Here is a 288,358-nt window from a genome sequence, read left to right on the forward strand (position 1 = left end):
TCAATCTAAGGACCAAGCGAGCTATACAGGTAATCCCTCCTCTTGTCGCTTTAGGAATCTCTAATGGAATAGGTCTAGGGGCAGGGGGACTGGTCACTGCCCTGTCTTATTACCACTCTCTCTCTCTGAAGACCTCCAAAGCTCCCTGGAAGAAATTGCCTCCACCCTAGTACAACTCCAGAATCCCCAGCCACTGTCACGCTACAAAATCACCAAGGACTTGATCTCTTAACAGTAGAAAAAGGAGGTATTTGTGTCTTTCTAGGAGAAGAGTGTTGCTTTTACCTTAATCAGTCAGGACTAGTTAGAGACGCGGCAACCAAATTAAAGAAACAAGCCCAACAAATTCGTAAAAAAATAAACCGAGTTGTGGAATCAGTGGTTTCTCACAAACTTGGTGTCTTGGCTATTGCCTTTCATTGGTCCTCTCACTCTCCTATTTATTATTCTAGCTTTTGGACCCTGCCTCTTACGTCTGTTCACTAGTTTCTTACATAACCACATGCAGGCCTTAGCCAATCAGAAAATTGGAGAAATCTACCTAGTCCTACACACCAACCCTGAAACCTGCCCTCACAAAACAGAAAAATCTGGACCCCTGTAAATACACCCCTACCCGGCAGGAAACCATCACTGCACCTCTCTACTCCCCACTGAGAGTAATCCTTAGAGAGGCCATAGCCTTTCACCGCCCCTACTCAGCAGGAAGAAGTTACAGAAGATAATGACCTCCACCCCCTTTCCCTTGAGCCTCTCTAGAAATCATTTATATATATATAAATATGCGAACCTGCATGGGCATATATATATCAAATAGTCGGGAATCTTAGGTTTCACTTCTTTAACCCTGCCAGCATGAGTTTCCTTTCAGGGCTTGTGGCAGGTGACCAACCACAAAGGAACCGATAAAGTCATGGATGGTTGAAACTGCTGACGATTGAAAATGCATCAACATCCATAATTGGTGAAAAGCACCCCTGCACCCAGTGATAGCAACAGCCAATCAGCAAATGCTCAGCTACCCTTCTAACTTCCCTAACCTAACTTTTATTTTTTATTTATTTATTTATTTTTAATTTTTGTATTTTTCTGAAGCTGGAAACGGGGAGGCAGTCATACAGACTCCTGCATGCGCCGGACCGGGATCCACCCGGCACGCCCACCAGGGAGCAATGCTCTGCCCATCCAGGGCGTCGCTCTGTTGTGACCAGAGCTACTCTAGCACCTGAGGCAGAGGCCACAGAGTCATCCCCAGCACCCGGGACATCTTTGCTCCAATGGAGCCTTGGCTGTGGGAAAGGAAGAGAGAGACAGAGAGGAAGGAGAGGGAGAGGAGTGGAGAAGCAGATGGGCGCTTCTCCTGTGTGCCCTGGCCGGGAATCAAACCCAGGACTTCCGCACGCCAGGCCAACGCTCTACCACTGAGCCAACTGGCCAGGACCTAACCTAACTTTTAAAAAGTGGCCTAAAGAGACCTGAAGATGGCAGCAGAGTAGGCAGACGCACAGACTCCCAGCTCACACCATTGAACTGGATTATAAACTAATTTATGAACAATCAGCATGAAAAACCAAATCTGGACTACAAGAACAGCTTTCAAATATCAAGGAGCAAAGAAGAAGCCACAACAAACCTGGTAGAGAGCACCTGAATCTCCCCTGCTTACAGGAACGGGGTGGGGGTGAGGCTGTGCTCTCAATTCTAAGGAAAAGAGCAGTAAATACTGCTCACAGCCACTTACCTGGCGACCAGGGAACAAGGTGTGTTGAAAGGGCCCGCTTGTCTTCCAAAAAGAGGAGAAAGAGAGAGACGGATGGTGAGGGGGAGAGGAATATAGGTGATGACATAAAAAGCTGACTCATTCAGTGCTGGAGGTGGCCATAACTGGGGGAGGGGCTGATCCTTCCACAAAGCAAAATACAAAAGTACTTCAAGGTCACAGAGATACAGACATCTCTCCAGCTCCAATCAGTGCAACAAGACACAGCTGAAAACAAGAAGTGGGGAGGAGGGGCAGTAACTCAGGTCTCCCTGGAGATCTGAGATACACCTCTCCCTACTGAAGCTGAGAAAGCAACCCACCCCCAGAGAGATTAACTGGCAGAAGAGGACTTCAGAGCCTCAGGTCACACCCATTGCATTCCTGGATACAGTTTCAAATAAGCCCCCTGCTGAGATCAGCAAACAAGACCATCACCTGTTAAGAAAACAAACAAATCAAGACTTCAAAGTGGCCCAAATCCGAAAATGCATTACAAATAATAGCTGATGCCAACCCAAGAAGACTTAGAAACAACACAAGTAAAAACTAGAGGCAGACAACACCAAGCCTAGATTCAACCAGCTCTATAAAGAAAACACCCTAGGTAGGCACAATGAGAAGACAAAGAAGTGCAATCCAAATGAAACCACAAGAGAGACCTTCAGGAGATGAACTGAGTGATATGGAAATAATCAAACTTCTGGATGCGGAGTTTAAAATAATGATTGTAAGGATGCTTAGGGATCTTAGAACAACAATGGATGGTCATTACAAACACCTAAATAAAGAAATAGCAAGTATAAAAAAGGATATTGAAATATTAAAAAAGAATCAGTCGGAGATGACAAATACAATATCAGAAATGAAGACCACAATGGAAGGAATTAAAAACAGGATGGATACAGCGGAGGATCGAATCAGCGAGTTGGAGGACAACTGGAATGAAGGCATGAAAGCAGAGAAGAAAAAAGAAAAGAGACTCAAAAAGTCTGAGGAAACTCTTAGAGAGCTCTGTGACAACATAAAGAGAAATAACATCCGCATCATAGGGGTTCCTGAAGAAGAAGAGAAAGAACAAGGGATAGAGGCTTTGTTCAATCATATCAAAACTTCCCTAAATTAATGCAGGAGAAACTCTCACAAATTCAAGAAGCACAGAGAACTCCACCAAAAAGAAACCCAAAGAAACCTACACCAAGACACATCATAATTAAAATACCAAAGCTAAGTGATAAAGAGAAAATATTAAAAGCTGTGAGAGAAAAAAAGGCTATCACCTACAAAGGAGCCCCCATAAGGATGACATCAGACTTCTCAACAGAAACACTTGAAGCCAGAAGGGAATGGCAAGAAATATTAAAAGTAATGCAGAACAAGAACCTACAACCAAGACTACTTTATCCAGCAAGGCTATCGTTTAAAATTGAAGGAGAAATAAAAAGTTTCCCAGACAAAAAAAAAACAACAAAAAACTCAAGGAATTCATTACAACCAAACCAATGCTGCAGGAAATGTTAAGGGGCATGGTGTAAACAGATCAAAGTGGGAAAAGAATATAGCAAAAGAGGAATACAGCTTTAAAGAATAAAATGGCAATAAACAACTACATGTCAATAATAACCCTAAATGTAAATGGATTAAATGATCCAATCAAAAGACATAGGGTAGCTGCATGGTTAAGAAAACAAGACCCGTACATATGCTGTCTACAAGAGACACACCTTAAAACAAAAGATGCACATAAGTTGAAGGTAAAAAGATGGAAAAAAACATTTCATGCAAATGGAAATGAAAAAAAAGCTGGGGTAGCAATACTTATATCAGACAAAATGGACTTTAAAACAAAGAATATAGTAAGAGATAAAGAAGGCCACTACATAATGATAAAGGGAGCAATCCAACAGGAAGACATAACCGTTATAGATATCTACGCACCTAATATAGGAGCACCTAAATATATAAAGCAGACTTCGATGGATATAAAGAGCGAGATCAACAGCAACACTATAATAGTAGGGGATTTTAACACCCCACTAACATCACTAGATAGATCCTCAAGAAAGAAAATTAACAAAGAAACAGCAGACTTAAAGGACACACTAGATCAACTCGATTTAATAGATATCTACAGAACCTTTCACCCTAAAGCAGCAAAATATACATTCTTTTCAAGTGCTCATGGTACATTCTCTAGGATAGACTACATGTTAGGGCACAAAAGTGGTCTCAACAAATTTAAGAAGATTGAAATCATATCAAACACTTTCTCTGAACACAATGGCATGAAACTAGAAATCAACCACAACAGCAAAGCTCAAAAATTCTCAAACACATGAAAACTAAATAGCAGGTTGTTAAATAACAAATGGATTAAGAATGAGATCAAAGAAGAAATAAAAAAATTCCTAGAAACGAATGATAATGAGCATACAACTCAAAATTTATGGGACACAGCAAAAGCAGTACTGAGAGGGAAGTTCATAGCACTACAGGCACACTTTAAGAAGCTAGAAAAAACTCAGATAAACAACTTAACCCTGCATCTAAAAGAACTAGAAAAAGAACAGCAAGTAAAGCCCAGAGCTAGTAGAAGGAAGGAAATAATAAAGATCAGAGCAGAAATAAATGACATAGAGACTAAAGAAACAATACAGAGGATCAATGAAACTAGGAGCTGTTTTTTTGAAAAGGTAAACAAGATTGATGAACCTTTAACTAGACTCACCAAGAAAAAGAGAGAGAGGACTCAAATAAATAAAATTAGAAATGAGAGAGGAGAAATAACAACTGACACAACAGAAATACAAAAGATTGTAAGAAAATACTATGAAGAACTGTATGCCAAAAAACTAGACAACCTAGATGAAATGGACAAATTCCTTGAAACACACAATCTTCCAAAAATCAATCTGGAAGAATCAGAAAACCTAAGTATACCGATTATACCAAATGAAATCAAAACAGTTATCAAAAAACTCCCAACAAAGAAAAGTCCTGGGCCAGATGGCTTCACAAGTGAATTCTACCAACTATTCAAAGAAGAACTAACTCCTATCCTTCTCAAGCTATTTCAAAAAATTCAAGAGCAAGGAAGACTTCCAAGCTCCTTTTATGAGGCGAGCATAATTCTGATTCCAAAACCAGGCAAAGACAACACAAAGAAAGAAAATTATAGGCCAATATCCCTGATGAATATAGATGCTAAAATCCTCAAGAAAATATTAGCAAACCGGATCCAACAATATATGGAAAAAATCATACACCATGATCAAGTGGGATTTATTCTGGGGAGGCAAGGCTGGTACAATATTCGCAAATCTATCAATGTTATTCATTACATAAATGAAAAGAAGGAGAAAAACCACATGATAATTTCAATAGATGCAGAAAAAGCATTTGATAAAGTCCAGCACCCATTCATGATCAAAACTCTCAGCAAAGTGGGAATACAGGGAACATACCTCAACGTGATAAAAGCCATCTATGACAAACCCACAGCCAACATCATACTCACTGAGCAAAAATTAAAAGCAATCCCCTTAAGATCAGGAACAAGGCAGGGGTGCCCCCTTTCACCACTCTTATTCAACATAGTCCTGGAAGTCCTAGCCACAGCAATCAGACAAGAAGAAGAAATAAAAGGCATTCAGGTAGGAAAAGAAGAAGTAAAGCTATCATTATTTGCAGATGATATGATATTGTATATAGAAAATCCTAAAGCCTCAGTCAAAGAACTACTGGACCTGATAAATGAATTCAGCAAGGTGGCAGGATATAAAATTAATACTCAGAAATCAGAGGCATTTTTATACATCAATAATGAACAATCAGAAAGAAAAATTAAGGAAACAATCCCCTTCACTATTACAACCAAAAAAATAAAGTACCTAGGGGTACATTTAACCAAGGAGACTAAAGACTTGTACTCGGAAAATTATAAAACATTGATAAAAGAAATCAAGGAAGATACAAACAAGTGGAAGCATATACCATGCTCATGATTAGGAAGAATAAACATCATTAAAATGTCTATATCACCCAAAGTAATTTATAAATTCAATGCAATACCAATTAAAATACCAGTAACATACTTTAAAGATATAAATCACATATTCCAAAAATTTATATGGAACCAAAAGAGAACATGAATAACCTTAGCAATCTTAAAAAAGAAGAATAAAGGGGGAGGTATCACACTTCCTGATATCAAGCTATACTATAAGGCCATTGTACTCAAAACAACCTGATACTGGCATAAGAACAGGCACATAGATCAATGGAACAGAACAGAGAACCCAGAAGTAAACCCACAGCTCTATGGACAACTGATATTTGACAAAGGAGGTAAGGAAATACAATGGAGTAAAGACAGCCTCTTCAACAAATGGTGTTGGGAAAATTGGACAGCAACCTGCAAAAAAAAAATGAAACTAGACCACCAACTTACACCATTCACAAAAATAAACTCAAAATGGATAAAAGACTTAAATATAAGGCGTGAAACCGTAAGCATCTTAGAAGAAAACATAGGCAGTAAGCTCTCTGACATCTCTCGCAGCGATATATTTGCTGATTTATCTCCACAGGCAAGTGAAATAAAAGACAGGATAAACAGATGGGACTATATCAAACTAAAAAGCTTTTGCACGGCCAAAGACAATAGAACAGAATAAAAAGACAAACTACACAATGGGAGAACATATTTGACAGTATGTCTGATAAGGGGTTAATAACCAAAATTTATAAAGAACTTGTAAATCTCAATGCCAGAAAGACAAACAATCCAAGCAAAAAATGGGCAAAAGAAATGAATAGACACTTCTCCAAAGAGGATATACAGATGGCCAATAGGCATATAAAAAAATGCTCAACATCATTAATCATTAGAGAAATGCAAATTAAAACCACAATGAGATATCACCTCACACCTGTTAGAATGGCGCTCATCAACAAAACAACACAGAATAAGTGCTGGCAAGGATGTGGAGAAAAGGGAACCCTCCTGCATTGCTGGTGGGAATGCAGACTGGTGCAGCCTCTGTGGAAAACAGTATGGAGATTCCGCAAAAAATTGAAAATAGAACTGCCTTTTGACCCAGCCATCCCACTTTTAGGAATATACCCCAAGGACACCATAGAACTGTTCCAGAAGGAGAAATGTGCCCTCATGTTTATGGCAGCATTATTCACAATAGCGAAGATCTGGAAACAGCCCAAGTGTCCGTCAGAGGACTAGTGGATTAAAAAGCTTTGGTACATATATACTATGGAATACTACTCAGCCATAAGAAATGATGACATCGGATCATTTACAATAACATGGATGGACCTTGATAATATTATACGGAGTGAAATAAGTAAATCAGAAAAAAACTAAGAACTATATGAACCAATGCATAGATGGGACATAAAAATAAGACTCAGAGACAAGGACAAGAATGTGATGGTAACAAGGAGTGGGGTGGAGGGGTGGGGAAGGGGCGAGGAAGGAAAGAGAGGGAGTGGGGGGAGCGTAGGGGCACAAAGAAAACCAGATAGAAGGTGACGGAGGATGATTTGACTTTGAGTGAAGGATATGCAGCATAATCAAAGGTCAAAATAATCTGGAGATGTTTTCTCGGAACATATGTACCTTGATTTATCAATGTCACTGCATTAAAATTAATAAAAATAAGATTAAAAAATAAAAATATAAAAAATAAAAAGTGGCCTAAAGTGTGTAGCTGCTGCTGCTCTCCCGTATGAGACAGCCTGGCAGGTTTCCTTTCATTAGAGCCTGTTACACTGGTCTTTCGGACTCTGATTGATTCTATCACTTCCCACTGACATTTGTCTTTTTAAAACAATCCTTGTCTTTCTAAAAGAAGTTTTCATCTTCCAGAGAAATGCATACATACCTAGGGGATTCTGTGTACCCAAGGAGAAATGTCCCTAGATTAATTGCAACTGAAAATCTCTGATAATCCATTCTTCAAGTCTTAGCATCTGACCTCATGTCCTGCCTAATTTGAAGGATGACCACAGAGTATATGAGGACAATTTACCCTTTGAAATATATTTTTTTAATGATTTAGTGGGGATGTGAAGTTTGCTGCTCTTGGAAGCACCATCTTTTGAATTAGCATTTTGGCAATGAGTTTGGGGTGATCATTCCAGACTGGGCTATGACACCTTTGAGCAAGGGTCCCCAAACTTTTTACACAGGGGACCAGTTTAATGTCCCTCAGACCGTTGGAGAGCCGGACTATAAAAAAAACTATGAACAAATCCCTATGCACACTGCACATATCTTATTTTAAAGTAGAAAAACAAAATGGGAACAAATATAATATTTAAAATAAAGAACAAGTAAATTTAAATCAACAAACTGACCAGTATTTCAATGGGAACTATGCTCCTCTCACTGACCACCAATGAAAGAGGTGCCCCTTCTGGAAGTACAGGGGGGGGGGCGATAAATGGCCTCAGGGGGCCGCATGTGGCCCGCGGGCCGTAGTTTGGGGACCCCTGCCTTTGAGAGAAGTTTTGATGCTTAGGAAGGTGATGTCTAATGGAGGCAGCAGGGGTTTTGCTTAAAAAAAAACTTGGGCTTTGGATTTGGGCAGCTCTGAGATTCAGTTCTGACAATGGGATCTCAGACAAGTTTCTCTTATATCCATTACTTTTATACTCCATTGTTCTCATACTAAATTAAGGACAACAATAATATTGATTTTACATAAATTGTGTGGCACAAAAGATCCAGAGTTTAATGCTTGTCATCATTATTATCATTGTCTTTATAATAACATTTGAGGTTGGGGAGGGAAGAAGCAATTTTTCCATTTCACAAGGCTTCAAACTTTTTTGGGATACTCATTTCTTCTTTCTCTCACATGCCCTTTCTCTCCATCAAACAAAGGCCTCAGGACTCTCTTACCTGTATCCCTTCTCCCCCCCCCATTTTGTGTACAGATGTAATTCAGGTAACATGAACACCAAGGCCGAAGAGGTCTCAAGCTTGGGGAACACATGGGAAAGGCAAGGGCCGTCCACTCATACAGCCTTGATGATGGCTGGGGAATGGGATCATTCTGGGATATAACCTCAGGGTCGTCTTCTTCTAAAAAATTGGCTGACAGAATCATATCTTGCTCAGGCCATGGGATCCTGAAACCAGCGTTATAAGAGAGACCTCCCAGAACACACATCTAGGGTAGGGGTCAACCACTTTTTCCCACTGTAATCATTCTTTTGAGGATTAATTGCTAGTCCCTTAGGACAGTGGTTCCCAACCTCTTTTAGGCCACGGACCGGTTTTTTTTTTTTTTTAATAATCTTATTTTTTTAATGGAGCGACATCAATAAATCAGGATACATATATTCAAAGATAACATGTCCAGGTTATCTTGTCGTTCAATTATGTTGCATACCCATCACCCAAAGTCAGATTGTCCTCTGTCACCTTCTATCTAGTTTTCTTTGTGCCCCTCCCCCTCCCCCTTTCCCTCTCCCTTTCCCCCCTCCCCCTTATCAATGACTCTTATCAATGTCTCTTAGTCTCACTTTTATGTCCCACCTACGTAAGAAATAATGCAGTTCCTGTTTTTTTCTGATATACTTATTTCACTTCGTATAATGTTATCAAGATCCCGCCATTTTGCTGTAAATGATCCGATGTCATCATTTCTTATGGCTGAGTAGTATTCCATAGTGTGTATGTGCCACATCTTCTTTATCCAGTCTTCTATTGACGGGCTTTTTGGTTGTTTCCATGTCCTGGCCACTGTGAACAATGCTGCAATAAACATGGGGCTGCATGTGTCTTTACGTATCAATGTTTCTGAGTTTTTGGGGTATATACCCAGTAGAGGGATTGCTGGGTCATAAGGTAGTTCTATTTTCAGTTTTTTGAGGAACCACCATACTTTCTTCCATAATGGTTGTACTACTTTACATTCCCACCAACAGTGTATGAGGGTTCCTTTTTCTCCACAGCCTCTCCAACATTTGCTATTACCTGTCTTGTTAATAATAGCTAATCTAACAGGTGTGAGGTGGTATCTCATTGCAGTTTTGATTTGCATTTCTCTAATAACTAAAGAAGATGAGCATCTTTTCATATATTTGTTGGCCATTTGTATTTCTTCCTGGGAGAAGTGTCTGTTCATGTCCTCTTCCCATTTTTTTATTGAATTGTTTGTTTGTTGTTGAGTTTTATGAGTTCTTTGTATATTTTGGATATTAGGCCCTTATCTGAGCTGTTGTTTGAAAATATCATTTCCCATTTAGTTGGCTGTCTGTTTATTTTGTTATCAGTTTCCCTTGCTGAGCAAAAATTTCTTAGTCTGATGTAGTCCCATTCATTAATTTTTGCCTTCACTTCTCTTGCCTTTGGAGTCAAATTCATAAAATGCTCTTTAAAACCCAGGCATGGACTGATTTAATGTCAGAAAATATTTTCACGGACTGGCCTTTAGGGAGGGACGGATAAATGTATCACGTGACCGAGACAAGCGTCAAGAGTGAGTCTTAGATGGATGTAACAGAGGGAATCTGGTCATTTTAAAAAAATAAAACATCATTCAGACTTAAATATAAATAAAATGGAAATAATTTAAGTTATTTATTCTTTCTCTGGGGACCAGTACCAAATGGTCCACGGACCGGTACCGGTCCGTGGCCCAGGGGTTGGAGACCAGTGCCTTAGGACTGAATTCTGCACTGGAAATCTATAAAAAGTCCATGATGATCACATAGTAACTGTAAGAAGCTGGTGAGGCTTGATATTCCTGAGACCTGACATATAGTTCCAAATCCAAGGCCAGTATAGTTTGGAGCCAAGAGTAGCCCTGTTAAACATAAAGTAACCAACACAGAATAAATGCTTCCTTTCTCACAGGTGGTGCCCTATATGGGCAACTGAGCCAGCCTCACCACAACCTAGCATCAGCAGCAGCATAAGCAACAGAGAACCATCTTGTTTCTCAAAGAGGGAGCCTTGCATAGCACCTCTGGGTGAGCTGCTTGGAGCCTGTGCCCCCCCCCCCCATGCTGCATATCTTCAGGTAGGGGGCATAGGTCTCCACTGCTCTTCACTCCCATTATAACTCCAGAACGTTAAGATCAACACAGGGGCATCCGGGAGTGGGTAGAATTCCCAATCAGAGTTAGAAATGCAGGATCTTTGTATTAGAGAGGGGGGAGGGAGAAGGGCATGATGGGTCCACCATGGAGCCCATGATTAACTCCCATGATCAGATCAAGAGTTCTGGTGGGAACAGAAGTAGAAGTGATTGTACGTACATGACGACAAGTCCCCATTTCCAGGCCCTGAATGTTCTAATGTGTATTTTACTTTCTTTGAATTCATAACCCAAACAATGCCTGGGCACAAGAAAATGATGACCACGGCATTGACTTCCAGGCCACTTCCAAGTGAATTCCCCCCCTGCTGACAAAGTGCATGTGGTTTTCCTGTTCCGTACTTCATTTGAATCCTTAGCCTGTGCACTTTTATAAAGAGGGTCCTCCAGAGGGCAGCAGAGAGCAGCCCTGGGGCCCTAATGTGGAACCCAGAGACAGGAGGGAGTCGAGGTGGTGGTCACATTCTTCTGGGATGGCTGAAATACTGGATTTTAATTTGGGAGAACTTAAAATCAACAGTAGACTCAATTTAAAAAAATCATCACTAGGGGGGATATATAGTTAGGGAATTTAGAACTTCACAATCCATCAGATATGAGAAAACTTAGGAGGTTTTGGAAATAAGTCAATACAATAGGCACAGATTTTCTGTGAGTGGGTGTGCACTGCCATGGAGGGAAACATGAGGCTTAAGACCTCATTGTCTTTTAACACTATTTAGTGGTGTGTAATATCAAGAGCGCTTCCTGGCATCTCTGCTTTGATTCCTCCCACAGGGCTATGGAACATCTGTCTACCCACACTGGACTGTGAATTTTTTGAGATCAAGAACCATGTGCTGTTGAAATTTATATTTACAAATACCCCCCTGGAGTGCCTACTATATCATGGGTGCCAGGGAAATGTCCAGTGGGTGAAGTTGAATTATCAGCTACCAAATCCTTACAGATATAAAAATAAACTGAAAAGATCTGTGTCTCTTCTTGAGGGAGTGTTTGGATTGTCCTCAAATTTATGAGGTTAAAACAGAACTATGTTTACCTAACAGCATCTGTTTTTGACCATCTGGATTAGCCCCTGTGGTTGCCATCTTTGAGGAGGAGTTATTTTCCCACAAGACACTTCTACCAAAACAGGTGCTTCTCCAGGTGGTGGTTAGGGAACGAGAGGGCAATGGGCATGGATCAATAAGTCAGCAAGGGGCACAGAAGAGGTCAAACCCAGAAAGAGCTTCATGGGCAGTGAGTATGCCCTGCGTTCTTCCACTCTGTCCTATGGCCTCTTCTTGCACTAACATTCTTCAAATCCATACGTTGGCATGGTTAGAAGACAACAGCGCTGGAACCTGGCATCTGTCTGGAGTTTGCTATTCTCCTGACTCAGCCTAGAGGCTGGGTCTGTTGTTTCAGCTGCTTCTTTGAAGTATGGAACTAAGTCAGGAACCCTTCTCTGACAGCCAGCTCAACTTGGGAAAGTGGGTGAGTGGGAGTTGGGGATGAAGGGAAAGAGTGGTGGGCCTATACCTGGGATGGGCAATGGGGGATTTGGGGAGATGAGAAAAGGGGATTTGTTAGAGATGGTGGCTTCTAACTTTCATATCAAATCCTCTCTTTATAAATGAGTGCAATGGCAAGGTATCCAGAGCTGTGGAGAGAAAACCTAAAGATCTCGACAGGGACGGCTTAGGAGAGGCTTCCAAGGTGGGAGTAATGTTGGACTAAGGAGTGAAGAACAAAAGGAAACTGGACATAAAAGGAAGAGAGAAGAGAGAAAGGACCCAGATGCACACAATGCAGAGGGCCGGGGTTTGATAATCCCTGTGCATGAAAATCTCCGTAGCTGGCGGGATACACACTGTGAACATGGCAGCCAAGAGTGACGGGGCCAGGGCAGCACACCCGTCAGGCTCCGGCCAGTGCTGAGGTCCTCTAGTCACTTGTTGCTAATTAGCAGCCTTTTCCCTGCTCGCTGCTCTGCCTGAGAGAGAAGCCAGGACCAAAGGGCACAGCACTGTGTGTTGAGTTCCTGAGGTGCGCCCTTCCATGGCCTCATCCCTCTTCCTCCCTCTTTTCCTGAACCGGGTGGAGATACCTGGGGGCGGCTCAGAACTTTGCCTGAGGGCTCAGGAAAGCAGTTGCTGAGTCGGAGGCTCCCTTCTTCTTTGAAGATGGAGAGGAATGTTCTAGGTGTGTTCTACGATGCTCACCTTGGCGTGAGACCGTGACTGAAGTCCTGCTCTCAGGTTCCAGAGCTGAGGAGACCAAGTCCTCCCGGTGAGAGGATCTGAGGAGCCACCCCGCAGGGGGCGGTATTCCCAAAGCCAGGGTGGCTCCGAGGGCGCGTGGGGCGTGCAGTCTGTGCCCACAAGGAAGTACGTGGAAATGACCTTGCCCTCCCACAGGAACATCCGTACTCCACAGCGGTCTTATTTTTTGACACACAACTAAGCTTAGTCTCTCCTCAGCTAATAAACACTCATCTTCCCACGGAGAAGAGGGAGCACACCTCCTAATTTCGACTTTGGTGTTTTTACTGCCGCGGACGTCTCTGATGACGCTCTACAGCTTTAACTCCTCTGGGGGCCGTAGGTGAATTATGATTTTGTTCCAAAGCTGCTTCCAGTTTCCCGGCAGCCAAGCTGGCCCTCCCAGGGCTCATTTGCCTCTCGCGGTGCCGAGTCTCGGAGTGCTGAGTCTCGCAGTGCTGATGGTCTCTGGCTCCTCATCCCTCTCCCACCAACAACTGAGTTTCTCCTTCTCCGGGGGAAGCCGAGGGTGAGCGAGTTTTTCTGAGAAGACTCTGGTAATTGCTCCCCTTAACACACACGCACACATGCACACACACACACGCACGCGTTTTACTTATGATTGGTAGGGATCTTGTAGGGGATTTGTGGACTCACTGAGGTTTATCCAGGCACACCAGTTTAAGCTGCCTTAGTTGAAACAGAAGCATCTTTATGATTTGTTCCTAATGCAGACAGTGTTGGGTAGCTGAGCATGCTCTCCTCATAACTCCCTCCTTCAGTGCCTCTTCCTTCTCCGTCATGGCAAGCCAGCTAACGCTGTTATCGCTCCTTTGGGGGAGTGGGCTTGAGAAGTCAGGCGGGACAGGGTAGCCCCAGGAAGTCGGAGGCAGGTTGCCAGGGCTGACGGAAATTAACGTTACAGTTTCAAATCCTACGAAGGGTCTCTTGACGTGGTTTCCAAACACAGGGACCAAACCTCTGGTGGCAGTTGTGAGGGTCCCCGCTCAGATTTCCTTGCAGGAGAGAACTGGTGGTAGCAGTGAGCTGCTGGCTGCCACCTCACCTTTATGACCCACCACAGTGTTCAAATACAGACCAGACCACTCCCTCCCCGAGCTCCCAGCCAGTGACCCAGCAAGGGGGTGGGTGTAGCAGGCCTGGCCATTCCTGCTAATGTGGGCCTGCTCTACCCGGCCCCTTTGACAAGCCAAGACCTCCTCAGAGCACTTCAGCACCTAGGTCTGAGGCTCTTCCTGGCCTCCCCCTTTCTCATCAGGTGTCAGATCTGCACAGTGGTCTCAGGCTTCCTCTGCCTACACTAGCTCCCTCCCCCACCCCTTTATCTTTCCCAGGTAGTCCCCCCAACAAATCTCTTACACTTCCAACTCTGCCTTGACATCTGCTTCTGGGGGGGGACCTGAATTGACACAGCTCTTCTCACAGGTGACATCGTTTGTCATTCCACACAGTCCCCCCTAACCTTCCCCAATCCCACTTGGAAACAGTCTCCATATTTTGTCAGCTCATTTTGTCAGAGTTAGGAGATTGCTGGTTATTGGGTTTCATCCTTCTGACTATACAAGTTATTAGGGTTCAGAGTACCACCCAATTCAGCCTCCTGTAGGATTCTGAGGTTCCCTGGAGATGAGACAGAGGCGTGACATAGTCAAACACATACTTTATTTCTGTATGGAAATTCTTTCCAGGATCCCAGGCTGGAAAACAAAAACTCAGGAATGACCCTGCTTCACATACAGGATTCTTTCTGAATGCCAGGTCAGAGAGGCCAGCTTCCTAGAAGTCCCTCAGTCCTTCCAAGAGAAAGGACATTCCAGCCTGTCTCAGCATTCTAGTATGGTGGGAGTTGGGGGAAGAGGACAAGGATTCCGCCCTTTAGTTCCTCCCATAAAGGTTCCCCCTATCCCTCAATTACTTTGTTTCAACTGTGAGTCCATGGTATCATTAGCTCTGCTCTGGGAAAGAATGAAGAGGAGGAGAGGTTGGCACAATACAGAGAACACATTGACAGCAACTGGATCCCATATTTTGGAAGTAACATAACAAAGATTGGCCCCATGATGTCTTATATTCTATCACTACTGAACAGTACACTTAGGAGATAAACACAGGGTGACACATTTTTATAAGAATGAGCCCCATGCACAGGTGCAAATCATGGTGTTTCTCACATGTGGGAGCAGACATTTTTATAAGTTAAATGGGTGTTGGAGAGTGGGTCAGAGGAAGACTTGCTGGGTTAGTTCAGAGGGAAGGTTTTGCCATATTTGAAACTGCCAGTACCACCCCACACTACCTCTAATTACGTGCAGTGACAATGCTGTCCAACCATGGCTTGCTAGGTTCCCTGGACTGACTGGTGGCTCCCCTTAAAATTATCTCAGAGAACTCTCACTGCAAAAAGCTCTCTGAAGGTCTCATTCCCTGACCCTATGACACGTATTGAGCATAGGTCTTTAGAATCCTGGGGAGCATCTGCTTCTCAGCTGCTTCCACACCTGCTGGTGGTCTCGACCCACTCGGACTGGGAAGTTAGTAACAGCTTCTCAATGGTTGAAGGAGCTGTGTGTTCCCAGCTCTAGGCCAAGTCCAGAGCTGGTACTCAATAGTCCTTGTTGAATTTAACTCCAACCTCTTCCATAGAGAGGATGTCCCCAAGACCTCAACCTTAAGTTCTCATAATCTTGCTGGTTCTTTATAGCCCCTTGAAGAGAATCATCCATACATGGCATGATGCTTTATTAGAAGTCAGACTAATGCTTTCAGCACTGACTTCTGTTGACCCTAAATTCTATCCTGCATTCATATATCTGCACTGAACTCACTTTAATTTATTTGATCCTTCCCATGTGGCTTTGCAGGGTATGGTTCTCAGGTCCTTCTGGCTTATACTGTTGTTACACAACTGCCCCCAGGCCTGCCATGGCCTGGTAGGGTTGGAGCTGGCAGGGCTGGAGACTGTAAACCCTGTGGGCAGTGCTGTACTCCCTCTGCACCACGATGCAGCACATGTACATTCGTTCTTCATAGGACGAGGAGGACATTCACGAATATTACACGAGGTTTCTGCTTTCAGCCACATCAGGACAAAGCACAGATCCAAGAGACAGAAAGGAACTGCATGCTTCCTGATGGAAATTCCAAAGCTGTACCAGGACCTGCAGCATTAAGTTCATGACTCTTAGTAGATGAACTGTCCAGTAGGGTTGGTGTGTTGTCCCACCTCTTACAGAGAGGAAGCCAGCAAAGTAATGGGGGCAGGAAGAGGCAGATTCAGAGAGGCTAAAGGGAAAAAGCAAGGTGTCCTCTTCCCAGAGGGGCTGCTGCAGTGTGCAACCCCCCTTGCTCATTGGGCATCGAGCACATGCCTGATGCTAGTGTAAAGCAAGTGTCTCTGTCCTAAGACACCCAAAAGGCCAGAGCAGGAGGCCCACACATTTGTTGCCCTGCTGTTATCTCCAGTCACAGGCTCAGCCTGCTAAAACCCGGCGGAGAGATGCAGGCTTTGACACCAAGTCCTCAACTCTGTTAAAGGCTGAAGCCTTCCAAGAGGAAAAGAAGTACTCACATTTTAGGATAGATCAGAGGATGTCTGATATAGGTATTGACACATGGTCTTAGAAGTTGCTACATCTCCAGGAGCTCGGTATTAAGTCAATAGACTCTCTTCTATTCTTTCTGAGACCACCAGTTCTTTTTGGTGAATAAACAAAAATCTCATACAATCATTGAACCATTGAATGTTAAAACTTGAAGGGACACTTAGATGTTGTAGTTCAGTCCCACAGTTTTGCAAATAAGGAAAGAAGGCTCAGACCGGTTATGTATGGCACCTCTTTCCTAGCTCTTGGTCTGTGACAGACATTGGCTGTTATCATTGGACACATTCTGCCTGCATCAGGACAGTCACTGGGGACATAATGCAGATGAATCTGAGTCGCTCAAACCCATGATGTTTAAATGTCCTAAAATTTTGAGATGCCTGAAAGTGGCAGACTTTGCCTTCTTTCCACGGGTGCTTGGAAGTCGGGGTTATATCAACAATTTAGCTTTCCTGTGGTTCCTTCTTTGTTCACAATGTCAGGTGAAGATGTCCTCCAGCTAAGGGAAGGCAATCTGAGCATGATGGACAATGACTTTACTGAAGTAAGACAGAGGCTTCAGGCAAACAGATCAGTTGGATCCATTGCTGCATTGCAGGATTCATCATGAAATGAGTGCTCACACACAACCAAAGTTTGTTCTAGAACCATGAAATGCATTGTAGAGGACATTGAGTCCAACCTTCCCATTTTACAGGCTCAGAGAAGTTTGATGGGTTCACAGAGAAAGAAGGTAGCAATGACATGGAAGAATCCAGGTTTTTGGACTCCAGGATGGAATGTTTTTCCTAAACTATTCTGACCCTTTTCACAAGCCCCCTTGTTTCGGTGTTTCTGGTGGTTTCCAGATCAAGGAATTACCCATGCATGAAGTGAAGCAAGACAAAGACGATGGTACTGGCACAGCTGATGGCCCTGGGGTCTAGGAGAGCATGTTGGAGTAGAAGCTGAAGCTCTCTGTCATGGTCTTGGAGTTGCTGTGAGAGGAGCCATTGGAGGTCAGGTCCAGGGTTGAGGGTGTGGCCTTGGGACCATCCTCCAGATCCTCCTCCTGGTTCCCCACCACTGTGGAGACAGTGGTCTCCAGGCGGCTGACTTTATACACACTGCCCTGGGTCTGGAGGTACCGGGTGGATTTCATTTCGAGCCCCTCGTAGTCGCCGGCACGGATGAAGGGGCAGCACCGGAAGGCATGCTTGAAGCCCAGCCGGAACCTGGAGGAAGAACAGATGGAGAGGTGGCCCTGGGGGACAGCTTGCTTTCACAGGGCTTCCCACCACTGCATCAGCTCGTTAATGAGTGGGTACACCCAAGCATGACTCTGTGTTATTTGAGAACTGGAGACAACAAGACCAAAAAAGATTTAAAGGTTGGCCATTTAAGTCATATCCAGTACTCGAACCTAGGTTCAGGTGAAATACGTCTTTCCTGAGGGCATCCCTGAACTATGCTGCCTCCATTGGTGTGAGGTCAGCCAATGTTGGGGCAACTGAATATCAAAATAAAATATTCACCAAAGTTTACCATGTGAACGATACTTTGCTAGTCACTGTGCAGTAAAAACACACAAGAGTCAGTCCTTTCCCTTCAAGTGGTTCATTGTCCGACTTTCTGCCCATCATGTTTTTTTGGTATGCCTAATTCAATCTGACTCTCACAATAACTCAGTCTCTGTTGCCATGTACAGCCCCTTGTGCAATGAATTCATAGGATAGAGTAAGCAAACTCACAGGCCACAAACTGGATCCATCCAGTGGGCTTGCGTTGTACACATCAACCACAGAAGTATTTTTTAAACCACACTCCACCCCCATTGACCTAGTTACCAGGGTTTAAAAGTTAGAAGATATCCCAAAAAAATATGGATTTCTGGTTCCTCTTGGAAAAGAAAAATATGCCCACTCTGGGCTTACATTCCTGTAATGGGGATAATCAGCAAGGATTGAGTAATGTGGTGATTAGCTTGCCGCAGTCCCCACCACTCCCTCTTGTCTCACAGCCAGGTTTGCTTATTTAGGTTGGCTGCTTGGTGGTTACATAGACAGATGGTCTTGTGGCCCCTTGTAAGAGGCTGGGGGCTGGGGACCTCACCTGTCATTGAGGCAGCAGTAGATGATAGGGTTATACATGGTGGAGCTCATGGCCAGCCACATGATGGCCAGGTAGACCTGCTGAATAAACTTCTCCAGGTAGAGATCTGGGTTGATGTAGGGCAGGAGGAAGAAGATGTGAAAGGGCAGCCAGCAGATGGCAAAAGTGCACACCACGATGATCATCATCTTGACCACCTGGCCAGAGGGCGAGACAGGTAAGACCACACTGGACATTCTCCTTTCTCATGGCTACTTTCTCTTTTCTCCCACCACCCCTCACTGCCCACAGTGCAGTATGGGATGGGAAGTACTTGTAATTACCCCTTTGAGGAGGAAGAAGAATCTTTTATATGTGGTATCAAAGGACTTGGGTTTATGTCAGTGGTTCTCAGAGTGTGGCCCCAGGACTGGTGTCATCACTATCACTTGAGACCTTGTCAGAAATGCAAATTTTTGGGCCCCACCTAGACTTACCAAATAAGAAATTCTTAGGGTGGGACCCAGAATTCTGTGTTTGACAAGCCTTCCCAATGATTCTGGTGTACACTCACATTTGAGACTCACTGTGTTTTACTCCGGACAATGACTGGAGAAGCCAGCAGAGACTGTGTTAATGAGCCAAGGGGAACGAGGGTTCAAGAGGGAAAGACCGTGGAAGCAGGGAAGCACCAGAGAGAGAAAAAGGCAGTGAGTTAGGAAGGCTTCCTGCTTGGAGTCTTAGCAGGAGGGAAGGAGAAGGGATAGGATCTGGACAGCTGCCACAATGCAGCATCAGATGTTTAAAGGAGATTTGCAAAGTTTTATGAACACTGGGTGATGTAACCCAGTCTTTCCCCAACAAATCAGCTCTGCACAATGAAATACTATGCAAAGATGTACCAAAAAAAAAAAGAAAGAAAGAAAGCTTTTTATATTGTATATCAATTTTTGAAGATCTTTTGGATATTGTTAAGTGAAAAAAATGGAGGCCAGAAAGTGTGTATTTACTATTTGCATAAAATAGAAGAAAGAAAATAATTTACATTTATTTGGCGTATAATACGTTATAATATTTAGAAGGATTAATCAGAAACAAATGACAGTGGCTACCATAGTGAGTGTGCACATGCATGCGGGAGCTGGGTGGGTGGGGGCCGAGAGGGGAGGGACTGTTTCTCAGTAAGAGTCTTCATATGTTTCTTAACTTTCATTTTAAAATAATTTAAGACTACTAAGAAATAGCAAAACTAGTACAGAGAGTTCCCAGACTCCTCCAGTGACGTCATCATACACAACTCTACCATGTGATCAAACCGAGGACTCCAGCATTCGTGCAGTGCTAGAAATTAAACTACAGACTACATTTGAGCTCTCCCTGTTTTGACACCCGCTCATTTCTTTGGGTGCACAGTTCTATGAAATTTTGTTACATGTATGGATGGGTGAAAGAGCTACCACAGTCAGGATGCGGAACTGCTCCATCACCACAAAGAAGCCCATGCTGCCCCCTGACAGGCACTCCCCCAGGACGAACCTCTTAACCCCTGATGTGTTCTCCATCAACACAATGTGTTGTCCCTTTTAAACTTTTTGATGTCTGCACCAAGTGAATGTGTTATTTTGCCAAAATTTAAATATATAATTTAAAAAGGACTGAATAACTATTTTATGCTTTTGTAGCTAAAAACTCGTGTGTGTGTGTGTGTGTGTGTTTATGGCTTGACAGACTGTATTCTTTTTTTTTTTTTTTTTTGTAGAGACAGAGAGACAGTCAGAGAGAAGGATAAATTGGGACAGACAGACAGGAATGGAGAGAGATGAGAAGCATCAATCATCAGTTTTTTGTTGCGACACCTTAGTTGTTCATTGATTGCTTTCTCATATGTGCCTTGACCGCGGGCCTTCAGCAGACCGAATAACCCCTTGCTCGAGTCAGTGACCTTGGGTTCAAGCTGGTGAGCTTTTTGCTCAAGCCAGATGGGTCCGCACTCAAGCTGGCGACCTCAGGGTCTCGAACCTGGGTCCTCCGCATCCCAGTCCGACACTCTATCCACTGTGCCACTGTCCGGTCAAGCCAGACTGTATTCTTAAGGTGCCAGCAAGGTCATACCTGTACAGGTAAACCTAGGTTACCAATATATCAAAAAAGGATCCCCTTTCTTCCCCTTCCTTCCTATCGCCTTTGTTGTTTCCTAGACCCAGGGAGCCAGGGATGTTGTGTACCTCCTGTCTCAGCCTCCTGAGGCTCTGGGGTACTTACGCTTGCCAGCCTGTTGCCTGTGCAACAGGTAGGTTAGGTGCTGCCGGCCCCATGCTCACCTTGCGCTTCGCAGAGACTTGTTCGTGGTAGCGGTCAGAGGAGTCCCCGGGGATTTCACTTGCCCACAGTGTAATTCCTACTACAGTGTACGCATAGCCGATCACCAGCAGGGGGAGGAAGTAGATCAGCACAGTTACGCAAATGTGGTACCTGCAACAAGGTAGATGGGAGGGGTCAGTCTAAGAAATAGCAGGGGTGATCGAGGCTTGGCAGTTACCTTTCTCAGCATTTGCCATTTATGAGTTTGGATGATAAGACACACCCCAGTGCAGATGGAGGCTTGCCACCTGCATTGGATGAGTGGGGGCCATATTGTTGGATAAACTGGAGAGAGTAAATAGCTTTAATTTATGTTTTTCTAGGGGACTTTTCTCCATAATGAGTTTCCTGTTCAGATTGAAAAGAGAAGAATAAACATTGATTAAAGAAAATTAATCTGTTATATACTTATGGCAACTTTAGTTAATATTAAGTTCAATATTGCTGACATTCTCCCTCAAAAATAAAGGGCAAGCTCAGGCTTTATTAATAGAAATATATGCTCTTGAAAGGAGGTGATTGTACCATTCAGTTCATACCTTTTAGATTACATTTAGGCTCGATTTTGGTGCAGGAGTATAGATCAGCTAGTACCTGAAGATGAGAACCACCACGACGGTTATGAGCCCTAATTCATTCTGTATGACAAATGGAATCAGAGATAAGAATACTTAGCTGGGAGGAAAGAGATGAGACTTATCCTAGTCTAAGATCAGTAGAAAAAAGCCACAAAGTGTAAGCCACTTCTAAGTCTGGTTCATATCTTCCGATGGAAGCTGCCTGGGTCTCTGAGTCACCACTTGGAGTTTAGACAGCAACTGACTTGAGTTTGACTGGAACATGAGGAAGAAATAATACTTTGCAGTGTTAAATCACTGAGATTTTGGAGTTTTGCTACAACAGCATAATTTATCCCATTTTGTTTCAGATAAGGCTCCCAGTAGAACATTCAAATAAGATTTTTGAATTTTGAGATAGTTTTATTAGGAGGCTGTTGGCATGCCTTGCTAGTTATAGCCCTTTCCCCTGATGTGTGTTTACCATAGAGGCTCAGAATTCCTAACAGTAATGATAATAATAGCAGCTAATACTTTGGGGCGTTTACTCTAGGTCACTGTGCTAATAATGTCAATGGTAGTATTCATAGCAGAAATGCGAACTGGTTCTCTGGGATCAGACAGGATTGGGCACGTTCAGGGCGTTATGGCCATAGACTGCAGCTGGTTCACACTGAGTTTCCAGCACAGTGCTGGGCACTTTGTTGTCATTATTTTATTTAACCCTGAAAACAAATGATTGGGTGGGTGCTATCGTGATCCCATTTTGTAGAGGAGGAAACCGAAGAATTTAAATAAATTGTATAAATTCACAGCTGGTGAAAAGAGGAGCTGGGATCAGAATGCAGACCCCAGAATGAGCTTCTTGTCACTGAAGAAGAGTCACCCAATGATGTTTTCTTCCATTCAGTTTATGCTTATTCTCCACAGCGGGAAACTCCAATAAGGAAAACTCACTTATTCACTCAATTTGTCCTTTACCAATACTGCATTTGTTTGCAAGCATGTCTTTGCAAAACCCCACAGTTTACTATTCCAAGCGAGGCCTCTGAATATTACAATTTGCAATTTGAAGACACTTGAAGAGTTTTTAAAGTAACAAACGACAGGTTCAGAAAGGGGGAGCTGAGCACACCCGCCCGTTGCAAAGAGGCTGCTCCAGTCTCACCAAACATTCAAGGTCCCCCTGTACTGTTGCTTCCTCTGGGAGCCTCTGGGTTCTCCAGCCACCATGGCGGTGATTGCACATGACGTTTCCTTCCTGACCTCAGCCCCCTTCCCTACTGCTGTAGACACCACTTGCAATCAAAGCAGTGGCTATGGGAGCACAAAGATCCTGAGAACCTCCAGGCTGGGCCTACTTCTACCTATAAGGAGAGCCTGCCTTGTGCAGACTGGTCCTTGTTTGGTGATAAAACATGTTAGCTGAGCTCTAGTGGGCCCACCACCTAAGGGCATGGAGCATCCATGCTGGAGTCTGGGACACGATGGGGGGTACTACAGACAAGTCCCTCTATGCTCCTTACCCTGAACCAGTGGTTCTCGAACTTGATGCAGCTCTAAAGCTGCTTGTACAAACACAGAGGGTGGGACCTCACCCAGAGTTTCCAGGTTTGGGGCAGGGTTTGAGAATCTGCATTTCTAACCAGGTCCCAGGTGATGCTGCTGCTGGTCCAGGTTCAATCTTTAAGAAGTACTGTCCTACTGAGCCTCCAAATCACATGAGAAACATCAGGGGAACTTTTAAAATGACCAGTGCCCAGAGATACTCATTTAATTGGCCTGAGTGTGGGAGCAGGAACCTGTATGTTAGGAAATTCCCAGAGTTATTCTAGTACACGGCTAGCATTGAGAACCGCGGTTTCAGACTGAGGCCCGCAAGCCTGTTGGGACTTCACTGTTTGAGATTTTATGGCTTCACTCAAGTGTGTATTAACCTCATTTTCTAGTTTCTGTATCGGATGATTTAACGACTCTTTCACACACAAGCTAACCAATAGCCAACCAATTTAATGCCCATAGCAGCACTGTTCACAACAGCCCAAAGGTGAGAACAACCTAGCTGTCCCTCAGCAGATGAATGGATGAACCAAAGGTGTCATATACATCCAATGGAATATTATTCAGCCTTAAACAAGAATGGAGTTCTGATACATACTACAACATGGGTGAACCTTGCAAACCTTGTGCCAAGTGGACAAGCCAAATGCAAAAGGAAATATGCTGTCTGATCCCACGTTTGTGAAACACCTAGAATAGGCAAATTCACAGAGACAGAGTAGATTAGTGGTTGGTACTGAATCTGGCAAGATAAAAAGTTCTGGAAATGGAGAGTGGTGATAGTTGCACAAGATTTACAATATTAAATGAAAAACAATAAATTTTGTTATGTATATTTTATCACAATTAAACAAATTTAATTTAAAAGATAGCATTTCAGATGAGCTGGGTCTCATGATTGGTACTCCTCAACAACATTCCTCCCCAAAACAAACAAACGAACAAACCAAAACAGTCCGAAGGTTTGATCCTTGACAGAATCAAAGGTTAGGGACACCCTCCTAAATCTTGCTCAGATAAACCTCTCTTACCAAGAAATTGCAAATGCCATACTCTGTCCAAACAATGTCTAAGTTATCAAATATCTAAAATGATGGTAAGTCAAACGAATGAAATTCCATCATTGAAATAAATGAAAATGAGTAGATTTGTCCCCCTTGACACTTTTTTGAAGAAATTTTATCATATCCTTATAGTTAATAGGAAGTAACTCTGTTCTTTTATATCTTGTCAAAATAATTATTTTAGAGAGCTGGTCAATGAAACTAGTATAATCTTAGTTTGTGCGTTTTTTTGGCTCTTGAATCTGATATTCCTTATGTTCCTGCCAGGCAGGATTTTATCAATTCTCAGGATCAATATCCTACTTGGGAGAAGAAATCAGGGGTCAGGATGTGCCAAGAGTGAGCTGGAGAAAGCACCTTGAGTGACAACAAGAGACAGTGATAGAAGGGACCGTTTGCTTTCCACTCGGTGAGACCTGCATTTATTTTGATCATTAAATGTTGCTAATGGACATATCAGGACTTTCAGAATGAAGGTACATGCAACAGCTTCATGTCTTTGTTCCCACCAGGTACTCCTCTAAGTAGAGGATGGGGCTGACACATTTCACAGGGTAAACTTGATGAATACAGACGGCATAGCCTCAACTCCTGCAGCTTCCCCTGTCCTTGACACCTTTATGCCTCAATGCTTACTAATCCAGGTTCATTTAGGGCTCACTACGCTGAAGTCACCTCGTCATCCAAGCATCAACAGTTCCAGTTTCTGAAGTAAGCCTCAGCATTTGAAATAAAGATGGATACATATATTAAATAGTATCTAGGGTGTCTTTTGGGGAACTTCATGGAGACTCTAGGTGCCGTGGGTGGGGGAACAAGGAGGCCAAGAGGCCAGGGCTCTGGGTTCCCCACCTTCACTCTATGAGACAGCTCTTTGGGGAGTTTACATATTAGTTTTCTGTGGATAATTTGGTTGTTGTTGGTGGTGGAAGACTTGAGCTCTTACAAAGTGTTTGAAGAGCACTGATGTACTCCCAGTCCTATTCAGTGCATAAGGCATCTCTGCAATAGCCATGTGTTGTCATCTTCTGTCTTTTCCTTAAATACTCCATGTGACATGCTGCTCACTATCTATAAAGCCAGCTCCACCAGGAACCCCCTAATGTCAGAGATGAATGCACTCAGGCCCCCCCTCAGTGGAGTACATCAGAGCGTGCATTTCAATGAGACGACCTGTTGATTCATGTGCAGGCTCAGGTTTGTAGCACAGAGCTCTCAATCATGGTAGTGCATTGGAATCACTTGGGGAGCACAGAAAAGCCCCAATCAGTGGATTCTACTATAGAGCTTCTGACTTAAAATTGCTCTGCAGCACAGCCTGGCCATTTGAGTTTTTTAAGCTCCCCAGGGGATTCTCCTGAGAAGACAGGGCTGAAGGTCACTGTCATTAAGCCTTCTGTTGCTGGCTGTGACTGACATATTCCTCCTTAAACTGAGTGAAAACCTGTGGCCCTAGGTCACAAGCAACAAGCTGAATCCACTACTGGTCCTGCAAACTCAAGGGAGCATTCCCTTCCCCAGAGACTTCTTCGCAGCTCAGACTTCTCAGCCATCCCTCATTTGACATGCGCAGAGCAGTCTCATCCTCCTGGCCTTCCTCCAGCAACCCGCGGCTGTCTCTTCTTCAAGAATGATACTAGACACCTGCTTGACTTTTTACTTCCTGCAAAAAATTTTCTTCTTTGCAGGTCAGTGGGATTTCTTTGTAGTAAGGGAAAGCAAAACCCACATATTTCTTGATTCAATTTTACTTCCAGATTTTAGAGCCAAATCCCCAAAGCCTGGCAGTCCTAATAATTATATACCTGGCCCTGTGCTTGGGGCTGGGACACAAAGGAGAGTCCTTATTTTGGTCTTGTTCCAGGACCTTATTTTGGTCTGTGGTAGAGACAGAGAAGTGATTGGCGGTAGGTATCTCCTCCAAGGGAATGGAGATATTAAAAGGGAGTGCCAGGGCCCTTTACATTTAAACTATAAAAATATATAAAAATGTTTTAAAATTTCCCTCAATACAATAAGCATTTTGTTACTAAGGGAATAGAGAGTAATGAGGATGCAGAAGTGAGGCTCAATCAAGCTGATCAGGGAAGCTTCCTGGAGGAGGTGCTGCTAGGCCAGGCGCTGAAGTAAAGCAGGCGGCAGGCACAGGCAAGGAGCACAGCCAGTGCAAAGGCATGAGGGGGCACTTGGCACGCTGAGGGTGCTGTGGTGTGATTTGGACTGGGTGGAACATGGCTGTGTGAAGAAGCCGTAGTCTTGGCCAGAAAGGTACACAGAAGCCACACCGTGATGGGATTTTATGATAGGCTGGAGAGTTTGTCATTTATTCTGAAGTTGATGGGAGACCATGAAGTAGTTTTAAACAGGGGAGTGACCTGGTCAGATATTTGTGCTCTGGCTGTAGTGGGGCACGGAGGGAGGTGGGCAAGGCTAGAGGCTTGAGCCTTTTGGATGCTGTGCAGGGATCCAGGCAGGAAGGGACAGTGACCCGAGTTAGGGCCGTTGTAGAACCTTGGATGGGAGGGAGGGAGGGGCCTTGGGGGTGCTGCAGCTATGAGGGAATGCTGCTGCTGACAGTTTACCTAGACTCCTGGCCTCTGCAGGTCGGGAGAATGAGGCTGACTGTTGCTGCGATGGGGGCCCGGGAGGAGGAGCAGGCTTGTTGTGGGAGTTGGTAAGCTGACTTTTGGACATGCTGACCTTGAGGTCCCCAAACCAGGAGAAGACAAAGGGAGGCAGGGTGGTTCTGAGAAAGGATGGTGAGGGGGAGACCTGGCCCATGGGCAAGGGGAGAAAGGATGGCCATGGGTGGGGGCAGGAGGGAGGAAGAGTCCGGGCTGTGGAGCCTGCCCGAGGGGAGGGAGGATGAGGAAGAGAACTTGCTTGATGGTTCTGGAAACCGAGGTCAAGAGCAGATTCAGTTTTAGTGGGTGGTCAGTGGCTAGAACAGGTGGGCTAACAGCGGGGTGAGGAAGTAGAGACAGTGGGTGGGGACTGCACTTAAAACGCTGAGCTATGAAAGGGAGGGGAAGTAGCAGCTAAAGGAGACACCTGTGTGTTTGTGTGAAAAGCTAGGGTGCCAAAGCCCTTGGAAACCCCACCTCCTCCTCCCCCCCTCTCCCCGGGGGGGAGAGTGCTGGACATACATGCCCTTTGCTCTGTCAGAGGACCAGGATCACCTTCTGTCAAGGTGTCCAGCCGTAAACTTCGGGCAGAAATGCCCACCTCTCACCAGTCAGCCTTCCTCAGACTGCTCAAGCGCATTATTTAATTCATGGCAAAACGCGGTTCACAAAATCCTCACCGCCACCTAGTGAACAAGACAGGAGACCTAGCACCTCCATCCTGCAGTCCTTGTCAGAACTTCATTGTGTTCTTCCCCAGGCTCCTTTTTTATTTTATCTGCTTGATGGGGTGACACTGTTCTTGGAGGCAGAGCCCTGTGGTGTTCCTCTTTGACTCCCTTCACAGAACTGGCACCAAGGAAATGCTTCATAGAAAGAAGACATCATCTCAGGCTTTGAGGAGTAGGGGTTCTCACCTGCTCCATCCCCCAGCCAGCAAGAAACCTCCTGACAGGTCCACTGCAAGAGTGTGCTGTGTCAGCTTGAGTGCTGGTCCTGCAGGCAGAGCCTAGAGGCCTGAGCCTTTCTTACTTCTTCAGTTTTTAATCAATAGTTTTCTCATTACAAGTTCTATCTGTTCATTGTGCTTTTTTTAAAAAAATTAAGTGAGAGGTGGGATGCAGAGACAGACTCCGCATGTGCCTGGATGGGGATCGACCAGGCAAGCCTCCTACCAGGCGCTGCTCTGCCTGCCTGGGCCACTACTCCATTGCTCAGCAACCAAGCTATTTTACACCTGAGGTGAGGCCATGGAGCCATGCTCAGTCCCCGGGGGTCAACTTTGCTCAAACTGTTCGAGCCATGGGTGCAAGAGGTGAAGAGAGAGAGAGAGAGAGAGAAAGAGAGAGAGAGAGAGAGAGAGAGAGAGAGAGAGAGAAAGAGAGAGAGAAGGGGGAGGAGGAGGGGTGGAGAAGCAGATGGACATTTCTCCTGTGTGCCCTGACTGGGAATCAAACCCAGGACTTCCACATGCTGGGCCAACTCTCTACCACTGAGCCTGCCAGCCAGGACCAATTGTGGATTTGAAATGATAAGCATGCATAAAAAGAAAACCTTCAAAATGTCCTATAATCTCATCAGTTAGAAATAAATTCTAATTATGGCTGGCTCAGTGGTATAGCGTCGGCTTGGCATGTGGTAATCCGAGTTTGATTCCTGGCCAGGGCACACAGGAGAAGCACCCATCTGCTTCTCCACCCTTCCCCCTTTTCTTGCTCTCTATCTCTCTCTTCCCCTCCTGCAGCCAAGGCTCCATTGGAGCAAAGTTGGCCTGGGCTCTGAGGATGGCTCCATGGCCTCTGCCTCAGGCACTGGAATGGCTCTGGTTGCAACAGAGCAATGCTCCAGATGGGCAGAGCATTGCCCCCTGGTGGGCATGCCGGGTGGATCCCAGTCAGGCGCAGTCTCTCTGCCACTGCTTCTCACTTCAGAAAAATTAAAAATAAATAAATAAATTCTAATTAAATTGATTATGTGCATAAAGATATACAAAGATATGAGCTGATACAAAGAATTATCTTTGTACATTCACAAACATATTTTAAATTACTTTGAAAACTTATTACTATATAACAACTTTTTTTTTATGTCCATAATATTTTTTGGACATATTTGGAAATATTTGGACAAATATATTTATCTCTATAAATATATTTCTATAATAAAATTTCTAATGACTGTAAAATAATATTCTGTTTTATGGAGATAATTTAGCCAGTCTTCTAATTTGGATATTTGAGTTATTTACTATGTTTTAATATTTAATTAATGCTATAATTATAATATTCAAATATATGTCTTTGTTCTCATTCTTATTTTCCAAGAATTAATCAGTTAGCATTAAGTGTCTTAAAGGGCTTGATATATATTGTCACTTTTCAGAAAATATATGCCAATGTTTACTGCCACCACCCTGTCCTCTGCATGGCCACTCTGGACATTAGCATATCTTTCAGTCTTTGACAAGCATGATAGTTCATGCATGGTTCCCTGCTTTGCATTTAATAGTCCCGATTCACTGTAAATTGAAATTTTATAATTATGCTATTTAATCATTGTTGTTTCTTCTTTTGTGACTTACCTGCTTGTATAATTTACTCAACTTACATTGGGAGATGTTCATATTGCCCTTATTGTTTGTAAAAATTCATTATGGTTTCTATCATATACTTAAAATGGCCTTTTCCAGACCCAAATCATGAAAATATTCACATAGACTTTCCCCATTTATTTTTTTGGTTATTTGCACTTAACTGTTCTGTCTCTCAGGGATTTATTTTAGTGAGTCTTATGAGAGAAGTCTCCACATTTTTTCCCTCCAACAATTGTTTACAATTTTCCCAGTACCACTGTTGGGTCCTTTTCTCGATTTGATGTTGCACTTGTACCTTATACAGTATACTCACATGTATACTTGACTCTGTTTCTGGGCTTTTGTTCTATTTCTTTGATCTATCCTTCCTTTCTGGTGCCAGCTGTGCACATATCAATTTTTGTGGCTCTGTAGTATATCTTTTATCTATGACAGTATAAATGTCTTATTATTGTACTCAGTTCCAAAAAATAAAATATCTCCAGATTGCACATTTCTTCCCCCTTCCCTTTTTCCAAGTGAGTGGAGGCAAGATAGAGAGATAGACCCCTGCATGTACCCCAATCAGGTTTCACCCGGTAACCATTGTCTAGGGCTAATGCTCTGCCCATCTGGGGCCATGCTTGCAACCAAGCTAATTTCTGCACCTGAAGTGGAGGCTCCATGGAGTCATCTTCAGCTCCCAGGGGCCCATGAGCTTGAACCAACAGAGCCATGCATGCAAGAGGAGAAGAGAGTGAGAGAGAAAGGGAGGGGTAGGGGTGTAGAAGCAAATGGTTGCTTCTCCTGTGTGTCCTGACTGGTAATTGAACCCCGAACATCCATATGTTGGGCCGATGCCCTACCATTGAGCCAACTGGCCAGGGCCTGCACATTTCTTAAGAAGATGGTCAGATGATGGATTCAGTTATTTGCAGCCAGGCTTGCAGCTTTCCAGAAGATATCAGATGGTAAATTCACTGGCCCATCCTAGTATCGACTCTCATTCTGGAATTTAGAGGTGGATGCTATTACCTGCCCAGGGCTTATGTCCTGGTTTCATATCTTTTGTGATCAGCATTCTCAGATAAAGGCAAAGGTATTCAGAAGGATATGTTGCCAGGAATGGCTCCAGAGTTTGGAAAAGCTGTAACCAGGGGTATTTAAACACTGTACTTGAGCAGAAATACTCCCAGCTCTCTCACCCACACCCCTTCTTCCTCCAGTCTGTTTAGGGGCAGGGCAGGGGTGGCGGGGGCGGCAGGTGGCTCACAATTTTTATTTGGTGTATGTGTTAGAGAAAAAACAAATTCAGAATTATAAAGCCTCTTCAGGCTTGGTATTGCTGAGAGAGAAGAACAAATTAGATGGTGGGTTGGTTTGGCTGGAGACATTATTGTGTTTGGGGATAGGGAAGATAGGCTAGAAGCATAATTTGGGGTGGGGTAAAAATGCTAAATTTGTTTCTGTAACAAAAATATATTAAGAATGCAAGCAACAAGAAAGAGTGAGAAAAATGAGAGAGAGAGAAATGGATGCTGAGTCCCCGTGGTTGAAAACAGTAACTTGTAAAAAAGAACATAGCTGATAAATTTGTGAGTACTGCTTACTACACTGTAAGGAAAAGTGGTAGCTGAGACTAAATTCAAGGATAGTACAGTCCTGTCCTATGCATAATTCTGATTTCTCTAATCACTCCCAAAATCTTCTGTAAGATGTACTTCAGCCAACAACACCATGTCAGTGGGACTTTGAGGACATGAAGGAGGAGGACTGGTGTCCTGAGTGGAGACAATTACTCCGGCCAGAGATAGTGGTGACTCCAAATTTCTTGTGTTGGGTTAAAATTCTTACCTTGGGTCGAGTAGGACATGTGGTGAAGAGGGAGATCTTGTCTCAAGAAGCAGAGTGACACTGAGGGAGCCCCTGAATCTGCAATCTGCCCCCCCCCCCCCCCCCCCCCATCCATCTTTCCAGTCTGGCCAGATGACATCAAATCATGTAATCCCTACACTAGTTCTGGAAACTCCAACCAGCGACAGGGTGATATTGAAGTCCGAACAAACACTCGCCACCAGGTGGCGCCAAACTGCAGCTGGCACCCGGCTCCATCAGAATGCATTTTATTTACATTACTAGCACGTCGGTATCCCAGCAATAAAGCAGCATGCAGTTTAGGTGTTTGCATGCAGTGCACACTGAAACCCCACCCTCAATCCCTTACTGTGCGTGATGCTGTTTCCTAATATGTACCTTGGTCCAGTCTTTACCGATGTAGTGTGAGCTTTGCAAATCTCCTTGGATTATTACAACGCATTGAGAACAAGACTGCATCTTTGACGATGACATGTTTTCCTGATTATCCATGGGCACTGATAAGTGTTTTGCTGATAAAACTCACCCACTCTCAACCCCTCTAGATAGTTCTAAACTCTTGTTGTGTTAGGCTTTGCTTGAGGCTCGGGTAGCTGACTGCTGGTGCCCTGGAATAGTGACTGCTATAGGAGCAGCCAGGGACAGTGCTGGGGTGAGCTTCGGCCCTGTTTGTTGCAGCCTGTGATGAACACCGAGCAAGGAGATCTCAGAGACACACAGCAGAACTGCAGCTCTAACGTTGTCATTCTTCTAAGCATTTAAAATATGGTTATTTTTGGTGGGGCATTGTTTAAAAACTGCTTCTATTGGTGCCAACTGATCCCAGTAAGCATTTTCCAATATAAGTTGCAGCATAAATGTGAGAGTTTGTTGACTTTCGATTTCTTCTAGTCCCTGGGGTCTGAGAAACACTTAAAATAATCAAAATGACTCTAATCACAACAGCCTGTGACTGATATCCATCCAAGTGCCCAGACTTATGGCCCTTGTGCTGAGGGCCCAGTTCCTGGCTGTGCACTGGAGGTATCTCCTCCACACATGGCAGATCTTAGCTCCACACTCACTAATAAATGGCCAGCTAGTGGCCATTTTCTTCTTTTGATGAATCCTTTTTCTGATGAAATCTGGTATCTAGTATAGTACAGCATAGACAGCCCCTGGCTTGCAGAAGATGTGGGAACTGCACACTTTCTATGTGCAGTAATTTCATTGTAAAGGTGTTTCTAGAAAGTGGATTTGACTTCATCTCATCACCTCTGAGACTTGGGGTAAGAGACAGAGACTGCTAACCCTGTTTTAAACTGAAAAAAATTAAGGTAGAGGGAAGGTAATTGCCTTTTGAAGTCACTCAGGGTTGAAATGGGAATAGAAAACAGATCTGTCCTTTTCTCATTTCAACCCTTTGCATTTCTTTCTCTTGCTGCTCAGATGAGCTCAGAAGAAGAATGGATAAATGTCACTCAGAGCAGGGAAGCCACAGTTTTTTAAGAATAAACACATGCAACAAGCACAGAAATTGTCTGCAGCATTTAATAACAGCAGATAATTTACTGAAAATAGCATCACTTAAAACATCAGACTCAGAATTCAATCCTGTCTACATGTGTGACTTGGAATGTGGCCAAGTCTTGGATTCCAGTTTATGTCTGGATTCACTCTTGATTTCCACAGCTTTTTCCTGTCTTGAACCCTAAGCTCAAAGAAAACCTCAGTTGGCTGAATATGTGAAAAAGACAAGTACCACACTCTGTTCCTCAGCCAAAAGCTTGTCGGCATGAACAACAGACCATTATGCCGTAAGCCATGCAGGCTGCCTGTCTACAGTTTCCATTAACAAAACGAGCAATGCAATTTACATCTCACAAGAAGTTATCAAGGAGACACCATTAATCAATTTAAAGTCTGCTTTGCATTGTATGCAAGAAGACAAACATTTTTAATGTGAGAGCGTTGACAGATTTTTGTACCTCCCGAAGCTGGCCAAAGAGAATCTAGTAATTTCCAAACTGTCTTTTATGCAACCTTCCCCTCTTTCAAGAAAGGGGTCTTTATCTTAGCTGAAGGAAAGCTCAGCAGCTCTATACAATAGCGACAGAAAGTCCGTGTGGACTGGGTGTGGAAAGGAGCTTTCAGCTGGGAAGGGAGCAGGGGAGCAGCAGTGGGTTCTGAGAGTAGCCCATAAATTGAGATGAAACTTTTTTTTGTAGTTATGCTGTGAACAGTTGTTTTGGATATTGTTAACGGAGTTTCTATTTTATTACTTTGCCAATTAAACTAGAATTCTTGAACTTGACGCTGCTTAGATAATAATCATGTAGTTTTCAGCTTTATAATGGTTGCACGCATATTGTTAGCAAAGTCACCTGTTCAGGCTAGTGGCCAGAGCTGCGTTGAGGAGAAACCTTCAGCAATGGGTGAGGAACACGTGAAAGAAGGAGGCATATAGTTGCCTCTGGACCCCATTTATTCAGCTACCGAATTGTTCATGGACCCCAACTTTGTGCTAGATTCTGGGGACATAGTGGTGGATAAAAAAAACAAGATCCTTACCCTTGAGAAGCTTCAAGTATAGTGGGGAAGACAGATTATAAACAAATATATAAGCAAATAAATATAAAACCATAAATGTGTTATGTGCATAAAGCAATCAGTTGGAGGGGACAGTAGGGAAGCCAGGGCTCACACTCAAAGACTCTCCGACGAGGTGACCTGAGGTTGATGCAGCTACACGAAGGGTGCAGGGGGTTGGCCTGGGCAGAGACAAGAGCAGACATAGGCCCTGAGGTCTGAAGAAGCTGGGCACATAGGAAGGGCCCTGAGGAGGTATTTATTTATTTATTTATTTAATTTTTTTTTTGAGAAAGCTTTTGTAGCTGGATTGTGGGGTTTAAGAGCCATGAGATGTGGTCAAGGGCCACAGTGTGTGGGGTCCTGTAGGCCATGCTCTCGGGACCTGCACCTTCACTTGAAATGCCAGTGTAAATCGCTGAAGGGTATAAACTTGAATTTGGGAGGGAGGCGGTGTTAGACATGCAAGGCTGGGTTCAGGTAAGAGGTGTCACTTTCTTCTGTGCAAGACGGTATGGTGATTGGAATTAGATGGCTGCCCTGGTCAGGGTTCTCCAGAGAAACAGCACCAACAGGATTGTGTGTGTGTGTGTGTGTGTGTGTGTGTGTGTGTGTGTATGTGTGTGTGTAGACAGATTCATTTTAAGGAGTTGACTCATACAATTATGGCAGTCAGTGAGTCTAGAACCTAGAGGAGGCACTGGAAACTCAATTAAGTGTTAATGTTGCAGTCTTGAGGCAGATAATTTTTTTCTCTTGAGAAAACCTCAGCTTTTGCTCTTAGGCCTTCAACTGATTCGATGAGGCTCACCCACTCACAGAGGGGAACTGCTTTCCTTAAAGTCAACTCATTGTAAATGCTAATCACATCTACAAAATACCTTCATAGCTACATCTAAACTGCTGTTCGCCTAGTAGCCCAGCCAAGCTGATGCATAGAGTTAACCATCACCAGGCATAGCTGGAGAGAGCTGGGGAGATTCTGGGTATGATTTGGAGACAGAGTGGGCAGGACATGCAGATGGGAGTGGTGTGAAGGTCAGGGATGCCCTGAGCCACAGCCTCAGACCCCATCTCACTGCCCCTCCCCTTAGTAAGGACTCCCAGCACCAACACAATCACTATATTTGGGAAAAGAAGGGGCTTGGTGGAGATAGCATCTTGGTCAAAATGGTAATCCAATGTGGTGATAATCCTGCTTTAAGAGGGCCCAGGATGAATATGATATAAGGAGAATACATGTGCCTTTATTAAGCACTTAAATAGCCCTTGTTATGGTACTTAAAGGGGTTAGATAGATACTTACTACTGATGAGCCTCCAAATCTGCTTCTTATTCATCATCATCATCATCATCATCATCACTACCACCACCACCATATCAATGGCTAACACTGACATAGTGTTTGCTATATGCCAAGCACCATTCTAAATGCTCTATTTTCACATATTCATGGTTCATGTCTCCCAACAGCAACCTCTGTTTTGTGGATGATAAAACTCGGGCATAAAGATTACAAAGTGATTATGCACTAGGGTACTCAGCACAACCCTAGGGCATCTTTCAGAGAGACTATTGATTTGTTTGCACCCCTGGAGCTGTGCAATGCACTTCACCCTGATGGAGCATAAGTAATTGGCCCCAAATTTCGTGTTATAGAGATTAGCATTGTCTTGGGTGGAAAGGATTGTAAAACTATACAGGAAGGGATGCTGTATGTATGGTATGCATATATTTTAAATTATGAATGTATAAATATTTATTAATATATAGTTTAAAAAATAACCATTTAATTTTAGAATACTATTGGAATTACGGAATAGTTGCTGAGATAATACAGAGAGTGCCCACATCCTTCACAGCCAGTTCCCCCTGCTATTAACATCTCATTAGCATGGTACATTTGTCACAGATAATGAACCAAATCTCAATACATTATTATTAACTAAAGTTCATATTTTATTCAGCTTTCCTTAGTATCTATCTAATGTCCTTTTACTGTTCCAGGATCCCAACTACTGATTCTCGGATTTTCCTTGACAGTTTTGAGGCTACTGGTCAGGTATAAAGTTTTTCTCATGATTAGACTGGGGACATGGGATTTTCGGGGGGGGGGGGAAGATCACAGAGGTAAAGTATCATCCTCATTACATCATATCAAGGCTACGCGCTATCAGTATGACTCCTCACTGTTGGTGTTGACCTTGATCACTTGACTGCTGCAGAATTTTTCAGGTTGGTCCACTCTAAAGCTACCTCCCCCCCACCCAGCCCACTATCCCATGCTATGCTCTTTGGAAGAAAGTCACTGTGTGAAGTCCACAATTAAGGATGAGAGATCTCTGTTCCCCTCCTTGAAGGTGGAGTTTCTATATAAATTACTTGAAATTCTGCATGGGAGATTAGTCTGTTCTCCATCATTTATTTATTTATTCATTCAATCCTCTGTATATGTCAATATGGATTCATGTATATTTATCATGTACTGTAGATCTTAATGCAACACTACTTTTTAGAACATTTACTTTAAATGCTCCAGCTTTGGCCTTTGAAAGCTCTTTTAATTGCTTCCAGTGTCCGTTTGACACCAACATTGTGTGTGTGTATTTTGAGGTCTTTCTCCCTTTCTGGAAATAGAAGGTGCTCCAGGCTTATCTTGTAAATTCACTGCCTCTGTCCTTGAATCAGCAGTTTTCCAAAAAACGCTGGTTCCTTTTATTGGAGGATGGTATTAGAAATCGAGGTCTGGGCAGTGGGTGAAAGAGAGTGTTTTTAAGTTTTCCAAACACGATTCTATTTATGATGTCATTTCCCCCCACGCCTGCCTGCTGAGTGAGTAAGTCATTCCTCCTCTTCCTGAGATGAAACTGCCCTCTGAAGGTCATGCAGCCAACCTTGAACTAAACCCTGAGTCTCACAACTCCAAACCTCAAGTTTTTCTAACCACACTTGTTTTCTGCCCTTAGTCCTCCAGGCCTATGGGTAAGTTTTATCAGTTCAAGACTTCCTACTTATCTAATCCCATAGCAATCAGGGAAGATGGATGCTGCTATCTTTATCTCCACTGTGCAGGTGAGGAAGCTGACACACAGAGAGGTAAGTCATTTACACATTGCTGCATGTCTGGTGAGTGGGGGCAGTGTCACACATGGACCCAGGTCCTCTGACTCCACAGTCCCCTCTTCCACTAGATTTGACAATGATGACATCACTCATGAGCCATTGCAGTGTCAGAATGGGGACCAAAACCAGAAATCAGGAGCAAAGGAATATGTCAATGAAGAAAGTAACGACAGCAAGCATAGCGTCGATGTTTGTGCTGAGGAGGAGGAGTGCACGTACTGTTCTGTCTGGGGAGAGCCCTGAATGGGTTTGTGGGTGAGGGCTGAGGAGTCCATGGCAATGGAAGGATGGGGTTAGCTGAGGATAACTCAGAAGGAACAGGAGGTGGGTTCAAACGTAGAGGGGAGAGAGAGGGAAGGGAGGAAAGAAGGGGTCCACTTTCTGTCTTCTCAGTGAGGATGCCATGAGTCATCTGCTGAGTCAAGGATTCAGAGCAGGATTAGAGATCTGAGGAGACCAGCCACAGGAAGGCAGCTGATGACATCAGGAAGAGAAGTGCTGGAAGGTCGCTAAGTATCATGGCCTAACGTGTCCACATAGCATGGTTTCCTGACTTTTGCTAGCATTTCTGGGAGATGCAGGTGTGAGAGGGGAGAAATACAAGGGGAATATGAGTTAGGAAAGCTGAGGTTGGACATGGACACAGAAACCATTGAAAGCCCTAGGATCAATGCTGTGGTGAATGTATTTATTCAGCAACATTTGATTTGGCACCAACTGAAGTCCAGGAAATTATCATGTGTTATCCCGGTTTAATGCCCACACCAATTCTGTGAAGGTGAGGTGTTTTTTGTTGTTGTTTTGTTTTGTTTTTAAGTTTTTAATTATTTATTTTAGAGAGAGGAGAGAGAAAGAGAGAGAGAAGGGGGGAGGAGCGGGAAGCATCAACTCTCATATGTGCCTTGACCAGGCAAGCCCAGGGTTTCAAACCGGCGACCTCAGCATTTCCAGGTCAACGCTTTATCCACTGCACCACCACAGGTCAGGCAAGGTGATGTTTTATTATCTCAATTTTTCAATTAAATTTGAGGTTCAAAAAAGTTCCTTGACTGACGTGATTGGAGCTAGGAGTCTCATCCAGATCCTCATTTCTTTTTCCACTTAACCTTTCTGCCTTCGTACTAGGGAAATGGTCTCCCAAGAGGTGCCAAGGTGCGACAGATTAGGAGGGTTAGCCTTGAAGGGTTAAGAGACTGTTTAGTGCCCTAAAATCTATCAAATCACATATCCTTCCTCACTGTGACTCCATTCGAGTACCGCCTGGTCCATCCAGTCACGTGGGAGTGCTTGTGCTCTGCTGAATTTGTCCTCATAAAGCAGAGGCTTGAGGGTGCTGGAGGCCACCTGCAGGAGCCTTGGGCAAGATGGAGGGAACAGGCCACTCCTGCTTTCCCCTCTGTCCAGTCCCAGAATATCAGGATAGGAGAGGGACCAGTGAGGGCCCAATGAGCCCTTTGCTCCTCACTATGACTCTCCAGAAAGACCCCAGCTATGGACTGAACATTTGTGTTTAAATTCATGTTAAAATTCTAACCCTTGCTGGGCTGGTACCAAAAGGTGGGGCCTTTGAGAAGTAATTAGGTCATTAGGCTCTCACAATGTGATTAGTGCCCTCATAAGAAGAGACACAAGAGATGATCTCTCTTCAACATGTGAGGACACAGCAAGAAGGTGGCCATATGCAAACCAGGAAGAGGGTTCTCACCAGGAACCAGATTGGCTGGCACCTTGATCTTGGACTTCCCGGCCTCGGAACTGTGAGAAACAAATGTGCATGTGTAAGCACTCATCTGTGGTGTATTCTTACAGCAGCCTGACTGGTTAGACAACCCAGGTTCACTCTGGATTCTCTCTGAGTGCAATTCTCTGGTGAAAACCTATTTTGTTGACAGCTTGACAGTAACAACAAAAAAATATTTTTTTAGGATAAAAAAGAAGGCAGCTTCCTGGGTCTAAAAGAAAGACAAGACATTTCTTCTCCTGGTTCATGAAAACCTATTTTCTGTCTTCCGTCTCTGGCCATTTGTTCTCAAGTAGAACATTATTTTAAAAGTCACTGTGGGTGTGATGTTTTTTAAAATTATAGTTGACATAAAATATTATATTATTTTATTGTTTTTATGTGTATACAGAATAATTCAACATCTACTTTAAAATTTACAATGTATTTACCACGATAAGTCTAGTTACCATCTGCCACTATACCCAATTACCATGATATTATTGACTATATTTCCAGAGTATACATCACATTCCCATGACCTGTTTATCTTATAACTGGAACTGTTCATCTCTTCAGTTTTTCCACCCACTCCCACCCCTCCCTTCTAACTGTAGGCATGCCTTAAACATACTGATTCCCTGCGTCTGTGGGCCCTACTGCAGAGATTCTGAGGGAGGGCCTGGGAATATGAATGTTAACAAGTGCCTCAGTGATTATGAGGCAAGTGGCCCCTCCTACGTGTGCTCTAACAGGGGACCCATATTCACCGACTTAAAACAGCTTAAGTTTAATGGAGTCTTGTTTAGGACAGTTGTCCAAATTCCTTCTCAGAGATGGATTCCCCAGTGAATTTTGCTGCTGTTTGAAAGAAAATGGGTGTCTGTGCTGCACAGAAGTGTCTCCGGATAGCTGGCTTGTTGGGACCCCAAAGAAACCCCCAAAGAGCTTACATTGATAAGTTCTGTCCAGCGCAGGGGCTGCCCCAGTCCTTAGCGCAGAACCCCATTTGCCAGTGTGCATAGCCTTGAAGGCGCTGGCATGCTGACCACTTCTTAGGAACCTGATTTGTAAGTCATTTTAACAGAGAAATACAACTGTTAGCCAAACTGGCTGTTGGTATGGTCAAATCAATAGACTGCAGATCCCAGTCCTGGCTGGTTGGCTCAGCGGTAGAGTGTTGGTCCGGTGTGTGGAAGTCCTGGGTTCAATTCCCAGTCAGAGCACACAGGAGAGGTAACCATCTGCTTCCCCACCCTTCTCCCTCTCCTTTCTATCTCTCTTCCCCTCCCACAGCCAACTTTCCTCCATTGGAGCAAAGTTGGCCCAGGTGCTGAGGATGGCTCCATGGCCTCCACCTCAGATGCTAGAATGGCTCTGGCCACAACAGAGCAATGCCCTGAATGGGCAGAGCATCGCCCCCTGGTGGGCATGCCAGGTGGATTCTGGTTGGGCGCATGCGGGAGTCTGTCTGACTGCCTCCCTGCTTCTAACTTTGGAAAAATACAAAAATAAAAAATAAAAAAAATAAAAGGCTGCAGATCCCATAATCAGATTTAGCATCTGGAGGATTGGTTGGCTGGAACCAGGGTCCCCTGACATCACACTATGAGCCTGATAGGAGGGTACATTCCACTCCACACTGAGGACCCACCTGTCACCTTGCTCCAGGTGAGGCTCTATCTGTCACCCCTCTCCATGATGAGACTTGTCAGAGGACACACAGGCTTGTCCCTCCCCCCTTGTACAGTGCCTGGTGCACAGTGGGTGTCCTGAAAATGGCTTTAGCCTGGTGAGACCAACCTCAGGACTCTTTTGCCCAAGTCATCAAGATCTATGGTTGCTAGACTTTTGCATTTCATGGAAATTTTTAAACACAATTTGAGGACTGATGTAGGTTATTTTTCTCCAGTCACTGTGCCACGTGAAGACATTAAAAACTAAGCTTAGCTAAGGTAAGCTCATTGAAACAAAGCTACTCACTACTGTCAGCACCACCACATTCAGCAAAAGTATATTCTAACACCAGAAAAGGACAAAATTTCACCATAAAGGCAGCGCTTTCAATGATAGAAACCTCACTACATGAAAAGAGAAAGCCTTGCTACCCACAGCACACACTGGGTATGTGGAATCCCCTGAGGATCTGGACCGCTGTCCAAGGGCAAGGATTCTGCTTCTTTGCCTGTAGCCACCAGTCCCCCCCTCCCTGCCCAGATGAACTCCCATTCAATTGGTTTCACTTCTACCTACATACAGTTCCAGCACAGCCCCACCTCTCAGAGCACCCTGACCGGGGTGTCCATGTGTTCCCACACCCGGCCTCCTAGCTTGGACAGCCAGCTCCTGAGGTAAAGACGACTCCTGTGTCCTCTTTGTGGAGGCTCCCAGTTCAAGCCTCAGAGGGAGTGTATGGCCAAGAAGAGGAGCAGAGTGAGGGTGCGAAGGGAGGTGACTGGCTGATGCTGGTCACCAGGGCTTGCAGCCCTCTGAGAAAGTGTACGTGACAAAGGCACCACACACAATCATGGTATTTACCAGTAAGACAGCCAATGGTTTGAGTCCAGTTTCTAAGTGGGACCGAGGCCAACAAGAGAACGAAACAAGAGGAAATAAAGGACGAGAGCACAGAGGCTGCACACAGGTGAGGTGCATTCCCTGTCTGGAGCCAGTGGGCACCCGCTGAGCCTGGTCTGGCAGGAGGGAGCTGTTGACCTGGTGAGGTCGGGCTGACACAGACCCTCTGTTTGGAGCACAGACACGAGGGATGTAGGGGGACCGAGAAATGCGTCCTCCTGCAACTTCCTGACACATTCATTCTCTGGCCATTTAGTGGGATTCTAGGCTGATTCCTTTTCCACAGCTTCACATAGGAATGGCCACCTCTCACCAGGAGACATGTGGCTAAATAAAGCAAAGCTCCCAAACCACCTGAAGGACCCTTTCACTGGGCACGGGAAGGCATTTATAGAATAGGTTCTCCTTGGCTCGGCTTTGAGGTCCTTTCCTACCCAATGGCTTTGAACCTGAAGGCAAGATTGTAAGCCTTAAAATAAATAAAGGACACCTGCAGCAACACCCACCCCTGCCAAGTGGTGCTCTGCCCAAATAAAAAGCAGCTCTTGGAATTCTATGGCCCTTGCAGTGTCTGAGATAAACGACACATACTAGATTTTGTATCAGCTATTATTATTATTACTTTGACCACTTATTCTGTTATACTTTTTACCAAATGGAGGGAAGTAGCAGAATATTTTCACAGCCAGTGCAGCTGTCCTGGTGCGCTCCTGCTGCTGCCAGCCCAGCTCATAAGGAACACCAGGTTTATTTGCAAGGTGAGAAGCTACTGACAGGAGTGTTGACTGGCACTGTTTTAACTGTTGCAAAGGAGAGAAATTGACAAGGGTGGATGGTTCCTGTTGGCTTTGTTCCTTGAAACTCTACCTCTAGCAAGATCTTTGTGAAGCCTGCTTTTAGACAGAGGAATCTGCTAGGAGCTCCTGGCTGTACCCAGGCCTGTGGGGGAGGGACAGAGCTCAGACTTCAGGTCCACAGAAAGTGGCTCTAGAGCATGTGGCTGATTCTCCCAGCAGATTGGCCCTAGAGCCTGGATCATTTTTGAAATGTCTTTCTGAGACGTCACATTTCTTCAGCCTGGGGACTTTTGGAAAAACAGTTTCTGAGGAATGCACTGACATAAAATGCAATGTAATCAAGATTTTTCTTTTAAAGTGAGAAATAAAATTCTTTCACTCCCTTTATCCTCCAAGAACAAGAATGGTCCTTTGGGGCAGTATTTTCAGATGAGGATGTGGCTTCAGATGGCAGCCTATAAAATGCCATCTGCCACGTAGATGCCAGGTCTGTTTTTGCACAAAGATTAGGTTCCTTGTTTGGAATAAAATGTTTGAGGACTAACAAGGAACGGGGAGCATCTGTGTGTGCAGTGTGTATAGGTGACCAACTTGTCTTGGTTTGCCTGGGATTTTCCTGGTTTTAAAATTAAAATCCTGAATCCAGGGAAACCCGTTAGGTCCAGGCAAACCAGGATGGTTGGTCACCAGGAAGTGGGACTGCCATGAACCTGGTCTTCCCTGCCAGTCCCTCTTCCATTGGCCTGTGATTGGGCTGATTGTACACTATTTAAACTTTATTCCTTTCAGTCAAGATACTGAGAAATACAGATATCTTGGTGAAGGATGAGCCATTAAATCATTATAGCTGGAAGCAGTGTTGTACAAAGCTGGTCACTCCCTCCTGCTCAGAACAACTGTCTTTCCTCAGGGTTATGCAAATTAAGACCACACAAGATGTTGTGGGGACAATGAACTACTCAGAGACCAGATGACATGCTTCGAGGGGCAGAGGGGAGACAACAGCCCCAGTCAGCAGACCAACGGACTGAAGCCCCGTCCCAGCCTTACTCAGATATTTATTAGCTGGTATAAGTAACTCAAGGAAGCAGACAGCAGAAGTTTTCAGGGGGTGAAGTAAAGGATGAGGAACATGCTGACTTCTAATCTTTGTTCTGAGAGCCTAAACATTTTCTATTACTGAATGTTATCTTGCTGTTTTGCTGTTTTCAACATGCACTGTTTCTAGTGTGGGGTCAGAGAGGCCCCTGGACTCTCATCAGCTCAGGGCTTTCACCATAGGGCACCTTGCTGTCTCTGATTCTTATTTTAACTCTGTATATTTTCATAGCATATTCCTACAAGAAAGTATTTTACATTTATTAGATAGGTCAAAAAGAAGTCTGACAACACCAAGTATTGACAAGGACACAGAACAACAGGAACTCTTATTTACTGCTGGTCATTGTGTAAATTGGTATTCCCACTTTGAAGAACCCAAGTTAATTGCACTTTAAGCTATATAACCTAGAGAAACTCTTCTATTTGGTACTCAGGAATTATACTTAAGAAAGTTCTTAACATCAAAAAGTTAGAAACCACCCAAGTGATGACAAGGCCGGGAATGGATGAATAAACTATGGAGTACTTACACATGAAATAATACGCAGCAGTTAAGACCAGTAAACCACAGATACATATAATAGCATAATGAATCTCAGCAACAAAATGTTGAGGAAAAAAAATCAATGAACAACTGAAATGATACAACTACAAATTGATGCTTTTCATCTCTCTCCCTTCCTGTCTGTCTGTCTTGTCTCTTCTTGCTAAAAAAAAAAATGTTAAGGAAAAATGTTAATCATAAAACTACATGCAGTATGACACTATTTGTATAAAGGTAAAAACCAAGAAAAACTAAATAATTTATTGCTTAGAAATGTATGCAGACCATCTATTGGAGGGATGCAGAGAAGGTTAATATGACTTAATAATGCTCTAATTCACAAAATGGAGGTTACATTCATATGCTTCAGATTATCACTATGCCCATTACTTCCATACATGTTACATACACATCCATCTGTAAAAATAAAAATGTATAGTAAATGCTTTAGGAAAATAAGAAGGTAGAAATAAAATATGTCAATAATGACAATACATGTAAAGAGACTAAATTGACTGGTTAAAAATTAGGGATGGTAAAATTATATTTTAAAAACAACAACAACAAATCCAGCTAAATGCTCGTTATAAATGACACACATAAACCATAAGGACACAGAAAGATTAAAAGTAAAAGGACAGAGGGAGATATTCTAAACAAGAGGTAACTATCTTAATATCAAACCAATAGGCATTAAGGCAAACATTAGAAATATCTATTATCTTGATCAATGTCACTCTGTTAAATTTAATTTTCTAAATTAAAAAAAAATCTAATATTTTATGCCTAACATTAGGAATCAAGAGAGTCTCTATAAAACTGCCATAAAGTTATAACTTATTTGAATCTGTACAATATAGCTGCACTAGGTTCCAAGCAAAACTCAACAAAATTACTAAGAGAAATGGATAAATTCACAACCATGGTGGGTGGGAGATTTGAACACAGCAACTGAGTGGTGGATGTAGGTTTGTGCTCGAATCTGCCTCTGCTATTCTGTCCCTCCTAATTTCCTAGGTGACCTTGAGTAACTCTCTTCCTCTTGTTAGATCTCAGTTTCTCATATCTGAAAAGAAGGGACTGGACCAGATGAGAAAAGATTACAGGAAATACCCCAAATCCGTGCCAGGCAGTATCTGGGAAAAGACCTTGTCACATGATGGATGCTTCTGAGCCCAGTGGCAGCTGGTGCTCTTTAGTCAGCGTGTCCCAGGAAAATCAGTCACCTATTGTCTTCCCCTACAATGCCACTGCACAAACCACCCCTTCTCGTCCCAGGCAGCTTTGCATACAGAGGCTTACACCTTTCTTTGTCAGCTGAAGGGCTAACAGAGCAACAGTACAGTCCGATCGGTCCAGCTTCTGGGAATTGCATGCCTGGTTTGCCTCTTGCCGTCAATTAGGAAGTGACAGAGTGAGGAAGTCAGTCCATGCTGGCTCTGCTGGGGGGCGGCAGCAATACAGAACAAATGCCTCTGGAGTCATGGAAGGGGCCATTTGTGAAAGCTGGGAGTAGCAATTCTAAGTGCAACGCTAAGGGACAAATTGAGCAGTGGAGGTGCAGTAATTGGCGCTGGGTTTGCTGGCCTTGCCAATCGATCACTGGGGCAATGCTGGGCTAGCCGCCACTTGTCTCTGCATCTCTTCATTTTCTGTAAAGTGATGGGATGCCTTCTGAGCTCTGAGGCCCCCCAGCTCTGGTGGAGACTGAGAACTCTAAGTTTTGGTGAGATAATTCTTTTGTTAATTGACTCCTTTATGCAGTAGGAGAAGGGCAGGGAATGAACATTTACCAGGTGACTGACAGGTTCCAGATGCTCTATACAAGTAATTTTATATAATTCTCACTAAATTCCTATTATTATTTTAATTTTACTGATGAGATTTGACACTCAGAGAAGAAACACTTCAGATAGCAGTATTAACAGGATTCAAGCTCAGGTCTTTGCCACCAAGAACTGTGCTTTATCTACTAGGACCAGACTACGGCGGCTAGGACATCTCCACTAAGAGGTCAGATAGTTGAGTTGTGAATTTCTCTTCCTATAAGGTGGAACTCTACCAGAAGGGGCTAGAAGGGGGGAGAGGTTGTTGGTAAATGGCTGACATAGGCACAACAAAAATCTACAAATACTTGATAATTGACATGGAAACGACACAAATACGCAAACATCCCAGTAAGAGGTGCTTAGCAGACCATCCCGAGGCAGAGCCCTGTAGTCCACCGGCCAGCATCTGCATTTGTTCGTTCTTTCCTACATCCATTTATCAACTCCTACCTGAGCATTGACTCTGGGGCAGGCCTGAGAGTCTGGGGGTACAGTGAGGTGCAACTCAGACCCAGTCCCTGCTCTCTTAGTTCTTCTGATGAAGTCTCAGTGGCTCAAGTCTACTGGGAATTCAGAGGGTCAGTGGATAAGGCGTTACAATATGGTGTGAAGGTGCTATGATGGAGAAGCACCTGTCATCATAGGAGACTGGGGCTGGGCCTCTCCCCAGACAAAAAGACTCAAAGAAGTCTTCCAGGAACATAACCCATGAATGATCTTTTTCTCTTGTTTCCCCACCAATCCCTCCCCATTCCACCCAGTCTTGGCTCTGAGCTCATCTCTTTCTTCTGATTATCAAACTGGAATCTGCTAACTTCATTCAGAAAGCTCATTTGTATCTATTGCGTTATCTCTTATGAAGAATCTGCATCTTAACTTGGGACTCCTGATATCCAATGATCAACTTTTCAACTGGTGGGACTGCTATTACTGCAACGGGGCAGTGTTCAGATTGGGAAGGAGTGCGGTTCCCTAGATCACCCGAGTAAGCCTGCCATCATGGGGCGAAGAAGAGTGGTCCAGAGCTGTCAGGTGTGATGACCATGAATACAATCCTCGACAACTGAATGAGGAGTCCAGTGTCCCTGTTCAGATTCCATGTGGGTTCTCTGTTGTCACATTTGAATTGGAAGTAATGGATTTTGCCAGTTGCATGACCTTGAGTAATTTCCCAAACTCTCTGAATCTTAGTTTACGTACCTGTAAAGTGGAGATTGGTATAACTGTCCTCACCGCGGGTGTGAGGGGTAAATGAGATTATTCATTTCACGTGCCCAGCATAGTATCTGGCTCATGTAAGAACTCCATAAAAACTTAATATTATTAAAAATAATAAGCATTAATTTTCTGTTAGTTGCCCCTTACCTCCATTTTATCATCTTCTCCTTCTAGTAAGATCCTATTCTGGGCAAAATGTCTAATGGAATCTTGGTTAGCGTTCCCACGTTCCACCCCAATCTGCTCCAGTCATACTACCCACACATGATGTAACCGGCGGGGGTATATTCAGGGTCATGAGAAAAACAAATAGCAATTCTTAGTTGTTTTCAAACCTGTCTGTGCTTGAGGCCCCACCAATGTCAGAAGCTCACCACCTCACAAGGCCACCGAAACTATTACTCCTCAGTAGTAATTATTCTTGAAGTTGTCTTTACATAACACAACTTCACGTCACTTCCATCACTGGTTTTAATTTTGTTCTCTGGAGCAACCCGAAGTAAGTCCCGCACCTCTTCCATGCGTCAGCTTTTTATTCCCTCTGTCATACACACCCCTTTCTGTCTCAACACATGGCCTCTGCTGGAGTGTTGTCCATCATGGTTGAAAGGGCTATTACAATAGGTCTCCTCTGCATGTTTCTCTGTGTCCAATCTCTCCCTTCTGACCTATCTTCCCTACTCGTGCCAGATTTATCTTCTCCAAACTGGTTTAAGTTCAAATGTTAAATTTGCACTTGAGTCAGTGCTGTCACCTGCACTGTCCTCTGCTCTCCACTGCTGGTCCTACCCTACCCAACCCTCTTTCCTGCCTCGGCCCCCACTGAATCTCTATACCAATGGTATCGGTCAGACCTCTAGTCACTGGACAGCCTACTGCCAAGAATACGTGGGGTTATCTGCCTTTTGTTTTCACTGTTCCATGCTATTCTTTCTCTGGAAGGTTGCCCCACCTTATCTTCTGTGTTCAAATGCGATTAATTTATATATATTTTAGGACAAGCCCAGACTGTGATTATAGACCTAATACATTTTTTTTTTTTTTGGTCTCACTTTGGAGTAAGTCATCTCCATCCATCTTCTGAGAACTTCTTCAGGAAGGTGGCCCAATTGTAGCAACCTTCTAGAAAACTGATCTTATGGTGGTCTTTGGAGTTTTCTGAAGGGAAGGAGACTGAAAGTGGAGAAACTGCTACATTTCCTAGGCAGCTATGTGACCTCCGGCAAGTCAGTACATCACACAATACAAAGACAGTCATCAGAAGCTGGTTTTGAAGTAATTAAGTTGATCTGATCCGCCTACACATCACAGCACAGGAGGAAGTCATTACTCTCCAATCTCGCAAAAGATTGCTACTTGTCTATGACTTACATTTCAGGGTATTAAGATTGGGACAAAGGTAATTCTTACTGAAATTAGAAGTTGAAATGCAATTGGGACTTTCTAATTAAGTTGATATAAATATTTATGACCATAATGCATATTTCAAATCTCTGGAACATCAAATGTCTCTTTGAACATGCTCAGGGAAAAAAAGAAAGTAGCACTCAGGCCCTCCATCCCGGGAAAAGGTTAAATCCTCCGAAGGCTGAACGCACGCAGCGCACACACATAAAAGCATTCACACCCACGCAACCAGCATCTTTCCCTTTGAGCACCATCAGTGTGCTCTGAAATAGCTCTCCATTTGGACTTTCAACATTCGCACAATCACTGGTCCATTGAGCCAGCTGTAGCAACGTTTTATAGTCTTTCTAACACAGGTCTTAGGAAATAAATTGCACACTGTACAAAAGCATGACTGGCTGGCTTTGGAAGCTGACATAGTGTCTCAAGGCATCACTCAGTTCAGGAAAGAAAACACTGAAGTCTAGAGGTCAGGAGACCAGAGCTTCATTCCCGGCTCTTTTAGTCCCTATGCCTGTGAGCTTGGGGAAGTGTTTTATCCTCTCATTAATACCCGTCAGGGTTAATGGGGTTGTTCTCTACCCCTTTGGGCTGTTGTGAAGATATATTGAAATAACTGATGCGAAAATATTCAGGAAAGTGAAAGTGAACGACGCACTCAGTTATGATTGTTGTGGCTGTAATTATTACTTAACCCTGTTAGCTGGTGGGGCAGCACACATTCAAGCAATACTACCTGAATGGGGGACATTGTGAGGGGGAAGCCATGGGCAGGGGCCAATATGAAAATAGGGCAGATGGCGTGACCATTAATCAGGAGGAGTTAGGGAAGGATCATCTTCACAAAGCTAGCTGGGAGACTGCCACAATTCCCAGTCACCTGGCAGATAGCTGGAGAGAACAGTGGTGTGTCAGTCAAGGCATCTGTCCCTCGAACCATCACACCACAGGCCGAGGAGTAATGTAAAGAAGCTCGGTCTGCCCTGGGCGATGTCAACTCAGGAAACAGAATGAGATTGTATAATGAATGAAGTGAAACTGTGTAAGAGAAAGCACATTAGTGCTGCTAACCCAACCTTTACACTCAGGCCTGAGGGGGTCACTATCCTGTGCCTTGCGCTAGGGGGCTTCACTCAGGCCCTTCCATGACTAGGCCCACCCCCACAGAGGAAGGAGAGGTCTATGTACCTCTTGGGGTTAGGAAGACACACCCTTCACCAATTGTATTTGTGACCCTGGAAATTTCTAGAACCACTGCTATTGCCTGTGTGGATCTCGTATTTTGGACCAGTTTCCCCCAGGGTGGCCAATGGGGTGGCCAATCGGCAGCTACTTATGGAGTCTGGATATGGAAAAAACTAGGGTGTAGATAGAGATCGGGTGTGACATGTGTGAGGGCCCTCTCTGGGTGGGGGGCATGGATAGGGGTGGAAAGGAAAGTGGGACACGGTGAGAGCTCGGGGCTGATTGTCCTGCAAGGCTGTGTCCCCACAAAGAACTCCCAGGAGCTAAAGGTTCAAACCTGGCCTCCAGGTCAGTGTTAAGGTCTGTTGTTTTTTTTCAAAATGAGGATGGAGATTTTAATGAATGGTTTATTAGCTTGATTGATAACTCTAAATGTTTAGCTACTATATGCAGTCTGCACTTTTGTCTCTGGCTTGCAAGTTAGCCGCAGGCCTGAGTGCAACTGTAATTTGGAGAAGGGAGAAACACTACTTCCTAAGCAGTGGCATCTTGTGCACATCGCTATACTGCCGGGTACAGAGAAGGCTGTCGGAAGCTGGTTCCGGAGAAATTCAGCTGATCTGCCCACAGATCACGGCTCTGGAGGGAGTCATTATTCTCTGATTTCGCAAAAGGTTGTTTCCTATTTATTACTTACTCTTCAGGATTTTGAGATTGGGATGAAACTAATTCTTACTGAGATTAACTGCAAGCATCAGGGAGGACTTACCCTAGGAGGTGGGATATGAATTTTGCTGTTGTCCAGGTTGGGAAAGAATTCCACAGTACACATGTGATTGAGCAAATTCCTGGAGGTCATGAGGGTGACTTGGCTGGAGTCAGTCATTGTTGATTCCTTCCAGCCCCAACCACTCTCTCTACTCCCCCATGTGGCAAAATTTCTGACCTTCTCTTCACATTTTACTGAAGCCCTGCTTCCTCCATGGAGCCTTCTTGGGTTTCTTCACTCCGTAAAATCACCTCCCTTTTCTGATTACCTCAGCAATTCTTTATGTATATTATCCAGAGGTCCAGCATTTTTTTTCCTTAGAGAACCTACTGTATATGTGCATTACTAGTTGGCACTACCCAGCCTGGAATTGAATCGTGAACTATGTTTTGGAGTGTTAGTTTTGCCCCCTTTAAAACTAGAACCTCCTGGAGATCATGAGCCTTGCAGTTACACACAGAGTGACTATGAAACTGGGCAGTGACAAGGTCATCCTGACCGTTCTGTGTTGTTTCGTTGAGGAGAGAAAGCAGAGGAGGGGGAGCAATTCTTAGTCTTTTCATATATATATATTTTTTATCAAAGCAGCTTCCTGTAGAAGAGGCACCAGGAACACGCACGCTCCAGGTAATCTGAGGTCAGAGCCCTAAGCTATGTATGTCAAAGCCTAGACATTTATGTGAAACCTCTTGTTTTATCTGAAAATGTGTGCAGACTTTATATTTTACTCCATGATACATTTTTGGCTCTGTTAAAATACAGTTTTAAATTATTTATCACAGAGTGAAACTGATTCTCCTGGGAGATTTATCCTTTATCAGTTTTATAAAATGTGACCTATCCTCAGGGCCAAGCACAGCACTTGGCACAGAGTGGACACTCGGTAGCGAATATTTGCTGAATGAATAAGTGAATGAACGCTGTGGGGAGTCTCGTGCACCCCGTCAGTTGCACTAAAATCCCAGGAGGAAGCATGCCTGCCTTGCAGCAGCTGGGAGTTAGATCACTATTCCACTGGTCCCTGCGTGAGGGCAAGGGGCCTGGTCAGAGTGCGGCAAGATAGGAGAAGGGCAGATATGGAAGATAATTCACAGGAAGAATGAAGGAGACTAAAACACTGACTGAAAATAGGGGCAGAAAAGAAGAAAGATAATCAGAAATGGGGAAGTCTCAAAAGGGAAGGACTGCTTAATTCAGCTTTGGCATACGAGTTTGCGGTGACAGTGGCAGATTTAGGTACTCTTGGGGCACCTTTCCCAGGGTGACAGGAAATTGTCAATTCAATATGCAACAGGCACAGCCATTACTGACTTAACACGGAAAACATGGAAACAGTCTGATAGAAGAACCATTACTCTCTAGTCCCATCCTGTCTAATATGGCAGCCACCGGTCACGTGTGGTTGCTGAGCCTTGAAATGTCACTAGTTGTGACGGGGCTGTGTTGTGAGCATACAATACATACTGTATTTCAAAGACAGTCTATACACATCCATAACGACACCCTGCAGAGTATGAAATATCTCATTCGTAATTGTTATATTGATTTCATGTTGAAATGATAACACTACGGCTATATTAGGTTCAATCATATACACAGTTAAAATTAATTCCACCTGTTTCTTTTAGTTTTTAATTTTATTTATTCATTTTAGAAAGGAGAGAGAGAGGGAGAGAGAGAGAAACAGAGAGAGAGAAGGGGGAGGAGCAGGAAGCATCAACTCCCATATGTGCCTTGACCAGGCAAGCCCAGAGTTTCGAACCGGAGACCTCAGCATTTCCAGGTTGACACTTTATCCACTGCGCCACCACAGGTCAGGCTCTTTTAGTTTTTTAAAAAATGTAGCTACTAAAAAATTTTAAATGACATATGTGTCTTGCACTTGTACTTCACATTATATTTCCATCAGGCAGTGCTGGTCTAGACTGATGAATTGGAATGACTTGGTCACAGATTCAGAAAAAGAGATCCCAGTAGCTTTTCCTTAAGGGCCACCAAGGACAAGCATTTGCAAACCGTCCTTTGCAAAACAATGTTTATCTCTCTGGGGTATTTTGGAAGACACTGTTAATAGAGGGCTACAAAGCACAATTATCATTCACCACTATATTTGACAGGTTGACTGTTGAGAAAAGCTGTGGAAGTATCAATTCAAATTGAGACTAATTAACACCCTTGCTTTAAAAAACTTCAGCAGTCCCAAACAACTTCCAGCAGAGGTCTGTGATTAAATTCCCTTTTGTGTGTGTCTCCAGGTTGTCCCAACTCCCCCCACTCCTGGCCATTTTTAACAGTAAATAATTGGACTTCCCTTCAGCTCCTTGTCATTCCTAATTGCTTCTTCCCTGCTGAGGCCTGGTCCTTGAAGTAACTTAGTCTGTCCACCTGGAGGGACCGAAACATTCTTGATACTGTTATTAAACATCTGTCACAGTTCCAGCAGGTTCAGGATTCTAATTGCCTACTTGTTATTTTAGTATTTCCACATAGCGAAGTGCTACATGGAGTTACAAAGAAAGCTACCCACTGATAAAAAACTTGACTCCCAATGGCAGGCATTAGGGATTATTTTTGAAGCCTGCCAAGGGAAGCTCTCTTCTGTGGTGGAATGAACCTCCTTCACCTGCAATCCTGCCACGCCTGGGTCCTTGCTTCTCCAGCTGACCTCTGCCTCAGGGCTTGGCCCTATACCCTAAAGCTCCAATCTACGCCTCTGGTGACAGATGGTTGGATAAAGACCCGAACTCTCCACATGGCCAACAAAACTCCATTTGACCTGCCCCTGTCCCTTCTGCAACCACATCTCAGGTCACTCTCTCCTACACCCTTTTCCAGCCACACTGGCTAGTGTCGGTTCTTGTCCTTGACCAGGTCCTACTGCCTGCAGACTCAGGCCTCTCCTTGCAGTGCTTCTGCTTGGAAAAGTACCCCTTCCCTACCGCTTCTCACACCAACTTGTTCTTAGAGCTTACTCCTCCAGGCATCTTCCCCAGAGCTCCAGCCTTCTTATTTGCCCTCACAGTGGCCTGGGCTTGTCTTTCAAATGCTCATCACAGTTGGTGATACATACATGGTTTATGTCATTGTGTGAATATTTGAGGTCTGTCTTTGCCACTTGATTTTAAACACCCAGAGAATGGGGATAATCTTTGTTTTGTTTACTGTAGTATCTCCAGGGCTAGAGAATCAATAAATATTTGCCAGACAAATCCATAAATGTGTTTGCTCTGCTCCTCCCTCAGACTACTTGAAACCACATAGTGGGGGAGGGCTGACCACGTGTTGGGCGATGGTGGGTGAGATGGGCCCGTTAGTTATAAGTAAAACCTTGAATCACTCCTCCCTTCTTCATCCCCCTGGCCTGAGCTCTTTTCTCTGGATTTCAAACCTTCTCTCTCTTTCCCATACCTCTTCTGTTTCAGCTGCTTGTGGGTCCTTCCCTCCCCTTCCATGTGCTGCCACGTCCTGCTAGTCTGGAAGTTTCCCATGGAGAACATCAAGCTCTTGGGACACGTGGAGGCACTCTGCTATCTGATTATGTGGTTTCTAGTTCTAACACACTCACGTAAGCCAGCGCAGGCTCAGTTAGCTACCAGGGAGGCTCCTTACCTGCTCCTCTCTTTGGCCTAGCACACAGGGCTGGGAGCCAGGGACAGAGTTTCAGGTGAGAGTACTATGTAGTTAGAGAGTTCTTCACATCCCAGAGATCACATCTGCCACAATTTTATGGAGCAGATACATCATGACTTACCGTTTGGATAAGTACGAGATTTTTCACCAGCAAAGTCTGCTAGCTTGCCTTTCCAAGCTATATCAAGAATCAGGCCACTTCTCACTACCTCCACTGGCAGCACCTTGGTCCAAGTCACTGCCATTTTCCCCCAGAATTACCACCAGGGTCTCTCTGCTTCATATTGCATCACTGCATCCTGAGTAATGGTGTTGAAATGTAACTTAACCCTAACACTTCTTTTAAGATCCTACAATGGAAGGAATTCCTGCCATTTGAGACAACATGGGTGGACCTTGAGGACATTATGCTTGATTAAATCAGTCAGACAGAGAAAGACAAATACCGTGTGATCTCACTTACATGTGAAATCTTAAAAAAATTGAACTCACAGAAACAGAATATAGATTGGTACATGCCAGAGGTGGGCGGTGGGGTGGGGAAATGGGTGAGGATGGTCAAAAGGTACAAGCTTCCAGTTATAAAATAAATAAATAACAGGGATATAATGCACAAAGTGGTGATTATAGTTAAAAATACTGTATTGTATACTTAAATGTTGCAAGCTAATTGAAAGTGGCTGTGAGTCAATCTTAAAAGTTCTCATCATAAGAAAAAAATGTGTGATCATGTGAGGTGATAGATGTTAACTAAACTTAGGTGATCATTTTGCAATATATACATATATCAAATCATTATGTTGTATACCTAAAACTAATACAGTGTTCTATGTCAACTATACCTCAATATAATTGGGAGGAAAAACAAGATCCTTTGATAAACTACTCAGCGTGAAGGAGTGAAGGTGCCGCCTACACGGTTGTCCTCTTCAACCTTGTTTCTTTTTTATTTTTAATTAAGGAGTTTAATTAAAGAGTTTGGATAGCTAATTTATTAAGAGGAGAAATAAAAGCCTTCAAGTAAGTTATAAATAGGTTTTCTTTTCCCTACTAATTCTTCTACAGCAAATTGGCAATTTGGTTCTAATAGGTTCTTTTTTAAAAATTTATTTTTTGATCACAGTTGACATATAATAAGTTAGTTTCAAGTGTACAACATAGTGATTAGTTATATATATACTGTACCTTATGAAGTGATCACCTTGGTCTGACACTATACATAGTTACTATAGTATTATTGACTATATTCCCTATGCTGGACTTTGCATCCTCATGATTGTTTTTAAAACTGGCAATTTGTATTTCTTCATCCCTTCACCCTTTTCACCTAGTCTCTCAGCCCCCCTCCCATCTCCCAACCTTGACTGTTACTACTTTTCCTTGGTTCATTCCACTCCGGAAACACTGACTTCCTTCTGGTTCCTCGAATGAACCAAGAACATTCCTGCCTCTGCACTGGCCTTTGCTGCTTCCTCTCCTGGAGTGCCAGCCTTTCAGTGTGCACATGGCTCACCTCATCTCCAGGCCTCTCCTCATGTGATCACTTTAATGTGTGGACTCAGTCTTGGCCCTAACCTTTTGTTTGGCTCCCTCTGGCTTTCGTCTTTGAGAACAACAAGGCATACCCTGAGATTACGGTGAAACTCTGGCTAGTTGAGACCCTCCTTAAAGACTCATCGCCCCTGTTTGAGGACATCTGATGACTCAGGAGAGACCATAGTCACTAGGGCAATGGTTTCAAACTTTAAAAATATAAGTGGAGCCCTTTCATCGGATGGAATGATATGTAGAAGGTCTTCCTCAGCAGGTGTTAGAGGAACAAAATGTTGGCCACGTGAACCCATCGATGGGGCAGAGGCTGTCACTGTTTTAGCGGACATATTAGAAAAGCAAGGCCAAGGGAGGTCAAGTTCTTCATGTGGAAGCTGAAAGCAGAAACAGGAAATTGGGAGTGGAGGCTTTGGTTTGGTCACCACCACCTTTCACGTCCTCCCCCACTCCTACAGTGCATTGCAAAGGTTTTATGAATTCTTAAAAAATAAAAAATAAACTTCTGTAAAGTACAGCACATTATTTGGCATAGAATGCACCAAATATAACAGCTTCTTACCATCTCCATCTTCACCAAAATCATCATCATCATCATTCATCTGATTATACATATTGCACTGTTTTGTCCGTAAGCACAGTGTGAGAACTTATCACCTGCATTTGCTAAAATGCATGTACTCCCCACCTCCTTCAGGTCTGCTCAAAAGTTCCTTCTTAGTGACGTGACTATCCTACTGCAGAGTGAAACTCAATTTCTACCTCTACCTGATCCCTCCTGCATTCCACTCTGTTTATTTCCACCCACAGCACTTTTCATTTTCTAACACGTTATAGAGTTTACTCATTTATTGTTTACCTCTTGCTTATTTTTTTGCACTCCCCCGCACCCCACGGATTTTCCCCTGTCCATTAGCATTCTCTTCTCCCTTCAAGTCGAAGTCCCAAGCTTCTTTCTTGGCTCTGAGTTACACTAATTCTGCCTCTTTCTGATAGCTCTGGAGTACATTGTTTATCCCACACATTTCAGTGCTTGATCCAATTCTTTCTGCAACTTCTATTTCTTCTGTGCTCAGCGGTGAAAAACTAATTTCCCACTGGGTTTCCTCCAACTCTGCCATAGCTCAGTGGTCACCTTGGGAAATTAACCACTCTGGACTTCAATTTTTTTATTTTATAAAAAGGAACTGAATTAGATGGCATTCAAGTCCTTCCTAGATTCCACATTCTGAGAGACCATAAGCAGTTTGATAGTGAGGTCCATGGCTATTAATAACAATGACCATTCCTGTTTACAACTGCCTGCAAGCCCCTTTAACCACATAATTTCCCATTCTCTTAATAATCCTGAAAAAGAGGCACTATTACATCCATTTTACAGATTAGGAAACTAATACTCAGAACTGTACAGAAAAACCCTTTAAGTGACAGGGCCAGGGCTCCATCGTGAGTCTTTCTAATTTCAAAGCACGGGTTCCTTTCCCCTTCTCAACTGTCTCTTGTCTTACATTTCTTTTATATCACTCTTGGCTGTCAGTGACCAGATCTGAAATGATCTTTGAATTATATTCCAAAACTCAAGAAGAGGAATTGTATTTTCTTGGTTGGCTGTGATACCTGTGTGCTGCTGTGTGGGCTGGGCTGTGCTTTCTGGGGGGTCCTTGATACTGTCATTTGGGCAGAAGACAGCTACAGGGAGAAGTCATTCTTTCACTCACTAACGTATGACTGTGGGCAGGTTACATACATTCTATAAGCCACAGTTTACAAATTATTTTCTTCAATTAAATAAGAACAATAACATTTGCCTCCTAAGTTTGTTGGGAGAAATCTGAATGAGGAAATGAGTGTAACATCAGTGCGTGGGTTTAAGAATGCAAAGGAGGCAGGGACAGAAGAAAAGATGAGTTTCATTTTTATAATTAACAACACTTTAGGGATGTTTGGTCCTGATTCTCTTCTTCCTCACAAATTAATTTTTCATTTCCTCCTGCGTGACTTTCCACAGAGTAGAAAAAGGATTTCCCTGAATATTGAAGGTTTAATTTGCTATCTTTGCATGGAATCTATGCAGCAAAGAGCTCACAGGTCTCAGGAGTGAGAGGGACCAATGATAGGAACCAGGTTTGTCAATGACAGCTGTAAGCTTTGCTCTCTAAGCTAGATTTTCTTCATCACTAAGTTTGGAGCAGAATGAACCTGATGTACTGTTAATCCCCCTGTGGAATTCTCAACAAACTCAAGACTATGAAGAATAGATGGGAGTCTGAAGCCACTTAGTTTGTCCACCTGTATAGCGTCTGTAGCATTTGTTTGCCTTGTAGTTGGTGGGATGGTAACTCTAAGTCTTTGTGGAGTTATGGCTGACACTTGCTGTTTAATTTGTAACACCACTTACTATATGGACTATTTAGCAGGTAGTAATTTACAAACAAGAGTTAAAAGTCAATGTTATTTGGCATTTTAATTTGACAAATTTCATGACTCTTCATTTTTTAAATCAGATTTACCTGTGAAACAAGAAGACAAAGTCTAAGAGTTTTGCCTTAAAATCCTGGGACATTAGCAATGATCTAGTTCAAAGCTCTCTCTTTGTGTAGATGAGGAATAAATCCACAGAAAGTCAGACACTTAGGTTATAGAGCATGTTAGAGGCAAAGCCCAGACTAGAACCTGGGTTTTCTCTTAGCAGGAGTATGCTCTCCTAACACTGTGTTTTCATGACTATGTATGGCCAAGATACCCCACCCCATGTGCAGAAAGCACTGCATGCCGATAGTTCCTTAATGCATGTTTGTGATTGATAATGACATTGCTGTTAATGTTGATTTAATTAGAGGGTGCTAGTTTTCCAAATGGAAGACATAAAGTTGGAAAAAAGAGTTAAAATGTTCCAGGTCCAAACTAAGTATTCTATATATACTCTATAAATGAAAATAAAGAAGCCCTAGCTGGTTTGTTCAGTGGTAGAGCATCACCCTGGCATGTGGATGTCCTGGGTTTGATTCCCGTTCAGGGCACACAGAAAAAGTGCCCATCTGCTTCTCCACCCCTCCCCCTCTCGCTTCTCTCCCTCTCTTCTCTCCTTCCACAGCTGTGGCTCAATTAGAGCAAGTTGGTCCCAGGCATTGGGGATGGCTGCATGGCCTCTGCCTCAGGCAAGAAAAAATGCTTCCTGTTGCAATGGAGCAATGCCCCAGATGGGCAGAGCATTGCCCCTTAGTGGGCTTACTGGGTGGATCCCAGTCTGGGCACATGTGGGAGTCTGTCTCTGCCTCTCCTCCTCTCACTAAATAAAAACCAAACCAAACAAAAGAAAATAAAGAGAAGTGGGCTATGGAATTTGTTTGGGTAAAATATTAAGAAAACTAAACCAAAGCTTCCATTTCCTTAGTTTTTCTGTTAGATGTGAAATTGCCCATCACCAGGAAGGGTATTCACTAACAACCAGAGACCACAGTGATCTCTGACGTCTGCACCAGTGGCAGCTGGCTTCTTAGAGTAAACATGGAAAGTGTGTCAAGTCTATAGCCTGTGACTTCTAAACCCCTCTGTGGTGAGGGTACCCATGATGGTGTTGGTGGGTAGCGGCAGTCATGATGGTAATGGTGGTGATGGAAATGGTGGTGATGGTGGTGGCGGTGATGCTGGTAGCTGTGGTCCAAGTGATGGTGATGATGGAGGAAGAAGTGGTGGTGGTAGTGGAGGAAGCTGTGGGAATGATGGCCATGAAAGTGGTGGTGGCGGTGAAGAAGGGTGCCATTTGCACTCAGTTTTCAGGATTTTCAACAGGCAGAGATTTACCAGAATGGAAATTCCAAGCTGAGGAAGCAGCTTAGCTGAAGTCAGTAACTTTCTCTAACTGGCTGGAATGTGGGGTGGTTGGTGTGTGGTAAGAGTGTGAAAGATGACCTCAGAAAGGTACATCTGGGGTCATCTGGTGAAACCCTGGGTACTAGGACAGGAATTTTGAACAGATGCTTGCCTAGGAGAACAGCTTTATAACTAGAATCACTCAAACAAAGAACAATGAGGAACTCAGGGCAGTAACTCTTAGGATAGAGAAAAGATAAGAGAGTCATTTGTGGATCAACAGAACTTGACAACTGACTGGGTGGGGGGATCCAGGGAGGGTAAGGCTCTGTGCAATGACCCGCTCTGAGAGGGCATGGGCGGAGTATCGTGTTACTTGGCTGTAAGGCCAGTAGCCACAGCCACCATCACAGCCGCCTGGCCCATGCAGGTTCAGGTTTGATTCGGACAGACAGTAATGAAACAACGAAGCCAAGAACTGGTGGGCCATTAACTTTAATCCTAGCTTGCACCCAGTGGGCAAGGAATATACACAATGGGAAAACACTTCCCTTTCCATTCAGGGCTCCCAAAGCCACTGACTTATCCAAGTTTTCTAGAATCAAAGGTATCTACCTCTCCAGCCTTATTCACCTCTATTCACCATCTCTTCTCTGCACAAACTCTGCATAAACTGGCTTCTCTTTCAGCACTCCACCATCTTGGCTGCATCTCCTCTTCTCCACATGGCCTTTCTCTGCTCTCCCCCAGCATGGGCTCCTCTACCCCATTTTATAGTTTAGAAATCAAAACCTTTAATCTATACAAATAAGGAAGTCTCTGATACCAAGTTACTTATCTGAGGCATACATGGGATTCCTCATAAGAGTGCACCACCCCACATCATGCAACAGTCAAGGGTGTGGGGAAAAGCTTAGTCTTAAAACTAAGCTTTAGGCTATAATGACTTTGCCAGTTTACAGCCTGTCTCCTACACCCAAAGCGAGTAAACATATATGTCATATTTACAAACATATTTGACCAACACTTGGCTTTTCCACAGGTTCTGGCAGTGTGCCTAGTATGTGGTAGGCACTCTGAAAATGTTCGGACTATTGAACTGCTTTGAGTCACTCTGGCTAAAGGGCTGACCACGTGGCTGAATTTTACTCTTTCCCTGTTCCTTTCATTCTCCCTGAAAGGGCACCTTTAGGTAGTAGCACTCTCACACGCAGACCTACTTTCCATGGCTGTAACCCAGCCCACCCTTTGCTCAGGCGCCAGGTCATTGATTGGGGTGACAGCATTGTATACCTACTCCTACTCTTCTCCACCCCCTCCCCACAAGGAGGAAGGAACTCACTGAAGGGTGAGGCATCTGAGATAACTTCATGGAAGAGGTTATATTTGACCTGAGTCTTGAGGAAGGATAGGGGTTAGATAAGCAGTGGGAGAGGGTATTTCAGAAAGAAGGAAAGCCAGGGCTGAAGTTTAGACATTGGAGAGAGTTCTGCAGAAGTGAAGGAATGTGGGGGCTGTTAGACTCGCTCTGGTCAGACTAGGGGCAGCCTGGAATCCTCAGGTAAGAATGCCTGGCTTACTCACAGGGTTGGGGCTGCTGAGTCAGGACAGCTGGTGCTCATCTTACATCTGTATGTTCCCCTTCCCGTCCTGGTCTCCCTTGTGGTCAGGTGAGGCCCTGTGAGTGAGCTCTCAAACAGGAATGTGAGCAGTAGGGACACATCCCTCCTGGTCAGGGTGCCCCATGCATTCCCTCTGTGGTGCTCTTGGAAATGCTCCCGGTAGTGCAGCTACGAGCTGGCAGAACCTTCATACTCAAGGGCCTGGTGATGAGGAGCAGGAACCAGAACTTATACTGTGAGTGAGAAATGACTTTTTGTTATAAGGACCTGTGGTTTTGTTATACCCCTCTGGTTAGGGGTAGGTCCTCATACCCAAATTTATTACTTAATTTGTTAAGGCAACTATCCTAACAGCTTCTATGGCTCGGGGTCAAGGAGAGATTTGGGGGTGAGAGAGATATGTACAAGGCCACGTACCCTTCATCTGTGAACCTCCTCTCGTGCTGTCTGATTAGGCAGCCCAGTGTTCTTGTAGACACTGGGGAGAAGAGTTGATTGTAAAATCCATGCCATCCTCCTTTTCACTGGGCACCATCTATTTCCCTGTGCTGCTCTTTGAATACCTTGGAGCAGTGGGTTGATGTGATGAAGTGAGATGCTTGAAATGAAGGACGAAACTCTAGGTGAAGCAGGGGGTCAGGGGTCAAGGCCCTTGGTTCTCCCTAAACATCAGCCAGCCAATGAAGGCTCTTCAGAATTCCCAGTGCAACTCAGAATCCTATTTGAGGACAACTTGATAGCATGGAAGGGCACAGGATTTGGATTTGGAAGATCTGGATTTGACGCCTGGCTCCACCAGTTACTAATTGTGTCAATATGTAAATTTCTTAATTTCTCTGGGCTGTATTCATTTATGTAAAATTGGATATTATCATTGTATTTCCTACTATTTAGGACTATTGTGCAAATAAAAAGAAATAAAATGAATGCATGATGCTTTATGAACTATACAGGATACTGCAAATTAATGTTGTTTGTTCATTACCATGCATACATGGCTGCAAAGCCATTTCAGTTGGGGCTTCACTGTGTTCTCTCATGTGGCCTGTGTGGTGTGTCCCAGATCCATCTCCCTTCTTTCTGTAAATGACCATGCCTCCCACTTCACTGAGAATATCAGGAGCTTCCAATATGGATATCCCAACTTCTCTCCCACCTTTGTACATCCTCTCATCTTCTCTCCTGTTGCAGAGGAAGATGGTGCTCTTCTCTGCTCCATGGCCAAACCTTCCACTTGGGTTCACAGCCCCGTTCAAACCCTCCACTTGGGCTAATAGCCCCATTCTCTCACACCTTCTTCAAAACCTTCCTCCACCAATCACCCTTATCTCACATCTAGCATTTCTATCCTCTTGGTCAGATACCGTACTCAAGTCTCTTGCATCCTGACAAAATATTTCCCCTATCATATTGTGTCATATGGTTACACCTTATCTTTCTCTCCTCTTTACCACTTATATTTCTGAAACAATAGTCAAGTTCCTCATTTTCACTTCCACATTCACTTGGAGCAGGAAGAATGGAAGGAGATACTTTCTGTAACGCAGGTCCAGACCCGGAAAATAGATCCAGTGTTGCTGCAGGATTCCAAAGAGACCACCAGGGGGACCAGCTGAAGCAGACACAGCCTTTCTCACTTACCTACAGGGGCAGTACCATTGGTGGCTGGTTGGTAAAAGCTCTTCACCCACCCCAATAAGTAGGGTTCTGGTTTAAATAGCTAAACCCTGGGTGGTTATTCATGTGAAACAATTTGTCTACGTACAAGCAAGCGAGTGGGTAGTGGGAAAGGTAGGTGCCTGTTTTGTATTGTCCTGCCTTGATACATATCTGGTGACTCAGTTCCCTTGTTCTTAGTAATAACTTAGTTTCAGTTTGACCACCCTTTATCTCACTGCCCGCCGTCAGTGTTTGTGACCATGATGTCATGTGGCTGGGGAGGGGAAAGAGCCATGTCCAGCATTGACCCTACACTTTCTGACCACAGTTAAACAGTCAGTTAACTTTTTATGGGTGTAATAAATGTGGGCAAGAAAGGTAGATGGTTCTTCAGAGTCTTTTGTTCTGAGCAGGTACACAATATAAAAAAAAAAGATACAACCATGGAAATAGATGAAATAATGCAGGAACTTTTCACTGATTCTTTCTTACTCTGATGTTTCAGCAATGCCACTGCTTCATTGATTTTTTTTTTTTTTTTTACTGTCAGTGATGAAACTATTTCTGTTCTGTAAAGTCTTGAGCTAAACATTCACTCATCTAATAAGTAGCATATTCAGGATACGAGCCAACCTGGGTCTTTGAGAAGAAATGACGAAAACCATGGAACTCAACATGTCATATAAGAAACAATGACAGTAACAGATCATCGCACAGGGGGCAAGAGGCTGTGGTGGGCTGCACTGCCTCAGGGACCCTTTGCACTCCCAGTCTGGGATGAGCAGCTGATCACTGTCCATGCTTGGGGGCCACCCAAAATGGAAGCAACTATTATTTACTCTCCAAATCCAAGAGACAGATATTGTTTCTTCCTATTGCTCAGTGGAGACATGAACAAATCATTTCTCTCCTCTCTGGGGATCTGCATCAGGATAAAGACAGATGGGGCATTCAGTCTCACATCTTTGCCTGCTCCTGGGTGTACCCAAATTTTCATCAAGGGTTTCTGGTGATGGTACACAGCAGGTAGTATGTTGCTAACACCTGGCTGTCCAAGAAAATCCCTAATTAATCAGGAGCTATAAATACTTTTGCCATGGCCAGTTTCAAGCTACAACATGCTATCACTGGACATGGACTTGGGAAGAGGCATGCAAAGTTGGCTCTTGCAAGCCGACTCCAGGACAGCCGAATATGCCACACAGCCTGTTAACAATGTCGCACACATACCACAGGAAACTGGAAGATCACAGAAGTGCAGGGCAGCATGCAAAGGGAAGAAAATTACTAAGAGCTTTACTATACAACAAAAGACTTAATAAATTGACATGTTCCATTTCGAAAAGAAAGAACATTCTATGCATAGATTGCTTTTCGTGTTTACTTTTAACATAGTTGTCATCCTTATAGTACAGTTCTGTTTCCTGACATAACATACATCTTTTCCCATGTTATTACAAATTTATCCTAAACACTTTAGCAGCTGAATAATATTCTAATGCATGAACAAACTGGTGCATCTCAGAATCTAATGCACAGTGACATCTCAGCTCTTAGACACCTCACCTCCAGTGACCTTTCTCTTTCCTCTGCCTCCCTGGTCACACTGGGACTGTGCTTCATCATTGAAATGCTGATTTTAAAAACTTCCTCCATAAATACCATGTCCATCTTCCTGGCTCACTTGCCAAGCACCTCTTCTGTCACAATTCTGTCCCAATGGGGACTCAAATCAATTGAGCCTGCCACTTAGTTCCAGCCCCTCAGCCTCTTCAAGGTTTACTTCCCTCCTTGACCATGGATGTAATCACACCTACGCAGCTGCCTCCCATGCCCTATCCTTCCACCCTCTATGGTATTATAGCACTCAGCCCAAGATAATCCAACTGCCTGCATCCTTGTCGGCTGCTGCCATAGGTACTGCGCACTGGGCAACATTCACAGAGCCAGACCAACTTGATTTGTGATTCCTGGGTCATTTCCTTCCATGCTTCTGGACTCCACACCCATGGTTTTCTTCCTATGCCACTGGCCACTGATTCATAGTCCCCTTGGCTGAGTCTTCTGATTTTACTGACTTCTGTATGGCTGACCTTCTTTTCTGTTTTTTGTTGTTGTTGTTGTTTTGGGTTTTTTTGCATGGGACATAGACACTGCTTATTGAGTGGCAGACACAGGAGAGGTTGCTGGCTCCAGCATAGAAATGGGGATGGCAGTTTGTGTCAGGGTGCTGTGCCCATCTGCAGTATGAGGATGACAACTATGTTGAAACTAATCACGAAAAGCCAGGACCATGCCCTCCATCCTAGGGGATGGCACAAACTCACTACAGTAAAGCAGCAAGGAGCTGGCCAGGGGAGGAGGGGGCCACACTCCCTGGGATCCTGGACAAGAAGCAACAGATGAACTTGGCACAAGGGCGTGGAGTGGGAGGGATTGGGGTCTTTCCAGGTGACTCGTCTGTTCCCAAGGTTGTGGATCCATCTAGAAGCTCATAACTCACATTTTTATATCTCCACCTCTAACCTCACTGTCAGCTGGACTTCTCTGCCCGCTGGGATGCATCTCACAGGCGTCTCATGGCTGCCCTCTTGCTGTAGGCTTTTCGCTCAGTATTTACTCCCTTTTGCTGTGAGGGCACAATCCACACTCTTCAACAGGTCTGCAGAGTTCCTCATGACCTCTAACCTGGTATTTCTTCACTTATGCCTGCCTTTCCCACCACACACACCACATAAAACACATACACATTCCCCAGCATACACATACACACACACACCACACCACACACCACAGCCACACACACCACACCAGACCATGCATACCTCCCCACACACATGCACTACACCAACAATCTACCACACATGCATTTCACACCAGACCAGTTATACATACATCCTTTCCTCCACACATGCACACACATGCAACTCCACTATCCACACAATATTTCTTCAGAGAGGCAAGATGATGTAGTGGCTGAGTGAGCTCCAAAGTCACAGTTCCTCAATTCTGATTCTGGTTGTGCCACTTACTAACTAAAGAAGCTTGGACAACTTCCCTACCTGACTGAGCTGCAGTGAAGATGAAATGATATGAGGCCTAGAAAGCTCTTGGCAGAATGCCTGAAGCACAACAGGTGCTTACTGAATGTTGGTGGTTATTGTTTTTAAATTCAGTTTCTTAAGCATAATATATGATCTCTCTTCCAGCGCTCGCTGTTGTTCTTTCTCCCACCAAACCCTGCATACTTTGCTTCCCCTACCCACATGTTGTCTGACTCAGACTAACCTCCAGGACTTAGCTGACTACTAAGTTGTTCTGTTGAACATTTCCTGAGCCCAGATTAAGAACACCCCTTCTTGGCACTCTCCTGGCACCATGCAGAACCCACCACTGTACTCACTTGTCCCCTTACCTCTCGGGTTACCCAGCATGCTCCACGAGTACTGAGGGTAAGGAAGATGTGTTGGCCACTGTTGTATCTCCAGCATAGAGCCTATCACAAGCTAAGTGTTTATAAATATTTGTTAAGTGAATGAATGAAATGATAAAGCCTACCAACTAACCATGGCTCTCCCCTTTTAAGAAGAATAAATCAAAACAGAAAGTTAATGGAAATGATGAAATAATTTTGTGATTCCGAGGAATGCAACCCCCAATTCATTAAAAATCCTTGGTGATGTATAATAAATAAGCACTCCCTGAAACAGATTACTGCAAGAAAAAAAAAAAAAGAATCTATTGAAATTGCTAATTTATGTTCTGAAAAATAATAAAATGCTGTTCTTAAGAAACAGAAGAAAACTTCCATTAAATGAGTTCCAACATTTAAATCCAGCCAACCATGATGAAAAGCATGGGTCCTGAATTTAAAACAAACAACAAACAAATAAACAATAAATAAATAATATTGAAAAAGGCGAAAAATTGATTACAGTAGTCCCTTCTTTTCCAGGTTTTCACTTTCCACGGTTTCAGTTACCTGCAGTCAACTGGAGTCTGAAAATATTAAATGACAAATTCTACAAATAAACAATGCATAGGTTTTAAATTGCACACTGTTCTGAGTAGCATGATACAATTTTGCACCTTTATGGCCCATCTCACCATGAACGTGGACCATCCTTCAGTCCAGTGTATACACGATGGATACACTACCTGCCTATTAGCCACTTAGCAGCATCTCAGTTAACAGACCATCATGATATCATAGTGCTAATGTTCAAGCCACTCTTATTTTACTTAATATTGGCTCCAAAGTGCGAGAGTAGTGATGCTGGCCATTTGGATAGGCCGAAAAGAAGCTGTTGAATGTATGTATGTATAGGGAAAATCAAAGTATGTACAGGGTTTCAGGTATCCACAGCAGATCTTGGAACATTCCTCCAGGAATAGGGAGGAGGACTACTGTACTCAGGCAGAGAAAAATTTGATGATTCTTGGCCTGACCTGTGGTGGCGCAGTGGATAAAGTGTTGACCTGGAACACTGAGGTCGCCAGTTCAAAACCCTGGGCTTACCTGGTCAAAGCACATATGGGAGTTAATGCTTCCTGCCCCTCTCCCCTTCTCTTTCTTTTCTCTAAAATGAATAGTCTTAAAAAATAAAATAAAAATCCTGGTGATTCTTTGACAATGATTTAGAAAAAAGAAAACAAGTTGAAAATAAAGATAAAATATATTATAGGAATAGAAGTGAGATTCACAGAGATCCTAGCTGATCGCATCCCAATCCCAGGTAGGGACTCACTCGTTGTAAACCAATCTGTACAGAGAAGAACAAAGCCCTGTTTTAAAGGTGCCTAAAGAGTCTTGATTTAAAGTCTCTATATGTCTTCATTATAATATGCTGGAGACTAGTGCGAGAAGCAACTGAACTTTGAAGGGCTCGGGGAACAATTTCAGAAAGGAATAGGAACAGAGCCTTGAAATTATCCCTATTAGAAGAGGAAAATTTAGGAAATTAAAGAAGCGCTGAAGATAAAACTGTAATGTCCGCCCTGTCCTTGAACAACTGTGATAAGGTCTCTTTTAGTTACAAGTAACAGAAACTCAACCCCCCCCCCAAAAAAAAGCAAAACAGGTTTGTTTTTTTAAAGATTTTATTTATTCATTGTAGAGAGGAGAGAGAGAGAGAGAGAGAGAGAGAGAGAGAGAGAGAAGGGGGGAGGAGCAGGAAGCATCAACTCCCATATGTGCCTTGACCAGGCAAGCCCAGGGTTTTGAACCGGCAACCTCAGTGTTTCCAGATTGACGCTTTATCCACTGCACCACCACAGGTCAGGCTGTTTGGTTTTTTTTTTTGTTTTTTGGGGTTTTTTTTTGACAGAGACAAAGTCAGTGAGAGGGACAGACAAACAGGAAGGGAGAGAGATGAGAAGCATCAATTCTTTGTTGCAGCTCCTTCATTGTACAATGATTATTTCTCATATATGGCTTGACCAGGGGGGCTACAGCAGAGCAAGTGACCCTTTGCTCAAGCCAGTGACCTTGGGCTTCAAGCCAGTGACCTTTGGGCTCAAGCCAGCGACCATGGGGTCATGTCTATGATCCCATGCTCAAGCCAGTGACCCGCACTCAAGCTGGTGAGCCCATGCTCAAAATGGTTGAGCCCGTGCTCAAGCCGGCAACCTCAGGGTTTTGAACCTGGGTCCTACATGTCCAAGTCTGATGCTCTATCCACTGCACTACTGCCTGATCAGGCTTGTTTTTGTTTTTTAAATATAAAGGAGAGACCAAAAATTGGGACTTAGGGTAGAGTTGGATCCAAAAACTCAAAAAATGGAAGAGCTTTGTTTTTCTGTCTTTCAGCTTTGTTTTTCTCTTTGTGTTCTTATTTCTTGAGAATGTTAGCTTTATTCTCAAAGGGAAAAATGATTTTTGGAAAAAGTTCAGAATGATAGAGATGAAACAATAAACAAAGATGCTGTATCTTTTTTTTTTTTTACCAGTTTTTGAAGCAGTGGTGCTGGAAGATCTACTGTATTTATAATAATAATTAAATAAAACAACCTAAGAATTAGTGGCTGTCAGCATTTTTTGGGTGGTTAATATGAACCAGACACTATTCTAAGGGTTTTACATGCATGATTTCATCTAATCCGCACAATGACGCATGATGTAGGTACTATTACTATCTCTAATTTACAGATGAGAAAAGTGAGGCTTAGAAGAGTGAAGTGCCTTTCCCAAAGTCACATGGCTGGTGAGTGGTGGTGCTGCTCTGAGTTACTTTGCAAGTGATTCACGTTGGGCAAATCATTATCATTCTGGAAATGTACTTGAGAAATAAATGCCAGGCTCTCTTCAGCAATGGAAAATAAAGCCAGGTATATATTTTCTGCCATCTGGTTTGTTTGGCCAATGGCATGTTAGCACTTGTGGGGCAAGCAGAGACTTTAAAGGCTTGCCCTCTCTTGTTGCTTTTGGAATCCAGCCACCATGTCAGGAAGCCCGAGCACTCCCGCTGGATGATGAGAAGCACGTGGTTCAGTCACCCTGGACACCCTGGTTGGCAAGCTTCAAAGTGCCAGCTATGTGAGTAAGGACTCCTAGGTAGATAATTTATAGCTGAATGAAGATATATGAGAGAGTCCACAGAGTCAACACAAACCAGACCGGCCAACCAACTTATAAAATCATGACCTGAATAAATAGTTGTTATGTTAAACCACGAAGTTTTGGAGTAGCTTGTTACTCAGCAGGAGCTTACTGATACACTCTCCACTTGGGAAAGCAAATGCAAAGAAGCCTTTAGGATAATGCTGGGAATGGGTGAGGCTAGACCTCAAAATTGCTTTTAGTTTTGGAATATGCAGTAGGCATCAGAGTAAGAAACTTGCCAACTCAGGGACCAGTGCCCAGCTTGCCACTGGCTTGAAAAGCAGGGGAACTGATCTCTACTGACTAGAGAAGGGAGTAAGGCTCTAAACATCTCTGGGCTGCCCCTCCACATTGAGGAGGAAGCTGGGAAGAGAAAAACCATGGCAAACCCGTACTTTCTTTTCTTTTCATCTGCCATTGAGAGAGTTGAGGGAAGACCCCTACAACTCCTAATCCATCCTAACTCCCCACATCAGGCTACACTTCGTAAGGCTGAGCAAAAAGAGAAAATTATTCAATATTTGGGAGCACTGACAATGGGAACCAATCTTCGGAAGAGGGAAATGTTTCTTTGTGAAACATCTTGCTTCCAGAAACAGTGAGAACTGGAGGTAATTCCTTATTTGTTTCTAAAACAAGATTCAAGAGGCACTGCACCAATGACAATGGCAGGAGACACTGCTTTCAAAGGAAAACATGATTCCAGAAATAAAAATGCAACAGAAAGCAGCGGCAAGCAGAACATCTCTTCATTTCCCAGTTTCATCAGAAATGCTTAAGAACTTACCCAGTAGCCACAAAAAAGATGAAAGAAAGGACCAAGATTAGGAAAACATGAAAGGACATGGACAGCAGACTTGAGGGAAATAATTGTTTTACGTTAACTGTGAAAAGGAGGACAGAGCAGAGGGCAGGCAATTAAAGAATTTTAGCAAAACATTTTCTGAACTAGAGACCAGAAGTTAGATGAGAAGGTCTCAGCAATGACAGAAAAACACAAACAAACTATCCATACAGTCAGAGATTTGTTTGTATAAAGAATAAAGAAAAATGTTATATACAAACCACAAATTACCTGAAATGAGAAAATCGGATGGCATCAGATTTCTTCACAAAACCCAACGCCAGAAGACCACAGAACAATGGGCGAAATAATTTGCAGAGGAAATGATTCTGGTCTAATAACTATACAATTAGCCAAACTACTTTTTAGGTGCTAAAATCTTCATTTTAATTTTATCTTCTTTTCTCCAGTGGTCCCCCCCCCCCAAGGATAATATTTTTAATTCCAGAAGTGGATGCCTAAAAATTTTCACCATTACTGAACTTTAACAGGTAGTGAAGGTAATAATTTATATTCAGTTTAAAGAAACTTAAATAGCAGATAAGCCAAAAAAAAATTTAAATGACCTGTTTTTCCACTTCAGAATAAAAAACATTGAGCATTAAACTTTGCTACATATCCTTCTAGGCATTTCCCCATAACTTATCAGTACATGTATACACTTTACAAAATACAAATATTTCTGTATGGTGCATATTACTTTTAAAGCCTGTTTTACTTATTGATCAAACTATCTAATATATTTTTATGTTAATTAACATGCTTGTGCAATATTATTCAATATTTATTTTAATTTTTTCCCTTTTTATTGAATTTATCGGGGTGGTACTGGTTAACAAGATCATATAGGTTTCAGGTGCACAATTCTACAACACATCATCTGTACACTGTATTGTGTGTTCACCACCCCAAGTCAAGTCCTCATCACCATTTATCCTCCCTACACCCTCTTCTCCCTCCCCTCATCCTCCACACTGTTATGCATGTCCATGAGTTTTTTCTTTTTCGCTCAATCCCTTCTCTCATACAGCCCCTCCGGAACCCCCCTTTCCCCATAGCTGTCCACCTGCTCTCTATCTATGACCCTGTCTCTGTTTTGCTTGTTAGTTCATTAGATTCCACATATGAGTGAAGCCAGTCTTTCTCTGACTGGCTTATTTCATTTAGTGTAATACACTCTAGGCCCATCCATGTGTCACAAGGGTAAGATTTCCTTCTTTATATGGTCAAGTAGTTATTCCACTGTGTAAAGGCACCACAGCTTTCTTCATCAACTCATCTACTTGTGGACACGTAGGCTGCTTCCACATCTTGGCTATTGTAAATAATGCTGCAATGAACATAACAGTGCATATATTCTTTTGAATTAGTGTTACAGGGTTTTTTTTGATAAATTCCCAGAATTGGAATTGCTGGATCATAAGGCAGTTCCGTTTTTATTTTTTGAAGTAACTCCATACTGCTTTCCACAGTGGCTGCATGAGTCTGCATTCCCACCAACAGTGCAGGAGGGTTTCCTTTTCTCCACATCCTTGTCAACACTTATTTGTTGATTTACTGATGTTAGCCATTCTGACAGGTGTGAAATGATATTATTGTAGTTTTAATTTGCATTTCTCTGATGATTAGTGACATTGAGCATCCTTACATATGTCTATTGGCTGTCTGTCTGTATGTTCTAATGTTATTTTTAAAGACTGCATAGTTTTTCTTTGTGTGGATGATTCACCATTGATTTAATTAGTCCTAATGACTGGGCATTTGTTTTTAATTCTACAACCTTATAAACAGTGCTGACATCAGTGTCTTGTGTATACATTCTTGCTCTTATGACTTTCTAAGAGTATAATTGCTGATACAAATCAAGTGTATGATTAAAAATCTTGATAAATATTGTCAAACTATTCTCCTGAAAACAGTGCCCACCTGCCTCATAATTTTGTTAATAGCATATTTATTAAGTTTAACCTGGGCTAGTCAAATAAAGAGAAAATTGTATTCATTGTTGGAATATAGTTTTTCATATTCTTTTATGAGCTGTTAGTTTTTTGATCCTTCAGTTATTCTTACAGATTAGTTAGAGCTCCTCTATGTTAACTGTATTAATGATTTATCACATAAGTTGTATTTTTTTTCTCAATTTGTCATTTGCAGAACTTTCTCATGGAGTTCCTGATACATAGAATTTAAAAAATATTTTTATATCTAATGTCTGTATTTAAAACCAATAATGTCTTTAATTTTGGTTTTATTTTGGGTGTTATGCTTCAAAAACCTCTTCTTCATCTATATTTATTTGGAATTTATACTGGTTTTAATTGTGAGAAAGGAATACAGCTTCATGTTTATGCTAGAGTTCCCCAGAATATGTTTAATGGAAAATATTTCTGTGGGACCTTAACAGGGGTTAATTAAAAGAAGGAGTTTATAATCAAATAAGTTTGGGAAACAGAAGGTTTAGGAAAAATCATCAGGTTTCTTTACTGCAAAACTTATCAAATTCATTCCTATAGAATTTGAAATAGCTAAACACTAGGAGCAGTCCAAATACACAGTAATATTATGCCAGCTAAATAAACTATTTTTTTCCCATACAAAGGAATACTATGCAGTTATAAGAAAATAAAAGAATGCTGGCTGCATACAGATAGAAAAAGATATCTGAGATAAATTGTTAATAGAAAAAGTAATAGGGCATATTATATATTTTTGTGTTAAGAAAAGAGACAATACTATTATGTATTTAAACTTTTTAGGTAAGCATAAAGAAACAACAGTGGTCAGAGGGAGAGATCTTTTCCTGATTTATCCTTTCATATTTCCTGGTTTGTATATCATGTGAATGATATTCTCTATAAAAGCAAGTAAAAATATATTTTTTAGAAATGGAAAGCATCTCAGGCTTCAATATCCTTATATATATATTGTAATTCTTCAAGCTAGCATAGTGATTGGTTATGCAGTTACTTATAAAGTTATTTGAGTCAGAATCCTATAGATTTTGGGTTATCAGTTTCTCAAAAATGTATGGAATAATCTTTATAGATTATAGATTTGACATGTTATCTGTAGCAGATACTAAATACAAAATATTATAGTCTTGGGTGTGTGTGTGTATAATTTCTCTTCTGTTATTTATTGACCAACTCTACCCTTATTACTGAATATTTCAGTATCTGGAAGACAAAGTCACTTCTTACCATTCTCTTCCCTTATTTTGCTGATATCAAAATTAATTCTTGTTCATTTTCTCTCAATTGATTTTCTCCATCAACCACCTAGACATATTCGTGGGTACAGATGAGAAAAACTGATAGCTTCATGAAGTTATGTGAAGATAGGAGGGAGATTACTTTATACTCTCAGATATTTTCCAGGACTTGAATCATGTGAAATATATTTCTCAAATATTCTCTAATGCTATTCATCAAAGTCTACACTAGCATAATGCTTTTTCTTTTTCTTCATATAATTCCTATTTCTTAATTATTCTGTGTTATTTTGTTCCTGTTGTAAAGTAGACTTGTTATTCATTTGATTTTCTCAAAAATGACTGCTGATGAAAGCTATTTTTTTAAAAATAGATATGACATTTTAACAAATTTATTTTTGGCATTTATTGAGATGAATATATGATGTTTCTTTTTGACCAATTAATTTGATGACATATAATAATAGATTTCCTGATAACTTACTAACCTTATTTGCCAAAAAAAAAAAGAGTCATATTCAAAAACAAAGCATTGCTACGTTAATACAATTTTGAATATTTTTGGTGCATTTTTAAATTAGAATGTTTGCATCTATATTTATAAATGGAATTAGCTTGACAGTTTGTTTCTGGAGCTCTCTCTATCAGCTTTTTACAATTAGGTAATGTAAATTACATATTTTACAATATGTTACTAAATTACTGAGTTCTCCATATGATTCTGAACTCTTGTAGTGCTTATAGAGTATTTGAAAGAATTTCTCTACACAAATTTTGATCCCAGTGCCTTTTATAAATGCAAGTCTTAAATAGTGTTTTCACTCTTCCCCTTCTCAAACTTCATTAATATGATTATTTATCTTACTGTTAATTATGCTCTTGGCCCAGTTGTGCTTTCTCTTTCTCTAAGTCTAAAGGCTGCTGCTTCTGGCAGTCCAAATGAATCTCTAATTGTCTGGTCCCATCTTTCTCAAGCCTATACATTAACTTTTTCATTAGGGGTTTCTAGTAAGCATTGCCCTTGACAGCCGTTGGTGGCTTCCTCCTCTTCGGCTCTATCTACACAATATCTATCAGAAATGGAGCGAAATTTCTGGCTCTGTATAGCAACCTTCCTAGTTTCTGCATTAATAAAGACTTTCTTTTCTTTCCTTCTTCCTCTTCCTCCTTCTTCATCTCCTCTGCCTCCTTTCTACCTCCCCCACTCTTCCTCCTCCTCCTCCTCCTGCTCCTTCCTCTTTTTTACTTTGTTCTCTCTAATTCCTTTCTGGGAGTCAGAGTTAAGGGCTTGTTTTATGCGACCATGTTTCCCTGAAGTGTCAACTGCACTTTTCATTCTTGGTTTAACTGTTTTTCATCAACAGTGATGACAATACCAGGGGCCCTGGGCTACTTCTATAAACGCAGTGGGTGTCAGGGGAGGAGATTAATTACAACAGCCAGCATAATCAATCCTGGTAACACAAATATGCTGACACCCCCTTGGCTAGGGCCTGGAGCAGCTTGGCAAAGAATCCATACTTCTTTTCTTTTTCCATTTGTGAAATAATCAAGAATGTGGAAAATATGAGAAGTAATGCTATGGGTACATATTCTAACATTTCCCTTTCTCCTCTTATTCTGTCAGTTACTTGACTTTGAATTTTTACTATTACTATTAAAAGTAAATAATCAATATAAATAAAATGTTTCAGCTAATTTCTGATGATGGTCATAACATAAAAAAGAAAGTGCTCAGTGACAATGGCATACTTTTATGGTCTTCTGTTACAACTGGTGTTTACAGAGCATTAGACTGGAGTTAATATATCCACATTCATGTACATGTCCACAAATCTTCCAGGTAATTAGAATCATAAATGATCCTGCTCTCTGACATAGCTTCCTTTCCCAGTGTATTACTTGCAATTCAAAATATATATATGTCTTACTTCATGCTAAAACCTACCACAATGTTGTGTGTACATTGAAGTTTAATTAACAAAAAATGACATATGACCGATATTAATAAATGATTCAGGGAATCTGTAATTCCCCAGGGTATTTAAATCTCATTCTTTTAGATGTCTTTCTCATTTTTCATCCTCATTACAAATTTTTTCTTGGCCTTGGTGGTGGACTCTCTGATAAAAAGATGTTGGCTCGTTCATCTTTCTTGTGCTCAAGGGTGTTGTCCTAGAACCTTCTGGGACCACTGTAACCTGATATTCTATACAGCATCCTCAAGATTAAGCTTGACTATGAATAACTTGAAAGCTACTGCACATTCCTCCTAGTTTTTAAAAATATTTTTCAATCACAGTTTACATTCAATATTATTCTATATTAGTTTCAGGTGTATAACATAGTGGTTAGAAAATCTTTACCTAACAGAGTGGTTCCCTTCATGTTTTAAGTGTCCATGACATTACTGACTATATTCCCAATGTTATAATCTACATTTCTGTGACTATTCTGCAACTACCAATCAATACTTCTTAATCTCTTTACCTTTTCACCCAAAACCCCCAACACCTCTTCCCTCTGACAACCGTCAGTCTGTTCTCTGTATCTATGAGTCTGTTTCTATTTAGTTTGTTTATTTTGTTATTTAGATTCTACATATAAGTGAAATCATATGGTATTTGTCTTTCTTTGTCTGACTTATTTCACTTAGCACAATACCCTCTAGGTCAATCTGTGTTGCCACAAAAGGTAAGATTTTATTCTTTTTTATGGCTGAGTAGTATTTCATTGTAGCATGTGTGTGTGTGTGTGTGTGTGTATTTATATATATATATATATCATAGCTTTTTTTATCCACTCATATATTAATGGACACTTGAGTTCCTTGGGAATACAGATTGGTACAGCCACTATGATAAACAGAGTGGAGTTTCCTCAAAAAATTAAAAATGGATTGCTTTATGATCCAGTAATTCCACTTCTGGTAATATACCTAAAGAAATTTGAAATACTAATTTTAAAGGATATATGTATCCCTGTGTTCACTGCAGCATTACTTACAATAACCAATATTGGGAAATACTTTTTGTAGTTTTAATAGAACAGGAAGGGTGATGCATTTTGCAAGGCCAAATATTTCTTTATCATATTTCCATTTTTTTTCTACAAGGAAGAGTCACTCTTGGTTACCCATGAAATCTTTCTTTCTCACCAATCAACTCCACCTGTAAAGGACTTCCTGGGTTGTGTCACAGTTTTGCAAGAGCAGACATGTCTAAGCTGCTTGGTTACTAATTATTTCAGGAATCAATTATGAAATATGATAATACGGCATTAATAACAAGTTTAAGGGTCTATGTTCATGGGTATTATAACATTAGCATAACTTTCTATAACTGTAGGTTGTAAACACCAAGGGGGATGTCAGGGACAGTGAGCCAGTCCCTTCAGGTATCTATGGCTATAGCTAGAAGGAGTCCACTTTGAAGAGAAACAACTGGAATAATAAATTTTCAAAGGAGAGGGTTAGTTAACAAAATTATTATTTATGTACATATATACATATATGTGTGATATGTATATATATTCACATCAAGTGGTAGGAACATGTTTAATGACAGGAAATTGTTTATGATGTGATAAATGAAATGAGTAGATTATAAGATGTATATACAAATGACTCTTAAATTATGAAAAGATGTTCAACCTTAGTCCTAATAAGAGAAAGGTAAATGTTAACTATACAGGGCCAAAATCTAAAAGCTTGACAGTATACTCTGCTGGGGGGGCTCTGGAGAAACAGGGGCTCTCACGTATCACTGATGGGAATGTGAATTAGTATAATCCTATACGGAGGGCAAATAGGAAAGTTAAATGGTCAAATATGTATCTGACTCAGGAATTCCGTTGTGGGGAATTTTATGCTACAGATAGCCTTGCATGATATGCGTAAACATTATTCATAGCAGCGCTCTGTAATAGCAAAGGACTGGAGGCAAACCCCAGTCCACCCAAAGCGACTAGTTAAATAATACTGTACATTTATAACATGGAGTACTGTCTAGCTGAAATAAGAAAAGAGAAGCTTCATATGAACTGATAGAGAAGATCTCCAAAAGGTGTTAAGTTTAAAAACAGGGTCCAGAACAATGCTATTTTTGTGTTACAATGGAAACAATCTATATTAGTGTTGTTTTGTATGTACAGAAAACACTTCAAAAGAAACTAAGAACAAGATTTTCCTGGAGATGAAATAAAAAACTGGAAGCATAGTCATCAAAATGTTAGGCTCTTTTGTTAATAATGAAAATACAATTGATTAAAGAAATTATAGAATTTTCACTATATTCCATAATTCATAGTTTGAAATGCAAAATAATGTTTTAAATAATTTTACAAGAATATGAACCAAATTTATCTGAAGCGTTTTGTAGCCCAGAGGTACATGATTATGAATATAGTAGCAAGGGTTGAGGGCTATGGAGACTGCCTGAGACTTATTCACATCCTTCCTGGGAGCAGCAGTTGTCCTATACCCCCTTAGAACCGTTGGGAAAATTCAGATGGGCTGGAGCATAAGAGTAAGCAAAGCAAAATGCAGAGGTCAAGTAAACATGGGAATGAGTGGGGCCCAACCACACTTTGTCTTGTTCAAAGGTAAGTACTTATAAATAACGTCATTCCAGGCAAAGCCTCATAGAAGATCATTTCTTATGGAAAAACTTTTGGGATTATCCCAATGAAAGTTTCCTGAGAGCTTATAAAAACAAAATTTTTTAAATAGCATTTAATGTTAAGGTTAAAAAAAATATGAAACATGTGTTCCAGAAAAAGTGCATACATCAAATTACCTGGTATAATAAGTAACTTTCAGGTAAACACTCATGCTACTGCCACTGAGCTGAAGAGTTATAATGTCACCCTCTCCGAAGCACTTCTCACTGTCCCTTCTTGATCCCACCCTTCCCCTCCCACCAGAGACAATCACAGTCCTCACTTTCATGGTGACAACTTCTTTGCTTGCATTTATAATTTTACTACATACTTACGCACTCTTAAAGACATGCTTCCATTTAGCACCCTTTAAAACTTTGTTTATAAGAGCCATCCACATTGCATGGAGTTACATTTTGTTCATTCGATTAACTACATAACATTCCATTACATGCTTGTACCACAATTTTTTAAATCTACCCTTCTGATGATTGACACTTGGAATATTTCCAGTTTGGCGCATTAAGAACAATGCTGATAATATGAATAACATGCTAGGTGCAATTGGGTGCATACATGAAAGAGTTTTTCTAGGTAATTATCCCTGAGTGAAACTGGGAGATTATAGGGTATAAATAACTTTTTTTTTTCTGAATGTTACAAGATATTTTCCAATGTGGTTTTATCTACAAAGGTTCTCATTATTCCTTAACTTCACCAGAAGTTCTAAATGCTTAGTTTAGAAGCTTCTTAACATTTGATAGTCTAATAGTGTGCAGTAAGGTGTCATTATGGCTTTAATTTGTATTTCACTGGTTATGAATAAAGCTTTGTGGTCATTTGGATATTTCCTTTTGTGAAGTATATGTTTGAAACTTTTGCCTGCTCTTTAATTGAGTTGCTTTTCTTTAGTAGTGCTTAATTTAATCTAAGTTTTAATAAAGAGTCAAGGTTGGAAGTTCACCACACAGCCAGAGAAGGCAAATATAGCAATTTTAGATTTTTCAGAAAATACCTATTTATGTAATTATCTGGTACAAATTATTCATCAGACAAATTGGGCCTAAGCATCTGCCCACCATTCTGTCTGATGCCAGTCATCGGCCCATGCACCCAGATCAATGTCTGATGCTAAAGATAGCAGTTAACATTCACTGGACTCTTACCATGTGCACGGTGCTGAGCTAGGCACACATCTTATTTATTTCTCTCGGTACCTCTAACGGGCTTAGAGGCTTACATAACCCTTATGACTCAACTAGAAAGTGACGTGGCTGAAAGTTGATCTCTCATCTAACTACAGAGCCTGTGCCTTTATACTGGTTACTATACTCCCTCAAAACAAAGTTTCTTTCTGGTTTTCAAATTTGGGATTAATGTGTACTGTGGAAATGGCAATCACTTCTAAAAGAAGAGAATATAATTACTCAGTTTAGAGCTGGTAAAATTTAAATTCCTTAAAAATATATCCTAATGATCATGCAGGATACTAACATACAGAAAATAGGCTTCCCCGAAGCTTCCTATGCACTTGCTCAGGTTTGCCTCAGCCAGATGTGAGTGGTAAATATGGATTCTTTCAACTTACTACTGCATCCATAAACATTTTATACATCTCGAATAGATAAAATTAGATGCTCTAATCCAGACCCATTTTTTTAGGAGAAAAATCACGAGATAAACAATGTTGGCAAACCTAACCATGCATCCATCCATAGCAGCTCCCCTAAATTCTCAAGGCAAGAAAAAAGACAACCCAACAGGCTGAGTGGAGTCTCACAGGGGCTTTCTAATCATTAATAAGCATAAGGCAGCAAAATGTTCAAAAGTAAAACTCTCGTTTCTTGGACAAGACCTCCAGAGATCTGTGGGATAATAAGTCTTTATTTTCAAGTTAAAATTTGAATTTGTTGGAAGATAAAAGAACTGTGGGTATTTAAAACCAAAGTTGTAGAAAGGTGATTAGACTTTGAAAAAGATCGTGACCACTAAGAACTAAGCTAAACGCAGTTTCATTTAATAAGCTCCAAATCAGAGATCTCCCCCCACCCCTTTGAAGAACTTTCTGGATTGAACATGTTCACGGTCTTGTATGGCTCGTGAAGCTATGTTCTTTCTTCCGCTGAGACCCTGCTCAAACTTGCAGTTTCATTTTGAGAGTAATTTTCAGCGTCTCCTTCTAGGCGGAGCACTAATAATCCCCCTGCGGCTTGATCGATTAGATCCCACGTTTGTGTCTGGAAGGTGAAGTCTGAGCTTTACGTACTGCCTCCTGGCAAGCCCCATTCCATGCTCCGCGGAGCAGATACGGCGAGATAACCAGACGACAGGCTTTTGGAGTCTTAAACCTCGGGAGCTGACAGGGGGAGTGTCTCATTTTACCATTTGATAAGTTTAAAGGCCTTTAATGATTATATAGCGGCCTGATAAATTTGATTCAATAACAGTATCTAATCGTTTTCATGGCATTGAATAGTTAACAAGGCGAGGATACGTTTTCCTGTGTGCTTGTCTCAGTTGCTCACGGGAAGCAGGGCTTTGTCACCTGCCAGTTTAACAAAGAGGAGAGACTGTGATTGTGCTCCATCACACCGCTAGTAACTGGCTGTCTTGTGAAAACTGAGGTCTGATTCTGACACCAGTATTCTCTTACAATTCACATAATAAACCCAAGATTGGAGAATTATAGAGGACTTTCTAAAGCACCCACATTATCAAAGTGCATTGAGTCCAGGACACTGATGGCAATAGAAATGTTACGTCGATGCTCACTTGAACAGAGCAAAACAAAGAACAAACCACTTCAATGTTTCTTCTTGAAGAAAATCATCAGGATAGCTCTGAAAACCCCTAAACGTCACTGGTTAGGCACCCGGAAGATAAGCAGACTGTCCTGATCTGGAACTCAAAAGATCTCAACAAACACACTGGCCTTGCCTTCCTCTGTGTATGTCTTATTTCTCCAACTGGCAAGTCCTGATAGGTAGGCATGCTGATCTGGATGTCCCTAGAAGCAGACCCTAAGATAAAAAGCAAGTGCAAATCACTTGTATGGGAGGAGAAAGAAACATCAGCAGAGAGTGGGGTCGTGGCACAGGGGAGGGAAAGGGCCGACAAAGGGTATATCATTAAGCCAGCTGCCACAGGGCGACTGGAGCTTAATCCCAAAAGTAAACCATGGACACAGTGTAAAGCACCCGTGAAGTGGGTGAGCTGAGGGGTTCACATGCCAACGCTCATCAGTCTGTGTTGAGAGCTGCTGGAAAGAGGGGATAATACCTCCACCCTCCAGCACACTGTGCAAGGCGGCAGAGTGGCATGTTCTGTAGCTTAAGAAGAAGTTTCCAGGCAAAGAAATGCAGACACTGCAGGGTGAAGTCACTGGTAAAAGGCAGGAAGAGCATGAAGATACTCAAAGGGTCTGTTAGGACAGGATCCAGGTGTTATATTTTTTGTTTGTTTTTAATTTTCTTTCACAGCCCAGAATAGTATTTGGGACATAATAGTCTCCTGATAACTATGGACACACAGACCCAATATCAGATTGGTACTGAAGAAAGCTTACAGAGGCACCTTACATCCTAATAAGTAAAAGCATATGGAAAGAAAGAAGGAATGAGAAAGGCCAAAGAAGGCACCAGGGGGTCGTCTCTACTCACACTTTCTCATAAATCTTGTTGGGATGTTCTGGCCACTTGATCATGCACACCACTCTGTTGGGCATGGTGTCTGTGGTTGAGTAGTAGCCCTGGGGGAAGGACAGCAGGAAAGCCAGGACCCAGATGACACAGATGACCACCTTGGTGGCTGTGGCTGATAGCCGGGGCTGGAGGGGATGGATGATGGCCATGTACCTGGAACAGAGATGGAAGAACAAGTTCCCATTTAGTCAACAAAACCTACATGACTTATGTGTTCTTTCTTCCAAAAAAACTTTCTGAAAAACCTTGACTCCTGATGATTTTCACAACTATTTTCTGACACTTTTTTCATAATCTATCCTTAAGCTTTGCAATTCTTATGACATAAAATACTAAAGCCAGGTTTTCTATTTCAGAACCCATCAAACAACATTCCAGGAGAAATGTTTCCATCACAGAAATGTTCATACTGGGGACATGATGTCCAAGTTCGATCAGTGGCTTACAGTGCAATTAGTAAAAAAAAAAAATGTCATAAATTTATTCAATATAAAGACTATCTTTACCCTTTTTGTATTAAGGAATAACGGTGATAGAAACAGTAGTTTTAAAGTCCTCTTGTGGCACTTTGAAAGTTTAGCAATCTTACCTCAGCCCGTACAATTTGAAGAAAGAGACTGGGTATGTGTGAGAAAACAGCAGCTTAAAGCCAGAGAAAAAACAACAGTTCTTGTAGAAATCCTCACCAATTCTTTGGACATCTAGAAGTCAGTGTGTGGTAACAACACATGCTTCATGGAGAGTGAAACAGTCTCCACCTGCTGAGACAGACACACTCAAGTCTACGAAAGGTCAGGGTAGACGAAACCTCCGTGAGGAAGGGGGATGAGGAGCTAAGTGAACGACGACTTTGGGCCTGGGGCCCTTCCTCCGTCTCCGCAAACCTGAGACCTAGCACTTAATGATGTCCTCTGAATAAATGTGTCTATGTGTTTGAATTTGTGTGCAGCCTCTGAAAGCCAGCGTAACTTTTAGGAATAATAAATATTTTAATCAGCATTTCATATCGGTTATATTGGTTCTGCCTTTTCCATTTTTTTTCTACACACTTAGCATTTTGCCTACTCCATTTAAAAAGGTATATTCTTTTGTGTATTTTTTCTTGCAAAGTTAATGAATCCATCCCTTAAAATATGCATTGTTTTTAGAGTAAGAATGATATCTTATACAGCCTTTGGGGCTTAAATATTATCTGACAAATCCTCAGAATCACACATTTGGTTCCTGATATGCAAGTGTTTCTGGCATCCATGAGACAGAGGGTCAATGGAGACTTAAGAAATGAATAGATGGCAGCACATCTGCCAGCCGCGTCCACATAACTCCACATAATTCTTTCTCTACACTCTTTAAACTTCTAGAGATCTCTAGGCCAGAGCTGTGGCCAGGATTACAAGCGAAGCAATTTCATTCAGTACGCACTTCACAAATTCACACTGGGCACCTGCTGCAAATAGAACACAGCATTTTCTTTTGGGCTCTGAGTTTCTAATTTCTCCAGGGAGAAACGGCATGTAAATAAGCAGCCACAACATGACAGTAGGATATTTGACCTCCAGCAGTAATCTGGTAAGCACTTTAGAGCCTCAGGGAGGCTACAGAGGTAATCAGGCCCTGGAACGGCAGGTGTACTACTGGAGGAGAATAAAGATGCATGCTTGGCTGGATTTGGGGTGAGCCTGCCTGAGAATATAGCTTGGAGGGCAGGAAGTGTTCAGGGCCTCCCTCCCTACTCTGTGGTATGATTAGATCTGACTTCCTGTCCAGGAAGCTTGATGGCTTAGGTATTTTTGTTTTGTTTTGTTTTTTTGAGTGCACATGTAAGTGAGAGAGCATGAGAGACAGGAAAGGAGAGAGATGAGAAGCATCAACTCATAATTGTGGCACTTTAGTTGTTCATTGATTGCTTCTCATATATTCCTTGACTGTGTGTGGGAGTACTTAAGCAGAGCCAGTGACCCCCTGCTCAAGCCAGCGACCTTTGGGCTCAGGCCAGCAACCATGAGATCATGTCTATGATCCCACACTCAAGCCAGCAACCCCACACTCAAGATGGCGAGCTTGCATTCAAGGTGGATAAGCCCAAGCTCAAGCCTGTGACATCAGGGTTTCAAACCTAGGATTTCAGTGTCTCAGGTTGATGCTCTACCCACTGCACCACCACCAGTCAGGCTTGATGGCTAGATTTTATGAAAGCTTTCCTGAGCTTCCTTTTAGCATTCTAAACTTTAGAATACCTTTCTCACCTTTTCTTGCTAGGAACCTAGCTGTCTTTCTCTGGTCTCGAAGAGCAATGCCACTGAAGGTGTTCAGTGCGTGGAGGCTGGTTATTAGGATACCTCAGGTCAGCTTTTAGATACATCATCAGATGTGATGACAACCTCCCAGGAAGGACACCTCAAGTCAAGAGTGAATGGAGTTAGGAAAAGACTTGGAAAATATATGTAGTGGGGTGAGTACAATTTATAAGTCTCTGGGCAAGTTTCTTTGGTTGAGTCGATGGCTATAGAGCCAATGATTTAACTGCCATCTACAGAACATCAAAAGGACACAAACAACTCAAGAGGCTGTGAATCAGGCATTATTGTCTTCTTTAGGTTACTCAAAGGGGCCACAGCTACTTCCAAGGGAGGTCCAGTAAGCCACAGACTTTATGACCTCTGGTCCCTGGGGTAGTCCCCTGATAAGAACCCTGAGAAGTCTTGATTTTTCTCTTGGGCCAGCCTGTTTCTTGCTGTGTGATGGCAATGGGGCATTGATTTCCTATCCAGTCATGGGGTCATGATGGATGGTGGGACCTCACACTTAGAGCCAGCAAAGGTGGACTTGTGTAACCACTATCCCATCTTCTTTCCAATTAGGCAAAAAGTTGGACCTGGATGGTCATGGCTAGCATCTCTGAGTATTTGCATTAAAATTGTAGGCTTGCTTATTAGCTCACTTCCTGGAGACAAGATCTTTCCCATACAAAGCTGGACCCATGCCCATGAAGATGCCTTTTCCTTCCAGCCCCACGCAAGCTCCTGCTCTCACTGCAGCTCTGCGTTCTCAGGCTTCTCAGGGAATTAAAGACGACACACAGAGGAGAATGTGGTAAATACAATGCCCCTTTTAAATATTACCTCAGATGCCATATTTTAATTTGCTTTTAACTCAGGATAAATGCTCAGTCTCAAATAAATGTATTCTAACACCCATCTCTGTGCCCAAGCTGGCAATATACCATTTGGAATCTAATGTGAGTAGGGCTTAAGGGGGATGTATCAGTATATTGGTACTGTAGCTCCAGTTGGTGACAGAGAGTCATACTTTGTCTCTATTGCAAAAACTGCAATTTGGGAGCCCACTTTAGTCAACTCTGCCATTACTTAAGTGTAGGAGCCATTTCAGTGACAGATGGACAGATTACTTACATAAAGCCAGAGAAAATAAAAAAGATTGGTTTAAAAAAATGAATATATTTTTATTTGTTCAAAATACAGCTATCTATAAATCTCCCGCCTTTATTTTTTTCCTTTCTTCTTTCTCTTTCCTGCAATCTTCATTTCTGGGGCTTGTGTGACATGTTTCCTTCTTAGTTACTCCAAAGCTAGTACTGTTTGGGTATTTTGTCCACAGAGGGAGGCATTTCTTTTTCTTTCCTACTGCCCATTCTTAGCTTGGATTCCGTTAATATACATTTATATGTTTGTTTGTAACCATCTTGAACAATTCTTGCTTATTAGGTTGTAAGTTACCACTGAGCAAGAGCTGCAAAGCCCTAGGAAAATACATTCAATAAATATTTATGGACTGCACTGTGCTCACGGGACTAGAAGGCAGTCAATGAAACGTCTTTCTAGTTTACGCATTAATCATCAGGCCGCCAGAGATGGTCCGGAGGTGAGATGTGGATTATTCCTCTGCTTCAGGCCATTCCAGTCCCACGGAGGGCCATCAGCTCTGATTTGCATTGTATACGGCCTCCCAGCTGAAAACCTTGAGGTGCTGTCTTCCTCTTGCATGACTGTACTTTATAAAAAGACCTCTCCATATAGTCCCTTAAATCTGACAAAATATAAGGCTGCACGTTTGTTTTGTTTTGTTTTTAATTATTTTTGTTTTAAATTATTTTTATTTTATTTTATTCATTTTAGAGAAGAGAGACAGAGAGAGAGATAGAAATGAGAGAGAGAGAGAGAGAAGAGAGAGAGAGAAGAGAAGAGAAGAGAAGAGAAAAGAAGAGAAGAGAGAAGAGGGGAGGAGCAGGAAGCATCAACTCCTATATGTGCCTTGACCGGGCAAGCCCAGGGTTTTGAACCAGCAATCTCACCATTTCAGGTCGACGCTTGATCCACTGCATCACCACCGGTCAGGCCAAGGCTGCACAGTTTTTATAAAGGCAGAGTGAGACAACCTTACTGGGACAAGCAATTGCAGTCTTCAGGCTAGCACGGTATCGTCACCATGTCCTCCTATACTAGTCCTACGTCTTCCCTTTACCAGGAGATCAGTCCCACCATGCTCTTCTTCCACAGTCTCTCCCCTCCATTTCCAGTCCCCAGTCTCCCTCATCCCCACTCACTTCTTCCTGGGTTGGCACAAGTTTCCTTTAAGGAGCCATATCTTCCTGGGTCTAAATGACCAGGAGTAGTGACAGCTGAGAGCATGAATGGTATAGTCTAGTTCAAGGGTTGGCAATTTTTTTTCTGTAAAGAACCAGATAGTAAATACTTTAAGCTTTGTGGCCCATACAGTTTCTGTTATAACTACTCAACCCTGTCTTTGTAGTCCAAAAGCAGCCATAGGCAAGGCCACTATTGGGCATGACCATGTGCCAACAAAATTTCATTTTCAAAAATAGTTGGTGGGTGGGACTTGGCTCTCTGGGGTATAGTTTGCTGACCCCTGGTCTAATTTATGGGAAGTGACAAGCAGGAGGAATTAGAACCATAGGAGAACATGACGTTCTCTTCAGAACACTCATTACCTTTGACACACAAGGACTCTAAGACTGAAGCCCATGGATGGATGAATCTCATAGCCCACACAGTCAGTAAGGTGGTCAGCCACCAGTCAGCACTCAGAGTCTCGCCCCTTGTCTGAGTACAGTGGTCCCTCAATGCAGGATGTTTTTCCTCCTCTATCTCCTCCTGGTGGCTCCTACTTATTTTCATGGCTTGGCCCAGACACTGTGTCCTTGTGGCTGTATTAGGTGCCATGCCCTTACTGCTTTGAAGATCTCAAACCTTGTGCCTTTGTTCCAACATACTTCACTCTATTTATATATCTATCATTCTCATTTTTCTTCATCTCCCACAGATACTTTGAGGTTTACAGTTACTATGATTTACTTATATCAGTGTCCGTGGCCTCCTTCAGCCTAAGATGTAGGTAATACTCAATAAAAGCTCAATAAAATAAATAAATAAATATGCAAATTTCTTGGCACACAGCATTGGCCTCCATAAATGCTATTGAATGAAAATAAATGCAGCAAGAGAAATATATATGTATCATAATTTTATGCCTTCCAGTCTGAACATGTGTGACAATAATTGCTCAGTGTTTTCCTACAGGAGTGACCTTTCTGGACCTGAGTCATCAGAATTTCCTATCTCTTGACATTAAATCTTTAATTAAATTCTCAATAAGTAGTAGTTGATTAAATTCTGCATTGGCCAGTATGTTGGGAACTGTGCCGAATTCAGTCTTTCTAGTATCACCGTCTGGTTCTTCCTCTGAGTAAGACAGTGCTCTGTCCTTCCCTCCCATTTTCCACTGCTTTCCATCTCAGGGACCACACAGTCCTTTTACCTGAGATCACTAACATTGCATCAGTTGAGGTTTTCTTCCAAGACATTTCTTTTTTTCTCTTTTAATATTTTTTTATTTTTAATTTATTGTGTTTACATAGATTCTAGTGTTGCCTGGAATGCATCCCCCTTCCCCATATTCCCCTCAACATCTCCTTTGCCCCCCTCCCCATAGTGCCCTCCCCCTTCCCTTCAGGTTTATCCCATCCTATTATTTCCTTTCCCTCTGTCCTCTTTTCCTCTGGTCCCTTTGATCTCACTCATTTGAGGAATCCAATGAACAATGTGAACTGAGGAACAGAATTGAGACAGAGGAGGGATCAAGCCATTTCTTTAATTTCCTAAATCTAGGCAACTTATTTGGCCAGATCACCTGACCAACAACTTTGTCTATTCAGCAAAGCTCAAGTTCACAAAACTATAACCAAAAGGGCCCTTGAGCAGCCAACAGAGATGACCCAACATTCAAGCACTACCAAGCATTCTTGGTAATGGCAGAGCCCTTGAAGTGCTCACTGCCATGTTATCCACAATTCTAAAAGGCTTGAGTTTTTGGTTTCTGCATTATCAGTGGACTTTAAAAAGTGTGGAAATTGCAGGAGGGATAGGGGTGTGGGTAGGTGGAGGAAAGTAAAAAAGGAATATTTGGTGAATGCACAATGCAATGTACAGATTATGTATGAGAGAATTGTACACTTAAAACATATATATTTTATTAACCAATGTCACCCCAACAAATTTAATAAAAACTAAAAACTAAGAAAGTGCCAGCTGACATCAAGGGAACAGTCAATAAGACCTTAAGAAATGGATGCAGAGACAGATGGAACCAAGAGCCTGTGACAATTAGAATGAACTGAAGGAGGGATGGTGCCAACTCTTGTCTAAGCTGTCCTGCCCCAAACGTGATCAAAGAAGAACCTGTGTGATTTAAAGATGATTCAGATATAGAGTCTCCAGTCAGGACTGTTCACAGCTGTTTTATTGACAATTTCCAAGACCTGGAAACAATCTAAAGGTTTACCAATAGGCAAATGGATAAAAATAATATGATACATTCATTCAATGGCATACCACTACAAGTAAACAGAATGCACTACTATCCACACACAAAAGGACAAATATCAAAGAGCATTATGCTAAGTGGAAAAGCCAGACAAAACATGATATACATTCATCATTCTTTTTACAGAAAGTACTAGAAAGGGAAATCTAATTTGTGGTGATAGAAATCAGAATGTCCTGTATTTTATAGAGAGGCATGGTTAACTCAGGTGGTATGCCTTCATGAAATCTCACTGGACTTATACTGAGGTATAGTACCTAAAAAACACCTTGAACCCTGATGACTCAGCCTTTAACACAGAAAACTGTATCAAGGGCCTAAAGATCTGCCTTTTTTTTGGTCAGCTAAGGTATATTATAAGAAAAGTCTATGATTCAGTCATAGTGACCATTATCAAGGAAAAGCTTGTAGTCTTTCTAAACATCATCTAGGAATGATTAAAAATGGTTCAAGTGGGCCCTGGCCAGTTGGCTTAGTGGTAGAATGTTGGCTTGGTGTGTGGATTTCCCAGGTTTGATTCCTGGTCAGGGCATACAAGAGAAGCAACAATCTGTATCTCCACTCTTCCCACTCCCCCTACTCTCTCTTTCTCCCCCTCCCCAAGGATGGTTCCTTAGCCTCCCCCTCATGCACTAAAAATAGCTCAGTTGCCAAGCAATGGAGCAACACTCCAGAGAGGGGCTTGTGAGTGGTCCCAGTGGGGGTTCATGCAGGAATCCTTCTCTCTGCCCCCCCTCACTTAACAAACAAACAAAAAAAATGGTTCAAGTGACAGATTTGCCATCAAATGAATCTTAGATGTGGAAAGCCCTTCAAGCATTGTTAAACCTGAGTGTTTCCATCAGCAGAGGTGGGCCAGATTCACGTGACAGCTGGTTACCATAGGGAAGAAGCAGCACCAGGAGTATCAGTCAGCTGATCATGGGAAGTCTACAATTCACAATATAAATCCTATCCTTTGGTGGTTGGACTGGGCATGTGGGTAGCTGGGGTGAAAAAGTAGAACAGTGTGGTGTGTGTGTCTTTTCTGAGAGGAGAAATGACAACCAGTCCACAGAGTGATGGAAGATCAGAGAAGGAACACACCTTTTCCTCCGCAACTTGACAGCTCTTGCCGAGTACTGACTAAAGCCACTAACTAGTGTGACACACCACTAACCATTGTTTTCTTCCTGTAAAGGGTCCTTGTACTTGCATTTGAGACTCCAGTCCTGAACCTGTTTTGGTATGTATGGGACAGATACACTCAACAATAACTGTCCCCTGGTTCTAAATGGACCACAAGATGATGCCACTGTCAAATTCCAGTTCCTGGTGACATTCCCATTTTTGGCATTTGGAACTAAAACCCAAAGTGTACTGACACATGGGAGACTCAGGTTTGTAGCATTTTGACTTGGGAAGTGCTGATGAGCTCCAGTGAAAGAGTTAAAAGCAAAGAGAGAAGAGAGTTTGGATGTAACTTTGAGATTTTAATTACTAACAAGGGGGGACAAAATAATTGAATTAATTGAACTTTATGTTTTTAGTGCAACTTAATAATGAGAGGAAGTTCACATTTAGGGCATTGTCAGCACTGTGCTTTGTGGCCTTGCTGTCACTAGAGTATTAAATGACCCTCTCTGGTCAGCTAGGTAGGAAAATGTAGTTGGCCATAAACTGAGATAGGAATTTTTATTTTTCCATACAATGTGGCCTTGATACTAAGTAATTAACATTTTTCTGCTGACCAGTTTTGAAGTTTGTTTGAACATTATCAAACGTTCATTTCTTATAGGACTGAAATGCCCATTTCATCAGGGCTAGGAGGCTAGATGCATGGTCACACACAGGTGGATAGGTTTCCCTGATTATCTGCTACCCACTTCCTCAGTGACAGGCCTGCTTTCAGATGACCATAGGCCTGACCTTTAATCTCAATAGCAGAAAACTCTTTTTTTAATCTGTGAGAGGAGGGGAGGCAGAAAAAGAGTCCCACATGTGCCCTGACTGGGATCCACCCGGCAAACCCACTAGGGGGTGATGCCCTGCCCATCTGGGGCTTGTTCCATTGCTTAGCAACTGAGCTCTTAGTGCCTGAACTGGAGGCCATGGAGCCATTCTCAGCACCTGGGGCCAATTCCTTCCAATAGAGCCATGGCTGCAGGACAGGGGTGGGGGGAAGAGGAGTGAGAGGGAGAGGGGTAGAGAAGCAGATGGGCATCAATAGCAGAAAACTTAAAGCAGAGCACCTGGAACAGAAAAGTGAGGTGGGTGGGGGTTTCAGATTTTGGCAGCCTCTCCTGTCTCACGGTCTCCTTTGTTCACTCTGTAAAGGCAGGATTCACAGACTGGGGTTGGGGTGAGGTGAGTGAGACACTCACTGTCAGGGGTGTGTGAGTACAGCATTGGATCATATTTTTATTGAAAAGTTTAAAATTTTTCTCAACATAGACTTTTGAACTAATTTCGATACTTTAAAATATTGTATTATAAAGTATTATTTGTCTTGGTTGCTAAATTTTTCTGTGCTGTCTGAAATTTTGTACCCCAGATGAGTGTCTCACTTGCTTTACTCTAAATCTGGCCCTGGTACTATCTCCCAGTCAAGTACGCCAGGCAGACAGGCACTGATAAATGAGATGTGCTCAGACTCAGGTAGTGGTGGGACAATGGTTGGATGATGCTGGCCATGTCAATAATCTGATTACCAGTTATTTATGCTGTGCTCTCTGCCTGAAGCCTTGTAATGCCCCAGATCACCAGACCATGGGTAGTAGGATTGGCGGGAAGCCCAGAAAATAATCACTAACATGAGCAAGATGGAGGTTGAGTGATCTTGTTCTAGAGAGTGTAGAATAATTTGGGCACCCTTGTTACAGTGATTTTGCCCTTTTTTACTATATAAAAGTATATACTATATAATTACATATTATATGATATATAATATATACTATGTTCTATATATTATATAATACATAGTTATATAATATATACTATGTCCTATATATTATATAGAAGTATAGTACAAATCTATAAGTATTTATTTATTGATTGATAGTGCTTTCTTAGTTAAAAAATCTTTTGACAGAAATAAGTTATAAATAAACAAAAGTGTATGTTTAATAAAAATTTAAGGACTAGAATTCTACTTTTCATGAAAGTTAATGATGAACATGTAACCTGCAGACAGGGATTTTAGACATTTACCTTCTATGGGGGCCCAATTGTTAGAACTGAACACGTGCAAACCAGAAGACAGTTTTGCCGAAGAAGCAGAAACATCTACCCCAAATGTTAGTAGTTATTTTAAGACTGGGCCCAAAGATGTTGATTTAACATATGCACTGCAAATGGTGTGTTGGCCATCATTCTGGGAAGCATGGCTTTTTGTTAGATTAAACAACTGGTCTATATTAAGATCATTCTTTTTCAGTTCCAATTTTTCTTGTGCATGGACAAAAGTTCCATTGATAGCTTTTAATATGTTGGCTTGGTTAGCAGAAGAAGAACTTGGCAAATAGCTAAATAATTCTAATTTTACACCAGTGTCATAAGAGTTTTTAAATAGAAAATCAGTTAATTCCAATAATAGTTCAATTCTTTTTTTATTCCAATTGATGGATTCAAGTTTTTGGAAGGTGAACCAACCAACATTGTTGTGAATGTTATCATAAACTCATTTTAGACTTCAATTGTGAAGATAAATTGATTTGTATTGGTACTAATATGAATATAATGTGGTAAAAATAATGTCCTTACTGAATTAAGAAACCTGTGAAACAGAAATGTGCTTGTAAGAAGTTGTGACATGTACAATTTGCCCAGGGTCCAAACAAGCTGTGATATTTTATCAATTTACATAGACATTGTAGTTGTTGAAATTTACAAAAAATTTTGTAGGTGTAATAACTAAACTAAATTTTTTATGATAAATACAAAATGAAATATTAGAAGTGTCTGAACCTTTGACAAAAATTTTTTATAAATTCAACTAAGTAACAGTGCTGAACTTTTCATAACTACTCTAAGTTTTGGATGGATCTTATTAAAATTAGTTGAAAAGCTTCAATGAAAAGTTTTTTTCAATGGATGCCCCAAAATTTTAGCTTCTGAAGCTTTTATAAAATGACAGTTTTTGAATACAAATCTGGCAAACAAACAAAATCTTTGAAATTTGTCCTTATAAAAGCAAGAGAAGAATGTACAATGTAAACAATGAAAGCTTTATGGTATACACAATTTAATTTTGAAATTCTTAAATTGCTTTTAGGAATCATTTGATAGATTTTTTTTAGCAAATGGTTTATATTCTGTATCAGAATGAGCTCATATAAGTAGGACTACAATTTTGTAGTATCTAAATTTGATAAAAATTAAAACAAAACATGGAGACAACTTATTTATAAATTTAAACAGCTTAGCTTTGATTCTTAAATGGATGTTTTTGTGCTGCATTCTGGATAATTTTTAGGATCAATCTTCTAGTTCACTGATTCTTTCTTTAGCATTCCTTATTTACCACTAGACCGGTCCATTGACTTAATTTTAACTCTTATAATTTTTATAGTTTTATTTTTCAACATAATTGGATATTTTTTATTTGTCACTTGCTTCTCACATTTTCAAATTTCTTTAAAAAAAATTTTTTTTTACATAACCAACATAGTTTATATTCTGTGTCTCTATTAACTGTAATAGCTGAAGTCCCTCTGGGTCTGCTTCTGCAGGTTCTCATTTCATGTTTCCCTTTCTTTCAATTACAGTTTACATTCAATAGTAGTTTACATTTGTTTCAGGTATACAGCTTTGTGGTTAGATAATTATATATTTTACAAAGAGTTAACCTTGATATTTCAAGTACCCACTTGGCACCATACATAGTTTTATAATATATATTATCATCTGTTTCCTTTTAACTTCATTCTTCTTATTTTCCTTGGAACTTTATCAGTGAGAATTCACTGATGCCTGGGTTGAGGGTGGGTTCCTTCAGAGAAGATCTTCAATAGTTTCTGCTAAGAACCTGGGATCACTTCTAGGCTAGGACCACTATGATCTAGATTTAAGGGTGAGGATTTTTTAGACTAGTCAACTGATAGGAATCTGGTTTGCATACCTATGTAAGGACTCCTATGCTGCAGACTTTCAAGAGAGTTAAAAAAAATTTCTTTTTTCTGTTGACTCAGCACCAAAGCTGGAGATGAGCAATTTTCCTTGCAGTCCATTGCAGAATAGGCATTTATTTCTATTTTTTTTACACTGAAGGTATATACTTTTGCTTTTTGACTGTAAAAAAAAAAAAAAGGTATCATTTTAGACAGCCAATATTGGGCAAGTGCTAGGCTTGTGTCCTGTCCCTGTACCTTGTGAGTCAGTCAAATCAAATGCCCTCAAGACAAAAACTAGCTTCACTACTCTGCCCATTACTTAGAAATCTTGCCTCCATCTAAATTTTATACCTGAGTATTTTTCACTTTCTTACAAATAATTCATTTATCTTGTGTGAGTGTGGTAGCTCACCCAGAATGTTTTAGTTAATTTCAAGAGCATCAATTAGGATATCTGGTCTGCTATTTTGCTGGAAGCAAAAGTTCTGCCATCTTATTTTTCTTTTTTCTTTTTATTGTCTAATTTGGAATAAAAATTCAAACAACACAGGAGGAGGTAAACAGAAAGGCTCTCTCCTACCTATATTCCCCAAGAGAAAATCATTGCTAACATATTGAGCACTTGGGAAGTGCCTGGCTTCATTCTGTATGATTTCTGTGTTTATTAACTTATTTTATCTTTCATCAACCCTTCAGTTAGGCTACTATTATGATCCCCATTTTCCAGACAAGAAAATTGAAGTTCAGAGAAATGAACTCATCCACCATATGGTGGGGCTGGGTGTGAACTTGACAGTCTGGCTTTAGAGTCTCTGCATTGCTTTTTTGGTTTGTTTTGCACTCCCCCTTACCTTTGCTTTTAACCATGGCAAACCTAAATTCATACCCACTGGAAACAATGGGTGCAACCTTTCTTTCTTTGCATGTACAAGCCTATATAGTTATGCTTTTTTTTGGGCATTGCTTTTTAAATTAATTCATTCAATAAGCATTATTTGATCCCCTTCTATGTATCAGGCCAGAGCTCAATATATTCATGTTTTGAAGGAATAGTCTGTCTCATGGGGGAGGCACACTCTTCCATGATAATGAACACAATGTGCTACATGCTTCAGCAGGGTTACTGTGTGTGGGAAGCCTGGAGCAGACAGGAGGCCTGGGCAAATAGGGAAGGAAAGTTTCTCAGTGGAGGTAATATTTGAATTTGACCTTGAAGGATGAGTTGGCATGTGCATCCATGGATAGTGGTATGTCACATACAAAAGTCTGGTGACCTGAGAAGAAATGGCTTGTTTATAATCACCTCCAACATTTTTAGATGCTTATCAGGAAGGAGCAAGAACTGCATCTTCTATTCTTTTGAATCCCCATGACACCTGCCCAGGCACAACATAGCCCTTAGCTATGACTGCTAATTGGTTTAATGGCTCCCTCCATTAAGCAAGCAGGTGTTGGCCTCTGAGTTTGCTCCCTCCACTTTTTGTTGGGAAAATAAGGGTTGAGTGTTGAGTGAATCTTGGGGCCTCTGCTGGTGAAAGTCCCCAGAGAGAATGTTAGCCTCTAAGGCAGGGGTTGGGAACCTATGGCTCGCGAGCCAGACGTGGCTCTTTTGATGGCTGCATCTGGCTCGCAGACAAATCTTTAATAAAAAAAATAATAATGTTAAAAATATAAAACATTCTCATGTATTACAATCCATTCATTTTCTACCGCTCATGTTCATGGTTGCGGGTGGCTCGAGCCAATCACAGCTGTCCTCCAGGACAACATCAAATTTTTATTGGATAATGCGTAACATACATGGGTTGTTGTATGGCTCTCACAGAATTACATTTTAAAATATGTGGCGTTCATGGCTTTCTCAGCCAAAAAGGTTCCCGACCCCTGCTCCAAGGGAACAAATGAAGAATGCTGAGACCAGGGCTGCCAGACAGAGCAAGAGTTCAAGAGAGGGAAACATACTTCTCAGAAAGTAAACACTCCCAAGGCTTGTGTTTACAGACCACCACGTGGCCAGTCCTGCCACGTGGGACTGCCTCCATCTGCCACTCTGGCTCTGGAGCCCCTCCTGTCTGAGTTAGGACCTTTTCCTTCCATGGAGCTCTGGCCCTGCACACACTTCTTTCCCTCTTCTCCTTGTACTTTTTCCTTTTTCAGCTATTTGATCTCTGTTGAAGTGATTTCTCAGAGTCTCGGTCTTTTCTTTGTAGAGAAGGACTATTCACTGCGTAGCAACAGCTAACTTAGATAACACATGAGGAGGCAACAGACAGCGTCTGGTGCACAATGGGCACAGGACACACAGTCAGTCTTCCCTGGCATCTTTGTGATGCTCATGGCCAGAGGAGCAAAGGCGAATTAAAGTCGGCTGAGACTGGGGAGCAGAAGAAAATATTAAACCCTTAAAAAAAAAAAAAAAGAGAGACAGGGAAAATAAAAATACATGTTAACCATAGCTTTAAATAAATAAAAAATATTATGTACCATTAATGTTAAAATTGCACATATGAAACCAAACTTGTCATTAAAAAAAGTATAAAGTTGGGGTTTTGCGGGGCCCTTCAGAAGTCGGAGCCCAGGGTGCATGCCTGGTGTGCCCGCCCTTAAATCCGCCTCTGCAGAGGAGTCTTCTCAGAAGCTCAGTGCCTACCTTAAACCCAGGCACCCCAGGCACCAGATGACTATACTGTTTAAACTGTCAGCACAACTGGTCGGATCCAGGGCCAGGCGCCCAAAGATACTCAAACAGCAAAAGCCAACGAGGCAGTGGCGTCAGCTTAATAGCTGTTGTCAAGGACGGAAGTTCTCAATTTATGACTTAAATAGTACTTTATGGGAAAAACTAAATTAGAGCAGTACTTTTCATCCCCAAGTCCCGATGTGTGAATTCCACTGAGACATTTAAGAATGTCAATTGCTAAAATATGGTGCTTCAGGCTGGTAAAAGGGTAATAACATTTGACCATCTACACTTCGGACCCCCTCTAGGGTTAGCTGGAATGAATGCCTCCCTGCAGGGGCACCCTGAGACCAGCTTCTGTGAAGGAGGAGCCTGATTTATTCTCTCCTGCCTCTTCCATGACTCCCTCTCCATTTAGCATCCTCATTCAAGGCGTTTTTTGTTTGTTTGTTTGTTTGTTTTTTATAAATCTCATTTCTGAGAATGGCATTAGAGGCTTGCCAGAGAACTGCTGTGACATCAGCAACTTGTGGGGTACTGTCAGAGGACCAAGCAGGCACGCTGTGTCACTGGGGGTGCACAGCAGAGAAGCACCTCCCCAAGCAGGAAGGAAGCACATGTGGAGGGCAGGTGCTGGGGTGCCTGGGGCTGTGTGGAGAGGGGCCCTGACAGGGCATCTACCAGGGCACAGGCCCGCCTCCCCAAGCTTCCAGAGTACTCTGTGCAGCCCTCTCTCTGGCCTCCCGTCCTGCCCTGTGTGGTGGTTGCTCCGGGAGATGTGCGGCGGAGGGTGTGGCCCTCTCTTCTCCGTTCCTACAACAGCCCACAGCAAAGGACACGCGGGGCTTGTGCCTCCTGGAGAAGTGCGACAACAAACGCAAGACCTCCTCTGACAACGAGGCTGAAGGAACTGAGCCTATCTAGTCTTTTTCTTTTTCTGCCAGCAACTGGTGTGGGCTTTTGGCAAATCATCTTCTCTCCAAGTCCGGGTTTTCTCAGAGTAAGCATTTCCTGCTGTGTTCTGTAAGGTCTGGGCACAAGTTTTGCTGCAGGTCCCAGCCCTGAGAGTGGAGTTGGGCTGCTTCTCCCAGTTCTGGTGAGGCCAATCCCTCCCCTGATCCCTGTCCTCTTACAGGACCTCTCAAAGTCCCCAACATCCCACCAGAAGTGGTCAAATTCATAACAGGCACTGCAATTTTTCCATCTCATGTGATTATTTGAAGATCAAATAAGACAAAAGTTACTGACTTGTAATTGTTATATGAGGCCTTGTTAGGGGCATTCAGGCACAGAAATGACAGAAAGAGAGGCAACTTATCAGGGTGTGTTATTCCACATTTGGAGCTTTAGATGATTGGGGTGGATGCTGGCATTGCGGACTGGCTGGCCAACTATCTAGGTGCCCACCCTTGATGTAGGCAGAAATATCAACAGATGAGGATGTCCTAACTACCAATTTATATAGCCCCTTAGGAAAAGTTGTTAGGTCAAGGGTAACTCACTGTACTAAAAGCAACTTGACCAGGGATTGAGTGCATATGTCTGTGGTCCTGACATGCTGATGGCATGTGGGACCTCAGTGACTATGCAGACTGGTTAGGATGGGGGAGAGAATTAGAGGGTGGTCAGTCTAGTCCCTTTACTAGACGCATGAAGACACCAAAGCCCAGAGAGGTGGCATAAATAATCAAAGTCAAGTTTAAGGCCAAGTTGTGCTTAAAGCCAGTGGTGGCTCTGAAATTTCTATATGGAAGAGCTAAGGGAAGAATTAAGGTTGAGAGGAAGGAGTTGCCCTGTCTTGAAGCTGCTTTTGTGTAAGACTTTATATAAGATTGAAAAACTGTCAACTGCCTATATCAGAAAATAGAAGGGAAGAGCTGATACAGATGGGAGAAAATGAATGTTATCCTCCAGTACAAACCCAGCTTGATGCCCAAGGACTCTATCATCTGCTCTTCTCTACCAGATGTGGCCATCCGAACATTTTAGGTGAAGGGGGAAGAGGGCAGGCCCTCTGTGTCTACACAGCATTGACCCCACCCTTCGGTCACAGGGTCACAGGGAAGCATCAGTGAGGAGTGAGTGGGACCCAGCCTTGGCAGGGGTTGTTCACTACAGAGACACACCAGTACTTCCTCCTCATGCCCAGGTTTAGACGGTCGGGAAAGCGATTTCTAGCAACAAGCTCATTAGTACCAATGGCTATTACCAAAAAGCAATTTTGAGGGCTGAAAGAATTCATTAAAATGGGATTTTACTTATAATAGTAACTACGAGCAGAAAAGATCACAATTTATGCCCAGCTTTACGGTGATCTGGGTGGGCTACGAGCCCTCCTCCCACTGTGTGCTGAGGCCTTTCTGCACCTGGGCAACACGGATCACAAACAGATTGGAGACATTGGTATGAACAACTTTAATGCCTTTGTTTCTGCTTCATGACTACAAACTGGCTTCGAGGCCTCCACTCCCAACATTCTCTTTCTTTCGTTTTTTTCTTTTGATTTATTTATTTTGACTATTTACTCTGAGTGGTTGCAAGTTCCCTGGGTGACTGGCTAACTGACAAGGATAGATATGGGCCAATTCCAGAGCTGCTGTCTTAAAATGATATCGATAATTTGTATTTCATGTAGCTCCTGGAATCTTACTGATGCTCGTCACTGAGCCTGGCACCTAAAATGAAACACAAAAGTTTGGTCCAACAGATTTGATATGACTTTTTTTTTTTTAATGTGGTGGAGTCAACATGTAGAGATAGTTTCTGATATCAAGGAATACGCAGAAAATTACTTCTCCATCCCCAAGCCTTTCCCCCTTCAACATATCCCCTCTCTCAGGCTCATCTTTAAGGAAGGGTTGGCGATGATGTGAGATTAGAGATAGGTTGGGGACTAGGAAAGGGATGGAGGGTCCTATTAAAACATCTGGAATAGTAATGATTCAATTTCTAGTAGCCTCAAGATGTCTTTGCAATCAAGACTCACCAGTTACAACCATTTACACCTGAGTATTCAATAGGTCAGTGACCATTCATTCTTCCTCTGGGAAAGCAGTGTTTCCCCCAATCCCCTTCCGAGCATGATGTCTTTTATATCAGCTCTCCAATTCATCATCCTCTGGGGTATGACACCCAATCACTGTTGAGCAGAGCCTGATGGGGCCCACTACAGCCTCTGTTCTTTCCTTCTTCCTTGGTTACAGAACCTTAATGCAAGTTAGGTAAGTTCTCACCAAAGAGATGCAAGAGGAAGCTTGTGTAAGAATTCCAAGAGGGAAAGTACCTTTCTACCTTTCTTTCTCCCTGGTCCTCTCTGTTGCTTAGAATTTGGATGTAATGACGGAAACCCCAGCAGTCACTTTGGACCATGAAGTGACCTGAGAGTAGAAGTCACATGTGGGGGTGCAGAAAGGCAGAAGGACCCAGGTGTCTGATTGCTACTTGGAACTACTACCTACGGCAGTGCTGGTCAACCTGGTCCCTACCACCCACTAGTGGGCATTTCAGCTTTCATGGTGGGTGGTAGCGGAGCAACCAAAGTATAAATAAAATGATAGATTTAACTATAGTTAAGTTGTTTTATAAAGATTTATTCTGCCAAACTTAGCGAAAATCCGACATAAAGTACTTGGTAAGTAATTATTATTATATGCTTTAACTTGCTGTAACTCTGATTTATAAATTTTATAAAGTAAAGTTACTTCCCTACTTTATAAATCACCATTACTGTGGAACTGGTGGGTAGTTAGAAAATTTTACTACTAACAGAGATACAAAAGCGGGCGGTAGGTATAAAAGGGTTGACTACCGCTGTCCTCCTCTGGCCACTGACTCTAAGGTAAGTATAGCATTTGCATGTCTTTGACATTCTTAGAATTTCGACCTGCTTCCCTCTGAAATTATTTTATGTAATAGAATAAGTAAACCCTTGTGTGTTTGAGACAGCAGTCAGGCCTCAGGTACTCTCATCTGATCTGAATCCTGACAACAGAATTAGCTCTTGTAAGTGGATACTGTCAGTGACAGAATCTAAAATATGACATTAGATTATTGAGGAAAGGGAGAGAAGCTATTAAAGACTCATGATTGTGGGTTGGAAACTTGGTGACCCACATTATGCAGTGGCAACATGTTTGGTCAATACATGCACCTTGGAAGCTAGGTCTCGAGCTGCCAGAGTCTGAAGCATTAGGGTTAGTGGTATTCACAGGCTCTTTTATTGCTATTTTTGTAAAGTCCTGCAAAAGTGATGAACTCAGGCTAGGGCCAGAGGGGCTGCACACAGAAATGGGAAGAAATGGCCGTGCTATGAGAGGCTTGTAATTTGGAGCTTTGCTGGGTTGATAAGCACCAACTGCTCTTGGACCCAAGTGAAGTAACTATAAATAGTAGCTGTAGAACCGCACCCTCAAAGGAAGGGAAGGTGGATGTCCCATCCCAGTAAGGTGGTGACCTCAAGCCTTAGCCCTGGTACCAATCCCCATGGACCACCTTGGTATCTGGGGGGACACTGGGTCTCCTTGTCACCACAGGCTTTCCCAGAATTTTCATATCTCTGACATCCTTAGGATGTCAAAAAACACATCCCATGTCTTCACAGAGCTTATTAGCAAGGCCAAACTTTCCAATAGGAAGAACAGCTTATTTTAGTCCACTCCAACAAGTTATTTAATGTAATCAAATAGAGTTCCTATAAACAGAATCCTAGCTATGTAGGTAGAGTGGTCACACATGGTGTCACCTCCAATTCCCTTTCTCCTCCAGGTCCAAGGGGAAAATCTTTCTGTAGAGATCCAGCTGCATGTGGAGAACTCTGGCTCCAAGGAGCCTCCGATGCTTGAGATGTTAGGATGTCTTTGTCCTTTTACGCACATCCACTTGTCCCACACCCCTAGATCTTTAATATGTTTGTTCAAGATGGGGTTTTTGAGATAAGACACTGCAGAATATTGAGTATACAATGGCAGGTTTCATCAATGCTGCTCAAGACATATGTCCGTGGAAGACAACCTTGTAGCTTCAAATAAAATGACTCTGACTCTGAACACCAGCAGAGAGGTGTACTGGGAAAGATGAATATATTCAACATCATATATATAATTGACAACAAGTGAGAAAATTGGGGCTCACAGAAGTTAAAGAATAAAGAAAACCCCTAATCATTAGTTCTCTCTGACTCCAAATCCCATGCTTTGGAAGGGGTGTGCAGAGCCCTTCCCAGTTCAGAGGTCCTGTGGAAAGACAGGGATGGGAATGACTTAGTCACATCAGCATTTATTTCTTTGAAACACCTTCTATGTGCCAGGTGCTGTGCTGTGAGACAGTCGCCTTGGGCAAAGCAATGAGGGAACAAGCTCACTGAAATCCTTGCTTCCTACCCATGGCTGAAGCTACCTAGCCTGAACGCTTGCCTTCCTCCCAAGGAAGGTGATCATTACTCACACAGAATAGGGTAAAGGGCTGGAATGGTCTCTTGCTCATAAAAAGGTGCTCTATTTTGTTTACTCAGAATTGAGGGGGTGCTTGAACAGCCTCATCCCAGGCAGGTGGGAGTGCCAGCCCATTGATGTGATGTGTTCTTAGGAAGCTTGGACTGTACCACACAACTATACACTGTGGCAAACTTCTTCTGGTTGTGATCATGTCAAAGGGTAGGAAATCTGCCTCTCCTGAGCTGTCTCCACTGTCCACTTTTGTGGTCCTGACCCATCACAGAATGGCAGCCTGAAAATCATTCTTTCATCCTAATAATTACTGACTGCCTATCAGAGCCAGGAACTACGGAGGGGCTAGGGTGTAGGGGCAGAGATCATAAATACCACCCCTGATTTCAGGGAACTCTGGTCTTATGAGGATGATGGATGGTAATCAACTAAACCTACAAATAAGTGTCCAGTTACAGCTGTGGTCAGTGCTATGAAGAAGGGCCATAAGATTATGTAACAAGGGGATCAGGACAGCTTTGGGGGTCAGGGAAAGAGTGTCTGAGGAGTGACATTTGAGCTGAGTCCTAAAGGTGAAGAGTGATGGAGAGGAGAGGGTGGAGTCATGCCAGAGGGAGAAGGAACAGTGTGCCCCGAGGCCTGTGGTGGGAGAGAGACTGGCACTTTCAAGGCCCCACAGCACAGGGAGCCTGGAGGAGAAGGGGTGAGATAGTGATAATAACTGATCCCATTGGCTGCTTTTCTGTGCCAGATACTATTTAAGGGTTTTACATATGTGAATTCATTTAGTTTATATAACAACCCAGAAGGGTAAATGCTATTATGACCCATATTTCACATATGAGGAAACTGAGCCACAGAGAGATTAAGTAATGCATGCATGGTCATATGGCTACTAAGCAGTTTGAATCTCCTGGTAGCCTAGTTTTAGAACAGTGTGCAGGGTGCAGGTATGTCTTTAATCAGATGGGAACAGGAAGCCATGTTCTTTTCTTTTTTTTTTTTTGCATTTTTCTGAAGCTGGAAACAGGGAGAGACAGTCAGACAGACTCCCGCATGCGCCCGACCGGGATCCACCCAGCACGCCCACCAGGGGGCGACGCTCTGCCCACCAGGGGGCGATGCTCTGCCCATCCTGGGCGTCGCCATGTTGCGACCCTCCTGGGCGTCGCCATGTTGCGACCAGAGCCACTCTAGCGCCTGGGGCAGAGGCCACAGAGCCATCCCCAGCGCCCGGGCCATCTTTGCTCCAATGGAGCCTTGGCTGCGGGAGGGGAAGAGAGAGACAGAGAGGAAGGCGCGGCGGAGGGGTGGAGAAGCAAATGGGCGCTTCTCCTATGTGCCCTGGCCGGGAATCGAACCCGGGTCCTCCGCACGCTAGGCCGACGCTCTACCGCTGAGCCAACCGGCCAGGGCGGAAGCCATGTTCTTGAGGCAAGAAGTTGGGGTGGCCTGGGGACATTCTGAAGAGTCCACTCTGGCTTGGTGAACTCTGTTTGGTGCCTGACAGCTTTGGGGTCATTTTAGACCCTCTGCCTTCAGTCTTCATGTCCTCTCAGGACAGGTACTCATGTGGGTATGGGAGGTAAGAATGATGCTCAGAAAGCTGAAGTTCCAGCATCCTGTGTCCTCAGGGCCCAAGAAGTACTCAAGAAGGGGCCAGTGGCTAAGGGTCTAGATGAAGCTTCAGGTGTTAAAAATTCATCCATCATGTCTCCTTTCTCTAATGGAAGAAATAAGCAGAAAGCAGGCTGTCTATGCTCTCCATGCCGCTATGGCTGCTTCTGATCTGGGACCAGGGCCCTTGGAGGCTGCGATGGCTCAGTACTCACTGACCGGCTTTCTTTCCTGTAAAGTGTTAGCTGTGGACTAGATCACTGCTTCCCACGCCAGGCTGGCTGTCAGTTATCTCAGGAACTGTCAACAAAAGGTACATACCAAAAAAAAAAAAAAAAAAGGTACATACCATCGCTCCTCTCTAGACCTACGAAATTGGAGTTTCCAGGAAGAGGCCCAGAAGTCAGTATTTTTGAAGAGCTCCCAGACTAAAGCAGGTCACTTTTAAAATACCTTCTTGCTCCAAAAGAACGACTTTTGTCTTTCTTTTCATTTACCAATTACAAGGGGAACAGGAAGAACCAGGCACAGTACTAAGACACTTTATATATTTTCTACTGCTTTATGCCTAGGCCAACCCGTTGAGGCTGCTAACATTTTTCTCATCTGATAGAGGACTCTTTGGCTCAGAAAGCTGATTTCCTGTTCAATATTTCACCCTTAATAAACACTGCAGCCAGGATTGGAATCTTTATCTAAAACCTAGCTCCTTCTGCTAATGTAGGGGTGGGCAAACTTTTTCTTAAAGGGCCACACAGTACATACCTCTAACTTTGTGGACCATACAGTCTTTATTACAACTATTCAACTCTGCCCTCATAGAGCTAAAGCAGCCCCAGCAGCATGTAATGCAAGCACATGGTTTTATCCCAATGAAACTTCATTTATAAGAACAGGTGGCTGCCCTGACTGGGCAGCTCAGTTGGTTAGAATGTCATCCCAATACGCCAAGGTTGCAGGTTTGAGCCCCAGTCATGCACATACAAGAATCAATCAATGAATACATAAATAAGTGGAACAACAAATCGATGCTTCTCTCTTTTTCTCTCTTTTTCTCTCTTTCTCACCCTTCCTTTCTCTCTCTCTAAAATTAATTAATTAAAAAAAGAACAGGATGCTGGACAGATTTGGGCCACTGCCCATAGTTTGTCCACCCCTGCATTGAAGTTAAATTAATTTAGTCTTCTGAAAAAAAGGGAAATAAAATTAACATTTGTTTAAGCGGTTAGTACAGGATACTTAACAAATGGCGCTGTCCAGGCATCATGATATATCCTTCATGGCTTTTATTTCCTATAAACTGCTCCCTCACCCAGCTATTATCACTCATATTTTACCCATAAAGAAACTGAGTCAGAAAGTAATGATCTGCCCCAGGTCACATTGCTGGTGAGGAACTGGGGCAGGGCAGGTGTCTGAATAAACCTATTAGGCTGGCATTAGAGTTCTGGCAGGATTCAAGTCTGGGCTGCCTGACTTCAGTGTCTGTAATTTTTCTGCTAAAATGTGAACAGCATCCTTGTTTCCGGCTGTGCCTACAAAATATAACTATGGGTCTGGTCAGCTACGTCTGACCTACGAGCTTCAGTGCACTTCCTCCCTGCTCCATGAAGTTGTGTAAAGCAATGTCTTTCTACACACTTCAGCCACTCTGGGACCCCCATAGAGAACTGGGGACTGTTGTCTATGAAATCGACTGTTTCAGAGCTTTCTTACTCCCATATATAAGCACGTAAATCATCAGCATTCAAGAGTCTGGGAACAAAGTAATCTCCTTCCTGTTGAGCTAAAGATAAGGGATTTGAGAGGCTCCATTGGGGGAGAAATAAAAACCTGAATTGTAAGTTTATTTGAGACACAGCCAAGATACCAACATCTCATTCAGGAGGGGGAAACAGTGAGGTGAAGTGTTGAGCACTAGAGAGATTAGACACCAGGTAATACAACAACAGCTCCATCAATGCCCACCAGCAAAACAAGAATAAAAACGGAGCCCATTAATTTTAGATGCACATGCAAGTTGTTAATGGGGAGAAAAGACATATAATTCAGAAATCTGCTTTTAGTCCTTTTAAATCAACATGTTTCCATTGAAATGGAAATTGAAGTGTCATCATATGGAGCAGTCATTTTCTGACAGTATGATTATCTCTACCTTTTCTGGCCACGGTGGAAATGAAAATAGTCCATTTCACCTATTAGCCTTTGCAAGCTACAACTTTGGATTTCTCAGAGGAGCTGACTTCCCTTATTTGCATGTGGACACTGTTTATTAGGAGCAGGGGCTGTGTGGGTAGCATGCACGTGCCTTCCTCCTACTCACACTAACTCAGAAAGACCACAGGCAGATGAAAATGTTGGACGCTAGAAGTGGTGTAAAGGTTTTGTTTTGTTGTTGTTTGTTTTGTTTTAGAAAAAGAATGAAAAGCAGGTAAATGCCCACCTGGAGAAACGATTTTGAAAGTCATTATCGAAAAGAAGCCAGATTTAGCTGCCAAATACACACAGGCAGATTATGTGAAGCATGTGCTTTAAATGAGCAGTGGGCCGAGATGCTTTTGTCTTCTTGGATACTTCCTGGCTGACCTGTTTTAGAAGGTTCTGACAGGAAGCTCTTGAAAAGGCTATTTCCAAATCTCCTAAACCAACTCCTGTCATCTCCCTCCTAAGACTCAACTCAGGATGACCCTGTATGAAGCCCTCTTGAAGTCCTTTCTCTAATCACCTCTGCCACTCTACTGAGACTAAAATGCATGCTGCCCGATGGCTTTATGTCTTGCCTGTACAATGGGACTGTAGGTTCCCTGAGGACAAGGACCTGGCCGCACGTTAACAATGATGTCTAGAATAATGCCAGGTTCAGAGAATGCAGATATGCACTTGAGATGCTTTGCCCTTCAGTGATTCAGATTAATTTGGCTGAAACTCTCAGTTTTGTAATCTTGGTAAAGTCCAAAGCCATATTCATGATATGTGGGGATTCTCATAGTCTTTCTTTTCATGGTTCCTATTGTGACTAGTTCCTAAATGCACAGACTATCTCTGCCCCCACCCTGTTCATTTAGATGCCAAACTCAGTCTTCACTGTTTTCCATATGAGTTGGTGAGTCTAGTGAGACTAGGGATTTAGAAATCACAGGAGGGTATCATTGGGCGGCTCACTTCATCTAGCTGGCTCTCTCTACCTCTCCCATCTCCCCTTTGCACCACTTATGGTTTGATCTGAGAGTAGGAAGCTCAAAGTCATCATATGGGGGAAGCTGGGTGGACGAGCTTTGAAGAACAGCAGAGGACACAGAGCTCTGTTTGAGGATGCACAGGTATGGACCAAGTGGGCTGTATGCTCCTCAGTAAACATCATCTTATTCCCATTTGATGGAGCCTGGAGGATAGAGGAACTAGGAAAGAACAAGGGAGAGACAGTGTCAAGTTGTACCTTTGCCCTCCCATTGATCAGTTTACAAATGTGTATTGGTAGTCTTATCTATCAGGCACTCTATTAGAAATGAGGACTACACAGATGGATGAAATTTGTTCCTTTCCCCAAAACATGCTGATATGTGCTGGAAATGTGCTACCCCACTTTCTGTTACAGCAACCCCATGAGGACTCTTAGATATTCTGAGAAGGCGGCTTGCTTGGTCTATCTCAGTGGCCTATTTCTCATGCCTGGAACTGGGGTTGGCTTGCTAGACTGGACTCTTTGGTTTCCTGCAGCCCTACCTGACTGTCTTCCCTAACCCAACCCTGAGAGTCCCCTACCCTGCCTTTGGTTGCTGTTCATTTTTCTGCACTTTTTCATGGCCCAAGATAAGGGAAAGACGGAACAATTCTCACACTACTTTTGCAAGATACACTATATGTTTCACATATACTATTGTATTTCATTTTATTCTCATAACAACCTTGTGACAATTTACTTTCATTCCTCTTTTATGGATGAGGACACTGAGGTTCAGACTAGTTAACCACTGGCCAGTCGAGGCTGGTGGAGGAGAATGAGCCGAGTCCCCGAGGCCCCAGCCTTGCTCTCACGTCCTGTCTAGTACACCACTAAATCCATTGAAGATACTGGCTCATGCTTTCTGGGTGTTCATTTTTTTTTCTTTTTTTTTAATAAATAAATTTTTATTTTAATAGGGTGACATCAATAAATCAGGGTACATATATTCAAAGAAAACATGTCCAGGTTATCTTGTCATTCAATTCTGTTGCATACCCATCACCCAAAGTCAGATTGTTCTCTGTCACCTTCTATCTAGTTTTCTTTGTGCCCCTCCCCCCCTTCCCCTCTCCTTCTTTCCCTCCCCCCACCCCCTATAACCACCACACTCTTGTCCATGTCTCTTAGTCTCGTTTTTATGTCCCACCAGTGTATGGAATCCTGCAGTTCTTGTTTTTTTCTGACTTACTTATTTCTTTCTGTATAATGTTATCAAGATCCCACCATTTTGTTCATTTTTTTTAAATTCCTCATGCCAATCCCTGTGCCCAGCTAGAAGTTGCCAACTAGTCAAGTCTCAGGAGAAGGCTGTTACACAATAGGCCCTCTAATCTTCTGGGCTTCCTTTCTTAAGAAGGTTTATGGTAACATTGGCAAACAAGTCTGGTGTATGTTTGCCAAACAAGAAACAATGGTTCCCCCTTCACTTAAAAGCTCCTCTAATAAATCCCTGAAAGTCAAGTGAGGTGAGCAAAAGCAATGAATAATAAAGCACAGAAACACCTAAGAGACTGGAGGCTGAAACATTTGGGGAAGAGGCAATTTAATTATTTGTCCATTCATGCAACATATTTTTGAGTACCTAGAACTGTGTAAGAGGCTGGGGAAATGAGACAGATAAGATGGTACCTGTTTGAAAGAAATTCGTGTTCTATTAGTAAGAGGGCACACTAATCAGAGGGGAGGGTGAGTTAACCAGAAAGGAGGATATGCTAACCAGAAGGAAGGGTAGGTTAACCAGAGAGGAGGGTAGGTTAACCAATAATTAGTGGTAGGGCAGGCTAATCAGATAGGAGGACCTAATAAGAGAAGACCGATGTTTACCAGAGAGATACATTACTAATGCAGAAGGTGGGCTAGATCCCAGGTGGCCTTGTAGACCCCAACGAGTTTTTTGTTTGTTTGTTTGTGTAGGGAAATGGCTGGAGATTGGAATGCTGTCCTGAAACAAGTCTTATGTGCAGACTTTGGAATGCCAAGTCCTGCAGGGGCAGAACGCCACCTCAGCAAGCACTGATAAGATTGTTCAATGGACATGGGCTACATGTGTCTTTACGTATCAATGTTTCTGAGTTTTTGGGGTATTGTTCACAGTGGCCAAGATATGGAAACAACCAAAAAGCCCTTCAATAGAAGATTGAATAAAGAAGATGTGGCATATATACACTATGGAATACTATTCAGCCATAAGAAATGATGACATTGGATCATTTACAACAAAATGGTGGGATCTTGATAACATTATATGGAGTGAAATAAGTAAATCAGAAAAAAACAAGAACTGCATGATTTCATACATTGGTGGGACATAAAAACGAGACTAAGAGACATGGACAAGAGTGTGGTGGTTATGGTGGGGGAGAAGGGAGAGGGGAAGGGGGAGGGGCACAAAGAAAACTAGATAGAAGGTGACGGAGGACAATCTGACTTTGGGTGATGGGTATGCAACAGAATTGAATGACAAGATAACCTGGACATGTTTTCTTTGAATATATGTACCCTGATTTATTGATGTTACCCCATTAAAATTAATAAAAATTTATTTATATAAAAAAAGATTGTTGAATGGAAGCTTCTGAACCTTATAGCCACTTCCTGCATATCTGCAAGGTTTTAGTCAATCATCCTTCTCTGTTCCTGAGCCCATGCTCTGCTAATTTGCTTGCTGATTAAAGAAACAAATAAATATGATGAGGCTGCAGAGATCTGGGCTCCCAGTCCTAGAGGCTGGGAGTCCCCTTATACCCATCTTTTCTTTATGTAGTCTGTTATGTGTTTTTCTTAAATCCTGTAGCACCTTCCTCTCATGCACACCCATTGCCAAGCTGGTCTCTGCAGTTTGTTTGTTTTAAGTAAGAGAAGGGGAGATAGTAAGACAGACTCCCACATATGCCCTGATGGGAAATCAACTGTCAACCTCTGTGTGGGGCCAATACTCAAATCAACCAGGCTATTTTTAGCACCCAAGGCTGCCACTGGAACCAGTTGAGCCAATGGCTGCAGGAAGGGAAGAGAAAGAAAAAGAGGGAAAAGAGGGGAAGAGAAGCAGATGGTCACTTCTTCTGTGTGCCCTGACTGGGAATTGAACCCAGGGCATCCATATACAAGGCTGATGCTCTAATCACTGAGCAAACTGGTCAGGGCCCCAATGATGAGTTTTAATTTTATCATCTTTCATATGAACAACCATTCAAAGATTTAAATCGAGGAGTGAAATTTTTAACTTTTCAGAAAGATTACTTTAGAATTTCTAGAATGTGATGGAGATTTTAGCCTACATATTTAACTCTTCTTTTTCTAAAATTTCCATGGAAATATGCAAATAAATATAAAAAAAGAAAGCAATCAGGGAAGAATGCCTTCCTTGAACCTGAAGTGCTGACATGAGCGGCTAGTTAACAGTGACTAGTGCTGCTGTGTGTATGCATTGTCTGGATTACTTAGCGTCATGGTGCTCCATAAGGATGGTGCCATCATTATCCACACTGATGGGCTATTACTGTCCCTAGGGCACAGAGAAGGTAACTAGGTCCACCAGTCCTGCAGCTAGTTGGAAAGTTAGCATTTGAACCCAAGGAGTCCAGCTCTAGAGACCAAGCACTTATAACATCATGCTGCCTAGTATATTGTAAAAATGTACAAAACTCCCAATTTTGTGCATGTGAAGGAGAAGTTGATCCAGGCAGAGAGTGGACAGGGTACATAGTGCAACCCCTATAACTTCCAAACTTGGAAGTTCTTGCAACATAAGAGGCCATGGGCAAGGTGTCAAGGGAGTATTCTAATGCCGGTACCTATGACAACAAGAGAAGGGAGCAATTCCCCATCTGGTTAGCAGAGAAGTCCTTGCCACGGGGCTGCCTTTGGTCATAATTACTTTCCTAGTTTCTACAGCTGAAGATAATTCTAACTTGGCTCAAATGTTCTTAGCTTTGAGCAGCAGGACCAGGACTCCATGGGATCACTAATGGGACAAGAATCATGGTTTCTTTTTTTTTTATAATATATATTTATTTTATTTTATTTATTCATTTTTTTAGAAAGGAGAGAGCGAGAGAGAGAGAGAGAGAGAGAGAGAGAGAGAGAGAGAAGAGAGAGAGAAGGGGGGAGGAGCAGGAAGCATCAACTCCCATATGTGCCTTGACCAGGCAAGCCCAAGGTTTCGAACCAGCGACCTCAGCATTTCCAGGTCAATGCTTTATCCACTGCACCACCACAGATCAGGCTGAATCATGGTTTCTTATAAGTTTCCAGGAAATACAGTGAGAGCTGATAGATGGAGACCTCTTGGTCTTGAGAGGTATGGTAATTAGAGTGTGGGCATAGCCTGGGAGGCTCTGAGATAACCACGGGCTTCACTATGGACTGGAAGGGATCCCTCAGCCCAACACGAGGCTCTCTCTGCAGCTGCGCTGGCTTAGCCTTGTCCCAGTGCTCACAGCCACTGTACTACTACCAACTAAAGCTGCAGACCTTTCACTTTATCTTTCACTTGGACTTAAGATTTGAATAAGCATTCCCATGATCTCTGACACAACCCATTGAAAGTCACAACCCTAAATAGGACTTTCTCAGGAAAGTTGGGCAAACAGAAGAATCACCAGATATATGAAATGATTCAGCAGTTTGAAAGAAGGGAACACATCTGAAAGAATCAGAGCAAATGTTCTCAGGATAAAGTTTATTCCACAAAGGAAGACTAAAACCAAACAAAGCAAAATTGATTCATATATCCAATGAGACTTAAGATTTGGGCACCCACCCCATCTAGCAGCAACAGCCTGACATCAGGAAATATTGCTCTTAAACATTAAAAAAAATTAAACATAAATTTATCTTATAAACCTGTAAGTTCAAATTTTACATTAAAATTTTTTATTTCCAAGTTGTAGTAGTGACTAACAGATTAGATAGTATAGAAAATCATAACTGAACTGGTTGGTTCAGTGAACAGAGTGTCGGCCCAGTGTGCAGATGTCCTGAGTTCAATCCCCAGTCAGGGGACACAAGAGAAGAGACCATTGGCTTCTCTCTCCCTCCCTCTTCCTCTTCTCTCCCTCTTCCCCTCTTGCAGCTAGTGGCTCGATTGGTTTGAGCATCCACTCCAGGCACTGAGGATAGCTCAGCTGATTCCAGCATCAGCCCTAGACAGGGGTTGTTGAGTAGATCCTGGTTGCGGTGCATGTAGACATCTGTCTTACTATCTCTCCTCCTTTCATTTTAAAAAAAGAAATCATAACAATGATTCAAAAGTTAGAAAAATTTTCCAAAATCCCAGAAGCAAAAGACAAAATAAATATAATAAAATAAAAATGTAAGAAATATGAGGAGGTAGATTTAGAAGATAAAATATAGTATACTAGTAATTCTAAAAGGAGAAGACACTAATTAATAAATTTGGAATGCAGTCCCCTGAGCTGAATTAAATTTTAAGTTCTTAAATTAAGTGGGTCCTTCCTAGAAAAAAATTACTGCAAAGAAAATTCAATATTAGGAACTCTATCATTTATCATATGACTAGATTAAAAGATAAAATTTTATAATCATTTCTTTGATGAACTAAAAGACATTTTATAAAAATCAAACATCTTCTACTAATATAAAATAGAAATAGGATGATATACCATTAATAAAATAAAGCATATTTAATTTAACAGTGAAAGGAATTTAAACTAGATGAAAAATAAGAGTATCTAATGACCATGATTAGCAGTGGTATATTTGTCTAGTCATGCTAGCCAATGCAATAAAGAAAAAGGAATAAGAGGCATAAATAGTGTAAAGAGAAAAATATCATTCTAGGCAGATGATAGCCTATCTTCCAACCCCAAAATAAGCAACTGAAAAACAGGTAAAACTAATTAGGGATTTCAGAAGATGCTTTTAAAATAAATGTGTAAAAATCAATAGCTTTTCTATATAACAATATAGCTATGTCTACACATAATGAAAAAAAGATCATATTATAATGATCATAAAAGTGTATACTTAGAAATATATGCCCATTGAATTGTGTAGTATCTACATGAAGAAAATTATGAAATATTCCTTCACTAAAAGAAATAATGAAAACTTGAATAAGTGAAGAAACATTATATCTTGCTAAATGGTCATATCCAATACTGCAATGTTAGAACAACTTATATGGGAATTTAAAACTCTCATGGCACACCACCATGGAGAGATGCAGAAAGCAGATAGGATATCTATTCTGAATTCAGATGAGAGTGCCAGGTTGGCAACAGATTTTGGAGTTACCACTGTAGAGCTCAGGGTTGTACCATGAACATGGATGAGATCCTCTAGGAGGGTGTGGAGTGCAAAGAAAAAAGGAGCCACAACCAATCCTAGAGAATGCCAACATGCATAAGGGGCACAGCGACAGAGAGCCAGCAAATGAGACTGGAAAGGTATAGTTTAAGTCAAAGGAGAAAAATCAGGAAGCAGCAGCATCCTAGAAACCAAAGAAGATAGCCTTAAGAAACAGGCAGAGGTCCACATGGTCCTTTGTTACAGAAGTGTCAGGCAAGATGAAAATGGAAGAGTCCACAACATTTGTCTTCGAGGAGGTGGCTGGTTACAATGGCAAAAATACTTTCTGTGGAATTGGGGAGTGCAAAAGTAAAGGTGAGGATTGCTGAAGTTCTGATGATGTTAATAACCACAGTGAGGACAGATGAAATCTACCTGTTACTGTTGAAGGAGTCACCAGACCATAATGAGTCTCAGTTTTCTTATCTATAAAGTAGAGTTGCATATGCCTGAAAAAGTGTAATAATGACTGTGAACTATTTTACAGACTATAAACCACTATACAAACAGCTGGGGTTATTTTTAGTTCTGGAGACCTTCCAGGAACTATTTTAACATGAAATGTATTAAAGAGGAGGGCGCTGAGATAATGGCCCTGAAATATTTCCCCATTCCCTCCTCTGTCATCCCAGTATATCATCCCAAGGCAGGTGCTGCAGACTTGGTAGCACAGAAACATGATCTGCTGTGTGCTTCTGCTCTGATGCAAACTCAGCCGCCGGGGAAGCCAACTGATCTGAAATGTTTTGCAATGCCCTGCATTGTTTCAGCAGTCAGATGGAGAGTAGAACTCCAGTTCCAATCACGATAGGTGGCAGAATGTTTTCCTGTTTGTTTAAGTAGATGCCAGCACTTAAATAAACACGGTGTTCCTTCCCAGAACTTAGCTGGAAAGCACTCCTACTAAACAGAATCCTGAGATGCTTGGCCCATGGCCCAAACCAGTTGACATTTCAATTGTTCTTGCCCTCTATTGTTGGGATCTCAAATGGTCAGAGGGCTGACATTTCTCCAGACCCCCAGTGGGAACATTTCAGTGACAACTATCAAGTAGTCATAACACAATGGGCTCAGCCCCGTTTGTTCTTTCCTTTGTCCATCCCTACAAAGTATATTTGTTAAGTATCTATTAAATGGCAGGCACTTTGCCAGGGAAAAGGTTCACAGAGATGAATGACACCAAGTTGCCCTTGAAGAGCTGGTAGTTTAGTAAAGAAGAGAAGCGCAGTGGCACCTAACCACAATGCAGTGAGACAAGAACTTTGATAAATGTATATTCAAAATAGTATGCCCTGAACAGGAGCATAGAGCCTGCCAGGTCAGTGAAAAGGCCTAGAGTGGAAGTGTCAGAGATTTGATTCCTTCTAACTCTGAAAACATTAAGCTTAGCAGTTGGTACATAGTAGGTGTTCAATTAGTGCTTAATAAACAATTGATGAATTCCACTAAAGATAAGCATAGATCACAACTCTCCTAATCACTCCAACTCTACTCCCATTTGGGTAGTTCATTACTAAGGAGATAGTGGCAGATGTTCCCTGGGAGAGTGGACCACACACCACGTTGTCGCCCCCAGCATGTGGATCAATGACTCTTAATCCCAAACAAAGATGAGGCCAAGACCTTTTCTTCTAACAGTTGTTTTAGGCAAAAGCTCAGCAGGAGACCAGGCCAGGAATGGCACCATGGTCACAATCACCTTGATTGAATAAGAAACACCTTGGCATGGCCCAGAAGCAGAAGTCAGCAGGACTCTCTGAAGTCGTCTGTACTTCACTGGAACACCATGAAAGGCTGTGTGAGGAGTTTGTCCTGACACTGACATGTGGTAACTCACCTGGAACAAGTGCCACTCATCTCATTTGTCAAATACCGATGTTGGCAGGCTCTGTGTGTCTTCCAGATCTAAGGATCTAGGATTCATTTTTAGAGTCAGAACAAAAACTATTAAAACAAATCTCTCAATCTGTATAGTTGTTGTGGGATGCTGTGGGAGAAGCAATAGCAGGATTCCTGAAATTCACGCAACCCATCCCCTGGTCTTGATGGTGTGGCCGCTAACCCTCATCGGAGCAGAAGATGTAGATGGACAATCTGGGAAGCAAGATGCAAGACACAGTTTTAATTTGTATGTGCAAGAATTTGACTAGCTGCACATACTCTCTTCCTACTCACACTCATTCCAGGTCAGCAGCGTGTGTAAACACTTACCAAACTTTTTTGGGGAGTGACTGACTATGGTCAGCACTTTCAGCTTTATTCAGGGTGTTGTACAAAGAAAAAACTGGAGTGAGCCCTGCTACATAAAAAAATCAGCCTCGGAAAGGGATTAGCCTTGCTGTGGGATTTCAATAAAGGCTGAGCCTGCCTGTTAATAGGTTAATGGAAAAGTGGAGGTGGGGGGGTCGCTGTGCAGAGCACGGGGTCCCTCAGGTGTCCTCTGCTACTGCTAAAGCAGCGCTGAGCCCAGGAAGGCTGAGCTCCACACTGCCTTTTTCCCAGGCTTCCCCTCAAATCCAAAAGATCAGGGTCACACTATTGAGGCTGAGGCACAAACATCCAGTGCCTGAACCCCTCCCTCCTCACAACACCCCTGAGGGGCCCGCAGGGGAGCAGTTAGACTGAGCAGCCTTGAGGGAGGGCTGTACTGCTGCAGCCACTAGCCCTGGGAGAATTCTAATCGGAAGTTTGGCTGTAAGGAGATAATCAGTCAAGCAAAAGCACTGGGGATTCAGGAGCAAACCCAGCACAACTGAGCGAGAAATGCCAGTCCATCAGCCACCCAGCCTGGTGCCTCTCTGACCAGGGATTCCCGCTCTCCTCCCCTCAGCACCTGCAGGGCAGGCCCTGTGCATCCTGTACTATGACCAGGGGCTCCAGCTGTCCTGTGGGCTTTGGTCCTCTGGCTAGTATTAGCAGGGCCATCTTCCCTCCAAAGGCTCTAGACTTGCTTTTCTCAACTTCTGGTCACTCTGGTGGTTCCTTTCCTTGTGGCTGCATACTTTCAACCCCTCGTTATTGTCACATGGCCTACGCCTCTATGCCTGTGTCTTTTCCTCATCTCTTTTATAAACACTTATCATTGGGTTGGGGGCCCACCCCAGTAATCCAGAATGATCTTATCTCAAGACCCTTAATTCTATCCACAAAGACTCTTTCCAAAGAAGGTAACATGCACAGGGTTCAGATATCAGGCAGTACATAGCATCTGGGGGGGGGCACCTATCAGCCCACTATAGTCAGGTAGTAAATATTTTAGGCTTTATGGGCCATAAATGTCACAAGTACTTTACATTCCAACTACTCAACTCTGCCGTTGTAGCTAGTAAGAAAGCAGCCATAGACGAGGCAAAAATGAGTGTGGTTGTGTTCCAGGAAAGCTTAATTTACAGACACCGGAACTTGAATTGCATAGAATCCTTGCACATTATAAAATATTCCTCATCTTTTTATTTTTCATCAGCCAGCTGACAAGGAAGATGGCACTCACCTGGATCCTTACCTGTTCATGGAAAATGTGCCAAAGAAGGGCAGATACATAGCCCAACACAATCCCAAATAACCCAGGGCTGGGACCATGACAAGTGGCATCAGGGGGAACCCCTCCTCCACCCCAAAGCAGAGGCCAGGCACAAGGATGCACTGTCTTCATGATATACAAATATTATTTATTAAGGAAGAGGTAGGTCTTAAGCAATTTAAGCATTTCCTTTTGTTCTGTCAGTTCTGGCTCCTGCCATTATCAGAAAGATGTAGGGAAAAAGCCTGAATGAAAATCTTCTCATTATTGAGAAAGCATTCACAACACTGAAGCAATTTACAGCATTTCTACCTAGAGAGGGGGAGCTAAGAACATTCTGAGTCCAAGTTCCCATGGAAATGTTTAGTTCAGAGCCATTTCTCAAATAACTTGCATATATACACATGGTTTTGTGCAATTCTCATTATAACTTCATGGGTTAGGTCTAAACTTTATTACATATGAGAAAATGGAGCCTCGCTATTCTAAAATTTATCTAAGACCATAGAGATAGTAGAGGACAGCAAGAATTTGAGACTCTAACTATGACTCAAGTTGGTTCTCTAGCATTCCTTCCTACTCTGGGACCAAGTTCACATTAGGTTAATGTCCCTGACATCCTAAGCTGAGTGAAGGCCTGACATTTATGGCAAAAGCAGTATTCTGGGTAACTACCTAATTAGTATAATTTTAATTAGGCAAAGTGGATATCGAGAGATTTCTAGGCTCCTTTCCTGTCTGTCTTTTTCCTAGGCAGAACGTACATTACCAGGGTCTGACTTCCTACAACGAGAGGCAGCAACAGGACAGCTATTTTTCAAGATAAAATACATGTTTAATTAGATAAATAGCAAAAATGGAAATGATCCTAAGAGGTGGTCTTTATTCTAGGCCTCAAACAACGTTTTAACCTTAGAATCTATTCATTCTTAACAGCAAGGAAAAGTTGTTTTTGTCAGCTTTGAGTGATTGCCATATATTTCCAACAATTAATTTTTGTTGAAATGCCTGCTGAGTATGTGGTGTAGCCCAGGGAGACAGCTGACTGTTTGCAACATAATCTAATTTGGCAGCCAGGCCCTGAAATCTGGGTACTCCTCAAATGAACATACCCAGGATAGCAGAGGAAGCAGGACCAGAAAGAGGAATCGGTGGTCAGTGAGATCCTGGCTCTGTGGCTATTCAGCGAGAGCTGAGCCACGGCTCTGGACTCACAGAGTCCTGGACCCGTGCATGTTGAGCCCTGGCTCTGCCTTCACCAGCTGTGTGGCTTCCAGGAAGTTATCTCCATCTCTGGACATCCGCTTCCTCATTTATAAAATAGATATTGTATTAATGGTACCAACCTCTACTAAGTGTTGTGCTAAATCCTACCTTACTTAATTCTTATGACCACAAGCTGATAAAATAACTTTTCATTGGAATTTTTTTTGTGGGGGATAATAAATAAAGTAGTTAATTTGGTAAGAAAGGCCAAGAAGTAGGAAACCTGATTTCTAGTCCAGCTTGGCTATGAACTAATTCTAAATCTGTATGGGTTTGAAAAGTAGATTCTCAAACACAAACTTCCCTTATTGTATCCTTTACACTATTAAATACTTGGGCCAATTGAGACTGAGACACACGTCAAAGTAAAGAATTCAAGTGGAAAAAGCATGTCATGAAAGGCCAGTTGGTAAGTACTGAACCCAGTTAAACCTAAATAACTGAAAAAGTTGCTATAAAACTGGAAACTCTAAGTATTCCTCAGTGATGTGTCAGGAAACAGAAAGAATTTCTCTTAGCCAAATTTCCAAGGACGCTTAGAGGCAGGGGAAAGGAAAAGGGTGATGGGAATTCAATAAAGCCATGTCTACTCCAGAGCCTTTCTTTCAAAACATGAAACTAATAGATAAAGGAAAATCAGCTTAGATCTGATGACTAGAATAATCGGAACCATTTCCCCCAACCTCTTGTCATTATTTACTGTTTCCTTGCATCAATTCTGGAACTACAATTACCCCCAGTGCTCTGTGACAGAGTGCTCATAACTAGGAGGGGAAGGCTGGCAGCTGGAAGGAGTGAGCTGGTGCCTTCTGAGAGTTCTTCTGGATACTGGAGGAACCAGTTACTGAGCATTTATTGAGCAAACCTATCATTCACTGGGTAAAGTAAGTAAAAACAAGAAGGAATGTCTGACTATCCAGGAATCACTGACACTCACACAATGATAAACAGGTGAGACTAGATGTCCTCTCCTGGCAATACATTGGCACCAAGTAAGATATTTCAAAACAGCATAAAATGGGCTAGGAAGCATGAATATCAAACAACAGTTGATCTTAAGATCTGAAATGAAAATACTGTCAGCAATTATATGCACAGTAAGGAGAACGAGTTTTAAAAATGATGTTTACAGTAAAACTTAGCCTGAGAAGACCTTGCTACATTAAAGGATAAGTAAATAGAAAAAAATTTTTAAATAGAAGCCAGTGAATTATGAGTGTGTATTATAAAAGGAAGAGAACATAACACTCAAAAAGCAGACAAAGAACACAATTTTGGAAAAATGATTTACTACAGGTTCCATAAATAAATTTTAAAGCTTTGAGCTTTAAAAACTATTCAGAAAAACATGGACCAGATAAAGGATGAGATCAAAGAAATAAAAGCTAACATTTTTAAAAAAGGATCTAGTTGAGAAAAAGATGCAAGAATGAGAAAAAGGGTTGATTGAGATGAAAACCAATTTTAGAGTTAAAAATGCAGTAACTACAGAATTAAATTCAGCATTACAATAAGAAAATTGCAGAAAGGCATATGAGCAATGAATGAACCAGTTTTAGAAATTCTGGAATGAAAAGGAAAAGAACAAGATAAAAATGAGGAAATTGGGAATTTTGAACAGTAGAACTGAATAATTTGAACAGAAGTGATGATATAAGGATATAGCAGGAAAAAATGTTCCTGCATTTAATAAAGATCCAGGACTGCATATACTAAACAAAACCAATACATATGGGACAGAGATACCCACCTAGAGATAGATATTCTGATACATTTTCTCTTATTTCAAGAGTAAAGAAAGAAAGAATTTTATCAGCAATTCAAGAAAACAACCATTTTGTCTATAGGGAAGAATGTATAATGCTGGCCTCATAATTCTTTCTTATTATAATGTCAGAAAATAAAGGAAGCACATTTATAAAGTTATGAAAAGAGAAATCTTATTGTCTATAGATTATCTACCTAAGTTGTCATTCACATATTAAGGCTACAGAAAGAATTTCTCCGGAATATCAGAGCTTGGAAAGTATGCCAGCAATTCCATTCCTGAACAACAACAACTGCAACAAGAAAAACTCCAATGCACACCACTGAAAAGACATTATTTAATTGGAGACAACATGGATGGACCTTGAGAATATTATGCTAAGTGAAAGAAGTATATCAGAGAATGCTAAGAACTATATGAATACACACATAGGTGGGATACAAAACTGAGACTCATGGACACAGACAAAAGTGACCTGGTTACCAGAGGGAGGGAGCTGGGGAGGGGAGTAAAAGACGCCAAATATACGGTGATGGAAAATGGTTTGACTTTGGGTGAAGGGCACACAATGCATTGAGTAAATCACAGGCTACGGAGATGTATACTTGAAACCTATGTGTTCCTATGGACCAATATCACCCCATTAAATTTAATTTCTAAATTAAAAAGAATGTAAAAAAATATAATTGGAGAGCCATAGCTCAGAATAGTAAAAAAAAAAAAAAAAGAAAAAAAATGGGGGAAAATCGTTGACTAAAAAGACTATCGCTCACATTGCAACCATTTACATAGAAAAGTAAGGCTTAATAATAGTTGTAATATTATTATAAGGCTTGCTACAAATATTAAAGATAGCTCTTAAAGAAAAGGTACAACATAAAATACAGCATAAAAATATGAGTTGAAATTCTATGCCTAGCTTTCAGCTACTGTGAGGCTAGGGAGCTCCCAGCCCTGCTGAAGTCTTCAGATCTCACTGTCTTCCCAGCCCTTTGACCTTCCAATCAAGTCCCTTAATAAAAGGGTTTGACTCCAGAAAGAAAATGATTAGAAAACTTGGAGAGCAGGAGAAAGAAAAGGGGAATTAAAAATGCATGCTGGCCTAACCTGGGGTGGTGCAGTGGATAAAGCATCGACCTGGAATGGTGGGGTTGCCAGATCAAAACCCTGGGCTTGCCGGTCAAAGCACATATGGGAGTTGATGCTTCCTGCTCCTCCCCCTTCTCTCTCTCTCTCTCTCTCTCTCTCTCTCTCTCACACACACACACACACACACACACACCTCTCTAAAATGAAGAAATAAAGTATTTAAAAATATTTTTAAAAATGCATGCTAAAAGGTTAAGCTTTCATAGAGATAGCCAATAAATACAGTTTTATTCTTGGCATTAGAGTGATAGGAATAGTTTCAGGTAACTTTTTAAATGCAAAACTAACCACTAGAAATATAACAACAAATCATGTAACTTTCAAATCACTAAAGTTAAGGAAGTCGAAGAAAACATAGTCCATGTAGCAAAGGGGGTTTAAAAAGTCAACAGTAATGAGATAACAATAAAATCATGTAAACCAGAAGTAGAAACAGACCAGGCATATTCATCATGACAAGAAATATTAATGGATAAAACACTTTTACTAAAAGACAATGACCCTGAAAGATCAGCAGCATTTAAACAACTATATAAACATCTTAACAAACTATGTCCAAAGTTAGCCTATGGAATTGAGCCGTATGTCCTCAGCAGCCGCAGGGAAATGCATGGGTGGGTCCATAGCAACTGGGTCAATCAGGTAAGCATTAATCCACGGTGACTGTTGCATGAATATGTCAAAACTGAAGCAGAGAAGCCCAACAAGTGAGACTGTCCCTTAAAGTAGAAAAAAAAAAGTTGAAAATCTTCCCATTAATATCACTCAGAAGTATATTGGAAAGCTATTTGCAGCATATGAGCCAGAGAATGTTCTGAAAGTGTGCACTTTAGAATAAAATGTTTTTCCTTTGTGACACCTAAAATTCAGAAGACAGCCCTGAACTAAAATGTTTACATAATCAGATTTATAAAAGTCAAAGTTATCCCAAACTCTTGTATGTTTTCATGATACTACCTAAAACTTTCTTTTAAAAAAGTAACAGAAAATTAGTAAAATGTGGTAGAGGCACACTGTGTAGCACACCTTAACTACTAAATCAATGGCCAATGGTTCTGAATCTCCAAATAATACCAGAAGAAAGCCAGAGCCTGCATATGAACATCTACAAGATTTAGTTATTTTATTTTAGGAAAGAAAAAGGTGGGACCAGAACAATACAACATGCCAGTGGAAATTGAGAAGCTTCAGCTAGAAGTGAAAAATGTATCAAAAGGATAGGTTTATTTGAGCTCTGTTTTAGCTCATGTATTTAATTATATTTCATGACTTCTCAGTTAGGGAGACAGTTTCCTGTAATTGAAGGTCAACATGATTAGATTTTTAACATTTTGGGGCACTACTCACATCTGGTGACACTCAAGATGCTAACTATTTTCAGCTTAAGATCGTTTTGTACATTAATTTTATGTTCCCATTTTCTTTAAAGATAGATGACTCAGAGAAATTTGTTGATGTTTCAAGGTTGTTAAAATTCCATGCTAGGATTCCATTTATAGTCTAAAACACTACGTATTTATCACTGTAGAAGACTACTGGTGCTCTTCCCTATCCCATTATTTTCTCTGTTTTAGTTTCATGAAAGATTACAATTCTTAGTCTCTTTGTAACTAGGCAAGGTTGTATGACTAAGTCCAGTCAACAGAATGTGAATGGAAGTGATGTGTGTCACTTCTAGGCTAGGACAGTTATGAACTGATATGCCACCTCCACTTTCTCCCTAATTCTGTCATGGAAGCCTTGGAAATCACATGTTGAAATGATGGTATCACGAGATAGAGGGAGATTTGATTCCTGAGTCACCAGATGGAGGACAGCCCCCTCGGACTCATGTGAGACTTCGGGAGAGCAACAAATAAACTGTTGTGCTAAATAAACTACTGAGAATTCAGGGCTTATCATACCTGCTACTGATTACTTGCCATTACACAGGTTTTCTGTGGTTTCCTTTAGGCTCAAATTCCTTAGGACCTATAAATATTTGCCTTGAATAAAAATGTGAATCAGTTCAGGGCAGCTAAAATGTACAACTCTAAAATAAAGCAGTTATGTAAGCCCTACTAATTAATTTCATGTTCACATACATATATCTATTAAATGCAATTCTACACTGATTGCTTAGTAGGGCAAATATTGCCAGGTTTATAATTATTTTTTAATTAAATATTTAGTAGATAAACAGGAAAATAATTGAGACAGGAACACAGAACTATGAACTTCCCAATGACTTATTCTCAGGAAGTTGACACACAAGTATATTCAAAGCAGTTTATGATTTATTTTGAAGGAGATAGTCTATTTAGTACAAAAATGTAGACATTTTAATAGGAAGAAGGGAGTGAGAATGATACTGATTCTTATCTCAGTACTACATTATTACTCTTCATGACTTGATTCATTGTATTCAATTGAATTTAAAATAAATCACCTAATATTGTAATAATGATGTACAGTGCCAGTTGAGTGCTGGAAAAATTAGGGAGAAGACTTTGTAAAGTATATGATTGTCTAACCACTATGCTGTACACCTGAAACTAATACAAGATAATAGTGAATGTTAACTGTAATTGAAAAAAATTTTAATGCACAGAATAAAATAAAATAAATAATTCATTTTCCTCCATATAGATTAACCAGTTTATATTTTGTTCAAAATATTTGTTCTTTTATTCCTTTGGACTTTTTCATGAAATGATATAAACATTGTCACAGTAGTCTTGAAATAAAAACACATGTCCTTAAAAAATAAAGAAATAAATGTACAAAGACAAATCAGGCAAATATAAACTAAAAAAGGAGTAATAACTATTTTTTCTGTACAATAAACATTGTAGAGAATAAAATAATAGAAAAAATAACTAGAACTAAATGAATTATTTTGTAAGGATCAAAGACGTTATCTAAAATAAAAGTTGCAACAGTAATAAAAATTGAAATCAGCAAATGTAATACATAATTTTCTGCGAAGATATAAATTACCAGAACCAATTGATGCATAAACTGGCAAGCTAAGAAGAACAATAATCTTGGAAGAAAATGAAAAAAAATCTGTTAAAACACTTTTGGGTTCAAGCAGTTTAATAGGCAAATTTTATCTTTTAGAGATCATATGATTTCTATGATAAACACAAAGAAAAATAGTTAAAGCCTCCAAATTCATTCCATGAAGCACATTTTTAAACTAAATTTATTGAGATGACATTGTTTAGTAGGATCATATAGATTTCAAATGCACATTCTTATGATACACAATCTATATATTGCACTGTGCACCCACAGTCAAATAATCTTCTGTCACCATATATTTCCCACCCCTTTACTCTTCACTACTCCCCCACTCCCTTCCCTCTGGTAACCACCACACTGTTGTCTATGTCTATGAGTTTCAGTTTTATATTCCACAAGAGTGAAATCATACGGTTCTTGGCTTTTTCTGACTGACATTTCAGTTAGCATAAGATTCTCAAGGGCCATCATGTTGTCACAAATGGCAGTATTGCATCTTTTTTTATGGATGAGTAATATTCCACTGTATATATGTACCACATCTTCTTTATCCAGTCATCTATCAAAGGACGCTTTGGTTGTCTCCATGTCTTAGCCACCAGGAATAGTCCTGCAATGAACATAGGGATGCATATATTTTTGCAAATAGATGTGTTTAGAATTTTTCATGTAGATACCCAGAAGAGGGATTGCTGGCTCTAGTCTTAATTATTTGAGAAACCTCCATACTGTTTTCCATAGTGGCTATACCAGTTTACATTCCCACGAGCAGTGAATTAAGGTTCTTTTTTCTCCACAACCTCTCCAACACTTGTTATTACCTGTCTTGTTGATAAAAGCCATTCTTACAGGTGTCCTCTAACAGGTGTGAGGTGATATCTCACTTTAGTTTTAATTTGCATTTTCATAATAGCTAGTAAAGTTGAAAATCTTTTTTATGTATTTGTTGGCTATTTGTATGTTATCTTGGGAGAAGTGTCTGTTCAGGTCCTTGCCCATTTTTTAAATTGGATTGTTTGTTTGGTGTTGAGTATTATGATCTTTTTATATATTTTGGATATTAACCCCTTGTTGAACTATTGTTTGCAAAGATCATCTCCCATTCAGTTGGTTGCCTTTTTGTTTTATTGTTGGTTTCTTTTGTTGTGCAGGAGCTTTTTAGTTTGATATAGTAGTCCCACTAGTTTATTTTTGCCTTTACTTCCCTTGCCTTTGAGTTCAAATTCATAAAATGTTCCCTACAGCCAAGGTCCATGAGTTTAGTGCCTATGTTTTCTTTTATGTAATTTATTGTTTCAGATCTTATATTTTGGTCTTTGGTCCATTTTGAATTAATTTTGTGCATAGGGACAAACTGTTATCTAGTTTCATTATTTTGCATGTGGCTTTTCCAAATATGAAGCAAAATCTTAATGAGTCATCAATCTGCCCACATAAGTCTTTCCTCAACTCAAAAAAGCTAAAGTAAAATATTTGCAGTACAAATTCATGAGTATAATGGCAAGTAATACATCATAGTCTAAGCAGAATTATTCCTGATAGTAGTCAATCTGGCTCCTAGAATTGCAAGAAGATCCTATCTGTTGGGCTCTGGTCTACCATGCTAATTCTCAATTGGTTCAGCTCAAGCCTCAACTTGTCTTATGCAGAGATGCTTTTAAAAACTAGTTATAAGCCTGACCTGTGGTGGCGCAGTGGATAAAGCGTTGACCTGGAAATGCTGAGGTCGCCGGTTCAAAACCCTGGGCTTGCCTGGTCAAGGCACATATGGGAGTTGATGCTTCCAGCTCCTCCCTCCCTTCTGTCCCTCCTCTGTCTCTCCCTCTCCTCTCTAAAATGAATAAAAATAAAAAAAAACTCCAAAAACTAGTTATAGGATGCTGCGGAAAAAGCCAAGGCATGAGGTTGGATCTGTGACAATCTGACACTGAGCTAGCACCAATCCTGCTCAAAAATTTCACAGCTCTTCCTGTTGCGGTAGGTGTGTTAGGTTGTGTTGGTGGTGGGATGGGGGTAGGGGGGTGGTTGGATGCTCTCAACTCAGCACCAGAAGGAACAATGAATGCATTGCATGAGCATCAATGTTTGTCTTACTATCATTACAAAGGGACTTGATTTGTCAGAAGTCAGACTAGAGTTAACATTGGATTCCCAAAAGGAAAACCACTAAGATAAAATGCCTCAGCTTATACAGTATTGGCCACAACTCCCACTTCTGGCCCTTTTGTAGTAAAAGATCATGAAAGAAGAAAAAGAAGGATCTATCACAGGGGTAGTCAACCTTTTTATACCTACCGCCCATTTTTGTATCTCTGTTAGTAGTAAAATTTTCTAACCGCCCACCGGTTCCACAGTAATGGTGATTTATAAAGTAGGGAAGTAACTTTACTTAATAAAATTTATAAAGCAGAGTTACAGCAAGTTAAAGCATATCATAATAATTACTTACCAAGTACTTTATGTTGTATTTTTGCTAAGTTTGGCAGAATAAATCTTTATAAAACAACTTACTATAGTTAAATCTATCTTTTTATTTATACCTTGGTTGCTCTGCTACTGCCCACCATGAAAGCTGGAAGGCCCACTAGTGGGCGGTAGGGACCAGGTTGACTACCACTGCTCTTTCAGATCACTATGAATTCTTTATAAATAGACAGGGATGATGCTTATTTGAGGCTGGTGTTCCACCTTCCATTCTCTGGGTCAGATCATCAGAGTGGGAGTAGCCTGGGAGGGGTCTTTGACTTCCCAGCACCTAGAGAATGATTCATGACACAAGCATGGCCTGGTTAACTCTGCTCATCACTGTGGCGTCTTCTCTAGCTCCAGGTCTCCATCTGTTAGTCTTTCACTTCTGATATCCCACACGAGCAGCAATGAAGGCAGAAAGAAGCCACATTCTGTCCGGAACTACTCCTCACCTCACACTTCCCTGTGCCTTCATTACATAAGGAACTTTCCTCTCCAGCTCACACCATTCAGAGTGACTTTAACAAGAAGAAGAACTTCGTATTTTAATGAGACAGTTCAAACAATTAACATCTATTAAGGAGCACACAATCTCCCTTTCTTCCTTATCCATTAATTAAAGAGTCATGAATGAACCTTCCCTAAAGGGATACTTTTCTTGTCACTGTGAGTAGAGAAGAATGAGACTGTGGGACAATCTGAAACACACAATCATCTAGGCACACTGCTCTATTAAAACAAGAATGATTTAATAATAAGACATTCATTAATAACAAGATGTCACACTCATTAGGTTATAGAAGGGAAAAAAATGTGGCGATCTGGATAGAGACCAGAAATAATGGATTTAATAAAATTCAATATCCATTGTTGATACAATTTTAGAAACTAGGGCAAATTCTTTATGTGATGGAAAGCATCAACATTTAACAACCAACCTATGGCCTGACCAGGCGGTGGCGCAGTGGATAGAGCATCGAACTGGGATGCCGAGGACCCAGGTTCGAGACCCTGAAGTCGCCAGCTTGAGTGCAGGCTCATCTGGTTTGAGCAAAAGCTCACTAGCTTGGACCCCAGGTCACTGGCTCGAGCAAGGGGTTACTCTGTCTGCTGAAGGCCCACAGTCAAGGCACATATGATAAAGCAATCAATGAACAACTAAAGTGTCGCAATGCGCAACGAAAAACTAATGACTGATGTTTCTTATCTTTCTGTTTCTGTCTGTCTGTCCCTGTCTATCCCTCTCTCTGAGTCTCTCTCTGTCTCTGAAAAAACAAAAACAAAAACAAAAAAACAAAAAAAAACAACCTATGGAATGATAAAGTTATGAAAGAATTCTTATTATTGCTAGGATCTTTATAATTACAACTATGGTTTAATATTATAGATGCATTGAGCAATTTGATACAAAAATATAACTACCTAACTTGTAAATTCAGGAGGATTGTAATGGACATTTACTTGGCTGTTGGCCAAGCAAGCAGAACCCTCACCACCCCCCGCCCCATATGCTGTTATTGACCTTTGACCTCTGAGCATCACTGGCTCTTTCAGGAGTACAAAGTACAAGCAACCTGGCCAATAGTCTCTTCCCAAGTGTAGAAGAGCGAGAGCAAGAGTGAAGAAATGACAGACAGCACAGCAAGTGAGCTGGCTAGAGGTTGTGGGGGCTGGAGTTGCAAATGTAAAATGTGGATGCTATGAGCAGTTTTAGCCTGTTCTATTTGGTTCAGGTTATAGGAGTAGGCTGTTTTCTAGGAGAAAGAATGAAGGGGAAAGCAGACATACACAGAGGCCCAGAGCCAGGAGACAGCAAAGCCCAGTTCTAGTTCATTCTGAGATGCAGCTGCAGTCCTACCTCTGGGTTTAGTGATATGCCTTAATATTTTTATTTTTAAAAGTGCATTTTTTGCTTGTGATAATTTGAGTTGAACTAATGCAGGGAGGTAGCTGGTTACAACATAGATACTAAATAATGGATTGTTTTTTGTATACTCACAATAATAATATCTAAGAATAAATATGATTATTTTCTACAATAACAACAAAAAATAAACAACAGAAACAATCTAAATAAAATGTAATGTGCAGGATACTTGTATGATGAATACCTTTATGGCTGATCAGAAATGAAACGGAAAACTTAAAAATGGAAGGCTAATCATGGTGAGGGAATCAATTATCTCTCAATCATTTTATATTTTAATGCAATTTCAATAGAAATTATGAAGAGATTTTTCTTGGACCATGACTTAGTGATTCTAAAGTTCATCTGGATGAATAAGCTGGCATTAGAGTTCAGTAAGTCAGAAACTGAGAGATTAACACGACATGAAAATAGGGTGGTTATTGGTGGGGAGTATCTTCCAACCTAATCAGATATTAAAGACCTAATTATTCAAACAGTATTATATTAACACAAGAATTGAAAGATAGATCAAATAACTATAATAAAGTACTTACAAATAGACTCCACTACACATATGAATTTAGCATAAAAAACCCCTGACATTATAAATTTTTGAAAAAAGGAAAGCTTTGCCAAGAAGTCTTTCTGGCATAATTGGTAAACTACCTGGAAAAAAATATTTTATTACCTCACCACAAATAAAAACTAGAAGAAAGTATAAATATCTAATCTTGGGGTAAGAGAGAATTTTCTAAATTTAAAACCAGTAGCAAAAACAAACAAACAAACAAACAGACAGACAAAAAAACCCCCAAAACACAGTGCTTGAATAGAAGAACTATGTGAACCTTCTGAATGCCAAAAAGTATCTTAGAAAAATATAAAAGTAAATAACAGACTTGAATGATATTTGGACCTCATATTAAGGAGTTAATATTATTAATATAAAGACCACACTTACAAATCAATTTAAAAAATAAGCAAATAAACCCTAATATAAAAATGAGCAAAGAAACTAGTTTCAAAACATAAGAAATGCAAGTGGCCATTGAAAATATGAAAAAAAATGTTGAGTTCATTAGTAAGCTAAGAAATGCAGTTGTTATAGGTCGTGGCCAGTTGGCTCAGCGGTGGAGCGTCGGCCTGGCGTGCGGGGGACCCAGGTTCGATTCCCGGCCAGGGCACATAGGAGAAGCACCCATCTCTTTTTCCACCCCCCCTCCTTCCTCTCTGTCTCTCTCTTCCCCTCCCGCAGCTGAGGCTCCATTGGAGCGGGGATGGCCAGGGTGCTGGGGATGGCTCCTTGGCCTCTGCCCCAGGCGCTGGAGTGGCTCTGGTCGCAGCAGAGCGACGCCCCGGAGGGGCAGAGCGTCGCCCCCTGGTGGGTGTGCCGGGTGGATCCCGGTCGGGCGCATGCGGGAGTCTGTCTGACTGTCACTCCCCGTTTCCAGCTTCAGAAAAATACAAAAAAAAAAAAAAAAGAAGAAGAAAAAGAAATGCAGTTGTTATAATAATATGATACCATTTTTAACTCCATAATTTGTCAAATATTAACAGATATATAATCCCTAGTTGCCAAGGTTGCAAAATCAGTAATTTTTCATACCCCACTGGGGAGAGACAAATTTAAACTTTTCAGGAAGTAAAGTCAACAACATGTTAAGGTCTTTGGCATTTAAAAAAATAATCTTTGACTTGGAATTCCAACTTTAGAAATCTGCCTTATGGAAATACTTAATTTGCACAGACTTATATAAAATAATACTGATTTAATATTTAAAAAATCTTGAAACATGGCCAACAAGAGCAAATTGGTTAAATCAATTATGGCCGTAAATAGTGTGACAGGCAGAATAATGCTCTCCTCACATCCACCAAGATATCCAAGTTCTAGTTCCAGGAGCCTGTGAATTTGTTACCTTAAATGGCAAACAGATTTTTTGGGATGTGATTAATTTAAAGGCCTTAAAATGGAGGAGATTATCTTGGATTATCAGATGGGTCCAATTAACCACGTGGCACTAAATGTGAAGAATCTTTCTCAGCTGTGGTCCTAGCAAAGCATGAGAATGAGAGAATCAGAGACAGTCAATGGTACTGGCTTTGAAAATGGAGGGGAGAGACAATGAACACAGGAATGCAGTTGGCCTCTAGAAGATGGAAAGGGCAAGGATGCAGATTCTTCTCTAGAGACAGCTCACTTCTAGCCCCTTTCTAACCCACAGAACTGTAAGGTAATACATTTGTTTCAAGCTATTCAGTTTGCGGTAATTTGATACAGCAGCAATAGGAAACTTACACAGTTTCCTGTAAATGGGTTACTTTGAGTTAAGTAGTAAAAAGTCATATTGGTTGATAATTTATTTAAAGTAAAAAGCAGATTACAGGCCTTGGCCGGTTTGCTCAGTGGTAGAGCGTCGGCCTGGCGTGCAGAGGTCCCAGGTTCGATTCCCGGCCAGGGCACACAGGAGGAGCGCCCATCTGCTTCTCCACCCCTCCCCCTCTCCTTCCTCTCTGTCTCTCTCTTCCCCTCCCGCAGCTGAGGCTCCATTGGAGCACAGATGGCCTGGGCGCTGGGGATGGCTCCTTGGCCTCTGCCCCAGGCGCTAGAGTGGCTCTGGTCGCAACAGAGCGACGCCCCAGAGGGGCAGAGCGTCGCCCCTGGTGGGCGTGCCGGGTGGATCCCGGTCCGGAGCATGCGGGAGTCTGTGTGGCTGTCTCTCCCTGTTTCCAGCTTCAGAAAAATACAAAAAAAAAAAAAAAAAAAAAAAAAAAGCAGATTACAAAATGTAAGTTTGTCAGACTAGTTCCAATGATGAAATGTAAACAGAGTAGAGATGGATATTTCTGGGTGCTGAAAGTATGAGAGACATTTTTCTTACTTGATTTTTTCCTAAAATATCTTTTCTTTGTACTCAGAAAAAAAAAAATCAAACAAGTGTGAGGTAAAATACATTTTAAGCTGTATTTCTTTAATTAGTAAATCAATAGTAATAATCTAATTTATAAGGACTTTACTTGTTATGGCAAACACTTCCAACTCCCAAATCCTACCTACATCCTAGCTTTATACCCCTGGAAATTAGATTGTATTATTGTGTTCAATAAAATATAAATCTCTTTTAAGGCTTATCTTTTTCAATGGTAACTTTTGCTTCCCATTTCATTACCATATAGCAACTGGGTGGAAATCATATTAGACAGATAATTCTCATTATCACTCTTTCTGTACCAGTTCCTCCTTAGAGTTTTTAATTTTGATTCATTTCTTCATTGGTTGTAATATGTCTTTGCACTGATTTAATTTTTATCCAGGAAAAGGATGCAGCTGTTCTATCTTCAAAGTCCTTGCATATCTGAAAATATCTTTCACACATGAATTATAACATATGCATATATAATAATTCTATCATAATCTTTTTTCCTAAGAATTCTCTGGAGTCATTGCTCATTTGCTAACTGATATTTATTGCCACCTACCAGAGGACTGAGATCAGCACAATTTTTGTCTTATTTCAGATATTTTTTATTTTTGCTGCTGGAATATATAAAGGGATTTTAAAAATTTAACTTAGAATTCAATAATTTCCAAAAAGTGAAAGGCATATTAATGAGTATAGATTTTTTTATTCATTGATTTTACTTTGAATACGTTAGTCCATTCTAAGTAGATTTCAGAAAATAGATTCTGCTCAGCAAAGTTTTATTCTTTTGCAAGAATGTCTGATATGTTACATTGAGTTTCTAGCTTGTATTTTTCATAAGTAGTAACTTCTCTCTCAAATTTTTTCTTCTTTTTCCTTTTTTTTTTTGATCTAGAACAACTTGTGTTTTTCTTTGATGTGACTGATTTGACTTTTCTGTGTCAGTTCAGCTTTTTATGACCTTCAGTGCAACTTGAATTCTGAAATTGTACTCTTAGTCTCCTTGTTATTTCTCCCCTCTCAGCCAGCTCCTTTGATTTCTTGCCCTTTTGGTTTTCTTCTCATCTCACTTCTCCATTTAGAGGCACTTTTTTTTTTTTTCATATATTCAGAGAAACTGTTTATTTTCTGATTTTTTTTCTCTTTCTTGTGCTAAATTATTAAGATAATCAGTTTTTTCTTTAGTTCTTCAGAAGAATGCCTTTGTCATCCTGTACTATAGAATCTTTTTATAAACCCCCATGTTGGCTTCTTGACTAGAAAGCCAACTAAATCTGGACTTGGCATAAAGTATTTCTGTTCATTAAGTACTTGGGAGCAGGTAGAAATCCCATCACTTGGAAGGCAGGTTAAACAGCTAGCCCCTACTCAAGTTTTGTAACTAGTGAGTATTAATCTTGTGTAGTTTTGCTGAAGTGAGGTGGATATTTCTTTTGTCCAAAAGGTTATTTCTCTATAAGCACATAGTTCTTTGATCTGAGAGAAATATGGGAAATAACAGCTCCTTGGACCCCCTGCCTTTAGCACTTGCTCCCTGCCACGTCTTCCCTAAGGAGCCTGAGCACACACCGCAGGGGCAGATACCTGTCCCTGCCCCGTCTTCTACCGCCCCTGCATTCCACCGTTGCAGCCTCCCCTTGTCCTATAAGAGGCTCTTAAGTGGGGAAGAGGTTGGGGTGACATTCTCTGGTCACCTCAGAAAATGATGACTTGCCCTGGGGGCTGAACTTCTGTTTCCTCATCAGAAAGTGCTGGTGTTAGTTTGCTAGGGTGGCCGGAACGAAGCACCACAGTCTGGGTGGCTTAAACTACAGAAACGTACAGTCCCACAGCTCTTGGTAAACTTCAGGCAATGAGGTGAACATGGCCCCCTACACTGGCACACATTTGGCTGCTCACCTTACTGCCCAGTGCTCTTGCAGGTTTCTATAATTTTGCCTTCTCTTCTGAGTATTGTATTGCAAGCAAGAAACCTGAAGAGGCTTTATCAGAGGTAATTAACTGTAAGCCAGCTTAACTGAAGTGCCAGCCATCAGCATTGTTGATAGCTAAGGGCCGCTGGAGTCTGTTCTGTGGCACTTTCGCCATACTTTAAAAAAAGAGGGCATTTTATTTTAATGCCCTCTTAGGGTTAGTTATTGAATCCTGAATAACAAGTTGGGGTAATTTTCTACTTAGGGAGTTGACTCTTGATCTCCTTGACAAATAAATCTGGATAAGCTAAAAGAGCAGGGAAAGTGAGGGAGGGACAGGAAGGACTGGAGGAACTTCACAGCTCATTTCCCCACAATGAACCAGGCAGAACGGAGAACAAGTCCTTTCTTAACCTCCACCTAGAGGTGAGCAGCGAGTAAATCCTAAGGTGAAGTTTTCTCTAATTATACAGTAGTTATCTACTCTCTTAACTTGAAAGAATATTTATCATATGTTTGCCTCACTGAAAAGAACATCCTGACTTGGTAATGATCAAATAACACTCTAAAGTAGAGAGGAAGGCAGAAATTAGACCTTCTCATTCTTATGCAGAGATCAGTTCTGCAATGAGCTGTCTTCCCCTGCTGCATTCTTCTGAGCCACGCGGCCTCCCCAGAGGACAGATGCCTGACTCGCTAAACAATATGCTGATATTAGTCTCCCTGGTGAGGGCTAATTACACACTGTGCTCAGGAACGCAGGAGTCAGGAATGGAGCAATCATTCTCTTGTCTGACTCTTCACCAACATCCATGCTGCACTCCCAACCCAAGGACTCCCAGGTCTCAGTTCCCAATCTGTACATTGCTTTCTCTAAATTCTGTGGACCTTTCTCTCCACGTTTTACTGAGAATCCCCCAGTGAACCCTCCAGAGGCATGGGTATTATTGCATCCACTGTAACACAGAGGTCTACCACATATCTCATTCTAACATTTCTCTTCTGGAAGGAAATGCGAAGTATGCGTCACCTTCACAGGTAGTAAGTAACCTATGGCTGCTCAGGGAAGAAGGGGTATTATATGAAAGAAGATCCCCCCCCATAATCCATACTAATAGAGACTAAAGGGAAAAATCACTTCTTTTCCATTTTACTTGCATTAATTCTCCCCATTTGTGAATTTTTAACTGCTGGGGATTTCATTAGATACCTCCCTGGGAAATTAGGAAGCTATGGATTGCAATGGCTTCTATAATCAAATGGACTGTTCTCAATCTCAATTTCAGGGGCAGGGAACAAGCAGGGGTTAAACAAAGCCTCTTAAGAAATCAGCAGTCTTCTTTATTGATTGATCAGAATTTCCACAGTTCATTAATCTTTACTCTGAAACAGTGTCTGCCTAGAGGCTACTGAGTATCAAGTAACTCAAGGTCCATGAAAGCATCCTTGGAAACAGGTTTCTAGTTCAAAGAAATCCTCACATATGAATGCCCTCACTCTCTGTGATGCTAAGTGATAGGTAATTTCTTTTGCAAATTAAATATTTGTAGAGGTATGTTTAAGATGTCACAAAGACTTGGGGGAACTGCTGGCATTAAGATGTGGAGGCCAAAAATGCTGCGTGTCCTGCGATGAGTGGTGCAGTCCTACACAAAGACATATTGTCCCACATACCAGTAACTTTTGATTGTCCCTCCATACAGTCATGCAGATGAGAAATGCACTTACAATTGCCTAAATCCAGGACTTAGTGTTGATATTTATATAAATGAAGTGAATTAATTTCCTATTGCTTAACATAACACAAATTTACAATTTTATGGTCCTAGAGGTAGGAAGTGTGACATGGGTTTTGCTGGGTTGAAATCGAGGTGTTGGCAGGTCTTGTTCCTTTTGAAGATTCTAGGGGAGAATCCATTCCTCTGCCTTTTCCAGCTTCCAGGGGTTCCCTGAAACCTTTCCTCCATTTTTGAAGTCAGTAGCTTAGCATCTTCAGATTTTCTCTGATGCTGATCCTCTTGCCTCCCTCTTTCACTTACGAGGACTGTAACGGCATCGGGCCTGCCCAGACATCCCAGAACAATCTCCCCAATTCAAGACCCTTACCTTAATCAGATCTGCAAAGTCCTTTGTGCCATGTAAGTTAACGTATCCACAGGATCCAGGGGTTAGGATGTGGACATCTTTGGGAGACCATTATTCTGCCTACAGCATAGAGTAAGTATTTTTTAACCTAACTGCCATACAAATAAGGGAAGATCCTGTTTTATTCGTTACCAAGAACTAATCCCTATTTCAGAACATCCTGTCACTGACAGCAGCATGGTATTTGAGTTGCCAAGAAAAGAAAGAAAAAGAGAAAGAAAAAAGAGCCTTTACTACTCTACCTGCCTGCATTTGTTGTTGTTGTATTTTCTTTATTCTAAATGAAGGATATTATATTTTTTTTCATTAAAATAAACGTACTGGTATATTAAAATATCTATGAATTTGATGTGTGCTTCTCAGATTCATATAAGGTTACTTTAAGTTGAAGAAGTCTCTTTTCTCTTGGCCAACAACATTGTCATCTAGGCATTGGATTTCACAGCCTTCAGTTTTCTTCAAAACCTCACTGCACCTATTGTTGCTAAGGGCATCAAGCAATGCTTCTACATGACATAGTCTGCACTTCAGATAAGCACTCCACTCCCAAGATCATGAGCTTTCTGAGAAGACCTCTGAAAGCGGACTTGGGCAAAACTTCTTCTCCCAGCAGGATTTCAGCAATTCCATGGAGTAAGTGGTCCTAAGAAGACCTCCAGCCTGTCCCTTCCTTACCCCTATAAGATGTCTCAGTGTCCAGTCCCAAAGAGGAAGCTCTAGTTAGGTGCATTAAGGGCCTTCCTCTTCATGACCACCAGGGTCAATCCTTCTCTCCCTACTTGTCTGTGTATCCATTTCCACCAGAGGCCTGAGATTCTCCAGTTAACATTTCCCACCCTGGCTCGTATCTCCAGTATGACTCCACACAGTTTTCTAGTCTGATGCACCCTCCCGCCCTCCCAGCCCCACAGAACACATCCTCGCCCTTCTTCAAAAGCTGCCTTCACCTTTCTGTTATCTGAAACTTGGCTGTTTCAGGATATCACTTCCACCACTGCAGTCCTCACAGGCAGTGGCTGTTCTTACTCCACAGTCCACCCACCACAGAATCTGGACTGCTTCTCACTTCCACCTCCAGACCATCATTCCTTCTTCACTTTTAAACCCTGGCCTCTTTGGAACTCATATCAGACTAACCACCTGCTACTCTCGTTGCAGACATTCTTTGGCCCTTCTACTGCTCATTGCCCCTCAGTCGCTGGTAATTTTAGCCACTGGCTCACTGTCTTTCTGCCCACTACTGTTTTCCTCTTCCCTTTTGATGATGGTATTATCTACATACATGATCAGTTCAACTCCCTGACTCACTTCCTGACTTATTCACTCCAGTTATGTTTTCCTCCACTTGACACTAGCCTTCCATTCTCATGGTAACTCTTTACCTGGACTTTTTATCACCAGTAACTACATCATTGCCAAAATTTATGATTCAAGCCTCTTACTTTCTATCACCTCCTATCTTTTTAGTGCCTGCTGGCACTCCAAGTCCAACAATTTTTAATACTCATTAGGATCCCCAGTCTACTGATCTCACCACTTTTTATTATCTACCACCCCCTCATGTTCTTGCTTCTCTGTTCGCCCAGCTTAAATTCCATGGTCCATCCCTATAATCGCTCCTTACGTATACCCTTGGCTCCACTTTTCTCCCTCTCTCCATTCCACTCATCTGAACAAAACCAATGCTAACTATCTCTGCCTTCTCTAAGCCTATATAATAGAAAAGCACACATTATATTGACTAATCTCCAGGTTCTCTTGTCAATTCATAAATCTCAAGTGCCACTTCTATATTGCTTAACAATTCAAAGTATTTTCTAGTCCAGGCATGGCCAACAGTTTTTGCCCCTGGGCCAGATTAGAAAGAAAACTTTTTCACGGGCCGGATGAAATATTAAAATCTAAAAATGTTAAATACAAAAATAATTCATTTAAGTAAACAAAATTTTATTATGTAATTTGTTTATGAATAAATGTGAGTAAAAAATTTTAATATACAATATTATTTTAATAAAAATATAATTACATACTATATAAATATCCAAACTGTATCACAATTAATCAAAACAATATTTAATTAATAGAATGAGCTTGAAGGGGTTATATCACAAATAAAACAATTATTTCATTTTACACACAGCCTGGACATATTTTCAGTTATCAACTGCAGCTATTGTCTATGCTACAATGCCACTTGATTAGCACACTTGACCACAAAAATAACGAATTGTTTGACCTTGGATGCTCACTGGCAAACTTCACCTAAAAGGTTTCACATCGCCGCTAAATGTTAAACAGTTCATATCGAGTACAAAAGCTGTAAATCTTTATAATGGAATTTTTTTAAAAAATAAAGAAGTATCACGAATCCATTCACCAATTATTGGAAATTATCCCTAGATTAGTCACACATGAAATTCTTTTCCGCATATCACTATCTTCTTAAATATCTCGATTTCCATAATCAAAGACGCTTCCGCTTCTGAATAGCTGAGATTTTAAAGTAGTGGAGAATATTAAAAATTTAATCGCAGGCAGCATAAACTCATTACACGGGCTGGATCCAGCCCATGGGCTGTATATTGGCCATGCCTGTTCTAGTCACTTTGCTCTCCAACTCTACAACATGACTATTCACAATGTTTCCTCTCTTCATAGCCTCTAAAATGTCCTCCTTCCTCACTTTCAGCTGATGACCTTGCTTTTTAATTTCACTGGGGACACAGAAGCAATAAAAATAAACTATATAATTCTATCATCAAATCTGTCAGCTTCTCTTCACCTCTACCCATATGTCCATTGATCCTCTATAGTGTATTGTCTCATTTCCTTCTGAAAATAAACCCTGGAGCCTCCCCTAAAGGGTCACTCAAAAGCTTTGCTCCTACATTTCCCCCTCATTAGCCTTATGAATTTATATCCCAATTGCCCCATTCTTATCATAGTAAAAATATGCAGTAACTTTCCCCCCTTAAAAAAAATCTTCCTTAAATTAATGTTTCTTCTGACTACTATATATTTTTTCTTCTTCAAGTTATAGCTTCACTTCTCCCTTCAAAGCCTTCTGTAGGCTTATCCCAGGCACTTCCCACCACTTTACTGAAGCCACTTTTGTGGAAGTCAGTATTGATCTCATCTTGTCACATCTATTGGTCCAGCTTTAGTCCTCACTTTACTTAACCTCTCAGAAGCTCATGACACAGTAGGTACTTCCTCTTCCTGAAAGGTTTTCTTATTCAGCTTCTATAATACCTCACCTCCTAGTTCTCTTACTTAACTCACTGGCTATTCCTTCTTGGTCACATTTGCTAGTTCCTACTTCTCTTCCTGATTTCCTCATTTTGGAGTTCCCTAGGTAATCTCCTTTGTCTTATTCTTTCCCCTATCAGTGGTCAGCAAACTGTGGCTCTTTGGACCCTTGAGTGTGGCTCTTCCACAAAATACCACGTGCAGGCGCTACCTCGATAAGGAATGTACCTACCTATATAGTTTAAGTTTAAAAAATTTGGCTCTCAAAAGAAATTTCACTCGTTGATATTTGGCTCTGTTGACTAATGAGTTTGCCGACCACTGTCCTAGGTGACTGTATATAGCCCCATGGTCTTAAATTTATGCTAATGATTCCTAAATTTGATTCTTAGCCTTTATCACTCTTCCTGAACTCCAGATTTAAAAACCAACTGTAAGTCCAAAGATAGTGTACAGATGGCCAACAGGTACATGAAAAGATGCTCAATATCATTAGTCATAAGAGCAGTGCAAGTTAAAACCACAGTGAGGGTTCCTTCTTCTGCATACTCTTGCCAACACTTATTGTTTGTTGATGTTGGTGGGAATGCAGATCGGTGCAGCCACTGTGGGAAGCAGTATGAGGTTACCTCAAAAAATTCTTCTGGGAATATATCTGAAGAAACCTGAAACACTAATTTGAAAGAACATATGCAACCCTATGTTCATTGCAGCATTATTCATAATAGACAAGATTTGGAAGCAGCCCAAGTGCCTATCATTAATGTGTAGATAAAAAAGCTGTGGTACATTTACATAATAAAATACTACTCAAACATAAAAAAGAAGGAAATCTCACCATTTGTGACAGCATGGATGGACCTGGAGAGTATTATGCTAAGTGAAATAAGCTAGTCAGGGAAAAACAAATACTATATGATTTCACTTATATGTGGAAGCTAATGAGCAAAATAAACAAACAAAATAAATAGAAACAGACTCATAGATACAGAGAACAGACTGACAGCTGTTAAAGGGATAGGGGGTTGAAGGGTGAGTGAAATGGGCAACAGGATTAAGTAAAAAATAAATAAATAAAACTGATAGATGCAGACAACAGTCTGGCAATCAACAGAGTGAAAGGAGGGTGGGAGAGGTAGAAGAGGGTACAGGGGGGATAAAAGGAGGTGGAAGGAGACTTGCCTTGGGGTGGTGAACACACAATACAATATACAGATGATGTATTATAGAATTGTACACTTGAAACCTATATAATATTAAATAATTTTACCCCCAATAAATTTAATAAAAAATATATTTTAATTAAGAAAAGAAAATATATTTTGAAAACCTTTCAATGTCTGTACTTATAGAAAGCATTGTCATTATTTTTGTACTTGATTAGTATACATTGTTTGCATATGCTATACATTAAAAATAAATATTAATAAACATTAGCATAATATTCAATATAAATAATTTTTAAAAATAACATACTAGAAACCAGTAGTCTATATGTGTAACAATTTTTTATACCACAAAGTAAGGTTTATTTATATTTCTTCTTCAATAGTATCTACTTGCTTGTGTTAGTCATATTGTTTATAGAAGAAAGAATCTGAAAAAATTAAAACTCAATGTTTTAAAATTTAAGTTTATTTTTTCCATTCTTTTTTTATTAAAATTTTTAATTTATTGTGTTAACAGAGATTCAAGTGTCCTATTCCATATAACACTCTCACTCCCCAAATAGCAATGCTCAATTTTCCCTTTAAAATGTTATTTACTAAGGCCCTTAACTAGATAGCTTTATTAATCATAGACTTGTTAAAAATCTTACAATGTTCACACCCAAGCAGAAAAAGTCTGCACTGCTATATTTTGCTTCTCGGTTACATTTTTTCTGTATTTTGTCAAAATCTGTGTCTGTCCACGAGGATTTGTCTTTTTTGGAACACTGCATATTGTGGCAGAATAAAGATGGAGCGCGGAGGCTCAGCCTCCCCCTCTAGCTATGGAGCATCAGTGCACCAAGAAGCACTCCCGCTCTTCCCTGCTCTGCCAGGGGGTGGCTTTCACATGCTCATCCTCACAAGTGTGTGCGGCCCTTTCCCCGCATTCCTATCATTGTCTGGTGAGGCTCCTCCACTGAGAGCGTGGAATCTGCAAACTACTATGCAGACCTCACTCCAGCTGGTTTTCTGAATTAATAGCCTATTGTGTTATTTCTTTTTTTTTTTTTCTTTTGCTTCACCTGAAGGGCTGGGATACTCCTTGTAGAGTAAGTCCCCAGTTAATGGTCATGGGCAGGTTCTATGACCTAAAGCAAAATAATGTAAAAGAAGCAAATTTACCATAGATTAAATTGATATAAATAAGAGTTAAGTTTCTTTGTATCTCATCAACATCACAATGAGCTGACGCTGAACAAAACTATGTATTCAAGCACCTACTGTCCTACGCTGTGCTAATTAAACAGAGAAAAAGTAGAAAGCAATATTTTCCAGGAAATTGGTTGGAAGAAAAACTTCTCACTGAAGGTCATGTATTTCAGCAAACAGAGTAAGTTATAGAAAATACTTATTCCATTTATAACTCTGAAACCAAAACTTGAAAATACCAAAAAAAAAAGAAAAGAAAAAAAAAGAAATGGCAGTTATACTTCGCAGCAAAGATGCAAAATTTAAATAAAATATTAGTAAGCAAATCTACCAGTGTGCTAATAAAACAAAGCACAAGCCCAATGCCTGTTTATTCTAGTTCTAGAGCAGCTTAAAACTAGAATATTAAGCAATAGAAAAAAAATGGACTAATGGGTGCAGAAAGGAGATAACTAGAAATAACTAGATCTGATTAACTCTCTTGATAAACTAGGAATTGAATAATATAATTTCAAAATATCTGCCTTAAACAGCCAACATACTTAAATAATAATAATAAGAGAAATATTATTTAAAAGTCAGGAATAAGTAAAAAAGCTTACTAACACCAGTTTTAATTAACATTGTTCTGAAAGATATAGTAAAAAAGAGGGACACAGACATTGAATACAAAATAGGAAAGACACTTATAGACTAGTATATAATTATTGGTAAAATCTGAGAAAAAATGGGAAAAACATTAGAACTTCATCTGTACAGGGTTCATTTGGTTCATTACAAAGCTGCTTTCAAAATGACTTAAAATTTTATCAGTAGCTTTCTAATATACCAGTAATGCCCCACTAGAAAATAACCATAGGGAAATATTACTGCTCACAAAAATTAGGAGGTATTTTAAAATGAATATGAAGTGATAAAAAGAAAAAGCATTTGATTTTTTTTTTTTATTAAACAAGAACATCAGAAAAGCAATGATAAGTCAAAGAAAGTTGTTCAATTATTTACTTTTGAGTTGAGGAAGGTTTTGTTAAGTAAAACACCAAAGGGAGAAACCATAAAAGAAAAGGTAGATAGGTATAATAACTACTGCTCACAAAAATTAGGTACTATTTTAATTCATATTAATTTTGAAATATCCCCTAATTTTTATGAGCAGTATATATAAAATACTTAAAATTAAGATAATTACTGAAAAGGAAATTAAAATTTTAGCAGAGAAACATGAAAGATATTTGCAGCACATTGCAGTCAAGAGGTTATACCCTTAATGTACAATTTCCGCAATTCAATATGTAACTTAAAAATATTTAATTAAAAACCTCCTAGAGTCATGAATAGGTAACACACACAAAAAAGTGAAATAGAAAAGAATAGTAAGTACACAAAAACATTCACCTTCATTAGTAAGAATTGCAAACATAAATAACATTTTAAATATTTTCAGTTGGGAAAGAAGTTTCTGAAATTGTTAGCAATGTGGGGAGAGGGCACTCCTATACAATGGGCCTATATATTCTGATTCATACTACTAAATTGCTAAAGCTTTCTGAAGACCAATTTAGCATAATAGAGTCAAAGTCTTAAAATATTCATCACTCTGAGCAGACTTTTCTTCTAAGAATTTGCTCAAATAATCATGCACATGTACAAGTTTAGGTAAAACATATTGATCACAAATGATACATTATAGTCTAACCTGGTGTTTCCCAACGTGGGGCCCATGTCCCACAGGGGGGGCAATTCGAAAGTTAAGGGGGGCAATTTGAAAATGGACTCGATACAACTTTAACTCTTTCGCCCCGGGCCATTTAAATACAATGCTAGATATCGGTGCCAAATTTAACAAAAAATGCAATTCTTAAATAATTGTGGTAAATAATTATTAAGTATAATTTCGTTTGACGAGACCAAAATATCAACTGGGTGATTGGCGTTGTCAAGTAAACTTCGTCCTGGGTTCACCGCGGAGCCTGCCGTCTGCCGCGAGGAACCCCAGACGTTTTAAAAACTCGCTAAACAACGCAGTTATTCTCACCTGATTGGCCCATCGCAACTTCTGTAGTGTTTCACATCATTCAGTTGGTGTTAATTTGAAATAAGTGTCAGTCAAAACTGTTGTAAAAGCTCGTTGATTTAATAAATATACATATATATATTGTACAGATATAATTGGTAAGTATTTGATTTTATTTTTATCAATATTAAACTCTATTAAGTACTTCTTGCATCGGGGCTAGAAAGCAATAATATTTTATAAATATTATTGGGGCTGTAATAGTGCATGCCCGACAATTTTAATTTTAGAAGCATAACTTTCCAGAAAATTTTGTCAAGTGGAAAAAATATAGATACCTTTTGATTTGCAGTGGTAGTGTAGTAAATGTGTTATATTCATTTAAATAAATATGAAATTTTAGTATACGTTTACTCTATGTCACATTGAATATATTTTAACACATGTTAATATTAGTTTTTAATTGATCTTATTTTTATTATAGCCCATAGTAAAATGAGTGGTGCAAGCAAGAAAAAAACTCGTCAATATTTGGAGGAATATTTAAAATTTGGGTTCATACCCGCTGTTCACGATGAGCGGATTCCTTTTTGTCTTTTATGCCAGTAATGCTTGACCAACGAGTCAATGAAACAAGGTCGTCTTGAGGCGCATTTGAAGGCGAAACATAGTGCTCATATTAATTCAGATTTGAGTTACTTTAAAACTTTAAAGAAAAATTTTGAAAAAAGAACATTAAAGTCTCTATTTACTGCTCATACGTCAACTAATAATCATGTTCTTGAAGCTAGTTATCAAATTTCTTTATTCATCGCTAAAACTGGAGAAAATCACACTATAGGAGAGAATTTAATAAAACCATCAATATCAGCATTTCTTAAAACGGTTCTTGAAAAAGAAGACAAAGATGTAAAAGCTATGCCACTCAGTAACAATTCTGTTAGCAGAAGAATAGACAAAATGAGTGAGGATATTGAAAAACAACTTATTGAAAAGCTGAAAACAAGAAAATTCTCCTTGCAAATGGATGAATCAACTTTGAGAGACAGTGAAGCAGTATTGATAACTTATGTAAGATATATTGATAAAGGACATTTTGCTGAAGAAATGTTGTTCTGTAAAAGATTAGAAAGCACCACTACCTCCAAAGATATATATAATAAGCTAAAAAACTACTTAGATGTCAATGATATACCAATGAAAAACATAACATCTTGTGCTGCAGACGGTGCTCCCAATATGATGGGCAAGAAAAATGGCTGCTTAAAATTGATGAAAGATGCGAATCCAGAAATGATTCTTGTGCACTGTGTTATTCATAGGGAAAACTTGGTAGCTAAAAACATCTCGCCTGTTCTGAATGAAGTATTACATACAGTAATAAAGTGTGTTAATGCTATTAAAGCTAGTGCCAAATGTGAGTGTCTTTTCAAGCTATTTTGTGAAGAACAAAATGAAGACCATGTGAGACTTTTACTTCATACTGAAGTAAGATAGCTATCTAAAGGAAACTGTTTGAAAAGATTTATGGAACTGTTTGATACTCTTAGTGATTTTTTAAGCGACAAACCTGAAATGAAGTATCTGTTAACAATAGATGGTAAAGCATTTGTGAGTTATTTAGCTGATATCTTTGAAAAACTAAATATATTAAATAAGCAACTTCAAGGAACAAATAAAACTCTTGTCGATGCAAAAGCAAAGATATTTGGTTTCATTACCAATATTGAGTTCTATCAGAAACATATTAACAACAAAAACTTTAAACAGTTTCATTGGCTCCAAAAATGTGAAGTAACTGATACCGCTTTACTTGTTCTTGTCAATCATTTGAATATTCTATCGGCTGATTTAAAAGAAAGATTTTCTGATTTAAAACAAATTGATTTCCCAACATGGATGATGCAGCCAATGTTAGTGGATTTGTCTGATATATCAAATATGCAGTATCAAGAAGAACTTGCAGAATTGCAAAATGATGAGTCAGTTAAAGCTTTATTTAATATCAAAGGAGCGATGGCATGGCTTTGTGAGGAAACAGAAATCAAATACCCAAATTCAACCAAATATGCAAGAAAACTATTGCTACCGTTTCCATCTTCATTTTTAGCTGAATGTGGATTTAGTGCTGTAAATGATTTACTGGTAAAAAAAAGAAATCGGCTGGATATAACACAACGTGGAGACTTGAGACTAAAGCTAACCAAATTGGAACCTAATATAAAATCTCTGTGCAGCAAGCATCAAGCGCAAGGATCACACTAAATTAAAATAATAAATTAATATAGAAAAATCTGTATTAAAATTATTTGGAATTTAAATTTCTGTTTTTCATTATATGTTTTGAAATTTTACTTACTGTGTTTTGTTAACAATTTCATAGTGATTTCTTCCTAGAACCTATCATTTATGTTTATTAAGTGAACAAATCAATTTTTTAATGTTAAAAATTATGTATGTTACATAGAGGGGGACATAAAAATTTTAGAAAGGTTAAGGTGGGGCATAGCACAAAAAAGGTTGGGAAACACTGGCTATGGTTGCGCAGGGGATAAAGCATCGACGTGGAATGCTGAGGTTGCCTGTTAGGAACCTTGAGCTTGCCTGGTCAAGGCACATATGGGAGTTGATGCTTCCTGATGCTCCCACTCTCCCCTCTCTCTCTCCTCTCTAAAAATGAATTAGTAATTTTTTTAAAAGATACATTGTAGCAAAAGCTAGAAACACCTGCAAGGTCTCAGGATGAGGGATTATTTAAATTATGATTCTTTGTCATTAAGCATAATTATATAGAACATTCAATTACAGGACATGTTTTGTATTTTATTGTATTAAATTTTTTAAATTGTATCTTCTGCATACGAAAAAAGACCTGTATTGGAATAATTCCTAAAAATTGACAAGAGTGGGGTTTGGGCAGTGAGATGAGAGTTGATTTTGATTTTGTTCTTCACCATACTGTTTTTTTGTAAGATCCTAATTCTTCTTAATGAAAATGTAATACTTTATAGTTTTTAAAACATATACATTAAAAATTACCAGAAGGGAATATGCAGTTGTGCAAATAATATTCAATGGTAAATTATTTTTCTTTTAAAAGTAGCTTAAGTAGACCTTGAATTTATACAATGCTAATGTCAAATGAATTTGATTTTTTTTCAAAAGTAGCTTAAGTTCATATCTAAATAAAGAGCCTTAAAGACTCTTTTCAGGGGCCATCTGGACTCATCTGCTTCATCAGAATCATAGTCCTCTACATTTTTAATATCACTGTGTGAACCTATTCTTCCATTGTTCTATACACAGCAGCTTTTGGGTTTTATCATTAAAACTCCCAATTTTTCATCAGTGACATTATTGAAGACATATTATTTTCAAAAAAAGCTGAGGAAGAGCTGGGAGAAAATGGAGCAAGAAATTTTGATTCAGATGTAGAGAGAAAGGGAGAAAGAAAAGACATGGACAAAGGAAAAGGATGCAAGCTTCTAGATGAAGTGTGGGTCCAGACAAACCCTGGCAGAAAGCCCAGCTCTTGGAAACCTGGCCCCAGGATTTGTAAATAGAGCAGATCCACTGACAAAGATGCTTAAAACACGAAGATTCAGCATTGGCCATCTAAACAGGATGGGACTGCACTGCTGCCGTTAGTCCCAACCTACCAGATCCTCAGCCCTGGCTAGGACTGTGACCCAAAATCCATTCTGATGGCAATGCCCTCCCCAGCTATACAAATAGTACACATCTGTGAGAGAATTAATGACTTACAAAGAAGTATGAAGAACTGAAGCAAATTCAACCTTGTTTCATTTCTCAGACACAAGTGCAGGTTTTGCTGACACCTTCGGGCTGAGATCATTCTCATTAGGGCAGAAGAAGGTCTTTCTGAAGCAACCTGGGCTCCTGAAGACAGCAGTCTCCATGGTACACATATAGGGCCACGTCATAAGAGCCAAACTCGGGACAATTCTGTTGGCACCCAAGTTCCAGGTCCCTAGGGCTATTTGTCTTGATTCTCTAAACTCTTTCCTGCTCAAGGAGTAGGTGACTAGAATGGACATGCTTCCATTTTAAAACATAAATGGGACTTAGGAGGCAGAGCTCATACCATTCCCATCTTAGTGTGCTTTCAATCTGCTAATCGTCTCTTGGCTTAATTCAATTTACTAAATTGGATTGGGCTGTGGAGAGTACCGAGCAGTCACTCGAGACCATGCCCTTATGAGGCAGGACTGGGGAGGACCTTTATGTAGGCTTGAGCTGGTTAGAGCATTATTGGAGGGAAGTAACCAGAAAGGGACGAGGATAGTACATCTGCATTTTTGTTGTTGCATTTTTCAGAGTTTTAGGCTGGCAGTATCTTAACTGGGCCACAGAAAACACCCGATGACTATGGTTTGGCTCATCTTCTAGCCGAGTCTTTAACATATGAACTTCCAGACCCCTCAGCATTCCAGCTGGAAAGAGAAAGAAATTGGTCCATCTTTGAGAACAAATTTAAAAGATGAACCCATTGAGGATTCAGCCACAAGGTTATCTAGGTTATCTTCTGACTTCTTCTTCAAGGGCCCTGTTAAACGGTCTAGCAAGCTAGCTGTATTTCACCCTCGTGGCCATTGCCATTTTCATTCCTGTCATGAATTAGGGCATTTTTAAGCCCCCTCTGGTTCCCTGGGACTCTTTAGGAGGATATTTCAGCTGTTTGTGGGATTTTCTTTTGCTTAACCATTTTCAGAATCAGACAAATCCTCTTAGGAAAACATATTAATTATTCAAGAAGACCTTTCTCTACAGTAAAATAAAATTAATTAATAAATCACACAAGGTGGGTATTTACCTTATGCTCTTCATCTCCCCACAGACCACTAAATATGCACATGAGATTTTGGAAAATTAGTGTCGATTATATTTTTTGATAGAGAGATTTGATAGAGAGAGTGGAGAGGGAGTTAGTGTGACTGTTCAGCACCCACCCTGCACAAACTCTGGCAGCTGTGTGATTTGTGAAGGGCTGCTCATCAGCTCATCAATGGCTGAGGGCACGGGGTTGAGCTGTTAGAATAGAGCATCACTTATTTTTCATTATCTTAAGCCCACTGAGAAGGGAGGGAAGGTAAAGGGCTCAGCACTTAGAGCTAGGAAAAAGCCATGAGACTCTGTCCTCACAGGGGAAACCCAGCTGATCTAAAGAAAGAACATCTCATGATCGAGTTGGAGGACTCAAGGGTGCCAGGAAGGCTCCAGACTCCAAGAAGAATGGGCCCGCCAATGAAGATTCACATCAAAGGAACAGAAGCTGCTATGTAGACCTCTACCTAGGAGGATCACAGCATTTCTGGGCACACATCTGAAATGTTTTTGAGATCCTGGGGTTGTTAAAAACAATCCAAGGTGGTGCCTGTCAAAAACAGGTACTACCTTCTTCCATTTTTGATGACTCAAGTGAAGACACAGGAGAAACCTATAAAAGTTCTGATACATATTTTCCATGATTTCAAAGTCTCAGAGAAGAATCTGGAGGACCTAGGACAGATGATTCTTTGGGGTCACTTTATCCATGTCCATAATCAAGTCTGAAATGGAGGTTAAAAAGGTGAAATGTGAGGGTACTAGGTGTAGCTAGATGGAGGCAAACTAGAGGTGGGGTGAGGCTCTGTGTGATTCCATCTATGTAATTCAAATGATAAAATGTTAAGATGACAAGTAGGTACAGGTAAAACTTGAAAGAGGCCAAGGAGATACAGAGCACATTGGGCCGACTTGATTCCAATGGCCAGGTATGGGTGGGTCCTGTGGGCACTGAGTGAGCAGAGGTCCACCCATGGGCATTGGGCTGCAGCTCTGGGCAAGACCCTTGAAAGGCACACCTGGATTCAAATTGCCCCCTCAACCCTGATTATAGAACCTCAGTGGCTCCTTAAAGAGAAGGTTCTGCCACCTCTGCTTGTGCAACTCTGTACCCTGGAGAGAGTCTTTTTAAAAAGTAAATAGACAATTAAGAGATGGTACTGCTATGTAGGAAGTGTGTGTATAGCAGTGAATTTTACGATAGGTGTATGTTACGATGTGTGTGATTTGTTTTTATGTTGGAAATGAGAATCTGATATATTAGAGAATTTGACTTACCAGATTTGTAATTTTTAATTAAAATATGTAGAAAGATTTAATTAACTAATTTTATAATCAATGTTTAGATGCTTATGAGAACCACATTTCCCGAACCTGTAAGTTTAATTCTTAGGAGGTTGAAATGCTTTAAGAATTTGATATGCTAACTTTAACGGTTTTGTTTTATTAGATTTACCAGAACTATGTAAGTCCTGAGGAAACTTTGTTTTTTCTATTTAAAAGTCAACCACTTCCTAGGAGGTGACACAGTGGACAGAGTGTCAGACTGGGTTGTGGAGGACCCAGGTTCAAAGTCCCAAGGTCGCCAGCTTGAGAACGGGCTCATCAGTCTTGAGCAAGGCTCACCAGCTTGAGCCCAAGGTCATTGGCTTGAGCAGGGGGTCGCTTGGTCTGCTGTAGCACCCCAGTCAAGGCACATATGAGAAAGCAATCAATGAACAACTAAGGTGCCACAATGAAGAATTGATGCTTCTCATCTCTCTCCCTTCCTGTCTGTCTGTCCCTATCTGTCCTTCTCTTTGTCTCTCTCTGTCTCTGTCACAAAAAAGAAAAAAGTCATCCTGTTAGGGATTCAAAGTTTAAAAAAAAATAAGATGTATTACATTTAGGGGAATTTAATTAATCAAGTTTATAGGCACTGTTTACATTTTAAGATTATTTGATTTGTTAAGTTTATATAAATTTGTGACTATTTGGGAATATGTAAGGTTATTTGATTGATTTGTTTGAAAATGTTAAAATATTTAGAAGGAAAGATTTCATCTCATGTTTAAGAGCTACTTGGGCATTGGTGAAAAGGATAGGGGAAAGTGGGTGTTTGACACTTCAACACGCACAAACTAGATTTATAAAAAAAAAAGTCCAAGACTTGTAAGATGTGTTTAAAGGTGAAAGAAATAACTTTAACAAATTTAATATCAACTAAAACACATGCAACTGTAAGAGATTTTTTGCTATGGCCAAGCTCTCCTTCAGATATTAAACATGCAAATGATGCTTCCCTGTGAGGGTGGCAACGTTGGGACACACAGGATGTGGAAAGTGAATGTGTAGTTTTGGAGATGGTATAAAAGAAAAGGATTTTATTTTCCTGGATCGTGGTCTACCCAAATGATGGACTTCTGATAAGGATGTGTGTATATGCACAGATGGAAAGAATACTGAATAGCATTTAGCATGAAGTTTGCTGACCCCATTAGGAGGATTTTAAACTATAATCTTAGGGGAGAAAGATATAAATATTTTACCCTGTTGCTGTTATACCAGAATCCAAGAGGATGCTGAGACAGAAATGGATATGAATAATGAATATAATGGTGCATTGGGGTTTATTAGAGACCATAATATTACTCTTAACTGAGCTCTTACTGGATGTCAAGCAATGAATCAGGAACTTTCCTTCCATCTCCATTTCCTTCTCTCCTTCAAGCAATACCTTGCAAGGCAAGTTTTATTATATCCCTGTTATCAGGTGGGAAAACTGAGGCCCAGAGAGGTTAAGTGTCTTGCCTATGTTCACACAGCTAGTAAGTGATGGAGCCACTTCTGGAATCCAATAACCATGCTCTTTCCTACATGAGACTCCATTGTCAAAGGCTAGATTTCTCTGTATCTATGAGTCTTTTTCTGTTTTGTTTGTTATTTTATTTTGTTTATTAGATTGAAAGCTGTCAGACAGGAAGGGCGTTGGTGGCTGGATGAAAAAGATGATGGGATTAAGCAAAGGAAAAGGAAGCTCCTAGACACAGACAACAGTGTAGTGATTATGGGAGGAAAATAAGCATGGGGAAGGTAGACGAGGGTATAGGGGAATAGACAGTGATGGATGGAAACTTGACTTGGGGTGGTGAGTGCATGGTGCCGTGTACAGATGATGCATTATGGAATGTTACACCCATACCTATGTAATTTTATTAACCAATGTCACCCCAATAAATTCAGAAAAGGAAAGGTTAGATGTAAGATTATCAAAGGGCACTCTTGCACAAAGGACATTTAAGACACTCTATGGAGAGTCCCAACTATTAAATATATTGATAAAGCTGAATTGAAAAGTAGATCAAGTAAAGAATTATTTAAGAGAAGGGCAAGGAATCAGACTCAGGGCTTCTTAGACACATTTCCCAGAGTAGTCCATCTACTGCAATAATTCTCATGCTGAGATTTAGGTCTCAAAGACATCATTCAAGCATCTATTCATCCCTGGGGTTACTCATCCATAGAACCTCATATTTCTCCTTCAAATAAGTTGGAATCACAGCCCCTCAAAGTGGTAAGGAGGATGGTTTGGTCAATGTAAGTTAGCTCCCCACGCTGTCCGGTGGGTCTATGGCTTTTGGGGCCACTCTGCTCAGATTTTCTTGTGTCTGTAATATTTTAGTTGAGTATAGATTAGGTGTTCAGATAATTACTGTGGATACAGGACTTGGAGTGTGGGTGGTGGGTAGCCATCTGCTGGTCCTGCCTCCCGAAGGACAAGGAAAGCAGAGTGTACTGACTGAGGCCATTAGGGGTGCTGGAGAAAAAGCCAGGGAGTGACAACAGTTGTGCCATAAAAGGGTCTATTAAATGTCTTTGTTTCCAGTATGCCTGGACAGACTATAGATAAGTTGGGAATGATAACCTCTTCCCCACTTAGAGGTGTTCCCCTGGGGTGGAACACCTGTTGGGAGCAGACTGTGGATTAGGGAGTCAGTGGGGACCACTCAAGTGGACTGTGGAAGAAGCAAGTGTGAATTAGAACAGGTAGTTTTTCTAGAACAGAGATTCTGAACTAAAAATGTTCTCTATTGTAGCAAACCTCCATGGGAAGCATAAATTTGGCCCAATTTTCTTCTGCTTCAAGGCATAGCATCATAGGTGTGTTTTGCAGTCTGCCTGATTCATTGGTTCTGGTTTTCAGATTTGGGTTGATGTGTGCAGGGGAGAGGTACATAAATTTAACCACTATGCATGCATTTTATTGAATACCTACTCTGTGTCAGGCAGCTGGATAGCTTCTGGGAACAGGAAACCAAATAAAGCATTCCTGTTTTCATGGTGCTTACAACCTAGTGGGCAGGGAGATCTGAGAGAGACCTACAAGTTACAGACAGTTACATGTGATTGGAGAAATGACAGGAAAATGGATAAGAAGCACTTCATCTAGACTTGCAGGTTAAGGTCAGCTGCTTAGTGAAGTTGGCACTTAAGCTAACTCCAGGGGTACAACAAAGTCACCAGGTAAGATGCCAGCCCTATAGCAGGTTGAACTAGACAAAGTAATGGTTTTAGAAATTTTCAGTTCTGGGCATTAGTTAACCTCTCAGTTAAGCAGACAATTTACAAATGAGAGACAAGCAAGGATAGAAAGATGAAGAAATCAGGGGCAGTTAACCAGGGATGGCAAAGCTTCAGGAGGGATGTATCGGAAAGATCGCCACACAGAAGTATTTATACCAGTGGGAGCAGTCCCAGCATCAGAGTCAGATTTCAGTTTAACAAAGAGAATACCTTTGTAATGACTCAAAATTGAGTGAATTTAACAAATGAGACAAATTGAGAGAAATATTTAAGTCAAATCTGACACTCATACAATGGCCCTGTCTAGGATGTGTCTGTGGGGTTGAATTTTGATTTGAGTGAAAAACTTTCAAAAGGGTTTTTAATGTCTTCTCTGTATAGTAGGACCCTTACATTACTTTTCTGCCATCGGTGACAGCTTTCTTATATGATATGATATTCCAAAGCCACTTAGAGCAGGATGTGTAGGCAGCTGTCTAAGCGCATGCAAGCAAATTGTGCAGGTCTCTGAGTTATGAGGAAGTGGAGAGTAGAAGGTCAACGCTAAAAAAATTGTGTTATTAGTCTTTCTCTTCTAAGGTAGAAACAGAATCCCTATTGGTATTGAGGATTAGATGAGACAATAGATTGGAGAGCATGTAAAAATATAAGGTGTCATTATCAATTTTATTAACATGAAATCTCCTGCCTAGTTGCCAAGTGACAAATATTAACAAATCATTATAAGAATTCCCAATCCAGTGTTCTTGAAGTTAATTAAAAAAAAAACCAAACTCTACATTGTTTTCTCTATACTTTGCTGTTTCATCTCTCCCCTCCTCTTTCTCCTCCTCCTTCTCCATTTCTTCCTTTTCTTTATTTTATCAGTAAGTCTTTCCTATATTCCCAAGGGCAGTTCTCTGTTCTGTTTCCAAACTCCCACAGCATGGCATTAATTGTGTGGGTTATAATGGTGTTCATGACTTTGCCAGTCCCCAAAGACTGAGAGCACAAAGGCAAAGGCAGTATTTAATAGATTCAGTTTCTAGCACATAGAAGGTGCTCAGTAATAGTTTGATGGATGGATAGATGAGGAGGAATCATTTCCCTCACCGCTATCTCATTTTATCCCATTTTTTTTTATATTTGCTGTTCTATCTCTCACAAGTCACCAATGTTCTTTCATTGTCAAATTTAGTGTCATCATCCTTGGATTGTAATAATACTAATGAATATAACCAAACACAAATCACCTCTCTTCACCTTTGTCACTTCACAAATCCTGATTTCTCCACTACATCTTTATCTGTTTCTTCCTTTTCCCCCCTTCTACTGCCTGCCTCAACACTGCTGTGAATCTTCAGCCTCTTCTCTGGAAACATGTATGCAAATGAAAGTGATATCCTTTACTTTCCAAACTCCAATAGCCTTTCCATTTGGAAAACTTCTAAATCTATGTTTTGATTCTTGACTTCTTATTCTCTAACCCTACCTCTCAAGTTGCTTGTTGGGTATTTTCAACTAATTGTTATATTTTCACATCAATCCAATAAAAACTGTATTCATTTTTTTCCTACCAACTCCTTATTCATTCCTTAATTCACTTGTGAATTTACTACCATTGAGTTATCCTGTCATTCTCCCCAACTATGCAAATTTTTACCTCCACACTTACGTCATACAGCTTCTTCTGCCTGTTAACATCACCTTTCTTTATCATCCTCTCTAAATATACTATAATCTTCAAAGCCCAACTCAACTGCTATCCCTTGAGGTCTACCATGATCATCACTGCTGGACATGAATTTCTCCTTTTCTTTCCTGTAGAATTTGTCAATACAACCCATATAAAACATATTGCCTGACACCTTATATTGTAATTATCTCTCAATAAGTCTTATATGCCTGAATATGTAGCATAAAGCCTTTGAAGAAAGAACTTGAGGCCCAGAGTTAGGAAACATCATCTTACCTGATGGCATTATCCTTTGATGGACTGAAAGATCTTTGTCCAAATTTAACAGTGAGTATTTCTCCCTCATTCTATCATTTACAAATTCAATAGTAGCAATCATTTAAAAGTCTTGTATACCTATGATGTGATTACACACTGACACTTCTTATTTCCTCACAACTGAACTTTTGTTTCTGACAGTTAAAAAAAAAAACCACAGAAAAATGAAAGCCTTGACCATTCAGGACGCTGGGAGCTCCCATGAGCAGAGGAGGGTATGGCAAGGACACTAGGGCAGCTCTAGGGAGTAGGTAGGCACTGAACTGTCGGAAGCCGATCAACAGCTGCTGGTTGACACAGTCACAGCAAAGAAGAGGCTCAACGATACTTCCCCCTTTAACTTCTTGAATTAATCTGGTTTTTCATCGCCCCCCCCCTTTCTGGGTGTTTGTGCTATCATTTATGGCACAGGGATAATAGCACCGTACTTTCCCTGCAGATTTGTAGTAATTTCTCTGAAAATGAGACAGAGGGTGTGAGTTCCACAGAAACTAGTCTAGGCCCATAGACACAGGAGGCTGGCTATGATATCCCACGAAAGGGGCTAAGTCTGTGGGAAAACTCCTTCCTATAAATCATATTAGGGAAAAATAGATTGTGACTTATGAATAGGTAGGAAACAGTAGCTAAACATAAAAGCACCTTTCAGCCTTTACCTAACCCATGACTTTACCTCCCTAGCCTTTTCATATAACAGAAAAATAAAAAAACTTTCTGTTTCTCTTACATACCTGACCTTCAGGTAGTGAAAGACTCTGAGAAAAATAAAGTTAGAACTTAACTAGTATATGAATATAGTAGACAAATACAATTTTACTAGACAATAGGCCATTAGGTAGGGTAGAGTTATTCATCAATACTGACCTTTTAGAAGCTTACGCCAATGTTGTTGTTGCTGCTCAAATTATTGTATAACTACTTAGAATGGCTTACCACCTGATTTATAGTTTATAGAAATGTACTAACCTGCTCCTGGAATATTTACCCATATTGAAGCAAAAACAACTGTTAATCAATATATTCTGTAATTGTAATTTAGTGTATAAAAATAAAGCTATACTAGCCATTGGCAGAGATGCCTGGCAGATGAGCTAAAAGAATTCGGCTCTCTCACTCATTTTGTGCTGATGCCGTCCATTCCTGTGGGACCCCTGTATCCACCCCGGGGTGGGACCCTGGCATTTGGTGCCTGAACAGGGACCCGCAAGTAAGCCCACTCATTGTCTCAAGATGGTTAGGACTCCACTAACGGTGCTGCGGACCCCCCTGTTAAGAGTTCGTACAGGGTGAGGATAGGTGGAAAATAACAAAACTTGAAATTTTGAGAAGTCATGGGCCATACTGAGTCTAAAGAAAGAAGACTCTTCATGGGAATTATTGAGCATACACTTTCTCTAAAAGGAGTCAGAATTTCCCCTCAACAAGAGGCTCATTTTCTGCATTTCGTACAAGAATGTTCCCCATGGTTTCCAGAAGAGAGAACACTGAGTTTCGAGACATGGACTAAGGTTGGAGAAGATTTAAAGCTCTATTATGAGCTACATGGGCCAGAAAAGGTCCCAGTTGATACATTTGCATTATGGAGCTTGATTAAAGATGCCTTAGATCCAGAACATGAGGTGCATAAATTTTCAAAAGCAACTGTTCCTCCAAAGGAAGAGACTCCATTGACTAGAAATAGAAGGCAGTCTCAAGATAGTGCAGATTATGGAATGGCCTCTTTAAAATTAAGTAAACATCAGGATGATAATGAAGACCCTTTATTGCCATCTGATGAGGCCGAATTAGAAGATGAGGCAGCCAAATATAATAGAGACAATGAGAATTGGGGTTCAAAAACAGTCTTGCCCATATTACATTCCCCCAAGACTGATAAAAAGGATAAAAATAAGGTTATTTGGATGTCTTTGCTTCTACCAGTACAATCATCAGATGTTAATAAAAAGGAAAAATCATCAGGGTTAACAGGATTGCAGAAAACAATTCAAGCTTCTTGCGACCAAGGTGAAACTGATTTGGCATTGTTTCCCTGTGGCTGCAGCTGGTGAATTTGATGATGAGGGGGTCCTACATGGGAGCTACTTCCTTATAAATTATTGAAAGAATTAAAAATGGCTTGCAGTCAATATGGACCCACCTCTCCTTATACTTTGTCCTTGGTGGAAACAGTTTCTCATAATTGGATGACTCCTTATGATTGGGAACAGGTAGCTAAAGCCTGTTTATCTGGAGGAAATGATCTCATTTGGAGAGCTGAATATGAGGAGCAAGCTAAACAACAGGCAGTCAGGAATCAGAAGTCTCATAACCCCGTAATTAGAGAAATGATCACAGGGGAAGGAGATTTTGCTAATATTAGTGAACAGCTAAAACTTTCTAAACCAGCTTTGATGCAGGTGAATGGTGGTGCTATGTCAGCTTGGAGAAGATTGCCTGCTCCGTCTAGTGGAGATGCTACTGTAGTGGGAGTAAAACACAAAGGTGATGAACCTTATGAGGATTTTGTTGCTCGGTTGATTCAGACAGTCAGAAGAGTTATTTCAAATGAGACAGCAGGAGATATCTTAATTAGGCAATTGGCTTATGAAAATGCTAATTCTACCTGTCAGGCCATGTTACCACCGGTAAAGAGAGAAGGAACTATAGGGGATTTCATCAAAGCCTGCCAGGATGTCATTCCTGCCTTTATTCGGAAAGTAACAATTGCTGCAGCTCTAAAAGGAGAAATATATCCTCAATTTATTAAGAACATGTATCAAGAGAAAACACCCCCTAACAATGAGGCTTCCTCTAAGGGAAACCTTACTTGTTTCACTTGTAACCAAATGGGCCATGTTAGCCAACAACGCCCTAACAAGAGTGGGCAAGCAGGCCCTGGAGCACAAGGGACAGTCCCCATAATTAATAATGCCAATAATAATGTCCCATTACCTAAGACTCCATGTCCACACTGCCAAAAGGGACTATACAGGGCAAAGCAGTGCTGTTCTAAATTTCACAAAAACGGACAGCCATTAGGACCATATTTAGAAACAGGATGGCAGCCCCCGCAAAATCAAAATCTGGCAAATAATCAAAGTAGCAATCAGGGAAACTGGCAAGGGGGCCAGCCCCAGGCCCTGATAACAATTGGGGCTAGCCTGAATCCATTTGCCAACTCCAGTCCGTCTCAGACCTCACCAGGGCAACCCCAGGCAGCGCAGGACTGGGCCTCTGTTCCACCACCTCAACTGTATTAACACCTGACAGTCCTGTGGTTACATTACCAACAGGAATTAAAGGTCCCCTTCCTAAAGGAATGGTTGGATTATTAATTGGCAGAAGTTCTACATTTTTAAAAGGAATATATGTTATGCCGGGGTAATTGATTTGGACTATGAAGGGGAGATAAAAATAATGATTGCTCCCCCAATTAAAATGCTTGAGATTTATCCTGGCCAAAGAGTTGCTCAGCTTTTACTATTGCCTTACTGTCCAGTTGGAAAGCCTATATCTGAACAAAAATGAGGAGAGGGTGCTTTTTGCTCCAGTGATTTTGTATTTTGAATACAAGAAATTAAGAAAACCTGGCCATTAAAAAAATTAAAAATCTCAGAAAAGGAAATTGAAGAACTTTTAGATACTGGAGCAGACGTCTCCTGTATTGCTAGCAAAGATTGGCCTCAAACCTGGCCAACTCAGCCGACTCCAACCTCATTAGTTGGACTTGGCCAGACTTCAAGTATTACTAAGAGTTCTCAAATATTAACTTGGCAGGATGAAGATAATAACCAAGAAACATTCTGCCCCTATGTAATTCCAAGTATACCATTATCTCTCTGGGGGAGAGATATTTTGGAACAGATGGGCGTTTTACTATACAGCCCAGATTCAAAAGTAACTATACAAATATTGCAGATGGGCTTTGACCCTAATCGAGGGCTAGGAAAGAAACAGCAGGGCCAAGTTTATCCAGTTCAGGTGCTGGAGAATCAAGGAAGACATGGTATAGATTAGAATATACATATTTATAGTTGGGGCCACTGAGTTATTGGCTGCCAACCCCATTTACTGGAAGTCTGACAACCCAGTATGGGTAGAACAGTGGCCCCTGAATACAGAAAAAAAATTAAGGCAGCCAGAATTAGTTATGCAACAATTATAGGATAGACACATAGAACCTTCTATAATAGTCCATGGAATATTCCTATTTTTGTTATTAAAAAGAAATCAGGAAAATGGAGGCTGTTACAGGACCTTAGGGCTATAAATGCCACTATGGAGGATATGGGGTCACTACAACCTGGACTCCCCTCACCAGTCGCAGTACCTCATGACTACAGTGTGATAGTTATAGATTTACAGGACTGCTTTTTTACTATACCATTAGCTACACAGGATTGTCAAAGATTTGCATTTAGTTTGCCATTAGAAAAATTTAAACAACCTTATGAGAGGTATCAGTGGAAGGTATTGCCCCAGGGAATGAAAAACAGTCCCACACTTAGTCAAAAATTTGTGAATCAGGCTTTAGAACCAATAAGAATAAAATATCCTGACCTTTACTTAATTCACTATACAGATGGCATTTTATTTGTTCTGCCTGATTGGCAAAAATTACGTAACATTTTACAAGAAACAACTCAGTCTTTACAGAATTTTGAATTAAAAATAGCCCCGGAAAAAATTCAAGTACAGCCACCTTTTAATTACTTGGGGCGTATCCTGTCTACAGACATTGTCAGTTCTCAGAAGTTACAATTAAGAAAAGATCATTTGAAAACTCTCAATGACTATCAAAAATTACTAGAAGACATTAATTGGAATAGATCCTATTTGAGATTAACTACAGCAGAGCTTAAGCCATTCTTTGATATTTTGAGAGGAGGTGCTGATCCAACTTCTCCTCGAGAGCTCACAGAAGCAGCAAAAGCTCTTAGAAAAATAAAAGAAGTAATTAATAAACAACATTTAATCAGAGTTAAAATAGAGAAACCATGGCAGCTTGTGATTTTAGCCACTGAACATACTCCTACCGGATGTTTGTGGCAGAATGGCCCTCTAGAGTGGCTTCACTTGCCTTTCTCTCACAAGAAAGTTATTATGCCCTATACTGATTTGGTGGCTACTCTTATCATCAAAGGTAGAAACCGCAGCAGAGAGCTGTTTGGTAAATAAATGACAGAGGTAATTGTTCCTTAGAATAAGGATCAATTTCAAGCATTATTACAGTTAAATTCAGAATGGCAGATTGCTTTTAGTAATTTTGCAGGGCAGGTTTTACTTCATCTTTCTGCTCACACATAGCTGCAATTTCTAAAAAGACAATCAGTAATTTTTCCTACTAAAACTTCTAGAAGCCCACTACCGCCACCAACTGCATTGGTTTTTACTGACGGCTCATCTAATGGTAAAGCTGTAACAATTATAGGGGATGAGCATATTATTACTGAAACTCTGGAAAAATCAGCACAAAACCCAGAAATTATTGCTGTTTTACAGCATTTCAGAAATTGAAACATGTTCCCTTTAATTTGTTCACTGACTCACAGTGTATAGTTAAGATGTTTCCTCATATCAAAACCGCCTCTTTGCCACATTATCAAACCACCATTTTTTTCACTTTTGAACAGCCTACAAAAGCGAATTCACTCCAGAACTCTCCCTTTCTTTATCGGCCACATTTGCTCTCACACTTCTATTCCAGGGCCACTACACAAGGGAAATCGTCTTGCTGATTTGCTTACACAGCAAAAGGTAGTGTTCACAGCAGTCGAGGAAGCATGCTTCACATCATCAGAATGCACTTGCACTCCGCTGGCAGTTTCAGCTATCTCGTGAAGCTGCTCGAGCTATTGTGCGTAGCTGTGGTATTTGCCCTACTCATTTTCCTAATTGTAGTTTTGGAGTTAACTCACGAGGACTCCAACCCAAAGACCTTTGACAGATGGATATGGATGTGCTATATTCCATCTTTCGGTAAACTTTGTTATGTGCATGTTTGTGCTGATACCTTTTCAAATGCTGTTGCTTATACTGCACGAACCGGAGAGACATTCAAGGATGTAATACAACACCTTTTCCACTGCTTTTCTATTCTAGGCATGCCAACGGCCATTAAAACTGATAATGCCCCTGCATATACGTTAGCTGCCTTTAAAAGGTTTTGTAACACCTTTCACATTTCACATGTTACTGGCATCCCTTATAATCCACAAAGACAAGGTATAGTAGAAAGGACCCATCAGACCCTGAAAATGCAGATTCAAAAACGACAGAAAGGTGAGTTAAAAGATAATTTCCCACATCAGCTCTTAAATCATGCTTTGTTTGTTATTAATAATCTTAATTCAGATTATCAAGGCCACACTCGCATGTTGAGACATTGGAATCCAGATCTGGATAAGCCTAAACAATGGCAAAGTGGAAGGATTTATTAACAGGTCAATGGAAGGGGCCAGATGTAGTTCTAACCCAGGGGAGAGGGTATGCTTGTATATTTCCACAGGACACTGGCTATCCTCTCTGGATCCCAGATCGACTAATTTGCCATGTCTCACCAGAGGCCTCTGCTGCCACCGCTGCCCCCTCTTTATCTTGATCCTCCTCCTTATTTGTTCAGCCCGGAGGAGACTGCTGTGCCACCCTCATCTCCGGTGACTCTCCGGCAAAGGCCATTAAGAAACTCTCCATATGACCCTGTTACCCGAGCGATGCAACGATTGTCTCTACAGGAAGCTAGACAACCTCCCTATTGTGGTCAACAGGCTGGCTCACACTACTGGAACCATCAATCCACCAACTTGGGGCCAGATGAAGGCGCTATCTAAAAAGGCTGATTTAATTTGTGACCAACAAAATGTACATCGTATCCCTACTACTATGTTTGTTGTTATGCTAGCTGTGATATCAATTCAGATACTTACTGTTAGGGCTAGTGGACAAAACAAGTCTTATTGGGCTTATATTCCAAATCCACCTATTACTAGGGGTGGAGATGATATACCTGTATTTAATAATCATACTAAATTCTTGAGAGAATCATCTAGTTCTTTTATTATGCATAAAACTAACTCAAATTTCTCATTCCATGGAAAAACAGATAATGTACCTATGTTTTATGTTCAATAATACTCTCAAGATTTCTGGGTGTTTTCCTACTACACTTAAGTCTATTTTGACTGACTCTCCTAAAAGTAATAAACCTGGGTACATAACAAGAGCCTTATAGTCTCTCACAATTTTAATGCCTGGAGGCCCTGACCCCCATGAGTATAATCCTGTTACATTGCCCCCTAAGGGGCAATGTAAACTTTATCCTCCAAGTAAGGCAGCTCAAGAGCCTTACTGGTGGTCTGTGGAGAATAGACTTGGTTTCCCGCCAGGGCAAGAATGTGCATATTCCAATTATATGAATTATAAAGCATATGCTGTTAATTTCACTGTACAAGATTGGTCTAGTCCTTATTTTCCTCATGATTATAGAAAACTAGTGCAAGAAATGAAATATGTATATAATTGGACAAATAAATATAATCCTTTAAAAACATCACACACTGGCAGTCAGTCTACTGGATGGGTACCTGCACAGCTGACTTACCAGGATGGACCGACCCCCAGATAGCAAACAAAGCTTTGGCAGCTAATTGCGCATATGGTTAGGCCCCACCCTCACCCTGTTCAAAATATTTCTGTTCAAGCTTGTGTACAGGCTCCTTATGTGCTCTTGATTGCCATAATAGATAGTAATCTTTCTTTCATCAATAATAACTCTGTGTTTAGCATATCCTACTCTCACTGTGTTTTAACAAACTGTTTATCTTATGATACCAAAGCTCAAGCCATGTTTATTTTACAGCAGTCGTCTTACATGATGTTACCTGTTAGTCTGTCTCAGCCTTGGTATGATGACCCAGGGTTGCATGCACTACAGGCTGCTTCTGAAGCGCTTGCTCGCCATCGAGAGAAGCGATTTATTGCAGATTTAATTTTAGAAAGTACTGCCCTTATTGCTAGTATAGGATCTGTGGCTGCCTCTACTACCACTTTAGCTCAGTCAGTTCATACCGCAAATCATGTAAATAGCTTATCTCAAAATATATCTCTTGCTTTAGCCATACAGAAAACTATAGACAGGAAGTTAGAAATGAAGATGAATGCTTTAGAGGAGGCCTTTATTCACATAGGAAATGAACTGTTAGCTATGAAGGTTAGGATGACTCAGATGCCATGCATGGTTTAAATGGGTATGTGTTACTCCTCTAGAATACAATTAGTCTATCATAACATGGAGTAATATATGGAATCATTTATTAGGTGTATGGAATAATAGTAATATTAGTTTAGATTTGAGCAGCTTACATCAGCAAATACAAAACTTAGAACACTCGGGCTCTTTAGTCTTTGCCTCAGAAGTAGCTAATCAATTTGTTGAAAATATTAAAAGTATGTTTTCTATGCATAGCCTGGCCTCTTTAGCTACCGATATAGGCATAATAATAGCTGTGGTAATTATTGCTCTTCTTGTCCTTCCAGTCATCATCAACTCTTAAACAACAGTCTCCAGGAAACAGCAGTGCAAATACAAAAGTTTCATTTAAAAAACAAAAAAGGGGGAGATGTTGGAAGCCAATCAACAGCTGCTGGTTGACACAGTCATAGCAAAGAAGAGGCTCAACAATACTTCCCCCTTTAACTTCTTGAATTAATTTGGTTTTTCAATGCCCCACCCCCTTTTTGGCTGTATGTACTATTATTTATGGCACAGGGATAATAGCACCGTGCTTTCCCTGCAGATTTGTAGTAATTTCTCTGAAAATGAGACAGAGGGTGTGAGTTCCACAGAAAAGCCTATAAACCCCCTTGCCTAGGTCCATAGATACAGGAGGTGGCTATGATATCCCCCGAAAGGGGCTAAGTCTGTGGGAAAACTCCTTCCTATAAATCATATTAGAGAAAAATAAATTGTGACTTATGAATAGGTAGGAAACAGTAGCTAAACATAAAAGCACCTTTCAGCCTTTACCTAACCCATGACTTTACCTCCCTAGCCTTTTCATATAATAGAAAAATAGAAAAACTTTCCGTTCCTCTTACATACCTGACCTTCAGGTAGTGAAACACTCTGAGAAAAATAAAGTTTGAACTTAACTAGTATATGAATATAGTAGACAAATACAATTTTACTAGGCCACTAGGTAAGGTAGAGTTATTCATCAATACTGACCTTTTAGAAGCTTACGCCAATATTGTTGTTGCTGCTCAAATTATTGTATAACTACTTAGAATGGCTTACCACCTGATTTATAGCTTATAGAAATGTACTAACCTGTTCCTGGAATATTTACCCATATTGAAGCAAAAACAACTATTAATCAATGTATTTTGCATAACATGTAATTATAATTTAGTGTATATAAATAAAGCTGTACTAGCCATTGGCAGAGATGCCTGGCAGATGAGCTAAAAGGATTCGGCTCTCTCACTCATTTTGTGCTGATGCCGTCCATTCCTGTGGCACCCCTGGGTTCACCCTGGGGCGGAACCCCGGCATTGAACCTCTCCCAGAAAAGTCCTGCAGCTTAAATGGCCCCTCCAAGATAAAGCAGCCTTGAATTTGACCCATGTCAACCCAGACATTTGAGGTTCCTAATTTGAAAAGATAAAGACGGTTGTGGTGGACAAGCTTCTAGGGAGTGACCATTTTCAGCATCACAGAACTTTTAGGTCATGGGTTGTAAGGTCCATCTAAATTAGTGCAAAGGATCCTAGAACCAAGCTTGGCCTCTGGGTGGAGAAGGAGTGCCCTGAGTTATACTGGGATCCATTCTAGTCAACAAGACAAGGTTCAAGGACAGAATGCAGGTCTAGTGAAGACCTGGGAAGCAGGCTACTTAAACTTGTAGTTGAGTATGACTGGGGCAGAGTAGGATGGGCACGAGGGATCAGTGGGCAGAGTTTTTGTTGTTTATGCTTTTCTCTGCTTTTGGTCTCTCTTACTCTCACAGAGAGTTCATTCCTTCTTTTGCCTTCACCATTATTTCTGTCTGAGCAACTATATCTTTGGTCCTGACCAACATTTCATATTGTCCAGAGGCCATCCTTGTTGGATGTTTACTTTCACTAAAATACAACATATCCAGAAGCAGTGTGAGTAAGGAGCAACCTTCCCCTTTCATCTCGCTAGAATTATACCTGCCCCTGCCGGGTAGAGAGCAGTCCTACCAGGCTGGTGCTTCTCGGAGTGTCTTGTTGCTGTGTGCTTAGTTCCAAGTCAGTTACGTTTTGTTCTTGTAGCCCCTTTTATGGGGCTTAGGAATTGGTCCTCCTTGCTCTCTTCTTAGGGGCTGCCCTACAATACTAGAACTGGCTACTATGACAGCCCCTGCAAAGTGGAGGTGTCCCTCTCATTGTCCTGTGACTTCTAATTTCATGAAACATCACATATCTCTTGGTTTTTACAATTTAAAAAAATCAACTTTAAGTGGGGGAATTATAGAGTTTCATAAAGTAAACTCCCTGGTGTTTGTTAGAGTTTAATTAGATGAAAATCTAATCTTATTTAGGTATATTTGTCATTGCAAATTTTTATTCTAGGTAACCATTGGCTTCAATAAATAAATATTCTTATGAGAGAGAATCTTCTGCTGCTGCTGATGGCTTTTATTCTGTGCATATATTTTGGCTCTAGAAGGAAATTTGGCAAAGTTTATCAAGACAGTTTGACCCAGCCATTCCACTTCAATGAGATTCTTCTAAGAACAAGGAATATTCTCAAAGATTTATATCAGGATATTCATTTTAAAATTACTTGTAATCATTACATCTTCAAAATGGAAACGATTTACATCTAAAAATAGAGGAAGGCTTAAATAACCATGCAATATAATGCATCCATTAAAAGTCCTATTTTTAAAACTGTTTCATGACATGAAAAATGCCCATGATATGAGGTTAAGGAACAAAAGAAAAGAGCAAAAACAAAAAAGCAGACATTGAAACTGTTTTTATTATGACTCAAAATTTATCCTTAGAAGTTGAGTGACTATATGTGGCATAACACAGAAAAAGTAAGTGTAAGCTAGCATTCCAGAATTTTAACTGTTTATCTCTCAGAGTGGGATTACAGAGAACTTTTATATTTTCTTTATAATTTTATGCATTTTCTATTATAATTTTCTAAATGTTCTCCTAAGAACACGTGTTGCTTCATTCATTCATTCACTTATTCAATAAACATGTAGTGACTATGAGATGCCAAGTACTCTGCTTTGTGCAGAGGAGATAAAGTAAACAAGAGAGAACAGACATGTTCCTTGCTCTGCTCAGAGTTTATAATCCTTGACAATTAAGAGGAAAAGTTTTTAAAAATATTCATTTCATTTGACCCAGTAATTCCACTTCTGGGAATGTATTCTAATAAAAATAATCAATAAAAAAACCAAAATTATCATATAGAAATGTAGAGTAGCACACTAATCATTATAGCAAAAAAATATATAATAATCTAGAAATCACCTAAATACCCAATAGGAGTATTAAATAACAATAGCACATTCACATAAGTGGAATAATAGAAAGCCATTAAAATTATGTTGCTGAAGACTTTTTAATAACATGCTGTGTGCTTTGTTATTAATGTTTTCCATTAAAGTCAATAGAAAAATGTAAACTACAAAATTGTTATTAATATTTTCCATTAAGGTCAATAGAAAAAAGTAAGCTACAAAATTATATAGGCTCTGACTTCCATTATGTAGTGTAATAGTCATAAGAGAAATTCAAATGTCAACAAGTGCTATTTCTGTATAGAGAAGTAATGGTTGACTGGTATTTTTGTATCTATGCTCTTCATATCTTCCCAGTTTTCTTCAATGAAACAAAGTTTAATTTTAAGATCAACAAAACCATATTGCTTTCATATTTTAAAGACTTGATTCAAAGACTATCTATGAAAGATTTAAGGAACACACAAAAAGTAGCTTAACGTTTTCTCACAGCCTGCATTGCCCTGCTGGAGAAGGGAAAGATCATTCATCCGAAGACAGCTGAAGGCCCTCTCCTTTCTAAAACATTCTCAGGAAAGAATGGATGACCACAAATGCAAGGGAGCTACATTCTTCAGGGGGTCTGATGAGATTAATTCACTATGTGCTCAAGAGATGAACAAGAAACAGAAGAAACACTGGAGGGACTTGGAGACACAGCCTTGACACCTCACCCCTAACTCTACCTTGAACTCTAACCTTGAGTATGTCGTTGATATGCTCTGGCTCTGGCTCCCTGGGCTGTGTTTGTACATTAGGGATATGGGGACATTTCTCAGCTGTCATTTCCCTCAGGCATGGCACCAGAGGTCCTCTGACCTCACTAAGTTGGGGTCACTCAGGGTCAGGGTCCTATCTATGGTTTGCCTAGAAAGAAAAAACAGTGGAGCTTGAGATACTAGAATCAAGGCAGCTCCTTATCCTATCCACTGTGAAGACTTTGACCCTGACTCCTGCAGCTAACTTTCTAAGTTCAAAGGGAAAGAGCAGGACTGTGAAACAAACATGTCATTTCTGTGGCAGCTAAAGCAGAAGAGCTGTCCACTGGAGCTCATACTGACTGGCAGGTCTCCTGGGCTCACACAAGGTCCTAATGCAGTAGAAAACCCAACTTTATCTCTAATTTAGGGATCATCAAGAGAATATCTGTAAGGGACCAGTTTTTTATTGCACCTGTACACAATTATGTATCACATTCTGGATTTTCTAATGTTAAGGGGAGTGCTTCGACATAAAGGAGCAAGTCAGTGCAGCAGGATTTACAAGTGTACCTCACTTTCTGCAAACTGAAAACCGGAGTAGCATAAAAGATACATTTAGAAAAGAATTCATTTCACTACCACTTTGAGTAGTTGGTTTACTTTCCACGTTTAAAATAGAATCGATTCACCACAACATTTTTTACACACAACAGATCAAGCACCTAAGAGCTGTGTAAAGGGAGCTGTACGTGGAACTTACAAATCAGCATTTGGACACCACTGCAAAGGAAACAGCCTTCTCTGATCTTAGAAGTGTTCATTCACTATAGAAGCTGAAAAAGACCTCAAATCAATTGCAAATTGTAAACAATCTTTATGTAAAAGGGTTAAATAGCTTGGGGATTTTGTTTTGAAGTTTTTCTTCTAGCTCCTTTTTTGGGGGGGTTTCTCACATTCATTTATCTCAGCAAGACCATCAGAGAACTCATTTTAAATCACAGTGGCAGGTGTTTTAAACATACTCCACACCCTCCATAAACATTTAACATGGATGTGCACATAGATACTCAACACGATACTTATGGCACCCACCCAAAAAAGTAAATACAAATAGAGCTGAGCTCTAATAATCAATTCTTCATCAGGTCACCTGAGGAGCCACTCACTTAGAGCACTAGACTCTGTGTTTGAAAATACCACCTTTTCACTTTGAATCAGCTTCTGACACCCTAACCTGTTGCTTGTTGGAAAGAGTTATCAACTGCCTTTGACAAGCTCGCTTCTCTCTGGATACAGACAGGCTAAAAACAGTGACCCCACATCACAAGAGAAATTTAGAAAAACTCTGTAAGCGCCCTATCTGTGGAATGCCTTAACAGCGTAGCTGCTCCTCATTCCTGAATGAGAACTCCTCACAGCGTAGAGGAAGCTGGATTAGAATTTTGAGTATTTCTGATCCTAACGAAATGCTCTTCACATCCAAATAACATTGGAAAGTTAAGGTGGGAGCAGCAAGTCAGGAAAAAGTGGAAAATGAAAAATTCTGATGAGGCACACTTAGCCCTGGAAGGCATCAAGAGGCTGCCTGCCCACAGCAGCAGGCCTGCAGGGGTTTACAAAGTCCCAGGCAGGACTGGGCGTCCCCGCCAGGCTCTCAGGGCAAAAGAGAGAAGGAATATCATATATGGAAAGAAGCAAAGGGAGAGTTGAAAGCAAAGTGTCTGGGAGATGAGTGGTGAAGCGATACAGAGAAGGGAGTTAAATGAAGGAAAAAGGGGTTTTGCTAGTGAAGGGAGACTGGTGATGAGTGAAAGGAGGGAAAAAAGAAAAGAGGAAATAGGGAAGAAAACTGTGAAATAAGACAAAGTCGTCCCCCCCCCCCCATCAACAATCAGCTTTCAGTAAAAATCCCAGAGTACAGGTGGCCACCCTTCACCTTGAACCAAGCACAGCCCAACCACACAGCCCCAGAGCAAAGCCGTCCTTCTCTGTGGTCACTTTCTCCTGTTTCCACAAAGGGCAAGCTCACCTATCCAAGGCCACTGCTGTCATCGAGTAGATACTGGCAAAGACCGCAGCGATGGGGAAGAAGTTGTGGAACTTGCAGTAGAACAGGCCGTAGTACCACTCGTTGTGGACAGCGTAGGTGAAGTTCACCACTGTGTTGAATGCAGCCATGGAGGCCTCGGCAAAGGCCAAGTTCACGAGGAAATAGTTGGTGACTGTCCTCATTCTCTTGTGGGCCAAGATGATCCACATCACCACCACATTGCCCACCACGGAGGTCACCACAATGACTGTGTAGGCAGCTGCCCAGAGAACAATTTGCCAGGCTGGCTGCACGAACTGGTTGGGCTCTGAGGTGTTGGTGGAGATGTTTGGGAAGAGGTCAGAGTCAACCAGGAGGGCGTTATCCATTCCTTGGATAAGTGGTTAAGCCGTCTTCTCTGTACAGGCACCCACTTGGCAGCAGGGTCCCGAGGCCAGCGCCTGGGGTTAGGGTCCTGCTTAACCAAGACAGGAGGGCTGCAGGCTCTTCTTGGTGAACTCTTCCTTGCAAGCAGGAGACTTGGCACTCTGAAGATGAATGCTTCTGATGAGCTGTCTGTCTGTCCCTGATGGCACCGAATTCCTCCACTTTCAAGCTCCAGGAAGCACTTGAGTTCAGAAATCTGAAGACAGCGTATCTTCTGCGTTAGACTGGAAATGGGAAAGAAATTCCATGGGTCACGGTTCCAGGAAGCAGGAGACCCCCGCCTGTCGGCACCTGCTGCTGCTTACAACTCCTGTTCCCCCTGCCTGCAGCGGGGACGGCAAAACTCTGCTTCGCGAGGACTTGGGGGTACAGAGGGTGCTCGTCACAGCGCGACTCATAAAAGTTCTGAGTCTATGGCCGGCGTTCCGGAGCTCCGTGTCCAGCTGGAAATTTTTCCCTTTGCTCTCGCTGCTGCTGCTGCCCCCGCCACCCTCGCCACCTCCCGCAGCTTCGCAGGCGCCTCTAGGCTCGGGTCCTGCTTGGCTTGCGAGTTAGCGGAACCTCGGCAGGCTGCGCGCGAGGTTTTTATAGCCCGCTGCAGAGACGTCACCGGGAAGGGGCAGTACCTGTGCTGTGTACTCGCCAGTCCCCGTGCGCAGCGCGGCAGCTGCACCAGCTGTTGGCAATTGTCTCGCTCCAGCGTCGCAGCCACCACGCCTTCTGCAGCTACCTGCTGTGGGAGTCTGCAAACCGGACGCCCCACGCACTCCGCCAGAGGGCGCTAGGTGACCTCGAAGTAATTGCACCAACTGGGGTCTGCAGCTGGAACCATAAGGGAATGGAAGGGTTTGCGAAAAAAGCTGAAGTGATGGACACTCAATTTCCAGGGAAGGCGGCCCTGAGCGCTGCGACAGCTTTGCAGAGGCGCCTGCCTTTGGCTGTGGGAGTCGGGCAATGGTGGGGGCGACTGCCAGCGCTGCGCTCCGGGCCGCGTTCCAGCCGGCGCTCCAGCCCGCGCTCCAGAGGGAGTGCGCCGCGCACTGGCTCTGGAGGCAACGGAGAAGCAAGACAGGAGGATGCCTGGTTCCGGGTTTCCGGAAAATAACTTTCCTGAGGTCGTGTTTAGAAAACACCTCCAAAATACCTAGTTGCTCCCATTTCCGTGGGAAGCAGAAATAGTCTCTAAGCTTTGGGAACACCCTCGCTGGCTTCCTTAGTAGCCTGGCCACTCGCTCCAGGAAAAACCCCAGTTGAGCTCTCTCTCTGCAGATGAGCCCCCCACACAGGCAAAGGGGTCTGGGTTGGGTTCCCTGCAAAGCTTGGTGAGAGCAGGAACCACCCATAAGCAGTGTGTCGCCCAGACGCGTGGCTCTGGGCTCTCTGCCAGCACACACTGCGGCTTTGCGTTTGCCTCCTGGGGACCTAGCAGCCTCTGCCTCCACGCCTCCGGGCCTGCAGGCCTCAGCGGGGACCTGGGTGGCCTGTGTGTGTGTGTGGGGGGGCTCTTCCTTCTGGTGCTCCCAGATTTACAAAGGGACTGGAGGGCAGCTCTGCCCGCCTTTTCTTCCCCTACCCTACCCTTGTCACTCTCACCACCCTTCCCTGGCGGGCTTCGAAACCTGGTCTCCCAGTCTAAAGCCATTTCAAATGGCCAAGCTGGTGCTGGGCAATGGGAGGAGATGGAAAGGGCTCGCCAGTGGATGCGAACCATTTTGGAGAAGCCGAGACGGGATGTTTCGGAGTGCGTTCGAGCCAGATTGCCAGAGATACGCGGTTCCATGGGAACCGAACCTTCGGAGCCTTTCTGGGAGCCATCATTCTCCTGCCCGCGACCTCCCTTCACCGGTGGGACTCGGAGCTGCTGCAGGCGGGCACGAGGCGCGGGTCACACAAGCCCGCACCCCCCACGGAAGCGGCGTTTACGCACGAGTCCTGCCTGCTTGCGCGCCTCTCCAGCGAGTGCGTAAAGTGTGTCTTGGGGAGCTTTTTAAAGCTTAGAAATTTATTATCGAGATTTATACCGAACTAAAAATGGATTCACTCTCGGGGCGGGAAATTAGCTAGTTCGCTCTGGTTTTGTTGAAGCCTGGAATTTCAGCATTATATGGCCCGCATCTGACACTGCTGGGTCCTCCAAGAACCTTTAAATCCCAAGGAGAAAATTCCAAGAAGACCTTTACTACAATAGCGCCCTCTTATTTAGGGGGACAGCGAAGGAACGCCTCCGCAATCACAACCACCCTGGATCTCTCACAGTCGCTACCACCTCCGCAGAGAGAGGGGGCGTGTGCGTCCTTCTTTAACGTTTCCTCCCAAGCTGTGTAAACCCGTCTTTTTCTCTTTCTCCCTGCTCAGTGGAAGCAGCTGGCATTTTCTAAATGAACTTTACTCAATGCATTTGAGGGTGGGAGGAAAGAAAGGAAAATAATGATTTATTCAGTTATCTTCCATCAGTAAAGCAAGTTGGCCTCTTGAACCAGGTATTGTGCTGGAGATACAGTCCGGCAACAACTACACAAACGGACAGTATTCCTGAGGCAGGATAGTAAGAAGTTAGGAACATTTCCTGGAAAGTGGAATGAGGGACACTGAAAGATAATAGTTAAACAAGGCAGAGCAATTAACAGCTTGCTAATAAATAGAGTGAGCTTATCCCCCCTAACCAAGGGCACTTGGCAGCAGATAGTTTATAACTCTCCTCCCTAGCCAGAGAGTTACTACCTTAAATCACCCTGATCAGGGAGAGAGATAACAGTTAGGGCCACTAGTGTCAGCCAAATCCCAGAATGGATGAAATCAAGAGAATAAATAACAAAACCCCAACTGGAGCCAGACAAATCCAAAATAAAAGTAAAACAGTGATGCTGACCAGAGAATAATCCCAAACTCCCTATAAGATCATTTTGATGCATCAGCATATTAGAAGACACACCTGGAAAGCTGTTCAATATTCTATGAAGACCCTCCCCTGAGACATCCCCCGAAACTCCCACCTTCAGAAAACAAATAAGAACCCCTAAGACTAAGAACCCAGTGCACCCTCTTCTTTGAGCATACCTGCACCCCTTCTTTCCTTAAGCATGTACTTTCACTTTCTTGCTCCTAAACTCCCAGGCTCCTTACCAGACTTAAAACCAGGGGAGCAGTGGGCAACAGCAGCTTGTCCCAGGCTAACCCCCTGAACCTGTCTCTAAGGCCTCTCCTTTAGCCTCTGAAACTTTTTCCTCAGGTCTTTGCAGCCCAGTGTGACTCTCTTCTTTTGCTTCAGTAACTTCCCTTCCTGAGTCCATGTAGCCCAGCATGACTCACTTCTGTTACTGTGACTTCCTTTCCGGAGTCTAGGCAGCTCAGTCTATACTGTGATCTTGCCTCTTCTATAGTAAGTCTTTCCTTTGTTTCGCTGTCCCAGCTTTAATAAATGACTCTCAAAACCACCTGGACTTGTGTCATGAAATCTTTCCTATGCGAAGTCAAGAACCCACATATTCCAGGTTGTGCCAGGGCAGACCTGCCTCAGTCCCAGTCTTCTTCTGGTGACATTATGATGAGTGAAAGTACTAGGCTCTGTTTAAGAGAAAATGGAGTGGAGACATCTAACCTGGTCAATGAAGGGAATCAGGGAGGAAGGTAGAATATTATATCTATGGAGAGGTCTGGAGAATGAATTAAGGTTGAGGGTAAAAAGAGGATATCCTTGATGGACAGTTTAGATGTAAAACCAAGTCACTCTGTTTAACATTCCAGGGACTGCCCAACTCAGAGGAACACCTACATTTCTTACTCTGTCCTTCAAGGATCTGCACTCCTTACCTTGACAGGTGGGTGAAGCTGCCTGGGTGACTCTCATTCCTGCTTCTGGTTCTCCATGGCAGGTAGCCATATTCTAGAAATATGTATAACTTGCTAGAGTTTTTTTTCTCTCACATACACACAACAAGGCACATTTATGATGGGTTCACATTAAGAAAAAATACTCTGCCATACAGTAGCAGAAGGTATCCCTTAGTTTAGACACATGCTCTAGAAAGGAGGGAACTTCCCTAGCATTGCCCCTTCTATAAAGTAATGGCTTTCTTCCCTACATAGGGATAACTGCATAAATGTATAGATAAGATACTATATATGCCTTTTTCCTCCAAAAGTTGATATTTTTTGCCTTATCCCTTTTTCCTCCCTCTTGTTTCTATTGATCTTTCTCCTTGACACACAACAGAGGTTCACCAGTCTGAAAGGAAATCCTATTGACTGGTTAGTATAAATCCTTCTTTATTTGTCCAGACTCTTTCATACTATACAAAAGAAATATATAAAAGGAATACAAACATATACAATGCCCATACACATAAGTGTGTACAAATATAGGACTTTCACTATTGTATGACTTTTGTTTTTCTCACTTAAAACATTGTCTGGACTCTTTAGAGTCAACAGATATAAATTTAATTAATTATTTTTTCCAATGATTAAATATTATTCTTAAGCTATGGAAGCACCATACACTCTTTTTCTTAATCATGAAAATTCACTGTTTCCAATTTTTGCTACTAATGACAATGCTACAATAAACATTTTTACATCTGTCTCCACAGTTGGATGTTTTGCTTCTATGGGATAGATTCCAAGTAGGTAATGGATTATATTTGTATTTCATATGCATATATGTGTGTTGCATATTTCTATTTCTATTTAATGTTGTCAGATTGCCTTCTAAAGTGTGTGTCACGTTTATATTTCACTAGCAACCAAATTACCCTCTTCTCCACATTTGTTTGTCCTAAACAAAACTTTTTTAGTTTTGTCAGTCTAAAAATATGTAAACTATGATAACATTTCTAAACTGTTTTTTTTTGTTTTTTTAAAAATATTTTATTCAATTTTCAGAGAGGAGAGAGAGAGAGAAAGGGAAAGGGAGAGAGAGAGAGAAGGAGGTAGGAGCAGGAAGCATCAACTCCCATATGTGCCTTGACTAGGTAAGTCCAGGTTTCGAACCGGCGACCTCAGTGTTCCAGGTCGACACTTTATCCACTGCGCTACCACAGGTCAGGCTATGATAACATTTCTAATACATAGTGTTTGTTTTCCTGACTAACAGAGAATTTGAACTTCTTTTAAGATTTTTGGCCATGTGGATTTTCCTTTCTATGAATTGCCTATTCTCAGCTCTTGTCCCTTTTATCTGTTGGACATCTTCCAGTCATTTTTGTTATGTGTTCTTTGTATATTATAGGTACACTTTGCCCATCATGAATATTTTAAATATATTTTTATTTTTTCCCTTTTGTTGAATTTATTGGAGTGACACTACTTAACAAAATTATACAGGTTTCAGGTGCACAGTTGTACAACACAGCATCTGTACCCTGTATTCAGTGTTCACCACCCCAAGTCAAGTCTCTACCCATCACCATTTATCTCCCCTAAACCCATCTATACCTTCCTTCACCCCCTCCAGCAATCACCACAATGTTGTTTGTGTTCATGAGGTTTTTTTCCTTTTTGCTAAATACCTCCACCCCAACACCCAGCGCCATTGCCCCGCCAGCTGACGGTAATCAGTCTGCTTTCTCTCTGAATCTGTCGCTATTTTGTTTGTTAGTTCATTTTTTCATTAAATGCCAAATATAAGTAAAATCATATAGTATTTGTCTTTCTCTAACTGGTTTATTTCACTTAGCGTAATGCTCTCCAGGTCCATACACATGTCACAAAGGGTAAGATTTCCTTCTTTTTATGGCCAAGTAGTATTCCATTGTGTAAATGTACCACAGCTGTTTTGTTTTGTTTTATTAAGTGAGAGGCAGGGAGGTAGAGATAGACTCCCACATGTGCCCTGATCGATACCCACCCAGCCAGCCTCCTACCAGGTAGTAGTGCTCTAACCATCTGGGCCGCTGCACTATTGCTCAGCAACTGAGCTATTTTAGCACCTGGGGTGAGGCCATGGAGCCAAACTCAGCACTTGGGGCCAACATTGCTTGAACCATTTGAGCCATGGCTGCGGGAGAGGAAGACAGCAAGGGGGGAGGATAGGGGTGGAGAAGCAGATTGTCACTTCTCCTATGTGCCCTGACCAGAAATTGAACCCGAGACTTCCACACACTGGGCCGATGTTCTACCACTGAGCCAAAAGGCAAGGGACAATGTACCATGGCTTTTTTTATCCTCTCATTTACTGATAGACATTTGCGCTGCTTCCAAATTTTGACTATTGTAAATAACGTTGCAGTGAACATGGGGGTACCTATATTCTTTTGAATTAGTGTTTCAAGCTTCTTGGGATAAATTCCCAGAAGTGGAATCACTGGGTCATAAGGCAGTTCCATTTTTAATTTTTGAGGTAACTACAGTGACTGCAGTAATCTGCATTCCCACCAACAGTGTGCAAGAAGGTTTCCTTTTCTCTGCATCCTCTCCAACATTTGTTTTTTGCTGATTTATTGAAGATTGCCATTCTGAAGGTGTGTGAGGTGATATCTCATTGTGTTTTTAATTTATTTCTCTGATGATTAGTGACACTGAGCATATTTTTTTTTCATGTGCTTATTGGCCATCTGTATGTCCTCTTTGGAGAATTGTCTATTCAGGTCCTCTGTCCATTTCTTAATTTGAATTTTTTGGTGTGTTTTGGTTTTGAGGTTTATAAGTTCTTTATAAATTTTGGATATCATTCCCTTATCAGATATATCATTGGTGATATGTTCTTTCATTTATTGGGCTGTCTTTTCATTTCATTGATTTTTTTTTTTTTTTAGAGAGAGAGAGAGAGAGAGAGAGAGAGAGAGAGAGACAGTCATACAGGGACAGACAGATAGGAAGGGAGAGAGATGCTTTCTCATATGTGCCTTGACTGGGGGAATGGGGGAGGCCTCCAGCTGAGCAAGTGATCCTTTGTTCAAGCCAGGAACCTTGGGTTTCAAGCCAGCGACCTTTGGGCTCAAGCCAGCGACCGTGGGGTCATGTCTATGATCCCATGATCAAGCCAGGATCCTGCACTCAAGCTGGTGACCTCGGGGTTTCAAACCTGGATCCTCAGCATCTCAGGCCAATGCTCTGTCCACTATGCCAGCACCTGGTCATGCTCATTGATAGTTTCTTTTGCTGAACAAAAGCTTTTTAATTTGATGTAGTCCCATTTGTTTATTTTTATTTTCTGTCCCTAGCCCAGGGAGATATATCAGAAAAAATATTGCTATGGGAAATGTCTGAGATTTTACTGTCTATGTTTTCTTCTAGGATTTTTATGGTTTAAGTCTAACATTAATTCTTTAACCCATTTTGTGTTTATTCTTATGTACAGTGTTAAAAGGTTGTCTAGTTTCATTTTTTGCATGTATCTGTCCAATATTCCAAAGACTATTTATTGAATAGACTGTCTTCACACCATTGTATGGTTTTTGCCTCCTTTGTCAAAAATTAATTAACTATAAAGGCAAGGGTTTATTTCTGGGCTCTCCATTCTGTTCCACTGGTCTATATATCTGTTTCTATGTCACTACAATACTGTTTTGATTACTATGGCCTTGTAGTACAGTTTGATATCAGGTATCATGATTACTACAACTTTGTTCTTTTTTCTTAAGATTGCTGTGGCTATTTAGGGGCTTTCATATAAATTTTTGAAATATTTGTTCTATTTCTGTGTAATATGCCATTGGTATCTTGATAGGAATTAATTTGAATTTATAGATCACTTTGAGTAGTATGGACATTTTAATAATACTAATTCTTTGTATGCATGAACATGGTATATGCATCCATTTATTTGTGTCTTCTTTGATTTCTTTCTTCAGTGTCCTTTTCATCCTTGGTTAAGTTTATTCCCTAGTATTTTATTTTTTTTTTGAACTAATTATGAATGGAATTGTTTTCTTAATTTCTCTTTCTTATAGTTCATTGTTGGTGTATAAAAATGCAACTGATGTGGACATTTATTTTGTATCCTGCTACTTTACTGAATTTACTTATCAGTCCTAGTATTTTGTGTGTGTGGAGACATTAAGTCTCTCTATCTAAAATATCATATCATCTGCAAATAATTACAGTTTTACTTCATTCTTCAGACTTTTTTTCTGTTATTATTTATCTCTTAATTTATTTGCCATAAAAACTTAAACAACTGTTACATTTAGCATGTGGGTTTTAACAGCATTTTGGTCTTTAAAAGTCTCCCCAAATCTTGGCTTTTTTCACATAGTCTCCTAGATTTTCTCAGCAGGTTTTTATTATTTTTTCTTTTTTTGCCTTTAGGTATTTAATTCACCTGAAATTCATTATTTTATATTATGTAAAATTTTACTTTTTAAATGTAGTTAGCTAGTTTTCATAGCTCCATCCATTTTCTTAGGGACTGATATCATTGTGTCATAGATTAAGTTTTCAAATATGTGTGATCTAATATTTATATTCTCCAAGTATTTCTCAATGATCCATTTGTCTATTCTTATGACAACACTATATATGTGATATCTCTTACTTTTCCTAGCCCCCTTGTAATCAGGCAGAGAGTTGTGACTAATTCAGCCAATAGATTGTGAGTGAAAAAGATATGTGTCATTTCCAGGCTGAAGCATAGAAGTGTGTGTGCGTGTGCATGTGTAGAAGAGAGAGGCTTCCCTATGTATTCTTTCCTGCCAAATCCCAAATGATACATCTAGAATATGATAGGTCTTGAGTGGCTGTGTGACATGCTAAATCATTGTGATTATATGGCATAAGCAAAAAAGTAAATTTTTGTTTTGTCAAGGCACTGGAGTTTGATGTTAATGTATTACCTACCAGAGATAGCTTATTTTGACTAATATAAGAATAAAATATTCTGATATCCTGTAAGGCAAGTTCACCTGAGTGTTCATTTTATCCTTCTCTTATCTATTTTGGGAGATCAAATTTAAACTTTATTTCAATTTTTAAAATCTAAGCTGCATAAGTATTCTAATTGAAACTGACTGGAATTTATTTACTTTTCACAAAATGGACAATTTTTATATTACTTTTTTTTTTAAATCCAGGAACATGATAAAACTTTCCATTTCTTTAAATCTTTTTTTATGCCTTTCAGAAAGATTTTATGATTTTGGTTCAAATAGATCCAGTTTTTTGATTAAATATATTTCTTTGTAGTTTTTGTTTTTATTATAAGTTAAACACTTTTTCTTTTTTAGCCTAAGATCAAAGAAAAACCTATTTACTTCTGTGTATATGTATTTGCATATGTCTCTGTAAGTGTGTGTGTGTATCCTAGATGTTTTGTTAAATTTCATATTCATTCTAATATTTTTTAATTGAATTATCTTAGTTTTCAATCACATCATTAGTGTTTTCTTCTCTCATTGAATTTCCTTTACTTTCCAAGACAACTTTAAACTAAAAAAATGATATTTCCATATAGTTTCAGAATTTAATTAAGATAGCTTTGGTTTTTGCCATTTAAAGTAGTATTTGTTGTTAATTTGTTAAACAGTTCTATAAGTTTAAGTAATTTCCTTCTACTCTACTTTGTCTTGAAGTTTTAATAGGAATGTCTTACAATTAAAAAATGTTAATGCCTTTTTCAGAATATATTAATGTTTGTGTAATTTTCCCACTAATTTGTTGTCATAATGGATAGACTTACCAACACTGACCCAAACATGGACCCACCCTAACATTTCTGGCATAAATTCTGCTGGGTCAAAGGCTGTATTATTCTTTTGATATATTGCTGAATTCAACTTGCTAATGTTTTATTTAACATTTTTGCAACTACTTTTCTAAGTGAGGTTGAAGTATAGATTTTTTTTCCTTTTCTATCTTGATCAGATTTTGGTATTAGTGTTATGCATCAAAAATGCATTTGGAAGCATCTCATCTTGAATTCTGGCCAGAAATATTAGCCTTGGCCCCTGAACAATGTCATTAGCATCACCCAGAAGCTAGTTGGACATGTAAACTCTTGGGTCAATACAGAACTATTAAACTAGAATCTTCATTTTAATGAGACCTTAGGTGATTTGTATGCACATTGAAGTTTTAGGAATTTAAAATAGGTCTAGTGTTTTCAAAATTTCTCAGATGATAAAAATCTCTTGGGTTACTTGTTATGTAAACATGTTATCATGTTTCTCTGAAAATTTTAATTTGGTAGGTTTGGGTTAGGGCTCAGTGATCTATGTTTTTTTCCAAGTAACCTGGGTCAGTCTTCTCTTCAAGCAAGTTTTGGAAATATGTGGGTTTTAATTTTGAATTCTAACATGAAATGATAAATTGTTTTTCTTCTAGTATTTTTTGAAATTATTATCTCTTCGTCATCAGTCCTTTTTTCCATCCTTTTGGGACTCTTATTGTTGACATGCTAAGTCTCCTGGATCCTTCCTCTGAATGTTTAAAAACAATTCCTGACCTTTGGTGGTGACTAGTATTTCAAAAATTGAAATAACAGAACAGAAAATGTCAGAGTGCATAACACATAGAACAAGGGCATGTATTGTTTTGTGAAATTTTTATTTTCATTGCAACTCTGAATAAATAGGTTTTCAATGTAAATTTTATTTTACCATGAATTGCAGTAAAAAAAAAATGTTCAGAATCAATTTTATAGGCTTCTTAAAGCTGTATGCTCAGGGAGTCTGGCTCCCTTTACCACCCCCAGAAGCGGAAGGAACAATGGGGGTGGAAACTGCATGCTTCACACGTATATAGAAAATCCTAAAGTCGCAGTCAAAAGCTACTAGACCTGATAAATGAATTCAGCAAGGTGGCAGGATATAAAATCAACACTCAGAAATCAGAGGCATTTTTATACACTAACAATGAACTGTCAGAAAGAGAAATTAAGGAATCAATCCCCTTCACCATTGCAACCAAAAAAATAAAGTACCTAGGAATAATTTTAACCAGGGAGATTAAAGACTTGTACTCAGAAAATTATAAAACATTGATAAAAGAAATCAGGGAAAATACAAACAAGTGGAGGCATATAGTGTGCTCATGGTTAGGAAGAATAAAAATCATTAAAATGTCTATATTACCCAAAGCAATTTATAAATTCAATGCAATACCAATTAAAATACCAATGACTTACTACAAGGATATAGAACACATATTCCAAAAATTTATATGGAACTAAAAGAGAACACGAATAGCCTCAGCAATCTTGAAAAGGAAGAATAAAGCAGGAGGGATCACACTTCCGGATATCAAGTTATATTATAAGGCCATTGTACTCAAAACAGCCTGGTACTGGCATGAGAACAGGCACATAGATCAATGGAACAGAACAGAGAACCCAGAAATAAACCCACACTTTTATGGACAACTGATATTTGACAAAGGAGGTAAGAGCATACATTGGAGTAAAGACAGCCTCTTCAACAAATGGTGTTGGGAAAATTGGACAGCTACCTGCAAAAAAATGAAACTAGACCACCAACCTACACCATTCACAAAAATCAACTCAAAATGGATAAAAGACTTAAATGTAAGCCATAAAACCATAAGCATCTTAGAAGAAAACATAGGCAGTAAGCTCTCTAACATCTGTCACAGAAATATAATTGCCAATTTGTCTCCACAAGCAAGTGAAACAAAAGACAGGATAAACAAATGGAACTTTATCAAACTAAAAAGCTTCTGCACAGCTAAAGACAATAAGAACAGCATAAAAAGACAAACTACACAATGGGAGAATATATTTGACAATGCATCTGATAAGGGGTTAATAACCAAAATTTATAAAGAACTTGTAAAACTTAATACCAGGAAGACAAACAATCCAATCCAAAAATGGGCAAAAGAAATGAATAGACACTTCTTCAAAGTGGACATACAGATGACCAATAGGCATATGAAAAAGTGCTCAACATCACTAATCATTAGAGAAATGCAAATTAAAACCACAATGAGATATCACCTCACACCAGTCAGAATGGCACTCATCAACAAAATAACACAGAACAAGTGCTGGCGAGGATGTGGAGAGAAGGGAACCCTCTTGCACTGCTGATGGGAATGCAGACTGGTGCAGCCACTGTGGAAAACAGTATGGAGATTCCTCAAGAAATTAAAAATCAAACTGCCTTTTGACCCAGCTATCCCACTGTTAGGAATATACCCCAAGAACACCATAGCACTGTTTGAAAAGAAGAAATGCACCCCCATGTTTATGGCAGCACTGTTTACAATAGCAAAGATCTGGAAACAGCCCAAGTATTCTTTAGAGGACGAGTGGATTAAAAAGCTTTGGTATATACATACTATGGAATACTACTCAGCCATAAGAAATGATGACATCGGATCTTTTACAACAACATGGATGGACCTTTATAACATTATACTGAGTGAAATAAGTAAATCATAAAAAACTAAGAACTATATGATTCCATACATAGGTGGGACATAAAAATGAGACTCAGAGACATGGGCAATAGTGTCGGGGTTACAGGGTGAGGGGGAAGAGAGGCAGAGGGCTGGGGGAGGGAAGGGGCACAAAGAAAACCAGTTAGAAGGTGACGGAAGACAATTTTATCAATGTCACCCCATTAAAATTAATAAAAAAAAAGAATTTGTCTCACGGCTAATTCAGGCAGTTAGAAGAATAGTATAAGGATGCTAATTCTGCTTCTCAGGCCACATCATGCAAAAGGGGCCCCAAGCAAATTGGTGATTTGGCTCCTCTGATTTTGCCAATTGGATTTAAAAAAAATAGGTCAGGAATGCCCTGAAATGGAACTAACAATACATGAGCATAAATATAAAGGACTTTTAGATACTGGAGCTGATGTATCTATTATTGCTAAGCTACATTGGCCTCCTTCCTGGCCCACTCATGCAGCAGCCACAGAATTACAAGGTATAGGGTAGAGTAAATTCCCTCAACAAAGTTCTAGTTTTCTAAATTGGGAAGATTAAGAAGGTCATTCTGGATTTTTTTAAGCCTTATGTGCTCCCTGGATGGCCAGTTAATTTGTGGGGTAGAGATGTTTTGAAAAATATGGGAGCGTTGCTTGTCAGTCCTAATGCTTTAGTCAGTACTCAGATGCTTGATCGGGGATTTTTGCCCACCAAGGGACTAGGGAAAGTACAGCGAGGAATTCTCATCCCCATAGAAGTGGCACTCAATACCAGAAGGTGTGGATTAGGATATCAAAATTTAGCATAGGGGCCTTGGTAGCTCCTGCTACCTCAATAATGCATTGTGCAGACCCAATTACTTGGAAATCAGATAATCCTGTATGGGTAGACCAATGGCCCCTTTCTCAGGAGAAACTTAGGGCAGCTGCTCAATTGGTACAAGAGCAGCAACAGCTTGGGCACATTGAACCATCTAATAGCCCATGGAATACACTTCCATATTTTGATCTTGTTGTCTCCTGAATAATCAAGGGGCATAGGTGACCCTTACAGTTTATAGGTTTTGAGCCTCAAAATTATTGTTGTTCCTTTTTTCAAAGGATCAACAACAATGGCTCTGGGAAACTTCCACTAAATGGCAAATCGCTCTTGCAAATCAATGGACAACTTTATACTGAAACTGTCAACTTAAAATCAGCTCAAAGACTAGAATTATATGCCATTATCATGGCTTTTTAGTATTTGCCATATTCCCCCTTTAATCTATATACAGACAGCAAATATTTACTTATGGTGTTTCCACTATAAAAACTGTGGTCTTAGGGACAAATGCTGATGAACTATTTCAGCACTTCCTCCTTCTTCAAAGACTTGTATGTCAACATAGAGCTCCATGTTTTATAGGACATACTCGAGTTCACTCCATGCTCCCTGGAGCTTTAGCACAAGGGAATGCCCTTGTTGATCAAGCTACCCAAAAGAAAATTATTTGGAGCAACCATGACAGATCGAGCAATTCAGTCTCATACTATTCATCACCAAAACGCTGCAGCCCTGTATAAACAGTTTCAACTTTCTCGGGAAGCAGCATGGCAGATTGGGAAATCCTGTCCAAGGGGTCCTATACTACAATCTGTCCCTTAATTTGGAGTTAACTCTCAAGGACCCCTACCAGGACAACTTTGGCAAATGGATGTTACTCATATATCTTCATTTGGCAAACAGTCCTATGTCCACATTACAGTGGATACATAATCTGGATTTATAGTAACCTCTGTCAGAACAGGAGAGGCTGCTAAGCATGTTATAGCTCATTGTCTGTATTCATTGTTCTATTATTGGATTTCCTAGACTGGTTAAACTGACAATGCTCCTGCATATGGAGCAAAAGCATTTACTGTATTTTGTCAAACCTTTTGAGTTATGTGTATTTCTTACAATCTTTAAAGTCAAGGTATTATTAAAGTGTACCCAGCAAATATTTTAAGGTCAATTAAAAAAAAATTTAAAAGGGGGGAGTCATATCCTGGAACTCCTATGGGTCTACCATACCATGCTTTTTACTTAAAAAAATTTAAATTTCTTTTGAATGCTGATGAACAAGAGACGCCAAATCTTTTTCTCCTGCAAACTACTACGACCTTCTTTATTTGATCCAGCTAATAACACTGTTTTGTCTTTTTCCAAATAGCCCCAGATATGTGGAAAGGATTTATATAGGCGGATGGGGATCCTCAAACCCCTCAGCGAGATCTTCTGAGCATGACTTTTAAGATACCAAGAGGCAGAAAAAGCCCAATAGAGATCAAGTGAACTACCAGCTTTTAGGATACACCCTTAAAGGCTCCAACACCCCAAAGGGGTCTCATAGGATGCCATCTGGGTCCTGCTTCAATAGTGGAAAGGAAGGTCATTGAGCTAAAGCCTGCCAGACTTACATGCCTCTGCTGTGAGGAAACAGGGGCACTGGGAGGTAGGCTTCCTCCTCGCTCCTCTAAGGGAGGGTTCAGTCTCTTCCAGCCCTGCTCCAGCCACCTATGACCTAACCTTGCCCAGAATGCTGGGGTTTGCCACTGAAGGCTGAAGGTGCCTAAGGCTGTCGGCCCCATCTATGATACTGTGGTTGAGCCTAGGGTATTTATTCCAAGAAGCAGGTAAACTGATCTCATTTGCACAAGGGTCACTTAACTATGTCTTGCCTGAATAGTCAGGTTTTTTATTCTTCCCTTGAAGATCTCTGTTGTGGGTGTTGATAGTCCTATTTTCTGCTGCTTTGTTTAATATATAGTGTTTCCTTTATTCCTCCTACCTCAGTGTCCCACTCATATTTCAGGCTGGGACCTACTCCTAATTTAGAGCTCTCTTTCCCCCTTTTGCCAACTTCTATTATGAATCTACCTTTGCCACCCAGCTTAGTGTATCCCAAGGTTCTCTTTACCAAGCCACAGTCGCAGAACTCCAGGGAAAAGCAACCTGGTCTCATCTCTCCAGGCAGAAGAGAACAGAAGCTCCATTTCCACACATGCTGCAGATGGCTTTTTCAGTCTACCTGAATCATTACCAGCTAGAAGCAGAGGTCATTGGGTCTTGGACGTGAGTTGCAAAGTATAGAATTGTGACAAAATTCCAGAGCCATGCGGACTTTTCCTGGATGTGGACTTTTCCTGGTCTCCTGCTCCTTGTGACAGCTCCTAACAGACTTAACTGGGGTTGGGTTGCATTTATCAGGGACTTGGCATGGTGTTGGGGGATAACTTGGACTTGGTGAACTTGTAAGGACACTACTCTTTTATGGATTCTTGTTGTATTGTCAAGAGTTTGTTTAAAGGCTTTAATCACTGTAAAAAAAAATAGAAGACTGGATAAAGAAGATGTGGCACATATACACCATGGTATACCATTCAGCCATAAGAAATGATGGATCGGATCACTTACAACAATATGGTGGGATCTTGATAACATTATACGGAGTGAAATAAATAAATCAGAAAAAAAACAAGAACTGCAGGATTCCACACATTGGTGGGACATAAAAACGAGACTAAGAGACATGGACAAGAGTGTGGTGGTTATGGGGGGCAGGGGGAGGGAAGGAGAGAGAGGGGGAGAGGCACAAAGAAAACTATATAGAAAGGACAATCTGACTTTGGGTGATGGGTATGCAACATAATTGAATGACAAGATAACATGGAAATGTTTTCTTTGAATATATGTACCCTGATTTATTGATGTCACCCCATTACAATTAATAAAAATTTATTTATTAAAAAAAAAAAGCTGTATGCTCAGGGATATTTCTTGCACTTGATCTTTCAAGCCAGTGATTTTCAACCTTTTTCTTCTTATAGCACACATGAACTAATCATTCTGCAGCACTAAAACAAATATTTTTTGCTGATCTGTCAAAAAAATTACATAATTTTGATTCATTCACACAGAATGGCTATCATTGTATTGACTATTGTTATTTTTAAAAATTTAACAACTTAAGAGAAAACAGGTCAGTGCCTCTGACTAAACGATCAGGTTTTGCATGTTTTAAAAATTCTTGTGGTACCCCGGTTGAAATCACTGTTTTAAGCCATTCCTTTGGGTCTTTTAATACAGATGCTGAATATTTTAGGCAAAGTGCTTTTGTTTAGCTTCTGAAGATCATGTTATCTTCTTTATACCCATGAATCTTCTTAAGGAGACTTACTGTTACTGTTATGTTTTTGGTTTTTTCCAGGGTTCATCTATATCCTTCTGCCTGTCTCTTGCCTGAACACATTTTCTGATTGTCTAGCATCATATTTTTTGGCTACTAGGCACTTTTGAATATTTTACTGTTTTCTTTATTGAATTTCCAGGGCTAAGGCACGGGGGTCAGAGCATCCTAAAACGTAAGTGTTTAGGGATTCCTCAGGTCATGAATGAAATAAGGAGCTTAGAATTAGCTGTTTTGTTTTTATATACTGATACAGACTGTCAGGGTTCTGCTCTAATACATTCGTGAAGCCTCCCTGCCTTCCATTCTCCATGCCCTTTTCCTCTGGAGGGGCAAGAAGACCTAGGTCACCCTTTCTGCGCCCCTACCCCCACCCCCAGCCCCAGCCTTTTGAGCACTCAGGAAACCCCCTGGTCCACCACCCAGGGGCAGGTGTCAGCCCCAGTTCAAAGATGTCTGAGCACTCAGGCTCCTCTGCTTCTCCTGCCAGAGAAAACTCTGCCCAGTTCTGTTCTCTTAGCTCAACTCCTTACAGAGCCCAAAGGCTCACTTGTATCCAGCTGCCCTTAAGGCCTGAAGCCACTGAGGTGATGAGAAAGGATGTTGGAATTGGCTGAAAAAGGGGTGGGAGCTGTGTTCAGGTCTGAATAATCTCAGGTCAACCGAAGCATCTCCTCCCCCACAGTGTTGATGCATTACTCTTGGTCACTGGCTCCCTGTCTCACCAGTCCTTTCACAAAAGCAAATTGTCTGTATATTAAAGCACTTTCAAATTGGACTGCGAGTTCTTCGAGGGTAGGGACCATGTTATTCAGCTATTCATTTGCTAACACTCCTTTTCATACAGTGTTTGGCCCAGAGTGGATGACCAGGACATCTGTATTAAATTGGATTGAATTGCCTGAAAATGGTTGAATTTAGAAAGGTGGTGTGAGGTGGAAAGGCAACAATAGACCAGAAATCATCAAATTGTTAATCTTCCCAACACGAAACAAAAATAAATATTAATAATAATAATAGGAAGCAGGGGAGGAAGAGGAGGGTAGCTGGCCCTTACACAGTGCTTGCTATGTGCTGGGCCCTGTTCTGCATACTTTACATGTCAGCACTCTGACCTATTGTCACCTCTTCTAACTACATGAGCTCTACAATCATTACTGTATGTGAATGTGATTCCCTTCCCACCTCTCCCATCATGGGAAGCATTTGTCAATCCAGCCACTTTCCAGGTGGCCCCTGCTCCTCATGGTGTTCCTTTACTGAGCCATGAGACCCCCTCTGGACTTAACTGAAGGGGGTGGGAATGGACAGTGTGGTCCCTGAGCCAGAGTAGGGACAGAGGCTGTGGTCTGGCTCAGGGGCTACAGTGCAAAGACTGTTTCTTCAAGGAAGAGAGACCTTTAGGGAGGTAATGACCTAGAGGTTGTCTGAAGTGGTTTTGGAAAAAGAAGTCAGTCATAAAAAGCCTTGAAACAAATTATTTTCTTTTAGCTGAACTGGAGAGTTGTCATTTAGATGAGAATTGCTAGAAAAAGGCTCTATTGGGTCAGACAGAGAGAAAGAGAGAGAGAGAGAGAGTGCTTCAGGTGTACCAATACCCATGAAAACAATATAATTGTGAATTCCTGAGATGAAAACCAATATTAGCATGGGCAGGGCTTGATAGTATTTTAGTATCTATCTGGAACATTTTTAAACATTAGTGTATCAATATGAACAGCTGAGGAAGATGCAGAGTGATTATGAGAGTCAAAATGTTTGCAAAATAGTAAAGAAAGGACAAATAAAATAAAAATACACATTTCTCTGTAAGTATAAAAATTTTAGTTAATATACAAAAGTTAGATGAAAAATTAATAATTACTAAGGTGACCAATATTTTTACAATGAAAAGGAGGACAAAAATAAATAGAAGAAAACAATATCGTAACTAAAAGAAACATTTTATCCATTGCAACAATAATACACTATAATATAATAAATGCATAATAAAAACATTTGTAATATTTTATATTGTAATTATGCTTACATGCCTATTAATTTTTAATAATAATTGCAAGAAAAAAGTGCTCATTTAGTAAAACTAAATATCAAACAAAACCACTAATTCGGAATGATATTTGGGTGTATTTATCATTTTCTAATTAAAAAACATCTGTTTTATGCAACTTTTAATCAAAATGGGTTATTAATAGATAGGTTGAAGTTAGATTTCCACTTTAAAACTCGAATATTGGGAAAATACTTGTAAATAAAATCATACATATTTGAAAATTATTAATTAGATAATGAATTAATAAAACATGAATTATGCTTACCTGTCTATGATTGAATATTCACTGAGAAAGAAATAATTGTGAGTCAATGATATTGTATGAGCCGTGTTGTGTTTCAGTTAAGAAGTACACAAAGCCATTGGCACGCTCGGTAGATCGCGCACTCTTTTAAGGTCTCCTGTGCAGAGCGCATGCGTCTCCTAATCGCATCTAGCCGCACTGTACCGATTCTTGAAGAATTGTCATGTCAAATACAAATACGTCACATCACATGCAATGGATCGACTCTGCATCGATAAATATGGAAATTTACAGATTAGTCTTTCAATATCAAAAAGGAGGACATGTAAGAGGACACTTTTCAAGGGAGCACAGAACTTACTTACACAAGAAAGACTGTTCTCCCTCAAGGAGGATGATTGGTCACCTTATAAATACAGATGTACCTCAACTATGTCCCAGTAAACCCATCGTAAACTGAAAATACTGTAACTCAAAAATGCACTTAACACACAGCATTGTAGAGTATCTGTTGTTGACCTTGTGACGCGTGGCTGACAGGGGCTGCGGTTTGGGCAGCTGCCCAGCAGCAGCACGGTACTGTCTATCATCTGATATGATACATATTGATAGTATGGGAAAAGACTAAAATTCAGAATTCCACGTGTGGTTTCTATTAAATGCATATTACCTTTGCACCATTATAAAGTAAAAAAATCATAACTCTAACAATTGTCTAAGGTGGGAATAATCTGTATATTAATTTTGGTTCTGTTTCTACTTCTATTGCCCAGGATTTATGGCTTCTGAGTTGTGTCGTCTCTAGATGAGAGCTATGAAAACGTGTCATCTGCGTTTCACACATATTATATTTCACAGAATAAAACTGAGGCTCGATTAACATTTGCATGCTGTTGGTTCTTTCTAAAGTATAGGGTATTAAATAGACTCAATCAGAGAAAGTTTTTAATCTTATTTTATTAACTCAAAAATTATCCTTCCTTCCAAAGATAATAGAACATGAAAATTTACCCCAGAAATTATTCTTTTGGAAAATACAATTATTAGATAAAGGAGTAAAACTTCTGAAGTAAAAGTTCTGATTAACACTTAAATAGGCGAAAATTGAAATAAAATAATAACATACAGAGATTTTAAACAATGAGAAAAAACTGTGTATGCCAAATGTAACTTTTGCTGGTAGATTTTAAACACTTTGTTGTTGGTCTTGTCTCCATCTATTTGGTCTCCAGATACATAGAAATTGATGGCTGGAATCCAAAAATCTTCAAATTCTGAACCAATCTGCTATTTCATCTCATGGAAGTAGACATTCTTTATTACTAGGGCTTGGGCAGCACATCATGTAAAAGTGTAAACTGATAAAATCTCTCTTGAGGACAATTTGAATTAGGTTTTAAATGCCTTCACTCAGTATCTATCCTTTTGATCCAGCGATTTTACTTTTAAATTTTTATTATAAAGAAACAGATGTGCATAGTGATTTTGTTTAGGACTGTTTGCTGCAACTTTATATATAATAGCAAATAATGTAAACAAATTAAGTGTTTAATACCAAAGGTTTGGTTATAATTTGTGACACATCCATATGTGATCCTGCAGTTAAAACCATATTCTCAGCATTACTTTGATGATGTGAAAAGGGGGCTTAAAATAGGTTTCTTTAAAGCAACAAGATACCAAACAGTGTCTATAATCTGATGTTAATTCTGAAAACATTATTACATATATTACACGTGAAAAGATTGGAGGCCCTGCCTGTTTGGCTCAGTGGTAGAGCGCCAGCCCAGCATGTGGAAGTCTCAGGTTTGATTCCTAGTCAGGGCACACAGGAGAAGCACCCATCTGCTTCTCCACCCTTCCCCCTCTCCTTCCTCTCTATCTCTCTCTCTTCCCCTCCTTTAGCCAAGGCTCCATTGGAGCAAAGTTGGCCCGGGCACTGAGGATGGTTCCATGGCCTCCACTTCAGGCACTAGAATGGCTCCAGCTGCAAAGGAGCAATGCCCCAAATGGGCAGAGCATCACCCTCTGGTGGGCATGCCAGGTGGATCCCAGTCGGGCGCATGCAGGAATCTGTCTGACTGTTTCCTGGCTTCTAACTTTGGAAAAGTACATAAAAAAAAAATTGGAAAGTGACCTATCAAAATATTCATAATGATAGCATAGAGATGATGTTTTTCTTCTTTATTATTTAGTATTTTCTAAATCTTCAATGATAAATATATTTGCCTTTAATGCTAACTAAAAACAAATGTTTAAAAGAAAAACTCTCTAAAATTGGGAAGTCAGAAATACTTTCTAGAGACCTGTACTGTAAGATCAATGTGGTTGAAGTGATTCACTTAAACTGTGAAAACTAGCTTCTCCTGGAAAATGACAAAACTATTATCTTGCAAAACGCTTGATGGAGAAGGTAGGTCTTGAGAGGGCATGATTGCCCATTGACTCTCAAGTAAAACCAGGCAATCAGAGATTCCTTACTCCTTCCCTGTCCTTGGAATATATGTGCTGCCCACTTTCCACCAGTTTCTGTTAGCCAGGATCAGAGAAGTTACTAAGAAAAAGAACAATAAGTTTGTCTAAGTTGTCAGAAGTTATTGGATCCTTGGAAGACCCCTGCAGCTTTCTTAGACTATGGAAAACTTACAGAGTCTATGCACCTCCAGACCCAGAGGTGCCAGAAAACACTAAGGCAGTCAACTTAGCCTTTACATAGCATTCAGCTCTAGAAATTAGAAAGAAAATGTTTAATAAGTTTTTTTTTAAAAGATAGAAATATCAGCTGCTAAAAAAAAAACTAAGCATTTTGGAAGAGACATTGCTCCTCCCTCACTCACATAACTGTTTGGCCCCTTAGATGGCTGGTTAGCCAAAGACAGGTAAGATTCCAGAAGGCAGGAACAACTTAAGACAGGCACAGTCAAAGGGGGGCCATCAGGAGAAGGCTTAAGAACTAGCAAAGGTGAGGCTCAAACCCTCACCCCAACAATGCAGGAGCCCACTTCCCTTAGAATAGTGGCCATCAACCACTGTCCAGAGCAGCAAAAGAGGGGGACTTCTAGAAACTCAAGAAAAACTAATCAGCTGATGATACTACTAATAAAGTAGCCCTAAAACCAGTGGGGTTTTTAGGAAATTTTAGTAACTTTACTAGAATCCTTGTTGCCCAAATAAATATTAAGCAAAGTAAAGAAATTATAAAAAGAACCAGGGAGAGAGGAATTGTCCCAGATAAACATTTAGAAATAGATTTTACTAAAGTAATTGGCGGGTAGGTAGAAGCTTTTTCTACTACAAATGAGACCACAGTAACAGTTGATAAGAAATTGCTATATAAAATTATTCCCAGATTTAGCTTGCCCATTAATATTGGGTCTAATTTATAGGCCTGCATTTGTATCGAAAATCTCACTGCTAGCAGAAAAGGCACTAAATATTAAGTAGAAATTACATTGTGCCTACAGGCCCCAAAGTTCAGGGCAGGTAGAGTGTATGAATCGGACCTTAAAAGAAACTCTAACCAATTTGTTTTTGAAACCGGAGAAAACTGGCCAACCTTACTCCCCCTGACCCTCCTTAGGGCAAGTTATACTCCCTATAGGGGAGGATTTACACCTTTTTAAATAATGTTTAGAAGACCCCCTCCCTTACTCCTTCCTTAAGTACTTACAAGGTCTACAGATTACCCAGCAGGCTGTCCAAAAGACTGTCCAAGAGGCGCTTCCAGCACTGCCAGCAGATCTGGTACATCCCTTCCAGCCTGGGGACTCAGTCTGGGTAAAGAAGTACACCACCCAAGGACTGACTCCCACATGGATGGGTCCACACACTATGATCCTGACCACTCCCACTGCTGCCAAGGTAAAAGGCATACCCGCCTGGGTCCACCGCAGCCGGTTGAAACCTGCAGTTCCAGTGGAGACACCCTCGTGGACAGCAGAGACTGACCCTGCCAATCCTTGTAAGTTGACCCTGATAAAGATAGCATGCCCTGCTCCAGCCACAAAGCGGAAGCTGGCTGGTCTATGCATGGCTAACGCCTGAAGAAACTCACTGAAGGACCTCCTTTTAATTAGACTTTGGGGAGGAAGGGAAACTGAGATCAAAGGAAAGCCAAAACAAGTTGTCTTAAGGTTTGATACATGTACTGCTATGAGTCATACAGAAGGGAGATATAAGTCTCTTTGCTAGAAAGAAAGATACAAGGTAAATGAAAAATATATATGTGCTTATAGCTACCCCTAGAAAGTAACCTATAAATATTACCTACTTAGAGGGAGGACACCTCCAAAAGGAAAATTACTTATTGTCAGCTTAGTTGTCACTAAATTAAGAGTTCTGACTAGAAAGGAATTGTATGGTTTCGATAATAAAAGGTATAAGGTATAGAAATACTTTTGAAAGAAAAAGGAAGAAAGTAAGTTGTTATGAAAGCCAGTTATTTCTGAATAGTTAAGAAAGTTTATAAAAATTAAAATTTTATTTAAGTTGCAGGTTTGTATAGGTTGTAAGAAATTAATCAGTAGCATTTGTTTCTTTAGTAGATTGTATTACTGTTAATGAAAACATCAAGGCTACTGTTAAATATCTGTTGCATGTGATAGGCTGATGTTCCTACTTACAGGATCTACAGATCACTAATCCTAGTCTTAACACTAGGCCCCTGCCTACTCAACAGCCTCATGCACCTCATTAAAATGAGTCAAGGATTTGACTCAGGATATAAAACCAGTGGGGAATGTGATAAGGTACTGAAGAATTGCAAAAATTAACATTAGAATTTAAAAGGAAGAGTCAGGCCCCCTTACCCCTCCTTCATGAAAAGAAAAAAAAATCCAGAGAAAGAGATTAAAGGGGCAAAAGTAAGTATCTGAAAACTTCCTCTTCCCCTTCAATAAGATCCTTTAGAAGACAATGTTTACATATCCTACACTGATTTTTACTCTTTCTACCCTCCTAAAGTCCTGAGAGTGACATATACTTTAGACAAAGGGATCATGAGACCACTCCCCTTGCTTGAAAAACCTGCATTTTATATGCTTTCTATAACATTTTATATGCTTTCTAATAATCCTCCCTCTTGAAATTCTTTATATGTATAAAACTTGTAAACTAAAGCTAGCCCCAACACTTTTAGCAAAGGTAATTTCCTTATTCTAAGCTAAAACTTTTCACTGTTGTGGCAACAACTCTAGAAGATTTGGGAATGTCTTTGATATGTTAAACAACATCTATCCCTATTGTGTTGATATATAAAACGACATTTATCACTACTGTGTTATCTTGTAGTTAATGTGTAGGAATGTTTTCTCCTTTTAATAGATCCTATAGATAAATGTTGTAAGCTTATCAGTAAATGACTATTGTGTCATGTTCCCCCTCCTTTTTCCCCCAACCTGTATGTGATCAAGTCTATATAATTAGCCTCAGAGCTATATTCGAGGCTGTACAATTTGGGTTAGCTATACCCCATGTAAGTCATATGTAGCCGGCTTATTAATAAATCTTATTAATAAATCTCCTCCTAAAATTTCTTCTGTATCCTGCCCTGGTGTCTCTATGTAACCTGCCAATTTAAGTAACATACTTTATAACATTAGGGCATTACTGTGCAAATCATTCACCTCAGCACTAGAGGCATGCTGCAGGAATATGGAAGACACTGAAACCCATCAGATAGGATCTGCTCTTGCTCAGGAACAGTTTTGTTTTGTTTGGTTTTCTTTGTATTTCTAAGCAGGGAGGCAGTCAGACAGACTCTCTCATGCACCTGACTGGAATCCACCCAGCATGCCCACCAGGGGGCAATGCTCTGCCCATCTGGGGTGTTGCTCTGCTGTAGCTGGAGCCATTCTAGTGCCTGAGGTGGAGGCCATGGAGCTGTCCTCAGCGCCCAGGCTAACCCTGCTCCAATGGAGCCTCGGCTGAGGGAGCGAAAGAGAGAGGCAGAGAGAAAGGGGAATGTAAAGCCTACTGGCCACCATCACAGCTTCCTGGCCCATGCAGGTTCACATTTGGTTTGGACAGACAATAATGAAACAATGGAGCCAAACACTGGTGGGCCATCATCTTTATCCTAGCTTGCACCTGGTTGGGCAAGAAATACACACAGTGGGAAAACACTTTCCTTTTCATTCAGGGCTCCCAAAGCCACTGACTTATCCGAGTTTCCTAGAATCAAAGGTTTCTAGCTCACCAGCCTATTCACCTCTGTTTCCCATCTCCTTCTCTCTGCACAAACTCTGCACAACTGGCTTCTCCTTCAGCACCCCGCCATCTTGGCTGCTTCTCCTGGCCTCCACATGACCTTTCTCTGCTCTCCTTTCTCTGCTTTCTCCTCTAATGCTAATCTCAGGAACTGAGAGACAGCAAGCTCCCAGTCTGCCCCAATTTATAGTGTAGAAATCAAAACCTTTAATCCCTCTTTTCTTTTGCTTGCATTCAACTGAAATACAATAGCTATGCCTATACCTTCAGCTTTAGCTTTCTGAGTCACTTTGTTTTATGTGTACCTCTAGTATATAGTATAGAATTGGGCTTCTCTTCATGAGCCAGCATGAAAATAATTTTCTTTTAATCATTTCTTAATATTTATATTTAATGATATGAGTGATCACATTTGGTCTTAAGTCTGTTATTTTATGTTATTTTTTTACACTTATGGGCAAATGTATGATGAGTTATATTTATAGTTTTTTAAAAATTATTTTGTTTTTTTTTAGAAATGTGTGCTTTTTTTCCTATTAGCTACCTTTATATCATACTAGTACCTTTCATAATGCTCTTAGCCTATTTTTATTCACATAGGCTCCTATTATAGCAGGTCCTCAAGTAAGATCATTTTGTTCAATGTCATTTTGTTATAATGTTGATGAAAAAAAGTTTAATTCCTGTCCAGGGCCACTGTCTGTGTGGAGCTCGCATGTTCTCCCTGTATTTGTGTGGGTTTTCTCCAGGGACTCTAGTTTTCTCCCACATCCCATAGATGTGCATGTGAGATGAAATGGTGTGCATAAACTGTCCTGGTCTGAGTCAGTATGTTTGTGTGTCTATATGCCTGGAGAAGCTCCAGCCAGCCAAGACCTTGAATTGGAATTACCAGGTTGGAAAAGAATTATCTTCCTTGTTTTTATTCTCCTTTGTTAAATGAATATATGGCTCACATTTTGTTGCACTGTTTAGTATTAGAAGAGTTTTGGGGTCTTTATTTATAAGTTTGGTAATGTTTTTGTGACCAGAAATATGCCCTAGGAACTTAACTCTTGATTGTATCAATTAGCCTATGGTGAATGAAATTGGTTTCTTTTATGTTGTTTTGCTTAAAGTCAAAGCTTCCAAGAACCTATTGATGAAATTAAGTGAGGGCTTACTCTATTTGGTTTATTGGCTACAATTAGACTTCCACCTATTACTAACCAGTAACAGTCTTTGAGCTTTTCTTATTAAATTGAACCACACTAAAATGTTGACACCGTAGGTCAAAAATGGCTGGTTATAAGTAATTTTCTTTGATTAAGTCTGATGATATGATTCCTTTTTCCTTTTTGCCTTCTCTCATTTTTAAAGTGTTTTTTCTACTTTGACAAAATATTGGACATTTACTCATTATTCTTTCACATGTATCTTGTGTTGGTCTTAGATCTATGGTAAAATATATTTAATGGTTACCATTAATTCTTTTGCTGAGCTTTCTGCAGTGATCTTTTGGTTTTAAAAAAACTCATCCTGTAGTAGATTCCCCAGGAAATGCTCATGAGGAGAGTTTTACATTTAAGACTTTTCTTGCATCTTACAGACTTCTATGATTTTTACATACAACATTTTTATGAGGTTTTGTATATCTCTCACTTTAAAAAAACAAAAACAAAAACCAACACATTATTTTCAATTACTGAAAAATATTTTCAGACCTTTTAAGTTGTTTTAACAATTTAAGTATTTCTTTCCTGTTACTGAAAAATATTTTAGAAAAGTTAAAAAAAATACTTTTTAATTATATATTTGAAGTGAAAATTTTATTTATTTATTTATTTATTTTCTGATTGATTTTTTAAAATTAATTTTAATGGAGTGACATTGATAAATCAGGGTACATATGTTCAGAGAAAACATCTCTACGTTATTTTGACATTTGATTATGCTGCATTCCCATCACCCAAAGTCCAATTGTCTTCCGTCACCTTCGAACTGGTTTTCTTTGTGCCCCTCCCCTCCCCCAACCCCCTTCCTCTCCTTCCCCCCTCCCCGTAACCCCCACACTCTTGTCCACGTCTCTGAGTCTCATTTTTATGTCCCACCTATATGTGGAATCATATAGTTCTTAGTTTTTTCTGATTTACTTATTTTGCTCAGTATAATGTTATCAAGGTCCATCCATGTTGTTGTAAATGATCCGATGTCATCATTTCTTATGGCTGAGTAGTATTCCATAGTATATATGTACCAAAACTTTTTTTTTTACCTTTTTATTTATTTATTTATTTATTTATTTATTTATTTTTTATAATTTTATTTTTTTAATGGGGTGACATCAATAAATCAGGATACATATATTCAAAGATAACAAGTCCAGGTTATCTTGTCGTTCAATTATGTTGCATACCCACCACCCAAAGTCAGATTGTCCTCCGTCACCCTCTATCTTGTTCTCTCTGTGCCCCTCCCCCTCCCCCTTTCCCTCCCCCATTCCCCCCTCCCCCCCGTAACCACCACACTCTTATCAATGTCTCTTAGTTTCACTATTATGTCCCACCTACGTATGGAATAATACAGTTCCTGTTTTTTTCTGATTTACTTATTTCGCTTCGTATCATGTTATCAAGATCCCACCATTTTGCTGTAAATGTTCCGATGTCATCATTTCTTATGGCTGAGTAGTATTCCATAGTGTATATGTGCCACATCTTCTTTATCCAGTCATCTATTGATGGGCTTTTTGGTTGTTTCCATGTCCTGGCCACTGTGAACAATGCTGCAATAAACATGGGGCTGCATGTGTCTTTACGTATCAATGTTTCTGAGTTTTGGGGATATATACCCAGTAGAGGAATTGCTGGGTCATAAGGTAGTTCTATTTTCAGTTTTTTGAGGAACCACCATACTTTCTTCCATAATGGTTGTACTACTTTACATTCCCACCAACAGTGGATGAGGGTTCCTTTTACTCCATAGCCTCTCCAACATTTGCTATTACCTGACTTGCTAATAACAGCTAATCGAACAGGTGTGAGGTGGTATCTCATTGCCGTTTTGATTTGCATTTCTCTAATAGCTAAAGAAGATGAGCATCTTTTCATATATCTGTTGGCCATTTGTATTTCTTCCTGGGAGAAGTGTCTATTCATATCCTCTTCCCATTTTTTTATTGGATTGTTTGTTTGTTTGTTGTTGAGTTTTATGAGTTCTTTGTATATTTTGGATATTAAGCCCTTATCTGAGCTGTTGTTTGAAAATATCATTTCCCATTTAGTTGGCTTTCTGTTTATTTTGTTATCAGTTTCTCTTGCTGAGCAAAAACTTCTTAGTCTGATGTAGTCCCATTCATTAATTTTTGCCTTCACTTCTCTTGCCATTGGAGTCAAATTCATAAAATGCTCTTTAAAACCCAGGTCCATGAGTTGAGTACCTATGTCTTCTTCTATGTACTTAATTGTTTCAGGTCTTATGTTTAGATCTTTGATCCATTTTGAGTTAATTTTTGTACAGGGGGAGAGACTGTAGTCCAGTTTCATTCTTTTGCATGTGGCTTTCCAGTTTTCCCAGCACCATTTATTGAAGAGGCTTTCTTTTCTCCATTGTGTGTTGTTGGCCCCTTTATCAAAAATTATTTGACTATATATATGTGGTTTTATTTCTGGACTTTCTATTCTGTTCCATTGGTCTGAGTGTCTATTTTTCTGCCAATACCATGCTGTTTTGATTGTCGTGGCCCTATAATAGAGTTTGAAGTCAGGTATTGTTATGCCCCCAGCTTCATTCTTTTTCTTTAGGATTGCTTTGGCTATTCGGGGTTTTTTATAGTTCCATATAAATCTGATGATTTTTTGCTCTATTTCTTTAAAAAATGTCATTGGAAGTTTGATGGGAATTGCATTAAATTTGTATATTGCTTTGGGTAATCTAGCCATCTTGATTATATTTATTCTTCCTAGCCAAGAACAAGGTATATTCTTCCATCTCATTATATCTTTTTCAATTTCCCTTAACAACGGTTTATAGTTTTCATTATATAAGTCCTTTACATTCTTTGTTATGTTTATTCCTAAGTATTTTATTTTTTTTGTTGCAATCGTGAAGGGGATTATTCTTTTGAGTTCATTCTCAGTTGTTTCATTGTTGGCATATAGAAAGGCTATTGACTTCTGTATGTTAATTTTGTATCCTGCGACCTTACTGTATTGGCTTATTGTTTCTAGTAGTCTTTTTGTGGATTCTTTGGGGTTTTCGATGTATAGGATCATATCATCTGCAAAAAGTGATACCTTTACTTCTTCTTTTCCGATATGGATGCCTTTTATTTCTTTGTCTTGTCTGATTGCTCTGGCTAGAACCTCTAGTACCACATTAAATAAAAGTGGAGAGAGTGGACAACCCTGTCTTGTTCCTGATTTAAGGGGGAAAGCCTTCATTTTAGTGCCATTTAATATGATGTTAGCTGATGGTTTATCATATATGGCCTTTATCATGTTGAGATATTTTCCTTCTATACCCATTTTCTTGAGAGTCTTAAACATAAAATTGTGCTGTATTTTATCGAAAGCCTTTACTGCATCTATTGATAAGATCATGTGGTTTTTGTTCTTTGTTTTGTTGATATGGTGTATTACGTTAACCGTTTTACGTATGTTGAACCATTCTTGAGATTCTGGGATGAATCCCACTTGATCATGATGTATTATTTTTTTAATATGTTGTTGTATTCGATTTGCTAGTATTTTGTTTAGTATTTTAGCATCTGTATTCATTAGAGATATTGGTCTGTAGTTTTCTTTTTTTGTGCCATCCTTGCCTGGTTTTGGGATGAGGCTTATGTTGGCCTCATAAAATGTGTTTGGAAGTATTGCTTCTTCTTCAATTTTTTGGAAGACTTTGAGTAGAATAGGAACCAAGTCTTCTTTGAATGTTTGATAAAATTCGCTGGTATAGCCGTCAGGGCCTGGACTTTTATTTTTGGGGAGGTTTTTAATGGTTTTTTCTATTTCTTCTCTACTGATAGGTCTGTTTAGGCTTTCTGCTTCTTCTTGACTCAGTCTAGGAAGGTTGTATTTTTCTAGGAATTTATCCATTTCTTCTAGGTTGTTGAATTTAGTGGCATAAAGTTTTTCATAGTATTCTACAATAATTCTTTGTATATATATGGTGTCCGTGGTGATTTCTCCTCTTTCATTTTGGATTTTGTTTATATGAGTTCTTTCTCTTTTTTCCTTGGTAAGTCTTGCCAAGGGTTTGTCAATTTTGTTGATCTTTTCAAAGAACCAGCTCCTTGTTCTATTAATTTTTTCTATAGTTTTTCTGTTCTCTAATTCATTTATTTCTGCTCTGATTTTTATTATCTCCTTTCTTCGGCTGGTTTTGGGTTGTCTTTGTTCTTCTTTTTCTAGTTCCTTAAGGTGAGAAGTTAAGTGGTTTACTTGGGCTCTCTCTTGTTTGTTCATATATGCCTGAAGCGATATGAACTTCCCTCTTATCACTGCTTTTGCTGCATCCCATAGATTCTGATATGTCGTATTGTCATTTTCATTAATCTGTATATATCTTTTGATCTCTGCACTTATTTCTTCTTTGACCCATTCATTTTTTAAAAGTATGTTGTTTAGTTTCCACATTTTTGTGGGATTTTTTTCCTCTTTTTGCAGTTGAATTCTAGTTTCAAGGCTTTATGATCAGAAAATATGCTTGGTACAACTTCAATTTTTCTGAATTTGCTGATGTTGTTTTTGTGGCCCAACATATGGTCAATTCTTGAGAATGATCCATGTACACTGGAGAAAAATATATACTCAGTCACTTTGGGATGAAATGTCCTGTAGATGTCTATCATATCCAGGTGCTCTAGTGTTTTGTTTAAGGCCACTATGTCTTTGTTGATTCTCTGTTTGGATGACCGATCTAGAGCCGTCAGCGGTGTATTGAGGTCTCCAAGTATGATTGTATTTTTGCCAGTTTTTGTTTTAAGATCAATAAGTAGCTGTCTTACATATTTTGGTGCTCCTTAGTTTGGTGCATATATATTAAGAATTGTTATGTCTTCTTGATTCAGTGTCCCCTTAGCCATTATGAAATGGCCATTTTTGTCTCTGAGTACTTTTCCTGTCTTGTAGTCAGCATTATCCGATATGAGTATTGCTACACCTGCTTTTTTTTGGATGTTATTTGCTTGGAGTATTGTTTTCCAGCCTTTCACTTTGAATTTGTTTTTATCCTTGTTACTTAGATGAGTTTAGTGTAGGCAGCATACAGTTGGATTTTCTTTTTTAATCCATTCTGCTACTCTGTGCCTTTTTATTGGTGAGTTTAATCTGTTTACATTTAGTGTAATTATTGATACTTGTGAGTTCTCTATTGCCATTTTATATCTTGCTTTCTGTTAGTTTTGTGTCTTGTGTGATCCTTCTCTTTCGTTTTTCTATCTTTTGTTTTTATTTGGCTGTATTCCATACATCTTTTCTCTGTTGCTATCTTTTTTATCTCATGTGCTTCTGTGGTGGTTTTTTCAATGGTGGTTACCTTTGAGTAATGAAAAGGGTCCCTACCCTGTTCATTGTAGCGAACTATTTTGTGAGTACTTTTGCACTCCATCGTCCTTTGCTACTGTTAATCTCCATCTTCTCCCCCTCTTTCTTTTTGTTGTTGTCACAGTTTAAATTTGGTTTTATTGTGTTCTTCTTTGAGCTTTTACTTGTGGCTCTGTTTTTTTTTTTTTGTTCTTTGTATCTGATTGGAGAACCCCCTTTAGTAATTCCTGGAGTGGGGGTTTTCTGATGATAAATTCCCTCATCTATTCTGTATCTGTGAATGTATTTATTTCTCCTTTGTATTTGAAGGATAGCTTTGATGGGTATAGTATTCATGGCTGAAAGTTCCTCTCTTTCAGGACTTTAAATATTGGGGTCCACTCTCTTCTAGCTTGTAGAGTTTCTGCTGAGAAATCTGATGATAATCTAATAGGCCTTCCTTTATATGTTGTATTCTTCTTTTCCCTGGCTGCCTTGAGAATTTTTTCTTTGCTGTTGGTTTGTGTCAATTTCATTATGATATGCCTTGGAGTAGGTTTGTTGTGGTTAAGAAAACTCGGAGTTCTGTTTGCTTCTTGAACTTGAGATTTTAGTTCTTTCCACAGGCTTGGGAAGTTCTCATCTATTATTTGTTTGAGTATGTTCTCCATTCCATTTTCTCTCTCTTCTCCCTCTGATATACCTATTATTCTTATGTTATTCTTTTTGATGGAGTCAGATAATTCTTGTAGGGCTATCTCATTTTTTTTAATTTTTGAGTCTCTTTCTTCTTCTCTCTGTTGTGCCTCAAGTTGCTTGTCTTCTATTTCACTAATCCTCTCTTCTATCTGACCTGTTCTATTAGCTAAACTTGTTATTTCGTTTTTCAGCTCGTGAATTGAGTTTTTAATCTCTGTTTGATTTGTTTTTATAGTTTCAATTTCCTTGGACATATATTCTTTGTGTTCATTGAGTTGTTTTCTGAGCTCCCTTAATTGCCTTTCTGTGTTTTCTTGTATATCTTGGAGGATTTTTAGTATTTCTATCTCGAATTCTCTGTCATTTAGCTCCAAGGTTTCCAATATATTAAATTTTTTCTCCATAGATTTTTCCTCATCTAGCTGTGTTACCTCTCTTTCTTTTGTATCCATGATATTCGATTTTCTCTTCCTTAATGGCATCTGAGCGTGGTTTTGTTGATAGTATTAATGAGATTTAATAAAGAATAAAAAGTTAAAAAAATAACAATAAAAAATTAAAAATCGAAAAGAGTTGTTTTTTTTAAAAAAAAATTAATAATGAAATAAAGAAAAATAAAATAAAAATTAAAAAAAAGGAAATTATTCCCCCCCTACTTTTTTCCTCTCCTCTCCTCTCCCCTCTTTTTGAGAAAATCTTGTGGTGGACTGTGAATTATAACAAACAATGCCTGTGATGGAGGGCCTGAATTGGGGAAAAGTAATAAAGGGGCAAAAAAAAAAAAGGAAAGAATAAAGAAAAAAAAGAGCGTATGGACCCACAAAAAGCAAATAAGGAAAAATTTGGGTCAAGAATGAAATGATTTGCTTTTAGGTGTTGGTTGTCTAAGAGTTATGATGAGAGGAATAAGAGGAAAATGGAAAAATGGGGGGACAAATTAAAACATTACTATTGTATTTAGTGGAACAAGAACTAGATAATATGGAGAGCCAGGGATGAGAGCACTGCTAGTGAGTTAAAAAGGTGAAGTAAAAACCCCCCAAAATGCCACAAACATAGGTTTGAGTCCCAGATAAGATAATTTGTTTGATATTGAGGTTTGAATGAGAGGAGGTGTAAAGGAGAAAGGAAGAAACTAATATAGAGGGAGAAAAGAAAGAGAGAGAGAGAAAAAAAGAGGTAACCACTAAAACAAGAAAAAAGAAAGGAGAGAGAGAGAGAGAGAGTTAAGGGTTTTGGAGTGCAACCCTCATAGAAAGGAAGAGAAGAGAAAAGATAATGGGAGATGTAACACTTATGGGTAGTGTAGTTCAAGGAGAGGAGAGAGTAAGACCGGTAGAGAGTTAATCGGCCAAATTGGAGGATGAAAAAAAAAAAAGTATCAAGAATGAAGATAAGAGAAACAAACGAACAAATATAATAAAATGGGATAGGTTATAAAGTCTGCAGATTATTCCTGATTTTGAGAGGTTATCTTCTTGCTTTTTCTTTTCTCTCCCTCTTCCTGGTCGGTGACTCTGTACCCCGGGTTCTGCCCCTTTGGCACGCTCAGGTAGAGGTTTGCAGTTGATAAGTCTCTATGGCAATGTCATGTATTGTGCTTTAGTCTCGTTGGCAGTCAAAGCTCAATAGCATTTATAGGCTCCGACAGTGAGAGAGTCCGTGTTCCTGGAGCCTTTCTCCTAGTCTTTCCTTCCTCAATTAGTAGCCTGATAATCCAGCTATGGGGTTGCTGCTGCCTCTGCCTGGATAGTAAGAGGCTCAAAGAGCTGGCAACTCCCCACTCTATTTCCACTCAGCACAGGGCTCTGGGTAAGGCTCAGTCAGTCAGAGCTGCTAGCATAATCAGGCGGGCTTTATGCCCACTCAAAGACCTCTGGCTCTGCCACTCTGTCCGGTAACACAAGTAGGCGCCCACTTCCGGGGCACTTGGAGGAAACTCTCACTCACTGTCTGCGACCAGGATATCCGGCCAGCAGTCTCACGCTCTGAGTGAAACCCCCAACCGCAGGGAAAAGTTGTAGCATTGGAATTGAGTCTCACTCCGTCCCCGTGCGCGGCTTTTGCAAGGCGCTGGGGCGGCTCGAAATTCCGCTTTGGCCCACACAAAGGCCCCTGACTCTGCCCCTCTGTGCGATAACATGGGCGCGCACTGCCGGGGCACTCGGAGGAATCGCTCACTCCTTATCTGCGCGCACAAACCAGGATATGAGGCCGGCCGCGGTTCCCTCTGAGTGAAACACCCTCCAGCACGGAAAATCTCCACCGTTGGAATTGAGTCTCGCTCCGTCCCCGTGCGCGGCTTTTGCAAGGCGCTGGGGCGGCTCGAGATTCCGCTTTGGCCCACACAAAGGCCCCTGACTCTGCCCCTCTGTGCGATAACACGGACGCGCACTGCCGAGGCACTCGGAGGAATTGCTCACTCCTTATCTGCGTGTGCACCCCAGGATATGAGGCCGGCCGCGGTTCCCTCTGAGTGAAACACCCTCCAGCACGGAAAATCTCCACCGTTGGAATTAGTTTCTACTCCCTCCCGTGCGTGGCTTTCCCAGGAAGAAATTCTCGCCCACTAACTGCGCACTGACCAGGAGACCGGGTAAAATGGCCGCTCTGCTTTTCTTTCTTTGTTTGGGTTTGGCGCAAGTGTTAGCTTGTATTGCCCGGGTTGCCACAGGATCAGATTTTCCTCGGCTTGGATCTCTGTGCCACAGCCTGGTTCGGCCGTTTGTGCTGCGGTGGCCTGGATCTATTCACCCCCTTTGCCCGCCTCAGTTTCTATATTCACAGTTACCAGAGAACGCCGCCCTGTTTAGGTTAGTGAGGAAGGAGGAGCAGTTCTTACTCCCTATTTCCTTCGGGGTTTGGTTATATATTTAGCCAATTTTTCACTCAATCATACCTTTGGGTGTATTGCGAAGCATCTGGAAGCTCCAAGTATAGGTTTTTCTGTTTCTGGTTGAAGATCTTGTTGAGTTTTGGGGGAGATTTATCGGTATTGCTTCCTACCCCGCCATTACTCTGACGTCATCCCCCTGTACCAAAACTTTTTAATCCACTCGTCCACTGATGGACACTTGAGCTGTTTCCAGATCTTCGCTCTTGTGAACAATGCTGCCATAAACATGGGGGTGCATTTCTTCTTTTCAAATAGTGCTCTGGTGTTCTTGGGGTATATTCCTAAAAGTGGTATAGCTGGGTCAAAAGGCAGTTTGATTTTTAATTTCTTGAGGAATCTCCATACTGTTTTCCACAGTGGCTGCACCAGTCTGCATTCCCATCAGCAGTGCAGGAGGATTCCCTTTTCTCCACATCCTCACCAGCACTTATTCTGTGTTATTTTGTTGATGAGCGCCATTCTGACTGGTGTGAGGTGATATCTCATTGTGGTTTTAATTTGCATTTCTCTAATGATTAGTGATGTTGAGCATTTTTTCATATGCCCATTGGCCATCTGCATGTCCTCTTTGGAGAAGTGTCTATTCATTTCTTTTGCCCATTTTTGGATTGGATTGTTTGTCTTACTGGTATTGAGTTTTACAAGTTTTTTATAAATTTTGGTTATTTATTTTTAAATAAATTTTCATTTAAGTATGATACCTATACAGAAAAGAGTGAATATCATAAAGGTAGAACTCCATAAATCATAGAGATTAAACATATTTGTGCAAATACTACCTAGGAAAATAAAATATAATATTACCAGAATGCCGGAGACCCCCTTGAACCCTCACTTAATTATGTCTTAAGGTAACCATTCTCTTTGCTTCTAAAATCATAGATTCCATTTGCATGTTTTTGAACTTTAAATTAATGGAATTACACTTATCTATTCACCTCATATAACAATTGTGTGATTCATTTATATTGTTTTTATAAGAATTTGTTCATTTCCATTGTCATATAACATTCTATTATTCAAAAATACTAGTTTATTCATTTGCTGTTGATGGACAGTTGATCAGTTTTCATTCTTGGCAATAAGAAAAATGTTACTATCTTTAATCACACTATTCATGTATTTTTGTTAAACATAGTATATGCCTAGAAATACAATTACTGGGTCATAGGGTTTGCATATGCTCAGCTTTCATAGGTATTTACAAACATGTAGTTGTGGCAAATATATCCCAGGGCAACATACAAGAGTTAAGTGCTCCTTCCATCTGCTTCACATCCTTACTAATGAGTGGTATTGTTAGTCTTAATTTCTGCCATTCTAAAGAGTGAGATATGCATGATGGGTTTTACTGTATTTCACTGATAAATGAAAAAATGTGGTTGAGCATCTTTTCATGTAATTTTGTAAGGTGTCTGTGACAGTTGTTTGCTCATTTAAAAAAAGTTTGTTTTTCTTATTGATTTGTAAGAGTTCCTTACATATTACTGTTGACAGTGGAAATGGTATTCTTCCACAAAGTGCTAAATAAAGCATTCCAGAGACCCATGTATGAAAGGGGTGTGCGGGGGGGGGGGGTATTGAGCTTCCTGATACGATTTATTTGAGGTTGAAATGGAAAGCTGCCCACAGATTCCCAGTGTTTTATCGTCCTCTGTCCTACAGTGAAAGAAGTCCAGCCTAGTCTTCATTAGAACCAGGAGAATGACCAATGTCCAGAAATTCTGGGCCATAATTTGAATCCATATCAAGGTTTAGTTCAGTCCAGTTTTTGTTCTTTTCCAGCTATATCATAGTCCGTGTTCCTCCTGGCACACAGCTTTTGGAGCCTGCATTTGAGAGTCTCAGCAGCTGTGGAACCCCAGGCAGCAACCAGCCTTCATGGCTCCTAGGGCCACAGGGCGACTTGGAGAATGCAAACTAACCTGGCCCAAGTGAGAAAAGAAAAAAAGAAGGATAAGCTTCTTTGTTAGGCTGATTCTATTATCTCGCACTACCCTTTAAACTAACCAATCAACTTCTCAATCTTTTGATGGCTTGGCTGTTCCTCCCCTCAACCAATCTGATCATTTTTCCAGGATAGGCTGACAGTTCTCTATGGCCGCCATCTTAATCCCTACTGCGCATGCCTCAAAGCAGATGCCCCTTCCTATGCAGCATCTGGACTTCTTCTGGGCAAGCCTTCAACAGAGGAATTTCTCCTGCTCTTTTTAATCTTCTTCCTCCACCTCCCCCCAATGACTGGTAAGGATCTTGCCCACTTTGGAGCATTAGGTCTGGAGAAAACTGAGGTTGCGCTAGGGAGTGTGTAAAGCTGTAACTTCCTAGCAAAACAGGCAGCCTTTTCAATGTCTGATTCCCTTCACTATTTTTGTTTATTAATATGTATCTAACTATGCTAACATGAAAAAGGTTTGTTTTTCTTACTGATTTGTAGGAGTTCCTTATATGGTTATGGAAATGGGTTCTTTGTCAGTTACACGTATCAAAAATCTTTTCATGTGGTTTGTCTTTTTCTTTTTTTAAGATTTTATTTATTGATTTTAGAGAGAGGAGAGAGAAAGAGAGAAAAGCAAGGAGAGCAGGAAGCTTCAATTAGTAGTAGTTGCTTCTTGTATGTGCCTTGACTGGGCAAGCCCAGAGTTTCAAACCAGCAACCTCAGTGTTCCAGGCTATGCTACCACAAGCCTGGCTGTCTTTGCCTTCTTTTTTTTTTTTTTTTTTTTTTTTTTTAGCAAGAGAGACTGGGACAAAGAGAAAGACAGAGAGAAGGACAGACAAGCAGGAAGGGAGAGAGATGAGAAGCATGAACTCTTCATTGTGGCACCTTAGTTGTTCATTGACTGCTTTCTCTTCAGTGCCGTGATGTGGGGGGTGGGGGACTCCAGCAGAGCAAGTGACCCCTTGCTCAAGCCAGCGACCTTGGGCTTCAAGCCAGCAATATTTGGGCTCAAGCCAGCAACCATGGGGTCATGTCTATGATCCCACGTCAAGCCAGCGACCCTGTGCTCAAGCTCATGAGCCTGTGCTCAAGCCTGCTGAGCCCACATTCAAACTGGTGACTTTGGGGACTCAAACATGGGTTTTCTGCATCCCAGTCTGATGATCTGTCCACTGCACCACCACTTAGGCTGTCTTTGTCTTTTGATAGTAAAAAATTCTTAATTTTAATGTATCACAATTTATTAACTTTTTTTAAATTTAGTCAATGCCTATTGTGCTTTAAGGAATTTTTGCTTACCCTAAGATCATGAAGATGTTTTCATGTTATCTTCCATTAATTAGATTGTTTTAACTTTTATATCTAGATCTACAATATACTTAGAAATGAATGGTGTTAAGATTCATTTTAATTTTTATTGATATTCAATTATTCTAGAACAGTTTACTTAAACGAATGTTCTTTCTCTATTATTTTCAGTGCTGCCTGTGCCGTAAATTAAGTAGCTCTGTATGTGAAGTCTATTTTGGGGTTCTCTAGTCTATTCTATTGGCATTTTGGATATCCTTGACCCAATATCACTCTAGCTATCTGTAATAAGCTGTCCTATAATCTAGCAGTATAAATTCTCTAATTATTTTTTCTCAACTTTGCCTTGGCTAGTCTGAGCCTTTTGCATTTCCATAAAAGTTTTAGAATTTATCAATTTTTACCAAAAAGCCCAACTCTGCTGCAATTTAAATTGGGATTGTTTTGAATTTATAGATTAATTTGAAAAAGATTTACATCTTTACAATATTGAACATTTCAGCTCAAGAATGTGATATATCTCTGCTTATTTAGATCATTTTAATGTTCCTCAATTAAGTTTTATAATTTTTAGTATGGAAAATTTGCACATTTTTCATTAGATATATTGTTAAGTTTTTGATCATTTTGATGTTATTGTGTAATGATTTTTCAAATTTTACTTTCTAAATGTTGCTGTATATAGATATATGATTGATATTTATACAAATACTATACTTTGTACAAAGTATATATACAAATACTTTGACTTGTATTTGTGACTTTGGTAAATTTACTTGTTAATTTTCATGGTTAAATTTTAGATTCCTTTGAATTTCTATGTATATAGCTATTGGATATATATAAAGATAGTTTTAGTCCTGTCAGGTTTAGCTTTATATATTTTGACATGCCATATTATTAATTGTATTTGAATTTAAGATAGGTATATATATATTTATATGTTTCTGTTAATGTCACCTTTTTATTCTTATAAGATATACCTCTTTTTCTCCAGTAACATTTTCTGCCTTCAACTCAACATTATCTAATATTGGTATTGCTACTCTATCTTTATTTTGGTTGGTATTTTCAAAGCATATTTTATTTTTTAGTTTTTTTTGGTTTTTTTTTTCTTCCTTGTATTCCTCTGAAGCCGGAAACGGCGAGAGACAGTCAGACAGACTCCCGCATGCGCCCCACCGGGATCCACCAGGCACGCCCACCAGGGGCGATGCTCTGCCCACCAGGGGGTGATGCTCTGCCCCTCCGGGGCGTCGCTCTGCTGTGACCAGAGCCACTCTAGCGCCTGGGGCAGAGGCCAAGGAGCCATCCCCAGCGCCCGGGCCATCTTTGCTCCAATGGAGCCTTGGCTGCGGGAGGGGAAGAGAGAGACAGAGAGGAAGGGGGGGGGGGTGGAGAAGCAAGTGGGCGCTTCTCCTATGTGCCCTGGCCTGGAATCGAACCCAGGTCCCCCGCACGCCAGGCTGACGCTCCACCACTGAGCCAACCAGTCAGGGCCTATTTTTTAGTTTTTTGATAGTTTTTAGTCCTTCACTAAAATTTTTTCATCTTACTATTTAATTTATTAAACACTTTTTCATGGTTTCTTTAATATCCATGCTTGATCATTCCAATATCTGGCTATTCTGTGGGTTTGTTTGTATTGTCTATTGTTCTCTTGATTTTTGGTCAATCTGTGATTTTTTGCATGCTTAATTCTTTTCACCATATAACAGAAAAGGTGTCTGAAAAATCAGAGATAGTTTGAGGCATTGGATGATGTTTTATTTCCCCTAGAAGGAGTTGCTTCTATGCCTGGCATGTGGTTAGGATGACTTTAATTCAATCAGGGCTTGAGCTAAAAGGAAATGACAGTTTTGTCTTTGTGAGGGCTGGTCTATTTTCAGTTCATCATTTCTCCTAGGGTAATGCTCTTTGGGTATCTAAACTGAACCTTGGACATTAGCAGAACCCTTTCTTTTTTGTGGGCACTGATCTCCATTTTTTTGTCATTTCAACCCCATGAAACTACTGAAACTCTGCTCACTGTCTCAGCCTCTTAGCCACTGTTTAAGAAGATGCAAAAGCCTTGAGGGGAGAGTCATCAAGGTGATTGGCTGGAGTGGGAGTCAGCTACTGGGCTGTGGACAGTGACTAGTAAGTATTTCAGTTTTTCAAATTGGTAGACTTTATTTTCTAGAGAAGTTTTAGGTTTATAGAAAAAGTGAGCATAAAGTACAAAAAGTACTAAAAGTACCTATCCGCTCCCTCCTGCTACTAGTTTTGTTAGCAAGCCTTAACTGAGCACATTGGCTGGGTAACTGCTGAATGTACTCCCAGTCCTGCCTTTCCTGGCAGATGTGCCCCGAAAACCTTACGGTTTAATGGTTGTTGTTTTTTTCTGAAGCTAGAAACGGGGAGAGACAGACAGACTCCCGCATGCGCCCGACCGGGATCCACCCGGCACGCCCACCAGGGGGCGACACTCTGCCCACCAGGGGGCGATGCTCTGCCCCTCTAGGGCATTGCTCTGTTGCAACCAGAGCCACTCCAGCGCCTGGGGCAGAGGCCAAGGAGCCATCCCCAGCGCCCAGGCCATCTTTGCTCCAATGGAGCCTCAGTTGCAGGAGGGGAAGAGAGAGACAGAGAGGAAGGAGAGGGGGAGGGGTGGAGAAGCAGATGGGCGCTTCTCCTGTGTGCCCTGGCCAGGAATCGAACCCGGGACTTCTGCACGCCAGGCCGACGCTCTACCACTGAGCCAACCAGCTAGGGCCCAGTTTAATGGTTTTGATCTGTTCCCACCTGGATGATCTTTAGACTCTTCTGGCTTTCTGAGGTGACAAGCTGGCACTAGTGATCACATAGGTAAGGAATGTTTTGTCAATGAATATTTATAAAGGGATTTGATCACCCACTTCAGAGCCAAAATTTCTATCCTATAGACAAAGTGTCAGTCGTGCTATCTGACAGACACCTGCTGGCAAAACCAGGAGCTTTTTACTCCTTCCATTTCCCTAATGCAGTTTTCCAAAAACAGAGAGAGGCTTCTGAGCCAGCAGGCCCGCTCAGCATTAAAAGCCCTTAGATTCCCCTCCTTACCAACCTTCATGGAGTTAAAAAACATTTATGACTTCCTTTTTTAATTCATTATTTATCCAGCTTGAACCTGATACTTCTGTGTCAGATTTAAAAAGAATTTTGTCATGTTGAAATGTTGCCTCACAATCTTAGAGTTAAAATTCTACCAAGTCCTTCAATTCTCCTGTAGAACTTTATGGAGGCCTTTAATTCTCAATAGTAGTTGTGACATGGTCAGAAGGTAAGAGCGGACATCTTCTCTGGACCAGTTCCACTCTCACCTGGACTACCATAGCCCTAATCTATTTTTTAAAATCTAGATAAAACTGGCATTGGCCAAAGAAACATCAAAGAAGATTCAACCAGGTGATTTAGGGTGATTTTGCCCATCTAACGTATTTCTGTGTGTGAGTATCTTGAAGTAGTTTTTTTCATCTACCACCTTCTCCATTTGGCATTAAAATTAAGAGGGGCCATGGAAATCTTGAGACACCCTTCTAAATGGTTAAAAGTTTTCCAGGCAAATAAAGGTTATTTTGTCCTTATCTTCAAGAGCCATATGCATCTGGTATATCTACTCTGAAATAGTAACACAGTGAACTGCTGGCTTCCTATTAAATAATCCAATCCATCTTGTACACAGGATGCTGTGTAGTCATCAGTTTAATCAGATAATTAAGAATATGTTACTCCACACTTTTCAATATTTCTAGACTTCTTTCACACAACCAGAACTGAAAAAGCATATGGTCTGTGAGTTTTGGTAATGATCCAGTTGAACTTCATCTTTTTAATATGATTTCCCAGCTCATTAATTGTCAGTGCATTTTTTCTTTAATGCTCTTGAGTCATTGAGCTTTATGGCATGCAGGTTGACTTGAACACGCCCTATATCACGTTCTTATGGAGAAAATTGTTTTACTCCAACCGCAAGCACTTTTCTTTCAATCTTTCCTTCACATCTCAGAAACTGAAAGGTCATCAACATTAAACCTGTCTGAACTCAGATCATAGAATTTTTTAGAACAGGTGCTTGGGATGAAATTGGTTTGGGTGTTATTTTCTCCATGTTTTAGTAGGAAGACTACTGTGATTAATGGAGAACATAATGGAAATCTGTCACCTGCCACCACCTTTAAAGGGATTAGTGCTTGTCCTAATTAAGGCTTTTTACCTCCTACTATTTCCATGAATATGAACACTTATAATAGGCTCTACCTCTCTATAATCTGCTCGCCAATTTAAGATCAGTAATCATAGGACTATGCTTATGGTAAATAAGATGTGTGCCCCCTGTTCTCAATAAAAAGACAAATAGGCAAATACAATATAGCATGATAATTGCCTTGTGAGAGGAAGCATGAAACCCATAAAAAGAGGGCCTGGCCCAGAGCTGGGGAGTTGGCAGCCTTCACAAAGCAGTGACACCTGTGCTGGCTAGGCTATGCTGCAGTAGCAAACAACCTCCGTATCCCAGTGGCTTATTCCAATGAAAGTTTATCTCTTGATTTTGCAAGAAATATCTATAACCACATTTTGTTGGTCAAAACTAATCACATAGCTCCACCAAGCTGCAAGGAGGTGGAGAAAGGTAGGTAGTTACCATGTGCCCAGGAAGGAGCACTATGAAACAGTTTCTGAATGCACAGCATTGACTCTGCCACAGCTGATCCTATGGTACCAGGCATTCATTTATTTGTCTTTCCACACATAGAATACCCTCACTAGGGGCTGTTGATTCAGTGTCTCATCCAGTTACAGCACCAAACTCGAGAGTCCAGGAACTCGGGGTAAATCAGCTATACATGTTGGTTCTCTTGGTCTGGAGACATATAAACTAAAAACAGGCCAGTGTCTGTGCTTTCACCCTACATCCACATATAATCGTAAAATAGGGTGGAGAAACCACAATCACAACATTCTCGTTTGGGAAGGAGAATAGGAATCATATAGCAGTCGTTAGTCCGTGACTATTCTGAAATCCTGCTGGGCAGACCAAGGGGGTCCCTTAATCAGGGCAGTGGTTTTCAACTAGGGGAAATTTTGCCCCTAGGGGACATTTGGCAATATCTTGGGACATGCTACTGGCATCTACTGGGTAGAGGTCAGGGATGCTGCTAAATAAACATCCTACGATGCATAGGACACCTCCCCAGAACAAAAAATTATAAGCCCGAGAGGTCAGCAGTGCGAAGACTGAGAAACCCTGACCTGAGGACAAAGAGGATTCTCTGCTGAGACCCTGATTCTGCTTTGTGGCTCAGTACAGACTGTGGCTCCTCATTCCTACCTTCTTGGAGCTTCTCTCATTTTTCATTCACCTTTGTGGCCACATCTGAATTGAACATGGAGAGGTATACCTCCTTGAGTACTGCACAGTTGTCACTCCTGTAAGATGGGAACTCAATGTTAAGTCTTGAACATTCACGATTTTCTTTCTTTCTTTCTCAATCATTGGTTTCTTTGGCAGTTCATCTCTTTCAAAAACGCATTTGATTCTAATCCATTCCTTGTGTCTGTACCTATACTCACAGTTCTTTATAAGACACAGTTTTCATATCTACTTTCTTTGTCATCTCCCAGACTCTCTCAATGGAGACTGTTGAGCTTCTGTGGAAAGGCTTCGCACTTAATCTGATCACTGACAAGCTGAATTTATTTATTTATTTATTTATTTATTTTGCATTTTTCCGAAGCTGGAAACGGGGAGGCAGTCAGACAGACTCCCGCATGCGCCCGACCGGGATCCACCCGGCACGCCCACCAGGGGGCGATGCTCTGCCCATCCGGGGCACCACTCTGTTGCGATCATAGCCATCCTAGTGCCTGAGGCAGAGGCCACAGAGCCATCCTCAGCGCCAGGGCCATCTTTGCTCCAATGGAGCCTCAGCTGCAGAAGGGGAAGAGAGAGACAGAGAGGAAGGAGAGGGGGAGGGGTGGAGAAGCAGATGGGCGCTTCTCCTGTGTGCCCTGGCCGGGAATCGAACCCGGGACTCCTGCACGCCAGCCTGACGCTCTACCACTGAGCCAACCGGCCAGGGCCTGACAAACTGAATTTTAATGGGCTTTTGCCATGCCGAGACTTTCTTAATCTATTCCTGCTTGGATTATAAAAGAATTTGGCTTTTCCAGTTCTTCAAAGCCATGCATTTTTGAACTATCTATTCTCTTTCATTTCTACTTAATTTTTTACTGGCTTCATCTCCTCTTAACCTTTGCCAAATGCAGTCAAATAATAAACAACACATATTCTTAAATTTCTCTTTTTTTTTTCAATTTTTTCCATGACAGACAAAACTTCATTAGGGAAGTTGTTACCAAGCAACCACAGTCAGCAATTTTACTAAATAGTTTTCTGCCTATAACATGGATTAACATTTCCTCAGCCTTGAATGTCAGTTTTCTTACCTTTGCCATCCATCTGCTAAGCCACATATATTAGGCTTTTGCTGAGGTAGTCCCCTCCTATACCATCTTCTATATTAGTCAGAGGGTGCTAGCCCATACTGTGATGACAAACATCCCTCAAACTTAGTGTGGAACAAAAAAACCTCTTGTTTTTTTCTCACAAAGCCTGCTGTGGGCTTGGGCAACTTTCTTCCTTCTGGCCACTCAGAGATCCTGCCTCTTCAATCCACAGATCTGCCCTCTCCACTTGAGGCCTCTGAATTTGTCAGGACAAGAGAAACCAAGAGACTCGAGAATTGGGCAGTAGATTTTACTACTTCAGGCTGGAAATGACTCCTATCACTTCTGGTCACATTTTACTGGTAAAAGCTAGCAGCTTGTCTCCACCTAACTCTACTACGACTGAGAAGTTTACTTTTCGGTGTGCCCAGGAGAAGGAATATGCAACTGAACTTGAGGAACAGAAAGGATTAGGAGGAATCAGATAAAGAGGGTGGAGAGCGAGGAGTATTGTAGGCAGAGGGGATTATTTGCATGAAAGCCAGGAAGCTGGAAAGAATGTGAATCATTTGTGATATTGACAAATGTGCTCTGCGGTTGAACCTGTGTGAGGGCAACATGGAAGGAAGGAGGTAGGAGACGGAGGTAAAGAAAAACCAGGTGAAGGTTGTCATCTTACTAAACCTTGTAAACCTTATTCAGGAGCAAAGAATTTTTCCTATGTCAAAGTGGAGATTTTAAGCAGGAGAGTGATAATTTAATATATATTTATTAGAAAATTATTCTGGCTTCCCAGAGTCCAGAATGGGATGGATTGGATAAGTCCTGAGGCAGGGGTCCAGTTAGGATGTCCTTGCAGTAGACTAGGCAAGGGACTGCCTGAACTTCTGTAGTTTCAGAAAGGATAGAGCGACACAGATGTGTTTGGGAGAATCATAAGAGGCAAAGGCAACAGAAATTAGTGGTAATTAGTTATAAACAGATGGAGAAGTCAAGGGTAAAAAATCCAGGATTCTGATTGGGCAACTGTGTGGACTGTGACCTCATTCACTGATGGGAAACATGGGTAGAAGCCCACATGCAGCCACAGATACCTCATTCTGTCATAGTAGAAACCTGGTCTGATGTTGGTTGCAAGAAAGACTTGAAAACTACACTTGACACTGAGCATTAAGAAGCAAGGCCTTCTTTCAGCCTAGCTTTCACTTCTTTGGGCATTGTAAGAGGGGAGAGGTATGTGTGGCTATTCACCCTTGAAATATAAAATAGGCTGTGTATCAATATCAACTCTATCTTAATGAGAAGCTGAAGGCTTCCATCCATATGACCCTGTGTTAGTACAGCCACTTTGGCAAATAGTTTAGTATTACCTACAAAAGTTGAATATATACAAGGATGGTTAATTTTATGTGTCAAATTGGTTGGGCCATGGTATTTAGATATGTGGTTAAACATTACCTTAAATGTTTCTGGGTGAGATTTATTTAAATCAGTAGACTATGAGTAAAGCAGATTGTGCTCCCACAATGTGGGTGGGCCTCATCCAACCAGCTGAAAGCCTAAATAGAATAACAGCCTGATCTCTCTTAAGCAAGGGGCAATTCTGCAGCAGATGGCTTTTGGCCTTGCATTGCAACATCATCTCTTTTCTTGATCTCTAACCTGCTAGTGTGTGTGTGTGTGTGTGTGTGTGTGTGAGAGAGAGAGAGAGAGAGAGAGAGAGAGAGAGAGAGAGAGAGACTCCTCATTAATAAGGATGGGGCTTGATTGATCCTGTTCCCTAAAAATAGATTAACAACCCCAACAATGATCTCAGATTGCTGGGACATATTCACTTCAACTTCCATCACTATAACCTGGAGGAGGGCATCTGCATTCTTATGCTTTCCTGTCTATTCATTTGCTCTTCCTAATTAACAGTGGCAGTGAGAATCTTAACAGGCCTTGAGACTTTAATAGAATCCCAGTGTCCACAATAGCCTCTGTCATCAAAGGTTCCCAATAAGCCAGTTTTGGCCAGTCTCCAATTGTGGCTTTTCTTCACTGATTTTGTAATTCGAGCTTTTGGTATAGATCTAGTTGGTTGGGGGTTGAGGCCACATTTTGATGCAGTGTTAAATCACCACATGGTTTTTTAACTCACAGCCAAGGCTGCAGTAACCTGAGGCTATGTGTACCTCTAGTGCAGAAAACATTGGCTTTCTATCAGTTTCTTCCCTTCCCTGCCTCAAGGATCTACCACTGGAGTACCATCTCAATAGTGTATTGTAGCCACAATTCCAAAACCTTCTTTTGCATGAGCTGGGCATCAGTCATAGGGTCCCCAAACATGCACATTTGGTGTGTCCTTTGCTTTGCTCCCAGGCTTTACTGCTTTCCCTCTTGCTATCTACTGCGGCTCATCCAGGAGACTCTGCCCAGAGCAGGGGATTTGGAGCAATCCAAACTTATTTGCTCTTACATGTCTTTTTTTCAGCTCCAGGAAAGATGCCATTAAAAAAAATGAACAAATTCGGTTTCTACTGATGCTGGCTTATACATAGCTTCTAGGACCTCTCTTCACTTGACATTTTTCTCACCTACAGCCATTCACACACGTTTGTGAATGTGCCATTCTAAGTTGGCTATATCAAGCCATAAACAGTGTTTGTCTGCAGGAATTTAACTAACTTCAACATTGGTTCTTTTTCTTCAGTGGGACTAGCCCAACCCTTGGAAATTGGCACATATTTTGAGGTATGGCTGTGCCGGTGGTTGGGCAGTCATGCTGCAGATGCCTTACTGGCTCTGTTTTCTGGATGATGATTATTTTATTATACAGATGAACAATACATCAAAATTCAATAACCATAGACTAGATTCTCCAAGATATAACTTCTGTCTATAGAGGCCACGCTTGAACGCACAGTCGTATTAACCATAATAAACCTTATTACAATGGTTCTTGGCCCCATTTGTTATTAGAAGGACCTCTGGCCCCTCCCAACTCTCCTGCAATTATTTCTAGAAGTGAGACTATCTCATAGGTGCTTATTAACAAATTCTGCCAGCTATCACATAGTGCTTGCTGTGTCTTTGCTCGTGTCCTCCTTAGAGAGGCTTGCCATCATCCTCCGTCCCTGCTGTCCACCAGTAAGCAGCCATTCTCAAAGGTCTCTAACTCCAACAGGCCACATGGACTGCAAGTCTAAGAAGAAACTGAGGCAATGTCCACCCCTCCTTTTGGGTGACCCTCTTTGCACCACAATCTCTCACAGTGTGAAAACAGCTCCTCCCATTTGTTTTCAGTCACTTTTTCCTCAAGACTCACACATGAGCCCCTACAGAAGTAATTTTTGTTTTTCTCAGTGCTTTCCTCTTTTTCATCATTCACCTATCCACAGGAGTTCTAAAATTAGCCCTTTTGACAGAGATTTATGTTTTACTGTAACACATTTTCTACATTATGCACTCCTTCATAAGTGGAAGAAATGGAAACACAACTGCAATAATAGAAACAAGTAAAAAAATCTCTAGGATCCAAGTAATTCTCCCAAAAGAATTCTTTGGGAAGCTTGTCTGGCCATTTGAAAGTTTGAGTTCTGACTTGAGAAAGATTTTTGATGAATAATTTAAGTAAAAATATTTGACAAAGTCTTAATCACCCATTTTCTCTTTAGATGTAAAATTATTCTACCACGGAGCTGTGTTCCAGAGGATAAAGGACAGGAAGCCCTGGTGGTAATTGATGAACACAGAAGCGACTCGTTCAGGAAGGATCAAGTGAACATGTATAGGAATGGAAAAAACAAGATGCTGCTGCCGGGGATGATAACTGAACGTTCTCTATTTGCCAATATGGAAGAGTGTGTTGGAGGGAAAGTAGGCTAGAGAGTAGGCCCCAGTTGCAGGGCTTTGTGGGAAGTGAGAGGTGAGTGAAAAGAAGGAGTCTGGACGGTCAGGGAGGCTCAGTTGGGGTGGAGGTGGGCGTGCCTGTGGAGAGAGACAGGTGGTTCTCCAGTCAGCAGGGGCAGGAGCAGGGCCTGAGCACACCGAGTGCCGGGTCTGCCTGTGAGGACTGACCTGTGGGCTTGCCCTGCCACTGTGGCAGAGTAGGTGGTGTGAATAAGGTCAGACTAGAACATCCTTGGCCTTCCCCAGGTTTCACTGGCTTGTTGTGGGCTAGCAGCGAGTCTTCTGAATGTATCCTCTTCCACACTCATGAGAAACACATAGTTTTGCTCTTAGGGTTTTGCTGTTAGGATTCCTTCTTTCTCTGGCTTCACTGTTAGGCAACCCTGTTTTTGTTTATCCAGCTTTCTGCCTTACAGTGCTCTCACTTTGGGCCCAAACTTGATGGAATGTGTGTCTGCCTCAATGAAGGTTGAAGCCATGACATTCAGAGGGTTTTCAAAAGCAGCGAACATCATTAAATGCTTCTTGGTCACTGTAGGAATACAGAGCTTTATCTCTGCTTGCCAGAGGGTAAGAGCCTGAAGGTATCTTAGTGATCATGCTCTTCTGTTTGACGTCTTGTAGTTTGTATAGCTTATTGATCCAGCAGTTACTTACTGACCATCCACTGTGTGCCAGGCATTGTGCTCGAAGCTGAAACATAGAGATAAACAAGACAGAAGTGACTCCTCCACTAATGGGAGTTACAGACAAAAAGACAGGGGCAGCATGGGGTGCTGTGGGATTTCATCAGAGCAGCCCCTAACCTTGCCATGGGGGGGAGGGGGATCAGGAAAGGTTTCTTAGAGACAGTGACATGTGAGCTGAACCCTGAAGGGGGAGAAGGAGCAGCCAAGCAAAGTGAGGTCAAGAAACTGAGAACAGAGAAATTAAGTGGCTTATTAAGGGACAGCCAGGCCTGTTTCTCACACCATCAAGCTCCCAGTTCCTGTTCATTCATGGAACATATGGTGGGCATATCCTAAGCAGCAGAATTACAAAGAAGAAATCACATCCTTTTTCTTCAATAATTCCATGGTCTAATAGAGAGAGAAGCACATAAATAATTATAACATGATGAGATAAGTGCTTTGGTAGCTGCAAGCAGAGGCAATTTATGACTCGTACAAAGCTGACATTTTATTCAAGCTGGGTAGGGGAGGGGTTCAAAATCAGCTTTCCTGAAGAGATGAGCTAGAGAAAGACATATAAGAGCTAAATTTTGAATGAAAATTAGGCAGTCATCAGGCAAAGAGCCTAAAAAGAGCAGTCCGGGGCAAAAGAGCAGCCTATTTGGAAGGGCCAGAAGGACCCAATTCCATTGCATATCTGAGGAATTGTGAGTCTTCCAACATGACTGGAGCCAGTGTGGTGGGCAGGCAGGAGCCACATTCTGGAGAGATGTGCAGTGGATTATGTTAAAAAGTTAGATACTATCCTTGAGACTATAAGAGCCAGTGAATGACTTAATTTGAGGCTAACTAGATGTATCCCTAAAGGACTATTTTATTCAAAATATGAAGAATGTATGGGCAAGGCTAAGACTAGACACAGGTGGAATTGAGGAAGAGCCATTGGAGGAATCCTGGTGTTTGAGGTTGTCTGAAGTAAAGCAGTGCATACAAAGGGAAGTGAAGGATTTTGAGAAACACTTAGGGGCAAAATTAAAATGAGCAGCTTGGGCCCTGGCTGGCTAGCTCAGTGGTAGAGTGTCAGCCCAGCATGTGGAAGCCCTGGGTTTGATTCCTGGCCAGGGCACACAAGAGAAGCACCCATTTGCTTCTCCACCTTTCCCTCTCTACTTTCTCTCTGTCTCCCTCTTCCCCTCCCATAGCCAAGGCTCCATTGGAGCAAAGTTGGCCCGGGCACTGAGGATGGCTCCATGACCTCTGCCTCAGAAGCTATAATGGCTCCAGTTGCAATGGAGCAATGCCTCAGATGGGCAGAGCATCGCCTCCTGGTGGGCATACTAATGGATCCCAGTAGGGCACATGCGGGAGTCTATCTTTCTGCCTCTCTGCTTCTCAATTCAGAAAAATACAACAACAACAAAAAAAAGTGAGCAGCTTGTCCAGCTTGATCCTGGTAAAACTGAGATGGTTTGTCATCCTCAGAGAAATTAACCCTGAAGGAAGAGAGAGAGGTACAAGGAGAAACCAAAGATGATTTCCAGGGTTTTAGGTTGGGCACTGTGGCCCATGGTGTTGTCACTTATTAAGGTAGGGACATGGAGAAAAGAGTTGCAGAGTTGGGGTTTGGGGATGTTCTGGGTTTAGATGATTATGCTGTGTCCAGGTGGAGGTTTGTAGGTGGTGTGACATGGCTCTAGAGCTCAAATCAGCAGGTCTGGGTTGGAAATAGAGACTTGGGAGTTAGCCACAGATAAATAGTATTTGAAAAGTCTTCTGGGCAATGTGACAAACAAAACAGACACAGGAAGATTTCTAATCTGTATCTACTTATCTGTCATCTACCTACCTATATGTATAGATGTTAGATAATTTGGAAAGTTTATTTTAAACACACAGTTAAGCATTAAGACATGGAAAGTAGAATTTCAGGCATCAAAAATGAAGAGAAAACCATAAAGTGCTGTGCTGAGCTAGCAACACCAAAGGACCACACGATGAAAAGGGAATCCTCTGGAGGCTAATGTTTGATGTAAGATCTGAAGTGAAGGTTCTATACCAAACAGCACCCTGTGTAAAGCTGGACATCAGGAAGGGCAGCGGCAGATTTAACGGCGAGCGCACGGGGTGTGCACCCTGGGCTTCGACTTCTGAAGGGCCCCGCAAAACCCCAACTTTACATTTTTTCTAATGACACCAAGTTTGGTTTCACATGTGCAATTTTAACATTAATAGTACATAATATTTTTTATCTATTTAAAGATATGGTTAACATGTATTTTTATTTTCCCTGTCTCTCCCTTTTTTTTTTAAGGGGCCCAATATTTTCTTCTGCACCCGGGGCCTCAACCAACCTTAATCCACTTCTGAGGAAGGGGTTGCCCTATCTTTGAATGAACATGGAGCGGGGCGTCCGCTCTGAACTATGCTGGAAAAAGAGTCTTTCCTAAGAAATCAGAACCTCAAGGTCACAGGGCGTAGGTTTCTTTGTGACTAATGTCCTGTGGGAAATATTCCTGCCGAAAAACAACACACGAGGAGATGACTATGTGAGGGAGCAAACCCTACCCTGAGGGTCAGAAAGGATGAGAAGTGACAGAATTCAGATATTGGAGCATTCTGAAAGAGACTTTGAAATAAATTTGTTGCCTGACATGTGGTGGTGCAGTGGATAAAGTGTTGACCTGGAGCACTGAGGTCACCAGTTCAAAATCCCAGGCCTGCCTGGTTAAGGCACATACAGGAGTTGATGCTTCCTACTCCTCCCCTCTTCTCTCTCTCTCTCACCTCACAAAAATAAATAAATAAAAAATAAATAAATTTGTTTAGAAATGAAGGAACAAAATACTATGGTTATTGGAGAGCATTATCAATAAAGAATGATTAGATAAAATTAACATTGAGAGTAGCAAGAGTTTATTAATTTTTTTTTTTTGTATTTTTCTGAAGCTGGAAACGGGGAGAGACAGTCAGACAGACTCCCACATGGCACCTGACCGGGATCCACCCGGCACGCCCACCAGGGGGCGATGCTCTGCCCCTCCGGGCGTCACTCTGTTGTGACCAGAGGCACTCTAGTGCCTGGGGCAGAGGCCAAGGAGCCATCCCCAGCGCCCGGGCCCTCTTTGCTCCAATGGAGCCTTGGCTGCGGGAGGGGAAGAGAGAGACAGAGAGGAAGGAGAGGGGGAGGGGTGGAGAAGCAGATGGGTGCTTCTCCTCTGTGCCCTGGCCGGGAATCAAACCCGGGACTTCAAAATTTTTTAAAAAGGAATAAATAGGTTAAACATAAGACTAGAGAGCTAAATAGGGAAATAGTAAACTGAATTATCTGAAGACGTGACCCAGAATGCAGCACAGGGAGATAAAGAGATGCGGAATCTGAAAGAGAAATGGAGAGATATGAAAACGTAATGAAAAGCCTCAGTACTCATCTGACGGGAATTTGAAAGACTAAAGAGGAGGAGGGAGAGATACTGTTGAAAGGAATAGTGATGAACAATTTCCAATGCAGTTGTGAGTCTTTAGAGAGAGACAACACACTAAATCCTCAGCAGGATGTCAAAGAAATCCATACTGCATTAGTAATAAAATCACAGACATCATGGATATAGAGAACCCTGAAAAGCTACTGACAGCAGATTTCTTATCAACAACAGATGTTAGAGACAAAAAAAATAAAAATAACATCTTCCAAGTGCTGAAGGGGAAAAGAAAATCCAAGACTCCATGGCAAGTTAAATGTTCCCTGAAGAGGAAGGACTAAATCAAAATATTTTCATAATGAAGTTTGTTGCCTACAAGCCCATCCTGACATAATTGCTGAAGGAAATTGAACTCAGAAAAAGGGAGTGATAGGCAAGAAGTAATAGTTGAACAAAGATATTTGTAAAATGCAGCAGTAAGTCTGGTGATGGTTGACTAGAAAAATCTAATAAAAAGCATGCGTGTTTAAAAACAAAGTGAAGTTATAAGTGAAACAATAATAGGGAAGATGCAGGAGTTTTCTTAGATGGTTCAGTGTTCCAAGGGACTTGTGCAGGAGGTGATAGGCGTACTGACTGACTTTAGAGTAGAAAAGGCACTTTAAAATTTAAGGATGGCAACAAAAAGAATATAAATAAAATAGTAAAGAAAAAAGGGGGGGAAAGGAGGATTTAATAAATTTAACAGATGACTGGGAGAACAAAAGAAAAAATAAATCATAGAAAACACAAGGTAAAATGAAAGAAATTAGTTTTAATATATTAGTAATCATAAGAAATATAAATTTAAACTTGCCTATGAGAATACTGAGTATGCAGCATGTACAGTTAAGTTTGCTCTAATGCTTCTTTTAGAAATTGGAATTCATTCCAACGTGATTGATACATTAAGGGACATTTGGAACATAACACAACTTTCACTCTTGCTTTTGTGTGATATTTGTCCATGAAAGAGACTAGTGGAATGCGAAAAACTTTACACAGCTAGACCAGCACAGGGATACACAGGCTTCAAATGTCTACCAGCAACTCGGTTCACCACATGTGTTATGAGCCACGCCATCCACAGTGATGTGACAACCTTCCTTCTGATGCCAGGCAACCCCCCTTCCTCCATGTCACAGTACCCGGCAAGCCACAACCCTCTGACAGCCGCTTCCCCAAGCAAACTGCAGGTGTTTTTCAAGGTAAAATATCCAATCTGTTGCAGTATTTCTACATTTCTTGACTGTTTAAAACTGTGCTACTCTTGTTTTCTCTTTTTTTCAAAGAATATGCTACTGATGGAGTGTTTGAGTATTTGTACCTCTTAAACCCATTGTGCTTACAAGCCCCGTGATTTTTTTACTGCCCAGTTTTGCACAGTCTTGTGATTTCTAGGGATGCTTATGTCATGTGATAGCAGAACTTGCTATATTTTTATACATCCAGGTGTTTACAGAATGAACCACTATAGTATAACGGCATAAAAAGCTAACTATTAAAAGAATGACCTACACTAGCAATAAATAAACCAAAAGAAAGCTGAGGTAGCAATATGAATAGCAAACAAGGAAGAATTTAAGGTGAAAATCATTAATAAAGTAAAGAAATTTGAGGTACAGCAAAAGGTTGGAAGGTCAGCCTCTGACGGGAAGAACAGCCTCTCCATTGACACTGGAAAGAGAGAGGTTAGAGTGAATACGAAAACCCAAGGAACCAGAAATGATATTGGGGAAATTCCTTCCCAATGCCTGTATTTTGTCTGTGAAGTGGGACAAAAGGTCACAGTGGTAGGATGAGTATAGTAATGGCCCCCAATGGTGTCCATGTCCAAATCCCTGAAATCTGAATATGTTCCCTTATACGGCAAAGCACTTTGCAAATGTGATCAAGTTAACAATCTTCAAACAGGGAGATTAGCTGCATTATTCAGTTTGGCCCAGTGTAATCACAAGGGCCTTGAGATAAGAGGAATGCAGAAGGCAAAAAGAGTAAGAGGTATGAAAACAGAAACTAAGATCATAGTGATTTGAGAAAGGTGAGAAAGGGGTCCCAGAAGGCAGGCGGCCTCCAGAAGCTGTAAAGTAAGGAAACAGATCTTCTGAAGTTGGCAGAAGGAATTTAACCCTCCTGCTACCTTGACTTGAGATTTCTGACCTGCAGAACTGTGAGGGAGTAAAGCCCTGTTGTTTGAAGTCACTGAATTTGTGGTAATTGGTTACAGCAGCAGTAGGAAGCTTACACCATCAGCTCCTGGACAGAAGCAGGACATGGTGCCGCTGGAGGCCTGAGGAAAGTGAAATGCTCCCTGTGGAAAACTGAAGAAGGAGCTGGCTGAGGGACACTCAGAGGGTTTCCAGGCAACACTGAAGCCCAGCAGACAATGGCAACCTTTAATGTGTCACGAGACCAACCCATGTTTTTGCAGGAGCTCAGCCACCCATGCGCAAGAAAGAAAAGGCAGAGAGCTGGGCTTATCCAGCATTGGAGTCTTTTCATTTCAGTGTGGCAGAGGAATGAACAGGAGAGAAAGAAATGCATCATGAAGTCTCAGCTGGCTACAGGATTTGTCTGAAAACCCAAACTAATATGGAGGGGGGTCAGTGGACTCTAGTCTTATTTTTGTCCACAAATAAATTTAGTTGGATTTAATGAATGAGATAAATATGTGGAAAAGAGATGATTTTTAGAGAATCGAGATTAGAATGTCATAGTGGGTAGGTTTGGGTGATGTTAATGTCTAGGATGTGAAATGTGGCAGAAATTTCTAGGAGTAGCCCAGTATACAGTTTATTCTTTCTCCCTTAACAATAGAATTTTTAGCTAGACTCACAGTCACCACAAATAAAGAATGTGCTTCTAGCCTCCCTTATAACTTTGCACAGCCATATGACAAAGTCATACCTGTAAATGCTAACTGAGAAGTAATATGCACAATCTTGGCCGTGCCCTGGAAGAAGCGTAATGCTCTCTACTGTTGTTCTCACCTGAAACACTGCTGACTAAAAGGTAGATGTGGCAGGGAGCCATCATGGCCCATGTAGACAAGCACAATAACCTATAGATGGCAGAGCCACAAAGAAGGCATCTGGGCCCATAAAGATTTCATAGGTCATAGCCAACATAACCGCTTGAAGTTGTGTAAGCCACTGTCATGTTAGAAATCTGTCCCTTGTACCTGAACCTATACCTTAACCATAGGTGTGTTCAGCTTCACTGAAATGGAGGTGAACTTGAATGACATTGATTGCATCAAGGGACTTCCAAGTCACCTAAGGTAGTGAAGAAGGGATCATTTTCACCTAAATGGCAATATTCTCAAAGAATAAAAAGATGAGTAAATGATGGAGGAAAAGGAAAATAAGCTATTATAAGACTGCAATGAGTCTTAAAGTAAAAATAATTTTTATATGAAGGTGGTGGTGTATTGGTTTACAAACAGCTGTGGGGAGAGAGAGATAATTGGGAATCCTGTCTATGCATGTTGGGTGTGGAGTGATGAGCTGTTTCCCACAAGAAAGCTGTAAAAAAAGAAGTACCATCAGGGAGAAATCATTTTATTATTAAGGGATGTGTGTGTGTGTGCGCGCGCACGCGCGCGTGTGCATGTGCATGCATGCACATGTGTTTGGCAGAGAGGATGCATTCTGTGATGAAAAATAAAGATAGAGAAATGTTTGATAACTATTGCCTGGTTCCCCGGTGTAAACATTGGAAAGTGTCAAGACTCAGGTAAATGGTGCGAAATATATATCAGGCATAGGAAATTGAGCATGGTATAGTTTGATGGTAAAGAAAAGGAAAGATGACCAATATATCAGCCAGGGTCTTGACAGTCAATAGAGTCTGATTCAAATTATTCAACTGAGGAGAACTTAAGTGAAAGGACTATTCACTGAGGTGTGAGCAGGATTATGGGACCAACAAAGAATGTCAGGGCACCGAAAAACCAGCAACACGTACAGCCCTGGTACTCCTGGGCTTAAAGGACCATAAGAAGGTGAGAATTGGCATCATGGAAGTGAGGGTGGAGGTGCTACAACTACAGAAGGATGCTGCTTCTGTTAGAAATGTAACTCCAAGTAGGGAGCTGGTGGGAAATAAATACCCCAATCTCTTTCCCTTTCTTCCCTCCTGTGTTTCCACTGTCTAAGCCCAACTGGAAGCCAGTGGTCAAAGGACACCAGTTTATGCAATCTATAGATTCAGCCTCCCTTGCTTTCAGAGCAGGGCCCATAAAAATAGACAACGAATTTTCAAAAAGAAAAATAACTGGCTCTAGTCATATAAGAAAGGTGAGCTGATGAAATTATCCAATCTTGAGATTCAAAATGGAATTTTGATTGAAGTTGTTTTGATCCCAGACAGATTGAGGTCCTGAATGGTATCTGAGGTCTATGCATACCAGCAGTGATATTAGTTGATACAAACTGTAAACTGGGAAATGATGATTTACCTCTCTCCAAGCTACTAAAAACTCGCGAGCACCCTCAGTCTCAAGAGCAGAGCTATTTTTGTTAGCTCTTAACTAAGAGAAAGAGGTGTCAATATGAACCTTTAAAAGCATTTGTCCCTCTAAAAGACAGCTGGACTATAGTAAATATTTAATTCCAATAGCACAAAATAGACTAATGGTGCACATTGATGTGGTTTCCCCTAGATTTCATTAAAGAAAGCCATGAAAAAAACCAGAATTTACAAAAAAAAATTAGTTAAGTATCCATTTAAACAATGCACTATAGATCCTTTATTTTTCCAAATTTTGCATTTTAAAAAGTGTTAAACCCATAGAAGAGCAGAAAAATAGTGTGCTAAGAACCAATATCTTTTTAGATTGATCAGCTATTAATATGTAATTATTTGCTATTTGTCTGTCTGCCTATATGTCCACTATATATAGATATATATCTCTTTTGGCTAAACTAAAAGTTGATTGTAGACATCAAGTTACTTACTTCAAACCTAAACACTTCAACTTTGTTTCATGAGAACAAAGATATTATCACTTATGTGCTATCTTTGCTAGCTATATTTCAAGATGTGGAAAGGATAAAATGAGATGAGATATAAAGAAAGCACTTTAATAAAATTTACTGGTTATGAGCTTGACCATTACAAACCACATTATTCTGAGCATTTTCTATCTCAATTTATATCTTCTCCAAACCATGTTGAATCTTACTTATAATTTCTTTTTATAATTCAGTGAGAGGAGGGGAGGCAGAGACAGATTCCTACATGTACCTCGACTGGGGTCCACCCAGCAAGCCCACTAGAGGGCAATGCTCTCCTATCTGGGGCATTGCTCTATTGTTGAACAACCAAGCCTGCCTGAGGTGGAGGCCATGGAGCCATTCTCAGCACCCTAGGCCAACTCACTCCAATTAAGCCATGGCTGCAGGAGGGGGAGAGAGAGAGAGAGATGAAAGGGGGAAGGGTGGAGAAGCAGATGGGCTCTTCTTCTGTTTGCCTTGACCAGGAATTGAACCTAGGACATCCACACCCTGGGTGATACTCTACTACTGAGCCAATAGGCCAGGGCCTCCTCACTTATAATTTTCTTATAGCTTTTATGTTTAACTTTTCAAACATCATGGGATTTATGTTGGAGTATACTGTGACAGATATAAGCATTGCTTTATTCCACAGAAGTTATCACTTATCCCAGCATCTCTTATACAACTTTTCTCCTATTCCCATTCTGAATTATGATAATCACACAGACATAGACCCAGGAAGTCCTACTTTGCACATTTCTAATATGCGTGAATTTTAGTTACTAGGTTCAATTAAATTACACCAATCCTCTAACCACAGGATTCAAATTTTGACTCCCATGGCATATGAAGTGTGATTGTATAAAGTCCAAGCTAACTCTTCAGTCTATAAATTACTAGATAAAAAACAGAGGCACATTATGATTAGTGGCTGACCACATTCCTTCAAAGCCTGTCTATGACTGGTCATTGTGCACCTGTTATTCAGTTTATGCACAGACTGTAAAGTGTATAGTTATATTGCCTCCTTATCTCTGAATGATAAGCATATGTGACATTTGATAAAAATGGACAGCCAAGAGAGGGAATTAACCAACAAGGAGTAAAGTTCAACAAAGAAATAAAAATTGATAACACTAGAAGTGGAATGTGAATTGAACATAAACTTATAAAAGCAATCTTGGGAATGTTGACACTGCTGCCATTGGATAAATTCTAGATAGGCAGTCAGAGAAACTTAGTGAATGTCAATTTAACTGCATAAAGGAGGGAAGTGGTTATGACAAAAAGATGAAGATGTCCTGGATAAAGTGATGCCGGCAATAAAAGCCTATATTAAATGAATTCTCAAAGATATTTCATGACATTGTAATGGAAACAGATGCAAATTGAGGAAAAGTTGGCAAGGTATAGGAAAATGCTTGCTTGATATCATAAGATGAACCATGAGAATATGACGGAGGATGACGTCAGAGTAATGGCAGCATGAAAGATACTTCTAATCTCTCCCCTTGAAATTTCAACAAACTGCACAATTATAACAGTGAAGGAACCCCAGCTGGGCTCACAGGCACTAAATGTACTAAAGGTGGGATGGAGTGAAAAGGAGGACAGAAGATAAAATACATTAGTTTATTATCAGCTTTAGGGAAGAAACAAACCCAGAGTGACTGGGTTTTATTTTTCTCTGCTGGACTACAGAGAGGAAGGAAGCTCGGGCTCTCTGGATTTTGTCTGAGAGGTACAGAAAGGGAAACTCAGAGTGACTATTTCTCCTTCTGCTTCAAATAGCAGTGAGACAGAGGGGCAGAGGGGGAAATAAACCAAAGTGGCCAGAGCATGGATTCATGGCTAGTATTCCCATGGTCTGCCTGCAACTCATACTTGGCAGAGACAGTGAAAGCTAAAGTATGGCCCCCAGCCTCCCAGACCCCACTTCTCTTACCTTGCTATACCAAGAATGGCAGAGACAAACCCCACAGCTAGCTCTCCAGAGCTACTCTCTCCTCTGAAGAACAGAGATGTTCCATGTCTGGTCCCAAGGTCTGTTGATATGTGGGGAGGAGTACCCAGAAGCTTGAGATTGCCATTGCTAGAGCCATAAAGCTGGAAAGCTGAAGCCATAAAGCTCTCACAACATGCCCCACCCACCAACATGACTGTGGCCCTACCTGCAAAATTGCAATAACAATATCTCAGCAGAGGACAGCCCAGGAACTTCACAGAGCTAAAACTTATAATACAGCAACACCTACTGGAGAAAAAAATTTCTCAAAATTTAAATTGTTTTTTCTTCTTTTTCATTTTTTTCCCTTTTCTTTTTTTCTTCTTATTCTTTTTTCTTTTTTGAATTTCATTTTCTTTAATTCTTTTATTTTTTATTCTTATTTTTGTGGGTATTTTGATTTTGTTTTTATGGGTTTTTTTATCTTTTTTTTTTAAAAATAAATTTTTATTAATGGTAATGGGATGATATTAATAAATCAGGGTACATATATTCAAAGAAAATATGTCTAGGTTATTTTGTCATCAAATTATGTTGCAAACCCCTCGCCCAAAGTCAGATTGTCCTCCATCACCCTCTATCTAGTTCTCTGTGCCCCTCCCCCTCCCCCTAACTCTCTCCCTCCCTCCCTCCCATGTCCTCCCTCCCCCCCCCCCACCCTTGGTAACCACCACACTCTTGTCCATGTCTCTTAGTCTCATTTTTATGTTCCACCAATGTATGGAATCATGTAGTTCTTGTTTTTTTCTGATTTACTTATTTCACTCCTTATAATGTTATCAAGATCCCACCATTTTGCTGTAAATGATCTGATGTCATCATTTCTTATGGCTGAGTAGTATTCCATAGTGTATATGTGCCACATCTTCTTTATCCAGTCTTCTATTGAAGGGCTTTTTGGTTGTTTCCATGTCTTGGCCACTGTGAACAGTGCTGCAATGAACATGGGGCTACATGTGTCTTCACGTATCAATGTTTCTGAGGTTTTGGGGTATATACCCAGTAGAGGGATTGCTGGGTCATAAGGTAGTTCTATTTGCAGTTTTTTGAGGAACCACCATACTTTCCTCCATAATGGTTGTACTACTTTACAGTCCCACCAACAGTGAATGAGGGTTCCTTTTTCTCCACAGCCTCTCCAACATTTGCTATTACCCGTCTTGTTGATAATAGCTAATCTAACAGGAGTGAGGTGGTATCTCATTGTAGTTTTGATTTGCATTTCTCTAATAACTAATGAAGCTGAGCATCTTTTCATATATCTGTTGGCCATTTGTATCTCTTCCTGGGAGAAGTGTCTGTTCATGTCCTCTTCCCATTTTTTTATTGGATTGTTTTTTTGTTTGTTGTTGAGTTTTATGAGTTCTTTGTAAATTTTGGATATTAGGCCCTTATTTGAGCTGTCGTTTGAAAATATCAGTTCCCATATAGTTGGCTGTCTGTTTATTTTGATATCAGTTTCTCTTGCTGAGCAAAAACTTTTAATTCTGATGTAGTCCCATTCATTTATCTTTGCCTTCACTTCTCTTGCCATTGGAGTCAAGTTCATAAAATGTTCTTTAAAGCCCAAGTCCATGATTTTAGTACCTATTTCTTCTTCTATGTACTTTATTGTTTCAGGTCTTATATTTAGGTCTTTGATCCATTTTGAATTAATTTTAGTACACGGGGACAGGCTGTAGTCGAGTTTCATTCTTTTGCATGTGGCTTTCCAGTTTTCCCAACACCATTTGTTGAAGAGGCTTTCTTTTCTCCATTGTGTGTTGTTGGCCCCTTTATCAAAGATTATTTGACCATATATATGTGGTTTTATTTCTGGGCTTTCTATTCTGTTCCATTGGTCTGAGTGTCTATTTTTTTGCCAATACCATGCTGTTTTGATTATCGTGGCCCTATAATATAGTTTAAAGTCAGGTATTGTAATGCCCCCAGCTTCATTCTTTTTCCTTAGGATTGTTTTGGCTATTCGGGGTTTTTTATAGTTCCATATAAATCTGATGATTTTTTGTTCCATTTCTTTAAAAAATCTCATAGGGATTTTGATGGGAATTGCATTAAATTTGTATATTGCTTTGGGTAATATGGCCATTTTGATTATATTTATTCTTCCTATCCAAGAACAAGGAATATTTTTCCATCTCATTGTATCTTTTTCGATTTCCCTTAACAATGCTTTGTAATTTTCATTATATAGGTCCTTTACGTTCTTTGTTATGTTTATTCCTAGGTATTTTTTTGTTGTTGTTGCAATCGTGAAGGGGATTATTTTTTTGAGTTCGTTTTCTAATATTTCATTGTTGGCATATAGAAAGGCTATGGACTTTTGTATGTTAATTTTGTATCCTGCGACCTTACTGTATTGGTTTATTGTTTCTAATAATCTTTTTGTGGAGTCCTTCGGGTTTTCGATGTATAGGATCATATCATCAGCAAAAAGTGATAGCTTTACTTCTTCTTTTCCGATATAGATGCCTTTTATTTCTTTGTCTTGTCTGATTGCTCTGGCCAGAACTTCTAGCGCCACGTTGAATAAGAGTGGAGAGAGTGGACAACCCTGTCTTGTTCCTGATTTAAGGTAGAAAGTCCTCAGTTTTATGCCGTTTAATAGGATGTTGGCTGATGGTTTATCATATATGGCCTTTATCATGTTGAGATATTTTCCTTCTATACCCATTTTGTTGAGAGTCTTAAACATAAAATTGTGTTGTATTTTATCAAAAGCCTTTTCTGCATCTATTGATAAGATCATGTGGTTTTTGTTCTTTGTTTTGTTGATATGGTGTATTACGTTAACCGTTTTGCGTATGTTGAACCATCCTTGAGATTCTGGGATGAATCCCACTTGATCATGATGTATTATTTTTTTAATATGTTGTTGTATTTGGTTTGCCAGTATTTTGTTTAGTATTTTAGCATCTGTATTCATTAGAGATATTGGTCTGTAGTTTTCTTTCTTTGTGCCATCCTTGCCAGGTTTTGGTATGAGGGTTATGTTGGCCTCATAAAATGTGTTTGGAAGTATTGCTTCTTCTTCAATTTTTTGGAAGACTTTGAGTAGAATAGGAACCAAGTCTTCTTTGAATGTTTGATAGAATTCACTAGTATAACCGTCTGGGCCTGGACTTTTATTTTTGGGGAGATTTTTAATAGTTTTTTCTATTTCCTCCCTGCTGATTGGTCTGTTTAGGCTTTCTGCTTCTTCATGACTCAGTCTAGGAAGGTTGTATTGTTCTAGGAATTTATCCATTTCTTCTAGATTGTTGTATTTGGTGGCATATAATTTTTCATAGTATTCTACAATAATTCTTTGTATTTCTATGATGTCTGTGGTGATCTCTCCTCTTTCATTTTGGATTTTATTTATTTGAGTCCTGTGTCTTTTTTCCTTGGTGAGTCTTGCCAAGGGTTTGTCAATTTTGTTGATCTTTTCAAAGAACCAGCTCCTTGTTTTATTGATTTTTTCTATAGTTTTTCTGTTCTCTATTTCATTTATTTCTGCTCTGATTTTTATTATCTCCTTTCTTCAGCTGGTTTTGGGTTGTCTTTGTTCTTCTTTTTCTAGTTCCTTAAGGTGTGAAGTTAAGTGGTTTACTTCGGCTCTCTCTTGTTTGTTCATATAGGCCTGAAGTGATATGAACTTTCCTCTTATTACTGCTTTTGCTGCATCCCAGAGATTCTGATATGTCGTATTTTCATTTTCATTTGTCTGTATATATCTTTTGATCTCTGCGCTTATTTCTTCTTTGACCCATTCATTTTTTAGAAGTATGTTGTTTAGTTTCCACATTTTTGTGGGTTTTTCCCCCTCTTTTTTGCAGTTGAATTCTAGTTTCAAGGCTTTATGATCAGAAAATATGCTTGGTACAATTTCAATTTTTCTAAATTTGCTGATATTGTCTTTGTGGCCCAACATATGGTCAATTCTTGAGAATGTTCCATGTACACTAGAGAAAAATGTATACTCTGTCGCTTTGGGATGAAGTGTCCTGTAGATGTCTATCATATCCAGGTGTTCTAGTATTTCGTTTAAGGCCACTATATCTTTATTGATTCTCTGTTTGGATGACCGATCTAGAGCCGTCAGCGGTGTATTGAGGTCTCCAAGTATGATTGTATTTTTGTTAGTTTTTGTTTTAAGGTCAATAAGTAGCTGTCTTATATATTTTGGTGCTCCTTGGTTTGGTGCATATATATTAAGGATTGTTATGTCTTCTTGATTTAACTTCCCCTTAATCATTATGAAATGACCATTTTTGTCTCTGAGTATTTTTTCTGTCTTGTAGTCAGCATTATTAGATATGAGTATTGCTATGCCTGCTTTTTTTGGGGTGTTGTTTGCTTGGAGTATTGTTTTCCAGCCTTTCACTTTGAATTTGTTTTTATCCTTGTTGCTTAGATGTGTTTCTTGTAGGCAGCATATAGTTGGATTTTCTTTTTTAATCCATTCTGCTACTCTGTGTCTTTTTATTGGTAAGTTTAATCCATTTACATTTAGTGTAATTATTGACACTTGTGGGTTCCCTACTGCCATTTTATAAATTGCTTTCTGTTAGTTTTGTATCTAGTTTGATTCTTCTCTTTTGTTTTTCTATCATTTGTTTTTGTTTGTTTGTGTTCCATACTTCTTTCCTCTGTTGCTACCTTTTTTAAGTCAAGTGTTTTTGTGGTGGTTTTTTTAAGGGTGGTTACCATTAAGTAATGAAAAGGGTACCTACCATATTCATTGTAGTACCCTATCTTATAAGTATTTCTGCACTTCATCATCCTTTGCTACTGTTAATCTCCATCCTCTCCCCCCTTTTTTTTCCTTTGTTGTCACAGTTTAAGTTTGGTTTTATTGTGTTCTTGGTGGAGCTGTTACTTGTGGTGTTGTTTTCTTTTGTTCTTTGAATCTGGTTGGAAAACCCCCCTTAGTATTTCCTGGAGTGGGGGCTTTCTGTTGATAAATTCTCTCATCTTTTCTGTATTTGTGAATGTTTTTATATCTCCTTCATACTTGAAGGATAGCTTTGATGGGTATAGTATTCTTGGCTGAAAGTTCCTCTCTTTCAGGGCTTTAAATATTGGGGTCCACTCTCTTCTAGCTTGTAGAGTTTCTGCTGAGAAATCTGATGATAATCTAATAGGCCTTCCTTTATATGTTGTACTCTTCTTTTCCCTGGCTGCCTTGAGAATTTTTTCTTTGTCATTGGTTTGTATCATCTTTATTATGATGTGCCTTGTAGTGGGTTTGTTGGGGTTAAGAAAACTTGGTGTTCTATTTGCTTCTTGAATTTGAGGCTTTAGTTCCTTCCACAGGCTTGGGAAGTTCTCGTCTATTATTTGTTTGAGTATATTCTCCATTCCATTTTCTTTCTCTTCTCCCTCTGATATACCTATTATTCTTATGTTATTCTTTCTGATGGAGTCAGACAATTCCTGTAGGGCTTTCTCATTTTTTATTATTTTTGAATCTCTTTCTTCTTCTCTCTGTTGTGCCTCAAGTTGTTTGTCTTCTATTTCACTGATCCTATCTTCAATCTGGGCTGTTCTGTTAGCTAAGCTTGTTACCTCGTTTTTTAGCTCGTGAATTGAGTTTTTCATTTCTGTTTGATTTGTTTTTATAGTTTCAATTTCCTTGGTAATATATTCTTTGTGTTCATTGAGTTGTTTTCTGATCTCCCTATATTGCCTTTCTGTGTTTTCTTGTATATCTCTGAGTATTTTTAAGATTTCTATTTTAAATTCTCTGTCATTTAGCTCCAAGGCTTCCAATATGTTAAGTCTTTTCTCCATAGATTTTTCCACATCTATTTGTGTTACCTCTCTTTCTTTTGTATCCATAATATTCTATTTCCTCTTTCTTATCGGCATCTGAGGGTGGTCTTATTGATAGCACTAATTAGAATTAATAAAGAGTAAAAAGAAAAAAAAAAGGGTAAAACACCCCACAAAAAAAAACAGTAATAATTTATTATTTCCCCCTTTTTTTCTCTCTTCTCTTTCCCTCCTCTCCCCTCCTCAGGGAAATATCGTGCCTATAATGGAGGGCCTGATTTGGGGTGAAGAGTTCAAGGGGCAAAAAAAAGGGAGTAGGGACCTACTAAATGCAAAAAAAAAAAAAAAAAAAGGAAGAAAATCTTAGACAAGCATAAGATGATTTGCTTGTAAGTGATGGTCAACTAAGAGATATAATGAGAGGGATAAGAGGGAATCAGAAAAAAGGACCAAAAAAGAATAATAAAGAAGAAAAAATAAAAATAATAAGTAAAAATCTGTTGTATTAAGTGGAGCGAAGACTAAATACAATGGAGACCTTGGGTTGGGAGGACCCAAAATGCCACAAAAATAAACAAACAAGAGAAAAAAAAAATAAAAACAAAAGCAAAAAAGAGAAATAAAGCCAAAAAAAAGCCTTGAGTCCCAAATTAACTAATTTGTTCGTGATTGAGGATTATATGGGAGGAAAGTAAAATGAGAAAAGAAAAAACGAATAGAAAGGAAAAAATAAGAAAAAGAGAAAAACGAAGGAAGAAATAAAATAGGAGGAGAAAAAAAACAAAATAAAGCAAGACAAAACAAACAAACAAACAAAAAAAACAAAAGAGGAGAGAGTGAGAGTTAAGTGTTTTGGAGTATAACCTTAAAGGAGGGTGAGGATGAAGAAGAAAAATAAAATGCAACACTCATGGGTAGTGTAGTTCAAGAAAGGGGAAGCATAAGATGGGCAGAGAATAGAAGGACCGAGGTGGAGGAAATAAAGGCAAAAAGATAGAAGAAACAAACAACAACAACAACAACAACAAAAATAGTGGATCAAGTTGTAAAGTCTGTGGGTTTTTCTTGATTTTGAGAGGTTAACTTCTTCCTTTTTCTTTTCTCTCCCTCTTCCTGGTCGGTGACTCTGTACCCCAGGCTCTGCCCCGTGTCACTCTTAGGTAAGGATTTGCAGTTGATGGGATTCTATGGCAATGTCATATAATTGGCTTTAGTCTTGCTGGAAGTAAAGGCTTGTTGGCGTTTGCAGGGTCCAACGATGAGAGAGTTTGCTTTCCTGGATTCTCTCTCCTAGTCCCCCCTTTCTGAATTAGCAGCCTGGTGATCCAGCTATAAGGCTGCAACTGCTTCTGCCTGGGGAGTAAGAGGCTCAAAGAGCTGGGAAATCCCCACTCTATCCCCACTCAGTGCAAGGCTTTGGGAAAGGCTCTGAGAGTCAGGGCCTCCAGTGTAATCAGGCGGGGGTGGGAGTCAATTGTTGTCAAGGTGACTGTTCAGCGCCTATCATTTAGTTGGACCTCTCAACCCAGGCTTTCCACACTTTGTAGCCTGTTTTTGCAGGGAAGAAGAGGCACTAGTCTCTGCTTACGACTAGTGTAGTATAGACCTTATTATCTGCCAAGTCCTTCTTGTTAGCGTTTATCCCTGAATATGGAGGCTCTATCAATCAGAAGTTGCCCCCGCCCCTTTAGCGAGAGGCACTTAAAAAATATCACGCCTCTTGTCTTGGATCGCTGAACTGAGAGAGATCTTATCAATTAGAACCGAGGGTGCGCAGATTTTATGGGTTAAGCTAATTTCAGTGATTGGGTCGCAGCTGTGCTTCCGAAGGTATTTTAGGCTGCCTGCGCGCGCCCCTCCCCCAACGCTTGATTGTTAGCTTGAATGGCTGGGTGAGGTGCCCCGCCCACGGAGAGAATCTCCCAAGCCTCTCCCGCTCGCCCCGCCGCTGGCGGCTGGACCGCACCAGGCGCAGGATAATGGAGCCCCCTGGGTGTGCGGGCCAGCAGGGCGCCCTGGGCACGTGGAATGCCCAAGGCACGCGCGCGAATGGGGCGCTCCGGGCACCGGTGGCCGGCGACCCCCACTCACAGTGTGCGGGCTGCTGGGAACGTCAGCGGTGCTCAACCAGACCGGGCGCATGCTCGGCTGCTCGCGGCGGCGGCTCGTGGCGGCCGCTCGCGGTGGCGGTTCGTGGTGCCTCGGCTCGCGGGGGCTCACGGCGGCTCGCGGTGGCGGCTCGCGGTTCCCAAGTATATGGGCTGACTCACCGCAGGCGCACTCCCTCGCGGCTTGAATGAGCGTCGCTGTGGTAGCTTCCTCCACACCCTCGTCTCAGATTCAAGTGATAACAGTCCTTTTGCTTTCAGTTTGTGTGGAACTCTGGAATGCTCTGAGGATAAATTTTTCTGTTTCTAGTTGATAAATTTGTTGTGATTTAGGGGAGAGCTGTCGGACGCGCTTCTCACGGCGCCATTTCCGTGACGTCACTCCCCTTTTTTTATCTTTTTATAGTTTTCCTTCTTGTCCTCATTTTTCAAATTTTTATTGTATTCAATATTTTTTATTTTAATTTTAATTTTTTTAGTTTTTTTGTTAAGGTTCTTAACAATACCAGTCTCAAATGCCTTCAAAGAAGAAGAAATTGAATATCATGGCTACACAAGATAGACAAGTAGTTCAGAAAAAAATTTAAAATCTCCAGAAAAAAATATCAATCCCATGGAAATGTTGAAGTTAAATGATAGGGAATTCAAAATTGAAGTTCTGAAATACTCAACAAGATGCAATAAAACACTAATAGGCAACTTACTGAGCTCAGAAAACAAATTAATGAATAAAACAAATACCTCACTAAGGAGACTGAAACTTTAAGAACAGAGATAAAGAACTTAATACATGAATTGGAAACTGAGGTAGCAATTTCCACTAATAGAAGAAGCAGATAGAGGAAAGAATCAGTGACATCAAAGACAGGCAACTAGAGTTGCTACAGAGGGAAGAGGGAGAGACTCACAAATGAAAAAAACAGAGAGCTCTACAAGAATTGTCTGATTCCATCAGAAAGGGAAATATAAGAATAATGGATATATCAGAAGAAGAAAAAAAGAAGGGAATGGAGAGCATATACAAACAAATAATTGATGAGAATTTATTTCCCAAGCCTATGTAAAGATTTAGTCTCAAATCTAAGAAGCAAACAGAATGCCAAATTACCTCAACCCAAACAAACGTACTCCAAGGCATGTTGTAATAAAATTGTCAAAAATTAATGACAAAGAAAGAATCCTCAAGGCATCTAGGGAAAAGAAGAACGTAACATATAAAGGATAGCCCATTAGGTTATCATTAGACTTCTCACCAGAAACTCTACAAGCCAGAAGAGAGTGAACCCAAATATTTAAAGTACTGAAAGAGAGGAATTACCAGCCATGAATATTATATCCATCAAAGTTATCCTTCAAATATGAAGAAGAAATAAAAACTTTTACAGATGTATAGAAGCTGAGGGAATTTACCACCAGAAAACCCCCACTGCAGGAAATACTCAAGAGGGGTTATTCAATCAGAAACAAAGAACAAAACAAATCAAAACTACTATTAATAGTAAAATCTCCACCAAGGTCACAATTAAAACAAGGATAATCTGTGACAACAATAACATAAAAGTGGAGAGGATAAAGATGTGCAGTAGCAAAGGAGGAAAGAGTGCAAAAGCACTCATAAGATAAAGGACTCCTGTACATAATGAACATTTTTCTTTTAATGACCTAATGGTAACCACCCACAAAAAAGCCACTACTGAAATATACAGCTTAAAAAAGAAGAAACAGGAGAAAGAAGTATGAAATGCCACCAAACCAAAACAACTGACAGAAACACAGAAGAACCAAATAAGACACAGATCTACCAGAAAACAAAACATAAAATGGCCATAGGAAATCCTTAAGTGTCAATAATTACCCTAAATAGAAATGAACTGAAGTCACAAATAAAGAGGCACAGAGTAGTAGATTGGATCAAAAACAAAACCCAACCATGTGTAACCTTCAAGAGACACATCTAAGCTTCAAGGACAAAAATAGATTCAAAGTAAAAGGTTGGGAAATGATTCTCCAAGCAAATAATATCCAAAGAAAAGCAGGTGTAGCCATACTCATATATGACAATGCTGACTTCAAGTAACCAGACACAAAGATGGACATTTTATAATGATAAAGGGAACATTGTATCAAGAAGACATAACACTTCTTAATATATATGCACTGAACCAGGGAGCACCCAAATATATAAGACATCTACTAACTGATCTAAAAATAGAAACAAACAAAACAACAATCACACTTGGAGATTTCAATATACCATTGACAGCTTTAGATAGATCATCCAAACAGAAAATCAGTAAAGAATAATCAGCTTTAAATGACACACTGGATCAAATGGATATAATAGGCCCTGGCCGGTTGGCTCAGCGGTGGAGCGTCCACCTGGCGTGCGGGGGACCTGGGTTTGATTCCCGGCCAGGGCACATAGGAGAGGCGCCCATTTGCTTCTCCACCCCCCCTCCTTCCTCTCTGTCTCTCTCTTCCCCTCCTGCAGCCAAGGCTCCATTGGAGCAGGGATGGCCTGGGCGCTGGGGATGGCTCCTTGGCCTCTGCCCCAGGTGCTAGAGTGGCTCTGGTCGCGGCAGAGCGATGCCCCAGAGGGGCAGAGCATTGCCCCCTGGTGGGCAGAGCGTTGCCCCTGGTGGGCGTGCCGGGTGGATCCCCGTCGGGCGCATGTGGGAGTCTGTCTGACTGTCTCTCCCCGTTTCCAGCTTCAGGAAAAAAAAAAAAAAGGACATAATAGACATTTACAGGACATTTTATTCCAAAACATCAGATTATACATTCTTCTCCAGTGTGCATGGAACATTCTCAAGGATAGATCATATGTTGGACCATAAAACTAACATCAACAAATTCAAGAAGATTAAAATTATACCAAGCATATTTTTTTACCATAAAGTTTTGAAATTAGAATTCAACTGCAAAGAGAAAGTAAAGAAACCTATAAAACTGTGGAAATTAAACAACATAATTCTAAAAATTACTGGGTCAAAGAAGAAATAAAAGCAGAGATCAAAATATATATACAGAAAAGTGAGAATAACAACATAACATATCAAAATTTCTGAGATGCAGCAAAAGCAGTAATAAGGGGGGGAAGTTTATATCATTACAGTCTTATATCAAGACACAAGAGAGATCCCAAGTAAACAACCTAACATCACACCTTAAGGAACTAGAAAAAGAAGAACAAAGGCAACCCAAAGTCAGCAGAAGAAAAGAAATAGTGAAAATTAGAGCAGAACCAAATGAAATAGAGAACAAAAAAACTATAGAAAAAAGTAACAAAGAGCTGGTTCTTTGAAAAGATCAATAAAATCAACAAAATACTAGCTAGACTCACTAAGGAAAAAAGAGGAAGAACTCAAACAAAATCTGAAATGAAAGAGGAGAACTTACCACAGACATCATAGCTATACAAAGAATCATAGTAGGATATTATAAAAGATCATATGACACTAAATTCAACAACCTAGAGGAAATGGATAAATTCCTAGAACTATACAGTCTTCCTACATTGAGTCACGAAGAAGTGGAAAACCTAAATAGACCTATAAGCAGGGTGGAAACAGAAACAATTATCAAAAACCTCCCAATAACCTGACCAGGTGGTGGCGCAGTGGATAAAGCGTCAACCTGGGATGAGGAGGACCCAGGTTCTAGACCCCAAGGTTGCCAGCTTGAGCGTGAGCTCATCTGGTTTGAGCAAAGCTCACCAGCTTGGACCCAAGGTCACTGGCTTGAGCAAGCGGTTACTCAGTCTGCTGAAGGCCCATGGTCAAGGCACATATGAGAAAGCAATCAATGAACAACTAAGGTGTCGCAATGAAAAACTAATGATTGATGCTTCTAATCCCTCTCCATTCCTGCCTGTCTATCCCTCTCTTTGACTCTCTCTCTGTCTCTGTAAAGAAAAAAGAAAAAAAAAAACCTCTCCAAAATCACAAGTCTAGGACCAGATAGCTACACTAGTGAATTCTACCAAACATTCAAAGATTTAGTACCTATCCTCCTCAAAGTCTTCCCAAAAATAGAAGAAGCAACACCCCCTAACACATTTTATGAGGCCAACATAACCCTCACACCAAAACCTGGTAAGGACAACACACACACAAAAAAACTATAGACCTGTGATAGCGAACCTTTTTATAAAAACTGCCCAATAGTGGGCATTCCAGCTTTCATGGTGAGTGGTAGCAGAGCAACCAAATGCCACCGTGATTGGCTCACCATGAAAGCTGGAACACCCACTAGTGGGCGGGAGGGACCAGGTTGACCAGCACTGCAAAAGTGGGCAGTTTTTAGAAAAAGGTTTGCCATCATGGCTATAGACCAATCTCTCTAATGAATACAGATGCAAAAATTCTAAACACAATACTAGAAAATTGAATACAACACTTTAAAAAATATCAGAATCAAGTGGGATTCATTCCAGGAGCACAGGATGGTTCAAAATATGGAAACTGATCAACACAATATACCACATCAACAAGACAAGAAACAAAAATCATATGATCCTATAAATAGATTCTGAAAAGGCATTTAATAAGATACAACATCCTGTTATGTTTAAAACAATAAAATAGTAATGGAAGGAAAGAACCTCAACATAATAAGGACCATATATGACACACCATCAGCTAATATAACACTAAATAGTGAAAAATGAAGGCTTTTCCTCTAAAATCAGGAAAAAGACAAGGTTACACACTCACTCCACTCTTATTCAACATAGTTTTGGAAGTTTTAGCCAGAGCAATCAGGCAAGAGAAAGAAATAAGAAGCATCCATATTGAGAAAGAAGAAGTAAAGGTATCACTTTTTGCAGATGACATGATCTTGTATATAAAATACCCCAAAGACCACCAAAAAACTATTAGAAACAATAAACCAATACAGAAAAGTCTCAGAGTACAACATCAGTTTACAGAAGTCTATTGCTTTTCTATACACCAACAATGAAACTTCAGAAAATGAACTAAAAAAGACAATTCTTTTTACAATTGTAACAACAACAAAAATACCTAGGAATAAACTTAACAAAGGATGTGAAGGACCTATATACTAAAAACTATAAAACATTAGTAAAAGAAATGGAAAAAGACACAATGAAATGGAAAAATATTCCATGTTCATGGATTGGACAAATTAACATAGTTAATATGGTCATATTACACGAAGCAACATACATTTAATGTAAACCTCATCAAAATTCCAATGTCATTTTTTAAATAAATAGAACAAAAAAATTACCAGGTTTGTATGGAACTGTAAAAAACCTTGAATAGCCAAAGCAATCCTGAGAAATAAGAATGAAGCCAGAGGTATCACAGTACCTGACTTCAAATTATACAACAGAGCCACGATAATCAAAACGGCAGGATATTGGAAAAAAACAAACAAACAAACAAACAAAAAAACCCAGACATAAAGACCAATAGAACATAATCGAAAGCCCCAAAATAAAATCACATATATATGTACAAATCATCTTTGACAAAGGAGCCAAAAACACACAATGGAGAAAAGAGAGCTTCTTCAATAAATGGTGCTAAGAAAATTGGAAAGCCACGTGCAAACAAATGAAACTTGACTACAGTTTGTCCCCCTGCACAAAAATTAATTCAAAATGGATCAAAGACCTAAATATAATATCTGAAACAATACATTACATAGAAGAAAACATAGGTACTAAACTCATGGACCTTGGCTATGGAGAATAATTTATAAATTTGACCCCAAAGGCAAGGAAACTAAAGGCAAAAATAAATGAATGGGACTATATCAAACTAAAAAGTTTCTGCCCAGCAAAATAAACTAACAACAAAATAAATAGGCAGCCAACTAAATGAGAGATATTTGCAAACAACAGCTCCAATAAAGGGTTAATATCCAAAATATATAAAGAACTCACAAAGCTCACCAACAAACAAGCAAACAACGCAAATAAAAAATGGGGAGAGGACCTGAACAGACACTTTCAGGTATGCCAAGAGGGCATACAAATGGCCAACAGATATATGAAAAGATGCTCATCTTCACTAGCTATTTGAGAAATGCAAGTCAAAACTAAATGAGATACCACCTCACACCTGTTAGCTTGGCTATTATGAACAAGACAGGTAATAACAAGTGTTGGAGAGGCTGTGGAGAAAAAAAAAACCTCATTCACTGCTGGTAGGAATGCAAATTAGTACAACCATTATGGAGGAAAGTATGATGGTTCCTCAAAAACATATGAAAAAAATTACTATATAACCTAGCAATCCCTCTACTGGGTATCTACCCCCAAAATTCAAATACATTAGTACATAAAGACACACGCACCCCCATGTTCATTGCAGCATTGTTCACAGTGGCCAAGACATGGAAACAACCAGTGCCCCTCAATAAAGAGTTAGATAAAGAAGATGTGGTACATATATACAATGAAATACTCCTCAGCCATAGGAAATGATGACATAGTGACATTTATGCCAACATGGATGGATCTTGAGAATATTATACTGAATGAAATAAGTAAATCAGAAAAAGCTAAGAACTGTACGATTTTACACATGGGTGAGATATAAAACTGAGACTTATGGACAATAGATAAAAGTGAAGTGGTTATCAGGGGGAGGGGACATGGTGGAGAGGTGTGGGGTAGGGGTGGTGAGAAGGGTGTAAAGAGGAACAAATATAAGGTGACAGAAACTGATTTGACCTTGGGTGACAGGTATACAACATAATTAACAGTTCAAATGCTATAGAAATGTTTACCTGGAACCTATGTACTCTTATTGATCAACGTCACCCCATTAAATTTAATTTTCTAAATAAAATTTTAATTATTATTATTATTATTTTTCATTTTCCTGAAGCTGGAAACGGGGAGAGACAGTCAGACAGACTCCCTCATGCGCCCGACCGGGATCCACCCGGCACGCCCACCATGGGGCAACGCTCTGCCCACCAGGGGGCGATGCTCTGCCCATCCTGGGCGTCGCCATGTTGCGACCAGAGCCACTCTAGCACCTGAGGAAGAGGCCACAGAGCCATCCCCAGCACCCGGGCCATCTTTGTTCCAATGGAGCCTTGGCTGCGGGAGGGGAAGAGAGAGACAGAGAGGAAAGCGTGGCGGAGGGGTGGAGAAGCAAATGGGCGCCTCTCCTGTGTGCCCTGGCCAGGAATCGAACCCGGGTCCTCCGCACGCTAGGCCGACGCTCTACCGCTGAGCCAACCGGCCAGGGCCCTCTAAATAAAATTTTAAAAAGAGAGAATATGACAAGCAGTGCTCAAATGACTTTTGGTGAGTTTTTTACAAATAAAATATTTTAATTCTTAATGTTTCTAATATGCAAAGTTTCAGTGTGCTAAATAAATACCAGTGTTATTTTTACCCATTTCTCTATGCATTTATAACTGACAAAAAAGTTTTTAATGTTTTGACAAGCATTTTTGGACTTCATAGAAAAACTATAATTTTCCTGTTGATTATTAAGATTGCTTTGCATGGTTTCAGTTCACATGGTCATTTCCACAGTTTCTATTCTGTTTATTTTTGATATCTGGTTTATTGCTAGAAGCATACTGTCTCAAATATTACAGCACTTAAAATGTTTTACTATATGGCAGAATAAGCTTCTTTATGCCCATTGTTATTATTTTTAAAAAGTTCTTGCTATTATCATTCTTTAGGTGAATTTTAATATAATTTCTTCAGATTCCACCCTCCATGGAGTTTTGATCATGTTGAACACAATATTCATTTGGGGAGAATTGGCATCTTTATAATACTGCCTCCTTCCTTCAAGACTATAACTATCCTGTTGTTCTCTGTTCAAGTTATTCTTTATATAATCTTAGTAATATTTTTTGTAATTTTCTTCATGTAGGTCTCCAAGACTTCTTATTAAAGTTCTTGAGAAATTTATATGAGTAGTTATTGTTTCAATTGGGATTATTTTCTTTTATTTTTAAATTGGTCATAGATAGGGAGAGGTAGAAAGGAGTAAAGAGATAAATGGTGACAGAAGGAAACTTGAGTTGGGGTGATGAACACACAATACAACATACAGATGATATATTATAGAATTGTACAACTGAAACCTATATAATTTTAATAATGTCACCCCAATAAATTCAATTAAAATATAAAAAATAAATTGGCCATAGATACTCAAAAAATCTTTGAATAAAAAATAATATTGTGTACTATATATAGATCAGGAGTTGGCAAAGTACAGCCTGAGGGACAAATATAAGTCTTTGTTGTATATGCAAATAAAGTTTTATAAATAAAGTTTTATTGAAACACAGTTGTGCCTATTTGTTTACATATTGTCTATGGCTGATTTGTGCTACAAAGGCAGAGTTGAGAAGTCATGGCAGAGATGGTCTGGCTAGCAAATCTGGGGTATTTGCTGTTTGGTCCTTTACAGAACAAGTTTGTTGACCTCTGCTGTAGAGTATATAATAGGCCTACTGAATGCTCATCACTTCGAAGGGGTTTTCAAAGTTGATGTCTTGTGTTTTCAGGGTATATGTTTACATAATATCTAATGATGACATATTTGGCTACTTCCTAATTATGTACTCAGCTCTGTCATGTCTTAGTTCATTTATCTCAATGTCCGTAATTCTATTAAATAACTTTAGAGATTTTTTTTTCAGTAGAAAAAAATTTATGTGTAAATTTTCTTTTAAGCACAATGGATATTGGAAGGAAAAGGCACCAGAATTTTTATATATTAATTCTAATATTATTCATGTGTGAATAATATATTTCACACATATGAGTATATATATATATATATATATATATATATATATATGAATGTTAACTTAGAGCTAATATTGCAGGACCTTATTTCACATTGCTGATGACACTTCCAAAGTTTTCACAAATGTAACATTATTCTAACAATACAGTTTTATTTATCCACATTTACCCCTCAGAGGTTCTATAGAGACAGACTGACTGTCAATCCTCTGCAGAAGAACCTGAGGACACCTCTCCGTGCAAGAAAATGTATTCTTGAAGTCTCTGTGTACTCTTGAAGTTTCTGAGGCAAGAAAGATTCAGCCCATTCAGATCCCCCTTATCCTTTTCAAGCAACTTGTGTGCTCTTGTGAGGACAATGTTCAATCTCTCTACTCCAGATTTCTGATTATTAAGTTTTTCTTGCTTTCTGAATCTCATCTCTAGGCTGTGGTGCTCTTCTCTTGATGTGTGTCCTTCTCATGAGAAGAAAGACCCATAACAGTTCTCTCTGCTGAGATCTCAAGAGTCTAAATCATTGTCCTTAGAGGCCATCAATATGAGAAGCCGTTTGGCTTAACAGAAGCAAATAGCTTAGAGCTGGAAATTGGGAAAGAAAGAAAATTACAGTCAGATCCCTCTGTTTGCAGAATATTTATTTATTTATGCAATAAATATTTACTGAGAACCTACTATGTTCCAGGCACTTAGCTAGGAAATAAAATCATGGTGTTGAGCAAAACAAGCATGATGCCTGTCTTTAAGAAAGCTAGTAGGAAAGCCAGACATTAAACAAATGGTCCCATAAATAGATTCATAATTATGAATCTAAATAATTGCTTTGAAGAAAAAGTCTGGGGTGAGTCTGAGAAAGCACAGTGGGGAGCTGACTGAGTCACATACACTCTTATGAGCCGATTAGTGCTTAACTCGCACAGACTTGCCGCTGTAATTTCTCTCTGAGAATGGTTTTGAATTTGCTTTCAGTGGCAATTTTCTCATGGAAGCATCCTCTGCCCCAGCCGTGTGCACTGAGGACATGATATAGTAATATGTACAACTAGTGATAAGCCACATAAGGCTTAACCTTTCAGAAACAGCTGGCTTTTCACTCAAAACTGATCTCGGGTTGAAGCTATGTAATCCTGAATTACTAAACCGAACAAAAGTGAAAAGACTTTATCACTCATAAAATATTTACTCCAGTGAACAAGCATGAGGATTCTTAGATCTGTTTACAAGATGGGTGGTGGAGACAGGGGAGGGGTAAGGGAGAAAGGTGAGGGCACAGTTGGCTTCTGAACTAATTTCCTGGAGAACTGAAGCTCAGGAATAAATGACTGTGACAAAGCATCACTTTCTCATTAAACTGAAATAAACTGTAGTGAAGGTGTTGTTTCTTGACCTGGTGATTCCTACAGCCTCTGCTTTTTTATTACTGGGAGGAATTGTGTTATATGTGCCCAATAAATACTGGTAGAGAAAGAATTCCTTGGGATCAAAATTACCATCAGTTATCATCTATATGGAAGCTTACAACAACATATTTTAGATTTACAGTTTTTAACTTATGTTTTTTTATTTACCCAAGACAAATGGAAAATGAATGCCATACTTGCAAACAAGAGGGTTATCTGAAATTGATCCATTTCCCTTTGGAAAGATCAACTTGATTTTCTAATAGTTGCATTAACTAGTACACAGGCAGTCTTACTTAATGTAAATTAAGAAGTATTCACTAAATATTTGAAATATGCTTGCATTTTCACAATTTAAATATTTTACATTATGTTAGGCTTCTTGCTTTGTGTTTTATACATCACATGTATATTATTATATATACATACATAGTATAGATATGTATGCACTAGGCTGTAAAAGCTTATGCAAACATTTGCCTTATGTTATTATGCACACACCACAAGGCAGGAAGACTGTTTTACATAACCAACAAGAACATACATCAACAGTACAACTTTATAGTCAGCTTTATCTTGTCATTATTTAACAAATACTCAGATTACCTATTTGCAAATTGAAAGAAGAAATGGATATTATATATAGAATACCAGTAGTAAAAAAAAATCAAATGCATTGAAGTAGTTATGGAAGAAGATATTTTTAAATTATATATATGTATCTATATATAATTTCTTTCCACCATTCTCCCCATGTACAGTCATTTTTGGTGAATATATATATGTATAATTATCCTACAGTATTGTATATCTATTGTTATATATAATATGTATAATCTATAATTACATATATTCACTTAAAATGATTGCATATGGGGTAGAATGGTGAAAAGAGAAGGCAAGTCTAAGATTACTCCGGGATTTCTGACTTTTAAAATAGTTTTAATTTGCATTATTGATGACAAGTTATGATATCATTTTCTATATATTTTTTATCATTTTGGAGTTAAATTGCAAGTTTATGTCACTTATTCATAGGAAACTAGAGGTTTCCTGTTTTTCTTGCTCCATTATATTAACTTGTCATAGATACATAGATCTAGATATGTTTATAGATACAACATCTCATACATGCATGTATGTTGATACAGCATCTCTTTAATACAGTCAAAAACATGTAACATAAAATTTGCCATCTTAGCCATTTAAGTTTACAGTATAGTAATGTTAACCATATGCACATTATTGCACAATAGACCACTAGAACATTTTCATTCTTTAAAGCCGAAATTTCATACCCATTGAACAACTCTCTCTCTTTTTTTTCTCCCCCAATGTGCAGGCAACCACCATTCTGCTTTACTTCTAAGAATTTGACTATTTTAGGCATCTCACATAAGTGGAATTATTCAGTATTTGTCTTTTTATGACTGGGTTATTTTACATCGCATTATATCCTCAAGGTTTATCCATGCTGTAGCATGTGACAAGATTTACTTCTTTGTAAAGTATAAATAATAATTTCATTTTACATATATACCACATTTTCTTTATCCATTCATAGGTTGATGGACATCTAGGTTGTTTCCATGTCTTAGCTATTGCAAATAATGCTGCAGTAAATATGATTGTACAGATACCTCTTCAAGATTGTTTTTAACTATTTAAAAATTTTTCCATTTATTTGAGGGGTGAAAGAGTGGTAACAGAGAGAGAGAGAGAGAGAGAAGCATCAACTCGTTGTTTCACTTAGTTCCATTTAGCTGTGCTCTCACTGATTGTTTCTTAATATGCCCTGACCAGGGATTGAACCCGTGACAGCACACCAGGACAACTCTCTATCTACTGAGCCATCTGGCCAGGGCCAAGATTCTGTTTTCAACTATTTTTGATAAGTACCCAGAAGTGGGGTTGCTGGATAACATGTTAATTTTATTTTTACTTTTTTGAGGCAACTCCATGTTGTTTCCTATAGCAGCTGCATTGTTTTACATTTCCACCAATAGCACACAAGTGTTCCAATTTTTTCACGGCTTTGTCAGCACTTGTGAATGTATAATAATTGCAATCCTTAATGAGTGTAAGGTAGTACCCCATGGTGGTTTTGATTTGCATTTCCCTAATGATCAGTGATTTGGGGCATCTTTTCATATGCTTGTTGGTAAGTTGTATATTTTCTTTGGAGAACATCTATTCAAGTCCTTTTTCTTTTTTTTAAATTGGATTGTTTGATTCCTGTTCAATTGTAGAAGTTCTTTAGATATTCTGGATATTAAAACCCCTTAACAGATATAGTTTTGCAAATATTTTCTCCTATTTTTTATATGGCCTTATCAATCTACTTATGTTTTCTTTGCTGCACAGAAGTTTTAAAGTTTGATGTAGGTGGTGTCATTTGTGTTTTTTCTTTTTTTTTCTTTTGCCTGTGCTTTGATGTCAGTGTCATACCCAAGAAATCTTTGCCAAATTCAATGCTATGAAGCTTTTCCCCTATATTTTCTTCTAAGAGTTTTATAATTTCAGGTCTTATGTTTAGATCTTTAACTTATTTTGAATTAATTTTTGTATAAGGTATAAAGTAAGGGTCCAATTTTTTCTTTTCTTTTACACGTGGACAATTTTTTTGGCCTCATTTGTTGGCAAGTTTGTCCTTTCCCTACTTTGCCTTGACACTTCTGTGATAGATTTATGCCCATAAACGTGAGAGTTCATTTTCTGGGTTCCCTAGTCTGTTGCATTGGTCTATGTGTTTGTCTTTGTGCCAGTCTATACTGTATTTTTTCTTTTTATTAAATTTATTGGGGTGACACCGTTTAACAAAATTATACAGGTTTCAGGTACACAATTCATTCTACAATACATCATCTGTAAGCAGTACTGTGTGTTCACCACGCCAAGACAAGTCTCTGTCCGTCACCATTTATCCCCCTAGGCCCTCCTCTCTCATCTCCTACCTCTGACAGCAATCATCACACTGTGTACTATCTTAATTCCTGTATCTTTGTAATATGTTTTGAAATCAGAATGTGTGAGGCTTCCAGCTTTGTTTTTCTTTGTTTAGATTGTTTTGACTATTAAGGGTCCTCTGATATTCCATATGAATTTTAGGATTTATTTTTCTGTACAGAATATTATTGGGATTTTGATAGTAATTGCATTAGATCTGTAGATCATCTTGGGTAATATAGACATTTTAATAATATTAAATCTTCTAATTCATGAACATGGATGTCTTTCCATTTATTTGTGTCTTCTTTCATTTCTTTCAGCAACTTTTGTAGTTTCAGTGTATAATTAAGGTTTTTGCCTCCATGGTTAAGTTCTTAAATATTTTATTGTTTTTGATGCTATTATAAATAATTTTTTAAATTTTTTCTTTCCAGATTGTTTATTGTTAATTTACAGAAATGCAACTTTTTTAATGTTGATTTTATATCCTGCAACTTTGCTGAATTTTTTATTAGTTCTAAGAGTTTTTTTGTAGAATATTAAATATTTTCTATTATACATACAAGATCATGCCATCTGTGAATAGACAATATTATTTCTTCCTTCCTTATTTGAATGCTTTTTTTTTTTTTTTCCCTGCATTATTGTTCTGGCTAGGACTTTCAGTACTATGTTGTATGGAAGGGGCAAGAGAACTCATTGCCTTGTTTGTGATTTTGGAGGAAAAACTTTTAATTTTTACCATTGAACTAGCAACCTCTGTGTTTCAGTACAATGCTCTAACCCAGTGGTCCCCAACCTTTTTTGGGCCACGGACCGGTTTAATGTCAGGAAATATTTTCACGGACCGGCCTTTAGGGTGAGATGGATAAATGTATCACGTGACCGACACAAGCGTCAAGAGTGAGTCTTAGACGGATGTAACAGGGAATCCGGTCATTTTTTAAAAATAAAACATCGTTCAGACTTAAATATAAATAAACGGAAATAGTGTAAGTTATTTATTCTTTCTCTGTGGACCGGTACCAAATGGCCCACGAACCGGTACCGGTCCGTGCCCGGGGATTGAGGACCACTGCTAACCAACTGAGTTATCCAGCCAGGACGGTGAATCTTTTACATACAGCTTTATATGTTGAGGAAATTTTCCTCTAGTCTTAGTTTGTGATTATTTTTTATCATGAAAGGGTGCTGAATTTTGTTAAATGATTTTTTCTGCATTACTTTAGATAATCATGTGGTTTTTTTCTTTTTATTATTCTGTTAATACGGTGTATTACATTGATTTTTTTCTTTGCATTCTATGAATAAATCCCATTTTGTCATTATATATATAATGCTTTTAATGTGTTGTTAAATTTGGTTTGCAAGTATTTTGTTGGAGATATTTGCATCAATATTCATCAGAGGTATTGCTCTATAGTTGTTTTTTTTGTAATATCTTTGTCTGATTTTAGCAGCATAGTAATATTGGAGTTATATAATGAATTTGGAAGTGATACACCCTCTTCAATTTTTTAAAAAGAGTTTCAGATGATGGCTTTACTGTAGAATTTTATCAGAAATTTAAAGAAAAATTAACACCCATCATTTCAAATTCTTTGAAAATCAAAAAAATGTCTGTGTGTCAGAATTTTTAAAAAATTTCTTCATAATTCAATCTTAGTTGTATGCTTCTAAAAATTTATTAATTTTATTAGTTCATCCAATTTGTTAACATATAATTGTGAATAGTTGACTCTTATGACCTTTTCATTTTTATAGCATCAGTTGCAACGTCTGCTCTTCAGTTTCTGGTTTTTGTTCTGAATCTTTTCTCTTTTTTCCTTGATGTCTAGCTGGTTTTATCTTTTTTCTTTTGATTAACTCTTCATGTCATTGATTTTTTTCTATTTTTTTCTCTATTTCATTTATTTCTGCCCTGATATTTTTTCTTTCTTTCTGCTAATTTTGGATTTAGTTTGGTTTTTTTTTCAAGTTTATTGTGAAAGAAAGTTTTATTGTAATAGGTAAGAGGTAATGATCATTTTTATTGTCACTGCAAAGTAAGACTAATACATGTTGAATCCCAAATTTAGTGAAAAAGGGAAGGATAATTCAATAAATGGCTCTGGGACAATGGATTAACTATTAAGGGAAGATCAAATTATACCTTAACCTAATGTTGTGAAACAAAACAAATCCCAAATGAATTAAAAAGTTAAGTGCAAAAAATAACTTCCAAAGAAAAATTTTTTATTAAAAGCAAGAAAAATTAAGAATACAGCTGATGCTTTTTTTTTACTTAATGTGCTGGAAACCTTGGCCAATAAACCTGAAATAAAGTTAAATATTGTAAAAGAGACGATAAAATATGAACTTTGGGTGACAATGATGTGTCAGTGGAGGTTCACCAATTTTAACAAACTGTTCCACTCTGGTGTGGGTATTGATAAGGGAGAGGCGTGCGTGTGTGGGGACAGGGAGTATATGGGAAATTTCTGTGCCTTCCTCTTATTTTTGCTGTGAATCAAAACTGCTCTAAAACAATAAAGTCTTTAAAAAAAATTTTAAGGCAATTACTAACACAGCATAAAACTCACATTCTTCTTCAGCCCTTTTATCTTTTTATTGGCAAAGTTGTCAATTCATTGCTTGGTTTTCTTGGCCCTCTATAACAGGATCTCGATCATCTATCATAAACCTAATCAGTTCACGTAGCTTCAAGCACTTTTCTATTAACAGATTCATTAACCCCAAGTAAATTAGACGATGGGTCCCAGGCTGCTTTTTTAGGTTTGTGGTGCACTGGAAAAATGTTTGTTCTAAGTTTCTAAGAGCAGTAGGCTCTTCATAAGCATTTTCAATATTAAGCTGTGTAACCTCAGATAGTTTGTTTACTTTCTAAATACAGTTAAAATGAACGTATTAGACTTCTATAATTTGTAAACGAGATTGCATGTTATTTTTAAAACCAGAAAGTCTTGTAAACACACACACACACACACACACACACACACACACACTTGAAAATGTCCTATTTACTCAGATACAATCTTGCCAAATAAATATTCCTAGCTGACTTCTGAAAGGAATTTTGCAAGTGTCCTCATAACACTCATAATGCATATCGTCTCTTTTACAATATTTAACTTTATTTCAGGTTTATTGGCCTCATAACAGTCATTTAAAATTTCCCGGGATCTGAGGAGAATCACTATCTAGAGACAATGTTCTTTTTGAAATATTGGGGATTAAGGTAAAAACCAATGGCTAAAGAGGTGAGTCCAGTCCATTGCCCTTTCATTAGTATTTTAGAATTGTGAAATTGTGTGATTTTCATGGGATCTCTGGGATCTCTGGGATTGCTACTCAATGGTTGGGTTTAGTTTCAGAGGTGCTAGAATTTGATGGGTAGATGAATCATACAGGGACTAAGTGGGGCCCTTCAGCTGTGCATTTCTCACACTTAAAAGAAAAAGAGAGTACAGAGGTGGCTGCATTTGCTTGTGACAGGGCAATCTTTAAGTAAATAAATAGTTGAGACGATCAAGAGAATTCAGCTACAACTAGGAGTGCATGTGTGCTTACTGACAGGATTAAAAACCAATTTCACAACCTGCTAAGTAAAGTACAAGTAATCTGATCACACTATAAAGATTTTAAGCAGGCTTTCCCTTCTTAAGGCCACATTTATTTCTCAAAGGTAGGGATCACCACACCCTTGCTTTCTTAGCAGGGGTTGAGGAAGAAATAGACATGGAAGCTTCATGTTTTAGAGGCAGGCACACCTGGACTTACACTTTAGCTCTACCAAATACAAGCTCTATAAACTTGAGCAAGTTACTTAACCACTCTGATTCCTGATTTACTTATCCACAAAATGAAAATCATATTAATATCACCTTCCTCAAAGACAGCTTGGAGGATCTGAGGAGATAACATGTTTGTCTTCAGCATTGCATTGATCACAAAAATGGTGATAACATTGTAACACTGCCTACCTAAATATCACACCTTTAGTATCTACACTCCCCATTGCACATAGTGTGTGTTCAATAAATACTTGTTGAATGAATGAAGTCTATTTTACTTATTTATTTATTTATATTTTTCTGAAGCTAGAAACGGGGAGAGACAGTCAGACAGACTCCTGCATGCGCCCGACTGGGATCCACCCGGCACATCCACCAGGGGGCGATGCTCTGCCCCTCTGGGGCGTCGCTCTGCCATGACCAGAGCCACTCTAGCACCTGGGGCAGAGGCCAAGGAGCCATCCCCAGCGCCCGGGCCATCTTTGCTCCAATGGAGCCTCCGCTACAGGAGGGGAAGAGAGATAGAGAGGAAGGAGAGGGGGAGGGGTGCAGAAGCAGATGGGCGCTTCTCCTGTGTGCCCTGGTTGGGAATCGAACCCGGGACTTCTGCACACCAGGCCGATGCTCTACCACTGAGCCACACGACCAGGGCCAAATTAATGAAGTCTATTAAGTGCTTCCTCTCCTTGCCTCTTAAGATGAAAGGCCAACAATGTCTCCTCTATGTTACTTTCTCCGGGTGGTTGTCCTATCCTTCTGACATGTTTCCTTAAACCAGGGGTCAGGAACCTATGGCTTGCGAGCCAGATGTGGCTCTTTTGATGGCTACATCTGGCTCACAGACAAATCTTTAATAAAAAAAAAATAACGTTAAAAATATAAAACATTCTCATGTATTACAATCCATTCATTTCCTACTGCTCATGGTTGTGGGTGGCTAGAGCCAATCACAGCTGTCCTCTGGGACAACACTAAATTTTTATTGGATAATGCGTAACGTACATGGGTGGTTGTATGGCTCTCATGGAATTACATTTTAAAATATGTGGTGTTGGCCCTGGCCGGTTGGCTCAGCGGTAAAGCGTCGGCCTAGCGTGCGGAGGACCCGGGTTCGATTCCCGGCCAGGGCACACAGGAGAAGCGCCCATTTGCTTCTCCACCCCTCCGCCGCGCCTTCCTCTCTGTCTCTCTCTTCCCCTCCCACAGCCAAGGCTCCATTGGAGCAAAGATGGCCCGGGCGCTGGGGATGGCTCTGTGGCCTCTGCCCCAGGCGCTAGAGTGGCTCTGGTCGCAACATGACGACACCCAGGAGGGTCGCAACATGGCGACGCCCAGGATGGGCAGAGCATCGCCCCCTGGTGGGCAGAGCGTCAGAGCGTCACCCCCTGGTGGGCGTGCTGGGTGGATCCCGGTCGGGCGCATGCGGGAGTCTGTCTGACTGTCTCTCCGTTTCCAGCTTCAGAAAAATGCAAAAAAAAAAAAAAAAAAAAAAAAAAAAAAAAAAAATATATATATATATATATATATATATATATATATATATATATATATATATATATGGTGTTCATGGCTCTCTCAGCCAAAAAGGTTCATGACCCCTGCCTTAAATTCTGTTCCCACTCCTCAGTTTACCCAGTTTGAGTCTGCCCTCTCTTTTTTGTCAAGATTCTGTCTGACATAGGAGGTCAATAACTCAGGGGGTGGGGAGGGATGTAGCTTCAAAGCTTACAGTAATTCTCTGATTTACAAAAATGTAGACTAAAGACCTTTGGGCAAATCATTCCCCATGTCTGGGAAACTCACCTGAAAGGAACTCTTGTTGGTTTGCAAAGGTAATATGAAGACCTTACAGTGAGAGGTATTCTCACATTATTGAAAATAGCCCAGATTTGGGGGAAGGGTTAAATGTTTTATAATAGGAAATTAGTTAGAAACATTATGGTACATTTGTTGATAAAATAACAGAAGTCAAAAAATTGTCAAGTTTTCCTCATTAAAGAAATTATGGAAATTCAGACAGAAAGTATGAGCATGCTTCCCTTTCACTCAGAAAGACAGAGGTGTAGCAAATTTCAGGGAAGTCCAAGGTACTGAGCACATGGGTAAGGATGTTCCTGTGTGAAAATGCTGACTTTGACTTCTGAAAACCCAGAATAGATGAGAGTAATAGAAGAGGCTGCTGCTGGAGCAGGAAATCTGTCTCTCTAGTCACTATACATATGAGATGAGTCAGTACGCAGTGGACTTCCAAAATGAATGATTTGGGTGGCATGGGTATTTGTAATATCTGTAAGTTCATTTTCATTCAGTCTATTTTCATAAGGTCCTCTAGGTACCACACATACACAGATAAAAAATAGTTGATGAAAAAAATCCATATGGGCAGAGACTTTATTCACTGCAAAATTTGCAGCAATATATTTTTAAAATACAATCTCCTTGTGTGTTTAGTGTCTATCTCCTCTCCTAGAATGTTTACTCTATGAGGACAGAGATCTATGTCTATTTTGTTCACTACTATGTCTGCTGTGCCTTAAACAGTGTCAGGCACAAGTAGATGCTTCATAAATGTTTAATAAGTGACACTGTTATACATGGTCAATTAAAATAATTTTCCAATAACTTTTTAAAATAGGTTTATTGATATATAATTTACATACCATAGTATTCACTCACATAAAATGTAAAATTTAACGACTTTTAATATATTCACAGACTGGAGCAACTATTACTACAATCAATTTTAGAATATTATTTTAGCCTCCAAAGAAACCCTTTACCCATTAGTAATTATTCACATATTCTCCTTTTCTCTAGCCCCTGGAAACCACTAATTTGCCTTCCTTTTCTATTGATTTGCCTAGTATGGGAGTTTTGTATAAATAGAATCTTATATTATGTGATCTTTTGTGACCAACTTCTTCAATTTACCATAAAATTTTCAAGGTTCATCCATCTTGTAGCATGTATCAGCACTTCATTCTTTTTATAGCTAAATAATATCCTATTTTGTGCCTATACCGCCTTTTGTTTATACTTTATTTGATGAACAGTTAGGTTGGTTTCATTTTTTCTAGCTTTATTAAAATATAATTGACATAAAATACTGTATATGTTTAAGGTATACATGATGATTTGATACACATACATAATGCAAAGTGCTTACTACAGTAAGGTTAGCTAACACATACTTTTTTTTCTTTTGTATTTTCCTGAAGTGAGAAGTGAAGGGCAGTAGACAGATGGACTCCTGCATGCACCTGACAGGGATCCACCCAGCATGCCCACCAGGGGGTGATGCTCTGTCCATCTGGGGACTCCTCTGCAGCCGGAGTCATTCTAGCGCCTGAGGCGGAGGCCATGAAGCCATTCTCAGCACCCGAACCATCTTTGCTCCCATGGAGCCTTGGCTGCAGGTGGGGAAGAGAGAGATAAGAGAGAAAGTAGAAAGGGAAGGGTAGAGAAGCCGTGTGCCCTGGCTGGGAATCGAACCAGGGACTTCCACATGCTGGGCTGATGCTCTAATGCTGAGCCAACCGGCCAAGGCCAACACATTCTTTACCTCATATAACTACCGTTTTATTGTTGTTGTGGCTCTGATTGTTATGGTGAGAATATTAAACATCTACTCTCATAGCAATTTGCAAGTATACAATACAGTATTGTTACACTTGATCCTAGCCAAAAGGCTGAGAAGTGATGCAATACCGTACTGTTAATTAGAGTCACTACAACTATTATATCCCTAAAACATTCATTCTGTAAAGTGTTAATTATATCCCTAAAACTTATTCATTCTGTAAAGTGTATATACCCTTTGACAAACATTTTCCTCACCCCCATCCCCTGAAAACCACCATTCTATTTTCTGTGTCTATGAGTTTTATGTTTTTAGAGTCCATATATATGTGAGATGTAAGTTTTGTGTTTATCTGACTTATTGTACTTAACATAATGCCTTCAAGATTTATCCATATTGCCATAGATGGCAGGATTTCTTTCTTTTTTTATGGCTCAATAGTGTGTGTGTGTGTGTGTGTGTGTGTGTGTATGTGTATATGTAAATGTCATCTTTACCCACTCAGCCTTTAGTGGACATTCAGGTGGTTTCCATGTCTTAGTTATTGTAGCTACGAACATGGGGACTCCAGATATTGCTTTAAGATAGTGATTTCATCTGCTTCAATTATATACCCAAAAGGGGAATTGGTGGATCATATTGTAGTTCTATTTTTAATTTTTTGAAGAACCTCCATACTTTTTTTCTATAGCTGCTGGACCAATTTATATTCTCACTAATAGCACACAAGCATTCCCCTTTCTCCACATCCTGGCCAGAATTTGTTATCTCTTGTCACTGTGATAATGATATTCCAATAGGTATAAGATGATATGATACCTCACTGTGGTTTTGATTTGCATTTCCCTGGTGATTAGTGATGTTAATCCCCTTTTCATAGACCTGTTGGCCATTTGTATATCTTCTTTGGAACAAAAACACATTCAAGTTTCCTGCCCATTTTTAAATTAGATCATTTGTTTCCTTTGTTATTGAGTTGTATGAATTCCTTATATATTTTGGATATTAGATATAATCCTACTTGTTAATTTTTGCTTTTGTTGATTATATATTTGGTATCATATCTAAAAACTATTGCTAAAACTAATGTCAAGGAGCTTTTTTACTATGTTTTCTCCTAAGAATTTTACAGTATCAGGTCTTATGTTTAAGTCCTTAACCCATTTTAATTTTTTGTGAATGGCACAAGATAGGGGTCCAATTTCATTCTTTTATATGTATGTGTTCAGTTTTAGTAATGCCATTTATTGAAAAGACTATTTTTTCCCACTAAATATTTTTGGTTTTCTTGTCAAATATTAGTTTACTGTATATGCAAGGGTTTATTTCTGGGCTCCTGACTCTGTCCTGCAGGTTTACATACCTGTTTTTAGCCCAATGTCAAACCATTTTGATTACTGTAGCTTCCCAATATAGTTTGAAATCAAGACATGTAATGTCTCCAGCTTTGTTCTTTCTTAACATTGCTTTGGCTATTTAGGTTCTTTGTGGTTCCATATAAATTTTAGGATATTTTATCTATTTCTATAAAAAATGTTATCACAATTTTGATAGTGCATTGAATCTATAAATGGCTTTGGATAGTATGGATTTTAACAATACTAATTTTTCTAACACATAAATATGAGATATATTTCCACTTATTTTTGTTTTCTTCAAATTTTTTAATCAGTTTTTTTATAGTTTTTGGTGTGCAGAGAGCTTTCACTTCCTTGGCTAAATTTATTTAAGTATTTTATAGTTTTTTTATATTATTTGAATGAAATTATTTTCTCTATTTTTTTCAGTTATTTTGTTAATGTGTAGAAATGCAAGTGATTTTTGTATGTTGATTTAGTATCCTGAAATTTTACTGAACTAGTTTACTAAGTCTAATAGTTTTGGGGTTATTTGAGAGGAGGTATTTTTAAGATTTTCTGTATACAAGATCATATCATCAGCAAACAGAGAATTTTACTTCTTTTTTTCTGATTTGAGTAACGTTTATATATTTTCTCTTGCCTAATTCCTCTGGCTAAGATTTCTTGTACTCTATTGAATAAGAATGGTGAGGACTCATTCAGTTAATAATAATACAGCAGCACTGGAGAAGATGGCAGTGGAGTAGGCAGATGCACAGACTCCCAGCTCTCACCAACAAACTGGAATACAAATCAATTTAGAAACAATCAGCATGAAAAACCAACTCTGGACTACAAGAACAACTCTCAAAAACCAAGGAGCAAAGAAGAAGCCACAACAAACCTGGTAGGGAGTGCCTGGATCTCCCCTGCTAACAGGAATGGAGAGGGGGGTGAGGCTGAGAGCCCAGAGGGGTTCTCACTCCAGAGAAAAGAGCAGAAAATACTGTTCACAGCCACTTGCCTTGCAACCAGGGAGCGAGGTGTGTTGAAAGGACCAGCTTGTATTCCAAGAGGAAAAGGGAGAGAGAGGGACAGACAGTGGGGGGCTGAGGAATGCAGGGGATGAACTAAAAAGCTGACTCATCCAGTGCTGGAGGTGGCCACAGCTGGGGGAGGGACTGATCCTTCCACAAAACAAAAGAATAAATTGCTTCTGGATCATAGATCTCCAGACATCTCTCCAGTTCCAATCAGTGCAAAAAGACACAGCTGAAAACAAGAAGTGGGGAGGAGGGGCAGTAACACAGGTCTCTATGGAGATCTGAGATACACCTCCCCCTATTGAAGCTGGGAAAACACCCTGCCTCCAGAAGATTATCTGCTAGAAGAGGCCTTCAGTCTCAGGTTACACCCACTGCATTCCTGCATACAGTTTCAAGGAAGCCTCCTGCTGAGATTGGTAAACAAGACTATCACCTGTTAAGAAAACAAACAAATCAAGACTTCAAAGTGGCCCAAATCCAAAAACAAATAATAGCTGATGTCAATCCAAGAAGACCTAGAAATAACACAATTGAAAACTGGAGGCAGACAACACCAAGCCTAGACTCAACCACCTCTACAAACAAAACACCTAAACACACAGACATAATGAGAAGACAGAGAAGTGCAATCCAAATGAAACCACAAGAGAAACCTTCAGGAGATGAACTGAGTAATATGGAAATAACCAAACTTCCAGATGCGGAGTTCAAAATAATGATTGTAAGGATGCTTGGGGATCTTAGAACAACAATGGATGGTCATTACAAACACCTAAATAAAGAAATAGCAAGTATAAAAAAGGATATTGAAATATTAAAAAAGAATTAGTCGGAGATGACAAATACAATATCAGAAATGAAGAACAAAATGGAAGGAATTAAAAACAGGATGGATAAAGCTGAGGATCGAATCAGCGAGTTGGAGGACAACTTGAATGAAGACAAGAAAGCAGAGCAGAAAAAAGAAAAGAGACTCAAAAAAGTCTGAGGAAACTCTTAGAGAGCTCTGTGACAACATGAAGAGAAATAACATCCACATTATAAGGGTTACTGAAGAAGAAGAGAAAGAACAAGGGATAGAGATTTTATTCAATCATATTATAGCTGAAAACTTCCCTAAATTAATGCAGGAGAAACTCTCACAAGTTCAAGAAGCACAGAGAACTCCATTAAAGAGAAACACAAAGAAACCTACACCAAAACATATCATAATTAAAATACCAAAGCTAAGTGATAAAGAGAAAATATTAAAAGCTGTGAGAGAAAAAAAAGCTATCACCTACAAAGGAGCCCCCATAAGGATGACATCTGACTTCTCAACAGAAATACTTGAGGCCAGAAGGGAATGGCAAGAAATATTCAAAGTAATGCAGAACAAGAACCTACAACCAAGACTACTTTATCCAGCAAGGCTATAAATTAAAATTGAAGGAGAAATAAAAAGCTTCTCAGACAAAAAAAAAACCCTCAAGGAATTCATTACAACCAAACCAATGCTGCAGGAAATGTTAAGGGGCATGGTGTAAACAGATCAAAGTAGGAAAAGAATATAGCAAAGAGAAATACAGCTTTAAAGAATAAAATGGCAATAAATAATTACATATCAATAATAACCTTAAATGTAAATGGATTAACTGATCCAATCAAAAGACATAGGGTAGCTGTGTGGATAAGAAAACAGGACCCATATATATGCTGTCTACAGAGACACACCTTAAACAAAAGATGCACATAGATTGAAGGTAAAAGGATGGAAAAAAAACATTTCATGCAAAAGGAAATGAAAAAAAAGCTGGGGTAGCAATACTTATATCAGAAAAAATGGACTTTAAAACAAAGGATATAGTAAGAGATAAAGAAGGCCACTACATAATGATAAAGGGAGCAATCCAACAGGAAGATATAACTATTATAAATATCTATGCACCTAATATAGGAGCACCTAAATATATAAAGCAGACTTTGATAGACTTAAAGGGCAAGATCAACAGCAATACTATAATAGTAGGGGATTGCAATACCCCACTAACATCACTATATAGATCCTCAAGAAAGAAAATTAACAAAGAAACAGCAGACTTAAAGGACACACTAGATCAACTTGATTTAATAGATATCTTCAGAACCTTTCACCCTAAAACAGCAGAATATACATTCTTTTCAAGTGATCATGGTACATTCTCTAGGATAGACCACATGTTAGGGCACAAAAGTGGTCTCAACAAATTTAGGAAGACTGAAATCATATCAAGCACTTTCTCTGATCACAATGGCATGAAACTAGAAATGACCCACAACAGAAAAGCTCAAAAACTCTCAAACACATGGAAACTAAATAGCAGGTTGTTAAATAATGAATGGATTAAGAATGATATCAAAGAAGAAATAAAAAAATTCCTAGAAAAATGACAATGAGCATACAACAACTGAAAATCTATGGGACACAGCAAAACAGTACTGAGAGGGAAGTTCATAGCACTACAGGCACACTTTAAGAAACTAGATAAAGCTCAAATAAACAACTTAACCCTGCATCTAAAAGAACTAGAAAAAGAACAGCAAGTAAAGTCCAAATGTAGTAGAAGGAAGGAAATAATAAAGATCAGAGCAGAAATAAATGACATAGAGACTAAAGAAACAATACAGAGGATCAATGAAACTAGGAGCTGGTTCTTTGAAAAGGTAAACAAGATCAATTAACCTTTAACTAGACTCACCAAGAAAAAAAGAGAGAGGACTCAAATAAATAAAATTAGAAATGAGAGTGGAGAAATAAGAACTGATACAACAGAAATACAAAATATTGTAAGAAAATAGTATGAAGAACTGTATGCCAAAAAGCTAGACAACCTAGATGAAATGGACAAATTTCTTGAAATATACAATCTTCCAAAAATCAATCTGTAAGAATCAGAAAACCTAAACAGATCGATTACACCAAACAGATCGAAACAGTGATCAAAAAACTCCCAACAAAGAAAAGTTCGGGGCCTGATGGCTGCACGAGTGAATTCTACCAAATACTCAAAGAAGAATTAACTCCTATCCTCCTGAAGCTATTTCAAAAAATTCAAGAGGAAGGAAGACTTCTAAATTCTTTTTATGAGGCGAGCATAATTCTGATCCCAAAACCAGGCAAAAACAACACAAAGAAAGAAAATTATAGGCCAATATCCCTGATAAATATAAATGCTAAAATCCACAACAAAATATTAGCAAACCGGATCCAACAATATATGGAAAAAATCATACACCATGATCAAGTGGGATTTATTCTGGGGAGGCAAGGCTGGTACAATATTCACAAATCAATCAATGTGATTCATCACATAAACAAAAGGAAGGAGAAAAACCACAGGATAATTTCAATAGATGCAGAAAAAGCATTTGATAAAATCCAGCACCCATTCATGATCAAAACTCTCAGCAAAGTGGGAATACAGGGAACATATCTCAACATGATAAAAGCCACCTATGACAAACCAACATCATACTCAATGGACAAAAATTAAAAGGAATCCCCTTAAGATCAGAAACAAGGCAGGGGTGCCCCCTTTCACCACTCTTATTCAACATAGTCCTGGAAGTCCTAGCCACAGCAATCGGATAAGAAGAAGAAATAAAAGACATTTAAGTTGGAAAAGAAGAAGTAAAACTATCATTATTTGCAGATGATATGATATTATATGTAAAAAACCCTAAAGTCTCAGTAAAAAAACTACTGAATCTGATAAATGAATTCAGCAAGGTGGCAGGATATAAAATCAATACTCAGAAATCAGAGGCATTTTTATATGCCAACAATAAACAGTCAGAAAGAGAAATTAAGGAAACAATCCCCTTCACTATTACAACCAAAAAAATTAAGTACCTCGGAGTAAATTTAACCAAGGAGACTAAAGACTTGTACTCAGAAAATTATAAAACATTGATAAAAGAAATCAAGGAAAATACAAACAAGTAGAAGCATATACCATGCTCATGGTTAAGAAGAATAAACATCATTAAAATGTCTATATTACCCAAAGCAATATATAAATTCAATGCAATACCAATTACAGTACCAATGACATACTTCAGAAATATAGATCACATATTCCAAAAATTTATGTGGAACCAAAAAAGAACACGAATGGCCTCAGCAATCTTAAAAAAGAAGAATAACGTGATAGTATCACACTTCCTGATATCAAGTTGTACTACAAGGCCATTGTACTCAAAACAGCCTGGGACTGGCATAAGAACAGGCATATAGATCAATGGAACAGAACAGAGAACCCAGAAATAAACCCACAGCTCTATGGACAACTGATATTTGACAAAGGAGGGGGTAAGGAAATACAATGGAGTAAAGACAGCATCTTTAATAAATGGTGTTGGAAAAATTGGACAGCTACCTGCAAAAAAAATGAAACTAGATCCCCAACTTACACCATTCACAAAAATAAACTCAAAATGGATAAAAGACTTAAATGTAAGTCGTGAAATCATAAGCATTTTAGAAAACATAGGCAGTAAGCTCTCCGACATCTCTCGGAGCAATATATTTGCTGATTTATCTCCATGGGGAAGTGAAATAAAAGACAGGATAAACAAATGGGACTATATCAAACTAAAAAGCTTTTGCACAGCTAAAGACAATAAGAACAGAATAAAAAGACAAACTACACAATGGGAGAACATATTTGACAATACATCTGATAAGGGGTTAATAACCAAAATTTATAAAGAACTTGTAAATCTCAACACCAGGAAGACAAACAATCCAATCAAAAATGGGAAAAAGAAATGAATAGACACTTCTCCAAGGAGGACATACAGATGGCCAATAGGCATATGAAAAAATGCTCAACATCACTAATCATTAGAGAAATGCAAATTAAAACCACAATGAGATATCATCTCACACCAGTCAGAATGGCGCTCATCAACAAAACAACACAGAATAAGTGCTGGCAAGGATGTGGAGAATAGGGAACCCTCCTGCACTGCTGGTGGGAATGCAGACTGGTGCAGCCACTGTGGAAAACAGTATGGAGATTCCCAAGAAATAAAAATTGAACTGCCTTTTGACCCAACTGTCCCACTTTTAGGAATATACCCCAAGAACACCATAGAACTGCTCCAAAAGGAGAAATGAACCCCCATGTTTGTGGCAGCATTATTCACAATAACAAAGATCTGGAAACAACCCAAGTATCTTTCAGAGGACGAGTGGATTAAAAAGCTTTGGTACATATATACTATGGAATACTACTCAGTCATACGAAATGATGACATTGGATCATTTACAATAACATGGATGGACCTTGATAACATTATACGGAGTGAAATAAGTAAATCAGAAAAAACTAAGGACTATATGAATCCATACATAGATGGGACATGAAAATGAGACTCAGAGACATGGACAAGAATGTGATGGTAATGGGGGGGGGATGGGGCGAGGAAGGAGAGAGGGGAGTTGGGGGAGGGGAGGGGCACAAAGAAAACCAGATAGAAAGTGATGGAAGACAATTTGACTTTGGGTGAGGGGTATGCAGCATAATCAAATGTCAAAATAATCTGGAGATGTTTTCTCTCAACATATGAACCCTGATTTATCAATGTCACTGCATTAAATTTAATAATAATAATAATAAAATATTTCAAAGAATGGTTAGAGTGGGCACCCTTTGTCTTATTCTTAACCATAGCAAAAAAACTATCAACCTTTTACTGTTAAGTATGTTAGCTGTGGATTTTTCATACATATGGTTCTTATTACTGTGATTCCTCATGTATAAGACGCACCCTTTTTCAAAAAATTTGGGGTCTAAAAACTGGGTGAGTCTTATACAGCAGTTGTGCCATTTCAAATGCCATAGATAGAACTGAGAACGAGGCAATATATGAAGATACTGATTCATCATCAGACACAGATGAGGACAAGCTAATGGATGGGAATTTTGACAGTGATGAGGAGTTGTATGAATTTTATGATGAATAAACTTGAGTTCAATAACTCTTTTTCAAATTTTGGGCTCCAAAATTAAGGTGCGTCTTATACATGGGAGCATTTTATACATGAGGAGATAAGTGTGTTCCTTCTATACCAATTAGTTGAGAGGTTTTTATAATCATGAAAAGGTGTTGAATTTTGTCAAATGCTTTTTATGCCTCTATTGAAAAGATCTTATCATTTTGTCTTTCATTCTAATACTAATGTAATCTATCATATTTATTGATTGTGTAGTTTAACCATTCTTGCATCTCAGAAATAAATCTCACTTGATCATGGTATATGGTCCTTTTAACAGGCTATTGAATTCAGTTAGCTAGTATTTTGTTGAGTATCTTTATATCTGTATTTATCAGGAGTACTGGTCTGCAATTTTCTTTTCCTATAGTATCATTATCTGGCTTTGACATTAGAATAATGCTGGTCTCATAAAATGAGTTTGAGAATGTCCCCTTCTCTTCAAATTGTGTAAGAGTTTGAGAAGAATTGGCAATAATACTTTTTTAAATGGTAGAATTCACCTGTGAAGCCATCTAGTCATTAGCTTTTCTTTGACAGTATTTGCTTATTAAATTCATTTTCCTACTAGTAATTTTTCAGATGTTCTATTCTTCATAATTTAGATGAGTAGGTTTTATATTTCTAGGATGTTATCCATTTCTTCTAGGTGGTCCAATTTTTTGATATAATTGTTCATTGTAATCTCTTATAATCCTTTGTATTTTTGTGATGTCACTTCTAATGTCTCCTTTTCTCAAAGTACAGTATTGAGGTCCTGTACTATTACTGTATTGTTATCAATTACTATTATTGCATTGTTTTCAATTACTCTATTCAGATCTGTTAATATTTGTTTAATATATTTTGGTGTTCTGATGCTGAATGCATATATATTTACAATTGATCTTTTTAAGACCCAGACTTCATTTTCTTTGCAGATATATGCAGAAAAGATTGTGGTGACTCTTTAGATTGCTTTGGAGAATATTGCCATTTTAACAAAATCATGTCTTCTAATAAATAAACATAAATGTCTTTATATTTATTTAGGAGTTCTTTAATTTTTTTCAGGAAGATTTTGTACTTTTCAGAGTGCAAGTTTTATACCTTTTATTAAATTTACTTCTAAATGTTTTATTATTTTTTGGTACTATTATAAGTGGATTTGCTTTCTTACTTTCATTTTGGATTATTTATTTCTAGTGTATAGAACTGAAATTTATATATATTTACATATAAAATCTTGCTTCTGGCGACCTTAGTGAAATAGTTTTAATGATTATATGGTGGATTTCTAAATATTTTTTAATATACAGAAACATGTTACTTGTAAATAGAGATGGTTTTACTTCTTTCTTTCCAAGCTGGATGATTTTTATTGTGTGTGTGTTTGTGCCTAATTGCCCTCGCTAAACCCTCTAGTACAAAGTTGAATAGAAATGGTGAGAGTGGACATCCTTGTCTTGTTATTAATATTTCTGAGAAGGGATTTATTCTTTTACCACTGAGTATGACATTTACTGGATGTTTCTTATAGATGCTCTTTGTCAGATTGATCAAGGTCTTAATATTCCATGTTTGTTGATTTTTTTATTATAAAAGGTTTTTAGATTTTATCAAATCTTTTTCTGATTCTATTGAGAAAATCCTATGGTTTTTGTCTTCAGAGTTGGAGGTGGGAATGACAACCACAATTTATGAATAAGGCACTGGTGGGTGCACTAGTCTCTGGTCCTTGTGGTCTACCTTTCCTGGCATAAAACTTTCACCCTGTGAGCAAGCTGTGGGAGCAGTTAATTGGGTCAATAGTTTCTTCCTCCTACACAGAAAAGTTCCCTGTGAGTGAGGATTAAGTGAAAGAAGGGATCCCCAGATCTCTTAGCTGCTCTTGCCTGGAATAGGCCTACAGCAGTAAGCCTGGGCTTGAGGTAGGGATGAGAATTGTGGCCTGCTCCTTCTGGGCTGATGCCAACACCTTTCATTGGGAGCTGGAGAAGAGGCAGCCCCATGCTTCTGGCTTTACCTGCCCATAGGAGAGCTTTCATCATGCCAAGCTGGGGGTCAGAGAAAGGAACAGGGTATGGTTCAAATAGCACAGACTTCTACTTTTCTTATCAAGATACTAAATTTTCTTGAATAAATGCATTGTTTGTTTGTTTTTCCATATGCCCTTTGGACAATTTCCAGGGACTTAAAAGAGATTTTTAAATATATAGTTTTCACCAGTTATAATTGTTTTGCTGAGGAGAGAGTCCACAGAGCTTCTCATATTGCCATTCCAGGAATCCTAGTAACCTCATGTTAGGAAAGGTGTTGATACCTGTTTCAAATTTAATATAGTCACAAAAGTGTAGGTGGGAGAAAATGCCAAAAAGTCAATCATAGAGAAGCTAATCACATGCGGAATTTGTGGCAGATTGCAGACAAACACTTTAAATTGTATTTCTACAATGCGTGGTCTCATTTCATTAGCACTTCTTGGTTATTCAAGAAGCCTTGGGGTATCAGAAGACCAGACTGTTATAACATCAATCAACATTTGTGTGTTAGTCTTTTCATTTACATAATCTTATGTCCGCTGTGTGATACTGAACTCGTTCATGATAGGGTTTTTCAGACTTTGTCATAAGAAATAAAAAGAGACAAAGGGAAATATCAGTGTCAAAAGGTGAGATGGTGTTCTGGGGCTGCCTCATTTGTAGCATTGAAAAGCCTACATCCAGGGAGACCCCGAGTTGTGGGCAAATTGAGATGGTTGTCCATCTAACTGATACCAGCAAACCATTTTTTAAAATATACTGAGTCCTGTTCTAAGCACTTGACATCTGCTATCTAATTTTTTCTTCACAAAAGTCCTTCAAAGAAAGTTACTATTTTTGTTCCCATTTTATAAGAAAAAACTGAAGCATGTAAAGGTGAGTAAAGATAAGTAAACCCATTTAAAGTCATGCATATTTTAAATAGTGGGGTTGGGGTTTAAATCCAGGACCCCCAGCTCCAGAGCTGAGGTTCTTTACCAAAAGCCATGAAACACATGTGAGGCCCTAAATAGGTGCTATGTACTTGGTTCTAAGTTTCCTAGTAATCAGTTACAAAATTCACATTTCCCACCAAATAAACCATTTTCAAGAACTCAGTTTTTCCTAGTTCTAAAGCTATTCATTCACTCAGTAAATATTTCATGAGTGCTTACTCTGGACAGGCATAGTTCCAGGTGCTGGGGATACAGCAGTGGACAACAAATGCAACCTCTTCCCCTGTGGACCTGACATTCCAGGGAGGTATCCATTAGAGGGAGAGAGATGTTGTAGAAAGAAGAAAGCTGAATAGGGAGGATGGGAGCTTCTAGGGAATGAGAGAGCTACAGCTTTAAATAGGGTGCTATGGGTAGTAATTAGAAGATATTATTTGGGAAAAATCTTGAAGGGCAAAAGGGAGGGACTTGTGGATATCTGGGGACTGAGTTTTTCAGGTGGAGGTAACAGCAGGAATAAAGTCCCTCAGTTGGAAGGGGCCTGGGGAATTTGAGGCACATTGTTCAGAATAACTCAAGGAACAAAGGGAGATTAGACCAACTCAGGTCTTTGTTGTTTATTTTGCAGATTTTGGCATGTACTCTGAATGAAGTGCAAATTTGACAAAAAGCAAAGGTGCTTCTCATAACATGTCTCCATACTGGCCAAAGGCAACGTTTCAAAATACTGCTAATATAAGTATTTTTAGCACCTCCAGTGTGCTGCAAGTTAGGGATCTGGCTTCTAGATGCTCTAGTTTAACCCAGGGTGGTATTTCTGTATCTGTGAAGGAAGGTTTTCTATACATTCAGGTAACACTCCATTGATTTTTTTTCCTCCTGAACAGACTTGAAATAATGGATAGTAGTAGTTTTGCTTACTTGATAAGTACCAGGCATGTAGCTGGTGTGAGTTGCAAATTTGGAATGCAACCATATCAGCTACACTAGGGCAGCACTGTGGTCGATTTAAAAGAAGAACATGATATGGTCCCTAGTCTCAAGTAGTTTGCCATCTGGAGAAAGAAATAAAACAGGTACAAGCGTTTACAACAGTATGAGGAGGCAGCATGTGATACTAACAGAAGTGGCTAAGATTCCTTGAGTAACAAGACTAAACTATTGTTCTTTCCAGCTCATAACCTTCCCCATTCTAGTTGGTAGGAACTCCATCTTTCCAGTTGCTTGAGCTGGATGTTTGACTCTCTCATATTTCATATCTGATTTCTCAGGGAATACAGTTAGCTTTGCTCTTAAAATCAGTTGTGGCATTCAAATAATTTAACAACTGGTTCTCTGCCCTAATGACCATTTTAAGTATAAAAAAAATATATACCAAAAGGTAGTTTATTATTTCATGCATTTAATACTTAAATAAGAATAATAAAAGAGGTATACAAAACTAGATTATGTTATATGAAAGAGTTTTAAAATATTAAAATAATACCTGACAAAAAACAGTAAAACTGTTTTTTAAGATATTTCCATATTGCTTCTTGATTGGCGTCCTCACTTGCAATTTTTTTCACCTATGGACGGAATGAACATTACTACAGGCACTTAGAATATGCTGTTGTGCAGATGAATGTTAAAAAAGAGTAAGGAATGTAAATTTGTGATTTCCACATCGGGCAGCTGCCCAGGCACCCACCTTAGAGAAAACTCTGATTATAAGTGCCATTTTAACAACCAGTTTGCCAAACTCAACAAAAAATTAGGTATCAATTCTGCCAAACTAGTGTGAACCAGCTGAATCCTACCACTGCTTAAAATACATCCCAAACCCAACCACTTCTCACCCTCTCCATGGCTAGCCTCCTCTTACTTTTCTTCCTCCTCCCTAAACTCCAAAGCCTTGCTCGAGCCTTCATCATCTCTCACATGAGACACAGCAGTAGCATCAGGTCTCCTTGACTTTGCCTTTCTCTGTAGTTTATTCTCAACAGAGAGTCAGAGTTATCTCTTTAAAACGTGAGATTGTGACACTCTTTTGCCCCAAATCCTTCTGCAGTTCACCGCATCACTCAGAGTGAAAGCCAAAGCTGAGAGTGGCCTCCAAGGCCCCAGGTGATCAGACCCTCTTACTGCTCTGATTTTACCTCCCACCACTGTCCTGGAACTCCCTCTGGTCCCACTGCCTCTTTGCCTTTGGGCCTGGGTTTGAGCTTGGAATATTCTCCTCCTTGGCTATCCATTCACTCACTCCAACACCTCCTTTGAGTCTTTACTCCAATTCTATCTTGATGAGCTGTCTCCACTCCCATTCAGCAGTACAACTGCCCTTCCTTCCATCTCAGCCCTCCTATTCCCCTCACTCTGCACAACCTTTCCTCTTGTTTTATGTCACTTACATTGTCTAACACATGCTAACATTTCCCTGTTTAGTCTAATTGTGGTTCATTGGTGGCCTCTCTCACTAGAATTTAAGATTCATGTTATTCTTGGTCCATCTTGTTGAATACCTAGAATAGTGCCTGAAACGTAGTTGGTTCAATAAATATCTGTTGAATCAATACATGAGCAGGTACCATTACACTAACCACTAACCACTTTTTATGAATTATTGAATTCAATCTTCATAAAACGATCTCATTTTATAGGTGAGAAAACAATGAGAGAGAGTTTAAGCAAGTTGCCCAAGGTCACACAGCTAATATATGTCAAAGCTGGGATTTGAACCCAGTGAAACATGGTGATAGACTTATTAAACAAAGACTCTCTACTTCCCTCATTGGGTCAATATTAAAGGGCTTCAACATCCAGAAACCTTGTCAGTAGGATTCTGAGCCTTGAGAGGACAGTGGAAAGGGAAGGAAGCTTATTGGATAATTTAGCTTGGACATGTTGGGGTATAGACTCCTGAAGTGTGATTTGCTAATTGCTTTTTAACATTCATTGCTCAGGGAATAGTTCATAGCCTCCTGGTTCTTTGTTTCATTTAACCATGGAGAGAAAGGCAGGGACAAAAAGTGGGGGCTGGATTTTAGCAGGTTCTTACTCTTCGCTTTGACAGAGCATATTTTACTTCTCCCATTCCAGTCCAGGTAATCTTTTACAACACTCAAGCAAGATGCTGACATGAGGTGCCACATGGCTTTGGCTGAATTCTGTACCATTCCAAATGGCATCTGCAGATGCCATTCCAAAAGGTACATTGATTATGCCTGTCCTCACAGTAAGATGACTCCAAAGCCAAGCAGGGAGTGGGGTCATTGTAAAGGTGTCCAGGACACTTGCTTTATCTAAGAGATATTGAACCTCCACTTCAATAAACTGAAGAAATATACATTGCTTCTGTAGAGGTGGCCCTTGATTTCTTCTGGAAATAACAAAACAAAACCCTCCTTGTGAGTACTTCCTATTTCTGTCAAGTATTTTTATGACTCAGCATGCAGTCAGTCAGCTAACAGTCAGAAGTCTGGTTCAACTGAAATTCCCAAACTAAATAATGCATTACAGAGTATTATTTACTGGAAATGAGAGATTTTTTTTAATTTTTGGAGTGTTATACCCTTCAATATAGTTACTCAGATGTGTCCTTGTTAGGAAATCACAAAGAGCACTAGAGATGAAATGGACAGAAATGTGGCAGGTATTTGGGCATTTTTTTCCCTCTAGAATTTTAGGTCTGTTTCAGTTAGTGGAAATGGCTAAATAAGTAAATCAGTTTTGTATACAATATTATTAAAATAAATTCAGTTTTCTTCCTCTCTCACTAAATAAATAATGAGAAAGATAGAAAACATAGCAGTTTGGAGAGGCACTAAATTATTAGCCTGTCCAGCTTATCCTTTTGTCTCAGCTTTTCTCATTGTAAGCCCCAGGACCATATTCACTGTCTCTAAAAATGATAACCACTAACATTTGTTTAAGTAGTTGTGTGTGTTAGGTACTGTTCCAAGTGGTCGTGGTTGGACACACAATGTGTTGATAATGGAGGAGGCTATGCATACATAGGGCCTGGGGTACACAGGATAGCGGATAGCACTATATCTTCCTCTTAATTTTGTTGTAAACTAAAACTTTCCTTTAAAAAGTAAAGCCTTTAAAATAAAGTTCATGAAAAAGAAAGTAGGTGTTTACCTTATTATATACAAGTATTTGCTATTGAGCCAAATAGTATACCATGATTATATTTCCTTTGGAGTAGGACATTTAAATTTTTTCTGGAGTTAATCCTTTCCTTATTTTAAATGTATTTAAGTAATGATGTTCCAAATACTGTTTCCAAATCATCCAGTTTAAAAAATCAGTTTAACAAATATGACAAATGTCCATCAATATTATTACCAAAATGCTTAAATACATCTGAAAATTTAGTAGTGAAATGCGTTTCCCCTGGGTGTCTCCCTTGGAGTTCTTGCTTCTACTTCTCCAATCTGTTTTGATTGACCTTGTACTTTCCTTTTTCTCTACCCTTTGTTGGATTTCTTTTTTCCTGTTTTGCCTATTCTTATCTTTTGTTTTTCTAAAACATACTTTCCAGTATCTAAGAAAGAGGACATGAAGGATAGATGTTTGAGTTACATCGAACAATATCCTTACTCTATCTACTCTTACACTTGTTTATAATTCAAATAACATAGAATGATAGTTGAAAATCATTTCCCACAGGATTTGGAAGGCATTCTTCCATACCGTTCTAGTCTCCAGGGTGACTATTAAATAATCTGATATTCTGATTGCAGATTCTTTATATAGAACTATATTTCTTCTCTTCAGGTTTTTATAGTCTTCTATGTGTACCTAAAGTAACAGTTTTACCATGATATGTCTAGATATGGGGTTTTTATTCTTTTGGGCACTTTAATGAGCCCTTTCAACCTAGAAACCTATATCCTTTGGTTCTGGAAAATTCTCTAGGAATTTTTTCTTTATCTTCTCTAATCTATGAGTCCCTTGGATTGATCTTTATTTTCCCTCCTTTTGTATATCTTTTGGGACCTTCTTAAAATCACTTTCTAAAATATTTTCTCAATTTTATCTTCATATACTTCAATTGCTTTTTTTAAATACGCTATCCTTTTTTTCCTTTGTCAATTTGATTTAGTGTTTTTATTATTATTATTATTATTATTATTATTAAGGATTTTAAAAAAATAACTGGTGGTCCTAAGTTGTCCCTTCTTATTTAAGAGTAAAGCATTTAGGCCCTGGCTGGTTGGCTCAGCGGTAGAGCGTCGGCCTAGCGTGTGGAGGACCCGGGTTCGATTCCCGGCCAGGGCACATAGGAGAAGCGCCCATTTGCTTCTCCACCCCTCCGCCGCGCCTTCCTCTCTGTCTCTCTCTTCCCCTCCCGCAGCCAAGGCTCCATTGGAGCAAAGATGGCCCGGGCACTGGGGATGGCTCTGTGGCCTCTGCCCCAGGCGCTAGAGTGGCTCTGGTCACAACATGGCGACACCCAGGAGGGTCGCAACATGGCGACGCCCAGGATGGGCAGAGCATCGCACCCTGGTGGGCAGAGCGTCGCCCCCTGGTGGGCGTGCCGGGTGGATCCCGGTCGGGCGCATGCGGGAGTCTGTCTGACTGTCTCTCCCTGTTTCCAGCTTCAGAAAAATACAAAAAATAAAAAAAAAAAAAAAAAAAAAGAGTAAAGCATTTAAAAACCTAATTAAGAGATACTACTCCAAATGACTTTTAAATACAGCAATTTGACCATACAACTCTAGGGAGATATAGTCTAAAACAAAAAATACTCCAAAATATGTTTAAGTTGTGTTCAGTAATCATATTGTTTGTAGAAATTGATATCATTCTCTAAGACTGTAGTGTATGTATTCTGGGATAAAACAAATGACTAATCATGTGAAATTTCACTTCTATCATCCTCAGTGCTATTGAAATCAGGATTCTCAGCATGGGAGAAAAGACAAAATAGAGGAGATTAAGTGAAAGCTTTGTCCTAAATTAAAACTGAAAGTATCATTTTAAATTAATCATGTGTTTAGATTATGTGATTAAAAAAAACAATCCTAGCCTTGTCTACTGAAAAGATACAGAAATAATGACCAATCTGTAGCAGTAAGTATCCCCAACAGCTAAATTGTAGTTTTAAGATACCATTTTTCATTAAAAGCAACAAGGGTTACTTAAAAAAAAAAGCTGATTCCTAGTTTGGAATAAATTTTCATGCAGACAGCAAGGAAAACCACGAGTGACTAAAGATAGCGTTTCAAAAGGACTCAGGAACCCACTTTAAAAGGCCCTTAGAGTCAAAGATGGGACAAACTGAATATCCAAAGAAAAATAACCGCAATGGATTAAAACACATTGAATGTTTTTTAAGTCATGAATTCATAAGCATATAAAATAAATCTAATAAGCTAACCTTAAAGAAAACTTGAAAATCAACATGTTATCTTGAAAAGTGGTAAATAAAAGAATCAAATAGTAGATGGGGAAATTTTCTCTTTGTAGAAGTACTTTACTAATAAATAAGACAGGATAATGAATTACAATATACTAATAGTCTAAAATTAATTAACTTAGGTATTAAATATCAGTAACTGTGACAAAATTCAAGAGCCACACAAACATTATGTGTCTCTGGCAAAAGAACCCAACACCCCCTCTGCAATAGTCTTGCCATAAAACAACATGAATCTTATCAGCCTTCATTTCCAACACTCAATTCAAAAGAAATACAGAGGATAGAGGAGAACATTACATTTAGCGTGACCAATTGTCCCTGGTTTTGAACCATAGGTCTCACATCCCAGGCAACCTCACAGTCCTGGGCAAACAGAAAGTGTTGTTACCCTATCAAGAAAAGTCATTGGTGAAATCCAGAATATGGGAAGTTGCTCTGCTGCATCTTCTAAAGGATATATATTTTTTACTTAATAGTCACTCCAGATAGGCAGATCTTCACACTATTGTTGAAAAATGTCTGACATATTTTTATACCTGAGCATCTTGATTGGTTCCTTCCTATCTGGGTCATATTGGTCCTCCAAAGTATACTATGCTTTTCCCAACATTCTGTACTGCTCATATTTTCCACATTAAACATTTAGAATTAAGTATTCCTTCTATCACTTTTACTTCTTCAAATCATCCCTTTCTTTAAAGTCTAAGTCAATTTACAAATGCTCCACAATTATCCCAGTTAATGGTAGCCATCTTTTATTCTGAATTTATTGTAATTTATAATGTTAGGGATCTTCCTGTGATTTTATGTTTGCCATTACAACATCTCAAGGCTTACTGAGAGTTCTTAGTTGTCAGGGAGCGCAAGGCCATTCTACAGGGTAGGGGTGGAAGAGGGAGAAGGACAGGCCAACTTGTGTAAGAGGCATGATCAGACAGCTAGCTAATCAAAAGCTGAACTCTAACAGATGCGGCCCAACTGACTCTAATTCTAGCCAGCATCAATCTCCAGGGGTCCTTGACTTAAGAATAAAGGTACTGAGGCTCTCAGGCATTCAGAAAACAAATATCAAATGCCTATTCCAGTGTGGGAGAAATAAAAGGGTCAGAAGTTCATGATTATAGCCATGGACTCATAGCTCATTGACTTTCTGAGTCAATGGAGAGATATGGGGGAGGGCTACAGCAAGGCTTCTCAACTGAGGGTGATTTTGCCCCCCCACACACAAAATTTGGCAATGTATAGAAAAAATACTTTTGCTTGTTATAACCAAGAAGTGAGGAGATGGGTTCTAATGGTTAGCTAGTGAATAGAGGCCAGGATTCTGCTAAAGTATCCAGCAATGCACAGGACAGCCCCCCCCCCACAACAAAGAATTGTCTTGCCCTAATTGTTTATAATGTCAGATGGAGAAACCCTACAGTAGTGCTAGGGCAAATGCCATCAGGCCTCTCACTAACTGGGCTAGGTTTTGGGGCTGGGATCCTATTATTGTAGATATAGGAACAAACAAGTAAAATTAAAGCTTAGGAACTATGTCAGAGGGCCAACTGGATGAAGAGTCCACAAACAGTGGTACAAGGTGAAATTGTGTCTCCATGACAATGGTAGTCAACCTGCTCCCTACGCCCACTAGTGGGCGTTCCAGCTTTCATGATGGGCGGTAGCAGAGCAACCAAAGTATAAATAAAAAGATTTAACTATAGTAAGTTGTTTTATAAAGATTTATTCTGCCAAACAGTGAAAATCCGACATAAAGTACTTGGTAAGTAATTATTATTATACGCTTTAACTTGCTGTAACTCTGCTTTATAAATTTTATAAAGTAAAGTTACTTCCCTACTTTATAAATCACCATTACTGTGGAACCAGTGGGAGTTAGAAAATTTTGCTACTAACAGAGATACAAAAGTGGGTGGTAGGTATAAAAAGGTTGACTACCCCTGCTCTATGCCCATATATTTGTGCAACTGTCACTCAAGTTAGCATGACCACTGCACATGATTCCAGAGCCCTCTCAGGGATAAGCAGAGGCAGATTTAACGTGGGCACACTGGGTGCGCGCCCTGGGCCCCAACTTCTGAAGGGCCTTGCAAAACCCCAGCTTTACACTTTTTTTTAATGACACCAAGTTTGGTTTCATATGTGCAGTTTTAACATTAATAGTATATAATATTCTTTATTTATTTAAAAATATGGTTAACATATATTTTTATTTTCTTTATCTCTCTCTCTCTCTCTTCTTTTTAAGGGGCCCAATATTTTCTTCTGCACTGGGACCTCAACCAATGTTAATCTACTTCTGGGGATAGGAGTACCTGTCATGAACTCGGAAAAACTATAGGTGGTTAATATTGGTAGAGTGAGGTGTGATAGGGGGTGGGGGAGGAGTCAATAGGATTAAAAATGACCTTTCAGGCCCTGGCTGGTTGGCTCAATGGTAGAGCATCTGCCAGGCGTGTGGGTGTCCCAGGTTCGATTTCTGGCCAAAGCACACAGAAGTGCATATCTGCTTCTCCATCTTTCCCCCTCTCCTTCCTCTCTGTTTCTCTCTTTCCCTCCCACAGCCAAGGTTCCATTGGAGCAAAGTTGGCCCAGGCACTGAGGATGGCTCCATGGCCTCCACCTCAGGCGCTAGAATGGCTTAGGTTGCAACAGAGCAATGCCCCAGATGGGCAGAGCATCGTTACCTGGTAGGCATGCTGGGTGGATCCCAGTCGGGTGCATGCGGGAGTATGCCTCCCTGCCTCCCTGCTTCTTTTCACTTCAGAAAAGTACAAAGAAAAAAGACCTTTCAGTATTTCCTACATAATTTAATGACAGGAGCCAGTGCCTATGTATATTTTTGTCTCCCATAATGCTAAACCCTGTGTTCTATAATTATTCAATTAGTGCTTATTAACTGATTGATGAGTTCCTTAATTGGTCATGCCATTTACATCCGTCTAGGCTCAGCACCATCAGGACAACTTGGACATATTCCAATGCACTGAGGAATTAAATCCCACACTGAGGACACTGGCAATCATATCAGCACAGGACTTGGATTTAGCTCTGCACTTAAATAGAAATAAAGCAAGAAAAGCCAATCCTCTGGGTAGAACTAACAAAATTTGCTTACTTAGGGCAAGGCCCCAGGAGAAATGAAAGTGATAGGCAGCAATCTCAGTGATGAATTACAGAATAGCTTCATTTTGCTCATTCCACCTAAACAATGCGTCCCTCCAGCCTCTGGAGAAATTAATGCACCTTAATTTGAATGAGCGGATAACTTCTGATCTGCTATTTTACATATCTAGCAGCTGCTTCTTTATTTCTAGGCTGTTTCTCTCAACCTCTCTGGATCTACTCAACAACATGCTTTGACCTGAGTTCTGGAACCTTGATATTAAAACTAAATAATCTGGAAGCTAAATATCAAAGGAGAAATAAGAGGACAAATATTGGATCTTTACTCTCCCAATAGATGGTTAACCTTGTTCTTTTCCCACAGGCAGTCTTTTTATTAGATGGGAATACAGGTAACATATCCCAATGTTTGTCTTTGGTGAGGATTTTACATCAGTTTTCAAAAGTCTTTATTCCTTCCCTGTCATCAGAGACTCTAAAAATGGACAGAGTAGAAACTTAGTCGATTATTCCATATGCCATCTACACACCAATTACTAGTGACAGTGCTCTTTGTGCATTCTGTAATTCCTGGCAATCATCAGTCTAGAGTTACTTGTACATGGTAAGTATGGTCTAGAGGAACACGGATAGACTCCATCTTCCCCTCCTCACAACTACAAGGATACTCAAGTTTTATATGTGGCTGGTTTCTGTCTAATTACTGGCAGTAAAACTCTACGAAAATAGAAAGTTTATTTGTGTATATGTATGTTTCACAAGCTACAGGGTGCAAAGCTAATCAAAACACTCTCTTCGGCTTCCCAGAGAGCCAGCGTGCTAATTTCCTCTTGCTGCTCTAACAAATTATTGCAAACTCAGTGGCTCAAAGCAACATGAATATATACTGCTCACAAAAATTAGGGAATACTTCAAAATGAATATGAAGCAATAAAATATTTTCTAAGTTTTGTGAGCAGACTATTATCTTATAATTCTGGAGATAAGAAGCTTAAAGTGTATTGTCAAGACTGCATTCCTTCTGGAGGCTCAAGGAAGAAATCTGCTGTGTCTAGAGGCTGCTTATATTCCTTGGTTTGTGGCCTCTTCCTCCATCTTCAAAGCCAGTGGCATATTCCCTCTCTCTCTCTCCCTTTCTTTCTGTGCTTACATTATCACATTACCTCTGTCTTTGCCCTCCTGCTTCCTTTTACATAGACCCTTAGAGTTGCATTGGCCTACTCAAACAATCCAGGATCATCTCCCCATCTCAGAACCCTTAATTTTATCATGTCTGCAAAGCCCCTTTTGTTATGTAAAGTAACATATTCACAGGTTCTGGAGATTAGGACATGGACATTTTTGGAGGGCCATTATTCAGCCTAGCACACCCGGTCAGCCTAGGAGTAAAAGAAGAAGGAAAAGGAAAGGGAAGCCAGACAAGAACAGCCAGAGGTTTAGCGGGATGATCCAACATACAGAAGCATCACTAGATGTCGACTTGTTAGAAGGTGTTCTTTAACAGCTGTCAGTTTGATGAGTGGAACTTTCTATCTACAACCTCGTATGAGTTCTAGAAGGGTAGTAAAAATGTCCCAGAGAAATTTAAGAATAGGACTATTTCAATGTGTTTTTTTTCCATATATATATATATATATATATATATATATATATATATATATATAATTAGTATTTATAAACATGTTATTTTTATCATACATCATTCAGAGTATATGCACAAATTTGGACCCTAAGATCCCTAAAATAAAAACAGAAACATTGCCCAGTGTGATACTGTGATTTATAAGAAGAAATACATGTTTGGCCTTAATCTCATTTAGAAGCCCAGAGCTTCTAAAGCACTTGGAATTTTCTGAGTAGTGAAGAAGATGAGGTGCCTTTTGTTATGTTAGTAACTTTTGGCAAGCTCCTAGGTCACCTAAGGACTGGACTGGTTGCCAGTGAAAACAAACCTGTGATTGGAGGATGGGAAATTTCAGTTCCACCCCTCAACCTCTGGGGAAGCGGGAGGAACTGGAGGTTAACTCCTTTGCAGATGAGCAATGATTTAATCATTGGAGCCCATGGAATGAAGCCTCCATAAAAATCCAAATGGGAGAGCTTCTGAGCTGGTGACCACGTGGAGGTGACTCAGAGAGGGCAGGAAGCTCCCGCCCTCCCACATTCCTTGTCCTGTGCCTCTTTTTAATCTGGAGGTTGCTGCTCTTGAGTTATATTCTTTTATAACAAATAGGCAATCAAGTGAGTGTGAAAGAAGGGGTTCATAAATTTCTAACTGGGTATGCCATGGTTGGTAGTCCTGCTCCAAGCATATAACTTCTTTACTAAAATGTTTATCTTTGCTTAAGCAAACCCTGTCCTTTGTTTCTGTGCATCTGGGTTAAAACAACTTTGAAATGCCCTATTTCAGACCCTGTCTAACCTCTTCTGCTCAAGTGTGCAAGAGAGCACATAATCTTAACTCTTTTATAATCCATTCACTGCCTTGCTTTTTCCCACATTCATGTAATCTTCTGTCTCCTCAATTTCAAATGCATAAAAGAAACTGAAAAAACTGTTATTCTCTAGAGGATTTGAGATCTGGAATCTCAGCATGTATCATCAGTTTGGTTCCTATAAAAATTCTCTACAACTTTAGGCAGTTTTTACATCGATATAAGTGAACAAGTTTCCTGAGTTCTGTGAGCCATTCTAGTAAATTAATCAAACCCAAGTGTTACCAGACAGGAACTGGGCCCAGAGCGTGTCCGCCTTCTTCTTGACTTCATGCAGGAAAGATTTCATAACAGGAGTCCAGATAACTTTGAGAGTACATTTTTTTAAGGTATAGAGAGTGAAACAAGGAAGCGATTAGAGCCTGGGTGGGACTGCAGGCTCACTGCAAAGTCAGAGAAAGGGGCTTTAGAGACAGGTTCAGGGGCTTAGCCCAAGAGCAGCTGCCACTGCCCACTGCTCCCCTGGTTGCAAGTCCTGTGGGGACCCTTTAAGTTTAGGAAATTCACACCAGAGAGGGAAGAAAAAGCATGGGCATGCTCCAGGGAGGGAGAATGTACCCTGGGTCCTTGCCTTGAGGGTTTTCAAGGCTGATTGTTTAGGGGAGGATCTCAGTAGAATATTCATCAGCCTTATGCTGATGTGCTCAAATGAGATTTATTCCTTTTACTTTATCTGTCCTTGGGTATAGTTGGCAAATGATAGTAGTTGGATTTCTGCTATTTTTCTCCCTGAATAGGGTGATTTAAGCTATTTGTTCTTTGATTGGGGAGGAAAAATATAAACCACTTACTCTTAAGTGTCCCTGGTTAGGGAAAATAGGATTTTGTGATTTATTAGATGGCTGTAAACTGTTTGGTGGTTTAACGACCTGTCTCAGTTTCCCTGTTCCACTTGTCCTGGCTAACTAGCCTGTCTCACATGGAGGGGGTTGTGGCAACCTTCAATCTATAGCCAATCTATAGTTGGTAAATAACACAGGTGACAACATCAGTTTGTGACTGGTGTCTGAAGTTGGGGGGAAGAGCAGTTTTGTAGGACTGAGCCCATACCCTGTTAGATCTGATGCTATGCCCAGAAAGATAGCATCAGAATTTATTTGAATTGTGGGATACCCACCTCATGTTGGAGAATTGCTTGTTTGTGTGAGGATCCCTAACCCCATTCACAAACACATTGGAATTAATGACCAGAACCTTTAGCTAGGTATCAGAATATGCCAGATATGACAACATTCCCTTCACTGCACCTGGTGCTTACAGTATATATTAGATAACATTGCAGTAGGTGCAGAGTTGGAAGAGAAGATCCCCAAAACAGAATATAGTGAAGAGGAGGCATAACTCCAAACCAGCCAGCAGTCCTCCCATGCATAGTCTGGCTGCTGAAAGTTTTATTCAGGAATGATTTGACCTACAAATGACAAAGGAGGCAGATCCCAGGCACATCTCAGAATGGTCCAGTATGTGTGTTCATGGTCATAATGGTTATAGTCAGGGTTCGATGATTTACATGAGTTATACCCAAGTCACTAACAGAGCTTCATAGATGGTAGATCAAGCTATAGTGCCTCCTCCAATGGAAAGAGGCCAACTTCATTTCATAAAATTTTATCTTTAGTAATATAAGCATCATTTACATTTAATAATTTTAAAATGCCAGCTAAAAATCTAAGTTTTAATATTACAATAGAGAACTCTTTCTTCAAGAGGTGAAGGCCTATGGTTAGAAATCATTAATGGTTAGATGAAGGTGCATCAAGAGCATGGAAAATAATTTCAGTTCTTTAAAAAAATAATTATTGCCTGACTAGGCAGTGGCTCACTGGATAGAGCATCAGACTGGAATGCTGAGGACCCAGGTTCAAAACCTGAGGTCGCCAGTTTGAGTATGAGATCATAGACCTGACCTCCATGTTCACTGGCTTGAAGCCCAAGGTCACTGGATTGAGCAAGGGGTCACTGGCTCAGCTGGAGCCCCCAGGTCAAGGCACATATGAGAAAGCAATCAATGAACCACTAAGGTGCCGCAATTATGAGTTGATGTTTCTTGTTTCTCTCCCTTCCTGTCGGTCTGTCTTTCTCTCTCTAAGATAGATAGATAGATAGATAGATAGATAGATAGATAGATAGATAGATGATAGGTAAATAGATAGATAGATAGATAGATAGATAATCGCTGTCTACCTACCTGCCTATTTAGCTTAAAGAGCAGTGTCATGCCCCCAAAATAAGGGACAGGGATTATGTGAACTAGAAGATCAAAACTGCCACGTTGCCATTTTTCTCCTTATAAAATTAATGGCAACATGATGTATTGCTAAGAATTTAACTGGGTCTAAGAGAAAGACAATGATAATTCTAAAAAGCAGCCTTTTTGTAGCTAAATGCTAGTCATTAAAAGGATTAACGCTCTTTGAAAAAGAGCTCTAGAAGTGAAGGTATGGCATGTGCAAAGATCCTGAGAAGGGAAACATGCTTAGTAGAGCTGAGGAACAGAAAGAAGAGCCAACTAACTAGAATATGGGGACCAGAGGGAGGCTGGGGAGAAACTTCTAAAGTATAATGAGGCGAAGATCGTGTGAGGCTTTGTAGGACATAGCAAAAATTTTGATTTTAACTTTAAGCAGAGAAATGACTCAATTTTATCTCTTTGCTACCATGTGGCAGAGGGACTGCAGGGGAGAGAGGTAAGAGGTAAGAAGGAGGCTGGCTAAGAGGCTATTGTATTTGTTCTGTGAGAGAAGAGGTGGTTTGGACAGGAGTCATAGCGGTGCAGTCATGTTAAAAAGTCATGTTTGTGATGTCTTTTGGAGATGATCCTGATGGAGCTTACTGTTGTATTAGTAGCTGTACTTGGAATGTGAAGAAGAAAAAGGAATCGAGCTTGTGAAGAGTCCTAGAGACCCCAACAATTCAAGAGCTGATCATGCAGGAGATGCCCAGAGCAGACGATAATGCAGGGGTCCACTTCCACCACAGACAGGGCTGAAGACCACAGTCACTGGGCAGATTGTGGAGCAGTTAGGAAAATCGTTCTCTTCCTGAATATGGAATTAAAATGTGATTTTCCTGTTACATTTTATTCTCAAAGCAAAGAAACCGACTACTGGAATAAATTGGATTACATCCTCCATAGCTATACAGCAACTGTATATTTAAGCCCCAACAAGATATATGACATAATACACTCCAATAACCCAGTGGATAAAGGGAAAAAGTATTGAGTAAAAATAAAATAATTTGTAATTTATTGAGAGAATTTTCTCCAAATGGTGACAGGCTCAACTTCAGCTTGGAGGTATATTTCCTATAGCCATAGAAACCTGCCCATAGCTGAGGTTAAGAAATATAGAGCTTGGGGGAGTCCAAGATGGTGATGGAGTAGGCAGACATTCCAACTCCCACCTCCCAGGACCAAATTGGATTACAACTTAATTTAAGAACAATCATCTTAAAAAACCAATTTTGGACTAAATGAAGAGGAGTCTATAAGCAAGAATCACAGAAAAAGCCAAACCAAGACTGGTAGGAAGGGTGGAGACGTGAGAAGTCTGCCCCGTTCCCAGGAGCAAGCAGTGGCTGAGGGTCTGGAGGGACTCTCACTGTGGGGAGGGTTGCCTGGGAGGTGTGAGTCCTTAGCCCCAGGCCTGAATCCCTAGTCTAGAGCCCCAGAGCCTAGAGGAGGTGCCCAGACAGCACTTGGCGGTGAAAAGAGCCAGGTTTCTGTCTGCAAGAAAGAGACAGAGCTCTCAGAGATGCAGGCTCTATCTTAAAGGGCCAGCCCAGAAAGTCTTGCTCAAAGCCACTTACCCAGGGCCCTGGCAGGGGAGAGCTGAGAGGACCAGAGTTGTGTGAAGAGAATGTAAAGTTTGAGGCCCAGGAAGAGACACCGTGAGCAACAGCCACCAGAAGACCTATGCTAAGTCATTCTCCATTACTGCAATTGCCATCTTTCTTAGGTGGAGCAGTCTCCTCTGAGTATCATCAGCCTGGGGAAAAGCAACTGCTCTGCCCTTTGGGAGTCTCTCCTGCCCCAATCATGGAAACTAGGTCATGCTGAGAAGTCAGGAAGCAGGGGGCATATCAGTGACTCAGTTTTCTGGTGTTGAGGCTGGAACTTTCCCCACCATGCTCCCATCTAAGACTGGTGCTTCCGCCTCACAAGAGACACAGTAGAAACTGTTAGAACTGTGGGCAGACCACACCTCTGGGTCTCAGAAGCCACACCCTACTGAGATCTGTGAAAAAAGGCTGGACAGACTGACACCTGGAGCTGAGGGGAGAAGCCACACCCACCACCCTTCCCAATCCCTGAATTGCCACAGGCTCTAGACTCTACTAGAGGTTTTTACAGTGGCCAACCCCAAAAAGAAGCCAGCAGACAGAGGCTACAGGAGGTGGGATTAAGGGAACCTTGGTCTTTTAAGCAGATCTTCCCCTGGGCCATGTGGATAAAAGCCAGCCTAGGTGTGCAGCTTGGTATTTCCATGTGCACTTGGGCCCAGCAGAGGCAGCCACAAACTCTGGATTGCTTGTAGCTCCAAGAAGGTTGCTGAGGGTCAGTCATGGGCAGTGCCTCCCACTGGTCTAAGCCAGGTTCCCTCCAGGGAGGCTCAGGGCCAGCATATCCAGTGGCAAGCTACTACAAAGAGCATCAATTCAGGACCTAACAACCCTTGCTGAAGTGGAATCCTAAGGAAGGGCTCCTCACACCTCACCCAGCTGAAATGAGTTCTGCTCTCTGTGATCAGCACCAGCACAGCAGCTCGTGTGCATTGGATCGGGTGGAGCTTCACAGTCAGCTGACCTGAGTGCTGGATATTCTGCCCTGCTGGGATAGATTCCACAGGGGAAAGGGAGAGAGGTCTGGAGCATGGACATTTAAAGTGTGGGTCCCTGTGAGCCTATTGTTGGATCTAGTCAAGAGGCTTAGCCTCTTTCTTGGGGGGCACAGGCAGCCTCAGGAGAGGACTCTCTCACTCTTCCTCCCTGAGACTAAGATCACACCAGATGTAAGAACTTCTGCAGAGGGGACTGTCAGCCACTTGATCTGAACCTGCTGCTCACCTTGTTGGGTAGAAATAATATTTGAGTATCCACAGTGGCTGAGGGATTAAGCTTTGGAGTAGGGGCCACACTCCCTGTACTGAGCTCCTGACCAAGAGACCTTTGAAGTAGTTGGGTCCCACTAACATGTATTCCCAACCTCAGCTGCCCTAACCCAACAAGCTTGCAACCTGTAGAAGGGTTGGTTGGGTGAGGCCAGCCTGAGCACACACTACAGTCTTCCTACAGAAGACTCTGTTGGAAGACCAGGCAGCTGCAAGAAGAGATGCAGCAGCTGAAAAGTGGAGGCAAATCTTACGGAGCTTGGGGCTTTTACAGAGCTGCTATCATTTCTAAGAAGAAGGAAGCTGATCCTTATACATAGGTTGGCATCTTCCACACTACCCAGGCACAGAAAACACTGACACAGACAGTGAAAAGAGCAGTAGCTTCAGACAGGTAGCCCACCGAAGGTTACAAACAATGGCTCATGCCAACCCAAGAAGATCTAGAACCAACACAACTAGTAATAGGTAGCAGACAGCAGCAACCCTAGACTCAGCTAGCTACACAAGCAGCACACCCAAAAGAAAAGTCTAGTAGGCACCAGACACTGATATGCCCAACAGGACAGACATTGCACAGTGTGTAATACATATGATCAAGGTTGACCCTTAGAGGCAGCCAGCCTGAAGGAATAACCATACCCATGAAAGGACTAATTTCACTCATTACTCACTACAAAAGGAGGAAAATTACTACCCTCAAGAAGCATTTCTATACCAAGAAAAACAGGTGGCCTGGAGGTCAGTACCACCGAGCCCATCTTCCTCATAAAGACACCACAAAAATTTCAAAGTCAAATAGCACTACCTAATACACAGACAAAATGGGCAGACAGAGAAATGCAACCCAAATGATTCAACAAGAGAAATACCCAGAAAAAAGAACTAAGTGAAATGGAAGTAACCAAACTACCAGATGCAGAGGTTAAAATAATAATTTTTAGGATGCTCAAGGATCTTAGAGCAACAATAGATGGTCATAATGAGACCCTAAATAAAGAGATAGAAAGCATCAAAAAGGACATTAAAATCATAAAAAAAGAACCAGTCAGAAACAACAAATACAATATCAGAAATGAAGTCTTCACAAGAAGGAATCAACAGCAGGCTGAATGAAGCAGAGGATCAAATCAGTGACTTAGAAGACAAGAAGCACAGAAGAAGACCACAAAAACAAAAAGAGGCTCAAAAAACTGAGGAAACTCTAAGAGACCTCTGTGACAATATGAAGAGAAACAACACCTGCATCATAGGGGTTCCTGAAGGAGAAGAGAACAAACAAAGGATAGAGAACCTGTTTGAAGAAATCATAGGTGAAACTTTTCATAAATTGATGAAGGAAAAAGTCACACAAGTTCTAGAAGAACAGAGAGTCTCATTAAAGAGGAACCAAAGGAGGCCTACACCAATACACATTATAATTAAAATGACAAAGAAGCAATACTAAAAGCTGCAAGAGAAAAGCAGTTAATTACCTGTGGGAAAATGGCTGGGGTTTAGACTGTGGTCCTGAGACAAATCTTTTGTGCAGACGTTGGAATGCCAGGTCCTGCGGAAACAGAACGCTGTCCTTGCAAGCACTAGAAAAGATTGTTTAAAGGAAAAGAGTTGATCCCTATGGCCTTTCCTTACATACCTGAAAGACATTAGTTAACTACCCTTATATGCACCTGAACCCAGGCTCTACTAATTTACCTAATGAGCAAAGAGACCAATAAATTCTATGAGGCTTCAGTAATCTGGGCTCTCAGTCCCAGAGGCTGGAAGACCCTGGTACCCATCTTTCTCTGTATGTTGTGTCTTGTGTATGTTTTTTCTTCAGTCCTGCAGTGCCTTCCTTTCATGCACACTCATGGCTGAGCTGGTCTTGGAAATTACCAATTACCTACAGAGGAGCCCCCATAAGAATGACATCCAACTTCTTAACACAAACAGTTGAGGTCAGAAGGGATTGGCAAAAAATATCAAAGTGATGCAAAACAAAAACCTATACCAAGATGTCTTTATCCAGCCAGGCTGTCATTTAAAATTGAGAGAGAAATAAGAAGTTCTTCAGACAAAAAAAAAAAAAAAACAAAAAAAACCTTAAGGAATTTGTTACAACCAAACCAGTATTGCCAAAAATGTTAAGGGACCTGCTGTAAAAAAGTGCAAAGAGAAAAAAGAAATAAAGAAAAAGAGGATTGTAGATTTAAAGAATAAAATGGCAATAAATAAGTACATAGCAATAATAAACTTAAATGTAAATGGATTAAATGCTCCAATCAAAAGACATAGGGTAGCTGCATGGACAAGAAAACAGGACCTGTACTTATGCTGTCTACAAGACACCCACCTCAGAACAAAATATACACATAGACTGAAAGTGAAGGGCTGGAAAAAATTATTTCACACAAATGGAAATGAAAAGAAAGCTGGGGTAGCAATACTTATATCTGACAAAATAGCCTTAAAACAAAGGCTATAATTAGGGATAAAGAAGGTCACTACATAATGATAAGAGAGCAATCCAATGGGAGGATATAACCATTGCAAATATTTATATGCCTAATATAGGAGCATCTAAATATATAGAGCAGATTTTGGTGAACATAAAGGGTGAGATTGACAGCAATACTATAATAGTAGGGGATTTTGATACCCCAATAACATCATTGGATAGATCCTCCAGACAGAAAATTAACAAAGAAACAGTGGCCTTAAATAACACACTAGATGAACTAGATTTAATTGATATCTTCAGAGCCTTTCACGTTCTCTAGGATTGACTATATGTTAGGACACAGAATGAGCCTTAATAAATTTAAGAAGACTGAAATCATATCAAGCATCTTCTTTGATCACAATGGCATAAAACTAGAAATCAACTACAATAGAGAAATTGAAAAACACTCAAACACTTGGAGGCTAAATAGCATGCTATTAAATAAAGAATGAGTTAACAATGAGGTCAAGGAAGAAATCAAAAATTACCTTAAAACAAATAAAAATAATCATACAGTTAACTCAAAATTTATGAGGCACAGCATAAG

General features: G+C 40.2%; 1 protein-coding gene and 1 long non-coding RNA gene across 2 annotated transcripts; both read right to left on the reverse strand.

Moving 5' to 3' along the window:
* Positions 1-14,807: 14,807 nt before the first annotated feature.
* TACR1 (tachykinin receptor 1) lies at positions 14,808-169,308 on the reverse strand. Its single transcript, XM_066267483.1, has 5 exons — positions 168,141-169,308; positions 81,524-81,718; positions 21,148-21,298; positions 18,848-19,044; positions 14,808-17,970 (listed from the first exon to the last, which is right to left on the reverse strand). Exons 1-5 carry the CDS (start codon positions 168,527-168,529, stop codon positions 17,679-17,681), a joined length of 1,224 nt encoding a protein of 407 aa, XP_066123580.1. The 5' UTR covers positions 168,530-169,308; the 3' UTR covers positions 14,808-17,678.
* Positions 169,309-212,324: 43,016 nt separating this feature from the next.
* Positions 212,325-228,517, reverse strand: LOC136328777 (uncharacterized). Its single transcript, XR_010730100.1, has 3 exons — positions 228,413-228,517; positions 217,507-218,031; positions 212,325-212,424 (listed from the first exon to the last, which is right to left on the reverse strand). It is a non-coding gene; the product is annotated as an uncharacterized lncRNA (long non-coding RNA).
* Between the last annotated feature and the right edge of the window lie 59,841 nt (positions 228,518-288,358).

This window comes from Saccopteryx bilineata, chromosome 3 (genome assembly GCF_036850765.1).
Source record: "Saccopteryx bilineata isolate mSacBil1 chromosome 3, mSacBil1_pri_phased_curated, whole genome shotgun sequence".
NCBI lineage: Eukaryota > Metazoa > Chordata > Mammalia > Chiroptera > Emballonuridae > Saccopteryx > Saccopteryx bilineata.

Coding starts and splice junctions, on each gene's coding strand:
- TACR1 (XM_066267483.1), bottom strand. CDS start 168,529: ATGGATAACGCCCTCCTGGTTGACTCTGACCTCTTCCCAAACATCTCC. Junction 81,719..168,140: donor ACAGCAGTGGCCTTGGATAG/GTGAGCTTGCCC, acceptor TCTCTGTTCCAG/GTACATGGCCATCATCCATC. Junction 21,299..81,523: donor AACAAGATTTATGAGAAAGT/GTGAGTAGAGAC, acceptor ACCTTGTTGCAG/GTACCACATTTGCGTAACTG.